Consider the following 288,358-nt stretch of genomic DNA (forward strand, 5'->3'; position numbering starts at 1 on the left):
CAAAAGTCTTATCCTACCTAGTGGTACATGTGGTGGTTCTCCTACATATTTTGTTTTGAATATATCTATTTGGTGGGGAGTTAAAGTTAATGGTAAGTCTCTTCCATTAACCCAAAGTTTCTCTACTAAAAAATAGAATAAACTTGGTATCTCTTTACTCAAAGACATTCTGGTTGAGAATAGGTTAGGGATTTGGAATGAAATTGCTGGGAAATTTAAGATTCCAATTTATCAAAAGAAAACATACTCTATTATTTCTAAAGTTGTCAGTCCTTTTTTTCCCAGGCTTACTATGAATACTAACAAGTTTTTGCATTGGGCTAAATGGAAATATGGTAATTATTTTAGTATAGTATCAACTAAGAAAAATTATAACATGCTTAAGGATGATTTCTCTATTTTGGATAGGGTGAACCATGGTTGGCGACTGAAATACCCAACCTCTAAATGGTATTTTATCTTTAGTTTTTTTTGGCATGCTCCTTGCAAACCTAAAAAGTCTTGTTTTAGATGGCTTCTGATGCTAAGGAAGCTTTTTTTTTGTAATACTCTTCCCCATTATATGAGTAGTCCTATTATGCATGGAAATTTTTATGTTCCTGAGTCTTTTGAGAATTTCTTTTTTGAATGTCCTTTTGCTTATGGAATTTGCTCTATTTTCTTTGGATCACCCATTGTATGGAATAGTAGACTTGGCCTCTCTTGGAGTGAACTTTTATCTAGTTTTTATGGATTCCTTTGATCTCAGAATTAATATCTTTTGGTCTATTTTAACTTGCAAAATTCTATGGTATCTTTAGAAGGAGAAAAATAGAGAGATTTTTCAAAAGAGAAGGAGGTAACTTACTAAGTTTGGATGTAAGCTCATACATTTTCATATAATATCATAGGTTGCTGTAGCTTTAGAAATTTCCAAAGACAGGTTCACAACGCTAATGTGGGAAGGGAAATTATTGATACACAAGGAAGACATAGTTTCTTGTAAATACTTAACCATTCACAAGGACATGCTTAACCAAAGGGAGTTGGATAATCTCAATCAATTTATCAAAAATCCCAATATTGAAGATAGAGTTGTTGCTCCCCAAGAAGCTCCTCATGCTCACACAATTCCAAGACAAAATATATAGGATTGAAGTGCATAGGCTGATTTGTAGGATTTACAGTACTCTAGTTTTCTTGTTTGTATTAGTTCATAGTACAATATGTTGAAAATCATAAGTATGATCAATATTCCCAATAAGTAGCTAATTTCTAGTGGTGGCTACCTTGGTTTCTCTGAGGTTGTTTTGATATTGTAAAATGTTAATAACCCAAAGATTTTTATGATGTACTCTTGATACTTACACTATATTAATACAATATATATATATATATATTATTTCTATGAAATTGACATAAAAAAGACAAGGATAAGCCTAAGCTCCTAGATAAAAACTCACAAAAAATATTTCAATTTTAATTTCACATCGTGTGAATTGAAATATATATATATATATATATATATATATATATATATATATATATATGTAGCATGCCTCTTTGTGATCCTTTCTTCTTTTCTCTCATTTTTATTAGTTCACAAAATATTTTTCAACACAAACAAAGATCATTAAAAAAGTATCCATCTAAATTTCCCTTTGGTGATATACACTATGCCAACTAGGTTTGCTCCATGTCAATCAATAATTTATCCTTTCTTTTTTATTGATTTAGTGTCTACTCATTCTATCTTTAACACCTAATTACCTTTTATCCACAACCATAGACCCAAACAACACACCCTTCTTTTTTAGTTCTTCTTTTGATCTTAAGATTATTCTTTTAAATTTTAATTATAGATGCACTTGTTTTGTTAAATAAATAGAAAACTCAAAAAAAAAATTGCTGCAATTTGGTGTTGTACATGTTTAGAGTGTTGAATAATAGATGCAATTTAATTTTACTTGGTTTTTTCTAAAAAATAGATATATTATCAAATATGGAATCAAATTATATTCTTTGTGTATGTAGTATCACTAATGGGATACCCTCTTATGAGGAGAAATTATTTCCCACTAATGCTTCAACATTTGCATCTAATGATATATACTATTGTCTTTCTATAGCCACAACCTCCATACTACTTATATATTTTACATGAATTTCTATTGGATTTTATTAAAGGAGGCATGAAAAGGGTCCTAAGCCCAAAGAACGACAAGATAAAATAGCTTTTCTTCTTTAGACCATTATAGCTAAGCAGCAGGAAAGACCATCACTAACACAAACTGTTTGAGATACCCCACAGAACAAAATTTAATAAAAAACCATTAAAAGTACTGCTACTAGTAGATTCTATCTTATGAACCAAAACTTTGCTAATAGTCATACTATCTAACTGAGTCTCAAAGTACATAATTAAAAGGTGATCTAATTTAAACATAACATCATTTAAGTTGTGTCTTGAAATTCCAAGCAGGGGCATAAAACAACACCTAAAGCAATGGAGAACATAGCTAGAGGATAAATGCAAGAAGTTGAGTATCAAAGCCATGGAAATTCTAGAGGAAAAAACTTTGTAGCTAGAAATGGGTACCCATTTATTAAAAAAGGGGTACCCTCTTTAAGCTCAAATGCCCGATCCTAAATTCAAAAAATGGATACATGTTTTTTTTCAAAACAGGCACTCATTATTTTCAAAATGTGTGCCAGTTTTGAAATCCATACTTATTATTTTCAAGATAGGTACACGTTTCAAAATAGGTACCAATTTCTAAAAAAATTAAAAGTTTAATTTTTGCCAAATAAAACCTAATTTTTATCTACTTTTAGAAATGGGTACAAACGTGTACCCAAATCTTAAAATTCAAATTTCACAAATCATGGGTTGGATTGAGTTTTGGCTAGGGATAGGCTTGGTAGGACCAAGCCTATGCTTGTGCCAGCAAAAAATGGCTAAGGCACAGGAACATGAAATTTTTGCCTTGCTACAATTTTTGGAGTACTTTTAAATTGAATTTTTTAATGAAATAAAAAGCCAATATAATACTATTTTTCTAGATGCTAAAAATGTAAATTTTACAGTGATATGGTTTATTTTATTATTTTTACAATATTTATTAAGACAAATTGGTACCTAGAATTCAAATAGTATGGTTAACTAAAATTTTTATAAGTTTTTTAATTTTATGTTTTTAAAAAATGAATTATATGTCATAAATCTAAATAGAATATACTTCAATCTAAAAATTTAAAAAAATGTGGAGTTTTGATCAAATTATGGTAGTCGTACACTAGTGGTTTTCAAAATCCACTTTATGGTTAAATAAGAATTTAAAAAAGAAAATATTCAATAAAAAATAAGGAAATATGTTCTCATCAATATTTGGTGTGTTAGGTACCTTTACCAAAAAGGAATCACAAAAATTCATTTTTTTGCTCCAAAAAAGGAGTGGTTGTAAACGTGTGTGGTATGATCCTAAAATAGGCATTTTGAAAAAGTGGTTTTTGAACATGCCTACCAAAATATAATCTATAACATGTGGGTATTCCAAAAAAATAAATATTTAAAATTAGACTATGGGCACTACATTTTCTATTAGTAATGTTTTCCAAGATTCAATCTTAATATGCCTCAATTTTGGACATCAAGTAATAGGAAATTTTTAAAATAGGAAAAACACTTGCACTTTTTTCGCAAAAGTGGGACTCAAGTTCTTGCACCCACCTAGAAAGAAAAAACTAGGAAACCTAAGGTTGGAAAAGCTAGGCCTTCTTTATGTTTCCCAACCCTTGACTAGGTACCTAAGTTCATTGGTCTAGTTGTGAACATCCTCTACACTTTTCATTTCCACCTAGACATTGCCCTTCTACATTCCATCATTTTTGAGTTTTTTTTTACCAGTGATTGTACAAAAGATAGCCTTCCACATCATCTCTTTCTAGACCCTATAAATAATAGATATAGCCACCCCCATTTCAGTACCGATAGTGGCATTGTCAAACTTGTTGTTCAAAGCACCACATTTTCATTGGTGGCCTTAATCTAGTCTTCCAAGTCCTTTTTTATCTTTTCAACCATGTTTTCCTCTTTAGTAGTTAATATATCTTGGGCTTTACTTTGAATTTTAGCAGCGATATCAACTTTGGGGGCTTTGGTATTAGGACCTAAAACAACTTCAATGTGGGCTTTCTAGGACTCCTATTCAACTTTGTCTAAATCTTCACTGTTTGCTTCAGCCTCATCCTCCTCCTTAGTGGCACTATTTTCACCTTTCTTAGGTGTTTCTTCAACTTTAGTTTCATAGGTGTCCTTCCTAGCTCTCCTCTTTACTCTCTTATTTGTAGTTCTTTCCTTGTATGCTCATAAATCTCTCCAACCTCCTTTCCCTAGAACTTGACTCAATATGGTGGCCTTGAGCCTTCATCTTTTTGTCTTTGACATCCCATTTAGAATCATCTAAATCTTGGAATTCCACCTCTATAACATCCCTGAGCACTTTACTTTTCTTAGGGTTTCAGGGCAAGACTTAGAGGTATTTTATGTTTAGCCAATGTTTCCAGTAGAAGGAGTTCTTCAAGTGTTTTGGTTTTACTCTTGAGATTTTTTGGCTTTTACCTAGGGTTTCTAGATATTCCTAGCTCATCTGAAGGGATAGAAAGATCATAATTAGTTTCAATTTCCTCAATGACAATAGAATTTCTAGGGGGTTTCAGAGGTTCCAGAGAGCACTCCTTACTAGTGAGACACCTACCTAACCCAAGATGATGGGAGAACACATGGTTGTATAGAAAAAAATAAACCTTGGTGAATGGGTAGATTATTCCCATTTTTAATACTATTAGCCAATGAAGAAAATAGAAAGAAATAGATGTCAATCTTCTCACTGTGCCTTAAAATATTAAAGAGCGGGAAGGGGTAACCATAATAAGTGGTATTCTACCCTTTCAAAGAAAAATAGTGTATAACCCACAAAAAAACAATGTAAAAGGGGCAAGGGAGAGAAGTATGCTCATACCCATCACCTAACTTGATCACGAACAATTGCTCAGTAACTTCATAAAAAAAATGTGCAAGAATTTGTTGTAATCTAGACTAGTTGCCTCACCAATAAGATGGGGAGTCACCACAAACTTGACACTTCTGATGCTAATCTCACCTCTGTACTATGAATTGGAAAACTTAGCAGAGAGCATAGATTTGTATCCTTTCATCACCAAAATATAGTTACTCAGTCTTGTTGTAACAAAGTAGTTCCAAATTTCTTTGTTATGAATTAGGTCTTTACAATTTTTGGGTTCAATTCATTTCGAAGGACTATCCATTATATACACCCCTTCAAAAGCCTTGGAATCTTCAATCTTAATCTTGACTTCTCCTAGACTCACAATGTCTTTCTACATTTTAAAGTCCCTCCTCTAAACTTTTAAAGAAACCAAACTATTAGGAATAAAGATAGTAGAGAGCTGAAGAGATGAATGAGAGTTGATAGAAATAATAACTTCCCAAGCATATATAATAAGGAAATTACTTCTCACACAAGAAATACCATATCTCAAGAAATCCTTGATTTTAAAAATAGTATCTTTTGAACTTTTGAAGTGACAGGAATAATTATAAAATGTTATTCTAAATTTTCCATTCCATAAATGGTAGTTGTACTTATGATGATTCACCATGATTTTCTTGGATTTGGAGGTATTATCAATAATATGTATCATAGTTTGATGTCTTTTGATAATGTTCCTATAAATTTTTATGATTAACATGCCTTGGGCATCTCTTTTATAATTGGTCTTGCACACTTTATAGCTTGTGGTATTTAGTAAAGAATAATTATGGCCAACTTTATCTCTCCACTCTTTTTTAAATCCCTCTGAGAGTTTTTCACTTTCTTGTAAATTTAAAAACACCACAAAGGACTATCACACTTTTTTCTTCCTTAATACTACTAACTATGCAAAAAGAGTCCTCTTTTCCATAAAATAACATTTTAGATTTACATTTTTCTTTGATTATACATAACAATCATTTTTAACTACTTAGGATATTCAGAATCTAAAACATTTTTCTAATAGAAATTGATACCTCAATTTGCCATGAAATCTGCAACTTTGTTTCCTTATCTTAAGGTATGATTGATCTTAACTTTATTTAAGGATTGGAGTCTTCTCCTGCATTCATCCATTAGGCTTTGAATTTTCCATGGGCATCTAGCATTGTTAAGAAGAATAGCAATTATGAGTTTTGAATCTCCTTCTAACTCTATATATTCTACTCCATAGTCATGAAGAGTTTTAATTCCATACCACATAGGAATACCCTCCACATAGTTATTAGATTTAACTCCTAAGTTCTTAGCAAACCCCAAGATGATAAGACTATTGTTGTTTCTTATGATATCCCCTACCCTCGCTAGGTTTGGATAACCTTTGGAGAAGTTGTCAAGATTACACTTAATCCAATATTTCTCTGGAGGCTTCCATTTGCTTTGATTTTTTTCCCCCATATATTAGTCTATTTTGTACAAAAAAATCATTTACAATAAACTAGATTGGGTCTTACAAACAAGATCACTCACAAAAACCTTGAAAATAACCTTTCTTCTAAATGTATACAAAGTGTAAGGAAAAGTGCACAATATAAATAGATAAAAACCTATTAAGTTGTTCTTCTAACAAGAGTACTAGCTCTAATTTTAAGAATATTTAACTCTATTTTAGAATGGAAATATGAATCTCAAAATGTACGACTATAAATTAACCTTCAATAAAACTACATCCAATAAAATAGAGTGAGTCTTACAAACCATATCACTCACGAAAAACTAAAAATATGGTTTCTATTGTCGAATTTATAAGTTGTACAAAAATCATACACAATTAAATAGAGTGGGTCTTACAAACAAGATCACTCAAAAAACCTTGAAAATAAGCTTTCTTCTAAGTGTATACAAAGTATAAGGAAAAATACACAATCTAAATAGATAGAAGCCTATTAGGTTGTTGTTCTTGTACCAAGAAAACTAGCTCTAATTTCAAGAGTATTTAACTCTATTTTATAATGAAAATATGAATCTCAAAATGTAAAACTAAAAATTTAGTTTCAATCAAACTACATCCAAGAGTCTTTTTAGTTCTGTCATTTCATCAATCTCATTATTTCAACCTCACACACCTTCCCACTTTTTGATAGATATTATAGTGAAGAAAAAATATGTACACACAACCATAATAGATATAATTGGCATCTTAATAGTAAGGTTTATGATGCACACATCATAGCTAGCATAGGCATGAAGCTCAAACATGCAAGTTGATTGATTGATATTAATTTTCTTGTTGTGGCTACATATAAGAGAATCCTTAAAGTTAAATAAATTCACCAGATGCCATTATCTTTAAGCTTTCTAAAGGTTGTTAACCTAGCAATGTTTGGAGTGAAGTGGAGATTAAACAAAGCACGAAAGCGGTGCAAAATTTTATATCAAATATTTTTCTCTAATTTATTCTCGATCTTTATCATTTATTTTTAAATAGGTTGGACTCATGATGTAACAAGCTCTTGTTCTATTTTAAATCATAATAAGTCAAGAATAATTTTTAAAGAGTTCTTTTAATTATAATTGTTTCGATTTTAGTAAACAAAATAACTTTAAAAATGTTAGACAAATGGAATTAAATAAATATTTTTAAATTAATATATAATGTAAATTATAACATCACTCATTATTATAGAAACGTTAATTAAGTATATTTATATATATTTTGTATTTCAAAAATAAAATAAATTATATATTAATAAAATCTAATTTAAATTGTAAAATGGTTAAAATTGAAATAGAATAATATCATTCAAATAATTATAATCGTAATTCAAAGAAGATTGGTGTTGCTAGAGTTGGAGTCCCTACCTACCCTAAATAAAAATTTAGAATAGTAGGTAGTATTAAAAACAATAATAATAGAACATTTATTGATTTAAGAATTTTATATTTTACCTATAATTGTAATTGTGATCTTCAATGAAAGAAGTCATTAGATTAATTTTGTTAGAAATAATTGGAAAATGTAATATTTTGTTGCCATTAAAAGAAGGTGGCAAATGGTTGTTGAAAGATGTGCATCATATTCCAAAATTTAAAATAAATCTGATTTTAGTAAGTCATCTCTACACACAACTTTTTCTCACTTCTTTATGTAACTCATGGATAGACACAAAAGGATCCATGATAGTAGCAAAAACAAGCAAAATTGGGAGTTTATATATTGCAGAAAATATTTGTAAAGTGGAAGCAGTCATGATAGTTATAGAAAGTAGTTCTAAACTAGGACATCAAAGGCTTGGTCATATAAGAAGAAAGGGCCTTAATGTTATGCATAAGACGGTGATGTTATGCATAAGACAGAGTAGTTGCCAAGGATAAATCAGTTAATTTACAATCTTTTCAATGTTTCCTTTATAAAAAACAAAAGTGGTTCAGTTGAAGGATTTGAGCAATACAAATCCACAAAGCTCGAAGAATACTTGCATATAAAATATTGCCACAGAGAAGAAAATGACTAGAAGAGGCAATGATTTTTCTCTAAAAATATGCAAATTGTATTCTTAGAAATGAAAAAGATTAGAGATAATTATAAAAGATCAATCCTTATAGAAGGAGATCAAAACCCGAAAAAGGGTAACCTAAAAGAAAAAAGTCATTGAATAATTATTAATAAATGACTAAATGAATAATTATTAATAAATGATTAAATGGAAATGCAAGGTGCATAAATTGAAATCTTAAGAAGGGAGAAAAGGTAATTTAATAAATGAAATGAAATTAACCTTTCTCTCTAACACCCCCCCTTAAGATGAGAAACAATGCAACTAAAAATAATGTAGAAAGGGCAAGGAGACTACAATGCAAAGTTGAAAGAAAACTTGGGTCTTGACAACAAGGCCTAATGAGGTACCCAATCACAATCAAATCTCTATGAAATGGAGAAATGGAGAAAATCCAGTGGGAAAAACCCTACTCCAAAAAGAGATAGAAAACGATGCACAAATGAGACATCTCAAGAGAATCTCTCAAGACCATAAGTATAATGAAAGCCTCCATGACAGAAGCTTGAGACTCCATATCCCCCCTAGAATGGTAGAACTCTTATGTCAATGAACATAAAAATATGGCTACAATCTAAAGGAAACAAAGGCAATGGAAAAGGATAATAAAAATCATGTATGTAAGGTGTAGCTAGAAGTCCTAGCTAATGCTTAAAGGAGAAAGCATGAGAATCCTAAAATGAAATCTCTAATGAAGGTGGGATAATAGGTGTGTTGAATATATCATCTAAGAGGATGTGTATGTCCTCTAATATATCCTCAACAACTAAAATAGGTAACTCGATGACTAGAGCTACAATAGTAGGCAATGTTGAAGAGTAATCCTATGCAAGAGATGGAATTTGAATAGGAGGTGGAAGTGTAGAAGTCACAACATTGGTCTCAGGAACAACACATAAGTTTAAGTGACCTGACTTCACCTTAGTATACTCTCATGAAAAAGGAGTGTGAGTCCCTAATAATAGAGATGGTGGACCAAAATGTGAGAAGGGATATAGGAAAGAAGCATGATCAATAGTGCCTATAGAAATCATATTACATGTCTCACTATCTTTGATGTGTATTGAATCCTATTCAAACTCAACTGTCTTCCCCATCAACTATGTGTAATCTGATAAATAGAGAGAAGGTTAGAGGAAAAAGATGGAACACAAAGAACATCATGAAGTGTACCATAATCAATGTCAATAGAACCTTTCCCACATATATTCATAATAGTGTCATTCCCCATTAAAATGTGTGGAGTAGGAGAAGCATAAAAAAAGAGAACAAATCTTGAGAAAATTTCATATGGTGTAAAGCACTTGAATCCAATAACTATGTAAAAGAATGAAAAATAGTAGTTGAACATAGTGCATGACCCTTTCCTATATCTTTACCATCTAACTAAAATAATGATGATGAAGAAGATCTATGAGAATTAGAAGGAATATCAATGTTGCTCTTATGAAGGAGAGTTGTCAAATCTTAAACCTCTTTTGTGTAGCCATTTAACTTCTTCTCATAGAAATGTGATTCATCATGATTAGGTTTATTATAATAAGAATACTTTGGTCTTTTTGGCTTTGGTTTACCCCCCTTAGGAGGAGGTGGCCTTGATGAACTATGAGTGCTCGAATCAATTTGAGACTTTGTAGAATGAGATCTTTGTGTCTTCTCCGTCATCCCTGAAGATGGTCAAGCTACCATTGCATAAGTTTGTGAGCCTATGAGAGAATTAAACTAAGAGAGATTAGCTTTCTCTCTAGTCAAATGATCACAAAAAATCTTAAAGGAGGGCATGGTAAATCTATTACCCAAAGCATCTTTGGTAGAATACAAGGTAGAAGCAAAAATTTGAAAGTTTCCATGAAGCTTAAAAAGAATAAGATAAATGCACTCAGTGTTAGTCTTGATCTTCCCACAACCCTACTATTGATATCTATGTTGATTGAACTTCATCAAGAAATCCTCAATGGAAGGAAAATAATATGGTACAAGAGAGGTAAGCTCTGCCTCAATCTAAAGTGCCCTAAACTCATTCACTATACCAAAGAATCCTTCAATCTTGGTCTACATAGCTAGAGGGGTATTGCACCCATTAAGATGAAATCATAGACTATCGAATACCTATAAATAAATCAATTCTATTTCCTCATCCATCTTGTTCCTATACTGCATGATCTCAGAAGACCTCTATAGAATTCATTGCACTTCATCTAAACAAGACCACAACCCTTTTGACTAGAGAAGTTGTATCATCGAGGTCTTCCATGTGTGATAATTATGAAGGGTTAGAAGTCTAGAAAAGAAGAGGTCTCAGCCATTTTTTTAGAAGGTGTTGGATAGTTTTTGAAAAAGATATGGTTTAAGGATGTAAATAACATAAAAAATAATACAAAACACCCCACATAATACAAAAAATTGAACCCCATCTACTAGAAGTAATACGTAAACAAGAAGAGAGAAAAAATAATTTAGTTTAGAAGCACATGTAATTTTTAGTAATACTGATGAAAAATAGAAGAGAATCTAAAGAGGTTTCGAGAATATCTTTTTGAAGCTTTTTTTGGATCAGAAAATAGAGCTATATCAAAGAAGTTATGCCCCCCGAAAGATAGAAGTCATCAATAGACTTCAAGTGCCAAAAAAGGTATCAAAATAGAAAAATATCCAAAACTACCTACTTCATAATCTCCATCTCACAACTAGCTTTTCACTACTTCTTTCAAATTGAAAAAAGACCCTTGTGTGCTCAAGATATCACGAAAAAAATGACAAGGCCCATGGAAATGCTTTAAATATATATATATTTTTAAATAAATAAAACTTGCCACTATAGGCAGAGTGGCAGTGGTGGCCATGTGGGAGGAGGGTAGCGGAGCTACTGGTGGAAAAAATAGGTAGGCAATTTTGTTGGTAGAGCGGCTAGTGGTCGCTGGGAGCCACAATGTTCAGTAGGACCACTAGCAGTTATTGGGATCGCTAACAATTTTGGTGATCTCTAGCTAGTTTGGCTAATTGTGTCAACCTACAATTCTTTTTTTTTTGCAATTTTTTAATGATTTGAGTGCCTCAGATTGCATGCAAAGTTTGTATGGCCCTACTATGCAAAAAAATTGCCTCTTATATCAACATTGTCCAAAATTGATAAACTTTATATGAAAATGGAGGTTTTGACACCTTCTGAATCCAACTATGAGGTTTGTTTGGCCTCAAAGTGCTCCAAAAATTAGAGACCCCATATTTTCACAAAAAATACTTGAAAAATACTAGATATGTTTTGTCAAACTCTTGTTCTCCTTTTTCTCCAATCATTGAACAAGCTATAATAGATATGGCTTTGATACCATGAAGGATTTAAGCAATAAAAATCCACAAGGCTCGAAGAATACCTACATGTTAGACCTATCATAGAGAAGAAAAAGACCAAAAGAGAAAAGGGTTTTTTTCTGAAAAATATGCAAATTATATTCTCAGAAATGAAAAAGATTAGAGATAATTACAAAAGATCAATCCTTATAGAAGAAGATCGAAACCCAAAAAAGGGTAACCTAAAGGAAAAATTCATTTAATAATTACTAATTAATTATTAAATGGAAATGCAAGATGCATAAAGTGAAATCTTACGAAGGGAGAAAAGGTAATTTAATAAATTAAATTAAATTAACCTTTTTATCTAATATCAATTTCTTGACTTTTGGGGGTGAAAAGTAGAACACACTCTTAGCACTAGTTTACTCTAATATTTTTACACCTACTAAGAAAACCAATATTGGAGGATAAAATTAATTTATTATTTTCCTTGATGATTGTATAAGAAATTATGGATTTATATGTTGCATAGAAGTCTTATGTATTCATAAAGTTTAATATTTTTAAAGCCTCAGTTGAAACTCAGATTGATCATAAGATCAAATTTTTGCAAACTAATAATGGTAGTGATTTTTTTTGTTGGAATTTGATCCCTTTCGTGCAAATAATGACATCTATATAATCAAGATTATTTTGTTCAATCTTCAAGAATATAAAGCAACTAAGAGGATGAATCAAACAATTCATGGGACAACTTGATGTGTGTTGTCTAATGTCAGTTTGGGAAAAGAGTTTTGGGCAGAGGCATGTAATACATTGGTCTACTTGATAAACTAATGTCCATCAACTTGGTTGGATTTTGGCATATTGGTTGAAGAATGGTTGGGAAAGAGAATATCATATTCACACATCCAAGTATTTGGATGTGAAACGTATGTTCATAGTGTAAAGGAAAAGAGGATGAAGCTTGATCCTAAATAAAAAAGATGCATATCTTTGGGTTATGGAGAAGACCAATTCGGTTTCAAGATTTGGAATCAATTTGAAAAGAAAATAATAAGGAGCATAGATGTAGTCTTTAATGAAAAGGTATTTCCATCATTTAATATGGAAGAGAAATCTATGAGTGATTTTCTCCCTTTATCTATATTTGATAACAAAAAAAATATTGGTAGAAAGTTTTAGTCTACTTCTCTAGATTTTATTTCACCCACATCAGTTTTAGTTCCACTTATTATGTCTTCTTCATCTACCAATACCATGGATCATAGTAGTGATGTGGGAACAACATAAGAGTTTTTCATAATCAAGTATAAATCAAAATAGAGATCAAAATACTTTTTTTGAACATGGAGATATAGAATTTTTTAAAATAGTGAAGGTGAGTCACAATGATGAAAAGAAAATTGATAGTCCCTTCCCTCAAAAATAGCACACCCTTGTCATAAATCATCACTATGAAATTGAAGTCTTTTTCAACCCACCATACTCCTCCCTTTTATGGTTCTAAACATACAATAGATGCTAATAAGGTCAATGAACATAGTATTGAAATTCATTCCCTCTATCCACATACTCTTTACAATAAACAAAAGTAACTAGGTCCTAGCCATAAAATTCCAACCATTCCATAGAATACTCATTGCTCACAGTCCTATGTCTCACCTACTCATGCCTCCCACTTTGATCATCACACTACCCTATCTCACAATCTACCGTAAAATGCTAAATTATATTCCCATCCTCCTATAGGTCCACCCATAGGTGAGGTGGACTTCATGTTGGAGTCTATTTGTGGGCTTCATATTAGCCCACAAATGCAATAATAGTAGGGTCACCCCTTATTAAGTTGACCCACAATATGATAAGATTATCATTAACTCAAACCTTCATGCAGGTGAAGTGGCCTCCAATTTGGAGCCTCCCCTATAGATGAAAAATTCCTTCCATGATCTTATGGACCATTGTAAATCTGTAGTGTTGGATAGGCATAATTCTTTAGGGTCTCAATTTTGATTCATAGAGAGATAAAAAGAGATATTTAAATTCAAATATAGAGACTATACAAAAGATCGTGATTGATCAAGCTATACCATAAAAATAAGTATTGCATTTCTTCTAAAGGCAACCCTCATGAACTATAAAATGAATTAAATTCAAATAGAGAAACCAACACCAGTAATCTACAAAAAAATGGATAAATAACATGATGAAAATAGCAGAAATATGAGCATGCAAAGGGGGGATAACAATCAGGGATCAAGAAAATCCACTAGATAGAGAAAGCCTCTAGCCAAATTCTCTAATTATGAGCTTCTATATTTTGAAGAAGCAAATCCAAACATATTTCTCTAAAACCAAGTCAAACTAGCAAGCTTCAAAGATGCTTGCAAAGCATTAAATTCTAACAAATAGGAAGTAGTGATACAAGAGAAAATGAACTATTTATTGGCAAATAAAACATGGGATATGCATCCATTACTACCAAATTGAAAATCTTTAAAAATTGATGGATTTTTTAGTTAAAAGATTAAGTCCAAAGTCAAAAAATATACAAATCCATACTAGTTGTTAGAGGCTTTGATCATAAAAAGGGAATTGATTTCAATGAAATATTCTCACCTTAGTTAAGATGACTACTATCTGGGCAATTCTTAGTTTAACTTTTGTTCATAACTTGAACTCGAATAGCTGGATGTAAAAACCACATTCCTTTATGGTGATTTAAATGGAGAGATTTATATGATGTGGCTAGAGGGATTTATCAAACGTGGAAAGGAAAACTTATGTTACAAATTAAAGATCTTACATGGTCTCAAGAAAATACCAAGGCAATAGTACCTCAATTTTGATAAATTCATAACTTAGTTTGTTCTGAATCTTATATGTGTATCTACTATAAGAAGTTACTTGATGGTACTTTTATTCTTCTTTTTATTTATGCTCATGACATGCTTGTAATCAATTCCTCTTTGAAGTTAATTTAAAAATCAAAAGAAAAGTTTTCACAAAGGTTTGCAATAAAGGACTTAGGGGAAACAAGATAGATACTTTGTATGAACATTATTTGTGATAGATGGAAGAGGGAAATCAATCTTTCTGAAGAACACTATTTTCTCAAGGATTTGAAAATATTTGGCATGGTAGATGCCAAACTATTCATCACTCATCTTGCTAATCACATTTGTTTATCCTCACCCATGTGTCCCAAGACACAAGAAGATAAAAATACATGAAGACAATCTCATATTCTTTAGTAGTGGGCAGCCTTATGTATGTGATGGTGTATACTTGTTTGGATATTTCCCAAGTAGTGAGAGGTGTGAGTAGATTTATGAGCAATCTACACAAATTTAGGGGAAGCAAGATAAATTTAAAAATAAAAAGAAAAATTGTGACAAAGGTTTGTAATAAAGGACTCAAGGAAAGTGAGATAGATACTTCATATGAAAATTATTTTTGATAGACACAAGAGGGAAATCAATGATGCAGGAGCATCCAGAGGTATAAGGGCAATCCTGTGTCATCCAAAAAAATGTACTTAGACTTAGTTTTTGTTTCATGTGTTTTCATTTTTTGATACCTATTTGGGTCAAATAAAAGTTCCAACTCTCACAGTTCCACTATTAGTGTTTTGGGTTAGAGTTTTTAATCACCTTGGGATACGGGTAAATGATGAAAAAATAGGAGTATGTAATTGAGCCATCATTTTGGTGAACTATAAGGTGTAAATTGGTTGGATGATTTTCATTGTAATTTAGAGCATTCTAGAAAAAGAATCAGGTCAAAAGACCCTACGATTTGAAAGTTATCACAATTTTTTAGTTTCTGGAGACATCCTAAGAATGCTTCAAAGTCACGTTAGGGGAATTAAATGAACTCAAATAGAGTCAAAAAATTGGGTACAAGCAAATATTTTCCATAGGGCTATAGAGTGCTTTGAGAGATTTTCAAAAATGTAAACGGTTTGTCAATCGGAGCTACGGTTCAAAAGTTATGCCTCCCGAAAGTTTAGTTACCATTTCTGGATTCTTCTAATTTTGTACTGACTTCTAATGTGACTTCTAGAGCCTTCTATTTGGTCGGTGGATGCCAACTAGCACTTTCTAGATTGTATTCCTAATCCTTAACCCTCTGGGGTCTATTTAAGAACATTTCTAGCATTGTAAAAGGCAGTTAGGAGTGGAGTTTGAGAGAAGGTACTGGGAGAAGAATTTATCTCCAGATTTATGCTATTGTAAGCCCATAGAGCATGTTTTGGAGTTTTTTTCTCTGCACTAAGTGTACTAGCATATTTTTATAGTTAATAAAATTTTCCCTTTGCTATTGTGTCCATTCTGTGCTTGGGTTGTGTCCCCATCAAGTGGTATCAAAGCATACCTTTGTTAGTGGTAGCAGAGCAGTACTACATCAATCAAGCTTTCTAAAGAACACTATGTTCTCAATGATTTGAAAATATTTGGCATGGTAGATGCCAAACTAGTTATCACTCCTCTCACTAATCATATTTATTTATTCTTCATCCTATTGGAACATTTAGAATAACTGGGGGGTGGGGGGAGGGGGGGAGGGTGAATCATTTATTCAAGGTCCAAATGTACAAATTAAATTTTTCAATACTTTAGAAAACATATGTATATGCATTGATTAGATCATACAATATCTCAAAATTTTGCATATTGTTGTCCTAGGTCAACTTAACTTTGCAAAAATGTAAACATGAAATACCACAAATTCAATCACACAATTTGACACAAGGATTTAATGTGGAAACTCAACTTGGGAAAAACTGCCAATAACATGCTACCAATTTTCACTCTTTTGAAGTGAGCTTTGTGAGGAGCTAATCCTATTAAAGGTTACAATACACACTATTAAATGTGACCTTGATTAAAGGATTTCAATCACCCTATTAAAAGTGAGCCTTGTTAGAGGACTTTAGAAAAATCCATTAGAATGTCACCCTGTTAAAGGATTTACTCATGACTATTAGGTCAACTTTAATCCAAATGATTTATCCAAACTAATATAGTTGTTAGAAAGTAGCAATAGGAGTTGATCTAATAATAAAACAACTCACTTGCAGATTCTAGATCTCACATTCAGCTCTCCATTATGCTTGGCATTCATTCCTCTTCATCTCAGATTTCTTGTTCACCATTCAACCCTTCACCTCATTAAGCCTTCTTTCTTAGTATACCAATTGTAGACTCATTTCTTTGGTCACCATATGAAGCAACACCTCTAGAATTAGACTTGGACTTCCTATTGTCACTCTTACTTTGCTTCTAGCCTTCTATCTCCTTATATAGAGAATTTTGATCTTATGTTGCTTAATCTTGATCGTCCATCTTAGGGTTAGATTAGATTCATTAAATCCTCCCTTCTTTCCACTAGGTTACCTCTAGAAACTTCTCTTACAATCCTCATTAAATTCATTTTCAAATGGTTTATCTTGAATTATGTGCTACCAACTCATCAAGCTTATCTTCAACTTACTTCACACAATTCAAGAAATCAAATTTGTCGACTCAAATTCATCAAATCTTTAATCAAACTCTTTTTACCACCACTTGACAATAACTACCTTCTAATGCTCAACCAACACTAGGTTTCTCAACATGAACTAAGTCTTTCTCAGTCAATACTATCATTTTCTAATGCTTGACACATATTTTATTTTACTTTACTTAGCACATACTATTTTTCTACTCAGCTTCAATCATAACCAACTTTCATCTCAACCTGAACTAAATTCTCAACTTACACTATTTTCTCACTTAGGCTTGGCAAATATGTTCTTATTCTATAGTTTTCTTCTTGTCTTTTCTTCAGTATCCTTTCATTATAGCCTTAAGTAGATAAACAATACACTATACCATCAAAGTCTTATTGGGTCTTAGTGCTCTTTTTATACACCATATAAATCAACCTTTCTCTAGATATTCTTGTTATTCTTTCTTTTCAAATCCTCTTCATTAATCAATCAAATGATAGCATTTCAATCAAAGTTAGTAATTGTCTTACCAACAAGTAGCAAGTTTGGCATCAATGACAAAATAATGATTGTTCCTAGGATAGGTTTCTACAATCTCCCTCATTTCTATACTTCAACAATTTCAACACATCCATGTGTCCCAAGACACAAGAAGATAAAAATACATGAAGAACATCCCATATTATTTAGTATTGGGCAGCCTTATGTGTGTGATGGTGTGTACTTGTTTGGGTATGGCCCAAGCAATGAGAGTTGTGAGTAGATTTATGAGAAACCTAGGTAAACAAAATTGTGATGCAATTTAATGGTTCTTGAGATATCTTAAGGTTACTTTGGATTTTATTTTATTTTTTGGCGGAAAATATGCTTTATTAAGAGGATGCACTCATTCTGATATTGTTGTGTTGAGTTGTCATTTTGCATGATGTTGAACGGAAAAAATCCTTTTGAACTCCTCTCTTGAAAAGCTAATCTAGAATTAACTCCAAGGTTCTGGGTGATCTTGCCAAATGGAGGTTATTTATTTGTTTAGCCTTAATTTTGGATGGGTTATTATATTTTAGATATTATAATGTAAGTCCAAAATTATAAGGGCCATTTTTTTCAAGGATAGTAGTAAAATTGGGAGATTTGGGTTATTTGGTTATTTTAAATAAGGAAAATAGAAATTATATTGGTTATATAGTTTCAAGCCAAATATAGCCAATATTAAGTATAAAAGGGGAATTATTTTCCTTTGAAGGACAAGCCTAGAGAGGAGAAAAATCTAAGGAGAAAATTCTTGTAAGAAGAGAGAGTATTCTTATTTCTTAAATTCTTGGAGAGTTATCTTACTCTTGATAAAGAGTTTTGGGGAAGTGAGAGTTTTCCTTGTAAGTAAGCTAAGTGGTCTCTTGAGAGATAAAAACTTGGTGAGTTCCTTGAGAAATTTTCCATTACTTTTAAAGTCATTTTTGTAAAGGCTTAATGCCCATTGAGAGAGAGTTTCAGTTTTATTGCTTAGCATTGTAAGAAGTGGTGAAGGAGCTAGGCACGAACATGTTGCTACCAAGTTCTTATAATCGCATGTTTGAAATTTGATTGAAAAAGATTACTATCAAAGAGGAAGATTGTTGCAAAGAAGGAAGATGGTTGATAAAGAATTTTTTCAATCATTTTTTTGTCACTGATGTTAAACCTGCTATTTGCTATAATGACAATTGCTTATAAGATCCAAGTATTATCACTTAGTTGATTGATGAAGAGAATTTAATCAACAAGATATAACAAAAGAACCTAAGAGAAAGGTTGAGTTATGGTTTTGTAATATCAGTGAAAACAATGGTAAAATGATGTATTGATAGCATACTTGAAGATACAAAGGGTGGCCACACCTAGAAACTTTAGAAGTATAAGTTGTAACAAGGTTGTTTGCAAAGCTTGACTAAGTTCATTACTGAGTGTCGAGCAAGGTAGTTTATGCCGAGCATATTTTTAGTTAGTGTTGAGCAAATGAAAAATCTGGTGTGTATCGAGTGATAAAAAGGAGCCGAGCAAGTTCAAGTGTTGAACAAAGTAATAGGTGTCAAGCATAAAAAAAACTTAGTTGATGTTGAGTGAATCTATAGTAGGTGTTGAGCATCAGTAAAACGTAGTTGGTGCCGAGTAACACAGTATGTGTCGAGCACCAGAATTTCAATAGTGTCGAGCTGCTACATTATTTGAAAAGTCAAAGATTTTCTAGATCTGAGCTAACAAGTTTGTTGCCTTGAATTTTGTGAACCAGATGGAGGATAAGGATGATGAGTTGGAGGCATAGAATTTTTGGTAAATAATTATTGGATGAATTCAAGAGGATTCTTCATGATGTTTCTAGAAGAAACAAGATATGGGTTAGATTCATTGAATCCTACCTAATCCATTTGGACAAAAACTAAAGGAGGGAAGAATCAAGCAGGAAAAAACATTTCCAAACTTCTATTTAAGGAGTCATAGGCCAAGAAGCAAGAGTTGCTAGGTTGAAGTGGTTGAAGGGTGTCAAGGAGAAGACATCAAGAGAAGGAGAAGGAATAGAGCACAGAGACTCTACTTCAATAAGTGGCCATATAAGAGATTACAATGTACATTGAGTATGAAGACTCAAGGAGACAAATCTTGAAAGGAGAACAAACTATCAGAGTTACAGAGACTGTAAGCCAGGAAAATTGTGAAGAGTTGAATAGAGATCTGAAATCTACAAGTTAAGTTGTGAGTTGTATCAAGTCAAAAGCCCTTGTTGTTACTCTCTAAAAATTGTGTCAACTAGGGTAAAATCCTATGGACTTAGGTTGGTTTAACAACCATTTGTAAATCCTTTAACAGGGTGGCATTCCAAGTGAATGTTCTAAAGTCCTCTAACTAGGCCCACTTCTAACAGGGTGGTTAAATCCTTTAATTAGGTCACATTTAAAAGTGTGTTGTAGCCTTTAACAGGGAAGGCCTTTCATAGGGCATCACTTTAGAAGAGTGAGAATTGAGTAGCATGTTACTGGTGGTTTTTCCCAGATTGGGTTTCCATGTAAATCACAATGTTATGTGTTGATCTTTCATGTGTTATGTTTGCATGTTGATTTTACAGTAACTTGCTAAAGTAGAAAAGTCTTAGCTTGGATGGATGAATAGTTTAATAAGCTCACTTTACTTGGTGTAAAAGGTTTTATTAGGACATTTGGACCTTGAATAAATGATTCACCCCCCTCTCAGTTATTCTAAAGCATTTCTAATGTTGCAATGTGGAAGTGAATAATAGATTGTAACTCCATGGAAGATCATGGTGATGTATGAGTTTTGTATCATAATAATGGCATTGATCTTGCATCTTTGTAGATCTAGAGATGTAGCCAAAGTCTAGTGAACTCCAGTGAACTCCAAAATCAAATCCTTTGTCTCTTGTTCTTTCTTATGCATATTTTGTCTACTTAGTTATTTTCTATATTTCTAAGTATTATCTTCTTAGTTCACAAGAAACATCAATAACAATCTTTATTAAATCTATATCCTAGTGAATCATAAAATTGTAATTGATTCATAACAAGGAGTTTACAGATCAGAAATGAGTTTCTCAAAAGATGAAACTAACACCATGAGTACATCAAAAACCATATTATCATCATAAATCTAGAGAACCCCCATGTACATAGGTGCTATGAGTAAGTATGAAGCTGAAAATCTATTCTCTATGATTGAAACATAGCTCTCGTCAATACTCTACCAATATCTATTCAATGGCTAATGTAGGAAATCCATCCAACTCCTATATGGAGTGAAATTGGAAACCATATTTGGATTGATCCAATGACAAGTGATAGTATTTAAATTACTACTCCCATCCTGTGACCAAGATTCATTGCTAGGAACTATACTAGGATTCCATATCCTAAAATCATAATCATCTTCTTCATGACAATCAAAAGGAGTTCCCTCATTTATCTCAAAAGGTGGATTATCAAAAGTCTAATCAACATCCTCTTTAAACATGGGATTTTCTATAAGTTGAATTTGATCCGAAACTTTGGTACTTGGTCTCTTGGGACAACTATCCAAGTCATAATTTTGTTGAATGCTATCAAGTTCCTCAATTACTTCTTGGAAAAATTCCTACCTCTTTTTACCCTCATGTTCCCAAAAATGGTTTGTGATCCTGATCTAATTTTTTGCTTCCTAAAGAGAAACTTGAGTATCATCCAATGCCTCACAAGCATACTTAATCTCCCTGTTGAGTTCCTTAATCTCATTCATTTTTCTATTTGATTGATCAACATATATTTCAGCAACCTTAAGAATATAATCCATGTTAGAAAGAAAACATAAATAATCTAATTTCATAATTTCAAGAGTTGTTTTGACCACCTACAAATTAGCAATAGACCAATCTCCTTCAACTTCCCTTTGAGCCTTCCTGTAGAGATCTTCAACCATCTTGTGAGTGTTGTCATAATGTAGCAAAGATGCCACAACCATGTCTTCACTAACCTTTAGTTGGTTCTTTAAGGTATGCATTTGATTATTGTCATGTTGAAGTGGTTCATCATCTTGTGATGTCATCTTAGATTGTTCCTCTAAATTCATGTAATGGGCATCAAAAATATATGGTTCATCATTCAAAGATTCCAACCTACTATTAGCTCATGTACAACTGACCTCATCAATCTGCTTGTCAAAGCTAACCTCCAAATCAATATTGTAGAAACTTGCACCCTATGTAACATCTTCTATGTGATCCCAAGAAGGTTGCAAATCAAAAGTAGTTGACTTCTCTTATTTTTCAAGACCATATATTAGATGACTTGGGTCTATTGGAAATTCTCCATACACATTTTTGCACTAGTCATTTGCAAGGAGATCCTGAGCTAATTCAAAATACTTCTTTTTTGCAATATCGGTCTTATTTTGGAATTTTGGATGGAAATCCATGAAATCATTGAAGGCTAATTATTTTGAATCTTTGGAGGTATTTTTTTGTATTCAACATACATATCAATGACTTGTAATTTGCAATACCATTTCTGGTCTTGGATTTGCTGAACACTTGACACAACTAGAGAAGCATCTTCATTATTTTCCCAAATATTCTCCAATTTTAAGGAAGTTACTTTCTCTTCTAGTTTTGTTTTAGGGTGCCAAATTTTCTCTATATTGCATGTCTTGTGTTGAATTAAAGAAGAATTTATTAGCTTTGAAAAATCACTCTCCTTCAAAGGTAAAGATGACATGGATTTATTATCATTTATAGCACTAGGTTTTGTTTGATTTTGGATTTCCTCCATACTTGAATTTGTGAGCCACTAAACTATACTTGCTACTTGATAGTTTTAAAATGACCTTCCCAATTTTCTATATTTACTGTAGCATTGATCCTCCAATCCCTCATGATAATCTACATTCCAGCTATCTTGACTACATAGGACTCAACACATTGATCTTCAACACACTGATGCATATACTCATTATGAATTTTTCCAATACAATCATTTTGAAATTGAGGATAAGAGCTCAGAATTTGGATATCAAATGATGATTGAAGTGGATTCATTACCAAGTGCTAAGGTAGAAGATAATACATTTTGAGGTGCTATACATTGTTCAGCAAAATTGGCTCTTACTACAAATTGGCTGGACATTGTAAGCTTGAGCTTCTTGTAGAGTATGGTGTCCAATCACCATTACTTGGATCTAGAAAGTGGTGATGTTGATCTTTAACCTAGTCAAACATCATTTGTGAAGCAATACCATTTTCACCAGCCTAGTCATCACTCAGTACTCCATGTGAAGACAATGTCATAGTCCGATCGGATGTATTACCCTAACCATTCAAGTCATTTGTTAGGGAAGGTTAAGAACCAAAAGGAAGAGGCAATATTTCTTAAGATAATTTTTGCAGTGAAGCTTCTATTTCCATAGCAAGTTCAGATTCTTGTGTGAAAAGTGAAGTAGAAAATTTTGTTGGGGATAAGCTTTGTTGAATGGATGATTCTCTTGCAACTAGATTTTTTATCACACCTTGAGGTATCCCTACATAAGCTTTACAATTATTTCTTGTCACCCTCAATTTCATAAAGAAATACCTTGCCTTTGTACCCTTGTCAAATAGCACAAGCATAGGGTCTAGCAAGCCGAACTCAGGTTTTTCAATCTCAACTTTTGATAGCAAAATAGTTCTCCAAGGTTGAGCAACCTTTGACTTTGGATAAATAACCAACTCAAATCTTGGAGGCCTCCTTATATTAGATTATGGAAAAGGAAATACCACTGCCCAGACTTTCTTTAACACCCACTGATGAGCTATTGTTTCCAAGAAGCCTAGTCTAGATAATTCTCAAAACATACCAGAAAAGAGAGAAATCCTTCCCTTTAAGAGTTATTACTTCTAACCATCAATACTATGTACAAATTGTGTCCCTTGTTTGTGAAAGCTTGATAATACTCCAAACTATTCACTCAACACTTTGAACAAATTACCTTCTATCAGTGATGTTTCTTCTAAGACACATGGCTATTATTGATTTAGATGTTACATGCACACAATTATTTTTGTGTTTAGTCATGTAATTCTCTAGCACTGAATATTCCAGCACATCTTTGATAATGTCTACACCTTAATTAAAGTCTCAAATTACTTCCATGTCTTAATGCATGCATGAAATGTTGCATCATTCCCCATATTGTTCTCTTATTGAGTCTAGAATTATCAGTTTTTATAATGAATAGACATAATCATATGCACATGCCACATTTCTTGACCACCACCAAATATTTGTCATTACCAATTCAAAAGCATTAAAACATGTTACTTGCTAAGGTCAGGAGCAATAGCAATTTATGCAACCTGACCATAGACTTCTTTAGAAATATGGAATTGTTCTTCCAATACCTTAGGCAACAATAAACTTCATACTTCAATTTTCCTTAGCTTTTGATTAACGCATGTGCTCTATCTAATTATGTGTCATTAGGAGGTGACACTCACATGGTGTTCTCTAGATTACTGAGACATCTTATTTAATCTTCACACTAGTGTTACTATGATACCCACTGGAAACAACTTTGATAGAGGATGGGTCTACTAGGAGTTTCTCTCACCTTTTTAAATTCCTTATGATATTCACTCTAGGCACCCTCGACAATGAACTTACAGTCTATAGTAGGTTACCTGATATACTCCACTATCCATGTTACCCCATGTTTAACTCTCCAGTCTCAACGTGTTTGTTGAATGAAGTTGTTCATGCATCCAACTGATAATGGTGTTACCGAGACTTAGTTAGTCATCACACCTTGATATCTTTTGCATATTCTCATTGTCTCATTCAAAAGTATTCTGATTAATTCTGAAGTACGTAGCACCATCAACTTCATTTACTCCTTTAAAGTTCTGAGAGTATTATTTAGAGTACAAAATCTTAGATAAAATCAATATTAAGTTCTTTAGTAATATTTCTAAATCAAACCAGGTCCTTACAAATTTTTCTGTTTGATGAAATTTTACCCAACTCAGAGCTTTTGTATTTATTTCTTAACCTCACAGGTTGGCACATTTGAAACTCTGATACAACTAATATATCCCACAATGAATATTGACCTGATTTCCTTCCTCAATAACATATTCAGAACTAAAACATAGGTAGATGTATTATGAAACAACAATAGAAACTAGTAGATTCTCTAATTGATATTAACCTATTCTTTTCAAAATAATATTCAAGATTCAAGCATATGAAAATGTGTTACAAACCAATAGTATAAAACTAATAAACTCTTATAGCATTCCTTAAAACATGTTATTGCATTATACAATAGTAATACAATAACCAACATTCAATTTCCAATCTTAAATAATATTTTACAGTTAGATGGAACCATAAGAGAAGAATTTGTAAGCTGAAGTGACATCTCTATGGATAATGGGTTTGCGACCATTGTCTAGCGGTACGAGGGGCTACATCCTCACACTGGCTAAAACTTGAAGCTTTCTGAATAACTCTTGCAAGAGACAAACTTAAATCTGAATCATAAATCAAGCAATCCAAACGGATGAGCCTCTTCTCCTTTTATTTTCACAAAAATGACTCTTTGACTCCCTGGCTTTTTATCTAATCTCGCCTTGTCATTTTTAGCCCACTTTATAATATTAAATTCCTTTTATAATTTGAGTCTATGCTCTCAAAGTCAATTTTAGTATTATATGAATATGTCTTTAACTTTTCTAATATCTCAAAAAAGGGGACATTACACCTGTCCCCCTAGTGGCTCTATGTGGAACCAGAATACCCTCTCATGAAGATGAGGAAACTAGTCATACCTCTCAAGATATAATCTCATTCTCATCCTTAGCCTATACAAGCACTTAAGGAATGGATGAAGAAAAATCTCTAACTTAACTTTTTAATTTATCTCAAGGCATGGGGGAGGAAAGTTTTTCATTACTATGTTATCACTTGTTACACAACTTACAATGAGTTATCATGTCAGACACTTTGGGCCCTGGCCCCTACTGCAAGCCACTATCATATACATGCACCTAGACTACCTTCCCAAAACTCACAAACCACAATTGTATCCCATACCACAAAAGCAATACTCATTAAATTCAATTCCTTAACAAGCAACTCGAAAATAAAATTGGTTCTAAAAACCCAAGTTCTTATAAATGTTCATCAAAAGAAATCTCATAAAATAAATCTTAGTTTTAATCATAAAGTACTTCATGACCTAGTGCACATCCTAACTTGGTCAACTAAACAACCCACAAAGAAAAGTCATCACGAAAATAAACATCACAAGACTATAAATAGAATATTTAAGAGAATACGTAGTTTTTAGTCATATGATTTAATTCTCGTCATTTTCTCTTGTTTACTTTGAGTCATAAAGATGTGTTTAAAAATAAAGTAAGAGTATACATGTTAATATAAATTGTTATGCTAATCTACTTATTCGAATCAATAAGTATTTGAATGTCAAATCTCTTTCTGCATATAAAATATCATGCAATATTATCATATTATTAATTTAAATAATCTTAAATCATGAATGATTTAATTAGTAACATAAATGTATACTATTAGATTAAATATTAATATCAATTTCATTTTTTAAATATTAATTTGACTTCTATTTAAGTCCAATATTAATATTTACTTTTCGTTTAATTCATGATGCAACTAGAGATAATTCAAACTTGAAATTATAATTTAATTAAGTTATCTACAATTTCTCTCATAATATTAAATATTCCTAACTAGATGATTATATAGTGAACTCTACTATAGCTTCTCTTACAATACAAATAAATCGCAATTATATGTTTATTAATTTGTAACTCCACTTGCATTAATAAATATATAATAAGTTATATCCCAGTAAGAGTTTTAAAAGTAATTTATATTTATAATTCACTTATAAGAAAATAAATAGTATTTATTTATTTAAGTTTTAAAATAAATTAATAATTTTATATTTTTGTATATTTTTTATAAATTTATGAAAATGATAATCAATTGTTCAAAAATTTAAAATAAATGATTTTCTTTATAAAATAAAAATAAACATACAATTGGTATTTTTGCATTCCTTTGATATCCAAAATCATGCAACCATACTATACTTAGTTTTCTATCTTTAGTATATTTGTTTTCACATGCATGCATAAGTTTATTTACAACATATTTTCCTCTCAATTAATTTTTTTTCAATAAATTTTGTAACCAAATTATTTTAGATATAAGAAGAATATTTATCTTTATTTAGAAAGTTCATGATAATCACATGGTTCTAATGACAAATTTAAAATTGAAACCTTAGTTGTTCAATTTTTTATTTTCTTCCAATTTTCTATAATCAAATTTTCCTTATATCAAAAAGGATTTTAAAATAATACAGTCATAATAATTTTCTATTATTTTCTACAATTTTCCTTAGTCAAGTTTTCTTGATTAATAAGATTTACTTTTTCAAAATCTACAACATAATTCTTCACAAAAATCAATACAATAAATTAATAAGCATTATGCAAGCACCCAGTAAGACACAAAGTAGACAGGTGTTTCAATAAAATTGTATAATGGGTTTTCAAACCCTACCACAAAACCATAGGTAAAATCTGAGACAATTTGTGAACGTATGCAAATCCAAACCCTCCAAAAGTTTCAACCATTATTTTGATCCAATTCTTAATTTTGCTCCTCAAACCCTATGTGTGTAGAAATGAGCTCGAATATCTTAATAAAGAGTTTAACTCTAGCTAGAGTTTCTATTTTTCGAACATGCAAAGGTCGTCTCCTTTAAATAAATATTTATTATTTAATTCATTCATGCACACTTAAAGAACTTTTTAATTAAAATATTATTTTCTTTTCTTTTCCTCCACTTTAATAATTAGTGCAAGCACTATTTAAAGCATAGCTTATTATTTAAATTAATAATAATAATTGAAGATCATTATTTAAATGCAACTCTAATCTAATTATTATTAATTAAATATTTATAATAAAGCAATATTAAATCTTTAATCTTTTAATATTTTAATTTTCTTTTTGTCCAAGTTCTTAAATTAGACTTTTAAATTAAATCTTTTAAAGTGAAGCACATATTTAATTATTTTTTAATTAATTAAATATCATCATATTCTAATTTCTCTTTAACTAATTTTCTAAATTAGACTTTTTAATTAAGTCTTTGAAATTAAAGCATAAATTTAATTAGTTTTTAACTAATTGAATTTTCTCATATTTTAATATTTAATTTTTAATCAAATAATATTTAATGCTTCTCAATATTATATGAGTAACCCAAATATTATAATTAAATAACTTACCAAATAAATCACATAGTCAAATCCACATAAAAGGAACATTACCAAAACTGACTAAATTTTAAAAGTAAACAACACAGACAAAGATAAACTCATGGGTTTAAAAAGGGTGAAAAATCATATACATGTCCTCCTCAAGGCAAGTAATTAGGCTATGGTTGGGATTCGACCTGAATATTATCTCCTCATTCTTACCATTGAGTTATTGCAATAGGGCATGCTCATCCTAGCAATTTAGAAAAGTTGATGTTTGGTACCTGCAAATTTGTACAAGATATGAGCATGTAAATGTGCATATATATATATATATATATATATATATATATATATATGAGCTAAATAAACAATGGCGGGGAGTGGTACATCATGTAGATCTTGACTAGCAAGTGACTATGACTCCCTCCCTCAACCATATTAGGTACATCAAACATAAATGTAAAATAGACACACAGGCACACCATACACATGCAAGTATAGGGTAAGTATAATAGTGAATCCTAAATATAAATAACATCATATTCTAACATGAATATCTCATCATCGTGATGACATACTAAACATCTTTCTAAGACACACCATATAGCATCATCATAAAAGTAATTTCATTAACTAAGAGAAATTAAAAAATCATCACTACCAATAAAAAATTGTTGCAACCTGACATAATCAATTAATCAACATATCAAAGTATTGCATTTCAAATATCAAATAAGTGCTAACACATCTATTAAAGAGTCATATAGAATTTTAACAATTAATTCTACAATGAAAACAAAGGAGGGGTATTACATCCTCCTTCCCTTAAAATAGGCTTACTCCTAGAAGCCGATTATCGCTACCAAAATAATAAAGATGAAATATGCAGTCACAAAATAGCATTTGAAACACCAATGTTATGAATTCAAGTTTTAGATTCATAGTTCTATTGTTTCAATTTTTTTTGTTTATATTTTCTATTGATAAGTTTTGTTGTTTAATCTTGTTGCAAGTTTAACTACTTGTTAATTGATGGTGCACAATATGCCTAGAGTTTCCAATGTTGAAACTCAGGCTATGATACCAAATGTAGTGCCCCACTCGAGAACCAAAAATAAATAAATCTAATATGTTACACAGTTTACAAAATCATTTTTTTTAAGTTTAAACAACATCAAAGTAGCAATGAAGAAGCAATATACACGTACACAACATTTACACAACTGCAAATACAATACAAATTTCATTCCTCAAGGGTTCCTTCATGTTGAGTCATGTTTAAGAAAGTTTTATTAATAAGTTTATGTAATGCCTACCCCTACTTGACTTTTCTATTGTATTGTCAAATTCTTTTAGGTTATTTTTATGATTATGTTTTATGATTAACGGTACTTGGTTATCGAGTTTGATTAAATGTTATTTCATACTTAGTTGATTTATGTGATGATTTGTTCAATTATTTAATGTGTTTATGTTCATTCTTTCAATGATGATATGTGTATTTTTAGTTAGTGATATCAATTATCTCATGATGGTTAGATAGATGGATTAATTATATGTAGTTTTTATGGTTACTTACCCCATACTTACATGCGTATGGTGTACGTGTTTGTTTTACTTTATGAAGGATGTTCCTAATATGGTTGAGGGAGGGAGTCATAGTCACCTACTAGTTAGAATCTACACGATGTACCACTTCTTGACATTCCCTATTTAGTTTAGAATATATATGAGTATGTACATTCATGAATTTTATGCAGATTGCAGGTACTGAATATTGACTTCCCTAAATTGTCAGGATGAGCATACCCTATCATAGTATTTCAATAGTATAAGTGGGAAGATAAATCTTGAGTCCAAATCCTAACCTAAGCCAATTGTCCTAGAAAATAGGACAAGTATCTGACTTAGTTTTACCTTTCTAAATTCGTCAAGTGACCTGAATTTATGAGTTTGACCCTAGAGTTTGTTTTGGTATTCTATTATGTATGGTGAGTTGTTGTATTTGGTTTTGTGGGTCTATGAAAGGAAGGGAAAGGAAAGGTGGTTTTATAGTCCACGACACTATGCCATAGTTTTTGGGTTTATGTATGGTGATAGTGATATGGGTCTACCTCGTACTCTTTTTCAAGAGGCGCTTGACACTACAAATGAGGTGTACATACCCTACCCCCTAGTGGGATTTGAACTTGTTACCTCTCTTTCAAGAGTACAAGTTCTCTACCACTAGGCCAACTCAGGCTATATGATTTTCTATTATAATTAAATCAAATTAAAAGATTATTTAATGATGTAATTTAATGAAATTTTTATAAAGAGAATTCAATATTTGATTATATTTAATTAATTGAGAAATTAATTAAATAAAATAATTAAATTTAATTTTTTTATTAAAATTTGAATTTTAGCATTTTATATTTATTTTATTTAATAATAATTTATTTAGGAGTTTTATTTTAATAATAAACTCTAAATAACATTATTAGTTAAATTAATAAATATAATATTAAAACATATCGTAATTAATAAGAGAAAGTAAGAAATAATTTAATAAAATTTATTTTAATTAAATTGCATAAAGATTATGCATGAAATTAAAATATAATATATTAATTAAAGAGAGAAAGGAAATTAATTTAATAAAGATATTTTAAATTGCAAAATGTGTGCATGAAAATGTAAAAGATAATAAAAAAATTAAAAGATTATTGCTCAGTGACTTCCCTCACATGATTGCACAATCAGAGCCCCAAATTAGAGGAGAACTTTTTATCAGAGATTTGAAACTCATTTTGCAATTACAGGGATTTGGAAAAGTGATTTGCAGAGAAGGAAGTTATGAGAAGAGAGGGGGTTTTCTTGCATTCTTCGTGTGATTGTGTGTCTATGTGCTTACACATTAACATTAGATTCAGGTAGAATCTTATGATTAATTTATGCAAGAAGATTTCCAATTTCCAATCTTTTGTCTACATCATGTCTAGATAGATTTGTTCTCAGATATTTGTAGGTTTGTTTAATATCATTGATGAAACCCTATTGTGAATCTTAGTTATTTTCATTTCAAAGTTATCTATGTTTGAGGAATGAAGTTTTTGAAACCCTCATTCTTTTGAATTTTAATCAGATGGGTTGTGGATTAAAAATTGAATTCTAGAATGTAAATTCGAATGTCATTTTTAGGTTTTTGCTATTAGAGTATTTGATTAAATTTTTGTTTATAAAATTAAAAAATTGATTTTATTGCGATTTTAATAGGGAGCATATTTATTTTGTTTATTTAAACAAAAAAAAAATTTTAAAAATGAAGTGGTGGGTGAGACCACCAACCCTGCACCCACCTCTCCATTCATCCTTCCATCAGCAACTATTGTCATGCACGTAGCAGGCCTGTTGCAACAGTAGTAGGTATGGCTGCTAATGCAACAATATCCTATTGCAGTAGACTTTGCTAGGCCGATAGGCCTTTAAATACATAAGGGTAATTTTTTTATAAATTTTATTTATTAAAAAAATTATATTAATAAATATTTTATATATAGTTTTAATATAATTAATTTTTTTAATTTTTAAATAATTTAATAAATGTTTTATTATAGTTTTTGTTAGTTAGTATAATTAATATAATTTGTTAATTATATTATTAATATTGTTATTTATTATTTTATTAATAGATTAGAAATTATTTTATTAATAATTTTCAATAATTTATTTTATTAATAAATAATTATAATGATTAGTAATTTAATGAATTTTGGTTGGATTTTAATAATATTTAATTAAAGTTTTTAATTAATTTATTATTAAAATGTATTTTTTTAGTCTACTGTGAATGGTGATTTGGGAAAATGGGTAAACTTGAGTTTTACTTGATGGACTTTATACGAAAATATTTTCTATTATTTCGGGGAAGTTGATTAGTTTCAAAAAACCTTAATAGTTATCATTATTTGTAAAGACGAAAATTGTAATGTTTATATTTATTGAATCATGTGTTTTGATAATGAACTAAACTATGAATCAATGTGTAAACTACTTTTTATGATTTCTTGAGTGTTGAGACTTGTGTGGACTTGGAAACATTAGCAAATCGACACTAGAAAATTTTTATTATTCAAAAACCTTAGTAATTATAACACTTTGAGAAAATGAAAATGTGAATACTGATTGAGATTGAAAACTCTATAAACAATAATACTTGGAAAAGAAAACTGAAACCCTAGTTATTATTTAATCTTTGTGCTTTGAAAACAAAAAATGAGAACTTGGAAAACTATAATGAAAATGAAACTTGTGTGTTTTCCAAAACCTAATGAATTATGAAAAAGTTACATTGTATATATTGTATGCAATGTGTGATTTGCTATTGTTGGGCTTAGGTTGACTTAGCTTTGACTAGTTAGGATGTTTACCAGAGGCTTGGGAATTTTGTTCTATGATGTCATGATGATGTTTTAATTATGATCTTTTATACTTGAGCATGGTGATGTGTCATGTGTGTGCTATGATGAGTTTGATTAGATGTTTTGATGTGTTTTCTAGTTCTTGTGTAGGACTAAGGTGGATGCTGTATCTTTTTTGATATAACATTTGAGTCTTCGATCAATTATCTTTGGATTGCTTCCCAGTTGCTTGTATAGGACTAAGGTGATTAAATGATTTGTTTCTGGTGATGTCATATTATGACATGGTTTGGTTTATGTTTACTTAATTTTGGATCAATCTTATTAAGATGATCATATTGGTGAAATCTATAATTTAGATTAGTGATGTTTCCTATATATTTCCAATTGCCTGTTTAAGAACTGACATGTGGTTTATGGTTGTATGATACCTTTTTATTTTACTGAGCTTAGGGTAGGCTATTTGTATGTCATATTGGAAAGTGGCTTGTAATGGAGCTTGAAGCCCTAAAGAGGCTACTAGATAACCCATTATAGGTTATTTTAATAAGTGATAACATTTTATTAAATGGGTTTAAAGTGAATTAATAAGATATTGGTACTACAAAAAGTCATTAGGGGGTCTGGAGTATTAAAAGACTACCAGGGTATCCTTAGAGATGACTTGTTAGTATGTCTTGTCCATATGAAAGGATTTTGATGTCACATAGAGTCACTAGGGGGTCTGAAGTATTAAAAGACTAGACTAGGTAAGGCTCATGTGATGACACTTGCCCACTTGCATAGTAGATTCCCTATGTGTCTATGTTGCCTCTGGGTTGTAGATGTCACCTGTGTCTTGGTACCTTGAGTTAGATTGCTTTTAGGTTTTCCTTGACTTAGATGTTGGATTTGATTGTTGAGTCCGTTATCTTATTTGGGACTTGAGACTATCTCCTCAGCATAGTGGGAGTGGGCCATTTAGGTTCCATGGGGTCAAGTGGTAGTATTTTTTCTTATACCATTGAGATTCAACAGTTCGATGTCATGGTTGGAGTTCCCTATTTTGTACTCTCTTTCATTTTGTTTCTTATGTACTAAGATAGATGGTTGTATTGTATTCTATTGTATTTGATTTCTTAGATCTTGCGAGATGATGTAATCTATTTCATAATGTATATTATTTTAGCCTTTCATACCTTGTGACTTGTATAGTGGATGATTGTTCATTTTGATTATTGCTTAGTGGCATTCACAATATTTGTATATTATTTAAATGGATTCGTACTTGTAGTTATTCTTTAATGTGGATGTGTTATATATTGGTTTTAGTATTAATTAAACTTAAATGTGACTCAGCGTCATGGGAGACTTAAGAATTGTAATATGTTTATGATGGTTGTTATGTCTATGAGTTAATGCTTCCACTATTATTTTATCTCTTGTTGTTATTACTTTTGCTATATTATCTATTGATGTTATTATCTTTCAAAAAAAAATGATTGGCAAACTTAGTGACACTTTAAGTTAATTTTATTTTGGATCACCTGGTGAGGCATTACAGTTTAAGTCTCAATTACAATGTCCATAATCATAAAATAAATGAACACATACATAATCTCATATACACATACATAAAATAAATGATATGATAGAGTGCATTCAAATAACATCACTTACTGCTCATGTCGTAGGGTATGTAATAATGAATACAAGTACATCAATACACAATACAATATCATGTAGGATCTCAAAACACATGATACATAGATACATCAAATGAATAGAAGTCTCCAAGATAAGAATAAGAATGATAATGGTACAACTGTATCAACAAGCATCCAACATATGTCAATCTAAGGGGGGCATATGGTAAGAAGACACTACCTCTCGACCATGTGATCGCTTAATCAAGATCCCACTCCCATCATGCAGGAGAGATAATGTAAGATCCACATACAAATAATCAAATCATAAAACTGTATATGAGCAATGTTAGTATGCTAATAGAAACCAAATTTAAATAAAGTTTCTACAAACTAAACAAAATTCATAAACTTCAAGATAGACTAAGATGAGCTCTCAATTGAGAATATGAGCCATTAATGGACTCTCTCAATAAGAAGCTCTCTTTTTGAGTAGCTTTATCTAAATGGATAGGATGTATGCTCAATATGCTTCCAAAGGCTTCAATGGATGATTGTGGATTTTTGGTGTGGATAGATGGCTTTAGTATGGATTTGGCTCTCAAAATAGCATTATAACTTTACTTCATGGATTGTGTTATTTTGCAAAGGGGAAGGATCCAATTTATAAGCAAGAGGCTTGAGGGTTTGAGGGCTAAGATGCAAGGATGGGAAAAAGCTTATGGAGGGCTCAGATTGCATGAGAGGAGAGCACATGGATTGTGCTTCCTTATAGCCAATCAAGGAGTGACACATGTCACATGGTGAGAGGATGGAGGAAAGGGGAAGGATGAGTCAACAAAGGAGGCTAAAGGGATAAAATCTTCATAAAGGCCCTCATAATGACTTGTAAGAGCAATAAAAGGGCTTGTAAGAGTCATTTATGACCTAGTGGACTTCATAAAGTTTTATGGTTGAGATATTTTGAGGGTGATGAGAGAAATTTTGACTTGGACTTGATTAGGAAAGTTTTAAGCTTGTTAAGGCTTGTGCAAATGATTAGAGGATGGATTAGGATGGTTTAGGATTAGCTTAGGGATAGACAAGTGGATGGCATTTAATGAGGGTGGGTGAAGGAGGAGATATTTGTTAACTTTGGCTTGGGTTAGTAAGTTTTAACCCATGTTTAGGGAATGTGACAAGGTTAGGAGGGGATTAGGATTAGGTTTAAAGAAATCTTCTAGAAGAGTCTAGATTTTGGATGAGGATAAAGACTTTCTAGAATAGTCTAGAATTTCCTAGGATGAGGATGAAGACTTTCTAGAAGAGTCTAGAACTTCTTAGGATGAGGATAAATTAGATTTTTAGGAAATAAATAAAGTTTTATTTATTTCAAGGGTTTGGGTTGAGGAGATATTTATTAAAACTTTTTTAATAAACATGAGGATTAATATTTAATCTTAATTAAATATTTTGAGTTGGGATTAGGGGTAGGAAATGATGAGATTAGCCTTTAATTGAAATTAAAGAAGGATTAGAAGATTTTGGAAGAGGTTATTGGTCATAAGGAAATTGGCCAAGTTTTGGGCAAAAAATAAATTTTTTATTTATTTTAGATTTTTGGTCAATTTATTAATTAAATAATTAATAAATAAGGAAATAATGTTTAAATAAGATTTAAACATTTTTGGGAGGGATTCCTTAATTAAATATTTTTAATTAAGATAAAGGGATTTAATGGCATGAAAATTAATTAATTAATTAAATAATTAATTAATTAATAAATGATGATGTCATCAGAACTTTTTCAGAAAATAAAAATACTTTATTTTCTAAAGGTTTTTAGGTGTCTACAAAAACAATCCTAGATAAGGAATCTTAATAGCCAAATCTATCTCAAGGGTAACACAAACTACTAATGAAGAAAAATAAACCAAAATAAAAAAGACCAACATCACATACCAAAATCAACAATATATACCAAATCAAATATCAAAAATTAAAAAGATACAACCACCTCCAAATCAATGTCAACTGCCACAAACACAATAACCAATAGATAAAAACTATCATCAATAAAAGTAAACCATCAATCACTAACTTCAACAATAAAAGTACCACCAATAAATAACTAGCATTTATTAATAAAAGTTAATTGTCAACAATAACTGACATCTAATCAATAAATAATAACTCACAATAAATACACCATTAAAATTAATATCCAACAAGTACACAACCAATAAATACACCACTAGAGGCAAATATAAAGAAAACATGAAGGAGACTCAGGCCACATACTATGGAGTGTCATCACATGAGCCAATTCTAGGGCTACTAGGGAAGTCTCTCAGAACCCTAGCCCCCTAGTGACTCTATGAAAAACCAGAATACCCTCTTGTGAAGATGGGAAAACTAGTCACACCTCTCAAAGTATCATCTCATTCTCATCCTTTGCCTATACAAGCACTCAAGGCATGGATAAGGAAAATTTGCTAACTTATCTTTTTAGTTTATCTCAAGGCATTGGGGAGAAAAGTATTTGAATTACTATATTATCACTTGTTACACAACTTACAATGAGTTATCCTAGCAGCAACTCTGGGCCCCAACCCCCATTGCAAGCCACTATCATAGACATGCACCTAGACTGTCATGCCCCTGACAGTTCTACATCTGTTACCTCAGACTTTGAGATTAGTTTAACTTATTGGATGGTTTGGTACTTGTTTTGAAACATTGATTTTGTAGAAAACTATTTCATTTCTGGCATCATTATGTTATTTTTTTATGCACTATGAGAATTCAGATGTTTCTAAGATCTGATTCTAAGAATAAATGTTGACAATTCGGATTCAGGAATCCTGTAGTAAAGAAATGGTTTTTAGATAAGGCAATTTAGTTTTTAAATTTTTCATTTTGGATATGTTTTGATTTCATAACTTATGGTCTTTTTCGTGCTTCCAAACTTATGATTAATGTGGCATTAAAATTTTAACCGTACCAAGAATCTTTTATTTGCCAATTTTCTTTTAGTATATATATATATATATATATATATATATATATAAGTGCATAAGTATTAAATAATTATATATATATATATATATTAGTTTATATATATATATATATATATATATATATATATAAGTGCATAAGTATTAAATAATTATATATATATATATATATATATATTAGTTTATATATATATATATATGTAATTGTTGGTATATTTGTGTGCTTGTGTTTATATTATACAAGTTATAATTGTATGTATATGTATATACATATTGATATGCTGTAATCTTAGTGTCAATTAGGATTAATATTGATATTAATATTAATATTAATATTAACATTAATATAAATATTAATATCAATATTAATATTAACATTAATATTAATATTAACATTAATATCAATATTAATATCAATATTAATATAAATATTAATAACAATATTAATATTAACATTAATATCAATATTAATATTAACATTAATACCTAATGCTAAACTTAAGTTAGTACCTAAGCTAACCTTATGCATACGACTAAGTTTAAACTTAAACTAAAACCTACCAAAGCTTTTCCAAGTGTGACCGCTAGCTTAACTAAAATTTAGCCTTGTTTTTGGACTTGGCTTATGGCGGCAATGTTATGAGAATTAATGGAGTGCAAGTTCATCAAACTATGAACTGGTACAGCGTTCGCCAAGTGTTGAAATGCTGAGAGAATAAAGTTTTAGGGATAAGCTCGAAGTTATGAGCAATAATTTGCATGTTTAGTCTATTGGTTTGGCTTAGGTTAGTTGGAATTTGAGTTCAGTCTACCATTGATGAACTCTAGTTGGGGTATCATGGAAACTCTGTTGAACGAGTTTCTCTGCATTTATTATAGGATTCTGGTGACCATGAAGAAGATTTTTGATTCTCACTCTAGCTCTATAAATCCTCACGATTTTGTATTCCTCATTCCTCTATCATTCCATGGTTTCTATTATTTTCGTGGTTGCATTTCTCAAATTCAATAATTGAGAGGGTTTCATTGGATCTCTGTGCCAAGGCCTAAAGAATTTGGAGGCTTGGGTTGCGAGTTTGAAGTTGAGGGCTCTCCAGGCAGCTTTTCCTTGAGTATCATTTTGCACTTGCATAGGAAAGGGGCTTGTCTTTAACTCTACCCTAATTCTTTTGTTTTGTTTCATTTATATATATGATGAATATCGAATACACAATGGCTATGTGGAAAATTTGACACCCAACTCTGTGAGTATGCCGAATTTGGTGTGTTGATCGCCAAACTCAGTATAAACCCAGAATCGGGTGTGAATATATGAATACCCTATGCTTTGTGTTGCAATGAGTTTATAATTTTTATGTGGGTAGTATAAAAACTAAATATTGTGCTAAATAGATTAAGGAAAAAGGGTTTTATGTTTCTCACAAAACATATATATGGGTTTTGGTATATGAAAATACTCGCTTTCTTTATGGTATTGATTGCTTTATTTAAAAGAGCCATGTAGAATAGAGGATGATCATTTGATCATTGAGTCAAACAGTGGACATTGAACGAGTTACATTGTTATAATTTTGTTTAGTATTGGAATTATATAGCTTTTAGAAAATAAAATTGATATGCATGATGGTTAGCGATTGTTTATACCATAGCTTAGTAAGATCCATGGTGGCTGTTAACTTACTTTTAGTCTTAAAACATCAATTTCAAACATGAATACCTTGTAGGCTATTAAGGTTGTAGGAGATTTGGGAACTTTTAGACTCAACTATTTTATTGGCTACAGTTATTATTTTCGATGGGAGATCTGTATTTCTTTTTGGTACAAGAATATTTGAATATGATAACAGTCAGCATTAGATTTCTTTGTCATCGACTTTTTGACAAACAGTTACTATTAAGAGTAGTAAAATTTTAGTTATCAATAAGATATTTGTTTCATTCAGTGAAAAGATTATATATAACTATTTTAATTATGACTTTAAATTAATAAGGCTTTATATATATATATATATATATATATATATATATATATATATATATATATATATATATATATATATATATATATATATATATATATATATATATATATATATATATATATATATATATATATATATATATATATTGGTATATATGAGTACATATGTATGTATGTATATGTGTGTGTGTATATATATATTCACGACAAAATCTATATATGTGTGTGTGTGTGTGTGTGTGTGTGTGTGTGTATCAACATATATGTATTTCCTTATGAATAGATTGTTAGAATTAAAATATATGTTTACAAATCATGAGGTTACTGTGGTTACTTATTTCCAAAAATGGGAATTGTATGATTCTATTATTCAGATTTTAGTAAAATTCTTTCTTTGTTAACAGTTTAATGATTAAAGAATATAGTTAATATGTTTTTGAAAGGTTTGGTTACTTATGAAAAATAAATTTTTAAAAAAGGGCAAGGCTGCATTTGATTCTTTAAAACATGGATTGCTTTTGGAAAATTAAAATTATGGATTTCTTTGGAAATCTGAAAAGTGATTACATTGGAAAGATTGGAAGTTTGGTGTTAAAAGATAATTTCTGGTTGTGGATTCAATTGTTATATTGAAGCAATAGAAATAATTTATTAGTTGAAATTGAATAATTAAAATTTGAATTTTCTTCTATTTTGTAAAACTAGAATTTTGTGTGTATTAGATTATGCAAGTGTGATCCTTTAGATTGGGTGGCTGTCATAAAGCAACTTGTGGTGATATAATTATTTTGCCAAATGCCCTCCGACACTAGTCTAGATCCTTATGGGAAAGTTTATGAAAGTTATTTAATCAAGAGGTAATATCTAAAATTCATGGGCTGGGATTCATATAACAAGATAAGAACATTATGGATTCACCTGACATATAGAATCCTACAAATGGATGAATGTAGATTCTTATGTTGCCACCCATGAAACTACTGGATCATTACCTTAGCATATTCTGTGCGAGTTTATTTCTGTATATCTATTTGTAGGAAATTATGTACTTGCTATAAATCTGGTTGTAAAAAGAAAAATAGAACTTTCAGATAATTTTTTATTTGGTTACATGTATTTCATGTTGTTATTAAATCTAACATGTAGGTTTACTGGAGAATTCATCAGCTTATTTAGTGTTACTAAGCCCTGTTTGTGTTTTTCGATTGTGTTTGTTTTGATTTCAAGTCTGATATAGGATTTTTTTATGGACTTGGAAGTAGGAACTTTTTCCTTATCATTAAACACTAATTGTAGTTTGTTTAACGGATATGAATAACTCAGGGTTTGAATTTTGATCAGTGTCAACTTGAAAGTTTTTGTATTATTGATTGAATTTAAAATAAGGGTACATTTATATACTCAGATGTAATTTTTAGAAAAGATTTAATGTTATTTTTAGTTCACTTCAGTTCCTAGTTGTGAACGCTATTTTGTAATGGTAATATGTTATGAAGTAAAATTAAAAAACAAAAAATTTGTACGGGTTTTATCCTTGTATCTTTGTATGGTATCATTGTTTCTGTGTCTTTTCTTTTCTTTATGGTTAGGGTGTTACATTTGGTATCAAAGCTCGGTTTAAACACTCGGGACTCGATGTTTTGAAAATAGGGTTTCATTATGCTTCCTAGGATGATTTTAATTAATTTTTTTTTTAAGAATTCTAGTATGCCTCCTGTTACATGAGGAACAAGGGGACGAGGTATCCCTAATGCTGAGGCCGATGTAGGCAGAGGCAAAGGAGGACATAGAGGCCATGGTCATGGCCTAGGTAGAGGTCAGGCTCATCAAGAGATGCTTGATGAAAAAATTCCTCATGTTGAAGAGCAAGGGGGATTTCAAGCTAAAATTCTTCAGCAGATTCTTGAACGATTGGATGGGATTGAAGCTAGGAATAATATTCCTGGTGGGGGAGCAAATGCTCAAAATTTGCAAATTCCCAATGCCAATTAGGCTATAGTAGAAAATCCTATTATCAGGACTCAACTTAAAGACTTATTCAAGCTTAAAGGTCCATATTTTAATGTAACAGAAGCTAGTAATGAAGCAGAAGCTTGGCTTATAAACATCGAAATATGTTTTATTATGCATGATTATCACACTAATATGAAATTTCGCTAGACTGCAATGCAGTTAAGGTCTTTTGAATCTATATGGTGGAAAATGGAATTAGAACACCTTGGAGTTCATATTTCTCAAGTCACTTGGGAATTGTTCTTAGAGAGATTTCGGAAAGGTTCATGTCTAAGTATTGGTAGCAATCTAGGTTTGATGAATTCTTTAACATTTCACAAGGTAATTCTTCAGTGGAAATGTATGAAAGATAGTTCTTTTAGTTAAAGAAGTATTCCAGTTGGAATGAAGATGATAGACCTTTGGTGCAACATTTTATCAGAGGATTAAATCCTAGGATTGGTGAGGAAGTGCGAACTTTCAAACCAAAAACTGTTAAAGAAGCTACTAATCAGGCTAAACTTACTTAATGAATCTGGTTTTTCTATGAAAAGCACTGCTAAACCACCAGTTCCAAGTAGCAATGAGAGTCAAAAACCTTTCAAGGATGATTCTAAGGCAGCACCTAGTAGCTTTGTTAGTAAATCTCAAAAGAGAAAATTTACTAAATTTTCCAAATCAAACAAAAGTTTTAAGGTCCCTAAATTACCTAAATCTTTTAAGCCTGTTGAAAGTGTTAAGCAGAGTTTTGCACCACCACAAGCAACTTCCTCACAAGATAAGAGCACCAAAAGAGGAGCAAAAAGTTGGCATTGTGGGCAATTGGGTTATTTACAATGGAATTGTCCTCTTCGAGGCAATAATTAGGGTAGGTCTAAAGCATCAGGTTCTGAAGCTACTGTTGGTGATTCAGGAAGGAACCATCGTATATTTGCTACTATGGACCATAATCAAGTAGAACATTAGAACACGGTGATTGAGAGAAAAGGTAATTTTCAAGGTACGAGAATTTTCATTTTATTTGACTCAGGTGCCACTGATTCTTTCATTTCTTCCAATTTGGTTAATCTTTGTGATATTCCTATGAGAAAAGTTGAGTTGGTATGGCAAGTTGAGTTGGCTTCTGGGTTTAAGGTAGAAGCTAGATTATTTGTTGTAGGTTGTGAATTACAACTTGAGGCATTTACCACTTCAGTTAACCTCAGAGTTATTCCCTTAGGAACCTATGACATTGTTTTAGGAATGGACTGGTTGGAACAACATCAGGCTGTTATTGATTGTTATAAAAAGGTTATTAGATGTATTAATGATAATGGAGAAAAAAAATTCATAACAAGGGTTAAGAGGCCTATCTCTACTAGATCTTTATCTACCAAACAACTCCATAAGTGTATGCAAAAAGGCTGCAAACTATTTGCTATTTTGGTTAATGATTTTTCTAAACCCAGGGCAAATCAAACCAATTTAGACCTTCCTTTGCTGAAGGAATTTTATGATGTTTTTGTAATGGAGATTCTAGGTATTCCTCCCAAGAGAGAAATAGACTTTAGGATTGATCTTATTCCAAGAACTGAACCAATCTCTAAAACTCCTTACCGCATGATAGCACAAGAATTGGTGGAACTTAAGGTTCAACTTGAAGAACTTCTTGAGAAGGGACTGATTAGACCTAGTGTCTCTCCTTGGGGTGCACCTGTTATCTTCATTAAGAAGAAAGATGGACCACTTAGACTGTGTATTGATTACAGACAGTTAAATAAATTTACTATCAAGAATAGATATCCATTGCCTAGAATTGATGATTTATTTGATCAAGTGAAGGGTGCTAAAGTATTTTCTAAAATTGATCTTAACTCTGGTTACCATCAACTAAGAATTCAAGAAGCTAATATCCATAAAACAACATTTCATACTAGGTATGGGCATTACAAATTTACTATTGTACCTTTTGGTTTAACATATGTGCCATCAATTTTTATGAGTCTGATGCAGGGAGTTTTTAGAACTTTCTTAGATAGATTTGTAGTTGTCTTTCTGGATGATATTCTAGTTTTTTCTAACTCCTTGGAGGAGCATGAACAACATCTAAAACAATTTTTTGAATGTCTCCAAAAGAATAAGTTGTATGCTAATCCTAAAAAGTGTGAATTTGTCAAAACAAATATAAGTTATCTTGGACACATTATAACAAGTGATGGAATAGTTGTTGATCCAACTAAAACTAGAGCAATTGTAGAGTGGCCTGCACCTACAAATGTGTCTGAAGTAAGAAGTTTTATGGGTTTACCCAGTTACTATAGAAGATTTTTAGCTAATTTCTTGAAAATAGCTCATCATATTACCTCTCTTCAGAAAAAAGGTAAGAGGTTTATTTCGTCAGATAAATGTGAAGAAGCTTTTTAGAATCTTAAAGAATGTTTGACTAGTGCACCTGTGTTAGCTGTGGTTGATTTCGGTAAAGAATTTTTGGTTTGCACAGATGCTTCTTTAGATGGACTGGGAGCAATTTTAATGCAGGAAGGAAAGGTTATTGCATACGAGTCTAGGAAACTCAAGGATCATGAAATTAATTATCCTACTCATGATTTAGAAGTGGCAGCAGTAATGCATGCGTTGACTAAATGGTGACATTTTCTCCTTGGACGACATTTTAATTTCAATACTGATCACAGAAGTCTTCAATATATATTTACACAACTCACTCTAAATGCTCGACAATGTAGATGGATGAAATTCTTGTGTGAATATAATTTTGAAGTAAAATATGTGCAGGGTAAAGAGAATAAAGTGGTTGATGCACTTAGCAGAAGACATCATGAACTCTCTTCTTTAACTCTCACAGTTGATTTGAAGGAAAGAATATTGCAAAATTTGATTGTTGATCCTTGGTTTTTAGATGTCAAACCTATAGTTAAAAGTGGTAGCACTTTGAAAGGTAGGTACGAAGGATACTCTATCAGCTCTGATGGATTATTAATCTTCAGAGATAGAACCTACATTCCTATAGTTGGAGAGTTATGAAATTTGGTTATGTTTGAAGCTCATAAAGTGCCCTATTCAGCACATCCTGGTGTTAAGAAAATGAATGTTGATCTTAAATAACATTATTATGGGCCAGGTATGAAGAGAGATATTGCAAATTTTGTGGCTAGATATCTAGAATGTCAAAGGGTGAAAGCTGAACATCAACATCCTGCTGGTTTACTTCAGTCACACAGTGTACCTGAATGGAAATGGGATACCATCTCCATTGATTTCATAGTGGGATTACCATTATCAGCTAGATGACATGATTCAATCATGGTTGTTGTTGATAGGTTAACCAAAGTTGCACATTTTATACCTGTAAGATCTTCTTATAATGTTGCTTCTGTAGCACGAATTTTTATGGAACAGGTTGTAAGACTACATGGGATTCCAAAGAAGATCATATCAGATAGGGACCCAGTTTTCACATCTTCACTTTGGAGGTCTATGCAATGTGAACTTGGTACTCAACTAAATTTTAGTTCTACATATCATCCTGAGACTGATGGACAAATTGAGCATGTAAATCAGATTCTTCAAGACATGCTCAGGATGTACATCATGGATAGACAAAACAAATGGGAAGAATTCTTGTACTTAGTTGAGTTTGCTTATAATAACAGTTATCATAGCTCTATAGGTATGTCTCCTTTTCAAGATTTATGTGGAAGACCTTGTAGAACACCCTTGAGTTAGGATAGTCTAGAAGATAGAATTCTCCTAGGGCCTGACATGCTCCAAGATCTAGAACAACAAGTGAAACGGATCATGGAACATCTTACTACAGCACAGGATAGACAAAAAAAGTATGCAGATTTGCATAGGATTGAGCGTTAGTTTGTGATTGGGAACAAAGTATTTCTGAGGGTCAGACCCTAGAAAAGTCCTATTAGGTATGGTAAAGGTTCCAAATTGTCTCCACATTTTGTCGGACTATTTGAAATCCTGGAACGAGTTGGTCCAGTTGCCTACAGACTTGCTTTGCCTCCCAGTCTATCTCAAATCCATGATGTTTTTCATGTGTTTGTATTAAGGAAATACATACCTGATATCACTCATATTCTTAATTGGAATGCATTATAGGTAGTGGGTGGCCAATTGATGATGGAACCAGTGCATATTGTCCAACAAAGGGAGCTAAATCTCAAAGGTCGTAAGGTGGAGCAGGTAAAGGTATTATGGGATCATAATTATGATACCTTTGCAACTTGGGAAGATGCAAGGGAAATGAAAGCTCTCATCCTCATTTGTTTTTAGGCTTTTAGGAGTAAGCCTAAGCTGGTGGGAAAGGGTGTCATGCCCCTGATAGTTCTACATCTATTACCTCAAAATTTGAGATTAGTTTAACTTATTGGATGGTTTGGTACTTGTTTTGAAACATTGATTTTGTAGAAAACTATTTCGTTTCCAGCATTATTATGTTGTTTTTTTATGCACTATGAGAATTCAGATGTTTCTAAGATCTAATTCTCAGAATAAATGTTGACAATTTGGATTAAGGAATCCTGCAGTAAAGAAATGGTTTTTAGATAAGGCAATTCAATTTTTAAATTTTTCATTTTGGATAAGTTTCATTTTCATAACTTATGGTCTTTTTCATGCTTCCAGACTTATGATTAATGTGGCATTAAAATAATAATATTAACATTAATACCTAATACTATGCTAAACTAAAACCTACCTAAGCTTTTTCAAGCGTGACCACTAGCTTAACTAAAATTTAGCCTTGTTTTTGGACTTGGCTTATGGCGGCAATGTTATGGGAATTAATGGAGGGCAGGTTCATCAAACTGTGAACTGGTACTATGTTCACCAAGTGTTGAAACACTGAGAGAATAAATTTTTAGGGATAAGCTCGCAGTTATGAGCATTAATTTACATGTTTAGTCTGTTGCTTTGGCTTAGGTTAGCTGGAATTTGAGTTCAGTCCGCCATTGATGAACTCCAGTTGGGGTATAATGGAAACTCTATTGAACGAGTTTCTCTATGTTTATTATGGGGATTCTGGTGACCATGAAGAAGATTTTTGATTCTCACTTCAGCTCTATAAATCCTCACGATTTCGTATTCCTCATTCCTCTATCGTTCCATGGTTTCTATTATTTTCGTGGTTGCATTTCTCAAATTCAGTAATTGAGAGGGTTTCATTGGATCTCTGTGCCAAGGCCTAAAGAATTTGGAGTCTTGGGTTGCGAGTTTGAAGTTGACTCTCCAGGCAGCTTTTCCTTGAGTATCATTCCACACTTGCACAGGCAGGGGCCTTTTCTTTAACTCTACCCTAATTCTTTTGTTTTGTTTCATTTATATATATGATGAATATCGAATATGAAGTGGCTATGTGGAAAATTTGACACCCAACTCTGTGAGTATGCCGAATTTGGTGTGTTCATCGCCAAACTCGATATAAACCCATAATCGGGTGTGAATATATGAATACCCTGTGCTTTGTGATGCAATGAGTTTATAATGTTTATGTGGGTAATAGTGAAACTAAATATTGTGCTGAACAGATTAAGGAAAAAGGATTTTATGTTTCCTAGAAAACGTATATGTGGGTTTCGATCTATCAAAATAGTCACTTTCTTTATGGTATTAATTGCTTTATTTAAAAGAGCCATGTAGAACAGAGGATGATCATTGAGTCGAACAGTGGACATTAAACGAGTTACATTGTTATAATTTTGTTTAGTATTGGAATTATATAGCTTTTAGAAAACAAAACTAATATGCATGATGGTTATCGATTGTTTATACCATAGCTTAGTAAGATCCATGGCGGCTGTTAACTTACTTTTAGTCTTAAAACATCGATTTCAAACATGAATACCTTGTAGGATGTTAAGGTTGTAGGAGATTTGGGAACTTTTAGACTCAACTATTTTATTGGCTATAGTTATTGTTTTCAATGGGAGATCTGTATTTCTTTTTGGTACAAGAATATTTGAATATGATAACAGTCAGCATTAGATTTCTTTGTCATCAACTTTTTGACAAATAGTTACTATTAAGAGTAGTAAAATTTTAGTTATCAGTAAGATATTTGTTTCATTCAGTGAAAAAGATTATATATAACTATTTTAATTCCAACTTTAAATTAATAAGGCTTTATATATATATATATATATATATATATATATATATATATATATATATATATATATATATATATATATATATATATATATATATATATATATATATATATATATATATATATATATATATATATATATATATATATATATATATATATATATATATATATATATATATATATATATATATATATATATATATGTATGTATCAACATATATGTATTTCCTTATGAATAGATTGTTAGAATTAAAATATATGTTTACAAATCATGAGGTTACTATGGTTACTTATTTCCAGAAATGGGAATTGTATGATTCTATTATTCAGATTTTAGTAAAACTCTTTCTTTGTTAACAGTTTAAACGATTAAAGAATGTAGTTAATATGTTTTTGAAAGGTTTGGTTACTTATGAAAAATAAATTTAAAAAAAAGGGCAAGGCTACATTTGATTCTTTAAAACATGGATTGCTTTTGGAAAATTAAAATTATGGATTTGTTTGGAAATCTAAAAAGTGATTACATTGGAAAGATTGGAAGTTTGGTGTTAAAAGATAATTTCTGGTTGCAGATTCAATTGTTATATTGAAGCAATAGAAATAATTTATTAGTTGAAATTGAATAATTAAAATTTGAATTTTCTTCTATTTTGTAAAACTAGAATTATGTGTGTATTAGATTATGCAAGTGTGATCCGTTAGATTGGTTGGCTGTCATAAAGCAAGTAACTTGTGGTGATAGAATTATTTTTCCAGATGCCCTCCGACACTAGTCTAGATCCTTATGGGAAAGTTTATGAAAGTTATTTAATCAAGAGGTAATATCTAAAATTCATGGGTTAGGATTCATATAACAAGATAAGAACATTATGGATTCACCTGACATATAGAATCCTACAAATGGATGAATGTAGATTCTTATATTGACACCCATGAAACTACTGGATCATTACCTTAGCATATTCTGTGCGAGTTTATTTCTACATATCTATTTGTAGGAAATTATGTACTTGCTATAAATCTGGTTGTAAAAAGAAAAATAGAACTTTTAGATAATTTTGTATTTGGTTACATGTATTTCATGCTGTTATTAAATCTAACATGCAGGTTTACTAGAGAATTCATCAGCTTATTTAGTGTTACTAAGCCCTATTTGTGTTTTTTGATTGTGTTTGTTTTGATTTCAGGTCCGATATAGGATTTGTTTATGAACTTGGAAGTAGGAACTTCTACCTTATCATTAAACACTGATTGTAGTTTGTTTAACGGATACGAATAACACAGGGTCTGAATTTTGATCAGTGTCAACTTGAAAGTTTTTGTATTATTGATTGAATTTAAAATAAGGGTATATTTATATACTCAGATGTAATGTATAGAAAAGATTTAATGTTATTTTTAGTTCACTTCAGTTCCTAGTTGTGAAAGCTATTTTGTAATGGTAATATGTTATGAAGTTAAAATAATAATAATAATAATTGTACAGGTTTTATCCTATTATCTTTGTATGGTATCATTGTTTATGTGTTTTTTCTTTTGGTTATGGTTAGGGTCTTACATAGACTACCTTCCCAAAACTCACAATCCACAATTGTATTGAATACCACAAAAGTAATATTCATCGAATTCAATTCTTTAATAAGCAACCTAAAAATAACATTGGTTCTCAAAACTCAAGTTTTTATAAATGCTCATCAAAAGAAATCTCAATTTAAATAATAAAGTACATCATGACATCAAGTTAAATAATAATAAAAGAATTCTCAAAAATGTCTCTAGTGCATATCCTAACGTGGCCAACTAAACAACCCACAAAGAAAACCCATCATGAAAATAAACATCACAAGACTATAAATAGAATTTTTTTTTTTAAAAACATAGTTTTCAGCAATAAGATTTAATTCCATCATTTTTGTTAAGTTTGAGCTATTAAGATATGTTTAAAAATAAAGTAAGAATGTACATATTAATATAAATTGTTATGCTAATATACTTATTTAAATCAATAAGTATTTAAATGTCAAATCTCTTTGTGCATATAAAATATCATGTAATATTATCACGTTATTAATTTAAATAATCTTAAATCATGAATAATTTAATTAATAACATAAATGCATATTATTAGATTAATTATTAATATCAATTTCACTTCTAAAATATTAATTTAACTTCTATTTAAGTCCAATATTAATATTTACTCTTCGTTTAATTCATGATGCAACTAAAGATAACTCAAACATGAAATTTTAATTTTAATTAAGTTATCTAAAATTTCTCTCATAATATTAAATATTCATAATTAGATGATTATATAGTGAACTCCACTATAGCTTCTCTTAAAATATAACTAAATCATCATTATATATTTATTAATTGGTAACTCCACTTGCATTAAATATATATATAATAATTTATATCGCACTAAGAGTTTTAAAAGTAATTGATATTAAAAACTCACTTATAAGAAAATAAATAGAATTTATTTATTTATTTTGAACCCACTTATAAGAAAATAAATACAAGTTATTTATTTAATTTTCAAAATAAATAAATAATATCTTTTTTAAATTTAAATTTATTTTTTAATTTCCAAAGTTAATAATTAATCATAAATTTTTTTAAAAAAAAATCTAGAAATTAAATTATATTTTTATAAAATTAAAATACACACACAATTGGCATTTTCGCATGCCCTTGATCTCTCAAATCATGCAACCATACTATACTTAGTTTTCTATCTTTAGTATATTTGTTTACACTTGCATGCCTAAGTTTAGTTACAACATGCTTTCCTCTCAACTATTTTTCCAATAAATTTTGCAACCAAATTATTTTAGATATAAGAAAAATAGTTATTTTTATTTAGAAAGTTCATGATAATCACATGGTTCCAATGACAAATTTAAAGTTGAAACCTTAGTTGTTCAATTTGTTATTTTTTTTCTAATTTTCTATAATAGAATTTTCCTTATATTAGAATGGATTATAAAATAATATAATCATAATAATTTTTTATATTTTTCTACAATTTTTCTCAGTCAAGTTTTCTTCATTAATAAGTTTTACTTTTTCAAAATCTACAACATAATTCTTTATTCAAAAATTAATAAGCATTATGCAAGCACCTAAGAAGACATGAAGTAGACATATCTTTCAATAAAATTCTATAATGATTTTTCAAATCCTACCTTAAAACTAGAGGTAAAATCTAAGATAATCTATGAACACCTACAAATTCAAACTCTCTGAAACTTTCAACAATTCTTTTGATCCAATTCCAAATTTTGCTCCCCAAACCCTGCATGTAAAAATAAGCTCAAAACTCTTAATAAAGAGTTTTGACTCTACCTAGGGTTTCTAGATTTCAGATATGCAAAGGTATCTCCTTAAAATAAACATTTATTATTTAATTATTTCATACACACTTAAAGAACTTTTCAATTAAAATATTATTTTCTTTTCTTTTCCTTCACTTTATTAATCAGTGCAAGCACTATTTAAAGCATAGTTTATTATTTAAATTAATAATAATAATTAAAACTCATTATTCAAATGAAACTCTAATTTAATTATAATTAATTAAATATTTATAATAAAGAAATATTAAATCTTTAATCTTCTAATATTTTAATTCTCTTTTTATCTAACTTCTTAAATTAGACTTTTAAATTAAAGCATAAATTTAATTAGTTTTTAATTAATTGAATATTCTCATATTTTAATATTTTCTTTTTAATCAAACAATATTTAATAATTCTCAATAGTATATGATTAACTCAAATATTATAATTAAATCATTTATCAAATAAATCACATAGTCAAATTCACATAAAAAGCAACATTACCAAAACTGATCAAAACTCAAAAGTAAACAACACAGACAAAGATAATGTAATGACCCCTTTTTGGCTATATCTCAAGTTACTCTTGATTCCAGTTTAAAGACTTCAAATATTCATTTTATACTTGAAATTATATGAATTTTATAGTTATCTTCCATAAATTCCAATCCTTTTAAATAATTAATATAATTATTGATAATTGGGGGATAAATTAGAACTCTCTCATTGTATGTCAACTTAATTCGAATCCTTTTAAATAGTTAATATAATTATAAATTATATTTATAATTATATTGATTTAATATTCCTTCTGATTAATAATTTAATTTGACCTCAATAATTCTCCCTTATTGATAAGATTGAAACAATAGTAATGTGTCTTGATTATGGTCTTGAGTGTGAGCACAGGCATCAAAGAATATACGAGCTCCACATGGTTATAAGGCTTGTCGTTGCTTGTACCTGTACGCTGTTTCTGGCGTGACTGATTTATGTGGTCTGACGCTTGTACTCGTGTATTGTTCAGCTTGACTGGTTGTACACACTGTTCACTCTTATTTGTATCTTTGGTATTATTTGGATGTCTCCTCCTTTCTCTCTGCATGGTTCGGTGAATGAGACTTGTCTACTGTTCCTTCCTTCTCTATCCCCTTCACTGCTCCACGTTACAATCCCTTTATACATATGCCTCCATACGCAATGCGACATGACCCTTGCATGAGCAGTGGTCGACTAGGTAATATGTCTGATCAATTACAATTTTTTTATGCTTATTAACATCTCATTTATTATAGGTATGGGTCTATTTTTAAGTTTTTAAATGTTTATTGAATTATATTTAAATGTATATCATAATGATAATATAATTTTATATTATCATAAAATAATTAAGTAGGATACATATTTATCCTTTGTGAATAACTGATGATAGTGTATATATTTATTTTATTTATATAATTTTATTCAATAAGGATTTAAATGTGCTTTGTAATCATAGCTTATGTATATTGAATAAATATTGAATAATTGAAATATTTTTATAGGGTTAAATACATTATATAATATTGTATGTTATTATAACATATTAAATATATGTTATGCAAATATAATACCATATTGTATTATCATTTATATTAATTCCTATATCATTAATATATATTATATTGATTAGTCTATTAATCAATTTATTATAATTATCATTGTATAATATGTTATCCAAATATTCATATATCCTTAAATTTGGGTTCATGATAGATAAACTCATGGGTTTAAAAAGAATGAAAAGTTAAATATTGTTGATCTCAGATTGGTTTTGACATATGAGTGTCTATACACTTAAGTCATTTACAAGTTAGAACTTAGTTCATGTCGAACAAGTAATGCATGCCAAATATAACATGTCAGACAATGCATGCCGAGTAAACAATAAATGTTGAGTGACTCAAGTGTCGAGCAGTCAGTATGTGCCGAGTCATTCAGATGTTGACTGACAACATTGAAGTTGTAGTTGATGTCGAGCATCAAGAACTTCAAATGTCGAGTAAAATCATTTTAACATATTTTTTTGTAATGGCACAAACTACTATATAAACTATTTTTGAGCCAACAAGGATTGTTTTACAATTCTAGATGATAAGAATGAATCTTTATTGATAATCCCTATGTAGTACATGTAGCCTATTAGTTAAAGGGATGAATTAAGTGGCTAGATAGATGAATTAGAATCATTGATTCATACCTAACCTTAAGTCATCTAGGTCTTCTTAAGGAGGACAATCCCTAAACTTTGTGTGAATGTGGAAGGAGTCAAGAGAGAAGTTTGTATGCGCAAACTCAGCAATAATGTTGGCTAAGGAGTTGTGAATAAGAGATACATTGTAAAATCAGTTAGAGAAGAACAAAGGAAAGGGGTTACAGAATAGAAGTGATACATTTGAATAGTGAGGATGAAGTAAATATCATAAAAGAGGTGATCTATTATCTAGCACCAGAGTTCTAACTGTAGGATCATTGTTGAGACATTCTAAAAGGTGAATTAGTTAAATCTCTTAATAGAGTAGTCTTAACAGGTTGTTGTAAATTCTTTAACAAGGTGCTTACTTCATTGTAAGTTAAATTCATTTAATTAGGTACACTTCTAATAGGTTGTTGAAATCCTTTAACAAGGTAAGATCAAACAATCTTGTAGGCATTTAACTAGGTAGACCTTTCACAGGGTAGATCATGTCTGATGATCAAACATTGTAACCTTCATTGGATACATTTTTCAACTACAGTAGTAAAGATTTGTGGGTGTCATTCCCACCCCATTTTTATCTTCTCATTGGAGGGTTTCTAGGTAATCATATCTCATGTCATACATGTGAATTTATTTTCTTTCATGCTATCAATGTATATGCTTAATTTGGTATTTTAGTTTATATGAAAATTATGAGATGGATGTGTGGTGAATAATTTTATGGTTAAAGTTTTGAAGTATTGATTCACCCCCCACCCCCTCTTAGAGTTTACTTTCCCTATTTTAATTCCAACAATTGGTATCAAAGCCTTAGTTCTTTGGAAAGGAAAGCTTTGCAGCTTTGAGGAAAGATCTTGAAGATGGAAGTCTACAAGTTGGGAAAGACTATTGAGAACCAAAAGATTGAAATTCATCTTGCCCTACATCAGCTGAAATAAGAAAGAGATGAGTTTAAGTGATCATTAAAGAGAAGGAAGGAGATGGCTATTGAAGAGAATGGCACACAATACCAAGAGATTGACACTACAAAATTGTTTGCAGATGGAACCATGAGTGAATTTGATGCAGTAGTTGCAGATCTAATGGAAAAGAATGGAACCCTAATTGAAGAGGTCAAAAAATATAAAGACAGAACAAGAAGGCCAATTAGTATTTTTATGTGAGGTGACAGAAAAAAAGAAATTTGAAGACAAATTCATGATTGAAGATGACAAAAGGATACTGACCAAAAAACTAGAAGAGAAGACATCAAAGGTGAATATGATTGCTCATATGAAACTGGAAATGTTGAATCAAATGATGATTTCCAATTAGGAATTGAATGGAAAAGATATTAAAATCACAACATTGAAGTTACAGAATGAACAACTGAGAAATGATCTGAAAAGAGAACAAGAATTTGCTAAAAGTTTCAACAGACCTAGTAAAGCCATCAAGTATTTTGAGCAATTGATGAAATCTCCTAGATACAACAATGATATTACTAGATTGGGTTACACCAATACTAAAGAAGGAGATCATCCAAAAGTGGTGAATAAAGGAGAAAAAAATGTAAGAACTTCAAAATGACTTGTTATAATTGTTGAAAGTTAGGACATACTGCTAATCTTTGCAAGAGAAAAATTGCAAATCAGAATCCTAAGCAGAAGTTCATGGGTTACTACCACAAGTGAACCAAGAAAGGACATCAAGCACATGAATGTAGAACTAAGACCATGAGCACAAAAAGATTTGAAAGATACTGCTATAACTATCATAAGTATGGACATAAAGCATATGAGTATAGATCCAAGCCAAAGTAGTCATCAAACAAGCAGACAAAAGTAAAGCACAATGGAAACTCCTAAAATTGAGATTATAATACTAGGTATAGTTGTTGATACTATCAAGAGTATGGAAATTTCCCTAAGAATTGCATAAGAACACATTTTAGAAGTGTTTATAGTAGATGGTTAAGTCATACTAAATGTTTTAGTTGCTTAAAGACTAGTCACATAAGCAGACATTGTCCAACAAAGTCAAAGGCACCAAGCAATGAGTTCAACAAAGGAAAAGGAAAGGAAAATGTTGAGGAAGTCAGAGTGCAGATGAATAAAACATTGAAGAAAAGGAAGATTACAGTAAATCAAGTTTAGATAGGATCACTTCATCCAATGGGTCAAGTGATCACGCTATCCCCAGTTAAGCAATCAAGAGGTATGTGTGGGACTAATATATAAATGATATACCATACATCAGTTCCAAGGACTTAGTTCTAAAAATATTATATATGCATGAAGAAAGATGCAAAGTGTTGTTTAGAACCTGAAAAGAAAATATTTATGTTTTGTCAGTTTTCATGTTGTTACCAAGCATGAAAAGTTTCACTTAAGCTATTGAGTGAAATCTAGTTGATGTTGAGCTATCATAGCTAATAGTTTTGGACAAGCTTGTAGTAATTTTTGAGTGTAGAAGGAATTTCATGGAAGCTGAGTAAGTCAAATTGCTATTATAGCCGAGCTTACAGTTGTGTAAGCACTAAGCATTAAATGCAAATTTTAAAGGGCTATATGGTCAATTTTTTAGATTTTTTATTCATTTGACATCATTCAAATTTGGAGAGAGCACGAAGAGCTTAAGGAAAATTGAAGAGATCATTCAAGTGTTTAAATACTAGATTCAACCACTATTTGACACTATTCAATAGATTTGTGAAGCTATTTGTTGTGTTCTGAGCTATGCTATTTGAATTTTTGCAAACCCTAGGTATTTGATATGGCATCTAGTTTTTCTGCTACTAGGGTTAAAGAGGGAAAGGAAGTTTTAAATGTTTAATTAGTCAATAATGAGATCAGACAATTAAACTTTAGAGTAATTCCTAACATTGCATACAAGAAAAACCCGTCTGGTGCGCTATCAATGATACCACCACAAGTTTTAATGATTCAAGATGTAAGATGTTGTTATGCATGTAAGGTGAGTAGCATAGGTGACATGAAAATTAGAGATCTATATGGAACATTATGTGAAAATAGAATATTGAAGGAGGAATATAAGATTATAGAAAGAAAAGGGTTAAATTGTGCCCTAGATTTCCCCAACATTTTCAAGACAGAGTGGATAAAGATTGTTTTGAGTAGGATTTGTGACAACTATATGTGGTTAGATGATGGACCTATAAAGATTACCAAGAGGATTATGTAGAGGGTAATAGGGTATCCAACCCCAGATGTACCTAAGACCATGAGAAGTGATGCAAAAGATATTATTTAGAAAAATGTAGAGGTAGTGTGGAATAAGAGACGAATGACAATTGAAACCATCACAGATCCCTTAATTGATTTTGTAGTAAGGATAATCACACATAAATTATTTCAATCCAATAGATTGAACAATGTACCTTGTATTGCTATTGACATTGGCTAAAGATAGTCCAGAAGGATCATTCTTATGACCTTGCTAAGTTAGAGTTACAATAGTTATCAAAAAACTTGGGAGCCATAAGGAAAACCAAGAGTTCATAGTGCAAGTTTAGTTCAATACTTGTTTGTTTATTTTTCTATGTGCAGAACACATTTCTTTCTTTTGGTAAAGTTGCATGGAAGAAAAATAGATCTATTGCAATGAAAATAGGTGAATATATTGAGCAACTTGGAGAAAATTTTGAGACTATAATGACTAGCTAATTTGAAGACTTTAAGAAGTCAATGAAATAAAGAATGAGGATAACAGTGTCACTAGTTGAGAAATATGTCAATGATGTTTTCTTTCTAGTTGATATTGACTTCACATATTTTTAGGTTGTAGTTCCAAGGGTGAGATGGCTAAAGCCTCTAGGTTATGAGATAAATGTGGATGAGGCATTTGCAACAATTACTACTTTGCTGGTTGAAGAAGTAGAAAAGAAGGCTATAGCCTTTGGTAATTATGATGTATCCAAGTCAAACATAACTATGGGCTTGAAGACAACCTCTGTAATAAGGAAGAAGAACAAAATTGTTAAGAAGCTCAAAGAAAAATTTGGTGAAGGGGAAGAAGAAGTTGAAAATGAAGAAGATGATGATGATGATGGTGAAGAAGGTGAAGATGCACTAACTCAAGCATCACTAGCCATTACTCAAGGTGAAGGAAAAGACCAAGGTAGAGAGGAAGCAGAAATTGAAGAAGGTGTCAGGGGAGAAGAAGCCAATGAAGCACCTATATATAAAGAGAAGAAGAAGAAGAGAAAAGCTAAAGCTCTAGTAGTTACCAAACCCAAGAAGGTTGTAAAATATACACAACCTAAGCCTAAAATTCCTACTACTAGGGCTAGAACAAGAGCTACTACTAAGAAGGTTCAAGAAATGAAAAAGCCAAAAGGAAAGAGAACCAGGACAACTGCACAAGAAGGTGAGTCTAAAAAGAGACCAAGGAGAAAATACATTGCTCTAGCTGAATCAGATGAGGAGAGGACAAAACTTGATGAGAAAATCCAATTTAAAGTGGTAAGTCATAGTCCTAATTTGGACAATTTGTGTGAGAATATAAAGAATAATGTTGACTTATTTGGATTCACGCATGTTGAGTTTGACAAACTTGGAAAGATTGAGTTGAACCAAGTGGAAGAATATATATATGCCATGATGGTAACATTCAAGAAGACTCCAATTGAGCTTGCCAACTCTATGCCCAAGATTCTATATGACAACGTTGAGCAAAAATGGTAGTTTAGTCTCAATACAAAAAGGCAAAATTAGAGAGACTACACTAGCCAATGTGATGCCAAAATTGGATAAGGCCACAATGTCAAAGGCCATTAAGAAGTATATAGGGAGATTTACTTCTAAATATAGGGCATTCAATATTTTACATAATGACATTGAGGATGTTGTTCAGAAGTCCACTTAGATATAGAAAGTAATATATGGACTGACAATGACTAAGGCAATTAAGAAGACACCTATTGAGATAGGTGAAGACAAAGGTGAAAAAGAAATAACCGAGGTTACTAAAGATGAAATTATAAAAGATGTACATGTGGAAGGCACTAAAAAGAATATAGATACACAGGCAACAACTGAAGTTGAGAAGCAACTAGAATAGAGCATACCTGATATACAGATGTTGAGTGTTAGTCCACAACATGTGATAAATATAGACATAGATATAGTAAAGATCAAGGATGTTTCTAATACTATAGCTCAGAACATCAATCCCCTAATAGAGGATGACATGAAAAAGATATTGCTAGACACCACCACCAAGGCATAACTATGCAGGCATCCTATATTGGTGAGTGTAGATGAAATTGAGAAGGAAGAGAAGACATATGTAGAGGAGGAAACACAAGACATATCTAAGACCCCTCAATTTATTGTGGTACAACCTACAATTCCCATTGTAGTGTACCAAAGGAAAGAGACAATAATGGAAAATATTGGCACAATGGCGCAAAATGTGGTAATACAAGAAGTTGCTATAGAAGATAAAGATGGGACACCAATTCAAGCAGGTCAGGAAGATACTTTTGTATCTACAACAAAACTCAAGGTGCAACTAAGATTGACAAGCAAGAAAAGGATAAGACTAAAGGGTTAGTATTGACTACAAAGCCTAAGGAGAAATTAGCAATACAAGCATTGGTTACTTTGCTAGAAACAACTACTCCTCCAAGTTAAGCTCTTCATAGGATGAGTGTAGAACCTACACCACTACACTCATCAAGGCCTAGTCCTAGCACATGCAAGGTAGATGAAGTTACATCATTTGGTGATGTCAACTTGGATGAGATTATTGTGTTTCCAAAGTTTGATCTTGCAACAATCACTATTGAACAAATGAGCACACTTCAGGATTCTCTTACAAGAAAAAAGCACCAAGAACATCTTAGAAGGGAGCATGGGTAGAAGCAAGCATTGTAAGATATCAAGGATATATTTCTTGATGCATTCAGCCTATCTGCACTTGAAGAAGCCATGCCTATCATAGAGTAGTTGACTAATATAGTGGAGAAGATAAATGATACAAACCAAGATTCAAATGTTAAACTACTTGAATGTTCTAAGAGGAATTTTTTAGGCAAAATCAATGAAAAGATATCAAGTGCCATTGCACTTAGTTAGGTTGAGTTAGCAACCAAGATGGATAGTTTAAAGAAAGTATTAGAGAATATTTTCTCTCTTTACACCAAGTTGTTTGATACAACTCAGTTCACACAAGAAGTGCAGTGCCATATTGACAATCTGGAGGGAGATTTGAAGAAAATAGGTACTACCCTACACAATTCTCTAGCTTAGATTCAAAAGCACTTCAGGAATTTGATGAACTCCTAAGGTTAGTTGGCAGCCCTGCATGCTAAAGATGCCAACATTTGAGCTACATTGATCAGCATCCAATCCATGTTGACCAACTAGCCTTTTCTAGAAATAGTGATGAAGAAAGATCCCCATCTTTCTACACATGAAGGCTTGGTTCACCTTACTACCGAGTTAGCTACCCCAATCAAATCATTGGAGGTAGCATGTGATAACTAGGATGTAGCTCTAAAGATAATACTTGAGGTCCAACTTAGATTCAATTAATTAAAAACTAATTAAATGTATGCTTTAATTTAAAAGTTTAATTTTAGAAGTTAGATAAAAAGATAATTAAAATATTAAAATATTTTAATTAAAAAGTTATTTAAGTGTGCATGAAAGGATTAAATAATAAATGAATATTTTAAGGAGACACTTTTACATGTTTGAAAACCAAAAACCCTAGTTAGAGTTAAACTCTTTATTAAGAGATTCAAGCGCATTTCTATACACATAGGGTTTCAGGAGCAAAATTTAGAATTGGATCAAAAGAATTGTTGAAAGTTTCAGAGAGTTTGAATTTGCACATGTTCTTAGATTATCTCAAATTTTACTTGTGGTTTTGAGCTAGGGTTTGAAAACCCATTATAGAATTTTATTGAAAGATCTATCTACTTCGTGTCTTCCTGGGTGCTTGCAAAATGCTTATTAATTTATTGTATTTATTTCTGAATAAAGAATTATGTTATAGATTTTGAAAAAGTAAAACTCATTAATGAAGAAAACTTGACAGAGGAAAATTGTAGAAAAATCTAGAAAATTATAATACTTGAGGTCCAACTTAGATCCACATAAAAGCAACATTACAAAAACTAACCAAAACTCAAAAGTAAACAACATAGACAAAGATAAACTCATGAGTTTAAAAAGTGTGAAAAGTTAGATACATGTCCTCCTTCTTAGGACAAGTAATTAGGCTATGGCTAGGATTGGACCTGAACATTATCTCCTCATTCTTATCATTGAGTTATTGTGATAGGGTATGCTCATCCTGGCAATCCAAGGAAGTCAATGTCCAGTACCTGTAAATCTATATAAAATACAAGAATGTACATGTGCATATATATCTAAGCTAAAAAAACAATTATGGGGAGTGGTATATCGCATAGATCCCAACTAGCAAGTGACTATGAGTCCCTCCCTCAACCATATCAGGCACATTAAACATAAATGTAAAACAAACACTTCGACACCATACACATGCAAGTATGGGATAAGTAGAATAGTAAATCCTAAATATAAATAACATCATATTCTAACATGAATATCTCATCATTGTGAGGACATATTAAACATCTTTCTAAGACACACGATATGATATCATCATAAAAATAATTTCATTAACTTAGAGAGATTAAAGCATCGTCACTACTAGTAGGAAGTTGTTACAACCTGATGTAATCAATTACTCGACATATCAAAGTACTAAATTTCAAATATCAAATAAGGGATAAAAAATCTATAGAAAAGTCATATAGAAATATAACAATTAATTCTACAATGATAGCAAAGGAGGGGTATTACAAAGCCTAACAACTAGTGAAAATTTGTCATGAAAATCAATACCTTCTTTTTGAGAATTAGCTTTTCTACCAGCCTTGCCTTGTACCTTTCAATTTGATCAATAGCCTTCTTTAATTTTTAGACCCACTTTTAACCAATAAACTTTCTACCCTTTGAAACTTCTATGAAGTCTCATGTCTTATTCTTCTCTAAGGCATTCATTTCTTCTTTCATTGTTCTTTTCCATTTAGCATTGCTCATTGCTTCATGATAACAATTTGGTTCCCTATCACTAGAAATCAAAGCAATAGATGAAATGAAATCATCATACATTTTAGGAAGATTCTTGACTCATGTAGATATCCTAAGAGATGGTTTTCATAGTTTCATGTACATTTTCTGAATCTGCACCTTCTTCAAAAATATTGTCTTACTCTATTTCTTCTATAGAAGGATGAGTATAGAATTGAGCTTGTTGATATTGTGGTACTTGTTCTTGTTCCAAATTATTTTCTATAAAATTGATTTTTTTAGAGAGGATTCAAAAAATACTACATATTTTCTAATTATGACTTTCTTGGTATTAGAATCCCATAATATATATCCCTTAACTCTACCACCATAGCCAACAAAGGAGTATTTCTTAGAGTTAGGGTCTAATTTAGAACGTTGATTCTTAGGAACAAAAGCATAAGCATTACAACCAAATATTTTCATATTTGAAAATTTACATGAATGACTTGTCCAATACTCTTTAGGAATCTTGTAATATATTGCAATTGATGGTGACTGATTGACCAAATAGCATGTTGCATTAACTGCTTCTACCCACAACTCTTGCTACAATTTTGGCATTATTGAGCATACTTCTTACTATCTACAAGAGTCATATTCATGAGTTCAGCAAGACCATTTTGTTGAGGAGTGTAAATTGTGATTTTATGCCTTACAATACTAGCTTCTATGCAATAGTTCTCAAACTCTAAATATGTGAACTCGCCTCCATTATTTGTTCTCAAACACATGATTGATCTATATGTACTATTTTCAAAAAAAACTCTAAATTGTTTGAATACACCAAACACATCAGGTTAACTTTTAATAAACAAGACTCATACCTTTCTAGAGTAGTCATCTATAAATGTCACAAAATATGACACTCCTCCAAAAGAAATTACAAGGGATGGACTTCAAACATCTGAATAGATGTACTCTAGAATACCTTCACTTGTATGACTACCAAATTTAAACTTTTTTCTACATTTCTTTCCAAAGACACAATGATTGCAGAAATTCAAGTTCAAAGATTTTAAGTGTGGAAGCAACTTATGATTTACCAATACCATTAGCCCTTTTCTCGCTCATATGACCCAATTGTTGATGCCATGTATGATTAGATTCATCACTTTTCTTAGGTACCACTGTTGCATGACTTACATTTGTACTTCCTTCCAACGTTTAAAGGTTTCCAACTTTTGTAGCCTCCATTACCACTAAAATCCCCCTTGGACACTTTAAGAACTCCACCTTGACAAGAGAATTTATAACCACTAGAATCTAAAACACCAAAGAAAATTAAATTATTTTCAATTCTAGTACATGTCCTACCTCTATTAATGTCTTTACAACAATATCAAACATCTTGATTCTAATACTCTCACTCCTAACAATCTTACAAGAAGCATTATTTCCCATTAAAACAAAACCTCCATATATATGTTGGTAAGAAGAGATTCAACTCCTATATGGACACATGTGATCAGAAGCATTAGAATCTAAAATCCATTCATTTTGATGTTGTAAGATATTACAAATAGATAACACTTCACCAAGTGCACCCGAATTTGCCTTAGCTAGACTCACTTCCTTTTTGGATTCAACATTCTCTTCCTTTCTTTTCCAACAATATTTCTTGAGTTTTCATTCTTTATTGCAACACCAACATTTTCCCTTACTCTTTTTGCCTCTTGACTTGGATATGAATTTACCTTGAACCTTACCCTTTTTTATGGAACAACCTCTAGCCACCATTACTTATGATGTAGAGGCTCCAAAATTAGACTTCCTTCACACCTCTTCAAACAAAAAAGCTCCCACAATAGAATAAAATTCAAGTGAATTAGTTGTACTAAAACTAATAGAAGTAACTAAGTTATTCCAAGTTTCAGGAAAAGAACATAACAATGTAATTGTTTTGTCTTCATCTTTGATTTTTACATCCATACTACCCAAATGACAAATTAGAGACAAGATAAGAAAAGAAAAGATAATATTAATGTCCAACAAGAGACCATGACATGAGCCTATGGGACTGGGAGCTTACAACCAAGAAGATAGCCTCAAACAAAACACCAAATGGTGTAGATAAAAGAGAAAGCACAAACCTTAAAAAGAAGATGAAGAAGAGAGAAAGAGTCACCCTAAACATGATTAGGGTTTAGGAATCCTTCCTTGAAGGTAAGAAGGACAACAATGAATGAGATGGATGAGGGTGACTAGGGGCTCTATTCTATCACTGAGTGTTGTAGGAGTGTCATTGGCAAAGAGGAACACTACAGGGTTTCGTTGATCTAGAGTGACCAGTGTCAAGGAAACTGTATGGCCGCTTCATACCTCAAGCATGAGATAAGGGAAAGAAGAAGGTCATGATAAGTTTTACCTAGATTTGACCCTTGCAGAAAGATATTTTACAAAGTGTGGTCACAAAGTTGTATGGATTTATGAAGATAGAGCACAAGGAAATGTTGATCTGTGTACCTGAAGAAGTCCAAGAGGGATTTGCACTCTCTAAATAAACAATAGTCTCCCTCTGATCTCATAGTATATGGGGCATCTAAAAAGGAAATGGGTCTCAGATTCTACCTCCACCATGGTACAAAGTCTACAAATCCAATCCTCTCTATCTATATGGTGGTCGATCTGAATCTAGAGTTGGTGAGAGCTCACCTTAAAGGAGCCAAGGGAGATATGTAGGGCATGGGTCCACTATCAATATAAGTAGTTCAGGCACCAAATGATCTCCTCTCAAATATCAAAGAAGTGTTCTGCATAGAATGCCATCCTCGAGCGTAAACCCCCCAAAGGATCAACCCAGGTCTAGATAATATATTGTCTATAGATGTCCAATCTAACATATCTATCCAACTCCTACCAAGAGGGGGGGAGGTGAGCTAGAGCATCTAGTGGAAACTAGTAGGGTGTTGGAAATATAGATGGAGTAACTAAGAGGGGGGGTGAATCAATTACCACAAAAACAAATCCACAAATCTCTTAGATGTCTGATAAAACTAGTTACTACTATCACTCGGTAAACATACAAAAAAATGTTGTAACTTGGTAGATGCAGTGTATGTTAACTTTAACAGATCTTTAAGCATTCATAGTAATTAACATGCAACCATAAAAGAAATAACATGAACACATGAGACACCAAATTTAACATGGAAACCCAATATGGGAAAAACCACCAAGTAACTAGCTACTAATTTTCACTCTTCTGAAGTGAGCCTTGTTAGGAGCCAACCTAGTTAAAGGTTACAAAACACACTGTTAGGTGTGACCTTGTTAGAAGATTTAATCACCCTATTAGGAGTGGCCTTGCAAAAGGTCTTTACAAAAATTCAATGGAACTATCACCTTGTTAGAGGATTTACAAATGGTTGTTAGACCAACTATGTTAAGAGATTTAGGAATCACTGCTACAATGGTGAGAAAGTAATAGTGAAATGACCTGAATGAGATGCAACTAAATTGTTGATATAGATCTTTTTATGCTTTACTAGATCCTCTCTGATCAAATCCAACTTTTCTGCTCCTCAAAGATATTTGACCATCGTTCAAAGTTTGCTCACACTTTTCTCTTCAAACAATCAACACACTTGCATGCTCACTCATCACACTTTTGAATTTCTCAACTCTACCTTTCATATATACCATAAAGATTATCAAGTCAGCTCATTTACAATTTATAATTACCAATAATAATTAGCTCAATCGGCTAGAATCATTACTTTAAAAAATTAAACTTTATTTCTCAAATAAACAAAATCCTTCATTGGCCTACCCTGCTCAATAAACACTATTCTAGATCTAATTTCCTATTTTAACCAACAAAAGCTTGGTTAACATTGTGAACCCTGCAAAATCCTTTGGAGACCAAGTGAACTTGTTAAACACTAACTTTCCTTTGTTAACCATGTGAGCTCAGTTAACACTAACTTCTGCCACAAAATCCTTCGACACTTGAGTGAGCTCAGTAAACATTATTTCCATAGAGTAATTTCTAGGAATTCTCGGTAGACTATGAAATTTGCTCTACTAACCAACTGAGCTCAGTAAACTGCCAACTGATATGGCATTTGTGTAACATCAAAGACAACACACAATTAAACAATTGTATCCAATAGTAGGGAGGGAGATGGTTGATGTCTATCCTAACTGACCTCTATAGGATAGTAGCTTAAGTATACCAACAATAGGCCCTAGAGGCTAGATCAGAGTCTATAATAGCAACTGAAGAGTAGTATACCAAGTAAGGGTATCTGTGTTACCCTTCAACCCAATATATAAAGCCATTAAAGCGATGGAGGAACTACATCAGGTCAAAGATGGTTGATAGTTTGAAAAGGTGGGTACCAAACTCAACCAAAATAATACTATGGGGGGTGCATCTCTGGCATCTAATAATCTGACGGAGGAGAAAAATATGGATACGCTTGATCGAGGCCTAATTTGAGTCTAAAAGGGAAGGCTTCCATACCACTAAACCATAGAGTATTGTGGATTTGACTAAGGAATTTAGGAAGGATAACTTAGTCGAGGTGTCCTAGAAGTGATGTGTAAAGCACTGTCTCTCAAGCATGGCAAGGGAACCCAACATTTTGCAAATCCAAGGTTGAATAGTTGGTCACAAGATGAAATAGGGCCCAAAAAACTTAACCCCAAGGTATGTGTAAGATGAAGCAATCTCAACTTCTCAACCTTGGAAGTGGAAATGGAGATGTGAGGTCTTCAAACCGTTGAAGACCATAACACAATTCTTTTCAAGGTTCACAACCAACTATCTCAAGTTACAAAAAGATGCAAGTCTGTCAAGGAGCCTTTGAAGCCCATTAGGAGAAGAACCTAAAAGAGCCACATCATCAGCCAAAAGGAGGACAAAGATGAGTACCTAGTGTAGATGGAAATCATCACCCAAGGAAAAGGAGTCACTAAGAAAGGTCTCATGTTTGTCAATGTAGATCCCAAACAAGGTGGGTGAGAGTGGGCAACCCTGCTTCACCCCAATGGTGCTCTGGATAGGATTCGGAGAGGCCCTTGAGGGTCTTGAGTCTACCAACCACCTTCTTGTATAACCTTGTGATTGCTTTCAATAAGATCTCAGAAATACCAATATCTCTAAGCCTCTAAAAAAGGGTCACACAAGAGATGGAGTTGAAAGACTTACAAAATTCCACAAAATAGCAGTAGACTTTCATCTTGCAATGGTGAGCCTCCTTGATAATAGCTCGTAGTGTGAAAATGTGATCCATGTTTGGTAGTCTACTTGAAAACCTGCTTGACCCTTGGCCTTGCATTCTCACATCTCAAGCTCTCTAAATAAAATGGTGTTCAAAGTTGTGGCATAGAGTTTGGAAAAGGTATTCTTGATCATGGTCCTACAGTTACCAAGTTCTAAAACCAACCCGTACTTATGGATTGGGTGGATAGTGTGCATCGACCAAGAGTCTAGAAACCTAGTACAAGCTACTCTATTAAAGAGTGTAGAGTGGAAAGGACCCAGGATCGAGGTAGCTAGCTTGAAGAGCTCATCCTGAAAACCCTCCTCATTAGCCACCCTACTACATCTCATAAGTCTATTGGCCTTATAAATGATGGAGGTGGAAAATAGGTGACAATGGGGAGGTAGGATGGGATGAGGAGCAAGCTGAGTAGGGATGTCATAAAGCATGGAAATGTGGGAGGTGAGGGAGCAAAGGTTCAGCGTGGATGAGGGTTGGGAGTGATGGGAGAATATGATGTACCAAAATAGCTTGGGACAATGAGTAAGCATGTCACAAAGAGACCTACTCTACGTGGCAATGAATAACTAGATCCTATGGCAAAGAAAGCAATAGTAAGAGAGGCATAAGTCCATGAAAGCTGCAGAATGAGTATTAAAGGCTGAGTGTAAGGAGTGGTGGAAATTTTTATAGGTATCATCATACCATTGGTTCATAGGACAAGTATTCTATCGTGTAGAGCTAGGGGTGCGAGGAGAGGGGTGGTGGGGGGTAGAGAGAAGAGCAAACTCCCATATTGTAGAGGCAAGTAGGTAAAACATGGTGGACACCTGGCTATGATCTAAAGCTATTAGAGCAGAGAAATCTTCTCAGATGGAGGATGAAAAGGTCTTGGTCACTCTCATAGAAGCAAAAATGAGTAGGGGGGCAAAGAAAAGCATCGGGTAGTGAGAGATGGGAGGTAGAGAGTGGGAAGAAGAAGAGACATGAATCGTAAGGCTAAGGAGAATGTGATCAGCCAAGGGGAGGCAAGAAATAATAAAGATGTAGAGTATTGAAAACTTTTAAATGATCAACAATTTTTGTACCTTCATTCGCAGGCTATAAAGTTACCTCTTCAAGTCAATTTCTCAAGAATTTTATCATATAAAGACTCTACATTCTACTCCATAAATTGTTGTATTTTCTTGAACAATATTAAAGAGAACCTCATCTACCAAACACAAATAGATTGTCCTTAGGGATCTCGTATCCAAATCTTCCCAATCATCATCAACCATATTTGTTGGTTTCTTTAACTTTCCAGCCAATGCCTTATGCAATCCCTTGTGCACTAACAAAGCATGTGTCTTGAGCTTACATAACTCAAAGTTATTTTTTCTATTAAATTTCTTGACCTTGAATCTTGCATTCAATACCTTTTCCATTTGATGCTAGAAAACTCAACACCAAATCCTAACACAACTACTACAAAAAGAAATTTCTCTAATACCACTTGTTATGAAAGTAGATGCATTAATAAAAAACTATAAACTTACAATACAAATCAGATGCAAGGAAATAGTGAGAGAAATAATGAAAAATAACAACACAATAAACTATACATGGATATATGTGGTAAAAACCTTGACAATATATCAAGGAAACATCCATGAGGCAACTATTGGTAATCTTATTGGTCAAAGGAAAATCAATTACATCTCCAACTTCACATTTGTTGCTATAATATTTCTCTCAAAAATATTATTACAAGCCTTCATAGAGAAGAGAGATAAATAACCTCTTGAAGATTATGGAAATCTCTAAACGTAGAATAAAACTTGATTTATTCCTTCATGCTATGTCATATGAATGATCTCTCTTGCTAAGGAGTGTTAATATTTATGATAATTATTTCATTCATAAATGTGTATTTAAGAGCAACAAAGTCTTCATTTCATCAGGAATTGCTTCTCTTTCCATGGAGATTCTATCATATTCATTGTTCGTTGTTCACTTTGGGAAGAGGCTCGACATTCTTTTGTTTTTGTTTCCATAAGTATCTTGTATTGTGTTCAAACTATTGTTATTCTACATCATATTAAAGTTGGTCATGTGTTGAGTTTGAGAATTTTTTTATTTCTCAAAGACATATTAGGTTCGTCCTTTTATCCATTGAGTTGGATGTATTTGCACTATGTGCATGATAATTGGCATAGTGAGGTGGCTCTTAATATTATCAACAGTTTGTTCTTTAATGGTTGTGGTTACTATGTAATGCTTGATTCAGGGATGTCTTTTCAATATATGCCTACAGCAAGAACTAGAGCATATATATGGCATATCATGGTATAGCATAAGAATTGGACATACCCATGATAAGGGACCTTATCAATGAGGTCTTTTAGTGTACAATTAGCAGCAGTTTATGTGATATATCATCTCTACAAAAGGCTATCATTGGGTCTACTACATACAAAAGCATGCCTTCCTTCTTGAGAAAATGATTCAGACATGATGTGGATGATCAATGCATTGATCATTTTATCGTGTTATTCTTTTATATTAAGCATTTTTGAGATTCATTAGGAAGTTGTATGTATTGTTATTGATAAAAGGTGATGTTCAAACTAGTTAAAAGGGCATACTACTATTGAGGGCATATTGTTATTGATTGTTAGGTGTTATTGATCTTTCATTACATTATCTCTGATTAAACTTGAGATTATTGTACTCAGTTTAAGCTTGCCATAAAGAATTTTTTTTAGGCATGGTTGGGTTTTTTCCTCGAGTAGGAGGGTTTTCCTAAGATAAATTAGTGTCTAGTTTTTTTATATTTTCTTGTTAAAGATTCTGATTATTGCATTGATAATATTTTGGTAGTAATATTTAACATAGTTAACTATAAGATACAGGTGGCCAACTACAAGATAGAGTATAGGAAGAGGATTAAGGACGTAGTGAAGAGTGATGTTTTTTATTATGACAATATGTCCTCCATTTCAATACTCAATTTTTCTAGGTCATTAGATATGAGAATGTCAATGCACCTAACCTTAAAGAGATGTATGAGGGCATCAATATTGTTGGTAAATAGATTTGTCCTTCAAAAAGAAATATAGAATGTGACTCAAAAATGCCCAAATGGAAGAACAAACACACCAAAGTAGGATGAATTGCCATTGATTGATAACTCTCCTCTAAATTGTGAGGTACAGTTTCTTCATAGAAAGATTTGCAATTAATTAAATGATAAGATGTATCTTTAATCTAAAGATACTAAGGCTTTCTGATATTCATTCATAAGGATTTATAAACTAATGTTTATCGCATTGGTAAATGGATTAATGCACATAGACAATGAATAAGAACAACAAAATTTCTTTTATTATTCACATATGCCAAGAGATTCCATATAGATGATGATTACAATGGTTCCCCAAAGGGTGTATATATACTTCCTCCAAACCTTCCCAAAGGGGTTCGTCGGCTACATAACAATATTGATCTATCTGTTGGCTACACAATATTTACAGATGACATCATCCCCCCCAAAAGAAAAAGTCATCTCTATACAACAATTACAAAATATCTGAGAAAAATTAACAAACAAAATACATTAACTGACTAACTATGACAAGATAGATCTATTTCTGTCACATCACTTTCACATTCATCCCATGCTTGCACCAAACTAGTCTCCAAACCATGTTGCATTTGTAGCCTCTACTAAAGCAATACTGTCTCCTTAATCAAGCTGACCTTGATAACCACCTGTGTTCCTTTTTCTACTTCAAACTCCTGGGTACCCCAAACCAAGTGTCATTGTACTGCCTTCAACTGGATGATCAACTCCTCCCGAGCTCTCTATGCACCCACCAAGATAGCTTCATGTCCAACACCTAATCCAAGTGCCTCAAAGTGTAACATCCCTCTTGAAAGGATTGCTCCAGTGTTCTCTCCATCTCTAGCACACTATGCCTACACAAAAGGTGTTGACCTTTAGACACAAAGCATATTGAGTGCTTGGGTATTTAAAATACTAAAATTTTCTTTGCCCAGCCAATGTGGGATATACCACTTATCCCTTTGATTGCGGCCAGAAACTCCTCTGCATCTTCTCCTTTTCTTCTTTTTTGTGGACATTTTTTTTATGTCTTGGCGCTTCTCTAACTCTTCCAGCATAGCTAGGGCTATCTCGCTGACCTTCTTGTTTCTCAAAATCATCTAAACTTCTTCTCCCAAAGCCTTTTTCCTAACTTGTGGAAACATCACTCCCAGTAATTGAATGTTGTCTACTAATGCTTTTCTGGGGCAACTCTAGGGAATTTGGAGATGGTGATTGAAAACCAATTTGTCTACTGCCTCGATCCTTATGCAAGACTTAATCTTGGCAATCTGTAGCATCACTCAACCTTTTATCTTTCTTCTCTCTGGGTGTCCCTAGAGAAAATCTATTACTCTAGCTAGGTTACAGACTAGGGTCACATCTTTGAGAAGCCAGGTAAGCAAGTGCACTTACAACATCACCAATAAGAGGGCAAGTAGTAGCTTGTTCTTGAAGGGACATTGCTGCAACAATAAGAGCTTGATACAATCCACACATTGGATAATGACCTTGTAATAAAGGATTCACCATCTGGGGAAATTTTCTATGGTCTTTGAATAGAGGTCTGCCCAAGCTACAAGATTATACTCTCCAGAAGCTCGATATTTTTCAATGGCCTTTCTTCCTGTAATCAATTTTAACAAAACCATGCCATAATTGTAGACATCATATTTTAAAGTTAACTGGCCTGTCATAGCATACTCTGGAGCACGATAGTAATATGTCCCCATTACTCTTGTAGAGACGTGTGTTTTATCACCAACTGGTCCAAGTTTAGCCAAACCAAAGTTTGATAATTTTGGATTAAAATTGTCATCTAACAAAATATTTTAAGATTTAAAATTACGATAGATGACAAGGGGATTTGCCTTATCATGAAAGTACTCCAGTCCTCGAGCAACACCAGCTGCAATATTCATTCTTATGTTCTAATCCAATGGCTCCTTATCAGGTGGAAGATCATGAAGATGATCTTCCAAGGAGCCCATGGGCATATATTCATAGACCAAAAGGTGTTGATCACCTTCTGCACAACAACCACCATTTTTATGCATGGGCAGAGCTTTGATATGTTGCTTGGGATATCCCAACATAAAAGTGTGGAATTGTTTTATGGTCAATTTGCGTCACCTTTTTGACTTGTAAAATATCCTTTATTTCACCTCTAAAACCTATCAATTTGACGGAATTAGTCGAGCCCCAAAGTGGGTCCGGCTAAAAAAAAAAATTGTTTCTGAATGACTAAACTGTCAAATTGATCCTTCAACCTTTTTAGACTGACTAGAATGCAATTTGATCACTGAACCATCAATTAAAACCTCTTTTATCACTTATCTGCAAACTATTAAATTTGCATCAGGAGGTCCGTTGATTGGCTTTAAAAACTGACCCAAACGAATAACTAGGTTTTGAAAACTGGCACACTGAATCTTTGTTTCACATACTTTTACCATGTCGAATCTCATCTCATGAAAAATTTTAGGTTAAAAGATATTGACCGTCAAAGTTACCTTCTCAAAACTACTTGCAAGCAAACATGTCAGAAAACACTAAACTAGGTTCAAAATCGGCTTCAAAAATTGGGCAGATGAGCACATGGGGAAACAAAAACTAGAACGATGGTTCTCTATCATGAGGACATTATGGATATGCAATTTGGGCTCATGATGAATATCAAGATGCATTTGGAAAGCGGTCAAAGTGAGCTACTCAGAATTAATAGATTGGAAACACTGACAAAAAGACATTTTTTACAAACGGAATGGACCTGGAAAAGTGTGCATACAGATTCATCATGACTTGCAAACTGACACACTTGGAGTATTTTCAAGGGATAACATAGTGGTACAATCCATTCAATCTCACCTATCATGGATTTCAAGTTATAACATCCCAAATAGGGGTACCAAGCAATCTACAAACGCTGACACCAGTAAAACGATAAAAATTCCATTTGGAATCACGCCTAAAAATTGATCAAACGAAGTTTTCAAGAGCTAAAATTTGAAACATAATAAGTCTCTGATGTCTACAATGCAATGCAAAAGGAATTTTAGTATTTTGTTCAAAAAAGTCAAAATTATAACACGTCAAACAGGGCTTCCAAAAAAATTTGCACAATTACACAAAAGCATGAAACAATAACTGACCAACTTTTAGGGATTCAAAACCTAATCAAACAAACTTGAAACAACTCAAAATCTAAACATAAGTTCTTGGGTATAGACACTAGATATTCCCAAAGTGGAAAATCACAAAACATTTCTAGGTGCAAGATATTCAATGGCAAACACAGCTTCCTCTCGTTGTTTGACACCTAGGTGAAAATGCAAATTTGGCAAGTGCTTGAAATAGGACTTCACTGAATGACTTAGAATGTCATTTTTGCTTCATGGAATGCTTAGACAGGCTAAATGGAAGGTTCTAGAAACATTAAAAACCTTAGGGGCCTCAAAGGTACAACCAAGTACATGCGCATTTATAGGCATTCATAGGGCTTGATTTGACTCAAAATTTGAAAAAGATGCTCAAAATGGGAACGCAATCTTGAGTGCCAACAAATTCTAAAAATCCATAAAATATAAATATGCAGTCAAGATGTCTCAATTAAAATACAATTTCTTAAAGTCAACTAATTCGGTGGGAAAACCATGAACTTACATCTCTCAAATTAAATATATAACTCACTATCATTATTCATGGTCTCTAATGTTTCCTTGTTCAATTTCTCCCTCCTAGAGGCACATCACCATGGAGTGAATAATTTACAAAATTCAAATCAATTATACTGACATACTGAGAATTGATGTTTTAATTGGCCAATTTGAAAAGTTGATTTTAGCCAAAACAACAAAACAATTGATCAAGACTAATAGAATCAATGGTAGCATATATTTGCAACAGTTAAGTGAGACTATTGGAAATCTGATTGAAAAGATCATTGTGAGAAGAAGATTTACCATCAAAGAGGGAGATTGTTGTTAAAAGAATGTTTTCAATCATTTTTTTGTCATTGATCTCAAACTTGCTATTTGTAGGAATGGAAATTGCTTATAAGATCCAAGTACTATCACTTAGTTGATTGATGAAGAGGATTTGATCAACAAGATGTAACAAGAACACCTAAGGGAAAGGTTGAGTTATGATTTTTTAATGAAGTGCAAGGATCAATTAAGACAATGATGAGATAATGTATTGGTAACATATTCAAAGATAAAGAGGTTGGTCACACTTAGAAACATTAGCAGAACAAGGTTGACTACAAAGCTTAAACTAAGTTCATCAGTGGGTGTCAAGCAAGCTAGTTGAAGCCGAGCAAATTCTCAGTTGGAGCTGAGAAAAAATAAAATCTAATGTGTGCTGAGTGAAGTGTAGGTTTCAAGCATCATAAAATCTTAGTTGGTGTCGAGTGAACTTCAAGTGTCGAGCATCAGGATTTCAATAGTGCTGAACTATTGCATTATTGAAAATGTCAAAGATTCACCAAATCTAAGTCGGCAAAGTTGTTACCTTGAATTTTGTGAACTAGTTGGAGGATAAGGATGATGAGTTGGTGGCGTAGAATTCTATGTAAACCATTTTTGAGTAAATTCAAGAGGATTCTTTATGATGTTTCTAGAAGAAACATAATATGAGTTAGATTCAATGAATCCTACCTAATCCATACAAATTGAAATTAAAGGAGGGAAGAATCGAGTGAGAAAAAGAACTCCAAGACTTCTATTTAAGGAGTCATAAACCAAGAAGCAAGAGCTGCTAGAGTGCCAAATTGTGAAGTGGTTAGAAAGGTATCAAGGAGAAGGAAGAATAGAGCATAGAGATTTTTCTTTTACAAGTGGTCAAGAAGAGATGATTGCACTGGTATAGTGAGCATGGAGACTCAAGGAGACCAAGCTTGAAAGGAGGACAAGCTATTAGAGTTGCAGAGACCAAAGACCAAGAAATGTTATGAGCTAAGAAGTGATTAGAGATCTACAAGTTGAGTTGTATTCTATAATCAGGTCAAAACCCCTAGTTGTTACTCTCTAGCAATTGTATCAGTTGAGTTTGAAGGAAAATCCTATGGACTTAGGTTGGCCTAACAGCCATTTGTAAATCCTTTAACAGGGTGGTATTCCAAGTGAATGTTCTAAAGTCCTCTAACCAGGCTCACTTCTAATAGGGTGGTTAAATCCTTTAACCATGTCACATTTAATAGTGTGTTGTAAGCCTTTAACAGGGTAGGCCTTTCACAAGGCATCACTTCAGAAGAGTGAGAATTGAGTAGCATGTTATTGGTGGTTTTTCCCAAATTGAGTTTCCACATAAATCACTGTGTTATGTGTTGATCTTTTTACGTGTTATTCTTGCATGTTGGTTTACAATAACTTGCTAAATAGGAAAGTTAAAGCTTGGATGAATGAATGGTTGAATGGGCTCACTGCACTTACTAAAAAGTTTGAATTGGACATTTGGACCTTGAATAACTGATTCACACCCCCCCCCCTCTCAGTTATTCTAAAGCATTTCTAACAGAGACAACAAGACTTTCCTAATCCTCTCAACCAATAGTTTGTTTTACAACAAGGTATGTATATTTATAAAACATAATTGAAAGAGGAATGTTTCAAATACAATTGCAAGAGAAAAATCTAAAAGTATACATGAGGCATGATACACATTTGACAACACAAAAAAAAAGAGGTAGTCCTATATATTGTGATCATTGCAAGGATTCTATCAAGTTATTTGCACTAACTAAATACTATAGAAAAATATAATATTTCCATGTCTTCTATTAGCATATAGTCATCTAGGTTTAGTGCATGAGCATTGTACAATGTAAATACTATGGTATGAAAGTAAAGTCTTGACTCTTGAGAGTTATAAACTACAATGATTGCAAGACATGCACAAATAGTTTTGATATAGTCAAGATGTAGTTAAAATTTCTCAAGTGTATGCATACAAAATTTAGATGCATACTCATGAACATACCCGAATTGCATAAGTTCTTCTTGTGCTTTGCTAGCATCCACATGTTCAAGTCTTATAGATGAGGAAAATACATACCTCAATGTGATGAGTAACTCCTTCTACATACTAGCCATCTTAAGGAAATCTAGTGCTTTATTATTTAAATGAAAATTAAAGATTTCGTAGTGGTACATGTGTTGGTGACCAAGTTTTCCTTTCAAATTTTTGTAAGGAGATTGATGAATGCAGAATTAAAAAGATGCCCAGATGGGGATAGTTCACAAGATGAGAAAAATGATGTCTCATACACCAGAAATGGTTGCAAGATATGCACATGTGAGGTTTGTTGAAAAGACACTAGAAAAGTTTACAAAAATAAAGTTGGCAATTCTAAAGTCAAACTCCACAACCTTGGTGTGTATTCTCCCAACCAGTGACAAAATGGGAGCGTTAGGAGAGTTATAGCAATATCAAAGAGTGTTTATGAACCTGTTGTTATTTCCAAATCAGAATATGTCAAAAAAGTGCCTTTCATGCTTATTACTAAATGCATGGCATGGATACATGGTACATTATTTCACATTTCTATGTTGGGTTAATACACCCTATTCTACTTGCCTAAGACTATTGCATATTTATACCAAGGAGGCAAGTATCCAAGGACACCAAATTTATTTCTTTTATAATAGATTATTAACCTACTGAAGAACTTTACAAATTATATAGATTCATATTGATTTCAAACTAATATCTGCATGAAAGTTTCTCTACTTGCATATACTACTCTTACTTAAGTTGGATGCTAGATGTTGGGAGAATAAGTTATGCTTCCTCACTTTCAAAAAATTTATCTCTTTCTGTTGTATATTTATGAAATGTTTTGTCCATATTGTGGTTCTAGGTATTTGATGGATCCTATTTATGATGTTGAAGTTCAAGGAGCCATTGTTAGGAAGTTGAAGGTCATGTGCTTGCTTGTTGTTTTGCTGGCCACCCTTGTTGTATACATAGTATCATCTATCAAAGAAGGTAGAAGACAAGAGCATAAGTGAAGAAGAGTTGTATGTCCTTTTTATAAGTATATTATCTATTCTAATCACACAAATTGCCATGACCAAATACGCATGAGTAGAGTAGCCTTCTTTTGTTTGGCCAAACTTCTAAGACAAAAAGGGAGCATTCAAGATAATAAACATAACATTAGAAGAATAACTTGTGACATTCTTGCATACACTTGGCCACAATTTAAGGAATCATAACATTGGCCATAACTTTGGTCACTCGGGAGAGACAGCGAGTTGATACTTCCATAAGGTCTTGAAGGCTACCTTAGCATTACATAAATATTATCTTTTACCCCTGCTCCAATCACTACTCTAGAAATCATTGGGAAGGACCATTTTGTTCCTTTCTTCAAGGTAAATATCATAGTGACATATATTTCTTTGCTATAGAATCAAGAATATTAATATGTATTTGATAATATTATTTATTGTTATAGGATTGTATTGGTGCACTTGATGGAATCCACATGCTAGTTACTGTTGAAGTGGACAACCAAGAAAAATATCGTGGTAGAAAAGGAAACTTATGACAAAATGTTTTAGGTTTTTGTTTGTTTGACTATAAGTTTCAATGTGTTCTTGTTGATTGGAAAGGGTCTGTTGCAGATAGTCAAGTGCTTGCTTCAGCTCTTTCTAGAGTAGATCCACTTGTGGTTCCTCCTAGTATATTAATTCATATTTTATATGATTATATGAAATCTAAACTTCTATGTTATATCTTGACTATAAAATTTTTTCTATTTGCATAGGAAATTTTTATTTAGTTGATGCTAGATACCAAATGTACATGGATTTCATGCTCCATATCATTGTACTCATTACCACCTAAAAGATTTTTGTAGAGTGAACCTGATCAACAGTCCTCAAGAATTATTTAGCCACCGACACTCCTCTCTTAGGAATGTAATAGAGCATACATTTGGTATTTTGAAGCAATGATTTCCTATCCTAAAGAATGTGATATCCTATAATATCATGACCCAAACAAAGATTGTATTAGCATGCACCATACTACACAATTTCATCATGGTGGAGGATGGTCCATTCCATCCAAAGTGGAATTAGATGATGATGATGGTTGTGCTCTGATAAATGTACCAATTCTTGAGACTTATGGGATGAATCAATGAGATAGAGATGATTGGACAATTTTTTGAGATGAAATAGCTTGAAGGATGTGGGAAGACTACAACTCTCACACTTAATTGAACCAAAAAACATAAACATTTATTTGCACTTAAATGGAGGCAGGTAAATTTACTATGACCTATAGTATGGATCTGCTTAAATTACCTTGGCATTTGTTGTGTTTAAGAAATATTTATATGAATATTTGATATGAGTATTTTGTCATCTATATTATGGAAATTTGATGTATGTTTGAAGGGGATGTAAGTGTAATGTATTGTCTTCTCAAAAAATTTTGCTATATTTCAATTCTAAAACAATAGTTTGTCATCTGTATAAGAATACATTATCTTGTAGTGACTAATACCTAACAATGCCACACAAACACCACTTCAATGATAAGCTTCAATTTCCTTATTGTGGCTTAGATATGAGGTATTCCAAAAATACTCCTTGTTAAATAGTCTTAGATATCATGACATTATTCCTTGTTATTTAAAAAAATTCCTTTGTAGATTAGGGTGCCTCTCTTGGATTTTCTCATACTATTAATATACAAACTTTTCACCATTCAAGAGGGAGTTGTCTTGATGCAATGGATAGGTCATCTACAGTTATACCTAGTTGGCCAGAGAATGTTTAATTTATTCTTGTGATGAAGGTCGATCTTATAAAGACTCAATCTTATTTTAGTTATCTTTTTTTTGAGTTGGTCATCCTATATTGTTGTAATATGTGCTATAAATTGGTCATTTCACATAGAGAATGAAATGAAAATTTTTCATTTTTAAGTGCATGGAGGATCATTATTTCCATGTCCAATGTCTTATGTTGGGTTATAAATTATTATTAGAAAAACTAAAAATCCATGTGCAATATTAAAATGACATTACAAATGTAATGACTTACGATTATTGCAACATTCATCAAATCTATATTACAACCACAATACCAAATGTAACAAGATTCAAACTTAGGCTAGAATGTTGTCATAATTTGTCACTTGAGGGTTTTCTAGAAGATCTACAAATGACCAAAGAGATGATTAGTTACAGATATCTATGGCACATCAGCTACTCTTTGTGATGTGAAAAATGAGTTGCTCAGCATACGACTAGACTTGTAAGATTCAAAATCCTAGAAGATACTTAGCACTTGCAGTCACATGGAAATGGAAAAATGACCAACCATTGTTTTTTAAATGAGTTCATATTTATAGAATTTTGTTTGGATGTTGAATCCTTCAAAGAATTCAACTGAATATCAAATCTTATTCATTGAAACACTATTTATCATCATAGGATAAATAAATCTACACGAACAAGGTATGTGATAAATGGTAAAGAAAATGCAAATAATTCCACAACTAGACATGCAGAATCACCTCAAAAAATCTAATTTACATAGTTATAAAGCCACCAATCAATTGAAATCCACCTTAGTATAGCATGCATGAAGTCAATAAGCCTCCAGTGAACTAGATCATGTGGGCATGTGAGTTGATTACAATGATATTTAATAAGTTATACATGCAAGCACAAAGATCAAATTTAGGATTAAAGAATTTCTTCCACAAAATTTAGGAAATCTCTCACCATCTCCAAACCATATTCATATACAATTGAATTAATTCTATAGTTTGAAGTCTACAACCCTTTACATTGTGAAAATTTGGGATGAACTACCAAACATAGAAGAAAAATAGAATAGTCACCTAAAATTGCTCTGGAATCCTATCTGACATGGAATCTTACTCTTTTTGTGGTACTCAATATAGATTTTCATGTTTAAGTATTACAAGAATAGGAATGAAATTTTGAACAAATCTCAACTCCATATAAGTGTTAGAGTAAATAATTAATTAATTAATTATTATTTATTCTATTATTTAAGCTTACTTAGGTAAATGCATTTATTTAATAGTTGTAGTGGTTAGTTGTTGACAACACAGGAGTTTGTTCCCTTCTAGCATGTTCCACCTTTTCGTAGAAAGTGTGCTTAGTTGTCAACCTTATCTTCTACCTCCTTCCAGCTTGTTCTAAAAGCTTCTATGAGGCCTTTATATTTGGTCTCTCTCTCATTGTAAAATCATCCATTCACATAGCAATTTCATTTTTCCTATTGTGAAATATTTTCTCTTGCTTTGTTTCCTTCAAGCTCTTGCTCCTTAGGTTTCTCTTGTACAATCTATTTGAATTGCAGGTGATCTTGGTGACTGCAAAGTTGGATTTCATCAACTCCTACATGGTCTCAGAGCCTCTTTGTTGCTTCTTGGTTGAAGGATTTTTGAAGCTGCGATTCAGAGACACAAACCCTAGTTTGTTTGTGATTTTTTCTTCAATCGGGAGGAAGAGAATTTTTTCAATATTTGGAGAAAAATGAGAAAGAGGGTTTTCCATAATAGATCTATCATTTTTTGGGCTCTTTTCTTTATTTTTTGGAGGTGCGACAGCCACAATTTAGAAAAAATAACTATAGGGGTAATTTTCAAACAATGATATCTCCCTCATACGGACTTGTTTCTTCGAGCCTTTTTTTTTGTTTTGGGGTAGAATTTCATGATCTACACATTGGTGCAGATGGTTTGACATCTCTATTCCTGAATTTTTCTACAACTCACAAATTCTTTTTTTTTCCACTTTAAATACTTTGTACAGGCTCATCTAGACACATAATTAGGTTCTATTTTTTTTTAAAGTGCATTTTTTTTGTCTACTTTCCAGATCTGAAATTAGATTATAGGTTTTGTGGATAGAAATACTACTTTCAAAAATAAGCCCTAAATTGGATATTATAGCCGCACTAAGTATAGAGTGCCCAAATCATACATTAAGGGGGGTTAATTGATCTCTTTTGCATTTTGGGGGAGCATTTTCTTTTATGTAATTTGCTTTAGATAAGACCCTTCTACTTCCATCTTTTTCTTTCTCTCAATGGTGGATCCATCTGTGACCCATCTCACACCACACAACTACCACACCTAGAAGGCACAAATGACTAGGCTTCTCATGTCAAGAGGCTTATGGTCTTGTCTAGATGAGAACAACCTTCTCTTATGAACCCTTTTGAGGTTCTACAACATAGGAACAAAATGGATGAAGCAATGGGATTGATTGCACTCAACATTTCAGGCAGCCTGCTATTTCACTTGGATGGTTTGACTACTCCACAGGCTTATTGGCTCAAATTTTAGACTTTGTTTGGCACAATGAATGAGTTTTGCGCACTTCAACTTGATGTAGGGTTGACTTCTTTGACACCTAACAACTTTCCCACCATTGAGGACTTCTTGATGAAATTCAAATATTTGTGTACACTATTGAAGGGATGTGGAAAAACCAAGACAAATGATGAGTGTATCTTTTTTATACTCTCAAAGTTGAGAGGCCAATATCAAATCTTCTCTTCCACTTTCTACTCCATTATGGATGTCTTGGGTGATAGACACAAGATGCCTTCATTTGAGATATTTTGTGGTTAGTTAACTTGTGAATAGTCCAAGATTAATCAGATGGATTCACTTTCAGGTTCACAGTCTTAGGCATTGCTTGTCAAGGATACACAAGAGTAGAAGTTGAAGTAGATATCAGATCCCTCTTCTACTGGTTCATCATCTTCTAATAATAAGGAGAAAAAGAAGAATAAGACTCCTATGTGTTCCTATTGTTGAAAAGGATCTCATGATGAGGCACATTTTTTTCAAAAGAGATTTGATGGCTATGAGAAACAAATTGCAAATTTGCAAGTTCTTCTTCAGAAGAACACTATTTCTTCTCCATCCTCTTCTACCTCATAGGGGTCTACCTTTTAGTCTTCTTCCACATCGTCACCATATACATCAAATCTTGGAAAGGGTCATGCATTACATGCTTCCATTACATCTCCTTCACAGGTTCCTTGGATACTAGATTCAGGTGCTTCTCACCATATGACATCTTCTCAAGGTGTCTTCTCTACTCTTGAGGCTTCTCCTATTCCTCATATTCTCATGGGGAATAACACTACCCTACCAATTTGTGAGAAAGGTTCAGTTCACATCTAGGATGGTATATTCAATGATGTATTATATGTTCCATCTTTGTCTACCAACCTTCTCTCAATTTCTTAGATTACTCGCAGTGGATCAGGGAAGACAGTTGAGTTCACTGCTGATTCAATCTTCATTCAAGATTGTGTCACAAGAAGTCTTATTACTATAGGGATAGTTGATTCTTCTACTTGTCTCTACACCTTCTCACACTTTTTCCCATCATCTCCATTTTTGGAGCATGGCTCTCCTCTTTCGCAGGAGCATCATGTGGTGTAGTCAAGATACTTGAAACTTTGTATTGTTCCTAAGATCCCTATTTTGACCACCAAACCACATCTAGTTGAGGGATTTTCTCTTTCATAGGATTCTGCTTCTACTCTACCTGATCCTCCAACTTCATTCATCAAGCCTCCAAATGTACTTGTTTCAAATACACCTTCCTTGGGGATTCCCTTTTCAGTTCCTCATACATTCTCCTCCAAGCATCAGCTAGGATTTCCAGTTTTGCCTCTCATTTAGGGATTCCCTTGTTATGTACCCTTATTTCTTCCACATTGGAGTTACATTGGTTCAATCCCTCCTTTAGGGGCTCCTTTATTCTAGGGAGGCTTTAGTATCTCTTATGGGGGGGCTAGTTGTACTTATGGTTTTGAGTGGGTCTTTTGACTCTTTTTCGATGGAAGTTGTCCTTGGGGGGATTGGTTGAGGCCTTCCTTCCTTCACTTCATATTTTTTTCCAACATGTTTTTTTTACCTCTTTTTGGAGGAGGGTTTTTCCCATGTGGTTTTCCCTCTTTCTCCATTTTTAGAGGTTGCATTTCTTTGCATTGTACATGGGTACCTAACATGGCCTTGTTGCTGGGACCCATTCTACATTTTCTCTTAGTTTTGTGAGCTTAAGAAATTCCCCTAAGTTGCACTTAAGGGGGGTGTTAGAGTAAATAATTAATTAATTAATTATTATTTATTCTATTACTTAAGCTTACTTAGGAAAATGCATTTATTTAATAGTTGTAGTGGTTAGTTGTTGACAACACAGGAGTTTGTTCCCTTGTAGCATGTTCCACCTTTTGTCAAAGTGTACTTAGTTGCCAACCTTATCTTCTATCTCCTTCCAGCTTGTTCTACAAGCTTTCATGAGGCCTTTATATTTGGTCTCTCTCATTGTAAAATCATCCATTCACATAGAAATTTCATTTTTCTTATTGTGAAATATTTTCTCTTGCTTTGTTTCCTTCAAGCTCTTGCTCCTTAGGTTTCTCTTTGGCAAGCTATTTGCATTGCAGGTGATCTTGGCAACTCTAGAGTTGGATTTCATCAACTCCTACAATAAGTTGTCAATAGGAAACAAGTTTTGTGGTAACAACTGAACTAATCCTTCTATGCAATAGCATGGTAACTTTGGTGGAGAATGGTAAACTAGACACATAGTTTATCAAGTTATTAATAGCGACTATTAAATATAAGTAACAATGCAGTCATTGAGGGAGGAGGTTGGCAGTTTTTGGTTTAGAGAATAAACATCAAAGAGGGACTTAGATGACTAGTTTATTTCATCCATCCTATGTCTTTCTGTTGAAATCTATAATTTCTTGCTACTTATTTTTCGTTGGTTTATGTTATCCAAGTAGTAGATGTATAAGAGTTGAATGATTTTTCAAGTATATTGTTGATATGTATGAATGGGAATACTCTTCATTAATCTGATAATTTTGGTCTTCAAAAAACACAATCTAATACTCCAATATTTTGTCATAAATTGTGTTGCTATGTTGTATATTTCTTCATTACTAATACTTGGGAAAACAACCAAGTGAAGACTTGTTGCTTGTGTAAGTATTGGGCAATATAAGCCTCTAAAATATTTAAAAATTTGTCCAACGTGATCATCTTTCCACATTTAGATTTCCATGTTATAATCTTCATGTCAATGCTTGTTCAATTGTTTGTGTTTCATGTTTCTTATTGTTTTCATCTTGTTTAATGTATCTAAAATATTGCTTTCCAGCTACCAATTGCTGAAAATGTCATCCACCAATCTCTTGATGAGCATTGATGAGGGGGTTCATGTCACTATTGTTGCTTCCTTTGCTAGAAATGTGAAATTTGTTTGGACATGAGAGATAGAGAAAAAATTGCTATATATACTCCTTGAGCAAGTCATATTAGGAAGAAAAGGTGAAGGGGGGTTTCAGAAAGAAGCTTGGACACACACTAAAAGGGGGTTCAATTTGGATATGAAGATGATTCTAGTAAGAGAAAACTTCAAGAATAAATTGAAAACATGGAAGCAAGCTTATCAAATGATGAAAGACTTCAGAAGTATGAGCGGCTTCGCATGGAACAAGAGTATTCAATGTGTGGATGCTAATGACATTGTGGGAAGAGTTGTTAAAGGTGATGTACTCTAAACAATGTTTGTAAGTAAGTTAAATATCTCTTAATTAGTTGTAATGAAAGATAAATATCTAATACCTTAATTTTGACTTCATGTTGCAAAAGGATTTCAAGAATGCCAGAGTGTACAAGAGGCAACCATCCTCTATTACAATGACTAAGAAATCATTGTTGGGAATGAAATTGTTGATGGAACTATAGCTGCAATGGTCCAAGAGAATGAAGAAGGGCACTATTGGGTGTTCGTTATGCATGAGGTCAATGACAAGAATCCATAATGTAACTCCTCTCTTGAAAAGAAAATCCTTTTAAGGATCCACTCCAAGGTTCAGTGTTTGTCTGGCGATGTACCAAAATCCGCTCAATAGAAGATAAATGTGAATGTACATGAGGAGGCCTTTGCTGGTTCCAAAAACTCTTTTACCTTGGAATCAAGTAGAATATGTTCGCTGTCTCAAAATATCACAAAAAAGAACAATATTTTTTTATTTTCTATTTTTCAATGAATGCAACTCTAACAATGCAACTACTATGAGGTCCTATTCTAATAGGGGGGTTAGCAAAGAAAATAACATGAAATCAAATAACTTGAAATTGAAATTCCTAAATAGACATAAGCTACAGAACACAACACACTATGAGTTAAACCTTCAAAGAAATCGATAGGAAACCAATGAAAACAGGAGCAACGCTTCCTAGAATCCACTGATGCAATCATCGGTGAGAATCTTTAACAAATCAAATGATGTTTCACTCTTCATCAAATTGCAAGGCCACGAAAAGTGCGCTCATACGAGACAAAAAGCTATGTAGACACAATCAAGTGATATCTTCTCAAGTTTGTTATGTCAACGAAATTCATATATCTATAGAAAACACCAGAACTAAAAGATCGCACAACCAGAAATAACACAATAAACCTTTGGCTCAATCACAATCTCATGAATAAAATCCACAAAATAATGACACATTCAGGCAAGAATAACTACACTCCAAATGCTAGCACCAAAAGCGTAACTTTATTGCATAATAACAGCAGCCCTTGTTACATTTTACAATAGGGTATTTATAATAAATCATCTCCTCAATTTGTGTTGAGAGTGAGAGATATCTTGATGCAATAAAATGCTTTTAAAACATTAAAACAAACTAAATATATACAAACTAACAATCTAACTAGTGCTTAGAGGGACTCCATCCATATTTTATTCATTAATTGGATGCATGAGCCCTTTACATGTCAAAAACAATGAAAGCATGAGAGAGAAAGTAGGAGGAAGCCATCAGTTGAAGTGGAAGTGCATGGAAACACCAAAAATACAAGTTTCCCCTTCACCAGGCATGTGTCAGTGTTAAACTTGCCATCAGAATGTGCTCCCAATGCATGGAAAGTGCTATTTTTGGAACTAGCAGTCAACTATCGATGCACCTTGACTTACGAACCTACATGAAAATGTAGAGCTATGAACTTGCAAAGCTACAGACCTATGTACCTATGGAGTTGTGGACCTACATACCTACGGAGCTGTAGAGCTCAATTTGCCAAAAAATCAAAGTTATCAATTTTGAAAATAGTTTCTGGGTTTTTCTCAAATGAGGTTTTAGATCTCTTTTTGTATATGTTCCATACCCCTTTCTGATGATTTACAGCCTCTTTATAGCCAATTACTTTCTCAAACTTGCACTCCCTTCGCTTCTTCAATCAAAAATCTCAAGGCACCTGCGTTGAATCTTGTCTCCAAAAGCTGCATAAGATGAGGAACCTTATTTGCTTTATGTGTCCAACCTCTATATCTTTAACCTTTGTCTTCTCTCTACCTGTACAATCCTTCTTGCTGAGAAACCAAGTGATCCAGATTATCCAAGACGATCAAATGTTTGCAACTTTTTCATATTTTTTCACAAATTTTCTAGGCATTTTTAAATTACCTTTTGGAGGTCTTTTTCTCAAAATTTCAAGTCAGAACCTTTTTCGGTCCCTAAAATTGGGTAGTCGAAGGCTCACTGTTTTATGGACAAAAATTAGATCTTCAATTCTTCTTTCCAACAGTGTAAGTAGTTTTGAATTCTGAGTCCCGAATCAAAAGTTATGACCTCAACAAGTTGAGGATGCCATTTTTACCTACAAAAGAAGCAAAAATTAGTTCATAGAGTTAACAATGCATAGTAAAGACACACTAGCTACACAAACAAAAATGGAGGTGAATCCTGAAATCTGGCTGAGTCTAAAATCCTGAAGCCCTAAAATTTGGCTAAGCCTGAATTTCTAAAGCCCTAAAATTTCCTAAAATCTTTACCTATAAATCTTGGGGAGGTCTGAAACCTATCTCAAAAGATTCATCGCATATGTTAAAATATATCTTAAGTATAAGTTGACGTATATTTAATTTATAAGAAATGAAATATACGTCAAATTAAATATATATGTCAACTTATACTTAAACGATATATTTTAAACCCTTTTTATGGCTACTTAGGAAAAATTGAAGGTGAAAGGGCAGCTTGGCAAGCATGCACAGTGCCTTGGAAGTGCAACAGCACCAACGTGTACAAGGTGCCTTGATCATGCACACACTTTAGGTGCATGGCCCTTTGTGGCAGTGTCCACACACTTGAGACGTGCGGCCCCTTGGCAGCACACACGCGTGGCCTTTGGGGGCATGTGTGCTCCCCTTGGCAATGTGCATGCTACCTTCAGGGGCACACGCGCGCACTTCCCTTGGCAACGCGCATGCCCTTCTTGGCAGTGGTGCATTGCCTTTAGGGGCACATGAGCGCACTGCCTTTCAAGGTGTACGTCTGGCCTTTGCGGCATGCTCACTCCCCTTGGTGGTGCATGTGCATGCTTGGGGCATGCACATGCCCTCAGTGGCGCATTTGAATGATTTTTTTTTTTTCATGTGTTTTTCAATTTTTCAATTTTTTGTGTTTTTTTTGAATATTGACTCTAAAATCCTAAGGTCTAATAAAAATCTTCTTCTCTTGACTCCCAAACTATGAGTCCAGGAGTCAAAAAAAGTAGGGGGTCCCCATTCCTAGTGAGGAATGAGGCGTGTGTTGTGGACACCACAACAGGCACCTTTTTGAAGAGGCAGTTGATCTTGATGATGATGGGGGCTTCAATACGACTATGAATGACACTCCTAAATTTGATGAAGGGTTCCTTGGGATGCATGATTATAGTAAATATGTTAGACAAAAAAATTCCACACCATCATCGAGGAGGCCAAAGAGGACGAAGGCGAGCATGGCTACTTCTTTGGATGTGATATGTGAAAGTATCTAATTTATATGGGAAGGCATGAGGGAGTCTCAACTTGTCAAATTTGATAAAGGGGAAACTAAGAAAGATATATTAGCTTCGTTTGCAGCCCTGAACACCATACCTAGACTTAGTTGACAAACTCTGATTGTATTTTATGACACTTTTACTTCAGAACCTACAAAAGCCTAGGTGTTCTTAGAGATGAGTCTAAAGGAGAAGGAAGAGTATGTTAGATATAAATTTGGAGGATTTTAGTGATTTCCTAGGATGACATTCCATGTTTAGTTTGTGTTTCCATTTGACTTTATCACACTTTGTAATTGTGGAAGCTTCAATTATTATGTGCATGATCAGAATTTCATCTATTTTCATTTATATCATTATTGTAAATGTTTTTTTCTCTCATTTTTATAATATGTGTGGCTATAAATTATAAGATTAGACTTATATCATATAAAGGCAATCTTTCTATGACATTATTCTCACTTAGTAGATAGTACTAATCCCTCAACTATTTGTGTGAAAAATATCTATAGTTAAAGCTACTCCAAAATTATATTCCATAATGACACATCAACATATGATTCTATACTAATTGGACTGATAGTCTCTTTTATTCGAACTCCATGAGTATCTTGCCAAGTAACAAGGCATCTTGTAAGGAGTTGGATAGTCATTTGACTCTAAAATTTCATTTCAATTGAGTATGGATCAGGATTTAAGAAAGACACTTATGATATGCATATAGAAGAGATTTAGCTATTATTATTTCTTGTAGCTAGTATTATATTTCATTTCAGCGTGTAAGCAAAGAAGAATTGTAGCTACTATTTTTTAGCTTGGGTTATGTTTTATTTTTGTCATAGCTACTATTTTTACTGTATTGGTTCTTTCAATTATAACTATGAAGTACAATTTTATTTGCATTTGATTGCTCTAGTCTATCAATTGTTTTCAACATGGTAATTTTAGGCATACCCTACAACTTTTTTTATTTCATGAGATCACATATTCAAGGTATATTTTCATGAGATTTTCTTCAAGGTCATGCCTTATGAATCGTCCACTTTTGCATGTGGAGGATGTCTCTTTTTAGATGCCCCTTATTACTATAAATTTTTATTTAATTTCAAATCTACATAATGCAAAACTATATCATTAAATTTTACGAAAGGACATATCTTTGAGGCATTTTGTCAAACAGTTGATGTGCCTGTATATGCTTCCACATTTAATAGGGAAATCACCACCACAATGTCTATGAAAGCTCATATGAATAGACGTATGCCCACACCCTTCTCCAAAGCTTTCTATCATATCCACTTGATGAATTAAACATATTTTTATAAGGCACTCAGTGCAAGAATTAACTTGGTGCAACATATCCATAAAATCAAGTGGAGAAGCACTTGAGAACTTCATATATTTTCTTGTTTAAGGATATTCAAACCTGAAATTATAGGAGAAGGTCTTATCATTGATTATAGCCAAATGTTAAACACCAAATATGTTGTCTATACACTAATAAGTCTACCCATTAGTACCAATGTAATGGAGCTTCCACTTATGAAATGACTAGACTTACCCAAGCGTCAAGGCTGTCTACTTAGGAAAAACCAATGTAAGAAAGAAAAGAGTGGAAAGTAAAAAGTAATACCTAAATTCTATTATAATCTTTGCACATGCGTAAGAAAGAAAAGAGTGAAAATCAAACTCACATTGAATCTCTGGAACACAACTAATTAATAATTCAAGCTCCTTGTCATTGAAGATGGAAATCAGGTTTCTCAAAACCATATAGCCCTCCAAGAACACATTTATTTGCGAAAAAATTGTTGTAGTGAGGCAGGATTCTAATAAGTTGGTCTTAAAAAAACATGAATTATGAAAACAAAGCAAGCATTGGAAGAGATGCCTCTTTTTCCAAGGTAGTGAATTTTGCAAAGGGATGTATATAAGGTGGGCTTCCATTTGAGGAGGCATATCAGCACTCACAAAAGGGGATCAAATTGAGTCAACAAATATCAAATCATATAGATTATGTAGATTAGAAACTACTACATATTTGCAAACAATAACAATGCTTGTTCATTTTTGGTATGTAAGATAATGAAAAATAGATGATAATCAATATTTTGTGATGGCATAGATGACCTATAGATATCATTATTATAGTTATGTTTTTATTTGTTTACATTGAGCATCGAGAATTTTTTTTTTTAATTTGTAATTATTCTTTACCTCCCCTTTTGGACCTTATTGATTATTTATGTAGTCCTAGATAAATTACACAAACCTTTGGAAGTGTAGTTGCATCGTGGCAAGTGTGTATTACTTATGCAAGTTTGATAATGAATTTTAGAATGTATTAGCTCTTGGTTCAATTTCTCTACTAATATTTATTGCTTATTTATATAGAGTTGATGGCTTTAGATGGTTTTCCATTGTGTGACTGTGGCATTGGCACTGTATTAATGAAGTCTTCATGCACTGAGTGTAATCCTAGGCATAAATTTTTATGTTCTTCAAATAGTCAAAAGGTTGTTACTATATTTTTTATGTTTATTTTTTATGTAATAAATTATTGTGGCAAACACTTATCTAGTTTTGGAATTTAGGGGGACACTAGATGCAATTACTTTTGGTGGGTTATTGATGGTCCATCTAGCTCAACCACATCTAACTATATAGAAGATGAAAGGAATGATTGCAAGTTGTGCAACATTCAAGATATTGCTGCCAGGGAGATTGCTCCCATGGAAAAAGTCAAAATCATGTTTGCATGATGTATTATTTGTGTTTTAATTGTTATAATCACAATATTAGTTATGGTAGTTTGGGACCAAATGCATAAATATGGTTAAAATATAGATATTGAAGATGTAAATTTTGTTATGAATTTGTATAACTCATGGTGGAAAATTTTTAGGAATGACATATGTGTTGACATTATAGTCAAGTTTTTTTTATTAGTGACGCACACTTAATCAAATGGTTAGTAGCTACCAAGCTTATCTTGTAGTTTACTGTGTTAGCCAAGTAATTCAGGTTCTATCAAGTTCTACAATTGCTACTGAGTTCCAAAAATAATATTCAATTTTCACCAACCAATATCTACCTAGTTGATAATTATTAGTGTAAACCATGCTTCACAATGTTTACTGAGTTGCACAGTGAAAATGGAGTTCTCCAATGTTTACCAAGTTCATAGCATCAATGATGGGAATCTAGTGTTGAATAAGCCAGAATGTGTCAACCAAGTGATTTTGTTTATATTGAGCTCACAATGTTAGTGTTGACTAAGCTATGCAGTTTCAACCAAGTGATTTAGTTTATATGTTGAGTTTCATAGTATTCATTGAGTCACTAGTGTTGACCAAGTTTATACTACTTGGAAGTGATTAGTATGAATTGAGCTTCTATGTCTACCAAGAGCATGACAATGTTGAGTGTTGATAATGGTTTTTGAGTATCAAAACCTCACCGAGTTTGTCTTCAGAACCCATGTACCAGCAGTTGGGCTGACTTTATGTATTTTGGTGAAACTTTTATTGTAGCTAATTTTGATGAATTGTAATTTGGATTGGTATATATGTGATGTATTTTTACACATCCAAAGATAAGGAAGTACAATATGAATATGGAAAGATATGTGTAAGAGAAAAAGTGCAAAGTGAGAAGGCTACAAGCAGTATAAGGAGCAACAAAGATTTATTTATCACAAAAAGCTAATTATTACACTCCAAAGGAATCTCAACCAACAAATCAAATTTGAAGATCAGAGATCAACCACTGGTTCATCCTAATAGGTGGAACAATTAAATCCTTTCACAAGGTAGACTTAACAGTCTTTTGTAAATCTCTTTATTGAGTGCATACTTCATTATATGTTTTTTTAAATCCTTTCACAAGGTGGACCTAGTAGTGTCGATTGCTCCTAATAGGGAAAGTCATCAAAAGTGATCAATTGTAATCCTTAATTGGCCAACTTTATACTGTAGTACTAAAGCATGTGGGTATCATACTCACCCTAGTTTTACTTTTTATTTAGAAGGTTTTCGAGTAACCATATCTTGTGTTAAAGCATTATGAATATGTTAATTCTTTCAATATTTCATGCATGCAATTAGATCAGAATACATATTAAGGATTAATTGGTGAATTAAGAATAAGTTTTGTTGGTTCCTGATTCACCCCTCCCCTCTGAATAACCTAGCCTATCTTATATTTCCAACAATTGGTATCAGAGCATTATGGTTCTCAAAGAAGAAGTTTGATAGGTTGAGCAAAGATCAGAGGCAATGGAGGTATTCAGACTTGATAAAGTTATTGACAATGAAAAGCTAGATTTGGAATTAGTTATTGGGCAACTTAAGAAAGCAAAGGATCAACTCTCTCAATCCTTGAAAAGAAGAAAAGATCTTGTAGTATAGATAAATGACAAACTCTACATTGAAGAAAGAATTAAAGATATCTATTTAGAAAGAAATTTCAATGAAGCTAATGAGGTAATCATAGAACTATTAGAAAATAATTGTAACCTTAAAGAAGAAGTTAGAAAGATGAAAAGAGAACAAGAAATTCAGTCAGTAAGATTGTGTAAAGTCATGGAAGAAAAATACAAGGCCAAAGAAGAGATAGAAGGAAAGAACAATGAAATTCAGCATCTATCCCTTCAATAGAAAAACTTCATTAATCAACTTACTAATGCAAATGAAGAAATCATGAATATAAGATCAGAGAATGAAAGATTGCAAAATGATCTAAACACTGAAAAGAAAACCAATGAGAGGATGATGAAATCTCAAGCAGACATGAATCAGTTGAATGAGAAAAGTCAATACAGATATAAAGGTAAAGCAAGGATAGGATACAAAAAAGAAGGTGAATCATCCAAGCAAGGATCTCAAAAGAATCAAACGCCTACTTGCATTACTATGGTAGGATAGGCCATACATCAAACAAATGTCAGAGTAATGGTAAAGATAAATTCAATGGAAAATGTTACAATTGCAATAAGCATGGTCATAGAGCTAATGAATGCAAAGAGAAACCAAAATTTGAAGGAAAATGTCACAAATGCAAGAAGCATGGGCACAAATATTCTAAATGAAAAACTAAGATATTGAACCTAGCAAAACAAATTGTGAAACCTATATTTGGTTGGGATTGTGACATATGGTGTAGATGCCGCTACTATGGAGAATTTGGACACATTGGAGAAAACTGTGTGAAACATCATATGAGGACAAGAGACACCACTAGAATATGATTTATTTTTATAGAACTTGGACACCTTGCCAAGAAGTGTATGAACACTGGAAGAATTGAAGATGAAAAGAAATCCAAGGATGTCAACATTAGAAATAAGATTAGGTAGCAATGGATTCCAAAATCTTCTGAATGTAAGTCCAAGCCATGAAGCACATGTCACTCAAGAATTGAGTGACTCAAGCATTTCTAATTGATCTCCCATAGGGATAACTAGAACTAAAAATTTAGAGATACATCTTAAATTAGTTCTAGTCAACTAGAAGGAAAGATCCATATCAACATTAAAGATGCAAAGGGATCACCAAGTGTCTAAGGAAAATCTAGAACTTACCAAGCTAGGTCTAGTTGCAAGACTTTGCCGAGCAAGATCGGGATACACTAAATCACTGTGTGGACACCGAATCATGAATGACTCTTCTAAGCACTATGGTCAAACTGAGTGGAAGACAATTTGTCACCAAACAAGTGATCATACCAACCATTTATGGTAATTGGAAAGTAAAAATGTTAAAAGGAATGGGATCAAATTCATTTATCACCGTAAATTTGCTAAGAGTGATTTTTGTGCTTCCAAACAATTTGTGCATTTTGTTGCTAAATATTTTTGTATTTTCATAAACCCTACCAAGCATGTCATCCTATAGTATCAAAGGCAATAAAGGATATGAGATGTTGGTTCAAGGAGTCGATTGGAAGGCACCAGACTTCAAGCCGACTCTGACAATTGTTGAAGCACTTGATCCAACTAGAGCTCAATCACATATTCCACCAAAGGTACTACTTATTAATGATATTCACTCGCATTTTTTATGTTCAATTCAAGACATTGGAACCCTAGAGATGAATGAGGCTTTGAAAAAGTTATGTGTGAATGGTGCATTGAAACTTGAGCATCAACACTTGGAGACCAAGGATTTAACCCATATTTCACATATGCCCCAAGATTTCCAGATAAAATGGATAAGGTTTACCCTTAGCCATGCACACAATAGGTAGCCATGGTTAGATTAGCCTATTCAAATAATGAAGAAAATGATCATCAAATCACAAGGCTCCCAATGTTGAATAAGGCAAAGACTACCAAAACCCTAAGTCGGGTAGAACTAGAAAGCACAACTCTTGCCGAGTGGGATGGAAGAGGCATGAAGATCATCAATTTGATTGACATGGAGCTAAAATTTGGAATTCATGTGATAGTACATAAAATCTATAGCTCTATTCATCTCAACAACATGTCATGTGAGGCAGTTGATCTAGTTCTCAAGGTGGTGAAGAACAACAAGCTAATGCTAAATAAATTCAACAAGAACATGGAGAGCATCAAAACTTCAAAGAATAACCCATCTAAGTTTGGTTCACTCTTAACTTATTTATTCTTCTTTGTGCAAAAATTTTTCCCTTTAATAGGTTTAGCCATATGGAGATAAGATGTACCAATACTATATCAAATTAGTGATATATAGCAGAGATGGGCGAGAAATTTGTCAGTGTCATGGATAATTATTTTGATTCTTTTAGGGAAAAGATAAATAATAGATTTAGAATTCCTGAGAAACTTGTAGAAGATTACAAGGATGATGTTTATTTCATGGTAGACTATGACAAAGTGTACATTTAAGCAATCAAACCTAGAGTGGTGTGGGTTAAGCCTCTAAGCTATGAGGTTAACATTGATGACACCAAGGATATCATTGAGGCACTATTGAATGAATTTGTGCATCCCAAGGCTACATATTTTGGTACTTATGATGAAGCCAAAGTAGAATAGAACTTGAAATTAAGTTTCCTCAAGCAGTTAGCAAAGGAAAGAAGAGGATAGTAAAATCGAGGCAAGAAAGTTCTACTCTCCTATTGACAGAAGAAAAAGGAGATGATGCAGAAGATTAGGTAGAAGAAACTAAATTAGAAGAAGAAGAACCAATCAGGAAGAAAGGTAAGGTTATCATAACTAGACCTACCAAGTCATCTACTGCAATATTCACTAGAAGAGCATCCAGATCAAGAAAGATATTGAAATCAGGTGAAGAAGAATTAGAGGATATTATTTTCAAAAGGCCTCTACCTACATTTCAAGAAAAACTAAAAGAGATTGATGTAGGAGTTGGTATGGAAAACTTTAAATCTCTCAGATATGAGATCGAGAATGTAGGTAAGAAGAAGCAATTTAAAGACATGATTATGTCAAGTTAGGTAAATGGAAATATTCATCTGATCAACTTGTACAACAAATTCCCAATGAACTTATTGAAAGAATCAAGCCTAGATGGGAACATGCTTAGAAGATTGCAAAAGGTATATTTAAAAATACTCTAAGGTATCTCATGTCAAGTCTTAATAATAAAGAAATAAAAGAGTCCATGAAAAGAAATGAAGAAAAACTTACTCTGAAATTCAACACTTGCATGATATCGGTTAATGACATTGAACATGTGGTGAAGAAAGCTACAACTACAAGGAAGAATATATACAGTCTTCATCACAAGAGTAATTTTCTTGTTCATGTTAGTGATAAAGATGATGATGAAGATGACACAGATGAAAAGGATAATAATGATGAGGAAGATATAGAAACAAATGATGTTAATCTAGATGATGAGGAGCAAGAACAGGAAGCTACCGAGGAGAATATCCCTGAGATTCAGAGTATTGAGGAAACTAACCCAGAGAAGATTGCAGAAATGGTTATGGCATCATTTCCTCACTCTCTGAGAAAAGCTTTAAAGCCATCAAGCTTAGAGAAAGCTTCTGTCGAATTGGTTGTGGCAACCACTGTAACTCCATGCACCCAACCAAACTTTGCACCTGTTCAACTAAGTACTACATTGACTGAAGTGATCAACACTTCATCTACCAAATAGCTAGTGCTTCCTCCTTCATCATATTTGGCTATACAACAACTAGTTATTTCTACTATCAGTGCAATATCTACTTTTGTTGCTAGTCCTTCTATTTCTACTATTGTTACAATCCCTAGTATATAAATAGTTAGTACAAAGATAGTTGAGAGCAAGCCTCAACTGATTACCAAAGTTTCAAGTAAGGACAAAGGTAAAGAAGAAGACATTTATCTTGATGAGGTTATAGTTATCTTGAATTGAGATATCTCTACTCTGAATCCTGATCAAATGCACATAGTAGTTGAACTATTGCAAAATAAAGCTAAGGAGAAGAGGCTTAGAGAGGAGTAAAGAAGAGTAAACCAAGTGCTAGAAGATGCAAAGAAAATACTTGTAGATGCACTCAGTACTAAGGTTGATAGTACACAACCTCTTTTGGTTCAATTGGTAGAAGTTGGTTAGAAATTAAATGAATATTTGAATGGGAAAAAAAAGTTGTTGCAAAGAGTAGAGAAGAAATTTGAGAACAAAGTATTGGAGCTAGTTGCACAGAAAATGGCAATATATCAAGTATAAATGTCTAATATCTTCAGCTCATTAGAAACCTCTGCCAATAATGTTACTTCATTATTGTGATACATTTATCTTCACTTAGGAAATCAAAGATAAACTATCTAAGATAGATGAAGACTTGAAGGCAAGTGCACACCAGTTATCACTTGGCCAGAGCTACAATTTTGCTCATTACTCAAAGATCATATTTCTAACTAATATGCAAGTAGAATTATTAAGGGAAGAATCCAAGATCAGGATACACTGTAGAAACATATTGCACATGCCAAAACACTCATCCATGACAATAACTTCTCCATATCTGATCACATGATGGAGTTATTAGCATAAGTATAGATTGCATTACATGCAAGCAAGGTGTTACAAGAAAATTGGGACAAGACAATGTCACTGATTTTTAAGGTACATTCTAACTTCTTGTCATATTTTGGCATTACCATGTATCATACACCTTTGGCATTTATGTCAAAAAGGTGGAGAAAATAAGAAGATGCGATAAAGGGGGAAAGATGAGAAGAGAAGATGTAATATAAAAGGCATGAGATATATATGTTGGAAATAATCAAGACTAGCTAGGTTACTGAGAGGGGAGGTGTGAATCAATAACCTCTAAAACTTTTGACAAAATTCAACACTTAATAGCATAATCCATTCACCATTAATATATATAATATACTACATGCATGAGAAACTGAAAGATAAACATTCACGGCACATGAACACAATATTTGGTAACCCAAAAATCTTCCAATAAGAAAGTAAAATTGGGGTGGGGATGATACCCACAAAACTTTAGTAATGCAGTATAAAGTTGGCATATTAAAGCTTACAATGATCACTTCTAATGATCTGCCCTATTAGGAGCAATTAGGACTGCTAGGTCCACCTTGTTAGAGGTTTTACAAACATACAATGAAGTATGCACTCGGTAAAGAGATTTAAAGAAAAGATTATTAAGTCTACCCTGTTAAAGGATTTGAAGTTGATTCACTTGTTAGGATGAAACAGTAGATCTAAATTACAACTAAATTTCTGATTAGATCCTTGAAATGTTGATCACCTCTATGTGATAGATTTATCTTGACTGCTCCTGATTTGACCTTGTTGTATACCTTACTCTACTGCTGATTTACATTCACATGCTTATCATCACATTCACTTTTCACTCTTTTCAAAACATTACAACTTCTTACACAATTGAGTATGATACAATACATTACATATATACCATCCCAATTCTCATAATTACAAGGTTAGCCAAAACACAAGATAACACCAATATTATCGAGTCGGCCCAAATGTAGAAACTCAAGTTCTAAAAGCTAACTTAGTGAATTTTTGATACTCAGTGTCCACTGCATTACTCAACATCATCGTGTATTCAGTAGAAGTAGAGGCTCAGTCCATACTAATCACTCAACATAGATTTGACCTTAGTGAACATTGGAGACTCGATAGATATAGTGTCACTTGGTAGAAACTAAATTCCATGTTTACCTTGCTTGCACTCAGTAAACACTACTCATCCCATCACTTGGTTAACACTAGCTTCACATCACAGGAATTGATGACTCAGTAGACATTATGAAGTTCAATAACTACTAAACTACTCAGTGATAACTGTTGGACTTCACACTGCCTATTTTCACTCGGTAACCTTTGGAATGCTCAGTGTGAACTATGAAACTTGGTAACCACTAGAATGCTCGGTAAACACTGGAGAATGAATGATGAACTCAGTAACCATACAAAATTTAAATAAGTGCTGTCACTAATAACAAACAAGATTTAATGCCAACAATCTCCCTCTTTGGCATTAGTGACAAAGACTATTATTAGCCAAAACTAATGTACAATGTCATGCTAATTTTGATTTTTTTGATTTTTCAAAATTTGTCTTTGTAACTCTGTTGTATAAATATTCACACATATCTCCCCCATACAATGTACATATCATATCATAATATCATGCAGAGTGTAAATACAAATATCTCTCCTTCCTGATTTCTCCCTCTTTATTATTATGCACAAGTCTCTCTCCCTTTTATTTTGTACTATACATATGTCTCTCCACAAATATCTCTTTCTCCCCCTTTTTGACAATAACGCCAAAGATTTATACACAACATACTTATACAAAGACACTAAAATGTGAGAGAAACTCAGAATGTACCTTAAGAATAAGAGCTAATGTCTTATCCCAATTTTCTTGCAAAATTTTATAGGTTTGAAGTACAACTTGAACTTCTGCTAAGACTTCAATCATATGATCTGTAGTTGAAAAACTGTTATCATGGATCAATGTTTTTGAATAAGCAATGTGCTTCTACATTGCATCCATGATAGGAAGGATTATGTTTTGGATATCTATAAGTGTAGACCTAATCCTTGCTTCCTCTCTCTAAAACTCTGCCTGCATGGCTGATAGGAATCTAACCCTCATGTGATGTGTAGAGCTTGAACTAGGGTCAAGTTGCAACTTTTGAGCACTAACCTTTAGATCCTCATATATCTTATTTAATTTTCCTTTTATTTCCTTTGTGAACTCAGTAACATCACATAGCTTGGAAAAAAGAGATGTTACATTTGTAAAAGAATTTTCAAGATCAGCCAAAATTGAGGAAAGCTCTACCTGATGAATAGCAATGTGCTCAAGCACTTTATTGTCAAACTTTTTCTTTGCTTTTTCTATCAACTTATCCTAGCCAGTAGAGTCCATGTTGAATTTATTTACTACTTCTAATTGTAACAAAATATGTTGAGATGAATCAACATCAGCACCTATGGCTTCTATCAAAATGTTCTTGGCACTCTCTATGATTCAGAATTCTCTATCCCTTTCTTCTCTAAGATGCTTCTGCTCTGCCTTCATCTCAAGAAGTTGGCTAACCAATCTCATTTTCTCTATTGTGGCATTATCAAAATCTAACTTTGGAATTTCAATCTCTTGTCCAAATCTATATCTACTTCAATTTCCTTCCCACTAACCAGAAGTTTAAGTGGTGTCTTTTCATTCAACTTCTAATATTACTGCTTTGGATTTTGAGACAGAAACAATAGTAGAAATAGTAGGGCTTGCAGTGAATACTTGTATAGGGCCTATTAAAGGAATGCTAACTAGAGGATTAGAAGAATCCAAAATTTATGTACTACCCAAAATTGAATTAAATATAGGAGGAATACTCATAGAAGTATGTACAATAGGATCACTTATTGGAATATGCAAAATTGAAGTGGACAAAACTGTAGAAATAGATGCTACACTTACTATTGATTTCCTTGACTTGAGAGCTAAAGAAGAGGAGGGTTGCAGCTCATTAGATGAAGTGGTAGAAACTTCCATTAAAGATACCTGGAGTTGGGAGGGAGCAAAGAGTGATTGGGCAGATGCTGTATCTGTTGTAGTCACAATCACACATGTTGAAGTTGTCTCCATGCTTGATGATATTGTAGTTTTTGGTGGAGAGTGAGGAAGGGGGGCTATAACTTCTATAGCTATCATGACTGGATCATTTTCTTCTTCTTCTTCCTTATCATCCTCCTTAGCTTTATCCTCTTTTCCTTCTTCATCTTCTTTCATCAACTCTTGATAATCTTTAGCATCTATAGTGACACAAGGAGTATTGTCTTCTTCATTATCCTCATCGTTGTCACTATCATCATCATCATTGATTTCCACTAGATTCTCACTAGGTTTATTCATATGATAAACATTCTTCCACATGGATGTAGAATCCTTGACTACATGCTCAATATCTTTTATCAAAATTAAACAAGTATGAAATCTAATTGTCATTTTGTCTTCATTCTTCTTCATTGCTTCCTTTACCTCAACATTGGTAAAACTCGATAGAAACTGTCTCAAAAAATGTTCATATATGTCCTTTGTAGTTTGAGTGGTTGATTCTCATCTTGATTTTAACCTTGCTAATAGGTCATTGGAAATCTAAGGGGCAATTTGAGTAAGGGAATATTTCCATTTTCTCATCTTTGTCAGCACTAGCTCCTCAATCTACATCTTTTATGCATCTATTCTAGTTTCAAATTTTAATGCTTTGAAATTTATAATACAAGCACCTTCTTCTATTTTTTTTAGTCTTCTTAGATATTCTAGTAAACATAGTTGTAGAGGCCTTGGGTGGATTGGTGATAATCACCTTGCCTTTCTTTGTCATAGACTCTTCCTCCTTTTTTGATTCCTATTCTTCATCCTCATATTCCTCTTCATCTTCACCTTTTCCCTCAGTAAGTGTAAGAGGGGCACTTGTAGTTTTTAGTTTTGAAATCCTCCTCTTACCTTTATTTACTTCTAAGAGAAGCTTAATTTCAAGCTCTATTTTGGCCTTTTCTTCCTCATATGTTCCAAAGATAGGTGTCTTTGGATCTATAGGCTCATTCACCAGGGCTAAAATTATCTCCTTTGTTTCATCAATATTAACCTCATAAGGAAGAGGTTTCACCCATACTATTCTAAGCTTTACTACCTAAATTTATACTCTATCATAGTCAACCATGAAACAAACATCATCCTTATAATCTTCAACTAACTTTGATGGAATCTCGAACCTGTTGTTTATCTTTTCCTTAAATACTTCAAAATAGTTGTCCATTATGCTATCAAAATTCTCACCCATTTCTACAATAAGCTTGTTTATCTGATAAAAAATTGGAGTGTCCTTTCTCCATACCACTGAACCTTTAGAGGGGAAAAACTTTTGAACATAAAAGAATAAACAAGTCAACAAAGAACCAAATTTACACGGATTATTCTTTAAGGTCCAGATGCTTTCCATATTCTTATTCAATTGTTTCAACATTAAATATGCTAAATCAAATTCCAAATTCTTCTTTACAACCTTATATGCTAGGTCCACAGCCTCACACGACACACTATTCAGTCAACTAGAGTTGTATATCTTGTGCGCAATGATATTAATGCCAAACCTGAGTTCCACATTAGATACATTGCTAATCTTTAATCCTCTACCATCCCACTTAGCTAGGGTTTTCTTTTGAAGCTCATCCCGACCTAGGGTTTTTCTAACTTTAACATTGTTAAGCATAAGGAGACCCATAATTCTATGAATCATCTTCTTCGTTATCAAAACTGGTTGTTCTAACCACAACTAACATTATGGACTCAGCTCAAGATATACCTAATCCATTTTATCTAAAAGTTTCTTGGTAGGTGTGGAATGTGGTTTAAGCCTTTCTCCTCTAGGTGCTTATGCTCAAGCTTAAGGGTTCCATCCACACATAGTTCACCTAGGGCACTATCTATTTCTAGGGTTCCAATTTCTTGCACAACACATTTGAAATGAGTACAAATAGCATTGATAAGGAGTACCTTTGGTGGAATTTGCGATTGAGCTCCATTGGGGTCGAGGGATTCTGCAATTGCTAGTACCAGTTTGAAATTTAGAGCCTTCCATTCGACACCTCGCACCAACATCTTAGATCATTTCTTTTCCTTGTTGTTGCTTCTAGTGGATGCCACGATCACTCATTAAGATGAGAAAAACTTCTTCGAAAACTTTTCTCAAGATCGCTTTAATGCTCTGCAAACTGCTCAGCTCTGAATACAATGAATTCGCGATGAAAATGAAGTCAAAATCTTGCCTTTTGATGAAAATTTTCCCATTAATGCTCATTATGATGAGAGCCATAATGACATAGTGCTTGATAGGCTGTCATCCACTATCTATGCAGATTACTCGGTAGAACCTTGTAACTCAGTGATCAAACAAAACTTTTTTACTACTGACCTCACTCAATATGATTTGACCTTACTCAGTGAATACTAATGCTAAACTTTTGTGATCCCTCTATATTTGAAATACTAATTTAGATCTTTTACTTCCTTCCATTGGAAATATTTAAGATGTGACTTGTATTTTTAGTTCCAGTTCTTCCTTAAGAACTTAATTTGAAATGTTGGAGTCACCCACTTCATGAGTGACATGATTATCATCACTTAAATTGGCTTGCTCAGTAAATTTAGGAATCCACTGCTATCTCATCTGCTTCCTAATGTTATCAACTTTTTCTTTCTTTTCATCTTCAACTCTACCTATATTCATGCAACTCTTAGCTAAATGACCAAGTTTAGTACATGTGTAGCATCTTATTGTAGTATCCTTTCTTCTCAAGTGATGCCTAGTACAATTTATGTTAATGTGTCCATATTCTCCATGTTGGTGTAAATAAGTATTCACTTATTACACTTACTTAAGTTTACTTAGGTTAATGCATTATTTAATTATATTGCATTATTTTTTTTATTTTTTTTTGTGAGACACTTAGGATTTTGCACACCTTGTGATTTTTCATGTTGACAACACAGGAGTATGCAACTTTATTTAAGCACATGGTGTCTACAACACTATTTTGCGTGTCCCACCCTTCTAGGCTTATCCTCTCATCACCGCACTTACTTTCATGCTTAATAGAGGATAATCCATATCTAGTGGACATGTGCTTGGTTGTGTGACACTTCATGATGCTAAATTCTATGCATTCTAGAAGCTCTCTTGAGGCCTTTATATACAGGCACTCCTAGTGTGTTGCATATCACATTCTGAACAGAGCAATGTATTCAGACATACTCTGATTAATTGATCATATCCATTTTTGGTCTACTGTGTGCTTATGTTTGAGTTCTTAGTTCTTGGGTGAATTTTTCCCTTAGGAAAATTCTTACATGGTATCAGAGCTTGGAGACTTTCTCTTCACAAGCCGTTCGAGACCTCTTGCTTGCTTCATCACCTTAGCCTGAATCTGGAGTACTGCAAAAATTGGGAGCATCCAACATCAGATCTGACCTCTCCATTGTAGTTGAAATGTTGAATCGGTGAAAATTGACTATAAGCATGCCTACTTTGGCCCATAGTTGACCATGAGGCAAAAAAATTTTGCAAACTGGCACCCGAAAGCATCGATTTGCAAATTTGGTACGGGCGGTCAAATCTCGTACTGCACTTTTTTGGTGGATACATTTTAATTATGGCAGGGTATGTTGAAATATGAGTGCGTGGGCCATACTGATTAATTAAATGGGTCAGCACCACCCAATGGAGTCACATCCATTGACCAGCCTCTTCTCTACCCTAGCGACCCTCTTCATTTGCTATACACTCTGCGGAAGGTTGTTTATAAACAGCGCAAACCAAAAACTCCCATCAAATGTGGGACTAAAACGTAGGGATTCCTGACTGTCTAAGTATATTTCAGAAACCTCGATCTACTTCCTCTACACGTGCACTATGACTGCACGTCTTTCTGACAACGGCAGCAGGTTCTTCTTCCGACGTAGGCAGCGTTTGGTTTTGGCCCGCTCACCATTTCTGACGTAGGTTATGTTTCCCAGTGAAGTACCGACGACTGCATTATTTTTGGTAAGAAGTTAGTTTCTTGCTTCGGCTCTGCAAACTCCAGTGAGGTTTTTCGCATTTTCAGCTCGCTGCAGACATTCCAGCCATTGTATTTGCATTAGCGGCACTGATTAAAATCTCGCCCAGACTTCCCGAGACAGACTGTATTTTGCCATTTTTTAACACCAACGGTAGCTGCACTTTTTTTGGTCAGTGGATTCAAAAAACCCCACCCACTTCCATGTGGGTTTCAAACTCTTGCCCACTCGATGGCCTATAAGAAGCTGCCACATGTCATATCTGCCACCATTGCAGATCTGACTGCCACGTCAGCACCTGCTGACTCAGCCAAGACACGATAGCTCAGATTAGAATTGCCACATCACCTGTGGACAGCTGGTATATTTCCATGTCATTGTATAGCCTAGCACATCAGCATATCCATATAGCACAGCAGTCCCAGTCAGCTTGCCACATCAGCACATGCAAACTTTTTCTACTGACGTCATCATTTGCCTATGTTAAATTTGACGCCCATCTAGACGTCATCCCAGGGTGTTTTAAAACTATGTTGATGGCTATTTGACAGTCAAATTTAACTTCACAGTTCCTGCTCCAGACCCCTCTCCATATTGCTTTTCAGTTTGGCAGCATAACTTTGCGAGCTCATAACTTGGACATTCGAACTCTGATTCAGGTGCAATTTTTTTTGAAATCAGGTAGAATTTCCTAAATTTTCTAGTAGTGATATTATTTTCTATTTTTGGTTCACTAGTTGGTCAAAATTTGCATCTTTTGGTGACTATACCTGCTTCATCCTGCATTTTGCAACTTGAAATGCTCCATACAGGCACATCTAGACTCCTTTTCAGGTTCTATTTTTTTTGAAAGTGCGTATTTTTACATCTAATTTCTAGATATGCATTTAGATTCTAGGTTTGTGTGGACATATTTGTCACTTTCAAAATTAGGACCATATTTGCATTGTTTTGCTTCAAGCATTTAGCTACAGTGCTTTATTTGAGTCTTTGGCCTCAAGCAACAGTTGCATCTAGCAAAATCAGTAGTCTACTTTGTTTTTTTTTGACTAGTGGACACACCACATTTCACATGCCAAAAGCATCTTTTTAGGGGGGCTTATTTGATTTTTTGGAGGTTTCTTTGATTGGTCCATCATGGAAGAGGACGATTTGATTCAATTGACCACACACAACTATCAAGAATGGAGTCAACTTGCCATCAGATATCTTAGTCAGCACAATTTACTACCGTATGCACCCGATCTTGAGTATCAAGTTGATACAATTGACATCCTTTTGCGTACTCTCTGGTTACATATGGATTATGATGTTATTGACTTCACCATAGATGAAGTTAAGTCCACTGATCCCTATGATGTTTGGATGTTTCTTTGGGAGACATATGGAGATCCAGCTATTCCTCCCTTCCCAAAGGAACTCATTCCTCTAGTTGTAGTTGACACCTCTTTAGATGAGATCACACCTCCAGCTCATGTTGCTCCTACTAATTTTATTTCAGCCATAGATGCTTTGAAATCAGTGCAATGGGATACTTTATGTCTTCCTACTCTACCTTCATGCAAAGACTTCCTTTCAGACATTACACAGTTGTTCGTGGAGTCTTACATTGCAGATGTGGGAGACATTCTTGATGACATCCGTCTACTTTTTGAGGCAGACACTTCATCTTTTGCCCCAATGATAGATTCATGCACTTCAGCATTGCAGGGTACACATGGTCTTCCAGGTGCTGATTTCTTGCCAGACATTTCAGCTCTATTCTTGGAGTCACACACAGTTGATATGGGAGACTTTTATGATGATTTTTTTCTTCTCTTTGCTGAGAATGATTCTTCTACAGTTATTGTACATTCTCTACATGATCAATCATTTCATGTTGGTGTGATTGTGGATACTTATGTCCAACATCTGCAGGTGATCTCTGTCACATTTGAGAAGACTGTTGGTGTTCTAACACAAGTTTCAGAGATACCGGTCATCATTGAGATTCCTTCTCCATCCAGGGGACACTTCTCAAAGGTACCCTTGCCATTGTTTCTTCTAAAGGGGAGGAACATCATCAAGAGGTCATGGATCAGCTTCTTCATCGGAGCACTTCTCACTGATTAGCACACTACTTTTAAGGGGGGGGGACTACCTTGTCTCTTTCTTCTCCTTTTTCGGGGGGGACTTTTCCCTCATAGGATTTTTTGTCCTTCTCCATTCTTTTTTGTATATACATGGATGTATTTCATAATGGGGGGGTCTTGATTACTCCATCCATTGATGCATCCTTCTCTATCTCTCTTTTTGGGGGAGGGTTTTTCCCATGAGGTTTTCCCTCTTTCCCTGCTTTATGGGAGATTTGCATTTTCATTATGTACATGGGTACCTAACATGGCCTAGTAGTCGGGACCCATTATGCATCTTCATCCTAGTTCGTAAGCTTAAGGGGGAGGGGGGGGGGTGTTGGTGTAAATAAGTATTCACTTATTACACTTACTTAAGTTTACTTAGGTTAATGCATTATTTAATTATATTGCATTATTTTATTATTTTTATTTTGTGAGACACTTAGGAGTTTGCACACCTTGTGATTTGTCATGTTGACAACACAGGAGTATGCAACTTTATTTAAGCACATGGTGTCTACAACATTGTTTTGTGTGTCCCACCCTTCTAGGCTTATCCTCTCATCACTGCACTTACTTTCGTGCTTAATGGAGGATAATCCATATCTGGTGGGCATGTGCTTGGTTGTGTGACACTTCATGATGCTAACTTCTATGCATTCTAGAAGCTCTCCTGAGGCCTTTATATACAAGCACTCCTAGTGTGTTGCATATCACATTTTGAACAGAGCAATGTATTTGAACATACTCTGATTAATTGATCATATCCATTTTTGGTCTACTGTGTTCTTTTGTTTGATTTCTTAGTTCTTGGGTGAATTTTTTCCTTAGGAAAATTCTTACACTCCACAATCGTGACATTTATACCAAGTATTGTAGTCCCAACCAAATATTACCTTTACAAATTGTTCAGTTGGATTGAATGGTTTAGATCTGCATTTAGATGCCTTGTGACCTTATTTCTTGCATTTGTGACATTTTCCTTCAAACTTTGGTTTCTCCTTGCATTCATTAGCTTTATGACCATGCTGAATGCAATTATAGCATTTTCCATTGAATTTTTCCTTCCCATTACTCCAACTTTTTTTGATGTATGACCTATCTTACCATAGTGATTGCAAGTAGATCTTTTATTCCTTTGAGCACCTTGTTTGGAGGATTCACCTTCTTCTTTGTATCCAAGTCTTGCTTTTCCCTTTTGCCCATAAAGAGTTTTCTCACTTTGCTAATTCAATTGATCCATGTCTGCTTGGGAATTCATTATTCTTTCATTGAGTTGCTTCTTGGAATTTAGATCAACTTTCAATCTTTCATTGATTTTCCTTTTATTGCTTAACTCATTCCTTAACCTTTCATTTTCAGATCTCAGACTCATGATTTCCTCATTTGCATTGGAGAGCTAATTGATAAGACTTTCTTGCTTAAGGGATTGATTATGAGTTGCATTGTTCCTTGCCTGCAAGTCTTCATTTTCCTTATTTCTCTGTTCCAAAATTTCACACAATCTTATTGACTGAATTTCTTGTTCTCTTTTCAATTTTCTTACCTCTTCTTGCAAGGAGCCATTCTTTTCTAGGAGTTCTTTGATTGCATCATTTGATTCATCTGAACTGCTTGAAGGGAAAAAGTCTTCAATATTTTCTTCAACATATTGGTGATCATTCATCTATTTTGCAAGTTCCTTCCTTCTTTTTAGAGATTGGGAAAGATGCTCTTTTTCTTAAAAGATTGGGAAAGTTGGCTTGTTAAAACTTCAAAACATGCAATAAAGTATGCACTCGGTAAAGAGATTTAAAAAAGATTGTTGAGTCTACCCTATTAAAGAATTTGAAGTTGATTCACCTATTAGGATGAAATGGTAGATCTAACTTACAACTGAATTGTTGATTAGATCCTTGAAATGCTGATCACCTCTATGTGATAAATTTGTCTTGACTACTCTTGATTTGACCTTGTTGTATACCTTACTCTACTATTGACTTACATTCACATGCTTATCATTACATTCACTTTTCACTCTTCTCAAAACATTACAACTTCTTACACAATTGAGTATGATACAATACATTACATATATACCATCCCAATTCTCATAATTACAAGGTCAACCAAAACAAAAGATAACACCAATATTACTGAGTCAGCCCAAATGTAGGAACTCAAGTTCTAAAAGATGACTTGGTGAATTTTTGATACTCAGTGTCCACTGCATCACTTGGCATCATCATGTATTCGGTAGAAGTAGAGGCTCAGTCCATACTAATCACTCAACATAGTTTCAAATGTGGTGAACATTGGAGACTTGATAGATATAGTGTAACTCAATAGAGACTAAATTCCATGTTTACCTTGCTTGCACTCGATAAACACTACTCATCCCATCACTCGGTCACTCGGTTAACACTAGCTTCACATCACAAGAACTGATGGCTTGGTAGACACTGTGAAGTTCAATAACCATTGAACTACTCACTGATAACTACTGGACTTCAAATTGCCTATTTTCACTCGGTAACCTCGAGAATGCTTGGCATGAACTATGAAACTTGATAACCACTAGAATGCTCAGTAAACACTAGAGAATGAATGATGAACTCTGTAACAATATGAAATCTAAATAAGTGTTGTCACTAATAAAAAACAAGACTTAATTCCAACAATATAGTAAATAAAATGTATATATATGTATGGGGGAGAATCATAATATTATACATATGCATGTACAGATAATCAGAAAACATCTCTTACAAAAGAAATTTTGAAAATTCTCAAAAATAGAGTATGTTACCAAGTTGAACACATAGGATGAAAACTAAAGATTGTTTCGAACTTGAAATTTTGAGAATTCAGTTTTTGATTGATAAGTGTTTTTGTCACTAATGCCAAAGGGGAAGATTGTTGAAATTATAATCAAGTTTTTTTATTAGTGATAGACACTTAATCAAATGGTTAGCAGCTGCCGAGCTTATCTTGTAGTTTACTATGTTAACCAAGTAATTTAGGTTCTACCGAGTTCTATAGCTGCTACCAAGTTCCAAAAATAGTATTCACTTCACATCGAGCAGTATCTACTACATTGATGATTATTAGTGTAAATCGAGCTTCATAGTGTTTGTCGAGTTTCACGTTACAAATTGAGTTCTCCAATATTTATTTAGTTCATAGCATCAGTGATGTGAATCTAGTGTTGATCGAACTAGGATTTGTCAACCAAGTGATTCATTTTATACCAAGCTCACAATGTTAGTGCTAAATGAGCTATGCAACATCAACCAAGCAATTTAGTTTATATGCCAAGTTTCATAGTATTCATCAAGTCACCAATGTTGACTGAGTTCAAATTACTTGGAAGTGATTAGTATGAACTGAGCTTCTACATCTACCAAGAGCATGATGATGTCAACTGTTGATAATGGTTGTTGAGTATCAGAACCTCACTAAGTTTGTCTTTAGAACCCATGTACCAAGAGTTGGGCCGACTTTGTGTATTTTGGTGAAACTTGTATTGTAGTTGAATTTGATGAATTTTCATTTGGATTGGTATATATGTAATGTTTTCTATCACATCTAAAGATAAGGAAGTATAATATGAATATGAAAAGATATGTGTAAGAGCAGAAGTGTGAAGTAAGAAGGCCCACAAGGACACATGTTGTTTAGGTGCTTCTTCACAATGTTTAATTTTCATGCACTTCCATATTGTGGGCAAGTGCTGATCATCGATCTACAGAAGATTAACGATTGGAAAAAATTCTTCGTAATACTACACTTGTTCTTCAAAATTTTGGGCCCATGAAACACTCGACATCTATCCTAGCATCCAAATGGCACTACCCTAGAATCACCCTATAGCATATGAAACCAACCTAGCCCCACAAGGACACATGGAAACAAGGCACTCTCCTAGAATTTCCTAAAGTCCTTGCATCTTCATATTGTGGGCATGTGCCAACCCTTGATTTTTTTTGAATCTATGGCGATCAAAGCTCCACAGAACTACATACCTAGTTAGCTGGATGGGCCAATGAGATACCTTCTTCATACTCTGATTTTCCTGACAACTACCATCAAGGATGAGCCATCAATACCTCTGAGAAAAGTGGGCCCATGATGTCACACCATCCATGTGTCACAAAGGGGCATGCCCACAATGTTTAATTTTCTTGCAACTTCATCTTGCGGGCATGTGCCAACCATTAATCTTGGGAGATCTGATGATACTCATAATACATGCTTTTTGAACCTGAATAACTACCCTCTATGATGTCACATGGACACGTGTCACCAGGGTGCTTGCCTGTATTGTCAAAAAATTTGATGAAGCTCAGAATGCAAGAAAGCTAACACCAATAGAATTGCCAACTCACTAGCCACCTTGTCCACCTTGCAATCCACAAGAGAACATGGACCCACCTACCATGCATCGCTAAGGGGCTTCCATACAATGTTTAAATATTGCTTGCTTTGATAATGTGGGAAAGTGCCCACCATAGGTCTGAACTAGATCTGACAGTGTAGAAAGTTGCAGGCCGAAAGAAAACTTAAGAAATACCATAGGTTTTAAATGTTTTATTTTTCATATTTTTGGGGCATTAAAATAATATAAAAGATAGAAGGTGACCATTGGGTGGGGCAAAGTATTTTAACTCAATTTTTTTGGTGGGGTCAAAGAATGGTAACATTTCTGGTGACTCAGAGGGGACGTAAGCTAGCCATGTGTATGACTAATGGCCCTATGCATCCATTGGGCTACAAAGTCAAAACAATGTGGATCAGTGTATCACGAAACCCTAACCCTACCTCTACAGTAGCAAAACACTAAAACTCTATCTCTACAACTTTGCAACCTCAACAAAACACATGTGCTCATGCACTTCTTGGAAAATTGGAAAACAACATAAAAGAAACTACTCTAATATGTACAAAAAGCTTCAAGCCCTGTCGGAAACATGGTTTGAGATAGTTCCCATTGACTGGGATAGGAAAAATTTCACCACTAGGCTTGCTTAATTGAAAAGCATTGGTCTGCTTGCAACTAAAAATCAGGTAGGGACCACTCCATAGTGCATCAAATTTTGAGTGTCTCCCTAGTTTTTCCCTGTCTACATCCCACTTTAAAACCAAGTCACCCTCTCTGAAGGTTTTGACCCTAGTCTTCTTGTCAAAACTCTTTTTTACCTACTGCTGATGTGTTTCTAGGGTCTATATGGCCTAACTTCTTTTCTCTTCCAGCTCCATCATCTCTGCCATTCTTACTATCATGGCATCATCTTCAATTAACTCTAGCTAATGAGCTAGCTCTAGGGATGGAAATTCTACTAAAATTGGAAGCCTTTCTTCTCTGCCATATACCAAAATAAATGATGAATTCCCTATTGACCTCTTAGGTGTTATTCTGTCAGCCCACAATGCAGTCCTCAACTATTGATGCCAACACCTCTAGTTATCCTCTATAGTTCTTTTCATAATCCTAATCAAGTTTTTGTTGGAGGACTCAGCCAAACCATTTCCCTAAGGATAGTAGTTTGAGGAGTTGTTTAAGTAGATATTATGGTCAACTTCCCATTCACACATCTGAGCTCCTAAAAAAGATTTTGCATTATTTGAAATGATGGTTGTAGTGGCACCAAACCTGGTCATAATTTTTTCAAGGAACTCAACAACTGAAGGTTCTATGGCATCCTTCAATGCAACTACCTTTGTCCATCTGGTAAAGTAATCTGTAGTAGCCAAAATCCATTTGTAACTAGAACTAGAAGGAGGATTAATGGGGCCTATGAAATCCAATCCCCATTGAGAAAAAGTTTGGTCCACATGAATGGGATGAAGAGGAAGATCTGCAAGCTTTTTCTTACCAGAGAAGAAGGCACATTTTTCACATTTTCTCACATACCTATGAAAATCATAGAATAGGGATGGCCAGTAGTAACTAGCCCTCATGACCTTCATTGCATTTGTCCTTGCTGAGAAGTGACCACCATTAGGACCATCATGAAGCTCTCTGATCATTCTTTCAACTTGGTCTATGTCAATGCATCTTAATAGGGCTCCATTAAAATCTTTCTTGAAAAGGATACCATCAACTATAACATAAGGAATTGACTGTAATCTATACTGTCTCCTTTTAGTTCTATCTAATCCTTGAGGGTATCCATTGCCTAATAAGAAATTCTTCATATCATCCATCCAATTCCTTGGGTCATCATTTCTTGCTTCTTTTTGCTTTGTTAGTATCATAACAGCTTCCTCATCTAATTCCTAAGGTGATATCATATGTTTACATAACCCTTTCCCTCTTACCATCTTGGTGATCTAGATGTCAACATCATACTCCATTACTTTAGTAATCTAGCTAGCTCTCTTCTCAATAATATCTTTGCTCAAAATGAAATCTTTCACACTGGCATGGGGTACTAACGAATGAATTTTATTATGAGATAGGAGGTGTCTAAATTTCTTTTAAGGCTCTAATGACTGCTAGGATTTTCTTTTCTACATAGTTGTATTTGTCTCCATACTCTTTAAGCCCTTCACTAAAGAAGGCTATGGGTTGCTCTTCATCTTTATCATTTGTTTGAGTCATGATAGCAGAAATGCTTGACTCACCACCTACGGTATAAAGGATGAAATCCTTTTCAAAGTTTGGATTAATGAGAGTAGGGGCTAAGGCTATGGCTACCTTGATCTCTTCAAAACTTTCCTTCCCTTCCTTGGTCCATGCAAAAACCATACTTTTCTTCAGCATAGTCGTAAGGGGTTTTACCATGGTAGCAAGATTAGGGATAAATCTTCTCACAAAATTTATCCTACCAAGGAAACTTTTCAACCCTTTCTTATGTTTAGGAAGAGGGAGAGAAAGTATTTCTTTTGTTCTTTCTGGATCAATGGTTAAACCATCCTTAGATACAATGTGTCCTAATAATTTTCCTTGATTGGTAGCAAAGACACACTTTCTTGGGTTAAGGGATACCCCAAACTCTCTACACCTTGAAAACACCTATCTTAAATGATCAACATGATCTTCTACACTCTTTGAATACACTATGATATCATCAAGGTAAACTAATACAAACTTTTCAATCACATTTTTGAAGGCCATCTCCATTGCCTTCTGAAATGTAGCACCTGTGTTGGTTAACCCAAATGGCATCTTACAATAAGCATAGGTACCCCACTTGGTGGAAAATGCAGTCTTGTATCTAACAAACTCTTTGACCAGTACTTGATTGTAGCTAGAAAATCCATCAAGAAATGAGAACCTCCTTGAACCACTAACCTTGGACAAAATATGCTCCATGGAATGGAGAGGATGGTGATCTTTAAGGGAAGCTTGGTTAAGGTCCCTAGAGTCCACACACAATTTGATTTCTCCATTCTTCTTCCTAACAGGGACAAGATTTGCTACACATGATGAGTGCTTGATGGGGAAAATTATATTTGCCTCAATCAATTTGGATAGCTCTTTTCTCATAAAGGGTTAAATTTTGGGATTGACTGGTCTCTATTTTTGTCTTACTAGTTTGACATCATCAATTAAATCTATGGTATGCTGAAACAACCTTGGGTCAAAACCCTTTAAATTGTTATATGTCCTAGCAAATATATCATTAAATTCTTGACATAGATGGAAAAAACTTTTCTACTCAGTCTCAAAACATACCTTCCCCATATTTAAGGATTTTCCATTAGCAACCATGACTGGGGTGTGATCATCTTTGTTAGCAACTAGGTTCATGACTCTACCTCTTGCTTGATGATCAAGATTAAAAACACTCTCTAAGGTAATGAGACCCTTAGGAAATTTTTTGGAACTAAGTTTAATGATTTGATCACCACACTAATCTTGTAGTCTTGACTAGTTCTTATCTGAATATTTTGCTTCATTCTGCAAGAAGCTTACAATTTTCTCATCAGATTCAAACACTTTCCAATGGATTTTGTTGTCAGGGATGGTAGGCCTTACTACCATTTTGATTTGTTGCTTCTTCTCCTCCTCAAGATTCCTTGGCACATCATGAGATGCACCTATTGCTGAAAGTCTATTAGCATGTCTATTTTCATTTCTAGGGATTCTTTGAATATTAAATGCATTCAAACCCTCAAGAAAATTCCATACCCTATGTTTATAAGACTTGAGCAAACTGTTCTTGGTGATATTCTGATTTCTCACTTGATTAACCACCAACTCACTATATCCATACACACTTAAGGCTTGAATTCCTCTTTTTTGAGCAAGTAGGAAACCCTGAGTCAAGGATTCATACTCGGCCACATTATTAGTGCAACTAACTTGGAGCCTAAAGGAGAAGTAGTACCTTACTTGTGCAGGAGAAACCAACATCACACTAGCCCCTGATCCATTCTTATTCCTTGATCCATCAAAGTGAATACTCCATATCCCACCCATATCTTCTTTATTCTCCACAAGATTGGGAACTAGAGCATCCCTCTCTAATATACAATGTGTACTAAGGAATGTCTCAAGGGTTTCTGACATATTATCATATTGATATGCATTAGCTCATTCATCTAAAAGAAAATTAGGTATCTCTACTAGGGGAATAGTAGGGTCATTTACTATGACATTCTCATCCATTTCTAGGATAGTGCAATTCATGTTGATGAGATTAGGGGTGTAGGGTTTAGTATGATGGAGAGCTAGAGGCCCTACTCTAATTGAAGCTTTGGCCCCATATCTTGACCTAAAAAACATATATGACCAATCAGAAGATATGTAACCACCTATTTGGGCAGTGAATCTCTTGACTGACTGATGGCAAAATGTGGCTTGACTTTAGGAACGGATATATCTTAATTTACAGTACAACCAGGGCATGCATGTAGGGCCATTTCCATATTCCTAAGGATCCCAATAGTCTTGATAGTACTACCATCCAACTACAACACATCCCTAACAATGGGTTCATATTTCATTCCCAAAGCATCAGCAACACACCTAGGCATCATTGAACTACTAGCCCCTGAATCAATCATGCAATTGTGGACTAGTCTATCCCCTATAATTAAAGAAACATAAAATGGAGGGGGTCTAACTTTTTTACTTTTTTCTTCCTCCCTTGATGGTTGTACTAGGCTTGTGGCACTTTCCATGCTGGGTGGCTGATCCTTTGGTTCAATACTTTCCAATTCTTGCTATAGCAACCTCCTTTGCATGGGTATAGTAGCAACAACATCCCACATAGAAATATTCAAATTTTTCTTCTTCATTTGTTCTAACACACTAAATGGCATAGTAGGTACTTTGGTAGAAACCTTGGAGGCTACATTTGTAGGCAGTTTAGATGGAACAAACTGAGGATCACTTACATTTTTTCTGCCATTATTTTGCCTCTGCTACTGAAAGGTATTTGATTGATCATTTTTTGATTGATCATGACGTATTAAATTTGAAGTTGAGGTCTGATTGGGAAGAGGAGGGGTAGCATCTTCAATAGCTCTTCTTTTGCTCCTAGTGTTGGGAGCAATGGAATCCTGGTTTACATTACAATGTTCCTCCATTTGATGATTCATAAAGGAGCAATCACCTTGTCCTTGCATATATGAGGCCTCTTTAAATTGGTACTCCTTGTATGATTTTCCTACTATAGGCTCTTGGATGGTCAAAGAAAAATAAGATTTAGCCTTCCTACACATGCAACAAGCATAGGAGTAGTTACAGGAGGGACAAAAATCCTAATCCTAGGCCATGTTGTTTTGAGGAACTATGGCCCTACTTTGGTTTACATTTGAGGTTGAAGCATGGCTATTTTGCTTATTTTGATCAAAATAATTGTTCCTATAATTATGATTTGGAGGCCTACCACTATTTAGAGTTTGATGCTACAATTGATGAGCCTTACTACCTTGAGCTTGTTGTCTCTCTAAAGTCACCACCTTATTGCTCATTTTTTGCATCACAGAGAAACTATCCTCTAGCTTCTTCTCTTGGCCTTGCAATATTTTATCTATGTTGAACATCATAGATTGCATCATCTCCTTGATTTCATTTATTCCATTTGGCGATGTGGAAGGTTGAGGGACTAGAGTAAGGGATTGTGATGTGGAAGCTGTGGGAAGAGGAGCCATTTCTAGTCGGTGATTTGGAACATCAGGAAAGAAAAGGCACAAGAGGCCTTGGAGCTAGCTTACCTCCTTGTATTAGGATGTTTTATAACTTTATTGCTATGTCATAATCATCAGGCAAGGTATCTTCTCCCATAGTTTGGATTGTAGTGGCAATTTCACTGTTAAAAGCTCTGAGGTAATGCAAGAAGGCATTACCAGGGGTGGGTTTTACCGAAGCAGGTATTCTATCCCATGTCTTTTATAGTAGTCAACTATTCTAAAAGTGACAAATGGTCACTTTTTTCCTCAAAGTCTTTACATAGTCCTACTCCTAATCCATCCCAATCTGTTATAAAACCATGAGCCAAACCTCTATATCGTTGTAATACTTTTCCTTTCAAGGATGAGGCTAGAAGCCTAACTGTAACATCATCCTCTATAATACCATGGATATTACAAACATTTTCAACCTCTTGAATGTGCTCTGAGGGAGAGATAGAAGTTTCACCGGTAAACTCTGGAATACTTTTGAGTGTAGCTATTGGTTTGTCATGTCTTTGAGCTAACAAAAGAGGACTTCCACCATTAAAGGTGGCAAAAGCATGAGCTCTAGGCTATGCCATATAGACCAGTGATCTATTGATATGTGTTGATGGCAATCTAAGCTAAGATCTAATAGTAGGAGGAGTAGAGATAGATCTTGCAGGTGTATTTGTTACTACTACACTCCTAACTGGTGATAAAGATACTCTAGTCTTCCTTCTTCTAGGATTTAAAAATGAAAGCTCTTGGTACTAAAATTTACCTCTAGAAGATGCCCTTGTTTCAGCTTTGGACATGAATTACTACAACTTTGGTCTGGAACCAGATGTATTTGAAGCTTAGAGTCACCAAGTACTTGAAGAATGAACCTCTTGAAGGCTTGAACACTAGAGCCAGTACTATCTCCTCAGTATTAATCTTGAAATCTTCCTTTTGACACCAGTAGACTTGAAATTTTCTAAATATTGTCCCATCGAGCGTGCCAAAAAATGTTGTCACAGAGGTTTGCACCCACATCCAAAGTTTTTACCTAAGGACAACCTTGTGAAACATGGAAACAACCTCCAAGATGTGGGACTTAAACCATGAGGTTGAGTCTCCAGAGAAGGCCGACTTCCTTTACTATCAGGGTGCACCTAACTACTTTTGGGGAGGAAAAGGGAGAAGGAATGCATGAAAGAAAATCTACCTACTCTAACCTAAGGAGGTGATGCACCAAAATAGAGTGTTTAAACCAACCTCTACCCATCATGCACTATTGAACCATCATGACACCAAAAGATATACACATTTAGACTTGCTTTAATCTAAGAATCACATGTAGATCAGAAAATCCAAATGAATGACACAAGGAAAGAGAGGATTCACTTATATACCATTCATAGGCCAAAAGAGATACAGTCATGCAGATTGCAGGTATCCATAATACACCAATGAGAGGAAAATAGTTCTTGCACTTCACATCAATGGTTGAAGGAGATAAGGCATAATGCCATACAATTTAGAGGCAAAGAGAATTTATACTGAAGTTGCAGAGCAATATCAAAGAAGTCAGAGAAGGGTCCACCTTACAAAATCTACAAAAATTGCCTTTATAGCTCAGGCATAACTAAGATATTTCATAACTAAAATTACTCTACAACCATTTTCATTAAGCCCTACAGAGAATAATCATGGAGATTTGAAGAAAATCTGATCTAAGCATAGATCCAAATGCAATGATATCTGATCTCTATAGAAATAGGGCCCTGAGAAGACAAAAATGATGCCATTAAATAGTCTTGGCTAGGTAGATGGATTAGATCAGAGGTGATGGAGTGTTCTTCTTCATTCAATGAGTTCATCATTCATCCAAGAGTGTTTGGCATTGATCACAGGGATCAAATTGCGCAGGAAAATTTGATCTCCTCCATTTCTAGCTTGTGAATCAGTAAGGTCAAATAGTCAACTGAATTTTGGCACCAAGATGAGCCATGTGGATCAACAATCTTCCTTTTTTTCACCACTCTATAGAGTCTCCATGTGGTTGACCATGTCTTTTAACCAACTGCATCACCTCCTCAAATGTTGACCATGACAGTCACATAACCGCCAGCCCAACTGTCAATGCCTTCATTATTAATACCTTGGCTAGGCTTGCAAGGACATGTGTTGTTTAGGTGCTTCCCCAAAAAATTTAATCTTCATGCACTTCCATATTTTGGGAAAGTACTGATCGTTGATCTATAGAAGATCAACAATCGAGAAAGATTCTCCATATTACTGCGCTTGTTCTTCAAAATTTTGGGCCCATGAAACACTCGGCATCTATCCTAGCATCCAATTGGCACCACCCTGGCATTGCCCTGTAGCATATGAAACCAGCCTGGCCACATAAGGAACTTTCTCGCATTACTTAAACTCCTTGCATCTTCATATTGAGGGCATGCACCAACCCTTGATTTCATTTGAATCTACGTCAATCAAAGTTCTACAGAACTACATACCTGGTCAACTGGATGGGCCAATGAGATACCTTCTTCATACTCTAATTTTCTTGATTACTGCCACTAAGGATGAGCCATCAATACCTCTAAGAAAAATGGGCCCATGACATCACACCAGCCACATGTCACAAAGGGGCATGCCTGCAATGTTTAATTTTCTTGCAACTTCATCTTGCGGGCATGCGCCAACCATTGATCCTGGGAGATCTAATGGTGCTCGTAACACATGCTTTCTAAACCTACATAACTAACCTTTGTGATGTCGTATGGATGCATTTCACTAGGGTGCTTGCCCACATTATCAAAAAATCTGATGAAGCTCAGAATGCGAGAAAGTGAACACCAATAGAATCACTAACTCACCAGCCACCTTGTCCACCCTGCGGTCCACGAGAGAACATGCACCCACCTACCATGCATTGCTAAGGGGTTTCCCCACAATGTTTAAAGATCACTTGCTTTGATAATGCGGGAAAGTGCCCACCATAGATCTGAACTAGATCTGATGGTGCAGAAATTTGTAGGCCGGCAAAAAACTTAAAAAATACCATAGGTTTTAAATGTTTTATTTTTCATATTTCTGAGGCATTAAAATAATATAAAAGATGGAAAGTGACTGTTGGGTGGGGTGAAGTATTTAAATTCAAATTTTTTGGTGGGGGCAAAGAATGGTAACACCTATGCCAGCAACCAAATGGGCCCTAAGAGATTAAGTTTTACATTTTATAAGTAGGAATAATATTGAAGGGAATTGCCCATCCCCTAAATATACCACATATCTAGGAACAATTTATATGTCTAGGTGATTGCAGTGTGGTAAATATAGTCAAATATTTGTGAATATCCACTTATATTCATGTCAAAACATTATGAAAGAGCAACAAAATAAATAGAAAATTCACAATATGGGAGAAGGGGACAGAAAAAAGTAAACTAGAAAAAGTAATTAAAATCCAGTGGGAAGTCATTATTTTCATATAGCTAGAATAGAATAGGAGTTGTTGATGGGAGACAAGACATCAAGAGTGAGATAATAACAACCAATTAGGTGAAAAATAAGAGTACACAACAATATCATGAATTAGATAGTGAATAGTAGATATAAAGATATATCTAAGTATAGACATAATGAGAGGGCCAATGTTGATATAATATGGTGGGAATACACACACAACCAATATACAGTATGAGAAAGAGAATAATATGGGGATTTCTATAGTAAACCAATATTTCAAAACTTGATGATGTAGGAAGTTAATTTGGAGTTGATATGGGTAGGTTTGGTGTTTTAGCAATAAGGATCTTGAGAAGTATTAAACAAGAGATGTCACCAATTGGAGAGATGTTATCAATGGGATTATTCCTAGTGCAAACATGGATGCTAGTCAGTTTGAAAGACATCATTTCTAGTCTCTATATCTGCGTACACATGTTGTCTATCTTATTCATCGTGTATATATAATGGGTGTCAAAACTTAGAAAAACTCAAAACTCACTTCTATAAACTTGACCATCATTTAATCACAAAATGATATCCTTAATTGTATGTGACAAGCATAAGAGATGAGGATATAAGAGGAATTACAAAAATATTCTCAATTATCTACAAATTAGGATTGTGATTTTGACATTTCAGGGAACATGATTCATATTCTTCATTACATAGCACAATTGTAGAGAATAAATAGAGTTGTAAACATGAGAAATTAAAAAATTTATCCAATATTCAATAATAGAGTTGTAAATTGAATATAAACTTCCTTTGTCACTTATAGAAGCAACCATCAACAAATGGTAATTGGAGGTTGAGTTTCATGAATAAGATCTTTAGTTTCAACATGTAACTATTAGCACAAGATATTCAAAATTGGGCATTAAATGTACTTTCCTCATGATTAAAGGGTCTTCATCCTAAAACAAGTATAATAGTGAGATTTATCCTAGAGTTTTTGAAGCAAGGTAATCCACATTCTACAAAGGGTAGAAATACCAAGTGGCACTTCGAACAAGGATTACTTGGATCGCTTGGGCAAAGAGCTTGCTAGGAATGCATTCAGCCCATAATTGGTTACAGTGCACAAAGTGATATCCTCATTAGTGATTGTTGACATTTGTCATTGACAAGAGGAGGTTGATTTTCTATACTATCAAATATGATTGGTGAAAAGTTTTTCATTGGTGGAAACTAAGTAATAAGAATGATTGATGCAACAAGGTAGATTATTAGTGACACTTAGTCATAACTATTGTGTCAAGGAGAATATATGAGCAAGAATAAATTAAGCAGATCAATCATAGGAGGATATTCTATAATGTCTATATAAATAAAGTTTATGATAGAAACTCATAATGATGAGAGAAAAATAAGAATATAAGTGTCAAAACATGATTGGGTAATATGTTCATAGGTTACATATTACAGAAGGATGCTTAATATGATTTATTTGATTGAAGATAAAGAATTGATGATGAATTTTCTTGGATTGAGTAATACTAACTTAGCAGTCAGTAGATGGAAGCAAGATATGTGAGAAAATTCGAGATGAAAAAAGAGCAAGTCAAACATGTTTTGACTATTCTCAAGAATTGTACAACAAGACCTAATGACAATCAAGGTAGTGATAATAAATCATGTTAAGATATGGATATGTGAAGTGAACAAGGTATGAGCATCAAAAAAATTTAATTTGAATGAAGGGTTGAGATTAATTGGAAAAAGAGTGAGTACACGTAGAAGAAGGAGAGAGGTTACTCTACGAGGAATAGAGAGATTAATAAACACTGAGAGGTGAATGCAAAGTGTGTGTAATTATAATAACTAAAGGAGTAGAGATTCGTGCACAAAGAAGCTATAGTGTGAGAAGAACAAAAAGGATGCTACGGAAAAGATGTGTTATAAATAGATCATTCAACTCATTGTTATATAAGAATTATAGCAAGGGTAATCCCTTAAATAGGTAGACCTTAATCGATATTTCTATTATAAATTCTTTAACAAGGTGGAAGAAGATCTAAATCCTCTAACTAGAATACATCCTAACATATATTCTTGTACTCCTAACAATGTACAAAACACCGCGACAAGGTGGACTCACATAAAGGGTATTTGCAAGCTACAAACAAGGAAATGTTTTAAGTACAATGAAAGACTTGTTGATATCATCCCTATTAAGGTTAGAGAGATGGAAATAATAATTACATGTAAATATGACCAATATCACAAAGGAGTAAAGAACACATAAGAGAACAGAAAATACAAAGATTTAACATGGTTCACCTAATCCCTGGGCTACATCCACAAACAAGTCTAATATAATTATCTAATGATTTCAACCTTATTACAATATGCAATCTCATGCAACTCAATACCACTGCAAGAAGATACTAAATCATCATATATGATAAAATCCCGAACCCTAAGTCATTTTATACAAGACTTATGTTGCTTGCAAAATTAGGGCTAAAATATGTCATCCAATAGAAAAAATAACTCTTAATGCTTTTTTTAATAGTAAATTCATTTTTGGCCTCAGGGTTGTAACCCCTTGACCCTACCTTGCATCATGATAGGGAGCATGCCTGGGGTGCGACCCCGAGACCTCTCGTTGGTGCTTCTATTTGACTCCACAAGGTCATTGCCCCTTAACCCCTAGCATGGGGGAACTAGGGGGAAAAGTGTCAAATGAAGTGGGGAAAATTAACCTCTGAGTCTAATTAGGCTCCACATAACAACAATCTCCCACTTATAGACTAATTATAATCCACAATAATAACCTCCCACTTTGGAGACTAATCATAACATTGACAAACTTGTTGCTCCCATTGGAATGTAAAACCACTCTAGATTCTATTTTTCTTTTATTTTTTTCAATCTAGAAGGCCAACTGAAGCTAAGGAGGAGTTCAAAGTATCCCTTGTCATTTCCTTTGAAAAAATATTTGTTGGATTATCATCTATATGTATCTTTTCCAATTTTAACTACCCATCATCCCATCCAAAATTAGTTGAATGAAATGTTATTGCAGTTATATGTGTTTTATCTTCTACTGTAGACTTGAATCTTGGAGAGATGAATGACATTATGGCTATCTATAAATGGATAATTTTCCATTTGAGGGTTCCCCAAATCTTCCATGAAAAATTTAAGTCATATAATCTCCTTGGATACCTCTATAGAAAAACATACTCTACCTCTGTAGTAGATAAAATAGTCACCTTCTGTAACTGATAAATACAACTCATTGTTATCCCATTAATAGTAAATATATATTTTGTAGTACTTTTCCTAGTATATATATCCCATGTCAAATCTAAGTTAACAAAGCCTTTTGAATCAATAGTAGCCCCAAAAAGATAAACATTCATTATATGTACCTCTCAAATACTTGAGAATCTATTTGGTTGCTTTTCAATGCTTAATCCTAGGATGACTCATATACTTGCCAATAACTCCAACAACATGTGCAATATCTAGTCCAGTACCATGACATACATTAAACTAGTTGCAACTAAAGGATAAGGTACCTTGAAAATTTTATCCTCATCTTCATTGGATATATATCCTTAGTCAATTTAAAATGACTAGCCAAAGGTGTTCTAACAACTTTGGCATTCTCCATATAGAAGCACTAGAACACCTTCTCAATATAATTATCTTGAGATAATGTTAGTTTTCTATTCTTCCTATCACTATAAATCTTCATACCAAGGACTTCTTTTTCTACCCCCAAATCCTTCATAGAAAATGGATGTGCTAACTATAGTTTTAATACCTTGATGTGATCAATGTTAGACCCATCTACAAGCATATCATAAACATATAAGCATATAATAATATAGTTTTCATCATCAAGCCTCTTAAATAAACACAATATTGTGAATGACACCAAGTATATCCATGCTCATTCATAAGACCACTAATTTTATATACCATTGTTGAGGTGCTTGCTTCAAGCAATACAAACTTTTCTTCGATCCACACACTAAATTCTCCTTACCTTTGACCTTAAATCCCTATGGCTAATATATATATATATATATATCTTCATCCAAATCACCATGAAGAATTTTTTTTTTAACATTATTTTGTTCTAAATACACATCTTCAACATCCACAATACTTAAAATAGTACAAATAGAAGTCATTTTAACAATTGGTAAAAAGATCTTATCAAATTCAATGCCCTTTTATGTACAATTCCTTTTACAAATAATATGGCTTTACATCTTTTCTTATCTCTATCATCTTCTTTTAGCCTATAAACCCATTTATTCTATTAATACCTTTTTACTTGTAGGTAACTTACATAAATCTCAAGTATGATTTTTCAATAGGGAGTCAATTTCTTTTGTTATTGTAGACTCTCACTAAATCTTTGTATCCACCTGCACAACTTCTTTGAATCCTTCTAGTTCACAAGTATCTATTAATAAAATAGAGTATAGAGGGAAGGAATCTTTCTATAGGTCTACTAAGCCTTGTTGACCATCTAACTTTCATTGGATTTTGTGGTAATTTTTTTTTGTTTTAGAGCCTGAGGGATAGCTAGAATATCATCATTTTGAGTATCATCCACCACTACATAATCATTTTATTTCTTCTCATGTTGTTGCAATAGATGTTTTTACAACACTTTCTCATTGAATATGACATCTCTACTCCTTATAATTTTATGATTTTCAAAATCCTAAAATCTATATTCAAATTCATCAATGTCATATCCAAAAAATACACATTTCTTAGATTTAGCTTTTAGCTTGGTTCCATTTTCAAAGTCTACATTTGCAAATACTTCACAACTAAAGGATCTGAGAAAAGAATAACCCATCTTCTTACTTATCCATGCTTATTCTAGAATACCACAACCCAAAGGAGTAGAGGATCCTCTATTGATTAAATACACAATAGTATTAACAACCTATGTCAACATATTTAAGGGCAGCCCAATATGCAACCTCATACTCCTTGCACGCTACATTATTATCCTATTCATACGTCCAACCACTCTATTTTCTTGTAAAGTCTTTAGAATAATTTGTTTCCCACAAATACCTTTAGAAGAACAATAACCTTAAAACTCTTATTTTCAATACTTACCATCATTATTAGATCTTACACATTTTAGTCTTTTACCAATCTCATTCTCAACCAAGCCTTTTTATTTCTTAAAATTTTTAAATACATCAAATTTATGTCTAAGGAAATGAACCCATAATTTTCTACATGCATCATCAACGAATGTAGCATAATACAGAAATCCACCAAGGGGAGATACATGAGTTGATCCTAATACATATGCATGCATAAGCTCTAATTTCTCATATTTATTTTCCTTCCCATTCTTCACAAAACTAACTCCATTTTATTTTTCATAAGCACAACCTTTATGGAAATCCATATTGACACATTTTAGACTTGATAAAACTTGGTTTGAGTAAACTAATTTTGTACCTTTTTCACTCATGTGCCCAATTCTATTGTACCATAGTGTTATTTTAGAATCTGCAATAACTATTTAATGTTCTGCAAACTCAACTGCAACAACTATTACTAAACACTGATTTTTCTTTCAAATAATTAAAGTAGAAGGAAAAATATACCTACTTTCACACCTTTTTCTCCTACTATGAAACCTTCCATTTTTAGCACCCTTTTGAGTATCATCCAGTAGCACATAATTTTTTACTTTCTTATCATGTTGTTGCAATAGATCTTTGTAAAACACTTTCTTATTGAATATGACATCCCTACTTACAATTTTATTCTTTTGAAAATCTGAAATTATATAGCTTAATTCATCAATGTCATATCAAACAAATACACATTTCTTAGATTTAGCTTTTATCTTGGTTCTATTTTCAGAATCTATATGTGCAAATTCTTCACAACCAAAGGTTCTAAGAAAATAATAACTCACCTTCTTATGTATATATGCCTACTCTAGAATACCAAAACCCAAAGGAGTTGAGGGGCCTCTATTTTTTAAATATACAACAATATTAACCAGCTCTGCCCACATATTCAAGGGTAGCTCAACATGCAACTTCATACTCCTTTTATACTCAATTATTTTCATATTAATGAGTTCCTCCATTTTTTTGTGGAGTCTTTAGAAAAAATTCTTGCCTATGAATATCATTGAAGGAACAATAATCTTCAAACTCTTTTCTACAATACTCATCACCATTATTAGATATGAGACATTTTAGTCTTTTATTAATCTCACTCCCAACCTGGCTTTTCCATTTCTTAACATTTTTCTTATACATCATATTTTTGTCAAAGGAAATGAACCCATACGTTTCTACTCACATCATCAATGAATGTAAGATAATACAAAGAGTCACAAAGGGAAGAAACACAAGTTGGTCCACTTTAAACTGTATGTATAAGCTCTAATTTAGAGAACTTGTTTTCTCCTTCTCACTCTTCACAAAACTAACTCTTTTTTGTTTTCCATAAACATAAATTTGTTGAAATTCTTTAGAATAAATGTGTGTGTGTGGGGGGGGGGGGGGGGGGTGGGGGGTGCGGTGAATCAGTTATCCAAGGTCTAGATGTACAAATAAAACTTTTCAATTCTTAGTAGACCCTTATCCATAAAACCTTATCATGCATGCACCCATTAGAACATACAATATGTAAACTTTGTAGGTTACTGTCCTAGGTCAAAACAACTTTTCAAAAATGCAAACATGAAACAAAATAAGAATATTCATGCAATTTGACATAAGGATTTTACATGGAAACCCAATTTGGAAAAAACTACCAGTAACATGCTACTAATTCTCATTGTTTTGAAGTGATTTCATGTGAAATGCCAACCCTAAAAAGGTTGCAATACACACTATTAAATCTAACCTGGTTAAAGGATTTCAATTACCTTATTAGGGGTGAGCCTTATTAGAGAACTTTAGACCATTCCATTAGAATGTCACCTAGTTAAATTATTTACAAATGACTGTTAGGTCAACCTTAATCCAAAGGATTTACTCGAGACTGATATAATGATTAGAAAGTAATAGTAAGGCTTGATCTGATAACAAATTACAACTCACTTGAAGATTATAGATCTTTGTTTGAGTCCTCCATTTTTCTTGGTATTCACACACTTCAACTATGATAGCTTGTTCACCCTTCAAGCATTCATACTCTTAAGCCTTCTTTCTTTGCATGCCAACTGTAGTCACTTCTATTTGGCCACTGAATGAAGCAATATACTAGACTCCTTGTCTTCCCTAGGTTCTCACACATGACAAACTTTTCTTCTGACCAACTATCTCTATAAATTGAGAATTAAGATCTTTTGTCTCTTAACCACAATCATCCATTTTAGGGTTAGGTAAGATACAATGAATCTACCCATTTTCCATTTGGTTCCTCTAGAAACTTCTTCTACAATCTTCCTTAAATTCACCTGAAAATGGTTTACCTTGAATTTGCCACACACATCACACAATTCAAGAAAACAAAATAATCAGCTTAGATTTGTCAAATATTCAATTTGACATTATTTGTTGTCACTCAACGACTATACTATTTTGTCACTCAGTCAACACTAGATCATTCGACAAACACTAAAGTTTATTGATGCTCAAAACCAACTAAACTTTACTTGGCATGTACTAACTATTAATGTTTGGTAGCTTCTGTCGAATAAATTTATGGTTATTCATATAATTATATATGAGATATAATATTATGTGAGATATAAGCTTATTATTATTTGATACATATATATATATAACATAATAAAGTTTTTATTATTAATTATTTGTTTATTGAATAGACATGTCTATTCATTCACCCATGCTCAATAAAAATGAGAGGATGTTGCATATGGAAAACATATACCTGATTACAAGGAAATGCCATTATATTTGCAACAAATCCTAGAAACTTAACATGGTATCAAAGCAGGTTGCAGATGTAAGATAAATAGTTTTATTGTAAACATCATTCTTGACATGGAGCTTAAGAGTGTTTTAGAAAGAACATGAGTATGTACTTGCATATATTTATAAATATAAAGATGTTAGTGACATGCAATATGAATGAAGAGAAGAGGGTCTCACTAGAACCAAGTCACATGTGAAATTTTAAAAATCATAACTGAGAAGGAAGATCCATTCCAAAGGAATATGTTGCAATAGAATTCACTATGGTTGTGATTTTTTCATGAATGGGAAGAGGTATCCCACTACAAAAATTCTTGTGATCCGTAGGTTGTTACTGTAGTACGTAGATTAGAGAAAGCTTCCAAATTGAAATGATACTAAAATGAGTGAATAGATAAATGAGGAATGAATCCTCTCACCTATCTATCACTATAGTCCATAGATGTTAGTAATTTTTGGAAACATGGATATGTATACTAGCAGCACAGACCAAAGAGGATTATGATGAATCCCATCTCCCACTAGCACGAAATCATATAAGTCAATTTCCTTGATGAAGTGGAAGGTTGCACATCTTTCTAGTTTGTAATGGATTCTTCACCCTCCATGCATGTATGAGGCATAAACATAAAATATTCCCCAATCTATGACATACAAAAATCAAGATTCCACCACACCTTTTGCAAATTTTGATGAATGAACACCCTCAACTATGCCCAGGTTGACTCACTTTTGAATTTGACATTGTGAGTCAACTGCAACAACAACCTTCACATATGAAATGTTAACAATGTCAATAAGGAGGGGATTGCAAATAAACAAATTTTGTAACATCAACATCAATGAACATTATATGAACTACTAGATAGTAATGAACACCAATATTCCAATGGAAGAGAGTTTATAAAATAATGAAGCTAAATCAAACATTATAGTGAAAGCGGAGGAAGAAATTATTGCATATTCATTTTTTTTAAATTGCCAGAATAAACTATGCCATGTTTGAAAAGGATGGGGCATATAATGTAATCATCCACATCAAGAGTCTTATTTTCACAAAAGGAGTTCTACCTTGCAAAATACAAAGGCAAGTACCATGATAACCCCATTGCATATTGGAAATACAATAATAAAATTAGGTGTCTATCAGTAAGCCTTCAAGTGGAAGGATGGAGCCCTTTCTTCATAGTTAAATATTGAGGATGAAGAAATTACTACAAAATGAAAATGGGCCAAGACTATTGAAGGGTGGATAGATATGGTGAAAAGATAAAATTCTCCTCCATTTGTCATGCCATTTTACATGACACACAAGTTCAAAGGAACCCAACATCATTAAAAGAGCATTGATGTGTATTAAATGACATTGATCCCACCTAGATAAGTATGCATTGTTTGGTTCTTTAAACAAAGATACATGTTATTATTTGCACTTATATAAACAAATATGTTTTAAGTATTTTGATAACAAATATTTTTTATATACTATAAGAGTTGCCTTGATCTTTTCCTCTGAGAATGTTATTGTAGGAAAAGTGAGATTGAAATTTAGAGGGAGAATAACATTTCATTTGAGAAAATCTTGAATGAGAGGGAGTAAACTATGTTGAGTTGGTTTCTCTAATGTTCAATAAGTTGTCACAATTATGAGGATTGTGACTATGTATGGGCCTATCCCCTATGTGCATCATGAGGAAGTGATGACTTCCAAATGATAATCACTTGTATTTGGAGAAGTTGTTGTAAGGTGAAAATCTTACAATAACTTTTATTATAAGATAAAATAAATTGAGTAAATGGTGAATGTCTTGTATCTCAACATTCTGGGAGGCCATTACTCTTAGAGTAACTGGTGAATATCATTGATATTCTAGGAGGTCAATACTCTTGATATCAAATGTGGTATCTAAAAAATGTTTTGAGTAAGTGGTAAATATCATTGATATTCTGGGAGGCCAATACTCTTGATATCAAATGTGATATCTAAACATTTTGAGTAAGTGGTGAATATCATTTATATTCTGGGAGGCCAATAGTCTTGATATCAAATGTGATATCTAAATGATTTTGAGTACTTGGTGAATATCAGATGTCAATATTCTAGGAGACCAATACTCTTGATATCAAATGTGATATCAAACCTTGTTTTTGAGTACTTGATGAATATTAGATGTCGACATTCTGAGAGATCAAGACTCTTGATATCAAACGTGATATCTTACCGTAAGTTTGAGTAATTGATGAATATCATATGTTGATATTCTAGAGATCAATTCTCTTGATATCGTATGCAATATTAATGATGGAAATCTTTGAAGATATTACCAATGGTGTAATATTTGTCTTGTGTTTATCCTCCCTTACTAAGAGGGAGTGTTAATATTTGGTAGCTTCTATTGGATAACTTTATGGTTATTCATATAATTATATATGAGATATAATATTATGTGAGATATAAGCTTATTATTATTTGAGATATATATATATATATATATATATATATATATATATATATATATATATATATATATATATATATAACATAATTAAGTTTTTATTATTAGTTATTTGTTTATTGAATAGACATGTCTATTTATCCACCCATGCTCAATATAAATGAGAGGATGTTGCATATGGAAAACATATACCTGATTACAAGGCAATGCCATTATATTTGCAATAGATCCTAGAAACTTAACACTAACAATCACTTGGCTTGCACTTTTTTCATCTTTTCTCAACACCTCTTGATATTCACTTGACATCCACTAATTTTTGCTTGGCAACGCTTGTCAAACACTTTTCATACTTGATATTATTCTAGTCTTAACTTGAGTAATCTTTCATTTTAGACTTTAAGTAGATAAAAAACACACTATAGTATTAATGTCTTACTTGGTCTTAGTGCTTCTTTTACATACCAAATAACTCAAGCTTTCTCTAGGTGCTATTGTTATCTCCACTTTTTAAATCCTCTTCATCAATTAGCTAAATAATAACTTTTAGACCAAAAAGAAGTTGTCTCACCAGCAAGTAGCAGGTTTGACATCATTGACAAAATAATTATTGTTCCCTCACTGGTTCTTCTCTTCAAAGCAATCTTATATCAACAATCTCCCTCCTTGGCATTGATGACAAACCAATATGAACAATAATACCAAAAAAAATAAAAATCTTTGAAATTTCTCCCTCTATTAGTGTAGTATATGTCCTTCCTCTGTATAGGGTAATGTGAGCTTTGCCAAGTTCCTTTATTGCTCCCTCTTTCTTATATCTCCCTCTTTAGAGTATCTATCTCTCTTTTTCTAATATTCAAGTATCTATCTATCTCTACTCTATTCTTATATCTCCCTTAGTACTTTCTCTCACTTACTAGGTATATGTATATGTATTTCTCCCTTATTCTTATTTTTAGGCACTCTATCTCCCTCTAGTAATGATTTCTCCCTCTTTGATAACAATGCCAAGGACTTGTCACCTCTTTATGCAGATTAATCAATTTAGGTTCTCCCTTTGTCACCTAACTATCAATCTTTTTAATTTAGCTCCTTCATTACTTTAGGTAGCTCCTAAAGTAATATCCATTGCATCAAGTTGTAAGATACAACATTTAACTTAGTTGATGTAGGGCACTACTTATGCTTCTTAAGTAGCTTTGGATAGGGGTATCACCCCTAGTTTACCTCTTGGATAATCATGAGCATCCTTAGGTAAAGCTTTTGTGAAGATATCAATTATCTATTCTTTTGTATTCACATATTTCATCCTCACTTCTTTGTCTTGAACTAATTCTCTCAAGTAATGCTACTTGATTGCAATGTGCTTAGTCTTTGTGTGCATCATAAGGTTCTCACATATATTTATAGCACTTGTATTATCACAATAAAGTACCACATGTTCAGTGATTTCCTTCTTCATACCTTTGAGTAACTATTTGATCCATACAACATTTGTACAATTTACTATAGTAGTCAAATATTCAACTTTAGTAGTAGATTGAGATATGCAATTTTGTTTCTTGCTAGTCCAAGTGACCAATCTCTTTCCTAAGAAAAATGCTCCACCACTTGTGCTCTTTCTTTCATCATTATTTCCAACCCAATCAACATCTGTGTAGGCTCTCAACTCAAAATTTTCATTTTTCTTGCAGTATAGACCATAGTCTTATGTTCCTTTCATATATCTCATAATTCTCTTAACAACCATCAAATGATTCTCCTTAGGATTTTCAAATAATCATGCAACAATCCCAATAGATAATGCAATGTAAAGTCTACTATGTACTACATATTGCAATTTGTTAATCATAGACCTGTATAATATCTAATTAACATTAGTCGAATCATCATTCTTTGATAGAGTGTGTCCTATCACCATAGGTGTGCTAACTAGTTTGGAATCTTCCAATCCAAAAAAGTTTAATATTTCTTTCACATACTTTGAGTGATGTATATACCATATTTCATCTAATATACTTGTAAACCAACAAAGAAATTGATCTCTTCAAACATAGACATCTCAAATTCTTTCTTCATTTCATTTGTAAATGCCTTACATAATGTATCTTGACCTCCAAATATGATATCATCAACAAAAATTTCAGCTAGTAAAATACCTTTACCTCCTTGTATCTTCAAGTATAGATTGTTGTCATCACCAATCTTCTCACAACCAATCTTCACAAGATAATTGTGAAGCCTTTCATACCATGCTCTTGGGGTTTGCTTAAAACCATATAAAGCTTTGTGTAGTCTACATACCATGTTCTTGTTGTTAGCATCAACAAATCCTTCTAGTTGTTCTATATAAACCTATTCTTCTAATATACCTTTTAGAAATGTTGACTTCACATCCATTTGATAAACTTTGAAACCTTTGTATGTAGAGTAAGTAAGTAGAGTTCTTACTCCTTCCAATCTTGCAGTAGGGGCAAATGTTTCTCCATAGTCAATTCCTTCTTCTTGTGCATACCCCTTGCAAACTAATCTTGCCTTATTCTTTGTGTCTTCACCATTTTCATCTAACTTGTTTCTATAGACCCACTTGGTTCCAATCACATTATTGTCCTCTAGTCTGGGAACTAGAGTCCATGTCTTGTTCCTCTTAATTTTCTCAATCTCTTATTTCATGGCTTTACTCCAATTCTCATTTTCTAAGGCATCTTTCACTACCTTAGGCTCATGCATGCTCAAAAAACATGTATCACTTTTCAGCCTATTCCTTGTCATTGGTATAGCATCTTTATCTCCAATAATTGGTTCAATGGGGTGATGTCTTTTGACATACTTTGACAATCTTGGTTCTACTCTTCTTTCCTTAATAGGTCTGTCTACTTCAAAATCACTATGTACTTTTATATCTGGTAATTAACATCTCTTTTATGTACACTTATCTTAGAATTAGAATGAGCCTTAGCTTTTGTTTGCAACTCTACTCTTGACTATAACTCAATTCCTAAGTGTAACTTGGCACTCATTGTATGTGACTCAGCAGTCATTAAAACTTGATGTTGGTTAAAAACTTGGTTTAAAACATCTTCATTAGCAGACATGCCTTCATAAAAGTATACAAATAATTTTTAATCTTTATGTTCCTTCATAGGTTCAGCTTCATGTACCTTTGTATATTTATCAAACTTCACTTTTGTACTTTCCACAACTTTGTTAGTGTAAGTATTTAAACACTTATAAGCTTTGCTTCTTGTGGAATAGCCAAGAAATATACCTTCTTCACTTTTAGCATCTAATTTACCATTTCTAAAATCCTTAAGAATGTAGCACTAGCTTCCAAATAACTTAAAATATTTTACATTGGGTGAGTATCCATACCATAATTCAAAAGGTGTTGAATGAGTACCTTTCTTGACTTGCACACGGTTCAAGGTATAGACATCTATACTTACAATATTTTTCCAATATTTCAAAGCAACATTCTTCTCCATCGTGAGTGTCTTAACACAGTCCATTATAGATATGTTCCTCCTTTTAGCAATTCCATTTTGTGGAGGGGTCCTAGGTGCAGAAGTCTATCTTTTGATTCCTCTGTCATTACAGAACATCTCAAACTCATTTGATGTAAATTCTCCACCTCTATCAGATCTTAAACATTTCAAGCTTTTGTCTATCTCCCTTTCAACTCTAGCTAAGTACCACTTAAATATTTGGAAAGCATTAGATTTCTATTTCAGAAACATTACTATCATCATCCTAATATAATCATCAACAAATAGGATAATGTACTTGTCACCTTTGTAGCTTTGCACATCAATTGGTCCACACAAATCAGTATGAACAATCTCCATAATTTCTTTAGAGGTGTGATTCTTACTTTTAAAACTAGATTTTGTCATTTGGCCTAACTGACATTGTTTGAATATCATATTGTTAAGTTTATTCAATTTAGGCAAATCTCTAACTCTATTCATGTTATTGATACTGACTAAGTTATCAAAGTTAACATGATATAACCTTTTGTACCATAACCACACATCATCAAATTCTACAAGAAGAAAAGTAGCATCATTCATATCAAGATAAAATAGATTACCTCTAGTTTGATCACCTTTCCCAATAAATTTCCCATCAGTATCATAGATATTTGCTATCTTATTCTCAAACTCAACTTTGCAACTTAAACTATTTAGTTGTGACACACTCAAAAAATTATAGTTAAGTCTTTGTACATAATAAGCATTGTCACACATGATCTTTTCTATGAGTATGATAGATCCTTTTTCTTTTATCAGATAGGGTGCATCATTACCAAACCTTACACTATTTCTATCATAATAATCAAGAGTAATGAACTTACTTTTATCTCCAGTCATGTGATGTGAACACCCACTATCAATGATCCATCTATCACTTGTGTTCACATAATATACTAGTCCAATTGCCTTATCCTCATCAGAATCATCCTTCATTGCAACATACACTACTTCATCATCATGGTCATCAGATCCATCCTTGGTTTCATCCTCAGCAATGTAGCAAGACTTCTTGCCTTTATCTTTGTAATCTTTGTTTTCCTCATCTCTTTTACTTCTTATTTGTCTCCACTTCTATTCTTCTTCTTCTCTTGACGTCTAGCAACAATATGACCAAGTTCATTGTAATTAAAACATATGATAATTAACTCAACTTTGAAGTTTTCTTTGCCTCTATGAAATCTCCTTGCCAAAAATGTTGCAAGTTGTTCTACATTTGTATCACTGTCACTAGAAACATATTTGACCTTTTTTTTCCTCTCTTTAGGTTCTTTTAATGATAGTCTTTCTTTCAAAGCAGATTCAACATTCTTAGATTTAAAATTATCAAGATTAGAGAGTTCAAAGGAAGTGAGTCTACCTATGAATCCTTCAAGGGTTAAATCATTACCAGGTGTGCATCTCAGTTCTTGTATGGTAGAAACTCTAATAGCATAGATGGGTAGTAGGATTCTCAGTACTTCGTTAATCATAGTTTTATCTTCAATCTTACTAGTTGCTCCTCTAATAACATTGACTACTTCTTTTACTTGGGCAAAATATTGAACTATATTATCACCTTCTTGCATTCTCATATCATCAAACTTACCTCTTAGACTTTTAGATTTGGCTCTTACTACATTTTTGTCTCCTCTGTAGATCTTTTCTATAGCATCCCACATCTTCTTAGTAGTATCACATTCCTTGATGTCATCAAACTTGGTGGAGCTTAGGGAAGATGTAATCTCCAACATTGCCTAATTGTGTTCTTTCTTCTTTTTTAGATCTTTGATAGTTAGGGCTCCAACAAGGTCAACATGCTCATTGGCGATGGTAGATTGTACATGGTCTCCAAGACCTCCTAGTTGTAGCTTCATCATATTTTTTCATGCAGGGAAGTTCTCCTTGTTGAGCTTAGGTACCTCTCTTTTGGACATCTTTATTTCTAGTACCTTCAAACTAGTCCTCTTAGGCATTATGGCTCTAATACTAATTGTTGGAACTCTTTAGAATAACTAAGAGGGGAGGTGAATCAGTTATCCAAAGTCCAAATGTAAAAATAAAACTTTTCAATGCTTAGTAGACCCATATCCATAAAACCTTATCATGCATGCATCCATTAGATCATAAAATACTTCAACTTTGTAGGTTATTTTTCTAGGTCAAAACAACTTTACAGAAATATAAACATGAAACAACATAAGAACATTCACACAATTTGACACTAGTATTTTACCTATAAACCTAATTTGGGAAAAACCACCAGTAACATGCTACTAATTCTCACTCTTCTAAAGTGATGTCGAGTGAAATGCCAACCCTGTTAAAGGTTATAATACACATTGTTAAATGTAATATGGTTAAAGGATTTCAATCACCCTATTAGAAGTGAGCCTTGTTAAAAAAAATTAGACCATTCCATTATAATGTCACCCAGTTAAAGGATTTACAAATAACTGTTAGGTCAACCTTAATCCAAAGGATTTATCCTAGACTGATACAATGATTAGAAAGTAATAGTAAGGCTTGATCTAATAATAAATTACAACTTACTTGTAAATTATAGATCTCTATTTCCATCGTCCATTCTGTTTGGCATTCACACACTTGAGCTCTAATAGCTTGTTCATCCTTTAAGCATTCATACTCTTAAGCCTTCTTACTTTGCATTCCAATTGCAGTCACTTTTATTGGCCACTAAATGAAGAAATACCCCAGACTCCTTGTCTTCCTTAGGTTTTCACATATGACAACATTTTCTTCTGACCAACAATCTCTATAAATAAAGAATTAAGATATTTTTCCACTTAACCATAATCATCCATTTTAAGGTTAGGTAGGATACAATGAATCTACCCATTTTTTCATTTGGTTCCTCTGGAAACTTCTTTTAGAATTTTCCTTGAATTCACCTCAAAATAATTTACCTTGAACTAGTTGTCACTAGCTCATCATAGATATCTTCCACATGCTTCACACAATTTAAGAAAATAAAATAGTCAGCTTAGATTCATCAAATCTTCAATTTAACACTATTTTTTATCACTTAGAAACTATACTATTATGTTATTCGGCCAACACTAGATCACTCAGCAAACACTAAAGTTTATTGATGCTTGACTCCAACTAAACTTTACTTTGCTTGACAATCACTTGACTTGCACTATTTTTCATCTTTTCTTAACACCTCTTGATTTTCACTTGGTATCCACTAATTTCTTCTTGGCTTGCACTAACTTCTTGGCAAGGCTTGGCAAACACTTTTCATAATTGATCTTCTTCTAGTCTTGACTAATATTTCATTTTAGACTTTAAGTAGATAAACAATACACTATTGTACCAATTTCTTACTTGGTCTTAGTGCTTCTTTTACATACCAAATAACTCAACCTTTCTCTAGGTGCTATTATTATCTCCCCTTTTCAAATCCTCTTCATCAATCAACTAAATAATAGCTTTTAGACCAAAAATAAATTGTCTTACCAATAGGTAGCAATTTTGACATCATTGACAAAATAATGATTGTTCCATTACACGTTCTTCCCTTCAAAACAATCTTGTATCAAAAAATTTCATATAAACCCATATTAACACATTATAGACCTAGTAAAACTTTCTTTTAATAAAGTAATTTCATACCTTTTTCACTCATGCTCCCAAGTATGTTGTCCCATAGTGTTGTTTCAAAATCTATAATAATTATTTAGTGTTCTTCTCGCTCAACTGTAACAACTATTCTTGAACACTAATTTTTCTTTGAAATAATTAAAGTAGAAGGAACAATATGACATGTACAAAGATATAAGGTTCCTACTTTCACACCTTTTCTACTTAAACCTTCCAAATGTTATCATTAAAAGTAATTATGCAACCCTCACCACTCAATTTTCCTATTGAAATTAAATTTCTATTCAGTCTTGGAAAATGTATTACCTCTTGTAGTAGCCAATGATTCCCATTTTGAAACTTAATCTTAATTCTTCTATTTCCTAAAATCTAAAAAGGTTCATTATCTCTCAAATAAACTATCCCAAAATCCCTGTGGACATAATCAAGAAAATAACTTCTATGGGGTGTAGCATGAAATGAGTCTCCTAAATCATCAATATTTTCTAAGGAAAGAAGCAAAGCATCCTCTTCAGATTTATTACTTATCACATTGGACTCCTTATTTCCTTATTATTTGTCTCCTTCATTTTTCTTCTGATACCAATAATCTTTCTTCCTATGACTAGGTTTCCTATAGTACCAACAATCTCTTGGTCCTCTAGATTGAGACCTCATTCCCTTTGATTTTCCTCTTGATTTGCCATGATTTCCAAAAAAAATTCCTCTCATTCATTTTTCCTTTTCCTTGTGTGTTCAATATGGTGACATTAAGGTCAAGTTTTTTTATTAGTGACTCACACTTACTCAATTGGTTAAGCTGCTACCAAGCTCATATTTTAGCTTGCAGTGTTAACTAAATGCTACAAGTACTTTCAATTAATACAGTTACTACTGAGTCCTATACTTGCTACTAAGTTTCAAAATCTACATTCAGTTTATGTCAAGTAGTATCTACCAATTTTATCAATGATACCAAGCTTCACAATATTAATCGAGTTGTATAGTGTCAACCATGTTCTCCAATGTCTACCAAGCTCGCAGTGTTAGTGATGTGAATCTAGTGTTGACTGACCCAAGGAGTGTCAAACAAGTGATTCAATTTATATCGAGCTCACAATATTAGTATTGACTAATCCATAGAGTGTCAACTAAGTAATTTAATTTATATGCCAAGTTTCATAGTGTTCACCAAATCACACAAGTGTTGATTGAGTTCAAGCTACTTAGAAGTGATTAGTATGAACTGAGATTCTATGTCTACCAAGTACATGATGATGCCAAGTATTAGAACCTCATCGCATTTGTCTTCAGAATCTGAGTGCCAACAGTTGGACCAAATTTTTGATCTTAATGGAAATCTATGTTATAGCTAACTTTGATGAATTTTAATTTGAATTGACATATATGTAATGAATTGTATCATATCAAAAAGGTAAGAAAGTAAGTATGAAGTGAATATAAAAAGAAGAAGAGTGAATTGAGAAGGCTATAAGAATTTTAAGGGACAACAGAGATTTATCTATCACAACAAGGTTATCTTCACATTTCAAAGGAATCTCAACCAAAAAATTAGAGTTGTAGATCAGAGATTAGCCATTGGTTCATCCTAATAGGTGTATCAGCTAAATTCTTTAACAAGGTGTACTTAAAAATCTTTGTACAATCTTTTTACCAAGTGCATACTTCATTGTATGTTTTGTAAATCCTTTCACAAGGTGGACCTAGTAGTCCTTATTGCTCCTAACATGGAAGATCATCAGAAGTGATCAATTGTAAGCCTTAACTGGCCAACTTTATACTACAATACTAAAGCTTGTGGGTATCATCACCACCCTAGTTTTACTTTCTATTTGGAAGTTTTCTAGGTCACCATATCTTGTGTGAAAGTGTTATGAATGTTTTACTGGTTTCATTCTTTCATGCATGCAATTAGATCAAAATAGTATATGAAGGATTAATCGGTGAAATAAGTTAAAGTTTTATTAGTTCTTGATTCAACCCTCCCCTCTCAACAACCTAGCCTATCTGACATTTCCAATACAAGAAACTTTTTTATGTAGATCCACTTGAGCTTTTCCTATGAGTTTCCTCACTCAGAATAACACCAATAACATCATTAAATTTTAGGGTATTAGAACCAAAAATTGAGTTAATCACAACCATTATCAAGTCATTACAGCTTTTAGGCAAATAACATAAAATTAAGAGAACCCTAATTTATTCATCAAAATCGACATTTATAGAAGATAACTAATTGGTAACCATATTAAACTCATTTAAATGATCAATAATGGACCCACCTTCTACCATCCTCATATTTAAATAAATGTTTCATGAGAAATACTTTGTTTGAAGTAAAAAGGCTTTTCATACAACTTTTCTAGGGTTTCCATCAACTCTTCCATTGTATTTTCTCTTTAATATTAAATATCATTGATTATGCTAGGCATAAATGAATAGTTCCAAGCACCTTTTAGTCTAGAATATCCCAATCCTCATCTATCATATTTTCTTCTTTCTTGACTTGTCCTCTCAATGACCACCATAAATCCTTATGATAGATAGTCCTCCATTTGCATTTTTTACAACTAAAATTATTTCCCATTAAACTTCTCAACCTTCAACTTGCCCTCATTTTTCATTTGTCCCACTCAACCATAAGACCTTCCTATAGCGGATAACTGAAAAAAACTCACTCTGATACCACTTATTAGGATTAGAGAGTTAGAAATAATAATTACATGCATATACAACCAATATCACAAAGGAATAAAGCACACATAATAAAAAAAAAGACACAAATATTTACTTTGGCTTACTCGATCCATAGAATGCATCCACCAAATAGCAAGTCCAATATTATTATCTAATGATTTCAACCTAATTATAATCTACAATACCTTACAACTCAATAGCATAATGAGAAGCTACTAAATCATCATATATCATAAAATCCATAACCCAAATCCATTTTATACAAGACTTATGCTTCTTATAAAATTAGGGCTAGAATATGTCATCCAATAGAAAAAAAAAAAAAAAACTCCCAACACCTTTTATAATGGTAAATTCATTTATGGATTCAAGGGTGTTGCACCTCAACCCCATCCTATATTGCAAGAGGGAGAACATCTAAGGCATGACCCTAGGACTTCTCCTTGGGTGTTGTCCCTTAACCCCACAAGGGTCCTTGCCCCTTGACCCTTGGCACAAGGGCGGTGCCCCCAAACCTTGTAGAATAAACTAGAGGGAAATTGTGTTGAATGAAGTGGGGAAAATCAACCTCTAAGTCTTATTAAGCTCTACATAAAAACAATCCCCAAAATAGTTATTACCTTCTAACAATATTTTTTGCAATACTAAAATGTTCATGTCATGTGTTATGCTTGTGTGATATATTTGTGGATTAAGTTTGTTGTTACACTAATCATTTGACTAATGTTTTAGGAAGTAAAGTTTGACCAATAGTTTGAATTAATGGTTTACCTATTATACTAATTCAACCCCCCCCCAACCCCTTGTTAGGATTAATGAGATAGAAATAATAATTACTTGAAAATATATCAAATATCAGAAAATAATTATACACACAAAGATTTAACATGGCTCACCCAATCCCTAGGCTACATCCACCAAAAAACAAGTCCAATATTTCTATTTTCCAATGATTATAACCAGATTACGATATGTAATCCCTTACAACTCAATACCACTACAAGAAGATACAATCTCATCATACTCAAATGAAATCCCTAACTCTAAGCCATTTTATACAAGATTTTACTGCTTACAAAATTAGGGCTAGATTTTTTTGACAACTTAACCTTAGGAAATGATTGATGATTCAACTCTAAAATCCTTGACAAGTCAACCAATTTTTATTATAAATAAGTTATGAAAAGGATACAATAATTCCTTGGTTAGTCACCACATATCAACAATCTCCCACTTGGGGAAAAATCATAATAAATAGCAATCTCCCACTTGGAGACTAATCTTGTAGTAGTACTACTACCACATGAGGCTCCCACTTGATTGAACCATCCTAGACTCAATTGTTCCTTTATTATGTTCAATATAGAAGATCAATCAAAATTGAATAGGATTTCAACCTCCCTTATCACTTCCTTTGTAAACATATATTTTGGATTATCATATGTATGTATCTTGTCCAACTTTAAGTATCCATCATCCAAAATTGACCAAATAATTTGGTATTGTAACTGTATGTGTTTTCTCTTTAAATGCAAAGCATAAGTCTTGGCAAGATGAATGACACTCTAACTATTTGTATACAGATAATTATCCCTCTATTGATATCTCAATTCTTCTGTGAAGAATTGAAACCATATCATCTCCAATTGAAACCATATCATCTCCTTGGTTGCCTCTATAGTAGCAACATACTCTACCTCTATAGTGGATAAAGCATTCACCTTTTGTAAGCAAGAAACTCAACCCATTTCTCTCCCACCAATAGTAAATACATAACCCATAGTATTATGTCTGATATCAAGATCCCCTACCAAATTTAAGTTAACATAGCCCTATAAATTAGCAGTGAATCCCCAAAAATGTAAGCACTTACTGGATGTTCCTCTCAAATATCTGAGAATCCATTTTACTTTATTTTAAAATTCAATCCCAAGATGACTCATATATTGACTAATGACTCCCACTAAATGCACAATATCTAGCTTAGTATTGGAAATAATTATTCAAATTGTATGTTGTCATTGGTGTTACACAAATGTCAATATTAACCGAGTAGTTAGGTAATGAAGAGTATTCAATATTAACTAAGAACTCAAGCATAATCAATATTAAGTATGGAAGTGAATAATATGGAATAAGATGGATATATTCTTTGTTGCTTATGTTAACTAAGTTACATCAAGAACTTAGTTTTAACTAAATTGGGTAGATAATTACATTATCAATAAAAATTTTGAGTTGACATCTAGGGACAAGGAATTATTTTTGTGGTAATTGATTTACCTATCTCCTCTTAGTTACTCTCTTCATTTCTAACAAGTACATACCATTACATACATTAAGGTCCCTATAGTTAAAGCATAAGGTACCTTGGACATCTTATCCTCCTCTTCATGTGTCTTTGCGTGCATCTCCTTAGTTCATTTTAACTGACCAAGCAAAGGTGTGTTGACAACTTTCACATTCTCCATAGAGAAATGTTGCAACACCTTTTCAATATAATCAGCTTGCAATAAAGTCAATTTCTTGTTTTTCCTATCTCTACAAATTTTCATACCAAGGATTTTTGTTTTGTTGCCCCCAAATTCTTCATAGCAAATGAATGTGCTCATTATTGTTTTAACCCCTTAATGTGATCAATGTTAGACTCAACTATGAGCATATCATGAACATATAAATATAAAATAATGTAGTTATCATCATCTAACTTCTTAAAATAAACACAATGATCCAAATGACACCTAGTGTATCCATGCTAATGCAAAAAACTATCAAATTTAAGATACCATTGCCAAGATTCTTGCTTCAAGCCATATAAACTTTTCTTCAACTTGCACACTAAATTCTCCTTACCTTTAACCTTGAATCTATGTGGTTGTGCCATATATCTCTTCATCCATATCACCATGAAGATAAGTTGTTTTACCATCAAGCTTCTCTAAATGCAAATATTGAGTAACCATAATACTTAAAATAGTACGAATAGAAGTCATTTTAACAACTGGAGAAAATTTCTAAGTAAAATCAATTCCCTTTTTTTGTGCTAATCCTTTTACAACTAACCTAGCTTTAAATTTTTTTTTACCTCCATCCTCTTCTTTCAACTTGTAAACCCATTTATTCTATTAAACCCTTTTACTTCTAGGTAACTTACACAAATCCCAAGTTTGATTTTTTAGCAAGGAGTCCATTTCTTCTATTATTATAGACTCTCACTAAATCTTTGTATCCATTTATACAACTTCATCATAACATTAAATTTCACCAACATCTATTAATAAAATATAATACAAAGAGGGAGAAAATCTTTCTAGAGGTCTACTTAGGATTGTTGACCATGTAACATTCCCTAGGTTTTGTGGTATATGTTGTTGTGGTTGTTGCAGAGCATGAGGGATTGTTGGAACATCATCTTCTTGAGTATCATCCAACACTATATAACCATTTTATTTCTTCTCATGCTACCACAACAAATCTTTGTACAACACTTTCTCATTGAGTATGACATCCCTGCTTCTTAAAATTTTATGTTTTTCAAAATTCCAAATCCTATAACCAAATTCATCAATGCCAATTCTAACAAATATATATTTCTTGATTTATCTTTGAGCTTGGTTTTATTTTTAGAATCTATATGTGCAAATACTTCACAACTGAAAGCTCTAAGAAAACAATATCTCACCTTCTTACCACTCCATACCTTCTCTAGAATACCACAACCAAAAGGAGTAGAGGGACCACTATTAATTAAATATACAATAATATTGACAACCTCCACCAACATGTTTAAGGGTAGACCAACATGTAACCTCATACTACTTGCACACTCCACTATTATCTTGTTCATGTGTTTAACTACTTCATTTTCTTGTGGAGTCATTGGAACAATTTTTGGTCTACTTGTGAAACAATAATTATCAAATCCTTTGTTTCAATACTCACCACCATTATCAAATCTAAAATAATTTAGCCTTCTATCAGTCTCATTTTCAAACAAGCATTTCCATTTCTTAAAAATTTGAAATGCATTAGATTTTTGTCTAAGGAAATAAAACCATGTTTTCCTAGTTACATCAATGTAACATAATAATGAGAGATACAAAGGGAAGACAACTGAGCTGGTCCCCATATGTCTATATGGAAAAGCTCTAATTTTTCATTTGTATTTTCTTTCCCACTCTTCAAAAAACTAGCTATCTTTTATTTTTCATACATACAAATTTCACAAATATCCATATTGATATATTTCAAACCTGGTAAAAATTTCTTTGAATGAAGTAATTTCATACCTATCTCACTCATGTACCCAAGTCTATTATGGCATAGTGCTATATCATAATCTACAACATCTATTTGTTCTCCCTACTCAATCGATTGTAGCAATTGTTCTTGAACATTTATTTTTCTCTGAAATAATTAAAGTAAAAGGAACAATATGACATGTACAAAGATATAAGGTGCCTACTTTCACACATTTTTCTACTATAAAGAAACCTCATAAAACCTTCCAAATTTTATCATTAAAAGTAACTATGCAACCCTCATTACTCAATTGCCCTGGTAAAATTAATTTTTTACTCAACCTTGGAACATTTCTTACTTCTTGTAGTAGCCAATGATTCTCATTCAATAACTTAATCTTAATTTTTCCCTTTCTAACAACCTAATATGATTCATTATCCCCCAAATAAACAAGTCCAAAATTCCCTTAGACATAATCAAGAAAATAACCTCTATGGGAGTAGCATGGAATGAAGCTCCTGAATCTAAAACCCAAGAATCATCAACATTTTCTAAATAAAGAAGCAAAGCATCCTCTTTCGATTTATTAATTACCATATTTGTCTCCTTTTTCCCTTCTTGTTTTTCTCTTTTATTATTCTTTTGAGTCCAAAAAAAAATTTTCTTATGCCCTTGTTTCCCATGGTATTTGCAATCTCTTGGTCCTCTCCATCGAGACCTCTTCCCCTTTGATTTTCCTCTTGATTTCCCATGATTTCCATGATTATTTCCTTTCTCATTCATTCTACCTCTGCTTTGTGAATTCAAAACACCTTCTGATGTAGATTCACCTAACATTTTCTTATGAGTTTCCTCACTTAGAATAACATCAATCACATCATTAAATTTTAGGGTATGAGATCCAAAAAAAACTAATCACAATCATTACTAAGCCATTCCAAATTTTAGATAAAGAATACAAAATTAAGAGAGCCCTAATTTCTTCATCAAAATTGACATCTACAAAAGATAATTGACTAGTAACCATATTAAACTCATTTAAATGATCAATAATCAATCCACTTCCTATCATCTTCATATTAAATAAATGCTTCATGATAAATACCTTGTTTGAATTGGAGGGCTTTTCATATAACTTTATTTGGGTTTGCATCAACTCTTTAGTTGCCTTTTCTTATGTAATATTAAATTTCATTGATTGTTCCAAACATAAATTAATACTTCTAAGTGTCTTTCCATTCAAAATATCTCAATCCTGATATGCCATAGTTGTCAGTTTCTTAGATTTCCCTTCCAATGGCCACCATAGATCCTTCTGATAAAGATAGTCCTCTATTTGTATATTCTATAACTAATTTTTTTGGCCCATTAAACTTCTCAACCTTTAGCTTACCCTTGTTTTCCATACCTCTCAGTCAACCATGAGACTTTCCTATAAAGGATAACTGAAACAACTAGGCTCTAGTACCACTTGTTAGGATTAATGAGACATAAATACCAATTACAAAAAAATATATCCAATATTAGAAATTAATAATGCATGCAAAAGAGAACACAAGATACAAATATTTAATGTAGTTCACCCAATCCCTGGGCTACGTCCACCAAACAACAAGTCCAATATTTTTATTATCATGCAATTACAATTTGTAATTCTTAATAGCTCAATACCACCACAAGAAGGTACAATCTCATCATACACTAATGAAATCCTTAACCCCAAGCCATTTTATCAAGCTTTTATCACTTACAAAATTAGGGTTGGATAATTTTGACAAGTTAACCTAAAAATCCCTTGATGAGTCAACTCAAAAACCCTTGAAAGTTAGCCAAAAAAAGTAGGTTGATGCCCCAAACCCCAAATAATTTTTCACTTTTCACAGCTTAGTGAACCCATATTCGTACAAAAAAAAAATTTATCATGCATGCATCCATTAGATCATACAATCACTTAAAATTGTAGGTTACTATCAAATCAACTTTGAATAAATGTAAGCATGAAACATAATAGATTCAATAACACATTTGACATAATGTTTAACATGGAAACCCAATTTGGGAAAAAACACCAGTAACATGCTACTCATTCTCACTCTTCTAAAGTGATGCCTTGTGAAAGGCCAACCCTGTTAAAGGTTATGATGTACATTATTAAATGTGACCTGGTTAAAGGATTTCAATCACCCTATTAGGAGTGAGCCTTGTTAGAGGACTTTAGATCATTCACTTGTGTTAGAATCTGAAAAGATTAATAACCCAGAAAACTAGTGCAAAGAGTAAATATCTAAACTATGAATGCAAATGATACAAAATCAAAATAGCATCATAGAGTTAGTCTCCAAGAGAGTAATGCAAATTCTAGAAGCAAAATAGCATTAAGAGGATGCAAAAATAAGAGATGCAAATACAAGCCAGGTAGCATGCTTATATACGCTAGGAAGAGGGAGGAGGTGGCAACACCAACCAATGAGGAGCAACCATCTATCGGACTAAAGATAGCAAAGTATCTTCCCAAGATAGCTAATGGATGCTCACATGTAGGAAGGTGACACCTCACAACCATTCACCTAATAAGACATGCTTTATTAACCTAAGCAAGATTATTAAAAGTGTAGGAAAAACCTAGCAAAATAGGAAAATTAAAAAACTACACTAACAACTTGGAATGTCACCCAATTAAAGGATTTACAAATGACTGTTAGGTCAACCTTAATCCAAAGGATTTACCCTAGATTGATACAATGACTAGAAAGTAACAGTAAGGCTTGATCTGATAACAACTTACAACACACTTCTAGATTATGTATCTCTATTCTAGTCCTTCATTCTACTTGGCTGTGACAAACTTCATCTCTAACAACCTGTTTAACCTTCAAGCATCCATACCCTTAAGCCTTCTTTCTTTTCTTGCCAATGTAGACTCTTCTCTTAGGTTACTGAATGAAGCAATACCCTAGACTCCTTCTCTTCCTTAGGTTCTCGCACATAACAACATTTGCTTCTGACCAATCATCTCTATAAATAGAAAATTAAGATATTTTGTTGTTCATCCTCCTTTATCCATTTTAGGATTAGGTTGGATTAGGTAGGATTCAATGAATCTACCCATCATTTTATTTTATTCACTTCTAGAAACTTCTCCTTATATCCTGTTCGAATTTTCCTTAAAATGGTTCATCTTGAATTCTGTGCCACTAGCTCATCAAGCTTATCTTCCACACAGTTCACACAATCCAAGAAATCAAACTTGTTGGTTCAAATTCATGATCTTTCTCATAAATATTGACACTTGGCATTAACTTGGTTCTAATGTTTGACACATATTGCATTGCTCTGCATCCATTATCAAAACACTAGGCACGAACTAAAGTTTATTGGTGCTTGACATCAACTAAAATTTATTAAACTTACATTGTATCACCTTGCTGACACTAAAATTTACTTTTCTCAACTCCAACTAATTTTCTACTCTGCTTGCACTAACTTTTCTTAGCACCTATTATGCAGATTGTTAAGCTTGGTAGACATACTTCATTTAACTTGTTCTTCTAAACTTAATCAGTGTATCCATCCTTTGCAACCTTATGTAGATTATAATGTCTTAATTTATCCTTCTACTTCCTTTCCATATCATAACTCAACCTTTCCTCTAGGTGCTTTTGTTACCTCATTTGGTCAAATCCTCTTCATCAATCAAACAAATGATAGTACTCAAATCATCTAAGCAATTGTCTTAGCAGCAAGTAGCAAGTTTGACATCAGTGACAAAATAATGATTGAAACACATATTCATACTTGTATCAATCTATTTTCAATACTTCCCTGATTAGTCACCATATAGTAACACACCCCCCACCTTCAGTATGATTTCATACCAACAGAGGCCTTGTTGGTAGGCTTGAAAGAAGCTAAAAGGAAAGAGGTACAACTACTAAAAGTTAAAGGAGATGTATAATTAATTATTAAGCAAGAAAGGAATGACTTTCCTATTAAAATGAAAGATTAAAGCATTATAGTAACAAAGTATGTGATGAAATCAAATACTTTGGTGTTTTTTTCTATATAAGTTATCCTTAGATAGAAAAATACTAGAGTGCATATTTCTTAACTATTTCATTTTCTCTCATTTTGCCTCATCCCTATTTTAAGGAAAGAACTTATAGAATAAATGTGGTATATAGATCAATTTTTTTTAATCATCATAATTATTAACAAGTTATTGAAAGTGATCATCAAATTGAGATTTTTATAGAGAATATTGAGATGCTTGCAAGTTCTTATTTTGAAGAATTAGACTTTTTTTATAAGGAGTTATGTCCTAACCCTACAATCGACCTTACTAATGTTATAATTTAATTAAAGAGAAATAAAAATCCAAAAGTCTTGGTTTAATTGGAGTATCTATTTAATTACCCAAATGAGAAGTATAAGGGTATGCAAGATTGTATAAAAGACAACTAGGCATATTCTAAAAAGGTGAACATCAACAATGAGGTAGAACCAAGATAGGTATCCATAAGCAAAAGTTATACCTCAAAAGAGAAACATAGTCTTATTGAGATTTTGATGGAATACAAGGATATTTTTTCTTGGAGTTATGATAACTTAAAATATTTTAGAGGTGGTCAATTCTAACATCATATACTCCTAGAACCAAATGTTTCCCAATATAGATAGAAGCCAAGGAACTACAGTCCAAAGGTGATGAATTCATTTATAAATAAGTATATAAGATGTTTAAATCCATAATTATGTATCATGTACAACACCCTAAATAGATAACTAATATTGTCCTTATATAAAATAAAAATAGAGAAATAAGGATTTGTATCAACTTCAATAATTTAGATCAAACTAATCTAAATGATATTTATCCCTTGCTAGATATGGCTTAAATATTATAGCATGTTTAGAATGTTGGCCTAAGTTTTAATGACTAACCAATAAAATTTTTCATCAAAAGTATTGTCATTTCTAACAACTCAACCAAAGGGATCGTGACTAGTAGACAGACACAGCTAGTAATGCACACCAATGTGTGACCCTAACACTCAAGGGAAATCAAGAAAGATGACAAGCCTAGTGGAAGTGATGACATTGTTAATCCACTTAGATGAACCATGCTAAGTGAATTCCATGTAATCATAAGAAATCCAAATGGTAAAAATAAAAAACATAACATCAAGGTGACTTAGTATGATGAGCACAAAGAAAGATACTCATGACTACCTAGTCATGTCAAGGGTAAGAGTGCAATCAATGTCACATTTAATACTGATGGGAGAAAGAATCAAGGCACAATTAGAAGAATTCAAATTTGAATTCATTCTAACTAAAGCTAGTGACCAAGAACACATTGCACCAGTGACTCTTGTACAAATATGCCACAACCTAACAAGAGTGACACACCACTACAATGGGTAGCTAAGTTTGTAATAGGGAGGGAATTCAATTTTTGAAAGAGAAAAATAAATTGAAAGGGAGAAGGTTAGATTACCAAGTGAATAGCCTAGAAGCCAAAAGTGCCAACCTAAAGTGGAATCTCATAAAGTGGAAGAAGTGTGATTAGAGTGAGATCATCTTCAAGGTAGTGATTATGTTTAGAAGAGGAGATAGAGCCTCAAAAAATGCAAGGACTATCATATACTGAAGATGAGAGAGTAAACCACACCAATGACCAAAGACTAAAGTTACAGAGCCCAAAGAAGGCAAGGAATGGTTCTAAGACTACTCAAGCAAGCAAAAGAAGGATATAAATTGAGATAATTTCAATAGCTAAACTGATAGGTCATTTCTTTGTTTTTCACTTGTATAAACAAAAAATCCTGTTGAGGGTGGACCCTAACATGTCCTTTATATAAATCCCTTAGCTAGGTGACACATTAACTTGTGTTTCAAAGCCCTTTAACTAGGTTGATTCTAATAGTGTAAGATCTTAATAGGTCTCATTCAAATCCCCTAATAGGGTGGCACCTCACAATGTCATACTCTTTTAACAAGGATAAGATCTTAACCAAGCACACTTCAAAAGAGTACAAACTTGTGAGTATCAACTGAACTCACAAACTATGGTTTTTACCCTAGTTGGGTTTCCATGAGATAAATACTATTTTATGTGATGCTACTTTCATGTGATACATTTTTTCTTAATCCTATCTGGCTGAGTTATAGCCTACACTAAACTAGAGAAGTTGTGTGTGTGTGTGTGTGTGTGTGTGTGTGTGTGTGTGTGTGTGTGTGTGTGTGTGTCTGTGTGTGTGTGTGTGTGTGTGTGTGTGTGTGTGTGTGTGTGTGTCTTGAAGTAAAAATTTGTGCATAGTGAGTATATTGGTCCCCCCCCCCCCCCCCACCAACATACTAACCTATGGGTGGGACCAACAATTGGTATTAGAGAGTAGGTCCTCAAAGAGACAAGAATTTAACATCTTGAGGAAAAGATAAATATGTTTAAAACAGATGCACCAAATTTCACAAGGGAAAACTATAGGTCATGGTGCAGAAAGATGTGATTGCATTTAAAGGCCCTTGGAGATGTTTATTGGACCCATGTAGTGGTAAAATATTTTGAACCAACTAGCCAACTTAGTGTTGACCAACTAAAGAAGAAGGAGATACACACAACAAGAATGAATGCTCTAGTGAGCACCTTTTCATACTCTAAATATAAAGATATGAGGGAGTTGGAGACAACCTATCAAATGTGGGAGAAGCTAAAGGTTTTCCATGGTAGAGACAAGCATGTCATGAGGGTTAAGGCTAAAAGCCTTCGAGAAAAATTTGATGACATAAACATGCAAGAAGGTGAAGAGATTGAATCCTATAGAAAGTGAGCAAAGAACATCATGCTATCCATCAGAGCATGTAGATGAGTAATATCAAAAGATGAGTGTCTGAGCAAGATGCTAAGAACCTCATTGCACAAGTATGCCATTAGAGTTTTAGCCATCTAAGATTTGAGAACCATAGACAAGATGGAGGTGTCACTTAACACATTAATAGGTAAGTTCACTACATTTGAATTTAGTAATTTTGACAACAATCAACCACCTAAGGTAAAAGTTGTGTTTAAGGCCTTAGTTGCACCAACTACTATTGGAAATGATTGAAAAGATCATGAATGAATAGTGATGGAATTGGTAAAGAATGTTTTCAATCATTGTTTTGTCATTGATGTCAAACTTGCTACTTGCAGGAATGGTAATTGATTAAGTGATCCAAATACTATCAATTGGTTAATTGACAAGGAAGTGGCAATCAATAAGATGTAACTAGAGCACCTAGAGAAAGGTTGAAGTTATGATGTTGTAATGAAGTATAATGATCAGCTAAGCCTTTGATGAAATACTGTATTGATGACATACTCTAAGACACAAGGAATGGACACACTAAGACACATCAAAGATGTAAGGTTTAACTAAGTCATTTGTAGAACCTGATTGAGTTCATTTGTGAGTGCCAAGAAAACTAGTTGAAGCCAAGCAAGTTCAACTTTAGTGTGTGCCAAGAAATCCTTTGGGTGTCGAGTAACACTAAATGTAGTAGAAGCTAAGTAACTCAGGATCCAACAAGAGCCGAGCACTACGGAGCAAATAGAAGCTGAGTGATTCAAGAAAATAGTAGAAGTTGAGCAATACAAGAAAGCTTCAAGTGCCGAGTAAAGTAGAAACTATAGAGGATGTCGAGCAATCTAGACCCAGTTAATGTTGAGCATCAGTAAACTAATGATGTTGAGTTACTGCATTATTTGTTAAGTCAAAAAGATTCGCCAAATCAGTAATGATAAGTTTGTTACATTGAATTTTGTGGATTGGTTGGATGAAAAGGATGATGAGTAGATGTTACAAAATTTCACATAAACCATGCAAACCAGTTTTGAGCGAATATTGATGGACTTGTCATGAAGTTTCTAGAAGAAACAATTTGGAGTGAAAACAATATTGTTCTCTCAGATCAAATCAAATTGATGAGCGAGAAGATTTGAGTGGGAAATGAAGAATAGAACTTCTTTATAAGGAGTTATAGGTCAGAGATCAAAAGTGAGGAGTGAGTTGTTCATAAGTGTGGTCATGCGAAGAAGCCAAGAGAAGGCTAGTGTGAAGTGTCAAAAGGAGGACATAGTGAGGAGTAAGCATAGAGCATCAAGACTCTGAGTTGATCAAGTGACCATAGAGTGCATTGGCATAACGAGTGGAAGAACTCAAGGAGACAAATATTGAAGGGTGAACAAGCTGTCAGAACTACAAGAAAGAAAATCCAAGCAAAAAAAAGAATTGAAGAGTGATCTAAAATTTGCAAGGTTAGAGTTGCAATCTTTATCAGGTCAAAACCTTTATAATACTTTCTTACCATTGTATTAGACATTGAAATCCTACATTGCTAGGTTAGCTTAACAGCTAGGTGGATAAGCCTCAAGGGTGACTATAAATCCCATGGACTTGGGTGGGCCTAATAGATCTATGTAAATCCTTTAACAAGGTGGCATTCTAAGTTGAATGTTCTTAAGTCCTCTAATAGGGCACACTCCTAACAGGGTGTAGAAATCTTTTAACAGGGTCACATTTGACAGTGTGTAAAGCCTTTAACAGGGAAAACCATCAGAAGTGGTTGAAATCTATTGTGCATTAATTTTGTGGGTGCCATCCCGACCCTAGTTTTACCTTCTTATTCCTAGAGGGTTTCTAGATCATCAAAATCCTTTGTGTTATGTGGTGATGCATGTTTACTTTTCATGATTGTTTAATGTTTAATTGCATGCATGATAATTTCAATTATATGCCATTAAGGATTGACAAGAAAGTAAAAAGGCTAGAAAGAAAAATTTGTATTGGACATTATTGGACCTTGAATAACTGATTCACCCCCCCCTCTCAGTTATTCTAAAAGAATTCTAACAATTGGTATCAAAGCCCACTGCTGATTTGTTTCAAGGTACTAGCAGTAGGAAGACCAAGATGTCCAAGAAATAAGTTCTCAAGCTAAACAAAGACAACTTTGTTGCATGGAAAAGTCTAATGAAGTTTCACCTTGGATCAATAGGTGACTATGCACAGGCCTTAATCACAGTTGATCATGTAGACCCTGTAGGACCCCTCACTGTAGATGACATGAACAAGAAGAAGGAGCACAATCAAGTGATGTTAGAGATTGCTTCAGTACTAAGCTATGTCGAGTATGATGACATAAAAGAATGTGATACTGCACATCAGATGTGGAAAACATTATCAAACATCTATGGAGGAGATGATAATGTCAAGAGAGCCAAAAGAGAGAGCCTAAGAGGAAAGTTTGATGACATGAAAATGGAAGGAGAGAATGCTGCTCAATACGGTGCAAGAATGAAAGAAGTGGTAAGTGCCATAAGAAGCCTAGGAGGACAGTTATCAGAAGAAATAGTATATAGCAAATACTTGAGAACTTTTCTTCCTATATATGCTATAAGAGTATCAACCATCCAAGAGCTAAGGTGTGTACCAGGCAACACATTGTCATTTGAAGGAATAATTGGAAGACTCGCTGCCTTTGAGCTATCCAACTTTGACAACTACAAGCTAGAAAAGTTTCAATCTACATTCAAAGCCAAGATGACAATAAAAGACAATGAAGAGGTGCAAACAAAGAAAAAGAATGGAAAAGGAAAGTATGTATCTAGTGACAATAGCACTAATAAAGATGATGTAGACCAATTGGAGGCATTACTAGCAAGAATATTTCACAGAGGAAGAGGAAAATTCAAAGGTAAGCTTTCAATCATTTGTTTCAATTGTAATGAAGTTGGTCACATTGCAGCCAGATGCACACAAAAGAAAAATTACAAGGATGGAGGCAACCTCAAGAACAAGAAAAAGGACAACAAGGACTACAGAGGTAAAGGCAAAAGATGCTACATTGTTGAAGAAGACTCTAACAAGAATGATGATGAAGTAGTCTATGTGGCTATGAAAGATGAATCAGATGAAGATGAAGCAACTACCCTGATAACCTGCATGAACAAAAATAAAAAATGGATCATAGACAGCAGATGTTCTCATCACATGACTGGAGATAAAAGTAAGTTCATTACCTTTGTTCAATATGAAGGAAATAATGTTAGATTTGGTAACAATGCACCATGTCAGATCAAAGGGAAAGGTAGTATCAAGCTTACTAAAAAGATATCATGTGATAATGCATACTATGTTGAAGGCCTAAATTATAACTTGTTAAGTGTCTCATAGTTAGGAAACATAGGATGTAAGGTTGAATTTGAAAATGAAATTGCCAAGATCTATGATTTTAAAGGAAGTCTAATAGGAAAAGGTGAGTAGACTAGGATTAATTTGTTCTACCTAGACATGGAAGATACTTTGTGTCTCATTGTTCAAACTGATGATGTATGGTTATGGCACAAAAGGCTATTTCATGTAAATTTTGACAATCTGATAAGCATCGGCAAAATGAAGAAAGTTAGAGGTCTACCAAAGTTGAAGAAGCCTGATAATACCATGTGCAAACAATGCCAACTAGGGAAGATGACCAAGTCAACTTTTAAAAGCAAGGATTATACTTCTAATGAAGTATTAGAGCTAGTTCATACTAACTTGTGTGGTCCTATTGAAGTACAAAGCTACAAAGGTGATAGATACATGATTCTATTTGTGGATGACTATTCAAGGATGATGATAGTCATGTTCTTGAAAAAAAAATTATATGCGTTCCAAATGTTTAAATGGTACTTGGCTAGAGTTGAGAAAGATATTGGAAAGAGCCTAAAATGTCTCAGATCTGATAGAGGAGGTGAATTCACATCAAGAGAATTTGAAGAATTGTGCAATGAAAGAGGAATCAAAAGGTAGACATCAGGACCTAGGACTCCACCTCAAAATGGTATAGTAGAAAGAAGGAATAGATTAGTCATTGACTGTGCCAAAACCTTAATGATGGAGAAAAATGTTGCACTAAAGTACTGGAGAGAAGCTGTAAGTACTGCAGTCTACACGCTCAACAAAGTTCAAGTCAAGAAAGGTACAAATGCAACACCTTTTGAATTATGGTATGGGCATTCTCCTAATGTAAAAAATTTCACAATATTTGGATGCAAATGCTATATATATAAAGAGTCTAGAAATGGAGAGTTTGATGCAAAGACTGAGGAAGGCACATTTCTTGGTTATTCTACTAGAAGCAAAGCTTATAAGTGCTTGAATGTTAATACTAACAAAGTAGTAGAAAGCACAAATGTGAAATTTGATGAGCTTGCAAAAGTTCAAAGTGCTGAGAACACCAAGAAAGAAAAAGAATACAAGACCTTTGTATACTTTTATGAAGGTATACCTAATAATGGTGAAGTTGCAACTCAAAATGACAATCAACAACAAAATCCAGTATCTGTCGAGTCACAGATAGTGAATGTTGAGCAACAGACACATTCAAAAGCTGAGCTGCAGAATATAGAGAATGTTCATTCAAATTTTAAGAACTGTCAATATGAAAGAAATGAAGAAATATCTTATGAAAGTACACATGAAGATTCAAATTCTGAAAGAGACAACATGCAAACAAGGAAAGAACTAGTATTGGCAAAATATGTAAGAAGACATCATCCTGCAGATCAAATTATTGGAAATAAAGAGGCAAGACCAGTGACAAGGAATAGACTCAGAAGTGAGACATGTATGCTCAGCAAAATGGAACCAAAAATAGTAAGTGAAGCCATAAAAGATGATGACTGGTACAATGCTATGAAAGAAGAAATAGAACAAATTGAAAAGAACAAGACATGGACCTTAGTCTCAAGACCAACTAACAAGAATATAATTGGAACCAAGTGGGTGTTTAGAAACAAGTTAGATGAGAATGGTGAAATCACAAGGAACAAGGCAAGACTAGTCTGTAAAGGGTATGCACAAGAAGAAGGACTAGACTATGGAGAAACTTTTGCTCCAGTTGCCAGAATGGAAGGAGTAAGGACCTTACTGGCATATGAAGCTTTTAAAGAATTTAAAGTCTATCAAATGGATGTTAAATCCTCATTTTTGAATGGTATACTTGAAGAGGAAGTCTACATAGAGCAACCAAAAGGATTTGTTCATACACCATCTATCAGATACTTCAAGGTATTTGGAAGAGATTGGTATATCAAGAGAGAAGAATAAGAAGGAAAGTTTGAACGTAAGAGTAATGAAGGTATCATTTTGGGATACTATACCAAGAGTAGAGCATACAAATGTCTAAATCTTTGAATTAAAAAAATATTCTAGAATCTATAAATATAAAGGTTGATGTGTTCATAGAGAATAATGAGGATGATAACAGAAAATAACCTAAGGATTAAAAAAAATGAGTACATTCCACTATGTGATATAGTGGAGAGGGTATTGATTGAGGTATAACCTATACAAGAAGTTTTATCAGTTCAAGCAAAAGAAGCCAAACCTGAAGGGCATAGGACAGAAGCACCTAGGGGAACCAATTATAGCTAAGTACATGAGGAGACACCACTAAGTAAACTAGATTAGTGGAGACAAGGATACTAGAGTAATAATATTGAGAAAGCAGGAGAGATAGTATATCTAGTGTCACACATGGAGCATGAGGCTATAAGAGAAGCTCTTAAGGATGAATGTTGGATGGAGGAATGCTATGGAAAAAGAAATTAACTAGATAGTGAAAAATAATACATGGACCTTATTAGCCCTACCAAATGACAAGAATGTCATTGACATAAAGTGGGTGTTTAAAAATAAAATGAATGAAGATGAGAAGTGGTCAGTAATTAGGCTAGACTTGTCTACAAGGGATATGTAGTAGAAGAAGGCATAGATTATGGAGAAAACTTTGTACCAATGGCCAGATTGGAAGGAGTCAAGATAATCCTAGCATTTATGGGACAAAAAAACTTTAAAGTATATTAGATGGAGATAAAGTTTGCATTCTTGAATGAAGTTCTGGAAGAGGAATTCTATGTTGAGTAACTTGAGGAATTTGAAAATGAACAAGGAAAGAACCAAGTGTGAAGACTAAGAAAATCCCTATATGGACTAAAATAGGCACCAAGAGCATGGTATGAGAGGCTACACTTATACCTAATTAAGATTGGGTTCGTAAGAACTAGTGATAACTAAAATCTATACATGAAGAAAGAGACAAAAATAAGCCTACTGCTCACAAAGATCATCATAGATGATATCATCTTTGGGGGAGATGAAAAGCTAAGTGTTGATTTTGTTGAAGCCATGAAGAAGCAGTTTGAAATGTCTATGATCAGAGAAATCAAGTTCTTCATTGGACTTAAAGTATCCCAACTAAAAGGGCACATCTTCATAGGGAAAATAAAGTATGTCAAATAAATATTTAAAATATTTGGCATAGAATATGCAAGACCGATAGGCACTCCAGTGGTAACTGGTTACAAGCTATCGAAGGAGGATAAAATTCCTAAAGTGAATAAGACACTTTACTAGTCAATGATAGGCAAACTAAAATATATGGTAGATAGCTAACCAAACATAGCACAAATAGACAGGTTAGTGGCCAGATTCTCGACCAACCCAAAGGAGTTACATATGGTGGTTGTAAAGAGAGTCTCCAGGCATCTAATAGGTACTAAAAAATATGGTCTATAGTATCCTCACAAATGAAAATTTTAACTTAGTGTATTTATAGATATTTATTGGATAGGGAACATAGATGACAAGAAAAACACAACTAGAGGTGCATTCTTTCTTAGAGGAAGACAAATGATCTAGACTGGCAAGAAGCAGAACTGTATATCAAAGTTGATTGTTGAAGTTCAATATCTTGTTGCAACTATGAATTACACTCAAGTAATCTGGATCAAACAACTATTTGAAGGAATGTAAAAGAAAATGAAGGAAATGATAGTTATGAATTATAATAACATCAGTGCTATCAATATATTAAAAACTATGGTCATGCACTTAAAAATCAAGCACATATCCATGAAGTACCATTCTCTGAGGGAACGTGTGTAAGGAAAAGAGGCTGGGTTAGAATATGTACTAACGAAGGAGCAACTAGTTGATATCTTCACCAAGCCTCTTCATAAAGATATATTTGATTATCTAAGAGAAAAGTTAAGAGTACTACCCCTATACATTCCTAACTAGGCCAAACTAAGCTAACATCAATTTATGCTCAAGGAATGTTGCATTGTCCAAGTAGATTGATAAGAATGAGGGACTACTCCATAGGGGGAGTAAACAAAAAATAAATAGACAAAGAAAGATTATTACCTTTGACATTGTTGTCAAAGGGGGAGAAGTTGAGAGGAAAAAATGTGTCTTGCATGGTTAAAGCATGAAAATTTACTATTAAGGGGGAGACAAAAGGAAGGAAGAGGAATGTACACACTTGATGTAGAAAGTGCCAAAGTGACCAAGTGTTTCGATCAATGCCAAAGGGGGAGATTTTTGTCTTGAGTGTTAAAGACTAACTGGTAGACTTAGTCATCAAAGGTGTTTTCATTTCTAACAACAAAAGCAAAGGGATCATGATCAATAAACATGCACAATCAAAAAGATACACCAAAGTGTGACACTAACACTCAAGGAAAATCAAGAAAGATGACAATGCTAATGGAAGTGATGATAATGGAAATCCACTTAGACAAAGCATGCTAAGTGAAGTCCACATAAGTAGAAGAAATCCAAGTAGTAGAAACAACAACAAAAATAGAAAGGTGACTTACTATAATGAGCACAAAGCAAGATAACGATGACTACCTAGTCATGTAGAGGATAAGAGTGCAATTGATGTTGCATTTAATGGTGATGGTAGAAAGAACCAAGACATATTGGAAGAATTTGAATTTGAATTCTTTCCAACTAAAGCTAGCCACTAGGAACACATTGCATCCGTGACTCTTGTACCAACATGCCACAACCTGGAAAGAGAGACACACCACTACAATGGTTGACTAAGTCAATAATATGAAGGGAATTTAAAATTTGAATTCTTAGATTGACACTTCTAAGAAAATCAAGAAGATTATAAAAATAAACAAACTTGAAAAGGAGAAGATTAGATTGCCAAGTGAATAGCCTAAGAACCATAAGTGCCAAGCCATATTAGAATCTCATAAAGGAAAAGAAAAGTGATCAGAGAGAGATAATCTTCACAGTAGTGATTGTGCTAAGAAGAAGAGAGAAAGCCTAAAAAAATTCAAGGAGTATTGTATGCTCAAGATGAGAGAGTAAAGCACACCAGTGATCAAAGAATAAAGTTGTAAAGCCTAAATAAGGTAAAGCACAATTCTAAGACTATTCAAGAAAGTGGAAGAAGGATCTAAATCATGCTAAGTTAAGTAGCTAAATTGATAGGTCATTTTTCTATTGTTCACTTGTCTAAATAACAACAAATCCTATTGAGGGTGGACCCTAATAGGTTCTTTCTATAAAACCCTTAGTAAGGTGACACATTAACTTGTATTTTGAAGTCCTTTAACTAGGTTGCTCCTAATAGAGAAAAATCTTAGCAAGTCTCATTTGAACCTCCTAATAGGGTGGCACCTCATGGTTTCATTATAATCTTTTAACAGGGATAATCTCTTAAATAGGCACACTTTAGAAGAGTTTGAACTTGTGAGGATCAACCCACACATCATGGTTTTTACCCTAGATTAGTTTCCACAAGATAAAGAATGTGTTATGTGCTTCTACTTTCATGTGATATGTTTTTACTTAACCTTGACTGACTAAGTTATACCCCACTCTAGAAGTAGTAAGTGTAACTCGAAGTAAAATGTTGTGCTTAGTGAGTATACTGATTAACCCCCCCCCCCCCCCCCCCCCCAAAGTATACTAACCATGGGAGGGACCAACATAGAGATGATATTGATGTTAGATGGATTCTTTGATTATAACTAGATCAACATGGAAAAAGAAGATTAACAAAAAATGACCTTTATAACACATAAGGGAACTTTCACATATAATTAAATGATTTTTGGTCTAATCAACACCAGGGTTGCATTTCAAAGGGAAATGAATTATTCGTTTAAAAAGTTGAAGGATTATTTATGGGTAAAATGGAAGCATTAAATTTGTTAATGTAAACTAGACATGAGATGAGATTATTAGTTAAACATCATCACCCTAAGACATTTAATACAAGAGAAAGAGGGACTTCTAAACATCTCTCTCAATATAACCCAATTTATATTATCACAACCCTAATGAGGTGAAGGGATACCCAAATTATTGTTGGAAATATTCAAGACTATGCTAAGCTATTGAGAGGGAAGGGGTGAATCAGTAACTTCTAAAACTTCAACAATTTCAACTCTTAATCCAACAATCCAATTAGCATATAATCCATCACATATAATCTAATCTAATTGCATGCATAAGAAACTAAAAATATGAAAGTATTCATAACATTGTGACAAAGATTTGGCAACCCAGAAACCTTCCAAATAGAAACTAAAACTAGGGTGGGGATGATACCCACAAACTTTAGTACTATTGTATAAATTTAGCCTATTAAAGCTTACATTGATCACTTATGATGATCTTCCCTGTTAGAAGCAATAAGGACTACTAGGTCCACCTTGTGAAAGGATTTACAAACATACAATTAAGTATGCACTCAGTAAAGAGATTTACAAAAGATTGTTAGGTCTACCTTGTTAAAGGATTTGACTGATCCACCTATTAGGATGAAACAATAGATGATTTTTGATATGTAACTTGGTTTGCTAAATGAGATTCCTTTAAGTACTAATCACCTTTCTGTGATAGATAGGACTTTTTTGCTCCTTATACTATTGTAGCCTTTGTAATTCACTCTTTTTGATCATCTTTGATTATTTCCTCACATACACACATACTTGGATATGATATAATACATTACATATATATCAATCTGATTATACATATTACAAATTTGTCCATAATACAAGTTAACACAAATACTACAAAGTCAGCCCACATGAAGACACTCAAGTTTTGAAGACTAATTTGGTGAAGTTCTAATACTCGGCATCATTGTGCACTTGGTAGACATAGAAGCTCAGCTCATACTAATCACTTCCAAGTAGTTTTGAACTCGATTTGCACTGGTAACTCGATAGATACTGTGAAACTTGTCATATAAACTAAATCACTTTTTTATCATGGAAAGACTCAATAAACACTATCACCTTGAGCTCAATATAAAGTGAGTCACTTGATTAACACTAACAAGCTTGTTTAACACTGGACTCACATGACATACATTGTTAACTCGGTGAACACTACACAGCTCGGCTTGTACTAGTAAACTCAACATACATTGAGATGCACAGTTTACACTATTGATCTTCATTGTAATTGTCATTGCTTAGTAACCACTAAGATTTGTCCAAAGGACTTGGTAGCAACTATGGAACTTAGTGACAACTGAAATACTTGGAAAACATTGTGAATTGCATAATGAGCCATGTAGCTATATACAATCTAAATAAGTGTGTGTCACTAATAACAAACTTGATTGATATGTCAATAATCATATCAAGGAAGTATGATAGAATGTCATCTTTTATGTGATATTTATTAACCTTAGATTTTCAATGTGAACAAATTGAATTAAACGCTAGATTGATTAACTTACCCAGAGTTAATTGACTCAAACAGGTGCATAATCTTAATAGTTTGGGGAGGGGGAATGAAAACAATGAATCTACCAATGCAAACAAGATGAAGAAAGTTTAATAATATCTCCCTAAGCCATTCAATATAAGAGAAAGAGGCACTTCCATGCATAAATATCAATATGACCTAGGTTATATTAGAAAAATCATAGTATGATAGAGTAATACTAATACTAAACCCCAAGTTATCAACGAAGTACACAATAAAGTAATCTTTGATGTGAGTAATTTTTTTTGAGATATTTAATGTAATTACAAATTTGAAGTAAATGATTAAATATGAAGTGTAAAATAGGTCTAGGTACCAAATGTATGAAATCAACCCAATTAAGATATGAAAATAGGTCTATTATAGAAGATAAAATAATTTAAAAGTACTTAACTAAAAATGGGCAATGGAATGTGCCTTTTTTCTCCAAAAAATTATGGATCTTAGACTAAGACAAAACTTTCAAGTACAGAAATGTGATCGTGATAGAAAACCCAAAAAAAATATTTTTCTCAAACCTCTAAGAAGACATCAACCTAGTGGTAAATTGTTCAAAAAGTTTATGTGAAGATGGAAATGTTCTCAAAATACAACAATACAATTGACCAAACTTCTTCATAAAGGTCTTGGAAATTAGTTTCCAGATCTATGGTTGCAAATTTGATAACCTACAAGTCTATTATAGACTTGTTATGTTAGGTGGCTACAGATGGGTTTGCCTTAAAGTCAACCCCTCATTTTGGTGATCCCTACCTCCATGAATAGTCATTAGAAATAATTCTATGTGTTTATGTAATGCTTGTGAATCCTAGATTAGAGATCTAGAATGTAAAATAATTAGAAAATGTCAAGAATGTACTTTATGATTGAAACTCTAGCTTGTAAATGTGAATGTGTGAAACATACAAAGAGACAAAGATAAAATCGAAATATAACATAGAAGCATAGTGAGCCCCCATGGATAAAGTACTCTACCCATCTCTATCACCCCCTTACATCTCCATGGTACCATGTAATGATTAAATGCTTGAATTGAAGAAATGTTGATAAAGATCTCAACTTTTAATTAAAGAATTAGATTTATCCCATAGCTTCCATATTGTAATTTCTCTATGTCAATTTAATATGTCCACATTTTTTTTCTCTTTCTTTCATTAGGTGAAAATGAGGCCTTTGGTACACTTTTATAGTAAATTTATGAAATTACTCTTGCGAGACCAAAGTATAGTGAGTGGGAATTAATTGAAATTTGAAATAGGACTAGGACCAAAACTGCTTGACCACTAGGGAACACATTGACCTGGGTTAACCTATTTTGGAAGAGGTTGAACATTTCAACCTATTCTCCAAGAAGCCAAGGTGTAATGTGCACAAAAGATTGACATATCAAGGTTAGAATCAAGAAATGGGGCTTAGAAAGAGGACAATGTATAGAAATTAGATCTACCTCAGTCAATAAGTGATAAAAGGGGAAATCAAGGAGGATGTGTTAATTCCTACCTCAATTTCACCTAGGAGAGAGAGAAAGAAAGGGGCAAAGTGTGTGTCCAAGTGCAATTGTGCAATGCAAAAATAATAAAGAGGAGCTAAAAGATCATATATTGAAGTGCTTCAAATTTAAGACGACACATTTAGTCCCCAATTTAGTTGTGTATGAAACTACATGTATATACAAGCTAAAGTAAGAAAATATATATATAACCAAAAAATGATATGGCTAAGTCTACATGCATAATTCCTGCAAGAAAACATTAGTAACCACATCTTGCAAAACTATATGTTACTGGTAATCAAAATCAACTACAAATTATAGATAAAGATGTTAAAGTTCACATGTAGCTATATACTTCCCCCCTATTTCAGCCTACTCTTCAAAGAAGGTAATATAGGGAATCATGTTTACCAAAATGAACTGAATATGAGATATGTTGAAAAGTAGCCTTTAAAACCATTCAAGATGAGTCCTAAATGTTTTCACATGTACTTGGGAAACAAGACAACTAAGTCATGATTATGACACCTATAACGACACCTAAACCAAAGCTACCAAATTCAAGATGATCAACAGTGAAGGAAGTTATTAATATCTAATGCTGATAAGTTAAATTTTGAAAACAAATTCAAAAGATAGCCTAATTAAGAACACATATAAAGTAAATTTATCCTTTCTTGAAGCTCATTGAAAAAAAAATTTGAAGGTTAAAGAGATGAAGGAGAAAGATGTTTTGGAAGGAGGGATTGTGACCAACACGAATAGAGGTGCTCTCATTGATAGTAGTGGATGGCATAGATCTGGAGAAGGGAAGGCCTCAATGTCTGTGCCAATTTTGTTGTATTTTCTTTCTATTTTTTTTCTTTATATAGATTCAAAAATTTGTTTTATATGTTATAGGGAGTATTTTTTAATATCTAGGTCAAGATGTCCAAAGGTTTCAACTTAATTGGTTGAAGCAATGAGTTTTGATTGTGGAGACCTTGGTTCAAATCCCAAGAGGGACATCTTTATGGAATTCTTATTTGTGACTCTTGGTCTTCTATTGTCTCATTGTAAAAAGTGAATTCTAAGTTTTGACTCTTCATCTTTGAATTGTTTTTTCTTGTGTGGTTTCTTGTTAGGAGCTTGAATAAGATTGTAAGTCTCATGGTGTTTCTTTAATAAGCACAAGATTTGTAAATGATTTCAATATATAGATATCTAGGTCAAGATGTCAACTTGTTCCCAGGAGGTCAACTTTCTCCTAAGAGGTCAACCTATACCCCAAGGTGGAATTTGACCTTTTAGTCGACCTCTTCCTCAGACATTGACCTTTTCCTAAGATAGGTCATAATGCATAATTAGATGTTGAAAATTGTTGTTTCATGTGATATACTAATTAGGACCCATCATTTTTCCATCATAGGAATTTTTGATAATGAGGGAGAATTATATGTCAAATGTGATGATATACATTTAGGATCACATAGGAGAGGTGGGATTAATATATGCATAAACTATGAGAAACATTGGCCTCTACTAGGTAGCTCAATTAACTCATGTTCATTCCCATAGAGCTATATTTATAGGACTAATTGAGAGATGAGATGAGGATACATGTTCATCACATTTTCTTATTAGAGAGATTACTATCACCTTGGAGGATGTTTACCAAATCCTATATATGCTAGTTTGACGATCGATGGTTAGACAATGGGTCAATTATTCTCTAGAGGATATTAAAGAGACTTTGACTATTGTGTACTGATTTCAGATCCATTAACAAGATAACAATGAAATATAGGTTTCCTATGCCAAGGATGGATGACATAATGGATTGTTTGAGTGGAGCAAACTATTTTACCAAGATTGATTTGAAGAGTGGCTATCAACATATCAAAATCAAAGAAGGTGATGAATGGAAGACTGCTTTCAAGACAAAAGATGGTTTGTATGAATGGTTGGTTATGTCTTTTGGTTTGACTAATGCACCTAGTACTTTCATGAGGTTGGTGAATGAAGTTCTAAAAATATTTTTGGGTAAGTTTATTATTGTTTATTTGAATGATATTTTGATATTCAGTAAGACTAAGGAACAACATCTTGAGCATATTAGACAAGTATTGCAGTGGTGGAAAGAGGAAAAGTTGCTAATTAATCTGAAAAAGTATTCTTTTATGCAAGAGGAGATTGTGTATTTGGGATTTGTGATTTCAACTGATGGATTGAAGATGGATCCTGAGAAGGTCAAAGCAATTTTGGAATGGCCTAGACTTGAGAATGTGGGTGAGGTAAGATCATTTCATGGCTTGGCTAGTTTTTACAAAAAGTTTATAAAGAATTTTAGTGTTGTTTGTAATGCTATGACTAAGACAATGAGAGGAGATAAAAATGAATTCAAGTAGACACATGGAGCTAATAAGAGTTTTGAGACTTTGAAACAAAATTTTGTTTGATTACCTATATTGGCTTTTCCTAATTTCAATAAGGTTATTTCAAGTTGAATGTGATGCAAGTGGTAATGCAATTGGAGTTGTATTAAGTAAAGAAGGTAAGCCTATTGCTTTCTTTAGTGAAAAGTTGAATGATGCTAAAAGGAAGTATTATGTGTATGATCAAGAGTTTTATGCTATTGTTCAAGCATTGAAGAAGTGGAGACACTATTTGATTCCTAAAGAGTTTGTGATGTAAACTGATCATAAAGCTTTAAAATACTTGGGAAGTCAACATAAATTGAATCAGAGACATATGAAGTGGGTTGAGTACTTGCAAAGTTTCACATTTTTTATTATACATAAGAGTGGAATTACTAACAAAGTTGCTAATGCATTGAGTAGAAGATGTTCTTTGTTGATTGAAATGAAGGTTGAAGTTCTTGGTTGATGAAATGAAACAATTGTATGATGTTGATCTTGATTTTTCTAAGACATGGAGAGAGTGTAGAGTACCAAATCTGACAGATCACATAAGTAAGTATGATGAATATTTCATTCAAGAAAGTATGTTGTTCAAAGGCATTCAGTTGTGTATTCCTAGAAGTTCTATGAGGTTGAATCTAATTTAGAAAAAATATAGTGGTGGATTGGCTGGACATTTTGGAATTAGTAAGACATTGAGTCTACTGAAAGAAAAGTATTATGACCAAAAATGTATAAGGATGTTCAGAAATTTGTAAAGATTTGTGGAATTTTTCAAGTTTCAAAAGGGGTGAGTCAAAATTCTGGTTTGTATACACCTATTACTGTTCTTTAGAAACCTTGGAGTGACATTACTATGGATTTTGTTCTTGGATTACCTAAGACAGTGAAGGGGTATGATTCCATATTTGTTGTAGTGAAAATATTTTCTAAGATATCTCATTTCATACCATGTAAGAAGACATTAGATGCTGAGCATCTTGTTGAACTTTTCTTTAAAGAGATTGTGAGATTGCATGGATTACCAAGAAGCATTATTTTTGATAGAGATAGTAAGTTTTTTGGTTATTTTTGGAAGACTTTGTGGAAGAAGATGGGTATTGAGTTGAAGTTTATTTCTACATTCGATCCACAAATAGATGGATAGACAAAGGTTGTGAATAGAAGCTTGGGTAATTTGTTGAGATTTTTAGTTGGGAATAAACTAAGTAACTGGGAGATGGTAATGGCACAAGCTGAATTTGCATATAATAATTTTGTGAATAGGAGTACAAGGAAAACACCTTTTGAGATTGTCACTAGAATGCATCCTAGAGTTATATTAGATTTGGGAGATGTTGCTAGTGAAGAAAAGAGAAGCATTACAAGAGAAGAATTTTCTGATTTTATGGAGTCTTTACATAAGGAAGTGAAGTTGACGTTGGAACAAAGTAATCAGAAATATAAGGAGAATGATAATCAGTCTAGAAGACACCATGATTTTTAATTTGGTGATGAGGTGATGGTTCATCTGAAGAAAGGAAGATTCCTAGTTGGAACATTTAGTGAGTTGAAGATGAAGAAATTTGGACCTTGTAAGATCTTGAAGAAGTTTGACAGTGGTAATGCTTATGAAGTTGAGTTACCTAATAACATGGATATATCTCCTATATTCTATATTTATGATTTGTATAAGTATCATGAGTCAAATCATGAAGTTTTTGTATCAAAAGATTATTCTAAGAAGTAGATTGAAGAAGTTGAATAGATATTGGATCGGAGAGTTGACAAGAGCACAAGAGGAAAAGATTACTATGAATATTTTGTGAAGTGGAAGAATAGACCTATTGAAGATGCTTCATCACTTTCTCAATCTGAGTTGGATTCAACTTAGGTTGTGACATCTCAATGATTTAAGAGAATCATTTCTTCCAACCTTGGTTTTCTAATGCAGGAGCATCCTGGGTTTCCTTGTAATCCTACACTTTTTGTTCATCCTGCCAGTTGTTGCCGAGTTCTAGTTGTTGTTGAGTGCCAGTTGCTATCGAGTTCTACTTACTACTGAGTGCCAATCATTACCAAATTCTAGTTTCTAGTTGTTACTGAGTTTTAGATGCTACCAAGTTCCCTAGTATATGTTGAGTGATCCTTTATGTGCTAAGTTCCCCAGTGTATGTCGAGTGACCCTTCATGTGCCGAGTTACCCAATGTATGTCGAGTGACTCTTCATGTGCCAAGTTACCCAATTGATGCAGGAGCATCCAGAGGTATAAGAGCAATCCTATGTCACCCAAAAAAAATGTAATTAGACTTAGTTTCTGTTTCATGTGTTTTCATTTCTGGATACCCATTTGGGTCAAATAAAGGTTCCAACTCTCATAGTTCCACTATCAGTGTTCTAGGATAGAGTATTTGAACACCTTGGGATATGTGTAAATGCCAAAAAAATAGGATTATGTAATTGAGCCATCATTTTGATAAATTAGAGGGTGTAAATTTTCCAAATGAATGTAATTGTAATTTAGAGCATTCCAAAAAAAGAATCAGGTCAAAAGGCCCCATGGTTTGGAAGTTATCACAGTTTTTCAATTTCTGGAGACCTCTTAAGAATGCTTCAAAGTCAAGTTAGGGACATTAAATGACCTTGAAAAAGGCCAAAAATGGGGAATGAGAAAAGCTTGTCCATAGGGCTACAAACCACTTTGAGAGCTTTCCAAAAATGTAAACGGTTCGTCAATCGGAGCTACGGTTCAAAAGTTATGCCTCCCAAAAATTCGATTACCATTTTTGGATTCTTCTAATTTTGTGCCAACTTCTAATGCGACTTCTAGAGCCTTCTATTTGGTTGGTGGATGCCAACTAGCACTTTCTAGAATGTATTCCTAATCCTTAACCCTCTGAGGTCTATTTAAGAACATTTATGACATTGTAAAAGGCAGTTAGGAGTGGAGTCTGAGAGACGGTACTGGGAGAAGAATTTATCTCCAAATTTATGCTATTGTAAGCCCATAGGGCATGTCATGGAGTATGTTTCTCTGCACTAAGTGTACTAGCATATTTTCATAGTTAATAAAATTTTCCCTTTCTTGTTGTGTCCATTTTGTGCTTGGGTTGTGTCCCCATCAAGTGGTATAAGAGCGGGTTTTCCTAAGTGTGTAGACAGAGTGCCAATTGTGAGGTAGTTTGCACTAGGACTATGTGGTTGTGGGTTTGAATTGAGAAGAAGCCTAGACAAAGAGAGCATGGTGGAAGGGTTGGAGCTATTAATCTTAAGGAGGTTAGAGCCCTCCAAAGGCAGGTACAAGCATTGCAAGAGGAGCTCCATAGAGGAACAAATATTGTCACAGGAAACAAAAGTGAGGACGATAATGAAGAAGAAGAAATTGGATCAGAAGGGGAAGTTGATAGGGAAGTTTTGAATCAGGCAAAGGAAAGGCTTTTTAGGGCCATTACTAAGTTTGGGAAATGACCTACAATTGATGTGGATGTATTTTCAAGAAATTTGAAACCAGATGAGTTGATTGATTGGATCAATGAACTGGAAGAATACTTTGAGTATGAGGATATCAGGGACCTAGATAGGGTTAAGTTTGCAAAGGCCAAACTAAAAGGCCATTATTAAAATCTAGTGGCAAGAGGTTCAATTGGAAAGAAATAGAAGAGGAAAGGAGAAGATCACAAGGTGGGATTGTATGGTGGAAAAATTAAAGAATCAATTCATTCCTATTGATTATGAGCTTGATTTTTTTAAGAAGATGCATGGGTTAAAGCAAGCAAGAAAATCAATCCAGGAATACATGGAGGAGTTTTACCAACTCTTGATTAGAGCAAGGCATGTAGAAGCAAATAAGGAGAAGGTTTCTTGTTATATTAGTGGCTTGCGACCTAACATCCAGGAGGAATTAAGTCTGGTAAGAATGACCAATGTTGAAGAGGCATACCAATTTTCCCTACGAATTGAAGAGAAGCTACATAAAAGGTTTGAAGGGAGACAAAGAGGGCATGGTCAAGGAGGAAGGGGTAGTGGTAGGTCTGTTGGAATATTCAAATATGGAAAGAATACTGATGAGACAGAGGGGTGAATCAGAAGTATTACACTTTATCCAATAAAACTTTTATCTGAAAGTAAATTGCATGCATGTAAATACATTATGAAAATATGAAACTAAAACATGCATCAACAACACATAACACTAGAATTTGGTAACCCAAAAACCCTCCATAATTAAGAAGGTAAAACTGGGGTGGGGATGATACCCACAAAAATTCACTGCAGTAACATTGTTCAACCACTTTTGATGTTCTGCCCTGTTAAAGGCTTTACACTGTGTCAATAGTGACCTGGTTAAAAGATTTCTAAACACTTAACATGAAGTGTCACCTTGTTAAAGGATTTAATCACCTTTTGATAAGGATTTACAAATAGTTGTTAAGCCAACCTATCTACATAGGATTTCCTTTCTAATACAATGGTAAGAGAGTATTAGGTATTATAAACCTAATAGTTTGCAATCCTTGATTGCTGAATGCAGGCACTTTTTCTAGCTCTCTCTCTAATTTTGATCCTCTGAGATCTGATTTCTATTCGTCTCCTTTGCTTTTTTCTGATCAACTGAATATTGAATTGCTGATCTTACTCTCTATGTCTTCTTTCACTGAATTCCATTATGTTTTTTTTTTCTACTCTATTCTCCTTCTCTCATCATCATCACAGTGAAATTTTTTTCTTCCTTAAAAGGACTTCGAAGACTTAGGGTTAGATATGGATCTACGATCCACATTGAATCTCAATTTCTCGCTCAATACTTCCCTTTTTGCTGATTGGTTGCATGCTTTTCCAATTTTCCAATTGGCTGCATGCAGATTGCATAGGAAATATAAAAGATTTGTTCTTATCTCTAGATCTTTCGAGATTTATCTTATGTCGGCTACAAAAATGGTTTACATCATAGTTTGTGCAATTACGAACTCTTATGTTGATATCCTGAGTTACTCAACTCTTGAAGCATTATTGATGCTCGGCACATGTTGTTTCCTGGATAGCTTGGCACCTAAGCAAAACTATATCACTGGGCACCTTGTGTTACTCAGCACTTGAATAACTTGGCACTTGATATTACTCGGCACTTGATATTACTCAACACTTGAATAACTCAGCACTTGATATTACTTGGCACTTGATATTACTTGGCACTTGAATAACTCAGCACTTGATATTACTCGGCACTTGATATTACTCGGCACCTACTCTTTTCTCAGCATGTATAGTAAAAAATGGTTAAGTGTATTGACACTCAGTTGTGAAAATTATTCTTTAAACCAATAATCTCCCCTTTTGACATGAGTGGCAAAAACACTTAACTAAGATCTTGTGATCTTGGCATTATTTCATGCATCCTTTTGTTTGCTTCAAAAAATTTAGAAACAAATAACAATATACCTTATGACTCCCTGTGAGTTGATTAAGCCTTGTGCACTCAATGACTTTTGTCCTGTTTTTGCATTCTAACTAATATGTTATACAAAATTTGTCAAAAATTCTTTATCTCCCCCTTTCATTTTGTACTTAACTCAAAAATTCTTTATCTCCCCCTTTAATTCTAAACTTAACATTCTCTATACTTATTCTCCCCCTTTTTAACACTTATGTCAAAGGTCTTATAAAGAAATGCCATATTTGGCCAAAAATGTACTATTTACTTCAAGGAGTGCCTTCGAAGCTGCATCCCAATTTACTAATGCAACATCCAATGACTTATGCTGGATGGCAATCTCTACTGCTAGGTGTACCAGTCCATCAATTGTAGAAAGATTGGGGTCTTTCCTGAGGACTGTCTCTGCATTCATCTGCTCCTTGTGAATTATTTCCAAATGAGGAGTGATAGAGGATTGAATTTGCATCAATTTATCTTTTGTGGTTTCCTCCTCTACTGCTAAGATAGCTAACTCACTTTGTGTATGAAGTGATTGGGCAAAATGCTTCTCACTCTAAGCTGGATTTGTGGGGAGTTGCATGCTAGAAATCTTCAGATTTTTCTCCAAGCTCAGTATCTTCTAGCTAGTGTCCTGTGTGACTGTGGAAAAGTCACACAACTTGTTGTATAGGGAAAATATGTTTCCAAGTACAATTTTGATTGTTTCAATTTTCTTAGCCAGCTCTACTTGTGATAGTGCTATATCATCAGATATTTTCTTGTTTATCTTGCCTTGGAATTTTCTTTCTGACCATTCTAGCAGTTTGGCATTTGTTTCTTGGTCTTCACTAGTCACCTGGTCAACTATATTAGATAGTTGCTCTACAATTGGTCTTGACTCATCTAGAGACTGTAAGCAAAAAGCTTCTGTAAATATGTCTTTGACTTCATTCAAGGTAAGCTTGTGCTTGTGTTCTCTTCTTAGTGCTTCTTGTCTCCTTCTTCTGTCCAATGCACTCTGAATTTCATTGATCTTCTCTTCAGTGAGAGTGCTGGATTCATAATATGGAATCTTTATTTCTTCATCAAGCTAAGGAATTCCATAGTGAAGTTTCCTTACTACCTTTGATGAGCTCAAGCCTGGTGTTCTAATTTTTAATTGTAACCCATTTGCGCTCGGCTGCTGAAGAGTCTATGTTGGAGTACCAGATTTGGGTAATGCAACCAATGTTTGTATTGCAGTCTCCTCCTTCTTGCTTGTCTCATCTTTTTCTTCATCTTGTATATCCTTTTGATGATTACTAGGTGGGGTTGAACTTGCTGGTTGTTCAAATGTTTCTTTGATTTCCCCTAATGTTGTACTCGGCATCTGAAGTGTGTCACTAACTACATTTGGTGGAGGTGGTGGAGGAAGAAATAGAATACCAGTAGGTTGTATGATCAAAGGTGGTTCTTGTCTTTTCACCTTGACTTCCTTTGTTTTAACTACTGGATTTTGTAATTCATCAACACTGACCAATACAGGATTTGAACATAATTTTGCTACTAGTGTTGATTGGTCAAGGATTTCTATATCCTCTGCAGTTAATGGATTGATGTTTGGACTTGAAGTGTCTGTAACATCCTTGATTTTGATAATCTCTGCAGGTGTGATGGTGGCATGAGGAGGACTAGGAGGGGATACCTATGTTTCTTGCACACTTTGATCTTGTTGCACAGCTATATCTTTCTCTTCCTCTTTCTCCTCTGTATGCCTTTTCATCTTCCTTTTCTTCTTCAATCTTCTTCTCCACTTGTTCGTTTTCTTTTTCTTTGATTCTTGATGCCTTCTTCTCCTTTATCTTGACACTTGCTTCTGCCTTATATTCTTCATTATACACATCTGCTATTTTCTTGTAAACTATCTTCCATAATCTTGTGGATTTTATAACTACCTCCTCAATTTTGTTCTATAAAATGTTGAAAGCTCTATGTTTGGGAGTGAATCTGTTGTTATGCCTCTTGACTATATTTGTTACTTGATCCTTAGTCAAATCAGGCAACAATCTAGCTAATGTTGATTCCCTTATCTCCCTTTCCATTTTTAAACAAAAATGTCATTTATCCTCTATAATTTTGTACAATTATTTAGGCATTTATTCATCTAATTCTAGAGGTGTGTGCTTATACTCAGCCATCATGGCATACACTGATTCCTCTAATTTATTTTGTTCTTCTTTGGTTAGCTTAGAAAAAGGTAGATTCTTTAAACCTTTCAAATAATCATTCTTGATCTTTGAGCATAATTTATCAATAGTAGTCTAAGGTTTGTGCCTCACCACTTGAAATTGGCTATTTTCCTCTAACTCAGTCTTCTCCTCATTTGTTTCAAGCTAGGCAACAAATTTTATTTTCTTCTTAGGCTTGGCAGCAATCTTCTTTGAAGTTTTCTTCTTCTCTCTTGCCTCCTCTTAGGCTTTTTGTGCTGCAGCCCTTGTGGTAGGTCTCTTTGGTGCTGGACCTGCTACTTTCTTTCCTTTGGGTTGAGAAGCAAGAGGAGTTGTGGTCTTTCTTCTTGTGACCTTGGTTTCAACTTGTGCTTCCTCGGCTTCTTCTTCCTCAGCACTTTCCTCTTTATCTTCTCCTAACCCTTGAGTCATACCTTGTGGTTCATCTTCCTCATCTTCAATGTCTTCTTCTTTCTCTTCTACCGTTCCTTCTTCTCCAACACCAAATTTTTGTTTGATTTTCCTTACCAATTTTTCTTTCTTCTTTACTGCAGAGGAGTTTTTGAATCTGTTATCACCCTTGATTTTACAACATCATAGGTTCCAAAGGCTTTTGCATCTCTATCAACTTCTTCTACAAGGATGGTTGTTATTGCTACAGAGGCTTGATCAATGTACAGTTCATAACCTAGTGGCCTAAGCCATATCACTCTAGGTATGACTGCTTGTATATAGGTATAATCAATATCTATAAGAAAACAAATGCCTTTTTCATACTTGTCAGTCAATGAGACTGGAATCCTCATTCTTTGTTTCATGGACTGTTTGAAGTCCTCAAAGTAACTAGTCATTTGGGCATCAAAATTTTCACCCATCTATTCAATATATCCATTGATTTTTTCAACAATTGTTTTGTCTGGGCTCCATCTCACCTTACCCACAGAAGGAAATTCTTTCATCAGATAGAAAAACATGCATACCAAAACTTATCCAAATTTTCTCTGAGCTCCCTTGCTCTTCCTTATAGCTCCTAGATTCCCATTAATCTGTTGAAACATGAGCTCTTCTAGATCATAGGTATGATCCTTTTTAATCAATTTGTATGCAACATCAACTGCTATACAAGGCACATTGTTTAACTTGCTTGATTGATAGAATTTGTGTGAGATGATTCTCACAGCAAAATCTAGTAGGGGTTCTGTGATTGTATCAATAGTCATTCCCCTATTATTCCATTTAGCACCCATGTTTCTCTCTATTACTTCCCTTTTATCACTATGCAGGGTCTTTAGCTGATCTAGGGTTGGAATACCAGTGACCCTATGAATAGTTCTCATGGTGAATTTCACTGGCCCTATTTCTAACCAAAAGGCTCCATCATGTATTCTGCTCAAAACTATGCATACCCATTCAACTTTGAAAACAATCAAAAATTCTAGGGTTTTGGTCAATCCTTTTCTTTCGACTATTGAGAACTCATCTTTCAGTATCTTGTTCTCACATAGCTTGTCATATGCATTGTAAATTTCTAAATCTCCTATGGCTCCAATTTTGCAGTTATAGCATCTACGAACATCTTGTACCATAACAACTTTATTAGGAATAACTGATAATGCACCTGCGAGTTCATTCTTATATGCAACTTCTAGAATGGGCTTAAATTTTGGTTTCTTAACTTCATTACTAACCAACTGTATCTCATGACTCTCTTTGCTCTTGGTGGTTCCAGACCCAGATGCCATTGTTTTCCAAACTAGGGTTTACAGTTTAAACAAGTTTATAAACAATACGTAGCTCGGCACTTAAGTAAAATACCTCAAATCAATGAGAATCATGTTGAATTGTTGTGGAAATCTTCACAAATGGCTTCTAAGCTGACCTTGATCTTCTGCGCTCTTCTCATCTTTGCTTCATATTTGAATGGTAAGAAATGATTGAAAATTGATCTATGTACTCTTCAAAATAGAGTAATTAATGCTTAGTGCACTGACAACTATCTACTCGGCACATGAAGGATTTTGACATGACTCGGCACTCATTGTGTTTCACTTCACTCGGCTCCCATTGATATTTCATAGCTCGGCATCATCTATCAACTTGGTCGCTATTAGCAACTCAGCACCTGAAGACAAATTTGGCATATTTTGCAAGACTCTTAATTTTGACTTAGCATCTTTTCTTATGCTATTTTTTCTTTGCAGTTCTTCTTTGTTTTGGGACTGATGTATGATGTAGCATAGTTTATCAATCCCACACACCCATTCTTGCTTAATTTGATGAAGTGTGATCACTTGACCTATTAGTTGAAGTGATCTCTACACTTGATGTGCTACACTCATCTTTCTTCTTCCATGTCTTATTCATCTCACTTCTAATGTGTTCAACATCTATCTTTGCCTTTCCATTGTTGAACTTAGAAATTGGTGCCTTTGACCTTGTTGGGCAATTCCTACTGATATGACCAATTTTTAAGCAACTGAAACATGTGGTTTGACTCAACCATGTTTTATAGTTTCCCCTAAAATGTGTTCTTATGCAATTTTGGCGTATATGTCCATATTCTTGACAATAGTGACAACTATACCTGGTGTTGTAATCCACTAACTCATGGTTTGATGTCTTTGCTGGTTGATTTGATGTCCACATAGGCTTTGATCTGTATTCAAAAGCTCTATGTCCATATTTCTTGCAATTATGACAGTGACCCTCAAATCTTGATGTCTTAATAGTCTTGGTTCTACATTCATATGCTTGATGACCTTGCTTCTTGCACTTATGACAATAGTTTGCATTCTTAGCCTTATCATGTTGATGGGCATTCTTTCTTCTACATACATTAGATGTATGTCCTTTCTTTCCACATAAATGACATGTAAGCTTGACATTTTTACCTTTGTCGCTTCTTTGTTCAGCACTCTTTGATGATTCTCCAACTTCAGTGCTACTGTATCCAAGTCCTGATGTATCATGGGTTGATCTTGGGGATTTTAGTAATTACTCAAAATACTTGATGGCTTCATTAGGTTTGTTGAAGCTTTCTAAAATTTCCTTTTCTCTTCTTAAGTCATTCTGCAATTGTTCATTCTGCATCTTTAGTGTAGAGATCTCAATGTCTTTCACATTAAGTTCATGATAAGGTTCATCATTTGGGCAAGTGTATCCATCTGCATGTTTGAGACCCTTGTTAATTTAGTACATTTTTCTTCAAGTCTGTTTGCAAGATTCCTTTTGTCATTTTCCATCATGACTTTATCTTCAACAGCTCTTTTCTTTTGTTCAGTGATTTCACATAACATTATGGCCTGTGATTCATGTTTCATCTTGAGAGAACTTATCTCATCTGTTTGAACTTTTTTTTTCTCCATCAGTTCTGCAATTGCTGCATCAAACTCTTTAGTATCTCCATTGGAGAATATTTTTTGGTATCAATCTCCTTGTAGTTTATCTCATTTTCAGCTATGGCTAAATCCTTCCTTCTTTTTAATGAGTTTCTCAACTTATCTCTAGATTCCTCCAAGCTATGCAGAGCAAGTTGCACATCTATCACCTGATTTTCAATGATCTTTCCAAGTTTGAATACTTCCATCTTTAGATCTTTTCCCCCAAGCTGTTAGGATTTTTCTTGTGAGAACCCAACTATGCTCTGATACCAATTGTTGGAATATTCAAATATGGAAATAATACTGATGAGAGGGGGGGCTGGGGGTGAATTAGAAGTATTACACTTTATCAAATAAAACTTTTATCTGAAAGTAAATTGCATGCATATAAATACATTATGAAAATATGAAACTAAAACATGCATCAAAAACACATAACACTAGAATTTGGTAACCCAGAAACCCTCCAGAAATAAGAAGGTAAAACTAGGGTGGGGATGATACCCACAAAAATTCACTATAGTAATATTGTTCAACCACTTCTGATGGTCTGCCCTCTTAAAGGCTTTACACTGTGTCAATAGTGACCTGGTTAAAATATTTCTAAACACTTAACATGAAGTGTCACCCTGTTAAAGGATTTAATCACCTTTTGATAAGGATCTAAAAATAGCTATTAAGCCAACCTATCTACATAGGATTTCCTTTCTAATACAATGGTAAGAGAGTATTAGGTATTATAAACCTAATAGTTTGCAATCCTTGATTGCTAAATGCAGACACTTGTTCTAGCTCTCTCTATAATTTTGATCCTCTGAGATCTGATTTTTGTTCATCTCCTTTGCTTTGTTCTAATCAACTAAATATTGAATTGCTGCTCTTACTCTCTATGTCTTCTTTCACTGAATTCCATTATGTTTTTTTTTTTTTTTACTCTATTCTCCTTCTCTCATCATCATCACAGTGAAATTTCTTTCTTCCTTAAAAGGACTTCGAAGACTTAGGGTTAGATATGGATCTACGATCCACATTGAATCTCAATTTCTCGCTCAATACTTCCCTTTTTACTAATTGGTTGCATGCCTTTCCAATTTTCCAATTGGTTGCATGTAGATTGCATAGAAAATGTAAAAGATTCATTCTTATCTCTAGATCTTTCAAGATTTATCTTATGTTGGCTACAAAAAAGGTTTACATCATAGTTTGTGCAATTACAAACTCTTATGTTGATATCCCGAGTTACTCGACTCCTGAAGCATTACTGATGCTCGGCACATGTTGTTTCCTGGATAGCTCGGCACCTAAGCAAAATTGTATCACTCGGCACCTTGTATTACTTGACACTTGAATAACTCGACACTTGATATTACTCAAGACTTGATATTACTCAGCACTTGATATTACTCGGCACTTGAATAACTCAGCACTTGATATTACTCAGCACTTGATATTACTCGGCACCTACTCTTTGCTCGACATGTATAGTGAAAAATGGTTAAGTGTATTGACACTCAGCTGTCAAAATTATTCTTTAAACCAACAAGGTCATCTAGAGGCCAAAATTAAACCCAAAAGAAAAATGAAGATGTGGGTACTAGCAGGAACCAGAGGAACGAGGGTTTCAACCGCTCCCATGATCAAGACTTTGGAAATCAGAGAGGAAGAGGTAGAGGATGTGGACAAGGAAGAGGAGGCTTCTGTGGTACCTATTTCCATTGCAATGAAGAAGGTCATCGTGCCTTTGAATGCCCTCAACGACAAGGAAGGACAGATAGGAGAGCTGAGGGTCAAGCTAGGGTTGCTCATGTGGATGAGGATGCACAATCATCACATTCAAAGGATGCAGAAAGAAGAGAGACTTTAGTAAATGAAATCATCCTACTAAGTGGTGAGATTTAACCAAGACAAAGGAGGAGTTTATTCCGTACCAGGTGCAAGTGTGAGGATAAATGTTGTGATGTGATCATTGATGGTGGTAGCATTGATAACTTGGTATCAGAGGAGCTAGTCTCTAAGCTAAAGCTCAAGAAGGAGAAACACCCCCAGCCCTATCAGATTTCTTGGGTGAAAGATGATCATAAGGTCCTGGTAAGTGAACAATGTTTAGTGAAATTCAAAATTGGGAGTTACCATGATGAAGTTCTCTGTGATGTTATTCCAATAGATTTTTGCCATCTATTATTGGGTACACTACTACATTTAACCTCATTTTTTGACCAAAAATTTTGACCATTAACTAAATAAATTTAGGTTAGTCGAAATGTTAAGCAAAAAATTTCTTTTTTTTTACATGTAAGGCTCGCGTTGGTCAAAATTTCAACCAACACGGGCCTTATACATCAAAACAAATGAACTTTCTCTTTCGCACGCACAAAAAATTTCATTTTTAGCCAATAGGCTACTTCTTTGGGGGCCTTTGTTGGGAAGTGCCCTGTTAGGCCTGGCAAATGGTTTAACCCAAGATTTGAACGCCTGCCTTTTCGCCTGTTGTTTCAGCCACCAGAAGCCACCGAGATGCTGGGATTTTTACTACTGTTGTTGTGGTGTTAGGATTTTAACTACTTTCACCCATGCGATACATGCTTTCACTACGGAGACAGTAGGCTTAATGTGGGTTGGGCAATCACTGTTTCAATCAGTGTTGTTGTGGTAGTATAAATTGGTTCCTTGGAGTGGTTGCAGTGAGATCAAACGGATATTGAGATGCATCGAAATAGGTTTCTTGTGCCCTAGTTCTGTTGTGGTTACCATGACTTTGATGGTTATGGTGATTTTTTCAGTTTATCTATTGTGTTGATCCCCTTTCTAATGTGAATTCTTTGTTTTCAGGAATTGGAAGGGTTCAGAAGTTTATTGAATTCAGCAGGATATTGATCTTATGTTGCACCCATTCAGCACTCTAGCAGGTTAGCTCTGATCTTTTTTTGTTAGGTTATTTGGGTGTAGACAACTTTTATCTGTTAGATTTCAAGAGTCAATGTTATGTAAAATTTGTTCATTAAGCTCAGATTAGGAAACAAGATGCAAAACATAAAATGTTCATTTTTTGGATCTGATAATTGTTGGCTTCACAGGGTAACACATCATCTATTCTTTGCATTTTAGTACTATTTCCTTTCATTCTATTCTTTTTTCCCGTCTCCTCTCTTGGCCTTGTCTCACCCATTTTTAGATGGAGAACGTTGAAGTCATCTTTGTTTTTGGGCAGTTATTGTAATTTGAACCCTCCATTCTCAGATTTTGTTGGGATCATTTGGAGAATTATTCGGCAATCTATCTATCAAGTTTTTTCTTGGTGGGTATTGAAATTGGGTTTTAGATCGTGTATTAATCTTGTCAATGTCAGGATTTTAGATAGTCAAAGAGTGAAGAACACAGTAAATTGCATACTGACCTAGGTTTGCACTATTTTTGATGTGGGTTTAATCCATCCAAAATCTAAATCTTTCCCCTATATTTGAAGCCAAAAATATCTGAGAAGTGCTGCAATTTACACTTGTTTTGTTCTAGGTAACGCTTCATTTGAGCCATGCACCATTTCTTCCTTTTGCCAATTGATAAAATGGTCACTCTAGTGGGACTTGCTATTTTCAAATTTCCATCCCAATTTCCATTGGAAATGCTGCTATTTTGTCTTTTTAGGCATTTCTAATCCTTCACCCATTCATTGGAAGTTCAACCTCTTCTTCACACGCTTTCCTTCAGCTTATCATGCACTTGATCTCTCCTTCCTAACACAATCTTCATTTTCTTCCTCCCTTTCCAAGAAAAGTGGTCCTTCTTTCTGCTGCTCTGAGTGTATTAATGTCATTAGCTAATAGTGCTATTCATGATACAAATCAGTAATAAATTTCCTGGTTTCTTTAGCAACACAAAGGCAGTTTCTACCTCTTGCCAATCCCCACAAGCTCATATCAACAAGTTTCTACCTCTTGCCAATCCCTAATAGCTCATATCAGCAAGTTTTCAAACTATTCTGATAGTTTTTGGATATGATTATGTAGCAATTTTTTTCATCAACATTTCAGATCTATCAAACTCTGAATGGATTGAAGCTTGAGTTCGCTCCCTACTATTCTAGGGCCCTAAGATGTGAAAAAAGAGTTCATTAAGACTCTCCAAAAGATATTTACTAAATAGGACTCCAATTTAATTTGAAAACATGCCTAGACTATTTCAATCTTCACAATCCAACATTTTGCAAAAGGAACTACATTAGCTCAAACTAACTATTTGGCTAATCAATGTGGCACAAAAAAAAATGCACCAAAGTTGAAGACACTTGTCACCTTCTTACTCTCATAAGTTATTAGTTCCTTCATTGTAGAACAAATAAATTCACATTTAGCTTAATCCATTCAATCAAATGTATTAGGTTTACCTCTCAACAAGCAAGAAATTGGTGGTCATGCATCATGATTTGCAACTTAATGATCAATGAAGGCCTAATTGGCTTGAGTATCATCACACTACAATTGCAATTTGATATGTTGATCCCAAAAGTAGATGTACAGGCAAAAGAGGGTTAGGTTGAGGTTCCAATAGATGGGGTAGCCACCTATAATGGCAATGACCTCAAATTCAAACTTTTGATGCAATGTTGTTAAGGGCATACAAATTTTCTACATTTTTATCACTTTAATTATAACTTGTAGCTTTAGAGCATTTTGTTGTAATTTGTGTATAATATATATGCACACTGACAATATAAGTAAATTTTTTTTTTGTTAATTTGTTAGTCAACTCTCATTTGAAAGCAATTCAATTTTGTTATATGATGTTTAAAGCCTTATCAATATTATCATATGAATATTTTAAATTCTCAATGCCTTTAAATTTGCCCTTTTTCTGATAGCTATCCATTACTGCTTTTGAGAAATGGCCCCGAAAAAAATCTGATCCAGAAGTATATCCCCTGCCTTCCCCACCCTAAAATGTTGGTGTAGCATAGAATAAAACTGGTGCAACCTCAACTCAGCTTGTGAATAGGGCAATAATCCACTTGCAAGATGGAACCTCTATCGTAAATTGTAACGAAATTTTTTAATTCCAAACAGCCAACTTGATTATCCAATACCTTCCTCGATATTCATGAGAAGCACAATTAGAACCAATATCTATATTATCTTCAAGTATTTATTCAAACTAAAAATATTGTAATTGACTTCCAAAGGGCCTATTTGTCCTTCATAAACAAATTAGCCATGAATGCCCACATATTATTGTCATTAAATTCTTTGTGTACAAGAGTTCATCCACACATCTTATGTTTCACAGCTTTGTAGCCACTGAAACATTTATACAGAACCTACGTTGCAGCTTGTTCATGTTACAATCCAACAATGGTATAAATTAGTTTGATGTTCCTTAAAAAATAATCGGTAACAGTTTGGTGTGATTAAAGTAAAATTTGATGTATAGCTTGTAGAACAGAACTTACATGTAGGAAGAAAGACTTACTATTTAGTATTTAGGCTTTAGTATTTGGCACAATTTTAGTGGCAGAAAAAAGTTTACATATCTTCGTGCTAGTTAAAAAAGAATAGTTTCAGTTTGAAAGAATTGTCATTAAGAAGCCAGATTAGTATGGATAACATATTAAAACTAAGAGCTTTGCTGTGTTACTAAGTTTTTAATAGAAGATATCTATTCACTGACTTCATTAAAAAAATGTGTTCCAGACCAAAATAACAATGGTTGACCCTTTGCAGTACTGTCAGTCTCAAAACTTCAGGATTTACATTACAACTTGAAGTACACTTGAACATCCAATTTAAAAAACTACACAAAATAGCCCACCCCAACCTGGGAACCTCAAGCTCTATCCCAAGAACCTTTTCTGCCCCCAAATAATTCCTCATAAAAGGGCTCCACCATGATCCTTGTACTCACAGTCACAATATACCTTTTCCCAGACAACCTAAACTCCCTCGAGGTCTCCGGATGCACACCCTCTGCATAAAATTTAGGCAAAAAAGCCCTGGACGCCAATTCAATGTCCAGGATCTTGAGGTTGACAAAGTAAATGAATACCAGCATTTGATTCCCAGCTGCCTCAGCATACACAAACCAAATTGAATCAAGCTGCAAAACAAGCTCCTGCCCTCCATAGCCACAAGCATGAAGCAACAGAAAGAGCTGCTCGATCCAAGCATGGTGCCATCCAAATCTGCAACCACACAGCAGTGAATTGTCTTAACAGGGTGATCACCACACTTAGATTACAAACTTTGATTTTATTCCAAAATCCTCTGCCTTCTTTTAACGTGTCCCTTGTTACTGGTGATGCATGAATCTCAACATGCAGTGCCACAGCTCACAACAGCCATTCTACAGACTCTGTCAAAACTTATCTCATCTGAGGTTCATTGGGATGTGAACAACTTAGGAGGAATGAAGGCCAGCTTTAGGCAAGATTAAAGTGTTGTAGCATCATTGAAACAGTGGGATGTGGGATTAGAGTAGAATGATGCAAGGGAAATGTAGAGAGAGTCATTGTTGTGCATGCTTCTGCTGGAAAAATACTTGGTGAGCGAAACCAAAGTGTCTCTCACCTTTCTGCAGGAAATCATTATCGATGCTCCACCCAACCATTTTCTTTCGCATGCCATGGAAGAGAAAATCCCGTTCTCATCCATTTTCACCCAATTTTAACGTTTGAAGAGGAAGCATGTCTTCAAACTCCCATGGCAACTTGTCCTCCAAATAATTCACCATCTTAATAGAAGAGCTATTTTTGAAATAGGTAGGAATCAGAAAGAGGCCGAAGCTGACTTTGTAAATTATTCCTATGCAAGTTTCTCAACAAAGGGAGTTCAAAGAAAATGTGTCAATTTCTCCTTTCTCATTGAAACATAATTGCATTATTCAGGACATAGAAATGCGATGTTCAAGCCATAGAAATAAGGTTAATATAATCTTCATTATAAAAATCCATTTTATGTGATTAGCTCTCAAACATTTCTTACCAAGGCAGAGGGGCGAGCTTCAAGAGACAAAAAATCATGCAATATTTTCTCTTTTTGGCATTGCTTTTTCAAGAATAGTCAACTAAGCAATACTCACTTTCTGCAATAGATTATGTTCATTTTTTTCAAAATAGGTTTATTATTATTTTCATATGTGATTTTTTCATATGCTATTGAGACATCAATTAGGAATCCCATTCTTAAATGAGTGATCCATTTTATATGTTTCAGATATTAGTTCAGATCGAATGTGTTTGGGAATCGAGGCAACTCATCTGCTATTTAGCTAATATGCTAATCTAGTTAACTTCAATACTCTTTTCAATGCTTAAGTATTAATCTGTAAAACTGAAATTACAGGCACAAATTTGAGCTTTGTTAAGGGTTTATTTGAATAGGGTTTGAGTTGCCATACCAATCCTTAGAGAATATTTAGAAGGCAATAATTTATGTTTCATCTTACTTCCATACTATAATTATAGGGCCCGTTTGGCCATGGGCATAGGAATGGAGAATAGGCATGTAATATTGGGAATAGGAATGGCTATTCCAATAACAGCTATTTTTTAGAATGGGTATAGGCTCATTTTAGAGGCAAAATGGGAATACAAAAATCGTATTCCAAATTTTTCTATTCCTATTCCATCAAGCAATCAGAAAATAAAAATCATATTCCAATTTTTCTATTCCTATTCCATCAACCAAACGGGCCCATAGTAATGCATCATCGTTCAGTTTAGTGAAGAAAAAATTACCCTTTCTTCAAATTATCCCCTTTACTCTCATTCTTCTCCCTCTTCATTTTCCTCTAGATCACTCGCTTCTACCACTAGTTTTACATTCAAGTCAACAAGCCTTTAATGGCTTCTGATAATTCCACATGTCTATTAGGGCCTCTTCCACAGCAAATAAGTACATCTATTTCTTTGTTTCTATGGACGTTCCTCAACTCCCATGCATTTTAGTCAGCTCATATACCACTTGGTAAAGGAACTGGAGTGGGTCAATTAAAATATTAAGAGACTTTAAGCAGCATAGACTAAAGTTTCATGGAAGAAGCTCGAAACAATTCAAATAAAAAAATTGACCCAAAGACTACTAAAATTTTAAAAATCTTCAAATTACAAGTACAAAGCCAGTGAGGGTCAGCCTCAACATACAATAGACATAGGCCAAAATACAGGTATACAAGCTATGATAGCCAATCACAAATGTTCTGACTGAAATTCCCTCTACTTGATAATCTATATCCATTATCCTAATTTAGAATATTTTTTTATTTCACATAACACCCACCATTATCCTAATTTAGAAGATTTTTGTATTTCACATAACACCTTAGTGGTTGTGTATATGCCACGATAATTGTATCTTGAACTCCATGGCAGTTTTGTCAGCTTCAAACCAAAAATAAGAATAATAGTACAAAACATTGCCACTTTAGGTTCCTTGTTGTTTGGTATCACTTCCTCAACTTATCTACTCATAAATACCATCTAAGGATCACAAATATGCACTAAAATTAATTCAAAGGCAATGAGAAATGCTTTATAGTATTGCCAAAGGTGATCTACAATGCATTTGAAAACTCATATCGAGTGGCATGATCCTCAAGAGGATAGCGGAGACAAGAAAGTACATCATTCAGTATTCTAAAATCATCCTACATCAAGGTTAACTTGTGTCTATCTTTGTTTTATATGTAGATAGATTTGACTATTTTCATTCAATGAAACTACTTCATTATAGTGGAGACAACAAAGCACATCATTCACTATTCTAAACTTATTCTACATCAAGGTTACTCGGCTAAGCCCTTATAAGTTGTGTCTATCTTTGTTTTATGTGTAGATACACTTGCTTGCTTACTTTTATTCAATGAAACTACTTCAATATCTTGAGTACTTTAGAGAATGATATCTTCATATGAGGACTATATAATACATTTTCATCTTTTAAAAACAAATACAATTGTCAATTTAATAATGCTTATTTTCTAGAAGATTTCCAACTCATATGAAGGAATATTTTGTGACACAATACATCTTTTGGCCTCAATAGTTACAAAAGTTTTACGAGACTTCCATTGGGGTATTACTAAGAAAAGAATAACTGGAATTTCAATTTTTCTACACCAATGGGTCCATGAAAACCCCTAAATGGAAGAGCTCCAAATGGTAAAGAAAGATTAGAATGAAACATAAGAATGCCAATAGTGAGTGGTGTCACTTCAGGTTCCTTGTTGTGTGAGATATTTACTTCAATTTATTTTCTCATCTCTTTGCATTAGATAATAGTACAGATTAGTAATGAAACATATTAATGAATTAATTATGATCAAGGTGCTTTAGAGTTCCTTGTTGTGTGGGATATTTACTTCAATTTATTATCTCATCCCTTTGCATTAGTATGCTATCTAAGGATCACAAAAAGATAATAGTAAAGAGTAGGAGTGAAACATATTAATCAAGTAATTATGATCAAGGTACTTTAGGTACCTTGTTGTGTGGGATATTTACTTCAATTTATTTGCTCATCCCTTTACATTAGTATGCCATCTAAGGATCACAATAAGATAATAGTAGAGACTAGCAGTGAAAAATATGAATCAAGTAATTATGATCAAGGTAGGTGGGTGATCAAGAATTGTAGGGATGCTATCAAAATCTAAAATGTATTTGAAAACTCAAATGGGGATGTTTCCATCTACAATAGGGCCAATTACGGATGGCCTACATCCCCATGATAGGGGTAGGGAATTAATGCCCACAGACACATCCTTAGGTAACATAGGCTTCATTTTATCTTTATTCATTACTTTTTACAAATTACAAGGTAGTTTTAGGTGATATATAATGTTTATAGTTTCTAAAAATTAATTTTCATATTTAATAAGTTTGGGTAAAGCAATAAAAAATAATTTCCATATTTAATAAGTTTGGGTAAAGCAAAAAGAAATGTCGTTTTCTTCCATAGATAACAATAGTTGTTGATATTCGTAGAAATTTATTTTATCATTTATAGATGGACAAGTTCATTTCAAAGTTTTTTGAATGGTAATGATTAAATTTTAGATTTTATTCTGTTGATAAATAATAGAATGAATTTTGAGAAAAATGATGATAAGATTACAATAATAATATCCTTGAAACATTAATAATCTTTCTAACTATTACAAACAATATAGCAATTTATTTATTAATTATATGAGAGATTTTATATGAGAAATTGTATTTAAATATATGTAGTTCATAATATCCTTATTTATAGAATAAAAGTGAAACTAGAGCAAATGGTAGGCCAACTAGTGATTCCAAGCTCCATGGACAAAGCTGGAGCAGATTCATTACTTACAAGCTTTAGATCTGTAACAGACTAGAGCTATGCTTCACCCACAGAAATCCCAGATTCATCCATTGCTACCACTGATATATTCATTATATCCAAGCATGAAATGAACCAAAATTGTTGTGGCTCTTTTGATCAAGCTGGTTCTTCTTCATGCAATGACTTAATGCAGATGTGTTATACTTATGATGCCAACCTTAACTAGGTGATAACCCTGCAGTCCTCCATGGAATCATTGGACTGTGTACTTTCCTCTGATAATGATGGGATCTCGGCAACTAGTACCATAGAGTAAAATATGAAACCCATGGTATTGTCTGCTCAAAACCCACCACAAAAGAGTATCGATAGTCTTATGACTTCTTCAATACAAAGAGTCATAATGGTATTGAGAAGTATCAGTGCAATTCTCATTCCACCATGAAATGTAAGGACATGAAGTGCAAACCCAAATCTAAACCCAAAACCAAAGGCACAAGCAAGGGAAAAGCACATGAAGTTAATCCTTAGCTTGGAATGCATTATATCTATCCTTCCTCTACATGATCTTCATGTCTTATTTTTGGGCAAGAAGCTCCAGCAGAAGTAGAACCAGATGCAGAAGCCAAAAATGATCTACAGGGCCGCAGCTTTGAGGCCTGTGAATATAGGAACTGAAGTCTTAGAGAAGCCCATGAAGCGTAGAAATATCAAGATTTCAAGTATACCACAAATAGTTACAGCTTGTGAGAGAAGAGAAAGAATTAGTGACAAGATAAGAGTACTTCAAAAGCTTGTTCTAGGTGCTACTAAAATGGATACAGCATCCATGTTAGAGGAAGTAGCTAACTATCTCAAGTTTCTCAAGGCCCAGGTTAAAGTGCTCCAATCCATGGGTACTGGTAGCTATAGGGACAATATTAATTCTATGATGGATACATCATCCATGTTAGAGGAAGCAACAACAATCAATGACATCGAATTTGATTAAGAAAAGATGCACCAATTGGAGTGAGATTTAATAATAGTTTCTGAAACCAATACTTTCCCCTTGGAGTAAGATTTAATAAAATCAAAAATCAAATACTTGCCAATATCTTTTAATATCTTTTAAATAAAAACCTTAATAGTGCCTACAAACCACTTCATCCAAGATACCCAATCCTTATTATAAGTTACAATATCATATGACACATGACTATAACCATGTAAGGCATTAACGTGACAAAAGAAAAAAGATTCTAGCAATTCAAAGATTGACTCAAATAATACATAAAACACTCTACTTGACAATAACATCACAAAGGACAAAAGTTAAAATTAGAACTACTTACCCTTGTTAGCCTCCTATTGATAAAATCAACACTATAACCATATAAGACATTAATGTGACAAAAGAAAAAAAAAATGTGTAGTCTACTTGACAATAGCTTCACAAAGGACAAAAGCTAAAATTAGAACTACTTATCCTTGTTAGCCTCCTATTGATAGAATCAACAGACTTACTTTTCTCTCTAATACCTCATCATTTTGTACAATCAACCTCACTAAACATACATAATTAAAATTGAAATGTGCTCTATTATTCTATTGCATTTCACTTCAAAGGAGTATTAGTTTATGATGAACTTAAATTAACAACATTGGAACCCTCATTGATTAATATCACTGAAACTTACAAGCCTTTAGTTGTAGAAGCATAGTGCCTAATTGCTTGATGATGCATTTCAATAGGTTAATAAATAATGACCTCGATAAATTAGTACCTAAAAAGAGAAAATGTCAAGCTACCCTTTGCTTTAAAATTTCAACTAAAACTTGAGACAACTTTATCAAACTGCATATGTATCAATACTCCATTGATTACAAGAAATAAGCTTTCAATTATACAAATAGATTACAATTAGGTACAAATTATAGCCTAGTAATGGTATGAATTATACCCTAGTAATGGTAAGAATAATAATTTGAGACAAATAAAGAGCCAATTCATGGAATGACACCTTTGAGAACATATTCTCCAAGGTTTAGATGGCTTAGGAAAGCATCTAACCTGAATTTTTTTTTTGACATGTACGAGTTCTTGCCCGCATAATCTAAGGATTACATTAAATAAAAAATTGTAATGGATAAAAAAATCTTGACACAAAATTCCTCATTTTACACTAATTTTCCACTAATTTTTTTATTCAATCCTTGTTGTTGGTATTAAAACTATTAATCCATAAACAAAAAATAATGTGCCTAGCAAGAGATGTGTATTTGAGGAGCTTCATTTTTAAAAGAATTCTGCTACATAAAAAATGAACTTTTAGTGTCATGAATGGAAGGATTTTTATGTGAATGGAAGGGCTATTATTCTATAAATAGAAGAAATGTCAATTTCTACCATAGTTTTGAAGTGACTGGATTGAACCTCAACTTCTATCTATTCTTAGACACCTATATAGAAGCAACCACACATGCTACTACAACCAATGATGTATTCTTTTAGCATTATATAGACAGGTTGGACAACTGACATGTGGTCTTTATGAAAAATCTGTAAAAAAGTATCTACAATTCAACGTAAACTAAATTTTAAAAACTAAATAAAATTCACCCCCTTCTCAATCTCACTGGCGATGTGAGTCATTAGATAAGGACACAATAGAATTTTAAAAACTTCAATATAAATACATTTTTCATGAACTCACGAGTTTTTTTTCAAATTTTATAAGTATTTCTATTTTAAATTTTCATACCTTGTTTTGTACCTATTGAATATATTATCTATTGTCTAATTTTATAAGTATTTCTACTTTAGATTTGCATACCTCACTTTTTACTATTGAATACATTATCTATTGTCTATTTACATTGACGTCTAGCAAAGAGGAGTAGCATATGGAAAATGTCTTATGTGTTTTTTTTTCGAAATTGGAAAAGTTCCATCACAAAGATCATATGCAGATTCTACATTTGATAGTTTGTACAAGTTGTGGCTATTTTTATTTATCTATATACCTGTTATGGCTGTTCTAATTATCTGGCTTTTCCAAAGATATTGTCTCACTGCCTAAAAAGCATCTTGCAGTGTTTGTTGTTCCCATTTTCAGTTAATTCTTGGTACTGGAACTCACTTGGTCTGTGTCTGTTGACATGCTTCAAGTGGCTAAAAATACTGCGTGCTTTTATAAAAGTAGAAAAGGATGAATAGAAAGATGAAGACGTGCAGGAGTGTTTCACGCCTAAGTCATGCTGGCTCCTCCTGCAACTCCATATGCATTGGCTTTTTTAGTAATCTTCACTTTTAGGTCAAATAATCATGAGAAGCAGCATCAATAAATTTTTTTGCAAAGGGTAGGGTTGTTGTTTAATGTCAAATACAATCGCAAGCTCACATGATCCTTTTATTTTGGAAAAGGACGAATAGAAAGATGAAGATGTGCAGGAGTGTTTCACGCCTAAGTCATGCCGGCTCCTCCTGCAACTCCATATGCATTAGCTTTTTTAGTAATCTTCACTTTTAGGTCAAATAATCATGAGAAGCAGCATCAATAAAGACTTATCATAAGCAGGTGTTTTCTTGTCCTATTATTCAACATTAGAAGAGTGTAGATCTAAGCTGGGAGTAGAAGAACAAGGATTCAATCTTGTTTCTTTGGTTTTTAGTATGGCTTCAGAGAAAAAAGCATCCTTATCAAATGTCGGGGTTTGGGAAATGAAGGTAATTAGCTCTGTGGGGATCATAATGGTTGATAAACAACTTATGTCCGGATACAACTTCAGATTTGGTATGTTTGAATTATTTGTATTTGTTGAATTTCATTTGAATAACTGCTTAATGGATACTTTCTCTAGGAAGAAATAGCATGGAAACTACTTAATTTTTAGCTTTTTAATTCATTCATTAAGACTAGGATCAGTAAAATTGTAGTTGTATTATTTTGTCTCATAGTGACAAGATATGTTTATTGTTCATATTAATTACAATTTAAGATATGAATATAAAATCCATGGTCCTAAATTGTACAATCCTATTTAATGGTCTTTTACTATCATTGCCTCATTCTTGTTTATTCTGTAAACACTCCTTATTTCATAGAACTTGTAGTTTTCTAGTCAGAAAAATTGATACTTTTTATAAAAAATTATTTAGGTACAGATGGAAAATTACTAGCTGCACTCAGAAGATGAATAAATTCAAGTTTTACCACAATTGGAAGAGAGATTTCTTGGTAGTGGGCCAAAAAGACAAGGATCATTAAATGTGTATCATCTAATATCTCACTGAGAAACTGACTTCAACAAATTGTTGGTATTCTGATTAAGAAGAAGCTAAACAAGGAAACATTAAACTGATAGAAGAAGCAATCCTTGAACTCCGCAAATGTTTTGAAGATTAAACCATGTATATTCAGCGTGATGTGAATCAGATATGATATTATTGGTGTCAACACATATTGCTTATAGGAAATGGTTCTTCTATCAGAACTAATGGTCTTACTATTAGACAAAGGCCATCAAGGAGATGGGTTGCAGAGATAGAAGACAACATTCAAAAGATCAGTTTGTTGGGCACCTTTGACACTGCAAAGGATGAAGTAGCCTGCCTTTTGAGGGGCAAAGAGACTACCAAGATGCTCCTCCTCAGGTTCAAGGATAACTTAGTTCAAGATATGTACCTTGTAAATCTCTGCTTATGTACATGCCATGTATCTTAGTTCAAGATAACTACCTTGTAAATGTTTTAGTTAATTTGATAAATTTCTTAATGGACCAGGTACCTTGACTATGGTCTGTGAAACTTCATTAATATTATAATATATCTTATCCGAAGTGATAAACAGAAACTGTGGAGATGATATGCAAAACCTTAGTTTGAATGTGAGATGGACAAATAGATTCCCCTTTAGTCTGCCCTATGGAACTATTGTCAATTATCAACCATACAAATCTTTTTATCTCTTAGTTGCTACCTTTTAGAGGGAATTCAACTTAGGTAATGAAGGTCACTAAATTTGAATGTGAGATGAGACACAGACTCATGTACTATTAGGAATATCCATTCATATGGAGCTCAGATGACTTTTCAACAATGTGCAAATTTATTTCTCATAGTTGCTTTACAATAAAATTGTAGTAGCTCTACGCTTTACAGTCTGCATTCTTAAAACAAACTTATGTAATGTGGTAAAAAACATTTGTGCTGGTTTTCTATTAATTATTTAATGAAAATGCTAGGAATGGTTTTTTCCTTCTGTAAGGTTGATTGATCATGATGCGTCTTAATTTATCTAACAAGACACAAATTAAATATTGAGGCAAAGCTAATGTTCAGTTTATTCATGTTCTTTGTAATTAGGTTACAATGGCCAGGTAACTAGTTGATCCAGAGGAGGAGTTGAGGTTGATGTCTCAAGAAGTATGTGGTTATGTGGAAGCTGTTCTGAATAGTCTTGCTGCAAATGTACCCAAAGTAAGAACCTTAGAACATCCTTGCATTAAAGCACTACAGAAATAGGCATTCTTCTGTATGGTTCTCATGAGTATTAACTTGTCCTTCAATGATTGACAGGTTGTGGTGCTTTGCCAAGTTGAGAAAGCCAAAGAGGAAATGTTGACTCAACTTTATAGCTCTGTCAGGTGAAGGTTAATTACATGTGGCTAATATGGCCATGTTACTAGTTATATTTGTTTTCTATGTTCCTCATATATTATTTTTCAATTCTACTTCAAACAGCTCTCAGAGTATAGCAAAGACTGAAGAACTTCCCCAAGAAGATCAGAATACAAAAAGGAAATGTGAGAGATTCAAAAAATAGGCATCTTTATTGTCAAGACTTACTCATCAATTAAGTATCCATGATGTTTGAGCAACAAGTGATAATTTTTCTTCAAATGGAGGTACTTGATATATTAGTTTTTGTTAAGTGAAATGTTTGTTTTCATAGTAATTGAATAATATATTTAAATTCTTATAATGTTTATATCTATATACAGCTTCATATAAAGGGAGAATTGTTACAGTAGATCTGTAACCTCCATTATATTTAGTAGCTTCATATCTGCTTAATGTTCTTTATAATAGTATTTTATTGTCAAGATATATGCTGTTCATTTTTGTTGTCAAACAAAATTGCACTTGCATTTTAATATATGTTTTTAATGAATATTCAATCACAATAACTCAAAACCAAAACGATAAGAAAAATTATAGCAGATATTGAGAGGGATCATCACATTTGAGGAACCATCCATGTAGAGAAAAATATATTGAGATTATTTTGTTTGTTAGTGATGTCATTTTTCTCTACTCCTAGCTACATTCTGCAACTAAAAATAGTTGAAGCAAATGAATATTCTGTACAGATAAGATCTAAGAAAACCAACATATACTTTCTAAGCCTACAATAGTATCATTGGCTCAAAATTTTTAAATAACCATTTCTTTGCAAGGGCTGGCACAAGCTATATGCCTAAGGTGCATCAAATTGTTTGAATAGAGTTTGTCTCAAAGATAATACCTCTAACATTTACTTGCACCTTTTGAAAGACTTCTCTGACACTTAGCATAAAGAATAGGAGTCCCCATTTGGACAGAACTTTTTAGGTAGATAATTAGACCAAATTCTTGTCTCTTAGCCCAAACATTCCTAGAATCATGAAAACCTCATAGGAGGTTCAATTAATTGCACCAATCCGCAGAGGGTAGTCAAGCATACATGTAATCAGGAGTAACTTGAAAGAGTTTCTTAACACAATTGCACACATGACTAGATAAGTCCCCAACCTTATTTTTGCAAAGAGTTTGAGTTTGTTGGAAAGTTTGTGATTTGTTGGGTATTTGAGCAAGTATTCTCACAATTTGATGGTCCAATTGATATGGGTTCCCCTATTACGATTTCATGGTCAAGTCTTCATAAGAAATATCAAAATGAGTTTTGTCTCTTTCTTATCAAATTTTATATTTGATATCAGTGTCCCTTCCCACAGAATTACCACTTGTGTTGGGGATGCTGCTATGTTGCTTGCTATATGGCACATGCCATACATATTGATAGCAAACTTTTTGAAATCTAGTTTACTTTTCATGGGGTACTCAGATATGTTATTTTGCAGATTCTACCTAATATTTCAGTTCTTCTCAATTTGTATACTGGCTATTTTCCTGCCCATGAATCTTGTCTCAGGGCAATTAAGCTTTTAGAGTATATGGTGACTAGATGCATTTGGCATCTTGACAAATTGATTCATGACCACTATCATTTGATACCTATCTTGTTGGTATTTTTTTTGTGAAAGAAATATATAGTGCTGTAATAGTCATTATTTTTACTCCAAAATCAAGTTATGGATGTCATATTAGGTTTTGTTGGAGGAAGGCTTGGGGTTGGACTTAGTTAACTACCTTTCCATAATTATTGGTCCTTTGTAAATTTAATTTTAACATCACTGCTTATGGCCATTGATGTTACCTTGATGTGGGAAACAATGAAAATCAGAGCTATGTCTATGTTTAAGGAGTCAAAATTGAGAATGTAAAGAGTTTGTGAAGGGAAAAATGTCTAATTATTGAGGGCAAAGTCAGGTTCTCATCAAATAATATAATTGCCCCATTTTTTATTTGTAAAGGATCTTGATAGCATTTCCTGAAGTCTCAAAAAAGAAAATTGTTAGTTGGGGAAAATCTATTCAGTCATCCATCTTGTCTTTCTGGACCAAGTCTCTCAGTAATAAATTGTAGTGCTATTTAAAGATTTACAAGTTTATCATAGAGGCTTCAAAGTAGTTTCAATTAAATATGCAATTTTTCTTTAGTGTTGATTGAATCCAAGAAATTATATTTTTATGTTCTTGTTGCATATGGTGTAGAGCTTGTTGACATCTTATATTGGGTGTAGAAGACAATGGTCCCGCTGCAAAATATGCTAAATGTATAAGTTTTGACTCAAACCCTCCTTGTAGTTGATTCCTGATAAATTAACATAATTTGATACACTGGAAACAATACTCATATGGGAATTAAAGTTACAATATCCATAAAGATAGAGGTTTCACACATCACATATCCTTTTGTTATTCATTGATTACATGATCAATAAAGTTAACTAAAATCTCTACATTTCATGTTATATCCATTTGCAGCATGTGCCTCATGGCTATGTTTTTGTGATGGGTGATAACCAGAACAACAACTGTGACTCTCATGTTTGGTAAGTAGAGTGGAAGCTTAAGTTTCTAATAGACTGTGTGCCACCTATATTTGTATATCTGACTTTTAAATGGACTGACTTTGATTTGTCTTATTTTAAAACAGGGGATCTCTTCCTATCAAGAACATTTTAGGAAGATATGTAATGTGTTATTTGTGACTGTCACAATTGGGATCCGACATATATAGACATCATTAGAAATTTAGAGGCATGAGATTTGCCAGGATGTTACTTGACAATAGCTTTTATGACAACATGAATTTCTTTTTGTGGAGAAAATCCTAGTAGTAGTCATGCATCATATGCAACCTTCAAATATTGGCAGGGACCCTGGTGGACAGAAAACTAGTGGTTGTGAGTATGTGTCATTGGAGTATCAATTCCTGACTGGGGTAAAGCTTCTTAGGAAAATGTTGTCTATAGTAAAATGAGCAACTACAGACTCTACAGACTCACTTCTCAGTCACATAATTTGGTGGTTGTAATTTCCTTATGTTTCTGATTATGAGATACTACTTGAATTCTTCACAATTCAATGAATATAGAAATAGTTTCCTGTATTAAAGTAATATTTGATTGATTCTTAATTCAAAATGCATATACAGTATGGTTCAGATCAAAATAATTATGATTGCATAACAATCAAGATGATATATATTTTCTATTTCTGATATACAGGAAATTACATGCAATGACTGAGGAAATTCTCAGTACCTTGTAGTGTTTGTTGTGTCTGATATACAAGTAAGAATTTGCAAATATGCAGGCCGTCTCTGATATAACTTTATATTTATGCTCTAAATAATGTGATAAGTTGTCTGAGATGACAATATAAATATACTCAAAGATGATGTCATTTCTGATGGTAGACTTTATATGCCTGCACTGAATGGGTGCCAAAGGCAATATGCTCTCTTACAGAGTGATCATTGTGAGATACAAAATATAATAAGTTCTTCCAATCATCCTGAGTTGAATGATAGAACTACCTTTTTACAGCTTTCATTAGAAATTATTAGTCATGTCGAAAATGACGTGAGTTATCTCTCTTTTCAGTCGCACCCTTTCATAATAATCTATAATCACTTCTCTTATGATCCAGATTGGTTTGTTCACAATAAGCACTGGGTGGGGGTGACTTGGTGAGCTGACCTAGGGGGTGGACTTGGTGAGAAAACATAAAGAGTCCAGTTGGTGAGCATACTTGAATTATCGGCTTGGCGAGCTAACTAGGGGAGTCGGCCTGGCGGTCGGCCTAGCGAGCTGACATGGCGAGTCAACTTAAAGTGGCGAGTTGGTGGGGCAAGTGGGGGTGACTTGGTGAGCTGACCTGGAGAGTTGGCCTAGGGGGCAGACTTGGTGAGTGAACTTAGAGAGTTGACTTGGTTAGCATACTTCAATTGTCAACTTAGCGAGCTGACTTGGGGAGCCGGCCTGGTGATCTAACATGGTGAGTGGGCTTAAAGTGGCAACTTGGTGGGGCAAGTTGGTGAGCTGACTTAGTGAGGCCACTTAGAGACGTGACATAGCAAGTCGACTTGGTGAGCAAGCTCAATGAGAAAACCTAAAGACTAACCTTGATGAGGCACTTTGGTGGGGTGACTTGATGACCGAACTCAAAGAGTCAACTTGGCGAGCATACTTGAACAGTCGACTTGGTGGGGCAAGTTGGCGAGCTGACTTAGTGAGTCCACTTGGTGAGGCAAGAGGTGAGTCAACTTGGTGCGATGACTTGGTGAGCTAACTTGGTGAACAGACTTAAAGACTAACCTTGATGAGGTCCTTTGGTGGGGTGACTTGATGAGCGAACTTAAAGAGTCAACTTTGTGAGCGTACTCGAACAATCGACTTGGTGACATGACTTGGTGGGTTGGCTTGGTGAGTCGACCTAGCATGCATACTTGAACAGTAGACTTGGTGAGCTAACTAAAAGAGTCAATTCATTGAGGTGACTGGGTGGGAGTGACTTGGCGAGCTGACCTGGAGAGTTGACCTAGGGGATGGTCTTGGTGAGAAAACTTAGAGTCGACTTGGTGAGCGCACTTGAATTATCGGCTTGGCGAGCAGACTTGAGGACTTGGTGGAACATGTGGGTGAGCCGACTTGGTGAGGTGACTTGGTGACATGAATTGGTGGGCTGGCTTGGCAAGCCAACCTTAAAGAGTCAACTTTGTGAGTGTACTCAAACAATTAACTTGGTGACATGACTCGGTGGGCTTGGCAAGCCGACCTGGCATGTGTACTTGAATAGTAGACTTGGTGAGCTGACTTAAAGAGTCAACTCATTGAGGTGAATCGGTGGGGGTGACTTGGTGGGCTGACTTGGAGAGTTGACCTAGGGGGCAGACTTGGTGAGCAAACTTAAAGAGTTGACTTGGTGAGCATACTTGAATTGTCAGCTTGGCGAGCTGGCTATGGGAGTCGACCTGGCAAGCTGATATGGTGAGTCGACTTAAAGTGGCAACTTGGTGGTGCAAGTTGGTGAGCTAACTTATCGAGGCCACTTGGTGAGGCGACTTCATGAAGCAACTTGGTGAGCTGACCTACTAAGTGTACTTAAAGACTGACCTTGATGAGGCACTTTGGTTGGGTGACTTGATGAGAAAACTTAAAGTGTCAACTTGGCATGCCGACCAAGTAAGTTTACATGGTGAGCGAGCTTAGAGAAGCAACTCTATGGGGAAACTTTGTAAGCACACTGAGTGAGCCCACTTGTTGGGGCAAGGTGGTAAAACCACTAGGTGAGTCAACTTCGTGAGTTGACTTAATGAGTCAACTTGTTGAGGTGACTGGGTGGGGGTGACTTGGTGAGCTGACCTGGAGAGTTGGCCTAGGGGGCGAACTTGGCGAGCGAACTTAGAGAGTTAATTTGGTGAGCATACTTCAATTGTCAGCTTGGCGAGCTAACTTGGGGAGTCGGCCTGGCGATCTAACATGGTGAGTGGGCTTAAAGTGGCAACTTGGTGGGGCAAGTTGGAGAGCCGACTTAGCGAGGCCACTTAGAGACGTGACATGGCGAGCTGACTTGGTGAGCAAGCTCAATGAGCGGACCTAAAGACTGACCTTGATGAGGCACTTTGGTGGGGTAATTTGATGATCGAACTCAAAGAGTCAACTTGGCAAGCATACTTGCACTAGTGCATTTGGGTTCATTTTTCGACCTTCATTGATCAAATTTTTGACCCAATTTTTGACCAAATTTGACCAACCCATTGGTCAAAATTTTTCTGGTTGAAATTTTGACCAACTCACTGGTACATGATTTGTCTCAATCATATAACTAATTATATATTTTCATATTAGTCACTGTTAGTGTTTTTCAGGCATTCTATAAAATAATTCACATGCCTTACGTATGATATGACATTTTGCATGCATCCTACACTCTCTCTCATCTAGCTAATGATGGATTACGTAGAGTGATCTAAAACCATGATGCTAAAAAACATACAATCAAATCCAAAATGAACTTGCACTACAAATGGATTGTGGAAATATGATATTGGTAAAATTGCATGCATGTCTACCAGGACAATCACAACTTAAACATATATTTGTCCTGGTAGACATGCATGCAAAATTAACAATATCAGATTTCCACAATCCATTTGTAATGCAAGTTTGTTTTGGATTTGATTGTGTGTTTTTTAGCATCATGGTTTTAGATCACTCTCCGTAATCCATCATCAGCCGGATGAGAGTGCAAAATGCATGCAAAATGTCATATCATACGCAAGGCATGTGAATGTTTTATAGAATGCCTAAAAAAAAATTTACACCTACCTGTTGGTAGAAATTTCTACCTTCATTGGTCAAAATTTCTACCTTCATTGGTCAAAAATTTTGACCTTCATTGGTCAAAATTTCTACCTTCATTGGTCAAAATTTTTGACCTTCATTGGTCGAAATTTCTACCTTCATTGGTCAAATTTCTACCTTCATTGGTCAAAATTTTTGACCTTCATTGGTCAAACTTTCTACTTTTATTGGTCAAAATTTTTTACTTTCATTGGTCAAAATTTCTACCTTTATTGGTCGAAATTTTTTTCTTAATTGGTTGAAATTTCTACCTTTATTGGTCAAAATTTTCTACCTTGATTGGTCGAAATTTTGACCAATTCCTGACAAAACTTGCACCATGGCTATGGAGGTTTTTCGACCAACATATTGGTTGAAATTTTGACCAACCAGAAGGTTGGTCAAAATTTTGATCAAAAAAATTCCGACCAATGGGTTGGTCAAATTTGGTCGAAAATTGGGTCAAAATTTTGACCAATAATGGTCGAAAAATGTACTAGTGGTAGACTATGACAGTTTGATAGGAATGTAGTACATGATGGTCATGCAAACACATACTCTCTAATAAAGGATGGAGTTTGCCACAAACTCAAGCCCATGAAAAAGGAAGGTGAAAAGGTATGTAGCAGTGCTAGGATTTGTCTTGTTGATGGAAGGAAGTTTTTAGATGGCATGAAACATCAGCATATGTGTTATGCTTTGATGCCTAGGAAAGATAAAGAAGGTAGTAGTGAAATACCACTTGAAGTTTCAGATTTACTAGGTGAGTTTGGAGATATCATCTCTGATAATGTTCCAAAAGGATTACCACCGGTAAGGCAAATTAGTCATCAGATAGATTTAATTCCAGGAGCTAGTTTTCCTAACAAGGTTGCTCATAGGATGACTCCTACTAAAATTGAGGAGCTAAAAAGACAAGTTCAAGAGCTATTGAGGAAGGGCTTGATTCGGGAGAGCCTATGTCTATGTGCAGTACCTACAGTACTGGCACCAAAGAAGGATGGAGAGTGGAGGATGTGTATAGACTCTCAAGCTATAAATAGGATAACCATCAAGTATCAGTTTCCTTTGCCAAGAATGGATGATCTTATGCACTGCTTGCGTAGAGCTCAGTACTTCACAAAGATAGATCTCAAGAGTGGCTATCATCAGATACAGATACGAGAAGGAGATGAGTGGAAAATAGCCTTCAAGACCAAGGAGGGTCTTTATGAGTGGTTAGTCATGCCCTTTGGATTGACGAACACCCCAAGCACCTTCATGCGGCTTATGAATGAGGTACTTAAGAAGTTCTTGGGAAAATTTGTTATTGTCTATTTGGATGATATTTTAATTTTTAGAAAGACTTTGGAAGAATATTTATTGCATATTCATAGTGTCCTTGAAAGGTTAAGGGAAGAGAAACTATTAATTAATTTGAAGAAGTGTATCTTTGCAAAAAGGGAGTTAGTCTACTTGGGGTTTGTTATATCACCTGAAGGTCTCAAAATGGATCCAAAGAAGGTAAAAGCCATCTTGAAATGGCCTAATCCAAGGTTTGCTACTAAGGTAAGATCATTTCATGGTCTAGTTAGTTTTTATAGGAAGTTCATTAAGAATTTCAGTGGCATATGTGCACCCCTGACTGACACAATAAGAGGGGATAGAAAAGAGTTCAAATGGACTACAGCAGCTATGAGAAGTTTTGAATTGCTGAAGAAGAAAGTGACAAAACAACCTGTGTTGGCACTTCCAAATTTTAGAAAGGTTTTCTAGGTGGATTGTGATGCTAGTGGCAATGCTATTGGGACTGTATCAAGCCAAGAAGGTAAGCCTATTGCATATTTTAGTGAAAATTTGAATGATGCAAAAAAGAAGTAATTTTGTTTATGATCAAGAGTTCTATGCAATAGTTTAGGCCTTAAAGAAATGGAGGCATTATTTATTTCCAAAGGAATTTGTTTTATATACTGATCACCAGGCATTACAGTACCTAAATAGCCAAGGTAAATTGAATCAAAGGCATATGAAGTGTGTAGAGTTCTTGCAGAGCTATACATTTGTGTTGAATCATAGAAGTGGAAAATCTAATAGGGTTGTAGATGCACTAAGTAGAAGATAGTTGTTGCTTATAGTAATGTAGGTTGAAGTAGTTGGTTTTATGAACTCAAGAATCTGTACCCTGAGGATCCTGATTTTGCTTAAACATGGAAAGCTTGTAAAGAGCCTGTTGCTGTAGATAGAACCAAGTGGCTAGACTATTTGATTCGGGATGGTATGTTATTCAAGGGAAATCAATTGTGCATTCCAAGAAGTTCCATGAGGGAAAATCTGATTAAGAAAAAACATAGTGGAGGGATGGCAGGACATTTTGGTTGAGATAAGACCATTTCCATTCTCAAAGAACATTATTTTTGGCCTCAGATTTCATAGGATGTAAAGAAGTTTTTATAGAGTTGTTAGATTTGTCAAGTGGCCAAGGGATTTAGTCACAATACTAGACTATATCAGCCATTGCCTATTCCATCAAAGCCATGGGAGGACATAAGTATGGATTTTGTTCTTGGATTGCTGAGGACACAAAGGGGTAATGACTCAGTATTTGTGGTGGTTGATAGGTTCTCCAAAATGGCACATTTCATTCCATGCCACAAAACTCATGATGTTGTCCATATTGCAAACTTGTTTTTCAAAGAGGTGGTGAGACTACATGGTCTCCCAAGGAGTATAGTTTCTGACAGAGATACTAAATTTGTGGGATATTTTTGGAGAACATTGTGGAAGAAGTTGAGAATAGACTTGAAGTTTAGTTCTACACATCACCTGCAGACTGATGGACAAATAGAAGTGGTAAACAAAAGTTTGGGCAATTTACTAAGATGTTTAGTTGGGGATAAGCCCAAGGTGTGGGATTTGATTCTACCACAAGTAGAGTTTTCTTACAATAACTCTATAAATAGGAGTATTGGTAGATCACCATTCCAAATTGTATATGTAAGTAGCCCAAGGACTGCACCAGAATTGAGAAGATAGAGCAAGGGGAGAGGACAAGTGCTAAAGCTGAAGAATTTGCTGAACATATCAAGCGTCTACATGAGGAGGTCCAAGCACACATTACCAAGATGAATCAAGAGTATAAAGCTAGGACTGATCAAAGGAGAAGACATAAGAAATTCCAAGTAGGGGATCTAGTTATGGTACACTTAAGAAAAGAAAGATTTCCAGCCGGTACTTACACCAAGCTGAAAATGAAGAAATTTGGCCCCTGCAAAATTTTGAAGAAACATGACTCAGGAAATGCATATGAAGTAGAGTTGCCAGATGGAATTCACATTTCTCCTATTTTTTATATTGTAGACTTAACAGAGTATCATAATGATGGTGCAGATAAGGAGCCAATGTTAGAGCCATGTCCAATTCCTGCTTCTAAGAAGGAGGAGATAGAAGACATTCTAGATCATCGTGTGGGTAGGAGTATCAAAAATAGGCAGTATGAAGAGTATCTGGTCAAGTGGAAAGGATGGCTAATAGAGGACTCAACTTGGATATCAGCAGCTGAGGTTTCCTATTTGAGATTTCCTCTACCATTCATAAAGTGACAAGGTCACTTTTCAATCTACCCTAGGTGTCTGATGTAGGAGCATCCAGAGGTATAAGGGCAATCCTGTGTCACCCAAAAAAAATGTACTTAGACTTAGTTTATGTTTCATGTGTTTTCATTTTTGGATACCCATTTGGGTCAAATAAAGGTTCCAACTCTCACAGTTCCACTATTAGTGTTCTAGGATAGAGTATTTGAACACCTTGGGATACGTGTAAATGTCAAAAAAATAGGAGTATGTAATTGAGCCATCATTTTGGTAAATTAGAGGGTTTAAATTGGTTGGATGAATGTAATTGTAATTTAGAGCATTCCAGAAAAAGAATCAGGTCAAAAGGCCCCACGGTTTGAAAGTTATCATAGTTTTTCAGTTTCTGGAGACCTCCTAAGAATGCTTCAAAGTCAAGTTAGGGGCATTAAATGACCTCAAATAGGGCTAAAAAATGGGGGACAAGAAAATCTGGTCCATAGGGCTATAGAGCACTTCGAGAGCTTTCTAAAAATGTAAACAGTTCTTCAATCAGAGCTACAGTTCAAAAGTTATGCCTCCCGAAAGTTCAGTTACCATTTCTGGATTCTTCTAATTTTGTGCTGACTTCTAATGTGACTTCTAGAGCCTTCTATTTGATTGGTGGATGCCAACTAGCACTTTCTAGAATGTATTCCTAATCCTTAACCCTTTGAGGTCTATTTAAGAACATTGCTGGCATTGTAAAAGGCAGTTAGGAGTGGAGTCTGAGAGAAGGTACTGGGAGAAGAATTTATCTCTAGATTTATGCTATTGTAAGCCCATAGGGCATTTTTTGGAGTCTATTTCTCTACACTAAGTGTACCAGCATATTTTCATAATTAATTAAATTTTCCCTTTCTTGTTGTGTCCATTCTGTGCTTGGGTTATGTCCCCATCACCAGTGTATGCTGAGTGACCCTTCATGTGCTAAGTTTTCCTATTTATGTCGAGTGTCAGCATTTGGATGTGATTTTGTGAGCTAACTTGAAGGATTTATTTTAATCGCAATAGTTATGTTAAGATCTTTTCTTGGGATGTGTCTAGACCATTGTTGGGTCAGCCTTTCTCTTATGTAGTGTTCTAAAATGATCTGTAAGCCATTTTGGAAAGTATATATAGAGTGTTTAGGCTTAGATTTAGGCAAGTTTTTGGGGCAAAGGATTGGAGAGTAGAACTAAAAGTGCAAATTTATAGGTGGATCTTTGAATGTGAATGTATTTATAATTGGCGATAACCTAGAAGGCCTTACAGCTGGACATGTATGAAGATGTTATGACAAATCAATAAAAGTATTTCACTCCTCTTCCTCCTTTGGTTGCTATTCTTTGATTTTTCTTCTATTGTGTTGACTCTTGTAGGGTGGTTTGGATAGCTGGGTGAGCCTTTGGCCCTAGTTATTCACCCTTTTCCTACATTATTTTGGTCCAAGTTTTTTGCAGAGGTAGAAGGGCATTTTTTATGGCCCAAAATGCTACAAAAGTGATGAATTTGATGAGTTTCATTGTTTCAAAGACTCCATAGCCCAATGGATCCTTTAAATGTCATTGGTCATATGCAAAGCATGCTTGCATCCCCTTTGAGTTGCCAAAAATTTTAGCCAAAATGCCTTCTTTCCAGAAAATCAAATTTAAATGATAATCCATTCAACAGTCACCTAGGGTTTTTTATGAAATAATTTATCATTGGCTATATCTTTTATTTCATATTATGCCTTAGAATATTTCAAGTTTTGACTATACAATTCACACAATCATGGTTAGTTAAGTACTAACTCAGGTCAAGATGGTGGAGGCACGATTGCTTTGTGTTCACATCAACATAGAGTTAGTTTTCTTAACCAAAGTCAAGATGGTGAAGATGCAATTCCTTTGTGTTTGCATTATCACAGAGTTAGCTAGCTCAATGAAGGTCAGAGTGGCAAAGGCACATCTTCTTTATTTTTGCTTGGTCACAAGGTTATATTGACATACTATCACTTAAGTCATGACAACATGAAAAGGGCAAGTCTTCAATGTTACAAGAATACATTTTGCACCCCGATAGATATTTTAGATCTATGGCCAACACATGGTTGCAATAGGTTAAGAAGAAGCTAAGGTTAGAGTTGTGATCAAGTGATTCCCCTTATTTTACTTAGTTGTAAGGTTAGAAGGTGAAACTTTGGTCAAGGTGATGATGGTGCAAATGTGGTCAAGATCTCAATCTTAGTAGGGTCATGGTAGTTAATGAAAAATATTAGGGGCAAGCTATGAAGCAACGATAACCAATTGTTGTAGTTTCATAGGAAATAATTGTTATTAAACAAAGGTGGTGGTGAAGCTATGATTGTGGGTGGTCAAACATAAGATATAAGGTTGAATGCTAACAGAGTGGTAGAATGGTAATAGATGTTTGGTCTACGTGGCAAGGCTTGATGGTTGACTCCAGTTGACCAAATAACATGATTGATTTGGCAAGTTGGTGATAGTAGAAGCAACTCCTTGATAATGAATATGATCTTTTCGATCTCTTGTAACCACTTTCATCATTCCCCAGGTCTGATAAATGTAGAGGAACACTCTATTGCTACCTGTTGATCCATCTATTTAGTTAGAAGCTAATGACCATTGTTCCTAACCTCTCAGAGCTTTTTTTGGTGAATAAGTGATCTTCTCGTGTATGGATTTTCACTGTGATCAAATCTTTTATAGTTTTGTAGTAATTATTCTCCATAGATTTGGTTGTAATGGTTGAATTTTATCTTAGGGTGGAAGCTATCTAAGTTATGATTACACAGTAAAAGTAGATGTTGTACTCTTTCTTAGGGTTGGATCTTCTTTGTTTCTCTAGGATTGCCCTGACATGATACTGTAAATTCCCTCTTTGCCTCTGAATTATATGACATCTTGTCTTATCTCTTTTAGCCATTGATGCATTTCTACCTCTCTTCAATGTACTATGGATATCTATAATCTACATTTTTGTATCTCTTTTGGCCTATGAATGATAAGAAGTGAAGCCTTTTTCCTTGTGTCACTCATTTTGTTGTTTGATCTATATGTAGCTAATAGATTAAAGCAAGTCTAAATCAATATATCTTTGGATTGTCATGATAATGGTATTATGCATGTATGGGCAAAGATTGGTCTGAACACCCTATTTTGGTGCATCACCTCCTTGGAATAGATTAGGTAGTTACTCTCATGTGTTCTTTCTCCCTTTTCTCTTCAAGAATAGTTTAAGTGCATCCTAATAGTAGAGGAAGTCAGCCTTCTCTAGAGACTCAACCTCATAGTTCAAGTCCCACAACTTGGAGGTTATTTCCATGTTTCACAAGGTTGTCCTTAGATAAAAAATATGGACAAGGGTGCAAGCTTTTGTGACAAAATTTATATTAATAATTATTCCTTCCACATTAAAAGTCTTCTATAATGGGATGCAAGATCTTGGGAGGTATAGGGATATCTTTACACCCGCAGCAATGGAGTTATAATTATTGGTAGAGAGGGTGGAGCAGCTACAGTGTAACCTACAAGAGAAGTGGTGCATATAAAAGAGTTAATTGGAGAGGAGCTCATCTAGGAGCCATGCATTTACCTTGACTACTTAAAGAGTAGCACCATCATCTTGCTATAGATATGAGATATTTGGTTGTCACTATTCTATGGATTACACATGGTGTATTATTTTGATATAGGGCACATTTTTTAAAGTGCCTTCTTGGTATAGAAAAAAAATCATTTGATGATATATGTGATGGACCTACATGTTTATTGTCTATTTTACTATTTCTATGAGTAACATTGTTACATTATTAATAGAATACAAATTAAAGGAATAGACATGAAATGATAATAAAAGTTATGCATTGAATATTTTTAAAGTACAACATTTAATAAAAATATTAAATGTCATATTTTGAGAAAGCGTAAAATAATACTTAAGAGGAAAATGTAAGTAAGCAATATAAGACATGGATGGATGATTAAGTATAATAATGACTTAAATGAATAATTAATATAGGTTCCTTGGGAGGTACAACATTCATATCAATAGTTCTATACACATTAGAGCCATATACTTATGTGACAATGTAAGGACCTAGCCAATTAGGACTAAACTTCCCCTTTTCACCAGGTGGAGCATTCACATTTCTCTAATTTTCATAGAGAACTAAATCACCAACTAAAAAGGAATGATCAATCACTTTACCATTGTATCTCTTGTTGATAGATTTATGATAGGCCATGATATGTTCTTAAGTATTAATATGTCACTTATGTAACATCTCAAGCTCTTGTAATCATTGTAACTTTGAAATTATCCTTATCAATTATACCCTTAAAAGAAACTTTTAAGGAAGGAGTCTCTATTTCTAAAGGCATAATCACATATGTTCCATAAGCTAGATTATAAGGTGATGTTCCAGTCCCAATACAAACTCTTGTTCTAAAATCCTAGAAAGCATGGTTCAATTGCATATGGAAATCCTTAGTGTTCTTATTGATCATCTTCCTAATGATTTTATTGATAACATTTTTCAAAGCTTCAACTTGACCATTATATTGAGGAAAATAAGGGATAGAGATATGTTGATGGATATAGTATTTCTCCAAAAAATATTTCACTTCTTTTTTCTTAAACTGGGCTCCATTATTAGAAATAATTCCCATGGGAATACCAAATTGAGTGATGATGTTTTAAAGAATGAAATTGAAAATAACTTCCACAATAGTCAAACAAAGTGGAAGTTCAACCTACTTAGTAAAGTAGTCAGTAGTTATAAGGATGTATGTGTGTCCTTGAGAAGAAAGGGGAGAAATATTACAATATAAAGATCTAGATGACATACACTAAGGGTTGGGGAGGAGCTTGTGAATGTAACACATAAGAAGAAGCATGGATATAATTATTATGGTGTTGACACTGTAGACACTTTTTGACAAAAACAATCGAATCTTGTTCCATAGTTTACCAATAGTTCTCCATGTGAAGGAGTGTGTTAACTAATTACATTGCACCAAAATACCCCCCATAGGATCCTAAAAGATATTTGTGTAAACCTACAAGAATCTCATTTTTAGTAGACATCTAAGAAAAATGTCATCATAAGAATTCTTATAAATAAAATTTGTGAGAATGATATAATAAGTTATAATCTTTCATATTTTATTCCTATAATTTATAGTTGTTGACTCATGAAATGAACCGTCATTTAAATAATTATAGATATATGAATACCATTCATCAAGATGCATGTCAAGAAAAGTGGTACCTAACTTGATATCCTCATAGTAAATTAAAAATTCATCACTTTGTCATCAAAAGAAATAAGAGATGCCACACTAGCCATAACATTTATATTCCTATTTTATTTATGAGGTAATGTTTGAATGGAGGAAGAGGAAAACTTCCCAAGAAATCTTATTGTAAAGTTACATTACTTGGTCAACTTATCCTTCTTCACTTGATAAGTGTCATTAATTTGTTGCACAATCAATTGTGAACCACCAAGGATTTTGATATGATTAATTTGTAAAGATAAAGTTTTGGTCAATTATGTGATTAGGGCCTCATACTCAACCATATTATTAGTGCAAGAATAATTGAGCTTATAGGATGGAGGAATAGGTTTCTTAGGTGGGGGTATTAATATAACACCCACACCAAACCTAGTCTGACATCTAGATCCATCAAAATATAATTCCCAAGTATCATCTATCTCAAAAGGTAAGAAAAACTCATCAAGAAATTCAATCGTTTTCGATTTAGTGAGGGATGAAAGAGCCTCAAGTAGCTAATTAGCTAAGGCTTTCCCTTTAATAGAATTTTGAGAAATAAATTTTAAATTGAATCTTTTTAGGAGCATGACCCATTTAGAAAGCTGTTTTGATAAATTGATTTTTGAAAAGAGATGCTTCAAAAGATCAAATTTTAGATAAATATTAAGATTTTCATTAAGGAGATAATGTCTGAGTATTTGACAAGCAAAAGCTAAAGCAAGACATTGTTTCTTAATCATGGTTTAACATGTCTTATAATCAACCAATGTGTGACTTGTATAATAGAAAACATGTTCCTTACCATATTTATCATGCTAAACCAAGATGACACTCAACACTTTTGGATAAACATAGGTGTAAAAGAAGAATGACTTATGTGGTTGAGCCCATTGCAAAATAGGAGGCTTAGTAAGATATGTATTGAATTATTCAAATGAAAAATTGCAATATTCATTATAGAAGGTAATATATGTATTAATAAAGGAAGTTAAATGGATAGTATGATCAAATAGATGAGAAATAAATATATGACTATCTTGTATATTTCCTTGTAAGCTACAATATTGCAAGATATTTTAAGGTGGAGGGATATTACCAATAGTGTTAATCTTTTTAGTATCAACTTTGATGCCTCTACTAGAGATAATGATTCCGAGGAGTTTTCCACTATCAACACCAAAGGCACACTTTTGTGGGTTAAAATGTATTTTATATTCTTGTATCCTCTCAAAGATTTGTCTAAGTGTAGGAACATGTTCTTTTTGTTGCTTAGATTTAGCCAGAATATCATCCACATCATCTTCAAGAATCTTATGAATGCAATCATGAGAGATAAATTTCATGGTCCTTTGATAGGTAGCACCCACATTCATTAACCCAAAAAATATAACAACTTAACAAAAGGTTCCCCAAGCACTAATAAAGGGAGTCTTGTACTTATCATAAGGAGGAACAAAAATATGATTATATCATGAAAATCCATCCATAAAGGATAATAATGCATGACTTGTTTTACAATCCACTATCAAGACAATGTTAGGAAGGGGAAATCATCCTTTGAAGAGGCTTTGTTTAAATCACAAAAGTTAGTGCACATAGTTATATTATTTTCACCCTTTGAGATAGCCACAATATTAGAAATCTAGGGGGAATAATCTATACAACGTATAAAATTGACATCCAATAGTTTATCTATTTAAGCCTTGACAAAGAGATTGATACTAGGATTTGTCTTACAAATCTTTTTCTTAACTAGTTTAGCATTAGGTGCAAGAACTATGTTGTGAGTGACGATTGTAGGATCAATGTCAAAAATGTTTGAATATACCTAAGTAAGAATATCTAAGAATTCAAGAAGAAGATCATTGATTCTATTATGTTTATCCTGATCCAGACATTTTCCAATCCTGATAACCTTTTTAGGGTCATTAGGATCAACTTGTACATCCATAATATTAGTGATTAAGAGATTTTTTTTTTAGTAGTTTCTATAGGTGGGAGAGGATCAAAATATTGTTTAGAATTACTCTCTTTCCCAAAATGTCAATTAGTGTTCAAACAATATAGTTTTATTTATCATAACATTGAAAAGGATGAAAATCATCATATACCCCTAATAATTCTACTACACTATCATTTGAGGAAAAGATATCCAAAGATGGTTTCCAATCTAATTTAATAAGATGTGAGTTCACTAATTTTTGAGGACCACTACAAATGTGATTAATACTTAGTAATAAGGAACGTATTTTATAAGGATTGAACCCCAAAATATAAGTATGTTCACAACCATCATTTATTAGGGGAACATGTATTCCTTGTTCAAATTTCCCACATCCTTGACCATTAAAACTATGTTTAGTAAGCAAATGATAATTAGGACCATAATGAGCAACCATGTCAAAAAGAGTTTAAGGAGCTTCACAAGTTACTTTTTCATAACAATAAATTTTAATAGTTTCAATACTCTCATTAGATGAATTAATGACAAATTTATTACTCAAATCTCTTAAAAGAGAAATGGAAACAACTTTTTTAATTTTAAGTTCTTCTCTCAGTTTCATAAAAGAAAGGCCAGAACCCCACTATTATCCAACAAAGGTAGGAATAAAATATAAAGTACGCCAAGAATCCTAATATTGATTGGAAAAAGAAGATTCTTCACTCAATTAGCTTTAGTTTCTTACTTTTCTTCACTATGTTTTGACACCTTAGCAAATTTAGTGTTTAAACAATTGTTAGGTTTGTCATCTGTATGAAGTATGTACATCACATTTTTAATAATGAACTTAACTGAATAATAAAGCATGGAGGGAATAACATGCATCTTATGCAACCATGATCTTACCAAAAGGATATTTTAATTGAGAGTTCTAGATATCACATGAATTGGAGTATATAAGATAACTAGAATAACTTTAATAGGTAGAGCTATTATTGCTACAATCTTCTTAAAAATGCTATCAAAGCTGAAAATAGGAATGTTATCTAGTTTAATAGTTGAAATATCAACCTTCATAGTTTTTACCATGTCTAAACTACAAATATTCAAACCTAACCTATTGTCAATCAAATTTCTATGAATGAGATTCCCATTAATAAGGATATAAACCATAAGAGCATCATATTGGTTTTGTACTTCCTTAGAAGGAAAATCTTCTTGAGTAAAAATAATTTGAAGAGCAGTTTATATGGCATACATATACTAAAAATGAATTTATGTTTTCTTGATTAGGTGAGAACTAGGAAGGGTAGATAGGGATTTTTGCAAAGCTTCATGATAAGTGAAACAATTTTGAAGAAGTTCCCACAAGGACATACTAGTGGGAGTAGCATGCAACTTCTCAACAATATCATACTCCTTTCCTAAGGAACTAGGAAAATGAGGTTATTTGGGAAGGATTGGTAAGGAAGGGAGTAAGGAAGTAGTAAAAACTAGAATAGTGGGTTGGGGATCATTCTATGTTTGATAGGCATGAGAAACAATAGTATAATCAAGCTTTTCTTTAATAACTATAAGAGGCACATTGTTTTGAGGAAAAACCTTAAGAGTAATGAGCGGTTTTTGAGGAGGACATGCCTTGGGAGTTGTAAGAGGCTTTGAAAATATAACTAATTTAACAAGATCAACATTACAATTGGTCTCATGCAAAGGAAACCATTATTAAAAAATATCAAAAAGATTGGCTTGGAAAGATGTAGAGGAAGATTATGGAGGAACTGATTCAATTAAGATCTAATTCATCACTTCCAATACTTCACTACTAGACACACCATGGGGTTTACTAATGATGCATCATTTAAGCACTCATAAAAGAAATCAAACATCTTGAAAGAAAAACAAACTACTAAAAAAAATGAAACAAAATTATTTTTGTATTTTCATTTATATAAAAATGAAATGCAGATCTAAAACTTTTTTTTTTGTATATTTATGTTTATAAAATCTAACTAAATAAACATAAAAGCAATGCATGAAAATAAAAGATCTAATTAACAAGATCAAATAAGAAGGGTTCACGTTGGGTTCACCAAAATGTTTAGGAAGGAAATGAAATCAATGAATCTAACAATTCAAACAAGATGAGGTGAGTTTAACACTTTCTCTCTAAGTCATTCAATACAAAGAAAGAGGAACTTTCAAGCATAACTCTCAATATTACCTAGGTTATATTAGTGAAACCCAAGTATGATAGAGGGATGCCACTACTAAACCCAAGATATATTAAGAAAGTACACAAACAAGGCCTCTTTCATGCAATGTAATTTGGTTAAAATATTCAATACAAATGCAAAACTTAACTAATTGATTAAATGAGAAGTGTAAGATAGGTCTAGGTACCAAATGTATGCAATCAACTCAATTAAGATAAGAAAATAGTTCTACCCTAGAAGATTAAATAAATTATAATATATTTATCTTGAAATGTGCCTTTTCAATCCAAAAATCATGGATTGAAGACTATGACTAAACTTTTGATTATAGATCTATGATCATGACATTAAACCCATAAAATCTTATTTTTCATAGACCTCTAAGAAGATGTCAACCTAGTGGTAAATTGTCAAAAACTTTGTGGAAAGCTGGACATTTTTGTGGACAAAACAACAAAGTCAACCCAACATCTTTGGAAATATCTTTTCAAGTAGTTTCCATATTTGTGGTTGCAAATTTGATAGCTTGCATGTTTGTTACAAAATTGGTGTGTGTGGGTGGGTATAAAGGGGTTTTCCTTAGTCAAACCCCCATTTTAGTAATTCCCACCTCCACAAATAGCCATTATAAATAATTTCATGTGTGTATGTAGTGTTCGTGCAATCTAGATTGGAGATCTATAATATAAAAGAGCTAGAAAATGCTATGAATCTATTATATGAGTGAAACCTTGACATGTAAATGTGAATTTGTGCAACATATGAAAAGACAAAGATAAGATCTAAAAATTTCATAGAAAGCATAATAATACCTCAAGGCTAAATTACTATATCCATCTCCATGATCCCCATGCACCTCCATAGTGTCATGTAATGATTGAATGCTTGAATTGAAGAAATGTTGATGAAGATCTCATTTTGTAATGAAAGAATTAAATCTAGCCCTTGACTTCCACCTTTTAATTACTCTATTTCATATTGGGGCATCCACATATGCTTGTATGTTTCTTTTATCATGTGTAAATGAGGCCTTTGGTGCCTTTTTATAGTGAATTTCCAATATTACTCCTACAAGAGCTGACTGCAGTAAGCAAGAATTAACTAAAATCTAAATTAGGATTAGGATCAAAAATATCCAACCACTAGGGAAAATTTGACTTGGGTTGACCTATTCCCTAGGAAGCCATGGTCTTGGATTTATAACCTAGGATTTTGGGACTACAGAAGGCCCATTTATAATGTGCATTAGGGATTGATAAATTGAGGTTAGAATTAAGAAATGTAGCCTCAAAAGATGAGGATGTATAGAAATTAGATCATATCTCATCCCATGGATATGAAAAAGGGAAATCAAGGAGGATGCATTAGGTCCTATCTCAATTTCACCTAGGAGAGAGAGAAAGAAAGTGAGAAAGTGTATGATCCAAGTATATTTGTGCATTGCAAACACACTAAAGAGAAGCTAAAAGGTCATAATTAAAGTTCTTACAATTTAAGATGATTCACTAATAAATCAAGAAATCAGATTTAAGACACAAATGGAGGAGAGAGAAATTTATTGAACTTGAAGAAGGATAGTAGAAGACACCTTTCTTCTTAGAAAACCAAATACTAGAAATTAGATATCAGAAACTAAAACTACATTTGGAATTGGGACAAAAAACAAGAAACCTCTAAAAACTATAGATCTCTAGGTATAGGTCAACCTAGTTAACCTATATTGATATGTGTTCCACAAAGTTGACATGTTCTAGGAAAGTCAAAGACTAGTCGACCTTAGTTATCCATAAATCTCTCGACAGTAGGTTTCTAATTCTAATCTTCCAATCTTGATAACTTTCTACACATAAGAAAAATGAATTTTTTTTGAGGAGGAGGGATTTCCTTGGGCAAGTCCTATATTGAGGAATCAAACTTTAAATCAAAATGATAGTGATAAAGGAAATTATAGAAAGTAGTAGAATTGAATCTGATAATGGGGAATATAATTATCCTTGCAGATGTAATTGAATTTAGTATGCAATTAAGTATGTTAATGTAATATTATTGAATCAATACAAATACCAAAAGGAAACTATGTGAGTCAAAATATCATGAATGTGAATGTTTGTGATTTCCTAGATGGAGAATAGATGAACTTGAATAAATAAATAGAATATCTCCTCCTTAAGATCCAAAGTCTACTACCACCTTGAGAAAAGAATTTTTATGCAAGAAGGAAATAACATTATGAATGCTCTATGTACACCTTAGAAATATGATTCATAATTTTCTTTATTGATCTCTCATGTGTAAGTTATTATGTGTATATCTTGATGAAAATGAAATTACCAAGCTCTTTTATATAGTAGTTTTTAGGATTGAAAACAAAGTGAACTAACTGCACCATAAAATTAAATAAATTAAACACCCACAAAAGAATGAATCTTTAGACCAAAAATACCCTAGATATAGGTTGACATGGTTGACCTATGTCTAAGGTTATCCTGAGGTCTCAGGGGAAGTGAAGAAGAAAGTGGGAAGGATGAAAATGTTGAAAGATATGACCAAAAAAGGTGATAAAATAGTACCTATTAGGTCCATGCATAAAAATAAGAGACGACCGGTATTTGAGAAATATTAGAAGAAGAGAAAGGGACCAAAATCACACTACAAAGGGCTAAAAGGTTTCAAAATAAGTGCTTCCATTTTAAGATGATAAAGGGATAAAATCATTGTCATTTATTTAGATGACTTAAATATGTTCTCTAGAAAGAGGAAGGATTACCTAAATGATTTAAGAGTTGTTCTACAATGGTACATACATCATGGAATCACTATGAACTCAAATAAATTTATATTCTATATTAATTAAGGAATTTTTATTGGACACATGGTTTTGAAGGGCAGTATTAAAGTCAACCCTTAATGAGTTTGAGCAATTTAACAATTAAGTCTTTCTATGAATCAAAGTGGGTTAAGTCTTTTTTTTGGCATTTCAATTCTCTATGGATATTTTTCTCATACTTTGTTAAGACCACAAAGCATACAATGGGTCTGATGAGAGAAAAATAAGTGTTCAAATGGAGTGAAGCTACTAATAAGGATTTTGGTGATATTAAATAAGTAATCACGCAAGCTCTCAATCTTAATCAATTCTAATTTTACAAAGGATTTTATCATTTATTATTATACTTTAAAGCACACCATGGTAGGAAAGGACAAACCAAGTTCCAAAAATCCAATAGCCTTTATGAGAATCCAACTCAAAAAGAATGAGCTCACATACTCCCTTAAAGAGAAACATCTATCCATGATAGTAAAAGTGTTGAAGTAGTTCACATACTATATTATTTGTTCTCACTTAGTAGTCTTTATACCTAACCTAGTAGTGAAGAGTGTGCTTACACAACAGGAAGTGGGTATGAATAAAAGGGTTATTTAGGTGTCAAAGATACAATAATAGAATTTAGAAATATAGAAAAATAAACTAGTTTGAGTTCAGGGTTTCTGTAAGCTAATTATCGAGAGAAAGCAAAGTGATGATGAAGATCTTCTTGCCATTCTTTTTGTGAACTTACAAGACCCTTGTTTTTCATATGTTTCGTTCTATTTGACTTATGGACATTAAAAATAAATTAATACAAGTATGATAAATGTGTTTTAGTCATTGTTTTGTCACTAATGTCAAACCTGCTAGTTTTTGGTAAGATAATTGCTTATATGATTTAAGTACTATCATTTATTTGATTGATGAAGAGGATTTGATCAAATGAGGTAACAATAGCACCTAGAGGAAAGATTGAGTTATAATATGAAAAGGAGTACAAGAATAGTTAAGATGGTAATATTATAGTGCATTGATAATCTTCTTAAGGTTGCAAAATTTGGTTACATTGATTAATTTTAGAAGAACAAGTTAAACAAAGTTTTTCTGCCAAGCTTAACATTCTTCATAGTAGGTGTCGAGAAAAGTTAGTGAAAGCCGAGAAAAAAATTAGTTGGAGCTGAGAAAAATCAATTTTAGTGTAAGCCAAGTAAAGTTTAATTGATGTTGAGCACCAATAAAATTTAGTTTGTGCTAAGTGATTTAATAGAGGATGTCAAGCAACACAGTGTGTGTTGAGCATCAGAAGCCAATTAATGTCAAGTGTCAACATTATGAGAAAGACCAAGAATTCGATGAATCTGAGATACAAATTTGATTTCTTGGATTGTGTGAACCGTGTAGAAGACAAGGTTGATCAGCTGGTGGCACATAACACATGATAAACCATTTTGAGGGGAATTCAAAGAGGATTGAAGGAGAAGTTTCTAGAAGGGGATGAAATGAAAATAAGGGTGGATTCATTAAATCCTACCTAATCCAACCTAACCTTAAAATAGATTATGGATGATGAACGAAAAAATATCTTAATTCTCTATTTATAGAGATGGTTGGTCAGAAGCAAGAGTTGTCATGTACAAGAACCTAAGGAAGACAAGGAGTCTAGGGTATTTCTTCATTTAGTGACCTAAGAGAAGAGATTTCATTCACAAGTAAATAAAGAAGGCTTAACGGTATGGATTCTTGAAAGGTGAACAAGCTATCAGAGCTGAAGTGTGTGAAAGACAAGAAAAATGGAGAACTAAAAAAGATACCTATAATCTACAAGTGTGTTGCAAGTTGTTATCAAATCAAGCCTCATTGTTACTTTATAATCATTGTATCAGTCTAGGGTAAATCCTTTGGATTAAGGTTGACCTAACAGTCATTTGTAAATCCTTTAATCGAGTGACATTAAAAGTGAATGATGTAAAGTCATCTAACAATGCTCATTCCTAATAGGGTGATTGAAATCTTCTAATCGGATCATATGTAATAGTGTGTATTGTAACCTTTAACAGGGTTAGCCTTTCATAGGGCATCACTTCAAAAGAGTGAGAATGAGTAACATGTTACTATTGGTTTTTCCCAAGTTGGGTTTCCATGTTAAATCATTGTATCAAATGTGTTATTGAATCTATTATGTTTCATGTTTACATTTCTACAAATTGATTTGACATTAAACTACAAATTTAAGTGATTGCATAATCTAATAGATGCATGCATGATAAAAATGTTTCATGGGTTCACTAAGTTATGAAAAGTTTTAATTGTACATCTAGACCTTGGATAACTGATTCACCCCCCCTCTCAATTATTCTAAAGAATTCCAATAATGGATATTATCACAAGCATCTCTCACCAAGATAAAAGAGGAATTGGAACTAAAAGTACCCAAGTGTATTATCTGATAAGACATCTTATATAAAAAGGGCTTGGATGGGTTATCGTTAAGGTTTGTAGATAAAAAGAAACAACATAAACTCTTGAAACACTACCATGATGAAGTGTGTGGTGCATAATTATCCTCTACAATAACAACCTTTAAAATTATAAGAGGTTGTTATCACTCACTAATGATGTTCAAAGATGCATATAAGTGGGTAGGAGATAGTTAAAAGTACAGAATGATCACTAGAGAATCACACTTGGTCACTTTTTCTTTGAGAACCAATTGTTTTATAGGAGCCATCAAATAGTGGAGGTTAGATTTCATAAAACCACTCATGCCTTCTTCAAGTGTCAAGTATGCCCATATTTTGATCATTATCGACCACTTCATGAAATTAGTAAAAGTCATCCCAATAAGACTAACTAATTTTGAAATAGTGTGCCATCATAAATTGGAAGCACTTCAATTAAATGATTTTTAGTACCCATTAATGTTATTTCATTAAAAATTGTTCTTAATTTGCATCATCTCCTTTCTTCTTATCTCTTTTTTTTCCTCCTAGATGAAATTGCAGTGGGATCTAATGGATCCTCCTTGGCATTCCTATTTTTGTCACAAAGTTTAAGGTATGACCTATCCCTTTGGTGTCCTTCTTTTTCTTCTTCCAAAAACCAATTTATTTATTTTCATCGAGACAATTTTTTTCTTGAGATGTCCACCTAATTTCTTGAAATCAATGCATGTTCAGGGACCTTAAGGGAATCCTAGAGTTTTATGGGCTCTAAGATCAAGGACATAGTGTGGCCTTAACCCAGGTCAAGAATGGATTATGCCCCTACCTCGATAATGGATGTAGTACGACCTTAACTTGAGACCTATTTTGGGTCCCCTTCTTGGCTCTTGTGTTAAGGGTGATCGAAGGCATTATTTTCTTTGCTTAATCGGGCAGTGGGAGAAAGTTCATTTAAATTCCTTTATGAGCTCGTCATTCTCACCATTTTGCATCCATCATTCATCTACCCATCTCTTCATCCATAACATCAAGCATGCATATTTAAGTCTTTAAGAGTTTAAGGTATTCAAGTAGTTTCTCCATTGAAGATCAAGGATTCAAGAACTCAATCAATTGAAGGAATTTATGCAAGATCTGTAATTTTAAATATTCAATATCTCCCTTCATACACTTGGGATACTTTGTTGCATCTTTTATATTTATCTCTTCAAATATCTACATTTGTTCCTAATAATAATTTGAAGCACATTCATGCATAAAGGTTTTGATTTACTTTGATTTCCTTTCATATGCATTTTGAAGTTGAGTCAAGGCTATTGTATCAACATATTTGATTACATTTTAAATCTAAGAGCATATTCATAGATTTATGATTATTTATGTTAGATCTACTTGTACTACTTTATAGCATTTCTTTTTCTATCTCATTTCAAGGTTGATACCTAAGTTAGGGTTTGACCAAGGAAAAAGTGCTAATAAAAAAACATTTTTCTTGCAGGTTACAAATCTCAAAAGGCATAATAGAGCACATATTTAGATACCATTTTTGTAGAACTTTAGAGATCCAAAATCTATTTCACAATCAAACATAGAAGGTCAAGGACACACTGCATCCCCACCCTAGAAAGTAGGCCCTAATCTAGATTGACATTGCCCTAGGAAATTGGCCCTAATCTAGAGATGAAAGACTTATGGGTTTTGTAGATCTCAAAATTTCAAGTCTAGAACGTATGTTTCAATGTTTTCTTATGCCATTTGATAGCCCATTTATAGGTTATATTCCAAAAGGTGAGTTTTATTCTCCTTTCCATTCTAATACACATTTCAATCCATCTAGATTTAAATTTTACATTGCATATCTATTTTCATAAAACCCTCTCTTTGTGGAGGTGAGGGAGAAGTTATTCCAAGAAGTTCACCATTTTTCATTAGGTTACCAATTGACACTTTATCGTGTGTCAATCAGACCTACATTAGGAGTTGAATCTTGGTTTTCACCCTTCATATTTGCATAGTGTAGCAGATGCATTTACCCCCTATACATTTTGGTGAATCTGATACTTTCCATCTTTTGTTTCATATTGGAATTAGATTACTACACACTCTTAGTGGAATTTAGATCTCCTTTTGCATTTGCATTATTTTCATATATATTGCATTCCATATATTTGCATTGTGAAAAAACATTTTTTTTGCATCTAGTTCATTTTTAGATTGCATTTATTTTATAATCATTGAATTTCCTTTTAGTGAGATTGTTATCTTTGTTTTCAAGTTTTATGCACAATCTTCAAGATGTTCCATTTCATGCATATGATGAGAACTTATTTTTAGGATTTATTTATTCTCATACCCCTCTAAAGTGTACTCTTTTCAAAGATGATGTTAATCAACCTTAAGTGATTCATCATGATTTTAACCTTGATAGTAGTATTATTAGGGATGAGCCCTTGGATAGGAATATTTCCTACTTTCTTCCTCCTAAAGACTTTTTGAGTCATGATTTTTCCTCATTTAATGTGTGCTTTCTCCCCTACTTGGATGATTCTACTATTTGGGATGAACCCTTCAATAAGGACATCAATTGCTCCCTTAGTCATGAGGAATATTTTACACAATTAGATGTTAGCATTATTATTTCTTCTAATGATAAACCAGTTTTTATTCATATTATTCCTTTTATACATGAGGCCCTTATGAGTTTTGTCAATTCTTCTCTTATGAATTCCTTAGAGATAAAAAACCACACCCTCAATGTTTCCTCTTCTAAAGACACATCTCAATTCCAATTAGGCCTTGTTGAAAATGATGATCATTATAACCTTACTTTCACAAATCTAGCATTAAATCATATGGATCTTAATCACTTTGACCCTATGGGTGGCTTCTAAACTCTTCAAGATTCAATCACCTTAGCTTTCACACTAACATTCTATAACCAAACATACACCCTTGACTTTGTTACTTGAACACCTATATTTAATGAGTAAATACATATTGATTTATTAGGATTAAAGAGATAGAAATAATAGGTACATGAAAATATAACTGACATTAGAAAATAATAAACCACACATAAGAGAACACAAGATGCAAAGATTTAATTTAGTTCACCCAATCCTTGGGCTACATCCACCAAATAGTGAGTACAATATTCTTGTTATCCAATGATTACAATATACAATCCCTTACAACACAACACTACCATAAGAAGATACTATCTTATCACACGCATGATGAAATTATTAACCCTAAGCCATTTTATACAATCTTTTTGCCACTTACAAAATTAGGACAAGAATAAGTTTTCCAATAGAAAAGTTACAGTCACTTTTTACAAGAATAAAGTTAGGGAGTGGGCTTGAGGCTTTGTCCTAGGAGCCCAGAAGGGGTGCTACCTCCAAAACCCTATAGAATAATATGGGGGGGAAATTGTGTTGAATGAAGTAGGGAGAAATTAACCTCTAAGTCCAATTAGGTTCCACATCACAACACAAATGTTTCTCTTTACATTTCAATCTAATTCCTCCAAAGAGATCTTCTCTTTCTATGATTCATGCTAATTTCAAATATAAAAAATTCATTGCCCATGTTATGTTTCATATGAATTATAATGATGAATGTATCTTTTCCATGATCATTTTACTTGATACATCTACATCCCTATTATGTTACTCATAACTATGTGACATTGTTAGCTTTTCCTTTGTTGGCTCATTGTCCTAATTTATGAGTGAGATAATAAACCTTTCCCTTGTCTCCTCACTTGGGGGGACTATCCCTATCTATTTCTTCTATCTATATCATCATAACAATTTTCTCCCTTTGTTGTCTTGTCTTCCTTTTATGTGATGACATATATTCTTACATTCATTTGTTACAAATACTTATGGATTAACATCCCAAGTACAATCTTATGTTTGCTTGAAATTACATGTCTAGTATAAATTGAAATAACTTAAGGAGACATAATGTGGTTTTCTTCCCTTTTCATAGAATATCCTTTATTAATTTTCATTCTCTTATAAAATGATATTCTCTCTTACATGCATTTATTGTGTTACAAGGGATTAGCATCCTAAGTGCAATCGTATGCTTGTAAGTGCATGTTTATTATAAAGAATCCATCATTTAGGGAATATATTGGATTGTATTTCTCTTCTCTCTAGGATCAATTATTCCTTTTTTGTTCCCTTCATTATTGTTGAGTTGTCATTTTGCACGATGATTAGCAGTACGATTCCTTTTGAACTCCTCTCTTGAAAAGTTAATCTAGGAACAACTCCAAGGTTCTAGGTAATCTTGTGACCTACTAGAATCCTCTCAATTGAAGATAAATGTTTTTTTTCATAGGGAGGTCTTTTTTTATTCTGACCAATTTTGAATAAGATGTTCAATCTTCTTGTTGTCTCAAAAAGTAACCACAAAAAGAGATATGCTTTTGTTATTTTATGTTTTTATGATGAAATGAAATTTTAACAATGCAACTATATGAATTCATAATTTAACCAAATGTAAGAAAATAAAATTAAAAAGATAAGGTAATGAGAGATGAAAGCAAATAACTTGAAAGGAAAATTCCTAATGGACATAAACCATAGTAACAACATGTCTACAAGTTAAATCATCAAAAATATCCGGTAGGAACCCAATGAAAATAGGAGAAAATCTTCCTCAAATCCACTGATACAATCATCAATGAGAACTTAGTAAAAATCAAAAGATGTTTCACTTCGCGTCGAATAACAAGGCCACAGATTGTGCGCTCATGTGAGATAGTAAGTTATTATAGGAACAATAGGGTGATCTCTTCTCCAAATCAGTACATTAGCAAAATTCGTCAACACATGACAAACACAAAAATTAAAAGATCACATAATAAAATCAACAAAAAATAATAATTGGCTCCATTATTATTCATGAACAAGAATTTACAAAAATAATACACTCAAGCGAGAATAACTACACTCAAAATGAGAACACTAATAGCATATATTATTGCATCAAAATAATGGCTTGGAGTACATATTACATCATGTACTGATAAGAAATAATCTCCTATTTTTGTGTTGAGAGTGAGAGCTCTTAAAATGCAAACACATGCTAAAAACTAATTATATACAAACTGACTCTCTAAATGGTGCTAAGTAGGTTTCCACCCTTATTTATATCAATCAATGGGTGCATGAGCCTTTACATGACTTTAAAGAAAAGAAAGAATGAGAAGATAAGAAGATAGAAACCATAAGATGATATGGGAGTCTCTTGGAGCTCTAAAAATGGAAGTTTGGCCTTCTCTAGGCATTTTTGGGAGTTGAATTGTCATCAAAATGTGTTTCTAGTGCATGAAAAGCTCTAAATTAGGAATTAACAGTTAACTGTCAGTGCACTGTTACTTCTTCACAATTGTTGATACACCTCAATGAATAGAACACCCGTGCACCTTGCACACCTACATACCTAGGTGACAAGACCCAAAAATCCAAAAATTATTCTAGGTGTCAATTTTCCAGAGTTAGAATTTTTTTCAACTTCACAATTTTATAGAGTTAGAATTTTTTTATAACTTCACAATTTTCTAGAGTTAGAACTTTTTTATAACTTCACAATTTTCTAGAGTTAGAATTTTTTTCTAACTTCACAATTTTCCAGAGTTAGAATTTTTTTCTAAGTTCACAATTTTCCAAAGTTAGAATTTTTTTCAACTTCACAATTTTCCAGAGTTAAAATTTTTTCTAACTTCACAAATTTCCAAAGTTGGAATTTTTTTTTCTAACTTCATAATTTTCCACAATTAGAATTTTTTTTCTAACTTCACAATTTTCCAAAGTTATAATTTTTTTCTATACAATTTTCTAGAGTTAAAAAAAAATTCTAACTTCATAATTTTCCAGAGTAAGAAAATTCATGAATCAAAACTTGCATGTGACTCCTTTGAAGATGAAGGTTACCAACTTAGGTGAGATCTCTATTGTTGTTGATAATGAAGATGTTATGATAATCTGTGCACTTGCACATCATGTGTCGCACCTTTGTGTTATGTGCACTTGTGCACCTTCATGTTATGCACATCTTCATGCATTGTGAAGTCTATTCCTTGATTTTTCTTCTCTCTAACTACCCAATCCTTCCTGGTCAAAGATCAGGTGATCTAGATTATCCAAAAAGATCAAATGTTTGGAAAAAAATTAGATTTGTTTCTAAAAACTTTTCTAAGCCTTTTAAATTGGCTTTTTTGGAGAGGTCTTCTGATCAAAATTTCAAGTTGAAACTTTCATCGTTTCGTAAAATTGGGAAGCCAAAGGCTCACTATTTTAGGGACTAAAATTAGGTTTTTAGTTCTTCTTTCCAACTGTGTAAATAGTTTTGAATTCCAACTCTAGGTTAAAAGTTATGACACTGACAAGTTAGGGTAAATAAACACCTAGTTTTGAACAATTTTAGTTAAATATTGTTGTTTTTATTATAACCACATATAATTTTCAAATTCATGGCTATGGTGACTTTTGATGTTCCATCATTTTTTATATTCTTACATTTTCGAATAATATGATGACTTTTGGTTTGCATACAACTCTTTCAAGATTTTACAAGTTTTTCTAGAAATTGAACATTGATATCATAGGTACTTGATTCTTACCAAATATTGTGTTTCAACCCATCTCTTAAATCAGATCACTAGGGTTTGACCTAGACCCTAAGGAGGGTCAAAAATGACTAAGGCTTTAGACTAGATGCCTCAGGGAATTTTAAAACTAAGGGGTCCCCATTTTGTGACTTCAAATGGGGCGTGCATTGTGAGGTCACAACAATTATCAAAGAAAGCATAACATGGTATCCTTTTATCACCCTTATTCATTTCTCTATATATTTGCATTTTTTTATGGTACATTCTTTTTCATAGCCATGTAATACTTTGTTTCACGTAGAATGTGATTGTTACTACCTAACAATGTCTTTTCTTACCTTGGATTTTAATGCTTCTGATTTAATAATCATCTATCGGTTACTTCATATGTGATATATTTTCTAGCATCTTATGATTACATATCTAATAATGTTTCTTTTTTGTATTTTCTCTATGATGACAATTATTCTATGATACTTCTTGTTAGATATAGGGTATTTTGTTTTGTGCACTAGATTATGGTTGTCTCTTGCCTTCATCTTTATATCTTATAAGCTTTTGTTATATAATCCACTATACTCTTCTCTTTCTTGTCTTATTCTTGGAGGCAAGGTTTCTTGTACATTATTTACCTCTCTTTGTCTAAGGATCATATTCCTTAGAATAGTGGCATTTGTTTATTGTATGACATTATTTTACTATAAGGACTTGTTTCTTAATCATGACTATCTCTTATAGGTGCATGTCTTCAATCATTGCCTCTTCTTTATTTTCAAAACTATGTATAAATATTTTCTCTTAAATATTTTTTTTAAAAATCATCCTTCATCGAAGGATACCTATTCTACCTACAAACATGGGGTTGAATAGGTGCATTCTTGTTCTTTTTCCTCTTTTTTATCTTGAAATTGTATCTTTGTTCAAACACCCCTCTTGAAGATAGATGTGTTTCTAACATGATCTCTTTCTTTTGAGGATCCTCCTTCCATAAGAAATATACCCTTTTCATGATTGTTTATGTTCTTAAATTTTAGGAATTAAGTGTTTGAAATATAAGAGGAGTAACTGAGAGGGAAGGGGTGAATCAATTACCATAAAAATAAATTCCAAATCCCGTAGATGTCAATACAAAACATAAACTCTACAGAAACTATTGTCACTCAGTTAACACACAGGCACTCAGTTAACACTTATAATATATTGTAACTCGGCAAGAATTATAATATCAACTATAACTTGGCAAATAATGAACATGCAGATCTTAAAATGTTAAGTGTGATTAACCTTAATTAATTTAGTTGCATACATATAAAATAAATAGTATGAACACAAGTGACACCAAGATTTAACATGGAAACCTAACTTGGGAATAAACACCAATTGCAACTAGTTATTGTTTTCACTCTTTTGAAGTGATCCTTGTTAAGATCCAACCCTATTAATGATTATAAAAAATACTGTTAGGTGTGACCCTATCAGATAATTTAATCACCCTGTAAGGAGTGGCCTTGTTAGAGGTCTTTAGACACTTCAATCTAGAAATGCCACCTTGTTAGAGGATTTACAAATAGTTGTTAGGATAACCCTGTTAAGAGATTTAGTTCACTACTATAATGGTTAGAGAGTAACAATAAAATGACTTGATTTCTAATGCAACTGTATTGTTAATTTCATATCTCAATTCTAGCTCGAATACTTGATCCTTCTTGATCAAATTAATCTTTACAACCCAACAAGGATATTATGCTTATACTTCCAATTTGCTTCCTCTAAACATCTTCTTATCTTCCACACATTCTCACTTATTCAATCCTCAACTTGACCTTATACTTATATCATATACATTGTCAAGTCAGCTTGAATACAACTTATAACAATAATTCTTCATCTCTTTAGTCAACTAGAACCAAAAAAACAAATCCATTAAACTCAATATGCCAAAACAAGAAAATCCTTTGTTAGTAGACCCAACTTAGTAGATACTAACACTAAAATGATTTTCCTATGTTAACCAAGTGAACTTATTTAACACTGCAACATCGTAGACTTCCTTTAGTAATCGAGCGAGCTCAGTTAACACGGGTTCCATCAAACTTTCACCTTATTAATTGAGTGAGTTTAGTTAATAGTGAGCTTCTATGAAATTCTCTTTGGTACTCAAGTGTACTTGATAGGCACTATTTTCTAAACTTGGTAAATACTGGAATGCTCAGAAGACACAAGAAACTGTCTTCATCGGCCGAGTGAGCTCGGCATACACTGACTGGTAAATATATGACATTTTGTGTAACATCAAAGACAACATACAATTAATCAATTATTTTCAACAATCTCACTCTTTGGAATTGATGGCAACACAACATGTCATAATACAAAGAGGAAAATAAAAGTAAGGATAATATGCTTAGTTTCAATCTGATTCTCATCCATGAGAACTCCCTCTATCTGTGTGAACTCTTCTCTCTTTGAATTCAATCTCTCTATCTGATTTCAATTTCTCCCTCTGTCAAAAAACTCTCCAAGTTTATTCTTCATTAAACTCTTCTTCTTTGACATCTTCAAACATTTAGAAAATTTCTCTAATATAAGAAAACTCTCTCTTTACAAAATTTATGTGATATGATAGAAAACTTCTCCCTCTTTGACATCTTATGCTAAAGACAATATTTAGTGAATTTAAATGTACCTCATGTATAGATTCATATTTAATTTTCCCTTTCATTATTGCATCAATTTGATTGATCTTCAAGAATACTTAGTTGATGCATCACTAAATGTTGTTTAGTGAGCTTCAAATAGGGGAATAATCCCTAGCTTACCTCTAAGAGACAAAAATGCATCCTTAGGTAATGACTTGGTGAATATGTCTACAAATTGTTCTTTAGTATTCACATATTCCAATCTCACCTCTTTTTCTTGCACCAATTCTTTTAGAAAATGATATTTTATTGCAATATGCTTGGTCTTGGGATGCATCACAGGATTCTTTGATATATTGATTGCACTAGTGTTATCATAGAAGATAACCACTTGATCCTTGATTTCTACCTTCATACCTGCCAATAGTTGTTTGAATCAAACAATATTGAAACAATTGACTACTACTGCAACATGCTTTGCCTCTTCTATAGAGTAAGAGATGCAATTTTTCTTCTTACTTGTCCAAGACACTAGCCTCTTACCAAGAAAGAATGTTCCACCACTGGTGCTCTTCTTGTCATCAACACTTCCTGCCCAATCTGCATTAGTGAAGGCTTTCATATCTAAGTTGTCTCCTTTCTTGTACCATAATCCATAATATTTAGTACCCTTTAGATACCTTATGTTTCTCTTTATTTTCATCATATGATTTTATTTAGGATGAGCTGAAATCTGTCCACTATACCAATTGCTAATGCTATATTAGACCTAGTATGTATTACATATTGAAGTTTTCCCATCATAGATATATATGTGGTCTAATCTACCTCCTTGGAATCATTATTTTTGGAAAGCTTATGTCTAGTAGACTTAGGCATTCCAACTAGTCTTGAATCCTCCATTCCAAACTTCTTTAGTATTTACTTGATATACTTAGATTGAGTAATGTAGATATCATCTTTCTTCTATTGAATCTGCAAGCCAATAAATAATTTAATTTCTCCAAACACTGACATCTCAAACTCCTTACTCACTTCCTTTGAAAAATATTTTCATAAATTATCATTTCTAGTAAACAATGTATCATCCACAAAGATTTTTCCAAACACAATCTTCTTATCTAGTCCTTCTTTGATAGGTTGTTGTTATAATTTGTTCTTTGAAAACTAATCTTCATCAAATAATTATGAAATCTTTCATACCAAGCTCAAGGAGCTTGTTTGAGACCATATAATTCTTTTTGTAGTTTATAAACCATGTCCTTTTTGCTAGGATTTATAAAACCTTCAGATTTCTTCTTCTATAATTCCATTCAAAAATGTATATTTCACATCCATCTAATACACTTTAAATCCTTTATGTGTAGCATAAGCAAGTATATTTCTAACACTTTCTAATCTTGTAATAGGAGCAAAAGTTTCACCATAATCAATACCTTCCTCTCAAGAATAACCTTTGCATACTAAGCTTGTTTTATTTTTTGAAACTTCTCCATCTTCATTTAACTCATTTATGAAAACCCACTTTGTGCCAATTACATTCTTATCCTTGGGTCTAGGAATAAGATTCCAAGTCTTATTCCTTTCTATCTATTATATTTCTTCATTCATTGCTTCAATCCAACTTTCGTCATCCAAAGCATCTTCAACTAGTCCAGGTTCAAATTCAGTAAGCAAACATGTACCCTTCAATTTCTTCCTTGTCATTGTACCTTCTAACTTATTTCCAATGATTTTATTAGGTGCATGGTTTCTTTTAACAAATATTGCAAGTGCAAGTGCTTTGGATTTACATCTTGTTTCACTTACCTCACCATGATCTTCTGTATCATGCTCGATTCCCATTGTCTCTAACTCATGTTGCACTAGCTACAACTTAGTAGCTTTTGACTATGACTCAGGTACTTCAAACTATGACTCGAGTTGCATTGACTAAAACTTAGGTGATTCTGGAGATTTTGGGGATTTGGGAGGTGAAGTCTACTGACTTCCAATTGGATTAGGCAATGTATGAGGTTCAAAGTAAATAAACTTTCTGTAGTCTTCAGGTTCTTTACTGCTCTCTTCTTCACTCTTTTCTAAAAACTCATCAATTCTCACATGTGCACTTTCTATGATCTTATGAGTAGTTAGATTCAAACATTTGTATGCTTTAATTCTACTAGAGTATCCTAGGAATATGCCTTCATCACTTTTGACATCAAATTTACCTTTCCTAGTCTCCTTCAAAATATAACATTTGCTACCAAATACTTCAAGTAACTTACATTAGGTTTATAGCCATACCATAGTTCATAAGGAGTTTGATTTGAGTCTTTCTTCAATTGTACTCTATTTAAGGTATGAACTACTGTATCGATTGCTTCCTTCCAGTATTTGATTGCAACATTCATTTCTATCATCAAGGTTCTTGCACAATCCATGATTGATATGTTCTTTCATTCTAGTATACCATTTTGTTGATGTGTACTAGGGGTTGATACTTGTATTTTGATTTCTTTCTTAGTGCAAAATTCATTAAATTGATTAGAAATGAATTCTCCTCCTCTATCTAACCTTAAACATTTTAGCTTCTTTCATGTTTCTTTTTCAACTCTAGCCAAAAACCACTTGAACTTGTGAAAAGATTCAGACTTATTTTTCAAATATATTACTGTCATCATCCTAGAATAATCATCAACAATTAAAATGAAATACTTATCTCTACTATAGCTCTCTATGCCAATAGGTCCACATAGGTTTATATGAACTAGCTCCAAGACTTCTTCAAAATGATATTCTTGCTCTTAAAACTTGTCTTGCTCATCTTTCCAATTTGACAATTCTTGCACATGCCCATGTTAGGTTTTTTCATACTAGGAATAACTCTTACTCTTTTATTTTTTATTATCTTGATTAGGTTATCAAAGTTCACATGACACAATCTTTTATGTGTAACCAACTTTATTCTACTTGAGTAATGAAACAAAAACTTTCACTTAGATCTAGGTAGATTAAGTTACCTTTTGTTTGATTTTCGAACCCAACTAGATTTCCTTTTCAATCTAGTAGCTTGGCCTTCCCATTCATGAATTATAACTTGAATCCAATTTTATTCAACTATGCCACACTCAATAGATTATGCTTCAATCCTTCAATCCAATAAGCATTGTCAGATCTGAGTTCATCAGTTAGAGAAATACAACCTTTTCCTTATGTGCAACATGATTTATTGTTTCCAAATCTTACACTTCCACCATCATAATGTTCTATATGTTCAAACTTTTTTTTATCACCAATCATATGATGAGAATAACTACTATCAATAATCCATGTATCATTTTTTCTAACACGAGAAAGAAGAGTCATCTTATCTTCTTCATTATTTAATTCATTTTTTACAACAATATAAACCATTCCATCATCATCACTACTATCAGAATCTTTGGCCATGAAACTAGACTTCTTACCTTTACCCTCATAGCCCTTGTAGTTTTTGAAATCCTTTTCACCTTTGTACTTGTTGTTCTTCTTTTCTTCTTTGTCTTCTTTGCTTGGACACCTTGCAATAATGTGACCAACTTCTTCACAAGAAAAATAGATTAGAGGAATTTTGCCTCTATACTTTCCTTTGCCTTTGGGATATCTTCATGTAAGCAAGGCTTTAGTGGCTTCAAGATCACTATTAGAATTGTCTTCCTCTTCACTTTCAGATTTTTTTCCTTTAGACTTTGCAGCGTTCTTCTTGAGTGGCAACTTGGCTTCAAATATAAACTCAAGATTGCTAGAACTAGGAACATAATTATCATAGTTATCTAGCTCAAATGTTGTCAACCTTTCCACTAAAGCATATAAATTTATCTTATTATTAGGATCACATCTCGTCTCTTGAATAGCTAGCACTCTAATTGCAAAGATAGGAAGAAGGGTTTTGAGTACCTTTCTTACAATTGTCACATCATCAACTTTCCCTCTAGAGGCTTCGATTACACTTACACTAGCTTTGATTCTCTCAACATATTTTGCAATGTTTTCATCTTCTCTCATCTTCATCTGATCAAACTAACCTCTTAAGCTTTCTACCTTGGCTCTTCTTACATTAACAGCACCTCCATAGATATCTTTTGTCTTGGTCCATATCTCATGAGTAGTAGCACACCCTTTGAGTTCATCAAATTCAACATAGTTAAGAGTAGATGCAATATCAATCATCATAATGTTATGTTTCTTCTTTTCAACAATCTCCTCCATAGTCAAAGTTCCAATAGGAGCCTTATACTGGGTATTCAAATATTTCACACCTAAATCACTGATGGTTTCCAGATGTAGCTTCATAAGTTCTTTCCATGACTTGAAGTTATCTTTGTTCAACTTGGGAGTCTCTCTTCTATAAGATATCCTAATCTTTAGCTTAGGTCCTTGAAACCTTCTCTATAAGCACCAAAAGCTCTAATACCAATTGTTGGAAATATAAGAGGGGTAATTAAGAGGGGAGGGGTGAATTAGTTACCACAAAATCCCCAGATCCCTTAGATGTTAGTACAAAACATAAACTTTGCAAAAACTATTATCACTCGGTTAACACAGAAGCACTCAGTTAACACTTACAATATGATGTAACTTAGCAAGCACTATAATATCAACTGTAACTCAGCAAATACTAAATATGCAGATCTTAAGATGTTAAGTGTGATTAACTTTAACTAACTTAGTTTCATACACATAAAAGAAATATTATGAACACAAATGACACCAAGATTTAACATGGAATCCCAATTCTGGAAAAACCACCAATTGCAACTAGTTACTATTTTTCACTCTTCTAAAGTGAGACCTATTAGGAGCCAAACCTGTTAAAGATTTAAAAATACACTATTAGGTGTGAGCCTGTTAGAGGATTTAATCACCCTGTAAGGAGTGGCCTTGTTAGAGGTCTTTAGACACTTCAATCTAGAAATGCCACCTTGTTAGAGGATTTACAAAAAGTTGTTAGGATAACTCTATTAAGAGATTTAGTTCATTATTATAATGGTTAGAGAGTAACAATGAAATGACCTAATTGTTGATGCAATTGTATTGCTGATCTCATATCTAAATTTTGGCTTGAATACTTGACCCTTCCTGATCAGATTAATCTTTGTAGCCCCACAAGGATATTTTGCTCATCCTTCCAATTTGCTTCCTCTAAGCATCTTCTTATCTTCCACACATTCTCACTTACTAAATTCTCAACTTGACCTTATATCATATACATTGTCAAGTTGGCTTTAATACAACTTATAAAAATAATTATTCATCTCTTTAGTTAGCTAGAACCAAAAAACAAATCCATTAAACTTAATATGCCAAAACTAGAAAATCCTTTGTTAGCCAACCTAGCTTGGTAGACACTAACACTGAAATGATTTTCTTATGTTAACCAAGTGAACTTGGTTAACACTACAACATCATAAAATTCATTTGGTAATCAAGTGAACTCAGTTAACACTGGTTCCATCTAAATTTTCCTTTGTTAACCGAGTGAGCTCAGTTAACACTGAACTTCTACGAACATCTCGTTGGTGCTCGAGTGAACTTAGTAGACACTATCCTCTAAACTTGGCAAATATTGGAATGCTTGGCAGACACATAAAAATATCTTCATTACCTAAGTGAGCTTGACATGCAATGACTGGTACAGATATGACATTTTGTGTAACTTCAAAGATAATATACAATTGATCAATTATTTTCAATAGTTAAGATCACTTACTACTTATACAATATGCAATTTTTCTTTAAGGATATCTCCTTTTTGTGTGAGGTAGGTATCATCTTTCTCTTCCTTATCACATCTATTATATACACATGATAAGGAAGGGGCATACATACACCTTCCTTTGTACTATACTTTTTCACTTTTGCCTTTTACAACATATTCCTAACCCTATATATGGGTAATGAATTCAAAAAATATGCTAAACCACATACACAGGTAACATAATTTTTTTTTTAAATGCTAAGTCCCACACATGGGTAACACATTTTAATTGGCCCACACCTCAGTGATAGAAGTACATTGATCTATGGGTGGAACCTTAATGGGTTTTCTAGTAGGATACGACCATGTTAGACTATTCAATGCACTCTTTTTGTAAACACACTCTTCCTATTGTTTATAATAGAGTAGCCACCTTACTAGGTAAGTGTAGACACCTAAATTTGTCCAAAACTCATTTCCTAGTCAATTAAATAGATATTTATTATCTATTTAATTACCCTATTTTTAATTAAATAAATTTACATTTATTTAATTATACTCACCTTACCTTGATTTTAAAAAATAAGGTTTATTTAAATCTTAACCAATTCCCACTTGCATCTAACCTCTTTCACTTTAATTGAGTATGTCATTTACTTAATTAATTCCCTCCTAATCCTACTAGGAATTAAATATTGCATTTAATACTATTTGAGCACATGGCTCCTACATTTAACCCTCACCTAACCTCACTAGCCTACCTAACCCACCTTGCTAAACCTACCCACTTTCTAATAAGGCTTGCTTTGCATAATCATCCTAGCTAATCACCTCTTAATCCTAAGTGTGTTCTCACACGTGTGTGAGGAATCCTCACACATGTGTGAGAGATGTTCGCACTTTCCTCATCCCTCATGTCTTGCATGCCTCTTGCACACTTGTCCTCTTGCATGAGAATCAAGTTGTATCAGACATGTGTGAGAAGCCATGCTTCTCACACCTCATTGATCATGTCACTTTCAAAGTTGTCTCACACATGTGTGAGAAGCCATGCTTCTCACACCTCATTGATCATGTCACTTTCCAAGGTGTCTCACACGTGTGAGGAAACATGATCTTACACACCTCCTAAACCTATCATTGACATGTCACCATCAAAGGTTGCTCACACATGTGTGACCATCTTGCCCCCTTTGCATGGTCAAAACCTTAATCCACATGGAGTCTACTTGGCTTCCACCTCATGGACACCTCATTGATCCTGAGAGATCCTAGCCATCCATCTTGCATTCAATCTTAGCCATCCATTTTCCTATAAAAAGAGAGCCCTCTCCTCATTTTCTAAAGAATCTACTATCTACCTCATTTTTATGTTGCTGGATTTGTGAGCAACCACATCCCACAACAATGAAATAATCTACACTTGATGGTTTCATGAGGTTTTCATAGTGGTATTTTGATAGTTTATACTCTTTTTTTGTTTCATGTTATGTTTATGTTCATGTCTTCTTTCATATTTTGAGGTTTTGCATGATAATGTAAGAATGTGCATTAGTTGCTTAGTGTGTTATTCCTTTAGTTACATTTTTATGCAACACATTTTTGGCACGCCCGGTGGGATCCATTTCACGGGTTCAAACTAACGATCTAATGTATTTTGAGTGTTTTGTGAGTTTTCAAGCTTGTAGGTCAAAAGCATGCATTTGGAGATCAAGTTTCATAAGGAGCATCTAATCAAGTCAAGGAGCCCATCATTGCATTTGGAGGACCTAAGGGAAGTTTTTTGACATAAAACACTTTATATCTTGCTTATTGCTTTGTTTTCAAATTTTAAGGTACATATACATTGAATATCCTCTTCGTTATTAGGAAATTTTAAAAAGAAAAAAAAATACTCCCCTTTTTGTTAATACATAAATTGTTTGAAAAAAAAAAAAAAAAGTAAAGGGGGGTCCTTATTTTGTTTCATATATGTTAGTTTAAATTAAATATAAGGGGGTTAGATTAGTTAAAAATCAAAATTTAAAATTTAAAAACAAAAAAAAAAGGGGAATCAAAAGTTTAAATTAAAAAAAAAAAATTTTGAGAGCTTATTTTTTGTTTATATCTTTTTTTTTATATGCATTTTTAACATATATATAAATTACAAAAGAAAAAAAAAAAAAATCCAAAAAAAAAAAATTTTAAATAAAAATTTCCTAAACGATGTTTTTATTTTTTGTTGCAGGTCAGCTGGTGGCGCCGCCACCTGCGGCGCCGCTACCTGCGGCGCCGCTCCTGCATTCCTGCCACCCGCGGGGTGGCTCGCAGCCGCCGCCCCTGCAACCCCCACTCTCGGCGGCTTTTCCTTTCTGCAGCGCCGCTCCACAACCTAGTCCACGATCGTCATTAAAATGCTCTGCTAGCACCACCTTCTCCCAAACGACGCCACTTCCTTGCCGCTGCAACACACGTCCCTCCTGGCACTGAAACCTATCGACAGTGCTGCATTTCTTGCCGCCTCGGCCCCAGCATATGCGCCTCCACCCTGCAACCGCGCAACCCCGCTCCTACGCCACCTCCTCCCAAGCACAGCCCTCGGCCTTTTACCACTACTGAAACTGCCCCCTCCCCTCTACAATCCCGCCGCTTCAGTCATGACACCCACCCCCTAGCAATTCCTGCCACTCTCGCTCCAACTCCTCACCACTGCCTGCAACTCCCTTCCTCTACGATTCCCCACGCCGCTCGGCCCGTGCTCGGCCTGACACACGTCGAAGTCTCCTTAGCGCCTCCTCACTGCCCTTCTCGGCACTCCCCTGCAGCCTGCAACCCGCTGCAACCACTTCCTCTCCCTGCTCCCTCCACTCGCGAACACCACTGCCTCCACTTCCACCGCGGCCTCTACTTCCCTGCGCTTGTTCCTACCCCAGCGGCACTGCCTTTCCTCTGCTTCCTCCTACGGCCGCGTCCGCTTCAAAAACCTTCCCACCACTGTTAAAAACAAAAAAAACCTACCGCCACCCATTCACGTATACAAAAAACAAACCTTTTGTTTTTTTTTTTTAAGATTTGTTAATATTAGGGTTCTTTAAATTTTATTTTATTTTTATTTAGCAAAAAAAAAAATATATCTTTTTAATCAACTTTCAAATTCCTTTTTTTTTTTTTTTTTTGCAAAAATGTTCAAAAAACAAAAAAAAATTTGCTTCACTTTCTCCTAACCGTCAAATTTTTGCTCGCAGGTCGCTGATGTCAGCACTACATCAGCAATCCACATGCGTTTCTAAGCCATAAGGAGCATCCTTCACATTTTTTCTCATAACTTGAGCATACGAGCTCCGTTTTTGCAAAATGAAATATTGCCGAAAAGTTGATTTCGAGCCCGTCATTATGGTTTTGGTTTTATGAAATTTTGATGTAGTTTAGACCTTTATTGTTTCTGTCAAAGACAAAACTTTGTGCTAACCATTTCATTGCAGGGTTGTTTCATAGTTTTGATGCACTAACTTATCTTTTTACAGGGATATCTTATCACTAATCATATTTCTTGCAAATTTTGCCTTAATTTTATTTTGGAAATGAGCTTATATGCATAAACATTCATCTTTGAATGCATGGTCAAATGCTAAAGCAATCAAATTCAATCTTGAATGCCTTAAGGGAATGGACATGTATGCTTAGGTTAGCAAACATTTTGAATTGGTGCTTAAAACGAACTCACACAATCTTGAATGCCTTAAGGGAAATCGATTCCATTTTCAACAATTTTCCTTATGCACATGCTCAATTTACTTTCTTGTTGACGAATCCACATTTTCATTTACGTTGGCACTATTTCAAATTGGAAAGAACCTTGCATGTTTTAATCACGAGTGTCTTCAAGTAGATTACAAAATTTAAAGTTTCATTGGGAACGAATGCGTGTCTTTTTGAACCCCAAGGCCACTTATGTATTCTCTCCCCTCGCACCTTCGGGTGATCTTGGGTGCACAAGAAATAAGTGCTCTTATTTTTTTTCTTTTTCTTTTTTTAGGAGGCCTGCTTGGAGATTCATCACCCCTTGGGACGACCTCAACTCCAGTGTTCTGGCGGAGTATAAATATCGGGAGGTGAATCGAAAGACACCTCTCTTGGAAGCAAAATATTGTCACTCTTGGCTAAGCCCCAAAGAACTTTATACCTTTGGGAAGTGAAGGAAGAGATTTGGGTTACCGCCTCCCCCTGACTGTGTGGTAGTATTTTCTTTCATCTATAGATTTGGGCCTCACGTACCTTGCATATATCAAGGACACCCCCTAGTTAATCCTTGTACATCCTAGCCAAAACCTTATAGGATTGTTGGTGTATTTGACATTCTTGAGTGTTTGAAACACACTTGCCTTGTACATATTTCATTGTATATATTTTGCATCTTAAACCCTAAAAACCCAAAAAAATCATAAAACTTCAAAACTCCAAAAAAATAAAAAAACAATTTCAAAAACAACAAAAACAAATCTTGGTTCAAATCCCCTTAGTCAAGCTATCTACATCATTCCACGTCACTTCCTCTTTCTATCACAATCATCACACTCATACATCTCTTGTCTTCATCATTCACAGCATTCCTTGACAGCTTCATCATCTCCATTTGTCCAAATCATTTCCTTGTCATTCAATCTCATTCCTAATCTTCATCCTAGTCATGCTTCATCATCATCCAACTTCAATTCCCTCTGCCAATCTCATAATGCGTTCTTAATTCCTTCCTCCACATCATCATTCTTCTAATCCAATCCCTTGTCAAATTCATTCTTTTCTAATCAATTCTTAATTCTATCCATTTACATATTCCTCCATAATCAATCTTCCTAATTTCATTCATGTCTTCTTCTAATTCAATCTTTCACCAATCTTCTACTTTGGTCATAAGAGCATTTTCATAAACATTGGACTTTAATTCAAATCCAACATTCACTTGTTTGCAATATCATAGGGTTTTTATCACATCAAATCAAACCCTAATCAAATCAAATCAAATTCAATCACATCAATATCAAGTCCATCCAATTCAAATCAAATCAACACAAAGTCCAACATTCGCTCCTAGTCCCAAGTTCATATTCCTTCATCATCAGATCTTTCATCACTCTTCCTCTAGCATCTATGGATTTGAATTTTCTTAATCAAATGGTTGACAATCTTTAAAGGCAATATGGAGTTATACCTCCTGTTCAACCTACATATCAAATTCATCCCCAACACTTCATATCCAAATCTAATCCATCTCATGTTCATTATTCCTCTACCTTTGACAAGGGAAATCCACTTCATTACCCTTCCACTACATACGATTCCATTTGTAGCCCACACACTTGCTCAAACACAAATGCCCTTGCCATGAATATGGACCAACTAAATAATTATCTCTTAGCAAGCCAACAGCAAGAGGCCACCTACCATGCCATGTGTCCTCTTCCTCCATGTTTTGAAGATCATAGTCCTCATGTCCCATCCGTCCCCAACCCTCTATGCAATCCACTACCCATCGTTCAACATTCACATGATCCTAATCCTCCAAAATCCACATCATCCCCACCTCGTAAGGGGTTTTTCACATCACTCTTGGCTAAGTGCAAAATACAAAATGAAGAGAGCCAATCACCCCAAGTCATACCCCTAGTTCCATCTCAAGACCTTCCTCCAAAGCATGTCATTATAGATGCCTCTTCTCCTCTAGATCCGAGCATTTCTCCATCCCATCTTTCCCCTATCCCTCAAGATCCATTTACCCCTCCTAATCCATCCCATGATTCCCTTCCTAACCAAGATCAAGACATTCCATGTACCTCCTGTATATGAGCAATGTTAGTATGCTAATAGAAACCAAATTTAAATAAAGCTTCTACAAACTAAACAAAATTCATAAACTTCAAGATAGACTAAGATGAGCTCTCAATTGAGAATATGAGCCATTAATGGACTCTCTCAATAAGAAGCTCTCTTGTTGAGTAGCTTTATCTAAATGGATAGGATGTATGCTCAATATGCTTCCAAAGGCCTCAATGGATGATTGTGGATTTTTGGTGTGGATAGATGGCTTTAGTATGGATTTGGCTCTCAAAATAGCATTATAACTTTACTTCATGGATTGTGTTATTTTGCAAAGGGGAAGGATCCAATTTATAGGCAAGAGGCTTGAGGGATTGAGGGCTAAGATGCAAGGATGGGAAAAAGCTTATGGAAGGCTCAGATTGCATGAGAGGAGAGCACATGGATTGTGCTTCCTTATAGCCAATCAAGGAGTGACACATGTCACATGGTGAGAGGATGGAGGAAAGGGCAAGGATGAGTCAACAAAGGAGGCTCAAGAGATAAAATCTTCATAAAGACCCTCATAATGATTTGTAAGAGCAATAAAAGGGCTTGTAAGAGTCATTTATGACCTAGTGGACTTCATAAAGTTTTATGGTTGAGATATTTTGAGGGTGATGAGAGAAAATTCGACTTGGACTTGATTAGAAATGTTTTAAGCTTGTTTAGGCTTATGCAAATGATTAGAGGATGGATTAGGATGGTTTAGGATTAGCTTAAGGATAGGCAAGTGGATGGCATTTAATGAGGGTGGGTGAAGGAAGAGATATTTGTTAACTTTGGCTTGGGTTAGTAAGTTTTAACCCATGTTTAGGGAATGTGACAAGGTTAGGAGGGGATTAGGATTAGGTTTAAAGACATCTTCTAGAAGAGTCTAGATTTTGGATGAGGATAAAGACTTTCTAGAATAGTCTAGAATTTCCTAGGATGAGGATGAAGACTTTCTAGAAGAGTCTAGAACTTCTTAGGGTGAGGATAAATTAGATTTTTAGGAAATAAATAAAGTTTTATTTATTTCAAGGGTTTGGGTTGAGGGGATATTTATTAAAATTTTTTTAATAAACATGAGGATTAATATTTAATTTTAATTAAATATTTTGAGTTGGGGTTAGGGGTAGGAAATGATGAGATTAGCCTTTAATCGAAATTAAAGAAGGATTAGAAAATTTTGGAAGAGGTTATTGGTCATAAGGAAATTGGCCAATTTTTGGGCAAAAAATAAATTTTTTATTTATTTTAGGATTTTTGGTCAATTTATTAATTAAATAATTAATAAATAAGGAAATAATGTTTAAATAAGATTTAAACATTTTTGGGAGGGATTCCTTAATTAAATATTTTTAATTAAGATAAAGGGATTTAATGACATAAAAATTAATTAATTAATTAAATAATTAATTAATTAATAAATGATGATGTCATCAGGTCTTTTTCAAAAAATAAAAATACTTTATTTTCTAAAGGTTTTTAGGTGTCTACATTTTTCCCCTCTTTGATGTGATGCCGCAAGTGGCATGGCATCAAAGATAAGAAAATAAGATGCCCAAGGCTAGAGCAGAAGAGGAGAGAATGGACTGTGAGATGCCCCCTCAAGAAGGCAGCGGGGAGAGAAAGCGAGGCTCGATGGCTTCTTGAAAAGTACAAGAATCTCAGATGAGTAAGGAAACTTAGATTGGCAAAGAGAAGGGGTTGAATTAGCTCAAACTCTCACTATGGGAGAATGATAAAGGAGAATCAGATGCACAAGAGGAAGAAAGCTTAAGACCTTAGGGAAGGTGGAGGATGAAGGAGCAGAGCGCTATAAAAAGGAATCCAGGATAGGGAGATGGATGAGGGGATTATAAAGCTGATGCAACAGGATTTCAAAGAGTCAGATTGGTGGAAGATGGGTTTCGGAGATCCCTAGGACTAGGATTGTGGATCTCGAAAGATGAGGCTTGGTGGGTTGATTTGGATTGGTGGATCCCTAAGACTAGGATTGTGGATCAATAAAGCTAAGAGTGATGAGTGATTCAAAGAGATACTGATGCATCAGCTGGGGTAGGAGAGACGGATGCTGGATATGGATGGGGGATAATGGAGATGAAGGAAAACCATTGAAGCTTTTTGAGCGGGGGGATACTTCAAAGAGAAGTACCACCATGTAGTTGAGCACTAGATTTGCTATAGGACTATTGGTTAATTGCCAAGGTTACCAAGAACATCAAGGCCTTTTCACCAACTGTCCAAAGGACTGACAAACTAACTCAAAACAAACACACAAGGATTGCCCCAGCATCACACATGAATCCTAGAGGAAGTAGCGTGGAAACGACATTGGAGAACCCACAAGCAGAAAAGAAAAACAAACGAAAGACTTGATCAAGACCTTACGCTCTAATTGCCCCATTCGCAGCATACCATGATATGGAAGATTGTGGCAACCTTGAGGAGGGAACAAGGAGATTGCTTGGAAAAGATACTTCAAGACCCAAAAGGGAAGATCCCAAATCAAAAGAAAGTGAAAATCCAAAAGAGAGCCGTTTGCCAACAAGATGGGTAGGACAAGGTACTAACGGACCAAGATCAGACATGAGGAAAGCTATATCCTGCAAGGACCTATCGGAGAGCACCGAAGCTTGTGGATTTGGATGAGTGATGCGTCTGGCAAGCTGAACTAAGAAAGATAACACTTTGGTGATAGGAAATCTAGCTAAAGGATGCGTTGGAATAACTAACCAAGGGTTGTGCAATGTGTGCAAGATGCTGATCAAGGAGGAACTGACATGAAAGCTGGATAGATACAATGGTACTAAGCTAAAGAGGATGTACAAGCTGACAGACCAAGATATTTACAAGTGGGCTAAAGCTCAAGATGATAGGATAGCGGAATGGTTCGATGTTGTGCAAGATGCGAAAGCTAAGGGTGGGGTGATAGTGAAAGATATGGATTTGGCAGGATGCATCCAATGATGATGAGAGATTTTGTGACCAAGGATAGCTAGACGAGCAAGATGAGATGGCTGGATAGGATGGTAGATAGCTAGGATTATGATGGATATAAAGAGATGACATTGGGTTTGCATGAGGATAGCCTAGAGCTAGATACCAATGACAAGGGAGGATGGACAAGACAAGATTTCCAAGGAATATAGTGCCCCCAATTGGAAGATAACATGCGGAAGGAGGTCTTATGATGGATGTGATAGGATTGAAGCTAGGATGGAAAAAGCTGAAGGGGCTATGGAGATGGATGATAGCTGTGATGGTTGGTTGAAGTTGCAGGAGATTAGTGGACAGTTTGAGATGGAAGATGGAGGGTGGAGGATAGGTGGATAGATTGGAAGATGGAGTTGGATGTCAAGAGATGACCAAAAGCATGAGGGTGATACCCTAAGCTGGGGATGGCGGGATTACGCATGACGCTTGTTTGCCAAGTTTTCATCATGGTACTTGTCCAAGGCGCTTGAATTGCCAAGTTTTCACCAGTGGACGCTTTATTTTTCTTTTCTTTTTTGACTTTTTGACTTTGGACTTAGCTGGAATGATTTTGGCTTTCTTTAGCTATTTTGGCTTTTTTTGGATTTTTCACTGGCTGTTGGAATGTTCAATTTTGTTGCTAGTTGTTGGTACACCGGATGTGTGATTTATGCATAGATTGGTTTAGATGGGATTGATGGTAAGAGATGGAGGGATGAAAAGGTTGGAAAGGAGCATGAGATGGGGATGCTTGCAAGAGCAACATTGGCACATGTTGGGACGGGTGTGAAAAAAGCATATGGGGGATAGATGGTAGATGCGGGCATGATGGAGGATTTGTGGAAGTGTGCTTGGGGATATAGGCACCCAAGATGGAGTTAGGAGATGGGGGACATGAGTCACTAGATGGGGGATTAGTAATGGTGGATGCCATTATGCATTGGGTTTCAACTTTTTTCTTGGGGATCCACATGGTTTTGGATTTTCTTTTCATAGGCTGTTGCATTGTTTTGCATTCTTTGATTGGATTTTGCCTTTTTGGAGTATGTCTTTTAGAATAGACATATGATTGCCTCGGATGTGGATTTTTAGCTTTATGCATTTTGAAGTTGGCTTTCACATTGCTGTGGTAAGCTTTGGGAAGATGGTTAGGAGAAGCTTTGTGAGATGGAGAGGATATGAAAGAGCATGTAGGGGGATGATGATGGATGATGTGCCCTGATATGTGCCTTTGTTGATCTTGCATAGAAATGGATGGAATAGGATTTTTATGATGGCTGATAGGAGGATGGAGGATGGTAGATTTTGGGACATAGGGACCCAAAATGGATTTAGCGGATGAAGGGGGGATATGGTAGGTTGTTTTGGGTTGCAAAGATGGTGGAGGGGGGATGACATAAGATTTCTTGAAGGAGTGATGGGAGGCTGGCATGGTGGTCTTGGAGATAGGCTTGGTTTGGGGGTGTGGTGTACCAACACCTTTAGATGGTGAGCCTTTGGATACATATCCAAGACCATGAAATCCTAGAATTTTTTGTGCAATAATAGGCTCTTTGATTCCTTGCTCTTGTGGTCCTAAACCTTGACCTTGATAATGCCATCGATTCAGCATTTGAACAAGCTGAGGAAACTTTTTGCTTGCAGAAAATGGTAGAAGTGATTTATTAGGTGTATTGCAATGGGGAGATATTGTTCTTAATTCTTCTGCTGAGAGAGGGCCACCGTGGATGAATGTAAGTGAACCAAGAGGGTAGATTATAGATGGTGGAATAGCTTGGATAGGTGGTAAGATGGAAGCATGGAGCGGGGGAGATGGAAGGATAGGATCTTGATGTAGCTGGTGGGATGACAAGATATCTTGTAGTGGAGGAGATATGGCTTGAGGTTTTGGAGATGGTGACTGCACTATGGATGGAAGACATGGTATGATGATATCTTCATTTATGCTTTGGGGGATTTCAACATGCTTTTGGATAGGATCTTGATAGGATTGGTTTGGAGTGGATGGTGCGATAGGAGGTGAAGGGATGGATTCTTCAAAGGCAGCGGATGGATAGATGGGAGATTCAGTAGTGGAGATGGGTGAGTAGAAGATGGATGCATAAGGGTCATTACGAGAGATTTGGGAAATGCTTGGAGGTGATGTGGATAGGATTTGGAGGGATTTGACAGGTGGTGGGATTTTGATGCTTGCAGGAAGTGGAAGGATTTTAAGCAATTTGATGGATGGTATGGGGATGATAGCTATGGGAGATGGAGGTGATATTATAGATGGGGAAGCTTCATTACTGACTACTTCACATGATTGGATTAGATGACATGGCTTATCGACTGTTGGAGGCGACTTTTCTTGTATTTCCTCTAGGAGATTCCTTGGAGACTCATGTGTCAAAGGTGGAGGTGGATTGACAGGAATAGCTAGTGTGATGGGGGTGGAATATTGGAAGCTTGGTTGATGGGGTGATGGAGGGGAAGCTAAAATATCAGATGGCATGACTAGATAGTTTGGAATAACTCTTGGATTTTGGGGGATGCTTAGGGGAATGTTTCTAAGGCTTTCAATATACCTGTCATAGTCAACAAGATTTTCATCATCATTGGAATAGGAGGTGGCGGGAGCAAGGACAATGCGACCAAACACATCATGATAGGATTGGTACTTCATGCTTTGATGATGAGTTTGATGGGGATGGGGTCTTGCATATGGATGAACACGGAAGCTCATGGTTGGATTTGGATTAAGCACAGATTTTGGATTGGCTGATGAAAAATTTCCTAGGGAGAGTCAAAGCTGTATGACAGACCTAAGGAGGATTGGCTGGAGATTTTTGGCTTTCTTGTGGATGGAAGACTTCAAGGGTATGCTATCAAAAAGTGAGAGTTTTGCTTTCCTATGTGCAGGATTCGTGGTGATTGTGTCAACTTAAGGATAGACTAGTGATCCTATGGCATGACACGAGATTGACCACTTGTGGATCCCAACCTTTAGCTCAAGGTGATGAGGGATACAAGTGACAAAGCTGGATTACCCTAGACAATGCTTTGTCAAAGGGATAACCTTGGTGAGATTGGTTGATTGGTAGGATTGATTGGATAGCAAAATCTAGCAAAGTGACAACAACTCTTTAAAGGCTTGGGTGATTTTGGATTGGGTTGCTAGCTGGCTGGGGGGATGATTTGGATGGACTTTGGATTTGGGATTGTTCTAAGGCAAAGAACTAGATAGATTCGGTTGCATCGGGGGAGCTTGGATGATTTTTTGATAAGGCAGTGACTACGCTAAGTATGCCTTGAGTTGGGAGATTTCTTCTTTTTTGGGATTTTGACCAAAGTTGGCAAACATTCATTCAAAATCTATGAACAAACAAGCAGACAAAAGTTTTCAGCAACCACGTCAAACACACCAACATCTTAGGAAGCTTTCTACAAGGATGAAATTTGGTTTAGCTAGGGAGTCCTCGATATACGCAAGGTACGTGAGGCCCAAATCCATAGATGAAACCAAAAAGATGTCACACAGCCGAGAGGAGCGGTAACCCACTTCTCCTCTTTCACTTCTCAAGGGTATAAAGTTCCTTGAGGCTTAGCCCGAGTGACAAAATTTTGATCTCAAGAGAAGTGTCTTTGGATTCACCTCCCGATCTTTATACTCCGCCGGAACGCTGGAGTTGAGGTCGTCCCAAGGGGTGATGAAATCCCCAAGCAGGCCTCCTAAAAAGCTAAGACAAGATTTTGGATCCTAATCTTATGCACCCAAGATGGCCTCGAAAGACGACAAGGGGAGAGAAGACTTGGATGACCTTGGGCTAAAAAACACATTTGTTCTTTTACCAACTGACGCTTAAGTTTTCTGATCTAGACTTTGCAAGCACTCATGTTTAAGATACAATGTTTATTCCAACTTGAAGCGCCAACAAAAGTAAATCGATCGAAGAATGAAAACAATAAGAAGAGTTAGGGTCAACAAAAGCAAACTCGCGCGCCCAGAGGCCCTCCACGTCAAGTATCGATTAATTTTCTTTAAGGCATTCAAGATTGAGTGTGAGTTTGTTTTAAGCCCAAAACAAAAGTGTGTGAGATTCGATTTCAAGCGCGCACCCGGAGGCTCTCCACGTCAGTTGTTGTTCAATTTTAGTGCCCAAACTTGAAGTGTGATCGATTTAATCTAGAGTTTTGATCATTTAAGAATTTTGATAAAGTTAAAGCAAAAATTCAAAGACCAAGTGAGTGAGTTAGATTGTGGAACATTTAACACCTTTTTCAAGTAGACCCATCCCCATAAATGGCGCTGAGATTGCAACCAATGGTTAATATTTGATGGGTGATTAGAAAAGAGGTGAGTCCAAGGAACTAATCAAATTGATTTTTGCAAATTTGTATTTTAACTTAACAAGGTTTCTTAAATGTCCAAAAATCAAACTTTACCTAGATTGCATGTGGAAAAGAGATTTGTTTTGTTCAATTTTTAGAAGCTCCAAATGAAGTGTTTGATATTGCAATAGTTAATTGATCCTTAGAATTCAAGATTGGATTTGTTTTTTTAACCATGCATTCAAGGAAAATTTGATTTTAATCCATGGCATTCAAGAGTGATTTTAGCAACATGCATTCAAAGAAAAGTGGTTAAACATTCAAGTGTTTTCTTTTGAGCATTCAAGATTGAGATTTTGTGTGTTGTTTTAAGAACTTTGAAGTGCTTTGTTTTAACCTTAGATCATTCAAGATTGTTTTGGACTCAAAAGTGAAAATGACTCTTTGGACTTTGGTTTTCATTCAAGATTTTGTGTTCTAGTTTGCATATTTTAAGCCCAAAAATGATATTCCTAGATTGTTTTGATGCATGAAAATCCTAAGAAACATTCAAGATTTTGCAATAAGACATTTGTTTGGAACAAATAACAAAGCTTTTAGGACAATTTTTGGCAACCATTTAGGACTCTTAGTTTTTATGAGATTTTTTAAAAGAACTTTAGTGTGCACTTAGTGTTGATTTTGAACCTTTTGAAATGGAAACTTGAAGTTCTTTTTAAATTCCCAAAAATGAAGTGTTCCTAACTTTGCATGAATGCATCTAAAACCTTGATGTTGCAAGGATGCAAATGATTAGATTGGTTTAGTTTCACTTGTTAAAAAAAAATTTCTTTTTTGCAAATTTTTAATTTTTCAATGGATTTAAGTATGATTTGGGGGTTCATTTTAAGCACTAAAAAGAAGTGTGTATGATTTTGCTTTCTTAAAAAAAAAAAATGGCCAAGATCTCCCACAAGAAGAAGAAAAAGAAGTAGATGGAATAAGAAGAATATAGACAAGAAGAAGAAGAAGAATTTCAAGTTCTTTGTCCACCTATAAGCTTGAAAAATCTGCGAATACTATGAGATAGACTATGAGTTCCTTTGTCTTCTTCATGCTCATGTGGACCTACAAAACCAATTTATACAATCCTACCACTCACAAAAACAAGCAAAATTAACCAAAATCAGCAAATGACATACAAAACTTGACTAAAAAAAGCTAATGAAGATGACCCATGCGGGGTCCCACCGGGCGTGCCAAAATGTATATGAGCAATGTTAGTATGCTAATAGAAACCAAATTTAAATAAAGCTTCTACAAACTAAACAAAATTCATAAACTTCAAGATAGACTAAGATGAGCTCTCAATTGAGAATATGAGCCATTAATGGACTCTCTCAATAAGAAGCTCTCTTGTTGAGTAGCTTTATCTAAATGGATAGGATGTATGCTCAATATGCTTCCAAAGGCTTCAATGGATGATTGTGGATTTTTGGTGTGGATAGATGGCTTTAGTATGGATTTGGCTCTCAAAATAGCATTATAAATTTACTTCATGGATTGTGTTATTTTGCAAAGGGGAAGGATCCAATTTATAGGCAAGAGGCTTGAGGGATTGAGGGCTAAGATGCAAGGATGGGAAAAAGCTTATGAAAGGCTCAGATTGCATGAGAGGAGAGCACATGGATTGTGCTTCCTTATAGCCAATCAAGGAGTGACACATGTCACATGGTGAGAGGATGGAGGAAAGGGCAAGGATGAGTCAACAAAGGAGGCTCAAGAGATAAAATCTTCATAAAGACCCTCATAATGATTTGTAAGAGCAATAAAAGGGCTTGTAAGAGTCATTTATGACCTAGTGGACTTCATAAAGTTTTATGGTTGAGATATTTTGAGGGTGATGAGAGCAAATTCGACTTGGACTTGATTAGAAATGTTTTAAGCTTGTTTAGGCTTGTGCAAATGATTAGAGGATGGATTAGGATGGTTTAGGATTAGCTTAAGGATAGGCAAGTGGATGGCATTTAATGAGGGTGGGTGAAGGAAGAGATATTTGTTAACTTTGGCTTGGGTTAGTAAGTTTTAACCCATGTTTAGGGAATGTGACAAGGTTAGGAGGGGATTAGGATTAGGTTTAAAGACATCTTCTAGAAGAGTCTAGATTTTGGATGAGGATAAAGACTTTCTAGAATAGTCTAGAATTTCTTAGGATGAGGATGAAGACTTTCTAGAAGAGTCTAGAACTTCTTAGGGTGAGGATAAATTAGATTTTTAGGAAATAAATAAAGTTTTATTTATTTCAAGGGTTTGGGTTGAGGGGATATTTATTAAAAATTTTTTAATAAACATGAGGATTAATATTTAATTTTAATTAAATATTTTGAGTTGGGGTTAGGGGTAGGAAATGATGAGATTAGCCTTTAATCGAAATTAAAGAAGGATTAGAAAATTTTGGAAGAGGTTATTGGTCATAAGGAAATTGGCCAATTTTTGGGCAAAAAATAAATTTTTTATTTATTTTAGGATTTTTGGTCAATTTATTAATTAAATAATTAATAAATAAGGAAATAATGTTTAAATAAGATTTAAACATTTTTGGGAGGGATTCCTTAATTAAATATTTTTAATTAAGATAAAGGGATTTAATGACATAAAAATTAATTAATTAATTAATTAATTAATTAATTAATTAATTAATGATGATGTCATCAGGTCTTTTTCAAAAAATAAAAATACTTTATTTTCTAAAGGTTTTTAGGTGTCTACACCTCCAATTCCATTCCATCTCAAGAGTTAGCCTCTGTAGATTCTCCACTTCATATTGAAGTTCCTTCCACTTGATCCACTCATATTCCTCCATGTCAAGACCAAATCACTCCATCTCATGGTTCCATTCCTTCCATTCCATCTCATGATTCTAGTCCATCTCATGATCCACTCATTCCACTTCATGATCCTCTTCTAAGTCAAGATCAAAGCACCCCTTCATTTTCCTTTCATGATTCCCCTCCATCTTATGACCCTATTCTCCCTCCTAATCCTCCACGTGATCCTATTATACCTATCCAATCCACTCATGAACCCCATACACCTGGACTCACATCTTGTCTTGAAAATAATAAGTATCCCATTGAAGAAATAATACCTCAAGATGTTGGTATGCCCTCCACTTCTTCCAACTCCAAATTTCGTCCATCCACACCTAAAGCTTCCCATCATTCATCTTCCAAGTCCATTCTAGGTCCTTATCTTCCATCCATTCTAGGTCCTTATGTTCCACAGTCAAATCCTTCCTCCCTTCCATCCATTTTGGGTCCTTACATACACCCATCCACCATATCCATGTCTGCCATTTCATTGCCTTATGTCCCTAATAAAGATCAACAAAGGCACACATCCTTTAATTTCTCCAAATGTTCACCATCCATACGCTCTCCACCCCATTTACCTCCATGCACCCATACCATGGCCAATGGCAGCACATTGAATGCTAAAGAAAATGAAAATGACGCAAAAAATCAAAGGATCAACATGTCCCCTCTAAAAGACATGTTCAAGAAAATAAAAATCTGATCCAAAGCACAATCAAAAGGCCATAAAGGCTGAAAATCAAAAATGCAAAAATTTTGTGGATAGCAAAGCTACTTAATGTAGCAATGAATCTCAAAGAAAGATTCAAAATGACATCTAATTTGGCTAAACCAAAGGCTTCCACATCCATTTTGGGTCCTTATATACCCAAATCCACCATTCCAAATCCACCATCTCCTTCATCCATTTTGGGTCCCTTTCTCCTACCTATCCCCCACAATTTCCTCCTTTCCATCACCCTTCAAGGTGTGTGCCAATGATGATCTTTCTACATCCTTCATCCATTCATTCACAAGCCTTCCAACCTAGCATCCATCAACCATGTCTTCCTCCCACCCACTCCACCCCCTTAATCCAAACTTTTCCATAAGCCATTTTCCTTCGTTCACTACCCTATTAACATCTATGAGAAAATAATCAAAATTCCTTGAAAATTAAAAAAAGAAAAAAGGAAAAATATATCAAGGGATACCATCCACATATATAGATGCTTGAGTCCTCCCTTCATTCTCCTATCATGTCCCCATTGCCTTCCAATTCCACTTGTCTATCCATTCACTTTTCCTCTTCCACTTGCACTCTACACTGGGGGCAAGCTCCATCCATACCACACTTCCTTACATATCTTCCATGCTTCCATTTACCATTCCTTATCCTTTTCCATCTTTGATCTTGACTTTCACTTTCCTTCCATCCATCTATGTGCTTTCCATATCCCTTGCACATTATCCATACATTTTCCTACCCTACAATCATCATTCTTCCATATATTTGATCTGGACATACCATCCATATCTTGTATCTCATAGTCCTTGTCATATTCATCCCTTTTCCATCCATACTCCTACATTCTTCCATCCTTTTTTTTCCTTGATCTTGGTTATTCCATACCTTTCATCCCCTTCATATCACACTTTTTATCCATATCATTATCCCTTTTTCATACCCTCCCTCCCATATCCCTTATTTAGTTGCTTTCATCCCCATGCTCGTGATCCATACTAGAGGCACAATACTAAAACGTTCATACATACTTTGGAAGAAGACATGCCTTCTCTTCCTCCATACGCTAAGCCTTTGTGCCATTTTCCCATTTTCATGCCTCCTTTCCCACCATATTTCCCTCCATTTTCATATTCTTGGTATGGGGCATTTGGACTCCTTTGAAACATGATCCTTGGCCCCACATTTTTTTTGCCACCATATCATTTAGCCCCTCATATCCTTTCACTATTCCTTGCATCCACCAACATCACGTTCCTTTTCCTCCATTTACCATACCTTGACCCTCTCTTGTCATTGGTTCCATTCTATTCATTCTATCTCACATTCATTCAATCCATTTATTTTATCCATTCTCTCACACATTCGTCTAATCAATTCATTTCTATCCATTCTATTCATTCATATCACATTCAACCTAATTCTTCTAATCACTTCAATCACATTCATTCATCCTCTACTTCAATCAATTTTCAATTCTTCTAATTCTTTCAAATCAATTTCTATTCTACTCTCATCATTCTTCATCCTATCAATATCTATTCTTCCAATCTCATCCACATTCATTCTTCTATTCGCCATAAATCAATAAATCAAAAAAAACATATCAACTATGCAATCAATACTAATTCAATCAATCTAATCTAGTAATCTTGTACATCAATCCTTAATCAATTCATCAATTTGACCCGATCATCTGTTAATCCATTTATTATATTCACACATCATTATCATGGGATGAATCCTTCCCAATCCTTGGATGTGCATTATGCTTAGCATTAGCTTTGCCATCCTTAATCAATCATCATCAATCAATCCATTAATGGGTTTTCAGCTTGACTAGGGGCAAAATGGTGGTTTTCTTTTGGTCTTTTGTGCATGGTTTCTTGATTACTTGTATGCATTAGCATTTTTTGCATGTATCATGGTCTTTGCATCCTATTGTCCCAGGAATCATGGTCTTCCATATCATGGTTTCATAAGGCATATGGTTGTATTTGACCCCTTTTTCACGTACTAGACACATTGTCATCTTGGTTCCTCATACCTTGGTGCATAATGTTAAGTACAATATCAAACTTAGGTTGTTCACATCATAGTAGCATAACTTTTTCTCTCTTCCTTTCCATTTCGAGAGAACATTTGTGTTCTCCTGACCCGCATGTCCTCTCGAGGGGGCATACCTTTCCATCTTCATCATCCTTCCTCATCCTTCCATGACTGGGGTATCATGCTACTAGTCTTATCCTCCTAGCCACTATATTTTATTCTTCTTTGATATAACATTACTATTGCTATATCAAAGACGGGCAAAATCTAGACACCTAAATTTGTCTAAAACCCATTTCCTAGTCAATTAAATAGATATTTATTATCTATTTAATTACCCTATGTTTAATTAAATAAATTTGCATTTATTTAATTATACTCACCTTACCTTGATTTTAAAAAACTAAGGTTTATTTAAATCTTAACCAATTCCCACTTGCATCTAACCTCTTTCACTTTAATTAAGTATGTCATTTACTTAATTAATTCCCTCCTAATCCTACTAGGAATTAAATATTGCATTTAATCCTATTTGAGCACATGGCTCCTACATTTAACCCTCACCTAACCTCACTAGCCTACCTAACCCACCTTGCTAAACCTACCCACTTCCTAATCATGCTTGCTTTGCATAATCATCCTAGCTAATCACCTCTTAATCCTAAGTGTGTTCTCACACATGTGTGAGGAATCCTCACACATGTGTGAGAGATGTTCACACTTTCCTCATCCCTCATGTCTTGCATGCCTCTTGCACACTTGTCCTCTTGCATGAGAATCAAGTTGTCTCACACATGTGTGAGAAGCCATGCTTCTCACACCTCATTGATCATGTCACTTTCAAAGTTGTCTCACACATGTGTGAGAAGCCATGCTTCTCACACCTCATTGATCATGTCACTTTCCAAGGTGTCTCACACATATGTGAGGAAACATGATCTTACACACCTCCTACACCTGTCATTGACATGTAACCATCAAAGGTTGCTCACACATGTGTGAGCATCTTGCCCCCTTTTAATCCACATGGAGTCTACTTGGCCTCCACCTCATGGACACCTCATTGATCCTGAGAGATCCTAGCCATCCATCTTGCATTCAATCTTAGCCATCCATTTTCCTATAAAAGGAGAGCCCTCTCCTCATTTTCTAAAGAATCTACTATCTACCTCATTGTTATGTTGTTGGATTTGTGAGCAACCACATCCCACAATAATGAAATCATCTACACTTGATGGTTTCATGAGGTTTGCATAGTGGTATTTTGATAGTTTATATTTTTTTTTTTTTTCATATTATGTTTATGTTCATGTCTTCTTTCATATTTTGAGGTTTTGAATGATAATGTAGGAATGTACATTAGTTGCTTAGTGTGTTATTCCTTTAGTTACATTTTTATGCAACACAGTAAGGTAATTACTTCTCTTTCTCTTTCTCATTTTTTCTTTTATGCTAGTAAAAATAGATCATTAATCTATTTGATCTATGATGTTCCTCTTTCCTTTCTTACATCATCATTTATGCTCTTTTAATAGCCTTCCAAATATTATATTAATGGGTGAGACATTGTTGGACAAGGTCTCTTTACTGGTTGATTTGGGTTTGTTTTAATACTAACCCATTTTGTGTCCTTGTCATTTTGTCTTAATTTTTTTTTGTTTTTTTTTTTGCACCTTTGTGCATGGATGTGGACTTACTATTAGATTGTTTGGAATAACTGATAGGGGAGTGAATCAGTTACTCAAGGTTCATAAGTACTATTTTAACAATGAAACATTAAACAATATTAGTTCTACTCATCCTATTGTAACTCGTACTCTACTTTAAACTTAGTAACAAGATTAACTAGTAGTTCACTATCCTAAGAAAATAGAATTTTTCTTAATGTAAACATGTAAATGTAAAATACCACAAAACATTCAACACAAGCTTGACACTAGGATTTAATGTGAAAACACAATTTGGGAAAAACCACCAGCAACATGTCACCATTTTTTTACTCTTTTGAAGTGAGCTCTATTAGGATCCAACCCTATTAAATGTTACAATACACACTATTAAATGTGACCTGATTAAATGATTTAATCACCCTATTAGGAGTGGCCTTGTTAGAGGACTTTGATCATTCCATTAGAATGTCACCTTACTAAAGGATTTACATAGAATGTTAAGTCCTTCAATGATTCTCAAGTCAACCTTTGACTAAAAGGATTTCAATACAAACTATTTACAATGATTAGAAAGAAAATAGTAGAGTTTGATCTATATGATTACAACTCATTTTTTCAATTTTAGATCTTTGTTTGGTTCCTTTTTTGACTTTCTGATAAGCCTTCTCTATCGCTTCTATCTTTAATTTGCTTGACAACCCTTCAAGAATTTGTTAGGAATAAGGTGTCTCAACCTTGGATAATTCCTATTCTTATTATTTGTTTTGTAAATGTTATTTTTACAAATAATATAATTAAGTGTGAGTGTACATGTCTAGTTAGCATGTTGATGTGTCACTCTACTTGTATGTGTCAGCATCTTGAACTATAATAGATTCCTATGATAGATTCCTATGGCAGATTCCTATGACAGATTCCTATAATGCGTAAGAGCTATCTTTGGAATTTTTAATTGTGTGTAAGGAGATCATGACTAAAAATGGTTATGATGGATTCCTATGATGCATAAGAGCTATTTTTGGAAGATTTAATTGTGTAAGAAAATCATGACTAAAATGGTTATGACGGTTTCCTATGACACGTAAGAGCTATCTTTGGAAGATACCCTAAAATGGAAAGAGCATTATATAAGCACTTTGAGGGTTGTAGATAGTTGTGAGTGTGAGAGTGAGTGAGTAGCGTATTGTTCATTACTACTAGATAAGTCTTCCATGTCCTGAAAGAGCTTGCACTGTAAGTGTGTTGTAACCTTTAAGTTGAAGATAATACATTATGCAAGTTTTTGAGGGGTGGGGTTCCCCACCGGCATATCTTTATGTTTGTGTTTTCTTTCTCTATTTGTTTTCTATTCATGGTTGGTTGCAATATTTTTGTTTAGATAATATTGAATTTGTAATTGTATGGATTTTAAAAGAAATTGCACAATACTTTTCTTAAGAGATTAGTGTAGGAAGTTGTTTCTGCACCTGAGTTTCCTTACAAGTGGTATCAGAGCTTGATCAAATTTTGATCCTAGTTGTTGGGTAGGTTTTTTTGAGCTAATCTCAATTTTGAGTGGGAGTTTTGTTTAGAGTATTTTAAATCTTATTTGTAGATTGAGATGGCTAGTTCATCATACAAAAAAATGGAGGTGGAGAAATTTAATGGCAATAACTTTGAGTTTTAGAAACTCAAGATGGAAGACTTGCTTGAAGATCATGATCTATGAGAGGTGAATTCACTTGATGTGAGACCTACAACAATATCTCAAGTAGATTGGGATCTCAAGGATTAGAAAGCTAAGGGTCTCATTAGACATCTAGCTGATTTAGTTCTCCTGAATGTTCTTGATGAGAAGATCGTAAACAGTTCATGGACATAGCTTGGGTCTATGTATTAGGCCAAATCTTTGGAAAACAATTTGTTCCTAAGGAAGAATTTGTATTCTCTAAGAATGGAGGAAGGAAGATTTATTATAGATCATCCAAATGCTTTTAATTTATTGATTGCACAGTTGATATCATATGGTGTCAAGATAGAGGAGGATCAATGTATGACCTTGTTATGTTCCTTGCTAGATTCATGGGACCATCTCGTGATGGCTCTTGCAAGTACTTTAGTTGCTTTTGGAATGGATGATGTGGTGTCTTTACTATTATTTGAGGAGATGAGGAGAAAGTCATTAGATTTTTCAAAGGAAGCTCTTTTTGTTTGTAGTAGATTCAATGATAGAGGGAAGAAAAATGAGAAGAAGTCTGGAAAGGGTAGATCCAATTCTCATGGAAAATCAAAGACTTGAGAAAAAATTTTGGAACTATGATAAGACTAGGCACTTCTATAAAGACTATAAAGAGCTAAAGAAGAAGAAGAAGAAGGCCTCAGATTCAAGTTCAAAAAAATCTCAAGAAGATGGTGATGCTTTCATTGTAGCCTTGGCAGCACATGCATCTGATGATGTGTGGTTGATAGACTCAGGTGATTCTTTCCACATGACCCCTCATCGAAGCTGGTTCTCAAAGTATGAAGTTTTTGATGGTGGAAAGGTGTACTTGGATGATGATTCTCACCTAAAGATAGTTGGATAAGGACAGGTCACTATCAGATTCCATGATGGTGGAGTAAAAGGGATCAATAGGGTAATGTACATCCCTATTTTGGCACAAAACCTATTATCTATAAGTATGTTGAATGATGTAGGTGTGCAAGTTGTTTTTTCTAAAAATGGATGTAAGATGATGAGAGGAGCTATGGTGCTTGCTAAGGGTACTAGGAGAGGTGCTCTATTTTAGCTTGATGCATGCATTTCTCAGTGCAATAGTTTTTCTATTTCAAAGAAGATAGAAGCTATCACTTCATCCCACCATCTAAATAAGTAGTAAAAAAGACTATAATTATTGGTTTCAATGGAAATACAGCATGTGTACCTAAGGGTACAAACACATTCAAAGGAAAGCTTCCTATAGAAAAGACAATGTTGTGGCATATGAGATTTGGCCACATTGGTCAAAAAAGTCTCAGAACCCTAAAGAACAAGAACCTCATTGAGGGGTTAAATGATTGTAATCTTGAGTTCAACTTCTACGAACACTATGTCTATTGTAAACAAAATCATGTTCAATTTTACTCTAGTTCTCAAAAATCTTCTAATGTTTTGGTTCTTATTCATTCTGATGTATTTGGTCCTGTAAAAGTTCCTTCAATCTCCAAGTCTATATTTTTTTTATCTTTCATAGATGATTATAGTAGAAGGACATGGATTTATTTCCTAAAAATTAAGACACAAGTCTTTAATTGGTTCAAGGAATGTAAAGACCTTATAGAGAATTAGACTAGTAAGAAGATTAAGTGTATGAGAACTGACAATGGTGGTGAGTTTTGCTCAATAGAGTTTAAATAGTTCTATAAAGAATGAGGTACAAGAGGCATAATACAACTCCTTATACCCCATAGAAAAATGAAGTTGGAGAAATAATGAATAGGACACTGATGGAGAAGGCCAGGAGTATGCTTAGTAGAGCTTATCTTGAACAAAAGTTTTGGGCTGAAGCTATGGCAACTGTTTACTATCTAGTTAACATATCTCCTACATTGGCTCTTGTTGGTAAGACACCCATGGAGGTGTGAGCTTGTAAGAAGAATTCAATTAGACATCTTCATGTTTTTGGTTGTGAAGCTTATGCACATGTTCCAAAGGAGAAAACCTATAAGTTGGAAAATAAAGCTATCAAATGTATTTTCATTGGATGCAGTGTTGGTATGAAAGGGTACAAGCTTTGGGACCCTATGACTAGTAAGGTGTTGTATAGCATAAATGTTATTTTTAGAGACATAACATCTTCTCCTATTGTGCTACAACTAGATGAAAAAGAAAACAAGGAAGATATTGTTCAGTTGCCTCCTACCCCTAAGGAGACTGAATAGAAAGACCATGTTAGGTCTAGTGATGAGGAGAGTTCTAGTAGCTTTGACAGTTCAAAAGAAGAGGAAGAACAACCTCAATCTCAACCCTTGAGGAGATCCATGAGAGTAAGAAAGTATCTAGAAAGGTTTGGTTATTCGATGTTAGATTCCAATTGTGCCTTTAGTCTGATTACTAACACTGATGAGCCTAGATCTGTGAAAGAGGCTTTGGATATGGAAGATGTAGGTTCTTGGATTAAGGAGATGGATGATGAGATGGCTTCATTAGATAAAAAAAAACTTGGGACCTTGTACATTTGCATAAAGGATGAAAACCTATTGGTAGAAAATGGGTGTTCAAGAAGAAATTTTGTGCAAATGGCAGTGTTGAAAGGTACAAAGCTAGATTGGTTACAAAGGGGTATTCACAGGTAGAGGGAATAGATTATGGTGAAATATTCTCTCCTATTGCAAATTTTACATCCATTAGATTTATGTTATCCCTTGCTGCATCATATAATTTAGAGATAGAACAGATGGATGTAAAGACAACTTTCCTTCATGGTGATTTGGAGGAAGCGATTTATATGTCACAGCCTGAGTGCTACATAGTTAAAGGTAAAGAATCTTTGGTTTGTAGATTAAAGAAGTCTCTATATGGTTTGAAATAATCTCCTAGGATGTGGTACCTTAAGTTTGATTCCTTTTGTGTTGTTAATTAGATTTGTAAGATCAAAATCAAATCATTGTGTTTACTTCAGAGTTCAAAATGATCACCTTCTTATTGTTGTATTATATGTTGATGATTTGTTATTGTTTGGGAAGGGTAAGGGTATTTTATTATAAATCTTAGTTGTTAGCACAGTTTGAGATGATAGATCTTGGGGAAGCAAGGTACATCTTGCATAAGGAAATTAGTAGAGATAGGTCTAACAAAAAACTTTGGTTGAGTTAGAGTAAGTATGTGAAGTTTGTGTTGGAAAGGTTTAGCATGGAAGATTATAGACCATTGTGTGTCCCTATTTCTATGGGAACAAAGTTATCTATAGATGATTGTCCAAAATCTCCTGGTGAGGTGGAGGACATGATTAGAGTACCTTATGCTAGTGCACTTGGTAGTTTTATGTATGCTATGATCTATACTAGACCAGACGTTGCCCAAGAAATAGGAGTTCTAAGTTAGTTCATGGCTAATCTTGGATGAGTACATTGGGATGTATTTAAGTGAGTATTCAAATATTTGAGGGGTACATCATATTACTCGATTTGTTATCATGGTAACTCTTATGGAGCTTTGCATTCAGTTTGTATTCATGAGTTTGTGGATTCAAATTGGGTAGGTGATATTGATAGCAGGAGATCCACTAGTGTTTATGTGTTCACTATGTTTGGTGGTAACATAAGTTGGATGAATAAGCAACAACTTGTGGTTGCTTTGTCTAGTATAGAAGCTAAGTACATAACTACTACTCATAATTGTAAGGAAGCCATTTGGCTTAGGAGATTATTTTTTGATATTGGTGTTGATGCAAGACAGGTTACTATTTGTTGCGACAGTTAGAGTGCTCTTTTTCTTGCAAAGAATCCAATTTTCCATGCTAGAATGAAGCACATTGATGTGTAGTTTCACTTTGTGAGAGATATGGTGGAAGATGGAAAGGTAAATTTAGACAAGGTAGATACTATAAAGAATGTTGCAGATGCATTGAAAAAACTAGTGTGCACAGAGAAGTTCAGATGGTGTTCAGAGTCTATGGGCCTTTTCACCTATAGCGGTTAGTTCTTGTTATGTTCATGTTACTCTTACAAGCTGTTCAACAAGTGGGAGAATGTTAGGAATAAGGTTTCTCAACCTTGGATAATTCCTATTCTTATTATTTGTTTTGTAAATTTATTTTTTGCAAATAATGTAGTTAAGTGTGAGTGTACATGTCTAGTTGGCATTTTGATGTGTCACTACACTTGCATGTGTCAGCATCTTGAACTATGACAGATTCCTATGATGCGTAGGAAATATCTTTGGAATATTTAATTTTGTATAAGGAGATCATGACTAAAAATGGTTATGATGGATTCCTATGATGTGTAAGAGCTATTTTTGGAAGATCTAACTGTGTGTAGAGAAATCATGACTAAAATAGTTATGACAGATTCCTATGATGTGTAAGAGCTATCTTTGGAAGATGCCCTAAAAATGGAAAGTGTGTTATATAAGCACTTTGAGGGTTGTAGATAGTTGTGAGTGTGAGACTGAGTGAGTAGTGTATTGTTTTTTGCTACTGGATAAGTCATCCATGTCCTAAAAGAGCTTGCACTGTAAGTGTGTTGTAACCTTTGAGTTGAAGATAATACATTATACAGGTTTTGGAGGGGTGGGGTTGTTTTACCAAAAGGTTTTTCCCCACCGGCATATATTTGTGTTTGTATTTTCTTTCTCTATCTATTTTGTATTCATGGTTGGCTGCAATATTGTTGTTTACATAATATTGAATCTATAATTGTAAGAATTTTAAAAGAATTTGTGCAATACTTTCCTTAAGAGATTAGTGTAGGAAGTTGTTTCCTCACTTGAGTTTCCTTAGAGAATTCACCCTTATCTTAACAATAAACTTAATCCTTTTGCTTAGATTATCTTATCAACCTCAGCACCTTTGTTCCCTCTTACTCAAAACATGTACATATTCCTTGCTCTATTTCTCTTCTTTACATATATCACTCACGCTCTTATTAGCCCCATCATGTGCTCTCTTTTTCTACTAATTTTGGCTTTGCACCTCCTCAAATAGGTAATTCTAGTCCTTTTCCATTTTCACAATCACTGTAGATCTTAGGGTTCATGATTCAATTCATCAGGTTCATTGTATATGTCCATCTTCCTTATTTTCTAAAAACTTCTCATTGAATTCATTCATTAGGAATGATACCTAAACCTATCCTTGAATTAAATCATCCAACTCATCAATCTTATCTTCAACACAATTTCTATATCCAAAGAAATCAATTGAGTCAACTGGAAATCACAATTTCTCACACGCATTCAAAATACTATCACTTGACCATTACTAAGTTTTGACACTCAGTCACCATTGAATTGCTCGGTTGTTGAAGAACTTGTAGCTCAGCATCAACTTGTTTATTCAGTTGATACTGATGCTCAGTCAATATTGAAATTTCACTCAATACTTACCATGGCTCGATTGGCACTAGCATCACTTGACATAAACTTCAAGTTCCTTGATCTTTTACTCTATTGATTGGTTAAGCTTTACATAAGTGATATATCTTGACTTGTACTGTAAATACTTGAACATCAACATGATTTAAACAATCACTTTATCTTGTCATAATCTAACTAATGAAATGCCCATTGTAGCTTCTTTTTCATAACTCAACCTTTCCTCTAGGTACTTTTCTTATGAGAAACTTCTCAAATCCTCTTCATCAATCAAATAGATATGGCATTTAGATCAGATAGCAACATGTCGCATTAGTAGATTTGAAATCAATGACAATACAACAATTGTTCCAATTGTAATTTCCAATAATATCCCTCTTTAACATTGATGCCAATACCTCAAATATGTTGCATTACAAAAATACAATCTCCCTCTTTGTTATCATGCAATCCAAAATATTCACTTTCACGAGTGACCAACATCCTTAGTTTCATTCTAATTCTCATCTCTACAATTTTAAAAAATCCCTCTAAGGTCTTGTACAAATCTTTTTATAATTCTCTTTGTTAAAAATTCTCTCCCTCTTTCATGATTATCTCCTTTTTTGAAAATAATGCCAAAGACAGTAGCTTTCTTGGCTTCATTCTAATTCATACATCTTGATTATGTAGATATTTTCATGTCTAGCTAAATTCTATCATTTGTCTGTGACTGATCTATTATGTTGTTCTCCTTCTTTACTTGACTACCTTAGTCATCTCCTAAAGTAGAGCTAATTGCATCAATGTATATGGTATTCTTATTAACTCATTTGATGAAATGTGTCATTTATCCTTACATTTTTTTTCTTAGGGGAATCACCCCTAGTTTACCTCTAAGATATTCATGAGTATCTTTAACTTTCATTCTAATTCTCATCTCTAAAATTTCAAAAAAATCCCTCTAAGGTCTTGTACAAGTCTCTTTATTAATTGTCTCCCTCTTAACAATTCTCTCCCTCTTTCTTGATTCTCTCCTTCCTTGAAAATAATGCCAAAGACACTAGCTTTCTTGGCTTCATTTTAATTCATACATCTTGATTATGTATATATTTGCATGTTTGGCTAAATTTTGTCATTTGTCTATGACTGATCTATTATGTTGGTCTCCTTCTTTACTTGACTATCTTAGGCAACTCCTAAAGTAGAGCTAGTTGCATCAATGTGTATGGTATTCTTATTAACTCATTTGATGAAATGCACCATCAATCCTTAAGTTTATTTTCTTAGGGGAATCACCCCTAGTTTACCTCTAAGCTATTCGTGAGCATCTTTAGGTAAGGCTTTAGTGAATATCTCTACAATTTGTTCTTTGGTGTGCACATATTCTAGCTTCACTTATTTGTCTTGAACTAGTTCTCTCAAGTAGTGATACTTGATAGCAATGTGCTTTATTTTAGTGTGCAGCATTGTATTCTTTGATATGTTGATAGAACTTGTGTTATAACAATATATAACCACTAGATTTGGAATTGCTTCTTTCATTCCTTTCAACAATTTCTTGGTCCATGTAATATTTGAATAATTTACTACAATTTCCACTAATGCAAGGATGGATGAGATAACTAGAGCCAAAGGCACACCCAGCTATCCAACCACCTGGTAGAGTAAATACAATGGAAAACAAACACCAAATAAAAACAAACTGGGAGATGGAGGAACAAATGCTTTCACATATTCATCAAATAATCAATTGCATGTCCAACTATAAGGCCTTCTAGGTTATGTCCAAAATACATTAATCTTCAATGATAAAACTTCACAATTCAACTCGCTTTTTCTTCTACTACACTTCTAACCTCTCAATTTTGTCTAAGACTCTACCAAAGACCTCGTTAAATACATGCACGACCACAAGTCAACCTGTTACCATTACAACAAAATAAACTCTTATATTAAATGCTAGAATCAGCCATAATTTTGCTCACAACAAATATTTATCACTAAATTAAATGCAAAGGTTTTCCTCAATAGGAAACTGGACACAATTAACTTGGTAAATGAAGAATCCAACAAATGTTACAACTTGACAAACTTAGGAAAGCTCAACAACCAAAGGAACTTAGAAACCAAAGGATGACTTGACAACCAAACAAAATTGGAAACCATAGGATGACTCGGCAAGAAAAGAAAGCTCCACAACCAAAGAATGACTTAGCAACAACTATGAACTCAACAACAACTACAAACTTGACAACAACTAAGAAACTTGGCAATGCAAGACATTGCAACTTGACAGAAACTAATAACTTGGCAAGCATGTAGGATAGTTATGCAACCTAAGATGCTCCTGCATCAAACAATTAGGGTTGAAATAAATGATTCTCCCAAATCATTGAGATATTACAACCTGAGTTGAATCCAACTCAAATTGAGAAATCCATGTAGCATCTTCCATAGGTTTATTCTTCCACTTTACCAAATACTCATAGTAATCTTTTCCTCTTGTGCTCGTACTAATTCTTTGATTTAATACCTATTCTATTAGGATTTAGCCATAGACAAAAATAAAAATTACATGCAAATATAAAAAATATCAAAAAATAATAGATCACACAAAAAAAAACACAAGACATAAAGATTTAATGTGGCTCACCCAAACCCTAGGCTATGTCCACCAAATAGCAAGTCCAAAATTATTACGATCCAGTGATTAAAAACTCATTACAATCTCTAATCCCTTACAGCTTAATACCACCGCAAGACCAAATTTTTGCATCACATCTTATGAAACAATACCTAACCCTTAGCCCTTTATACAAGAATTTTTGTTACTTTAGGGTTAAAACATGTTGTCCATAAATTGATGAATATACATAATAGCCAATTGGTGAATAGTAGCCCAAAATTTTGTGCCATTGGAGAATAGTAGCTCCAACCCCAAAGAATTTATGAAGTAGGTACAATACTTCCCTGATTAGTCACCACAAGTTAACAATCTCCCACTTGGGAACTAATCAAACTCCACACTAAACAACAATCTCCCACTTGGAGACTGATCTTGTAGCAATACTGCTACTACATGGGGCTCCCACTGGATCAAATTGCCTTGGACTCTGCTATTCCTTTTATTCCTATTCAGTCTAGAAGACTAACTAAAGTTGAAGAGGAATTCAACTTCTCCCTTTTCACTACCTTCACAAACATATCTACTAGATTATCATCTGTATGTATCTTTTCTAGCTTTAACTGTCCATCATCCAAAACAAACCGAATCAAATGGTATTGCAATTGTATGTGTTTTGTCTTTGAATGTAGAGCTAAATTCTTTGCAAGATGAATGGAACTCTGGCTATTTGTAAACAAATAATTATCCCTTTATGGGTGTCCCAATTCTCCCAAGAATAATTGAATCCATATCATCTCCTTGGTTTCCTTTGTAGCATTAATATACTCTACCTCTGTAGTGGATAAAGCATTAACCTTCCATAACCTAGAAACCCAGCTCATGGCTACCCCACCAACAGTAAATACATAACCTATAGTACTCTACCTGGTATCAATATCCCCTACCAAATTTGAGTCAACATAGCCCTGTAACTCAGTAGGAGATCCCCTAAAGTGTAAATACTGATTGGATGTTCCTCTCAAATATCCAAGAATCCATTTGACTACATTTTAATGCTCAATTCTTGGATGACTCATATACCTTCTAACAACTCCTACCACATATGCAATATCTGGCCTTGTACATACCATAGCATACATCAAACTTCCTACAGATGAAGCATAGGGTACCTTGGATGTCTTATCCTCCTCTTCTTGTGTCTTGGGACACATCACCTCAATCAACTTCAAATGACCAAGTAAAGGTGTGTTGACAGCTTTAGCATCCTCCATAGAGAAATGTTGCAACACCTTCTCAATATAATTAGCCTAAGATAGCTCAATCTCCTATTCTTCCTATCTCTACAAATATTTATACCAAGGATTTTTTTGCTGCCCCCAAATGCTTCATAGAAAATGCATGTGTTGATTGGCATTTCAGCCCCTTAATGTGATCCATGTTAGACCCAGCTATAAGCATATCATCAACATATAAACATAAAATAATGTAGTTTTCATCATCCAACCTCTTAAAATAAACACAATGATCTAAATGACACCTATTATACCCATGTTCATGCATAAATCTATCAAATTTTAGATGCCATTACTGAGGTGCTTGCTTCAAGCCATACAAAATTTTCTTCAATTTGCACACTAAGTACTCCTTACCTTTGACCTCAAGTCTCTATGGCTAAGCCATATATATCTCTTCATCTAAATCACTATGAAAGAAGGCTATTTTAACATCAAGCTGCTCCAATTGCAAATCTTCAGTAGCCACAATACTTAAAACAATACGGATAGAAGTCATTTTAACAACAAGAGAAAATATCTCATCAAAATCAATGCCCTTTTCTATGTAAATCCTTTTACCACTAACTTGGCTTTAAATATTTTCTTACCTCCATCCTCTTCTTTAAACCTGTAAACCCACTTACTTTGTAAAGCTCTTTTACCTGTAGGAAACTTGCATAAATCCCATGTCTTATTTTTCAGCAAAGAGTCCATTTAATCTTTCATTATAGACTCACACTAAATCTTAGTACACACCTATATAGTTTCATCATAACATTTAGGTTCACCAGCATCAGGAAGTAAAATAGAATACAAAGAGGGAGAAAATCTTTCTGGAGGTCTAATTAGCCTTGTTGACCATCTAACATTCACTAGTGTGTGTGGTATTTTTTGTTGTGGTTGTTGCACATCATGAGGAATGGTTGGAACATCATCTTTTGGAGTATCATCCAGCACTACATAATCATCTTCTTTCTTCTCATCTTGCTGCAATAGATCTTTGTACAACACTTTCTCATTGAATATGACATCTCAGCTTCTTATAATTTTACAATTTTCAAAATCCCAAAGCCTATAGCCAAATTCATTAATTTCATATCCAAAAAATACACATTTCTTTGACTTAGCTTCTAGCTTGGTTCTATTTTCAAAATCTATACGAGAAAATACTTCATAATCGAAGGTTTTGATAAAAGAATAGTTCACCTTCTTACTAGTCCATGTTCCCTTTAGAATACCACAACCCAAAGGAGTAGAGGGACCTCTACTAATCAAATATGTAGTAGTATTGACAGCTTCCACTCACATGTGTAAGGGCAACCCAACATGCAACCTCATGCTCCTTGCATACTCCATTATAGTCTTGTTCATGAGTTTAGCCACTTCATTTTCCTATAGAGTCCTTAGAGTAATGTTCTATCTATGAAAACTATTAGTGGAGCAATAATCTTCAAATTCATGACTACAATACTCACCACCATTATCAGACCTAAGAAATTTTAATTTCTTACTAATCTCATTTTCAACCAAGCATTTCCATTTTTTAAAAGTTTGAAATACATCATATTTCTATCTAAGGAAATAAACCCATACTTTTATAGTTGCATCATCAATAAATGTAACATAATAATGAGAGCCACCAAGGGAAGATACCTAAGTTGATCCCCATACATATGTATGCACAAGCTCTAATTTCTTCCTTTTATTTTCCTTCCCAGTCTTCACAAAGCTCACTCTCTTTTGTTTTACATACACATAACTTTCATAGAAATCCATAATAACACATTTCAGACCTTGTAAAACTTTCTTTGAATGAAGTACTTTCATACCTTTCTCACTCATGTGCCCAAGTTTGTGGTGCCATAGCACTATATCAGAATCTACAGCAACTATTTGTTATCCCTGCTCAACTACAACAACTATTCATGAACATTCATTTTTCTTTGAAACAATTAAAGTAGAAGGAACAATATGACTTGTACAAAGATATAAGGTGCCTACTTTCACACCTTTTGCTACTACAAGAGAACCTTTTGAAACCTTCCAATTTTTATCATTAAAAGTAACTAACCAACCCTCATCATCGAGTTGCCTTACTAAAATTAAATTCCTACTCAGCCTTGGAACATGTCTTACCTCATGTGGTAGCCAATGATTCTCATTTTGCAACTTAATCTTAACTTTTCCCTTTCCAACAATCTGATAGGGTTCATTATCCCCCAAATGAATAAGCCCAAAATCCCCTTGGACATAATCAATGAAATAATCTCTATGAGGTGTATCATGAAATGAAGCACCAAAATCTAAAACCCATGAATCACCAACACTTTTTAAAAATAAAAGAAAAGCATCATCTTCATATTTGTTACTTACCACATTTGCCTCCTTGTCTCCATCTTGATTTTCTCCTTCATTTTTCTTTCAAGTCCAACAATCTTTCTTCTTATGCCCTATTTTACCATGGTACTAGAAGTGATTTGGTCCTCCCAATTGAGACCTCCTCCCCTTTGACTTTCCTCTTGACTTTCCATGATTTATGGAATTACTTCCTCTCTCAATCGTTCTACCTCTACTTTGTGCATTCAAAGCACTTCTTGATGTAGAGCCACCTAAGGATTTCCTATGAGTTTTCTCACTTAGAATAACACCAATCACATCATCATATTTTAGAGTATTAGATCCAGAAATAGAATTACTTATAGTCATTACCAAGTCATTCTAGCTTTCAGGAAAAGAACAAAAAATCAAGAGAGCCCTAATTTATTCATCAAAATTAATACCCACAAAGGATAATTGACTAGTAATAGTATTAAACTCATTTAAATGATCTACAATAGATCCACCTTCTACCATTTTTCTATTAAATAAACACTCCATGAGAAATACCTTATTTGAAGCGGAGGGCTTTCTATACAATTTCTCTAGGGTTTTCATCAACTCTTCCATAATCGTTGCTTTTATAATATTAAATTCTATTGATGGTGTTAGACATAATCAAATGCTTCCAAGTGTCTTTCTATCTAAAAGATCCCATTCATCATTTGACATAGATCCCTGATTCTTGGTTTTCCTTCCAATGGCTTCCATAAATCCTTCTGATAAAGATAGTCTTCCATTTGCATCTTCCATAACTGAAATTTTTGCCCATTAAACTTGTCAACCCTTAACTTATCCTAATCTTCCATCATTCCCACTCAACTGTGAAACCCCCACTCAATCATGAGACTTTCCTGTAGAAGATAACTAAAAAATAAACTCGTTCTGATATATATCACCCAAACCCTGGACTACATCCACCAAGCAGCAAGTCTAATATTATTACAATCGAATGATTACAACCTGATTACAATTTGTACCCTTACATCTCAATACTGTCGCAAGAACCAATTTTATCATCACACCTTATGAAACAATCCCTAACCCTAAGCCCTTTTATACAAGTATTTTTTTCCACTTTAGGGTTAAAACATGTCAGCCATAAATTGGAAAATATATGCAATAGCCAATTGGCAAATAGTAGCCCAAAATTTTGTGCCATTGGCGAATAGTAGCCCAAAAAAAAATTCCAAAGAATTTATGAAGTATGTACATTACTTCCCTAATTAGTCACCACAAACTAACATGTTCAACTTCTTCAATTTGCTTCTTATAATCATCTAATAAAGCAATTTCATCATTTATCTCATGATACTTGTACAAATCAACAACATTGAAGATAGGAGATATATCCATGTCATCAGGTAACTCAATTTCATAAGCACTACCAATGTCAAATTTTTTCAATATATTACAAGGTCCAAAATTCTCCATCTTCAACTTATTTTATGTTCTAACAAGAAATATTCCTTTCTTCAAATGAACCATAACCTCATTACCAACTTCAAAAATATGATGTCTTCTAGACTTACCAACATTCTCCTTATACTTATGATTATTTTGTTCTAACTTCAGCTTCACTTCCTTAAGAAAAGACTCCATAAAATTAGAAAATTCTTCTCTTGCATCACTTATCTTCTCTTCACCAACTATATCTCTTAAATTTGATACTCCTTTAGGCTGCATTCTAGTTACAATCTCGAAAGGTGTCTTCTCTATACTCCTATTCATAGAATTATTATATGCAAACTCAGCTTGTGCTAATACCATCTCCCAATTATGTGATTCATTCCCAATTAAGAATCTCAACAAATCACCCAAGCTTCTATTCACAACCTATGTCCACCCATCTCTATATGGATAGAAAGTAGAGCTATACTTCAACTTGATACCCATCTTCTTACACAAAGTCCTCCAAAAATAACCAACAAACTTATTGTCTTTGTCAGAAATAATACTTGTTTTTAATCCATACAATCCCATGATCTCTTTAAATAAAATCTTAGCAATATGCTTGGCATCTAATGTCTTCTAAAAAGGTATAAAATGAGTCATCTTAGAAAATATATCCACAACAATAAATATAGAATCATATCCCTCACTATTTTAGACAATCCAAGAACAAAATCCATATTGATGTCACTCCAAGGTTTCTCAAGAATAGTAATAAGTGTATATAAACTATTATTCTAACTTACTCATTTTGCAACTTGACAAATTCCACAACTCTTTACAAACTTCTGAACATCTTTACACAATTGAGTCCAATAATACTTTTCCTTCAACAAACTCAATGTCTTATTGATTCCAAAATGTCCAACCAATCCACCAATATGCTTTTGCTTAATTAAATTCAATCTTATAGAACTCTTAGGAATACAAAATTGAATACCCTGAAACAACATAACTTCTTGAATAAAATATTCATCAAACTTACTTGGTTATTCTGTCAAACTAGGTGCTCTGCACTGTAATGCCCCACTCAGGAACCCAAAAGAAATAAACCTAATATGTTACAAAGTTTACTGAACTTTTTTTTTTAAAGTTTAAACAACATTAAAGTAACACTAATGTGGAAGAAATATATACATACACATCAAGAACACGTAATCAATTACAAATACGGTTTCAATTCCTCAAGGGTTCTTTCACGTTGAGTAACATTTAATAAAGTTTTATTAATAAGTTTAAGTCTCAATTACAATGTCCATAATCATAATATGAATAAACACATACATAGTCATATAAGAAAATGCATAAGTAAAACTAATAATATGAAAGTACATCTAATGAATAACATCCACCACACATGTCACTGGGTATGTGAAAATAGATACAAGTACATCAATATACAATACAATATCCCATAGGATCTCAAAACACATGATACATAGATACATCAAATGAATAGAAGTCTTCAAGATAAGAGGAAGAATGATAATGGTACCACTATATCAAGAAGCATCCAACATTTGTCAATCTGAGGGGGACCCAAATGGTAAGAATACACTACCCCATGACCATGTGGTCACCTAATCAGGCTCCCACTCCCACCATAAAATAATCCTAGGAAAGGAATCCTGATAGCCAAAACTACCTCAAGGGTAACACAACTACTCAAGAAGAAAAAATAACCAAAGTTGAAATAACACTCATCCAACACCACATACCAAGTCAACATCCAGATACCAAATATAAATCAAGTATCAAAACCCAAAAAGACACAACCACCTCCAAAATGATGTCAAGTATCACAAGCACAATAACCAACAGATAACAACTGTCATCAATAAAAGTAAACTACCAAACACTAACTCCAACAATAAAAACACCACCAATGAATAACTAATCATTCATTAATAAAAGTCAACTATCAAAAATAAATGACATCCAATCAATCAATAACAACTCACAATAAATACACTATCAAAAGAAATATCCAACAAGTAGACCACTAGAGGCAATATTAAAAAAATCATGAAGGAGACTCAGGCTACATACTATGGAGTGTCATCACATGAGTCAACTCTAGAGTTACCCTAGCAGTCTCTCAGGACCTCGATCCCCTAGTGACTCTATGTAGAACTAGAATACCCTCTCATGATGATGAGGAAACTAGTCATATCTCTCAAGGTATCATTTTTATCTCATCCTTAGTCTATACAAATACTCAAGGCATGGACGAGGAAAAATCTCCAACTTATCTTTTTAATATATCTCAAGAAAAGGGGCCAGGCAAGATATTTTAATTACTATGTTATCACTTGTTATGCAACTTACAATGAGTTACCTTAGCAACCACTTTAGGCCATGACCCCCATTGCAAGCCACTCCCATAGACATGCACCTAGACTACCTTTTCAAAATTCACAAACCAAAATTGTGTTCCATACCACAAAAAGTAATATTGATTGAATTTGGTTTCTTAATAGGAAACCCAAAAAAAACATTCGTTCTCAAAACCCAAGTTCTCATAAATGCTCTATAGCATAAAGCTCATAAAACATAAATCTCAATTCAAATAATAAAGCTCATCATGACATCCAATCAAATAATCATAAAAGAAATCTCAAAAACCACCTCCAGTTCACATCCTAACTTGGTCAACTAAACAACCCACAAAGAAAAATCATCATGAAAATAAACATCACAAGACTATAAATAGAATATTAGAAAACACTTAGTTTTCAGCCACATGATCTAAATCCAGCAATTTCTCTTGTTTAGTTTGGGTCATAAGGATGTGTTTAGAAATAAAGTAAGGATATACATGTTAATATAAATTGTTGTGTTGATATACTTATTTAAAATAATAAGTATTTAAATATCCAATCTTTTTGTGCATATAAAATATTATGCAATATTACCATATTTTTAATTTAAATAATCTTAAATCATAAATGATTTAATTAATAACATAAATGTATATTATTATATTTAAATATTAATTCCAATTTCTAAAATATTAATATGACTTTTATTTAAGTCTAATATTAATATTTACTTTTCCTTTAATTCATAATGCAACTAGAGATAAAATTATAAATTTAAATTAATTATTTATAATTTTTCTCATAAAGTCAAATAGCTATTAACTAAATGATTACAAAGTGAACTCTACCACAACTTCTCTTAAAATATAATAAAATTATAAATATTTATTTCTTAACTTCCCTCTTGCATTAATAAATATTAAATTATTTATATGCAACTAAGAGTTTAATTAGACTTAAAGAATCACTCATTTATTTATTTTGATCGGTAAACAACCAAGGCCTTGATAATTTTATTTATAAAATTAATGTTTACAATAGAGAAAACTTCATTCAAAGGGGCACTGGTAGGAAAGAATGGAGAAGAAAACCTCCAGTCTAGCCCAAGACCTTGGTCCTTTATTATTACATCATAAAAGGGGCATACCCCAGTCAGAATACCACCATGGATTAAAATTACAATAGAGAAGATTGTAATACAAATGGTTTCATATGTTCAAATGATTCTCTACAAACACAAGAGACCAATTGTGGAGAAACCTTTCCAACCACTACACGTTACATTCTCCCATTAAGAGATACACTCGTCTTTGTCTAACTGACTTGATAGTCAAAATAGTTAGAAATAATACTGCATTATCTTTCTAAACATTAGGGGTACCATGGAAAGAATAAATAGTTAGCATTACCTTTTTGGTTTATTAATCCATACTGTAATACTTTTAAAAAAACACTTATCGACTCATCAAAATGATAAATTCCCCTTCTTTATAAACTAAATCCATAAAGTTATCAACCAATTTGTTAGTATTTAATCCTTACCAGACTATTATATTTATAATTGTAATTGAAATTATACTAACTTGAATCTGCCTTAATATACTAAGCTAAATTTAAATTCTGAGATCTCATTACAATTCTTATTACAATCCTTATGGTGACCAATAATCACATCAAACCTCATCTACCTCTAATGAGCCATTTTACAAGGTCTCAATTAGTCATAATAATACAACAAATACCTCAAAACAATATTGGAGGAATACCAAAAATCAAAACAGAGGTAACTTGGATTCCTAATAATGTCAGCTAAAACCTCAAGTACCCATCATACCATTCTCAGTCAGCAAAAAATTAAAATAAAATAAAGCTATGATCCAAACCAACAAACCCTTTAAATATGGGAATTTAAAATTGAATGTTCTTCTAAATGCTCATAATTATCTTGCCGAAATACTAGAAATTTTTAAGTGAAATTGTTAATCTATTTATCAGAAAAATTGAATGTCATTTCTTTAGTTATAGAATTGATCTAGATGACTATATCATAATATATAACTCAGTAAACTCATAACATATTAAGATTCCTGATAAACAAATCATAGAGGATTGAAGCCATCAAAAAGTGGGAAGCTACCATCTGTAAAAATAATCTATATTCATTTTGTGTAGAGAATTACATATATTCATGACTATCTAATAAACCAAGGATAGCTAAGCTATCTATTCCCTGAACATATCCCATAGCCATCCTTTCAACTCTTTACATCAAACCAGAAACCCTTATGTAAAGCTAATAGAGAGCTATCTAGTACGGTATAATAAAACCTTAAGCATCTACACTAAAAGCATATTGGAACCAAAAATACTCCCAATTTTTGGGAGATACAATAGAGAAAAACCCAACCATCAAAATGGAACAGAGCAGACTAAGATACCAAAAAAAATCGTGCCACAATTTACTTCTTCTAGAACACCATGATCACTTCTAAAATGTCATTTAGATTTTTTGAATAAAAATGGGGGGAAATTCAAATGAAGACCTTTCTCTTCTGGTTTTCTCAATATTAGGAGTGCAGAAGTCCAACAAATCCAAATTACCAAAACCCACTCTCGAGTGAACATAAGCCTTAAAAAGGCCAATATAATTGCTCAACCATTTGTGACCATTATCCATCATGATCCTTCTCCACCATAGGAGGAAGTGGAAACAAAATTCCATCTTCGGCCAAGCCAAATTGAAAGTTTTCATATCCCTAATAATCAAAGTAGGCCTCCTAGGAATATAAGCTATGACCAAGCTTCCTGGTGGATGATTCATGTACATCTCAGGTAGGGGAAAACAAAAATTTTCATCCAGACTCATGATGACTTCTATTATTCCTTAACACTAAGTGGAATCAAAAATATTTGAGCAAAGTCTTACCATGGCCCACTTGGAGATCCTAGTTTTGGCCATGCATCTGATGAATGTGCCAATAATGTCATTATTCATCCTCCAAGTATATTTGTAATTAAAGAGGCCTTCACCAATTGCCCTACTGACTGCAATCCAAGCCATCCCATCAACTCACCTAAGAATATGATTCCATCTTTCAGGTTTTATGTTACCTCAGAAAGCCATGGTGCCAACCTTGACAGTATGAAAACACAAATTTTTGTGTTCATCTCTAAGTTCAAGTTGAATGACATGGATGGGGCACTTTGAGTTAAGGAGAAAAAGACACCGCAAAGTTTCTAGAAAACCCTCAATTGTCCACTCATAACTAGGAAACTTGACATCACCTAAGAATTATGATTTGGACAGGCTTCTACTAAATGGAAAACCTTGCATCAAAAAAGGAACAACAAAGCCTTCAAGTCCTAATCATGATCTATTAATCCAAATATGATAACATATGAAAAGAACCCCAAGATTTATTTGAGTGCCACAATGACTAAAGAGATCTAAACCTTAGCCTCCTATGTACTCAATTACCCATGGGATATTAAAAAGAAAAATGTATTAAAGTTTATTACTGCCCCCCTTCAACTTATCCTTATATATGGTAAACCTTTGTTGACATATCAATCAATTTTTTTATTAGTGACAACACTTATTTAGATTTTGTATGGCTACCGAGCTCATTGAACAATCTAAGCTCATTTAACAATCTACTGTGTTTGCCACGTAATTCTATAGCCACTAAATTCTACAGTTGCTATCGAGTCTTTTGGACTAATTCCAAGTGGCCACCAAGAATTCCAGTGGTTACCAAGGGAATTCAGTTAATGTGAAGTGCAGCAGTTCAAACTAAGTAGAATCAGGTAGTGTGAAGTCTAACAGTTCAACCCAAGCACTTCAATGGTTACCAAGCTTTGCAATTTCTATTGAGCTAGCATTTCATGTGATACAAAGCTAGTGTTAATCGAGCCATATAAGAAGTTAGTGTTTACTGAGTGAAGTCATGGTAAACTAGTAATTCAATTTATGCCAACTGACACAATATCTACCAAGTCACCAGTGCAAACCAAGTTTGAGACTACTTTGAGGTGATTAGTATGGATTGATCTTCTACTTCTACTAAGTGCATGATGATGTCGAGTAATGATAGTAGGCACTAAGTATCAAAACTTCACCAAGTCAATCTTTAGAACCTAAGTGTCTTCATATGGGTTGACTTTGTAATATTGGTGTTAGCTTGTATAATGGCTGACTTTTTTATTATGTAAATTGGATTGGTATATATGTAATATATTGTATCATATCTAATGTGTGTGAATATATAATCCATGAACATAAGTGTGTAAGAATGTGAATATGATCAAGCAATAGATAAAGTATATATTGAAGGCCATATCATAAAAGGAGCAACAAAGACATATCCATCACAAAAGGTGATCAGTACTTCAAGGAATCTCTATCAACAATTCAGTTGTAAGTCAAAGATCTACTATTTCATTCTAATAGGTGAATCAGTCTAAATCCTTTAACAAGGTAGACTTAACAGTCTTTCTCAAAATCTCTTTACTGAGTGCATACTTTATTGTGTGTTTGTAAATCCTTTAACAAGGTGGACCTAGTAGTCCTAATTGCTCCTAACAGGGTAGATCATTAGAAGTGATCAATGTAAGCCTTAATTGGCCAACTTTATGTTTTAATATTGAAGTTTTGCGGGTATCATCCCCACCCCAGTTTTACTTTATATTTGGAACATTTCTAGGTCACCAAATTATTGTGTTCAAGTGTTATGAATGTTTTATGTTTTCAATGTCTAATGCATGCAATTAGATCAATAAATGATAATTGGTATATTGCTATAAAGTGCTGAAATTGATAAAGTTTTAGAGGTTACTAATTCACCCCTCCCCTCTTAGTAACCTTGCATAGTCTTGAATATTTCCAACAATTGGTATCAGAGCTTTGTGGTTCTCAAGAGAAGGTTTAACAACTTGAACAAAGATCAAGGATATGGAGATATTTAGACTTGATAAGGCAATTAACAATGAAAAGTTGGATCTAGAAATGGCCATTGCACAACTCAAAAAGGCCAATGAGCAACTTTCCCAATCCCTGAAAAGAACAAAGGAACTTGCAAATCAAATGAATGACCATCTTTACATTGAAGAAAGAATTGAAGACTTTTTCCCTTCAAGTAGCTCACATGAAGCAAATGATGCAATCAAAGAACTCCTAGAGAAGAATGGTTCCCTGCAAGAAGAAGTAAGAAAGCTAAAAAGAGAACAAGAAATTCAATCAGTGAGGCTATCTACAATCTTGGAGCAGAGGAACAAGATAAAAGAAGAAATGGATGGAAGAAACAATGAAATCCAAAACCAATCCCTTTAGCATGCAGATTTTATGTGTCAAATCTCCAATGTAAGTGAGGAAATCATGAGCCAAAGATAGATCAATGAAAGATTAAGAAATGATCTAAAGTTGGAAAGATTAATCAATGAAAGAATAAGAAATGAGTTGAGATCTTAAAAGAAAATCAGTGAAACATTGAAAAATGACCTAAACATTGAAAAGCAAATCAATGAAAGAATGATGAAATCTCAAGCAAACATGGTTCAACTAAATGAGCAGAATCTCTATAGACAAAAGGGTAAATCAAGAATTGGATACAAAGAAGAAGGTGAATCCTCCAAACAATGTACTCAAAGGAATCAAAAACCTACTTGCAATCACTATGGTAAGTTAGGTCATACATTAAACAAGTTTTGGAGTAATGGTAAAGAAAAATTTAATGGAAAATGCTACAATTGCAATCAACATGGTCACAGGGCTAATGAATGCCAAGAGAAAGCAAAATTTGAAGGCAAGTATCACAAATGCAAGAAACAAGGTCACAAGGCAATAGATTGCAAACCTAAGTCATTCAATCCAGTAGAGCAAATTGTGAAAGCAATATTCATTTGGGACTACAGCACTTGGTGTAGATGTCATTATTGTGGTGAATTTGGACACATTGGCATGAATTGTGTTAAACATCACATGAGAAGAAAAGATACCACCATAAGATGTTTTACTTGTACCGAACTTGGTCATCTAGCTAAGAATTGCATGAATACAGGTAGAGTTGAAGATGAAAAGAAAGCAAAATTAGCTAACATTTGAAAGTAGATGAGGTAGCAATGGATTCCTAAATCTACCAAGGATGCTAGTTCAAGTAATGATGGTCATGTCACTCAAGAAGTGGGTGACTCCACCATTTTCAACTAGATTTCTAAAGGAGAATTAAAACTGTGTTATCAAGAACACATTCAAACAGTTCCAAATTAAAAGGTGACAAAGATCCAAATAAGTATTCAAGATAAAAAAGGATCACTGAGGAAGATTGATATCAGTTATCACTGAGTTTCCTTCGCTACCAAGCAAGGTTGGGAGTAACAAGCCACACATGGTTACCGAGTCACAAAACCTTCACTGAGTAATTAATAGAATAGTGGATGGCAGGCTATCAAACATGATTTCAAACATGGTGTCAACTCAACTACCTTCATATTGAGCATTAATGGTGAAGCTTTAACAAAAAGCATGAAATTGAATTCATTTTTCACCATGAAATCTAAGTACTATTGCAAAGAAGTGAATTCCAGTATGATCAAGTGACCTTTTGTAGCAGATTATCAAGGTTTTCATAATTTATCAAGTAAAATGGCATCAAGCAACAGTAGCAAAGTGAAGAAAGGGTCTAAGATGTTGGTTCAAGGATTCAAGTGGAAAGACTAGACTTCAAACTTGTACCCGTGATTGTAGAAACCCTTGACCCAAGTGGAGCTTAATCGTAAATCCCACCTAAGGTACTCCTTATTAATGATATTCAAACTCATTTCAAGTGTTCTATTCAAGAAATTGGATCCCTAGAAATGGATGATGCCCTAGATTAATTATATGTTAATGGACTTCTCAAACCCAAGCATAAACATTTGGAAGACAAAGGTTTGACCCACATTCGTCACATGCCTCAAGGTTTTGAAATCAAGTGGATTAGATGCATTCTAAGTCAGGTGCATTATGGTCAGATATGGCTTGAGCAACCAGTTGTAATCACAAAGAAAATGAGTCATCACATTACTGGCCTCCCCATGCTCACTAAAGCCAAAACCACCAAAAACCTAGGTCGTGCTGAGCTAGAAAAGAAAACCCTAGCTGAGTGGGATGGTAGAGGGGTAAAAATTAGTAGTGTGACTGATGTAGAGCTAAAATTTGGGATACATGTGATAGCTCACAAGATATATAGTTTGAGCCACCTCAATAGTGTATCACGTGAAGCTATGGATTTAGCTTACAAAGTTGTGAAGAATAATCTAGCTTATGACTTGGTAGATCTATTGTTCAAGCAATTCAATAAGAACATGGAAAGTATTCAAACTTCCAAGAAAAATCCCTACAAATTTGGCTCTCTTTTGACTTGTTTTTTCTTCTATGTTAAAAATTTCTTCCCTTCCAAAGGCATGGTAGTATGGAGAAAAGATGTGCCTGTACTATACCAGATTAATGAATACATTGCAAAAATGGGAGAGAACTTTGTTAGCATTATGGACAACTAATTTGAAGTATTCAAAGAGAAAATGAATAATAGATTCATAATACCTAAGAAACTAGTAGAAGATTACAAAGATGATGTTTGTTTCATGGTAGACAGTGACAGAGTCTACATTCAGGTAGTAAAACCCAGAATTGTATGGGTAAAACCTCTTCCTTATGAGGTGAATATTGATGAAGCAAAGAATATTATTGAAGCCTTGGTTAATGAACATGTTGATCCAAAGGCACTATACTTTGGAACATATGATGAGGCAAAGTCAAGGATAGAGTTGGAGATAAAGCTCCCACAAGTAGTTAACAAAGGTAAGAGGAGAATAGCAAAACTAAAATCAAGCACACCTCTTATGATAACTGAGGGCAAAAGAGAAGTAATAGTTGAAGCAGAGGATGAGGATGAGTCTAAAGAGAAAGGAGAACTTATGAAGAAGAAAGACAAGGTGATCATCACCAAGCCACCTAAACCATCCACTGCAATCTTCACAAGGAGGTCTAGGAAGAAAGAAAGTGATATTGTCCTTAGCAAACCTCCTCCCACATTCCAAAAAAAGTTGAAACAAATGGAAGAAGGTGCAGGTATAACAAACTTCAAATCTTTGAAGTATGAAACCAGGTCAGAGGTAGAGAAGAAATAGGTCATTGACCAAAATGGGAAAATGGAAGTATTCACCAGATCAAATAGCCTCCCAAATCTCTAATGAATTATTAGAGAAAATAAAGCCAAGATGGGACTTTGCAATGCAAACAACAAAAGACATTTATGCACAAACCCTAAGGCAGTTGCTACTAAGCATGATAGATGGTGAGGTGAAAGAGTCCTTGAAGAAAAATGAAGATAAAATGACTCTTAGATTTAATACATGTTTAATTTTGATCAAAGATATAGAGCATGTGGTTAAGAATGCCACAAGCATGTGGAAGAATGTTTATCATCTACATAAACCAAGTGACTTCCCAGTAGATGTTAAGGATAGTGATGATGATAGTGATAATGATGAAGAAGAAACATTTATTGAGCCTACATATTTTGACAATGAGGAAGATGAAGAAGATAAAGAGGTAGAAGCTACTAAGGAAGATAAAGAAGATGATGAGGAGATTGACCCAATGAAGATAGTAGTTGTAGTCATTGCCTCACTTGCTCACTCTCCAAGCAAACTAGTAACTATATCAAGCTTGGAGACAGCTTTAGCAAGTTTGATTGTGACAACCATAGACACTTTAAATGTCCAATCACTCTTCACCGGCCCCACACACCTTAGCACATCATTGATAGAAGTGACTACCACTTCATCTACCAAGCTACAACCTCTCACTTCTTTAGCTACTAAGTCATCAATCATGAATACAATGTCTTCTATAATTTTGAGCTCTTCAACAGTAAGTACTTCAATTTTGGGTTCTACAATTTTGTCTACTTCAGTAATGGATACTTTAGTTATGACTTCTTCAGTTTTGAATTCAACCAGAATTACTGTTAGTATTCCATCAGTTAGTACTATATCAATTTTTACAACAAGCCTAGTATATCTACAATTGTTTCCATCTTGGATACAAAGGCATTAAGTACAAGGACAGTTGAACCTAAGGCTCAATCAAGTACAAGATTTTTGAGTAGAGGCAAGGAGATAGAAGAGGATATAGACCTAGATGAGAAAATAGAAATTCCCAAATGGGACATTGATAATCTTACTACAGACCAAATGCACATAGTTGGTGAACTCCTTTAGAAGAAGGCAAAGCAACAGAAATTGAGAGAAGAAGCAAGGATCTGGTCTACATTGATAGATATTCAGAATATGATCCTTCCTATCATGGATACAATGCAAAAACATATTTTTTACTAAAAAACCTTGATCCATGACAACAACTTCTCTATTGTAGATCACATGATAGAACTCTCTACAAAAGTACAAATTTCTCTACATACATGCAAGATTTTGCAATAAAATTGGGATAAAACCCTAGCACTTATTCTCAAGGTACATTCTAAATTTATATCTCATTTTGGTGTCTCCATGTAAATAAGTGAGAATCATGCAAAGGGAGGAAATGTATATAGTAGAGGAGAATTTTGCAGATATGTTGTATAGTATACTATATATACTTACAAAGACAAATTTTGAAAAATCTCAAAATAGTATACCCTACCAAGCCAGTATCACATGGTGATGTATATAAGTTTTGGCTAATAAGTGTTTTTGTCACTAATGTCAAAGGGGGAGATTGTTGACATATCAGTCATTAGTGACAATACTTATTCAAATTTTGTATGGCTACCAAGCTCATTGAACAATCTACAATGTTTGCCATGTGATTCTATAGCCACCAAATTCTACAGTTGCTACTAAGTCTTTTGGACTAATTCCAAGTGGCCACCGAGCATTCCAGTGGTTACCAAGGGAATTCAGTTAGTGTGAAGTGTAGCAGTTCAAACCAATCAAAATTAGGCAGTGTGAAGTCTAGCAATTCAACCTAGGCACTTCAGTGGTTATCGAGCTTTGCAGTTTCTACTGAGCTAGCAGTTCATGTGATGCAAAGCTAGTGTTAACCAAGCCATATGCGAAGTTAGTGTTTATTGAGTGAAGTCATGGTAAACTAGTAATTTAGTTTATGCCAAGTGACACAATATCTACTAATTCACCAATGCAAACCAAGTTTGAGACTACTTTGAGGTGATTAGTATGGACCGAGCTTCTACTTCTACTGAGTGTATGATGATGTCAAGTAATGACAGTGGGCACCAAGTATCAGAACTTCACCAAGTCAATCTTTAGAACCCAAGTGTCTTCATATGGGCCAACTTTGTAATATTGGTGTTAACTTATATAATGGTCGACTTTGGTATTATGTAAATTGGATTGGTATATATGTAATATATTGTATCATATCCAATGTGTGTGAATATGTAATTCATGAACATAAGTGTGTAAGAATGAAAATGTGATCAAGCAGCAAATAAAGTATATATTGAAGGCCATATAAAAAATGGAGCAGAAGAGACATATCCATCACAAAAGGTGATCAGTACTTCAAGGAATCTCTATCAACAATTTAGTTGTAAGTTAGAGATCTGCTATTTCATTCTAATAAGTGAATTAGTCTAAAATCTTTAACAAGGTAGACTTAACAGTCTTTCTCAAAATCTCTTTACCGAGTGCATACTTTATTGTGTGTTTGTAAATCCTTTAACAAGGTGGACCTATCAATCCTAATTGCTCCTAATAGGGCAGATCATCAAAAGTGATCAATGTAAGCCTTAACAGGCCAACTTTATGCTGTAGTATTGAAATTTTATGGGTATCATCCCCACCCTAGTTTTACTTTCTATTTGGAAGGTTTTTGGGTCACCAAATTATTGTGTTCAAGTGTTATGAATGTTTTATGTTTTTAGTTTCTCATGCATGCAACTAGATCAATAAATAATAATTGGTATATTGCTATAAAGTGTTGAAATTGATAAATTTTAGAATTACTGATTCACCCCTCCCCTCTCAATAACCTAGCATAGTCTTGAATATTTCCAACAACCTTATCTAGCTATCCTTATTCATTTTAATTAGGATACAAAGTAACCTAACCTTAATCATAAAACTACTAAAAAAAAATTAAAAGTTAAAGTTTAAAACCCATCTCTGAAAACCAAGATGTTTATTCCATTAGCTCCTTTATTAGCCAAAAGATCTGCCTTCTGGTTACCTTCTTGAAAGATGTGGCCAATCCTAATATCTTCAAACCTATCCAGAAGATTTATAACTTCTTCTAACTTGAAATTGAGAACCCAATTTGGAGTAGCTTTGTTCCTTATTGCATTTAATACAATCTGAGAATTGCCTTCGATGAAGATTTTAGATAATCCTAAAAATTGACAAAGCTTTAGACCTTCTTCCAATGCTTTGAGCTCTGCCAAATTATTAGATGTAGGACTGATAGGCTTGGATTTTTTAGTGATCTACTGGCCTGTATTATCATTAATGATGCATCCAATTCCTAATCTCCCTAGATTTCCTCTCGTTGCTCTATCAAAATTAAGCTTTACCCAATCCTTCAATGGAGGGGTCCATTTACACCTTTCCCTTGCCTCCTTACTTTTCTTGAAGTAGATGAGAGGAGGATTAATCAATTTATTCCAAACATCTTTTAATTTGGTCATCCCAGATAGAGAAGGAGCCTTCTTCTATTCTTGTTTTCCTAATATTTGAGTTAGTTGTTTCAACTATGCTAGCTTCTATTTTTTGGACTAACTCTTCTGATTTCAACTATGTACTGCAAAAGATTCTTCTATTCCTTTCCTTCTAGACTTCCCACACAAGGATAGAAGGAAAAATATTCCAAAGTTTACTGTAGATGCCCTTACATAGATTTGTGGGCCAACCTTTGAGCAAGTCAAATAATAATTTAGGAAATGGAGAATACCAACTTAACCTCTATCTAAGTCATTCCCAAAGGACTCAAGAGTACGAATAGCTATGTATTAGATGACTAGCATCTTCATTGTCTTGCTTATAAAGAACACACCTCAAAGGACCCTTGAAACCTAATTTACGAAGTCTGTCTGCCATTATAATCCTATTTTGAAATGCCAGCAATAAGAAGAATCCTGCCTTCGACAGATAGGCAGGGTCCCAGCAAAGTTTGAGTGGGATTTCCACTTCGTTCACTAATAATATTATTTAGAGTTTATTAAAAATAAAACTCCTAAATAAATTATTATTAAATTAAATAAATATAAATACACCTAAATTATAACTTTAATCAAATCTTTTAAATTTAATTTTTTCATGCACATTTAATTAAAATATTCTCTTACATTTTCTTTTCCTCCACTTATTAATTAGTGCAAGCACTAATTACAGCATAGTTTATTATTTAAATTAATAATAATAATCAAAGCTCATTGTTTAAATGAAACTCTAATTTAATTATTATTAAACAAATAATTATAATAAAGTAATATTAAGTCTTTAATATTTTAATATTTTAATTATCTCTTTTTCTCCAACTTCTTAAATTAAATCTTTAAACTAAAGTACATATTTAATTAATTAAATATCATCATATTCTAATTTCTCATTAACCAATTTCCTAAATTTAGACTTTTAAATTAAAGCACATATTTAATTAGTTTTTTTAATTAATTAAATATTCTCATGTTTTAATATTTTATTTTTAAACAAATAATATTTAATAATTCTTAATATTATATGATTAACATAAATATTATAATTAAATCATTTACCAAATAAATCACATAGTAAAATCCACTTAAAAGAAACATTACCAAACTAGACCGAAACTCAAAATCAAATAACACAGACAAAGATAAACTTATGAGTTTTAAAAAGGGTGGAAAGTTAGTTATGAGTCCTCCTTGCAAGACAGGTATTTAGACTATAGTTGGGATTGGACCTAAACATTATCTCCTCATTCTTACCATTGAGTTATTATGAAAGGGCATGCTCATCCTGGCAATTCAGGGAAGTTGATGCTCAGTACCTACATTCTACATAAAAGATGAGCATGTACATTTATATAAATATATCTAAACTAAACAAGCAATAGCAAGGAGTGGTACATCGTGTAGATCTCGACTAGCAGGTGAATATGACCCCCTCCCTAAACCACAACAAACACAACAAAAAGAAAGGTAAAACAAACACACACACCATACAAATGCAAGTATAGGGTAAGTACCATAATAATTATAAGTCAAACATCAAATTTTCAGATAAAATTATGCATCATTACAAATATGAAGTAATCATTATTAAAGCACTAGTAATCATAATCATCAATAAACATGTGAAATATAATCAACTAAGTAATTCTTTATTGATATACATATAATCCAAGTCATGAAATAATTTTATAATTATAAATCCAATACCCTTGAAACTAACACATCCATGAAATAGGCATAAAAGAGTTTAATAAATATAATAGAAAAACAAACTATGGGTGGGCACTACATGCACTCTCTCCACATCTTAGAAAATCTAGATCAATATCATACAACTCCTTCATCTCATTAAAACCAATAACTTTAACCTTCATCTCTATCAGCAAAGAACATCTTCTACTCAATGCATCAGCAACTCAGTTAGTGACTCCACTCTTATGCTTAATCAAAAATGTAAAACTCTGCAAATACTCAACCCACTTCATATGTCTCTAATTCAACTTATGTTGACTTCCTAAGTACTATAAAGCTTTATGATCAATATACAACACAAACTCCTTAGGAATCAAATAATGTTTCCACTTCTTCAAGGCTTGAATACTAGCATAAAACTTTTGATCATACACATAATACTTCAATAGCATCATAAGACCATCATGGGTCCTAGCCATCCCCGCGCGTAACATCCCAAGCCATCGACCAGATCATCAGTACTTTCATAATAGGGATGTCACTACTAAAAACATGCACAATATTAGCATAAAGAAATCTAGCATGCTAGTGATAATGCATAAGATAATCCTACAGTAGATAACATCACCTATCACATGCTAAACAACAGTAAGCAACAGATGTACTACTAAATCAAATAACATCATCTAATCATAAGCTAAACATCATGATAAGGGAATGCATCAAATAAACTAACATCATCTAAACATGATATACAAGCATCTCAATGAAAGCACAAATCACAAGAAAGCATACTCCAGAACCTGAAGTACTAAGTGAAAACATCTAGCAACAGTTGCACTAGGAAAAAAGACCGTCTCTATACATCGGTCCCTAGCAGTGGTGAAGGTAGCTACACCTCCCAACCATGTGGAACCCGTAGGTCCACACCCACCATGCTGATGGAGATCCAACCACAACCACACATAAAGCACAACATCCAAGGCTAACACTCATGCCAGACAGTATGATGGCTGCAACCAAGAACCTAAGACAATGTAAGGAGTACAGGTCCTAGTCAGACACTCAAAAGGATACTAAGTAGGGGTTGACATCATGGAAAGTCTCTTGGCATCTAAAATCCCAAGCTTAGATCATGTGTCCTCAAACTTAAATAGGTGCTCATACATTGTGTCCTTAAAATTAATCAGGTACTCACACATTTTATTATCTTAAGTTTTATTGTCATTTACACATTTTATTTAGTTATCACTTATTTAAAACTTCCTTTGCCAACCCTATGGGACTGAGGTCACTAGGCTACGAGATAGAAGCCCCCTCCATATGCTACCCTACCCTACCCATGCTCATCCTACGACAAGTGCCTGTGGGCATGCATACTCCCATCCCAACCCCAATGATCATAACTTTCGAAAGTATCACGAAAGATCGAGCCTCGCAAGTCACCCGACAAATGTATGCACACATACTTGTGTGTGGCACACCACCATCACGAAGATAAAAACACAAGGACAGGATGAGAACATAATACAAAGAAAACACCCAACTGAAAGAAACAAAAGGAGGATGGATTCTACATGAATCCCAAAGTCAACAAAACAATACATCATAAAATCACTCAACCGGCCTCAATCTGAGAGTATGGATTCTACACAAATCCCAATGATGTAACAAGACCAAAAGTCATGAACTTACTCAACTGGCCTCAATTCGAGAGTATGGATTCTACACGAATCCTAACGTTCACAAACAAAAGCAAAGGTCTAAAAGAAACAATAACAATAGGTATAAAATCACTCAACTGAACACAACGTCGGGAGTATGAATACAATACACATCCCAATGCAACATAAAAGTGCAAAAGTGGTCTGACTGATATCCAAACAGATCATCCAACTCCATGACCCACATTGTGCCAAGAAAACTCGAGAAAATAGGGCGGCACGCAAAATGAGGTAAAAACCCCAAAATTTGGAAAACTTCAAAATTAAAACCCATTTGGCCTTTGGGTTCAAAAACCCCAAAAATCCAAAAATAAAAGGAATTGAACACCGTATGCAAAAATGGCTAGCATAACGGCCCAAAAACTCAAACCCTCATCCCGAAAAATAGGGAAATGTCCATACCCGCCCAACCTGGTAGAACTAACATACAGAAATAGAGGGGAACACTAGTTCTCAGCCTCCAAACAAATGGCTACCAAAAAAAGAAGCAAAAATGGAGTAGAAACAATAAAACAGGAAAGCCCTACCTCACAGCCAAAAGGGCAAAACAAGAATCTAAACCATAAAATAAATATCCCGCAGAAGTAGCTAAAAATCATGGCAATCCAAGGTTTCTCCAAGTTGGATCCAATGAGCCCAACCTCGCGATGATCCCACGCCTGTAGCTCCCACAACGAACAAAATAATAAATCCTCATGAAGAGGACTTTGGGTTTTACTCTCCAACTTTCTAATTCAAAAGTGAGAAGTGAGGAATTAAATTCCTCTTTGGATATTTATTCACTTTTCGAGTGAATAATCGATTAGGGTAAATAACTAGCCAACATAGTTAAACCCCGAATTGACCCAAATGAAAATAGGCTATTCCTATAAATAGGAATTCATCTATGGAAAAGCTGCCAGAAATTAAAATAAATTAATTTAAAAGCTCGAAAACCCAAAAACACATAAATCTCCTTAACAACTTCTGCAACAATGTGAACCTCTAAATGCACAGACATGCTTACTGGTCTAATCACATAATGCAAATGAGTTTGGATTTAATAATCACCAAAAGGTTTAATTTAAACATTTAATAAAAGATGTGTCGACCATATAAGCACAACATTGGTAAAATATGAATGGTTGAATCACTAACTCCATGTGTCACTGCTAGGGATATAAATCCTACACACTAAACAACACGATCAAGTGCAATTGCATATAATAATATAACCAAAGCAATAAATGCATTAAATCACTTAATTTAACCATTTATTTAATTATATTAAAATAATCTATTTACATCACTCACGTTCGCATAAGGCATAAAAACACAGGAATGAAGTAAATAACCATAGCATTAAATCCATTACATAACATAATCAGAGGTGTCCAAATAAAAAATAACTAGATATCATCATAAAACACACTATCATCTCAAAATGGCATCATCATACAATATGATTAACTGAATAGCATAGAAGTCTACATCCTATGATACTAAAATCAAAGTATAACATCTGACCCTCGGGTCGTCTCAAATGTAAATCATCACATAAGTAACAAATATCTCACATATCAAAATATAACAAGGTAAATGTCTACAACACAAAACCAAAGAATCCAACATGAACAATCCATTTAATTACTTAAGCATTTAATAATGATTGATTACTCTGCATAAAAAGGCATTTAAAACACATAAACAACCATAGTCATAAACATGACTAACCACTGCTATAGGAACCTAGTTCAGTGTAGCATGGTAAAAAGTACATAGTGCAATCTTTGCACACATCTCAAGGTAATCATGAAACAACCTCATGATACCACATCGATCTTGGTAACCACTGGCACAAATCTCAATGAACCATAAATCACATCATAATCTCAAAGATTAGTCAAACACATAATCAAAGCAACTGATACAAAAACATAAATCCAAACACCTCGACAGTGTAAACCACTCAAGGTCACAATCATGATCCCATCACAACAAAAGATCAGCAAGGTTGCATCCATTAGGATGACTTACAGAAGTCAAATGGGAGAGGCACTACATCATCCCCCCCAAGACTAGGCTTACTCCTGGAAGCCTGCAATCCAAGAATAGAAATCGAAACACATAAGAACCAAAATCAAAATTGAGCAAAAGGAATGACTCATCAAACTCTCCACAAGTCAAACTAGGTCACTCCAACATTCTCAAACCATCATGTTAACCCCCAAATAGGTTAACCACAAGAGAATAGGTGTCCCATAGACACAAGGTCCTCCAACAAGGAACCTTCTATGCGCTTGGAAAAAATCCATCTAGCCATAAAGTCAACAATACAAGGTAAGGAACAAGTTTCTCTACCTTGTCAACAGGTGCCCAACAAAACATGCACCTACCATGACTACAAAACTAGGTCAAAACATAGAACACTTCCAACCAGAGTTGGAATCATGGGGAATAACCATCCCAAATTCCCAAGAATACTATCATGTCACATATGATCATTCTAGAATTCATATAAACTCACCCTTAGAACAAAGAGGATGAAATTTTACCAACAAAAGGACACACTCCAAAAGACTACTCACCACCAAGTGTAGAAGCACAATGCCTATCCAAGGTAAAAAAGCTCAACTATCACTGGGAACTAGGGTAACACAACCCAACTAGACAAGATATCACTTTCTCACAAGGTTCAAAGAATTTTTTCTGTGGACACAATCATATAATCTCTGCATACCAACTCACGAGATGGTAACATGTGTCCAACGATACCATGTTCCTCTAGCACCATGCTAGGAAAACCACACCCAACTTTGTAAGGAAACTCAGGTGTGGAAACAGCTTCCTACACTAATCTCTTAATAGAAGTATGGTGAAAATCTTATTAAAATCTTTTACACTTACAAATTCAATATCATATAAACAATAATATTGCAACCAACCATGCATATAGAAAATAGATAGAGAAAGAAACACATAACACAAAGATTTTTCGATGGGGAAAAACCTTTCAGTAAAACAACCCCACCCCTTCAAAACCTGCACAATGTATTATCTTCAACACAAGGTTACAATACACTTGCAATGCAAGTTTAATAGCAACAATAGAAGACTCCAGCAGTACCTCAGTACCTGCTCACTCTCCTCTTCCTCTCTCTTGCATTTACAACATGCAATACTACTTTATGAACATCTTAAGACCCAACAAAATGCCCACAAAGGAGTTGGGAATTTTTTATGGCTCAACTACCAAGAACCATGCACAATGCCACATGTACATGCAATACCAAGAAAATGGTGTCCATCTCTTGAATAGGCAATGATAGCTTTTCATAGAATCCACCAAAAATAGTGGTCACAAGAGAAGTGTAAGGGAATTCGTTATACCAACCTACTTTTGGCATATTCTCTTACACACACTACCACTCATTCTTGGGCACCCAAATAGGCCCCATGTCATAAGATGCTCTTACGCCTGTCATAGCTCATTCCTTAAATAGCTCTTACGCATCATAGGAATCTATCATAACCATTTCAGCCATGATCTCCTTCACACACTTCAAGATGCCGACACATGTAAGTGATCAACATGCCAACTAGACATGTACACTCACATTTATATATTATTTGCAAAAATATATTTTACAAAACAAATAATAAGAATAGGAATTATACAAGGTTGAGACACCTTATTCCTAACATTCTCCCACTTTTCAAACACCTTGTAAGAGCAACAGCAACATAACAAGAACTAACCGCTATAGGCCAAAAGGCCCATAGACTCTGTACACCATCTAAACTTTTTAGTGCCCACTAGTTTCGTTAATGCATCTGCAACATTCTTTGCAGTATCCACCTTCTCCAAATTTACCTTCCCATCTTCCACCATATCTCTCACAAAGTGAAATTGCACATCAATGTGCTTTGTTCTAGCATGGAAAGTTGGATTCTTTGCAAGGCAAATAGCACTTTGACTATCACACCAAATAGTAATCTATTCTGCATCAACACCAACATCAGAACACAATCTCTTAAGCCAAATGGCTTCCTTACAAGCATGAGTAGTAGCCATGTACTTAGCTTCTGTAGTGGACAAAGCAACCACAGGTTGTCACTTTCTCATCCAACTGATGGCACCACCAAACATAGTGAACACATAAGCACTAGTGGATCTCCTACTGTCAATATCACCTACCCAATCTAAACCTGCAAACCCATGAATAGAAACTGAATGCAGAGATCCAAAAGAGTTACCATGATAACATATGAAGTAATTTGATGTACCCCTCAAATATCTAAATACTCGCTTAAATGCATCCCAATGTACTCATCCAAGATTAGCCATAAACCGACTCAAGACTCCCACTGCTTGGGCAATGTCTGGTTT

At 33.8% G+C, this 288,358-nt stretch overlaps 1 pseudogene; it reads right to left on the minus strand.

The window, feature by feature from the left end:
- Positions 1-70,654: 70,654 nt before the first annotated feature.
- LOC149571704 (serine/threonine-protein kinase PBL27 pseudogene) lies at positions 70,655-71,326 on the minus strand (annotated as a pseudogene).
- Positions 71,327-288,358: the final 217,032 nt, after the last annotated feature.

This window comes from Cupressus sempervirens, chromosome 2 (assembly GCF_028749045.1).
Source record: "Cupressus sempervirens isolate cs-2001-9-10 chromosome 2, ASM2874904v1, whole genome shotgun sequence".
In the NCBI taxonomy this organism is placed as follows: domain Eukaryota; kingdom Viridiplantae; phylum Streptophyta; class Pinopsida; order Cupressales; family Cupressaceae; genus Cupressus; species Cupressus sempervirens.